The 208,652-nt window shown below is 42.5% G+C and overlaps 1 protein-coding gene across 1 annotated transcript; it reads left to right on the plus strand.

Moving 5' to 3' along the window:
• The first annotated feature begins 41,565 nt into the window (after positions 1 to 41,565).
• On the plus strand, positions 41,566 to 159,848 carry LOC126257532 (uncharacterized protein ZC84.1-like). The gene is made up of 5 exons (XM_049955574.1): positions 41,566 to 41,647; positions 135,323 to 135,460; positions 148,623 to 148,763; positions 153,464 to 153,592; positions 157,830 to 159,848. The coding sequence occupies exons 1-5, from the start codon at positions 41,566 to 41,568 to the stop codon at positions 157,910 to 157,912; spliced, it is 573 nt and encodes a 190-aa protein (XP_049811531.1). The 3' UTR covers positions 157,913 to 159,848.
• Positions 159,849 to 208,652: the final 48,804 nt, after the last annotated feature.

Consider the following 208,652-nt stretch of genomic DNA (forward strand, 5'->3'; position numbering starts at 1 on the left):
AGCTAAACCAATTCATTAAATTATCAGTATGTAATACTCTCAATAGTGGCCCTACGAAAATAAAATTGTGTATAATTCTGAATGATCCTGTGAAGTATTATGTGCTCCTCACTCCCTATTAGGTACTGGTTAGTTCAGCAATAGACTTTGCTGAATATCTTGTTTGAAAATATTTAATTGACGAAAGGCGAAAATAAAAAAATTAAAAATGTGCAAAAATGGAATACAGACGTCTAATAAATGAGATTGGCAGGAAGTGTAAAATTGCAAATCGGGAATGGATAGACGAGAAATAAAAGTCTGTAGAAACACACCACCTGTAGGAAGATTAAAGAGGCCTTTGGAGACAAGAACAGCACTTGTATGGACGTTAAGAGCTCAGATGGCTAATCATAGTTCAAATGTGTGTGAAATCTTATGGGACTTAACTGCTAAGGTCATCAGTCCCTAAGCTTACACACTTCTTAACCTAAATAATCCTAAGGAAAAACACACACGCCCATGCCCGAGGGAGGACTCGAACCTCCGCCGGGACCAGACGCACAGTCCATGACTGCAGCGCCTGAGACCGCTCAGCTAATCCCGTGCGGCGGCTACTCGTTGCTAAGAAAAGATGGGAAAGTTCAAAGTTAGAATCTGTGTAGAAGGAATTAAGTTGAGAACAATATTATGGAAAGAGGATAGGAAATACGCGGAGATGGGAGAAATAATACAGCGAGAAGAATTTAATAAAGCACTGGAAGACCCAAGCAGAGACAAGGTCCCTAGAGTAAATGATATTCACATGGAATTACTGAGATCCTGGGAGAACCTACCAGCGCAAAACTATTTCATCTTGTAACTATTTCATCTTGTAACTATTTCATCTTGTTCCCAAGACGTATGAGACAGGCGATGTACTGTGATGTCCCTTCTTCTCTTTTTGTTGTCGCTGTTGATGTTGAGCCGCTAATGCTACAGCTCGGTCGGTGGAATGGAGACGCGACGCGCAGTGATGGTTGTACCCGTCGGATAACGTGGAACAGCACCTGAAAAACTCTAGAGAAAAATTGTTCCTCGCGTAATGTGTGAAAGTCCGTTTGCGAGTCCTCACAATCTTCTCAGCGATGCGAACTGCTGATTTTAATTGTCTGTTATGGTTGTATTATGATTTGCTATGACCGGTTAGTTAGTTATTGCAGTATTGAGTGGATCATTCATCACCGGCGTCGTTTCACACAACTGAAGCGAGGAAAAATTCATTTGCGGATCAGTATCAGTAGTTGTTGTTACGTTGCTAGGCACGACGCAAATCCAGAGATAATCTATAATGCTATTTTACTTTCGTGCGTCGTGATATTATTCCGACAAAACAATAATTTCAATGCTCAATGTTCATCAAGTCACTCTTCAATTAAAATGTTCACAGTTAATTAATTTTGATTATCAGCAATCACACAGTTCAATTAATGATGGAGCCAACACGTGAGATTTCCCTTACTGACGAACAATTTTATTGTTCGTCAGTTATTTTATAGTTTATAATCATCACACCACACGCACACCGATGGAGCAGATCAATTACGATTCTTTTCAATTCGGTGATCGTGACAATTACGACAACTTTTACAATCGGCGTATTTGTATTATCTTCGTGTGGTCGTATTAATGTTTCCTACTCCAGGCTTTGACTGGAATACGCTCTTTCAAATTCTGAAGGTGGCAGGGGTAAAATACAGGGAGCGAAAGGCTATTTACAATTTGTACAGAAACCAGATGGCAGTTATAAGAGTCGAGGGACATGAAAGGGAAGCAGTGGTTGGGAAGGGAGTGAGACAGGGTTGTAGCCTATCCCCGATGTTATTCTATCTTTATATTGAGCAAGCAGTGAAGGAAACAAAAGAAAAATTCGGAGTAGGTATTAAAATCCATGGAGAAGTAATAAAAACTTTGAGGTTTGCCGATGACATTGTAGTTCTGTCAGACACAGCAAAGGACTTGGAAGAGCAGTTGAACGGAATGGATAGTGTTTTGAAAGGAAGATATATGATGAACATCAACAGAAGCAAAACGAAGATAATGGAATGTAGTGGAATTAAATCGGGTGATGCTGAGGGAATTAGATTAGGAAATGAGACACTTAAAGTAGTAAAGGAGTTTTGCTATTTAGGGAGTAAAATAACTGATGATGGTCGAAGTAGAGAGGATATAAAATGTAGACTGGCAATGGCAAGGAAATAGTTTCTGAAGAAGAGAAATTTGTTAACATCGAGTATAGATTTAAGTGTTAGGAAGTCGTTTCTGAAAGTATTTGTATGGAGTGTAGCCATGTATGGAAGTGAAACATGGACGATAACTAGTTTGGACAAGAAGAGAATAGAATCTTTCGAAATGTGGTGCTACAGAAGAATGCTGAAGATAAGGTGGGTAGATCACGTAACTAATTAGGAGGTATTGAATAGTATTGGGGAGAAGAGAAGTTTGTGGCACAACTTGACTAGAAGAAGGGATCGGTTGGTAGGACATGTTTTGAGGCATCAAGGGATCACAAATTTAGCATTGGAGGGCAGTGTGGAAGGTAAAAATCGTAGAGGGAGACCAAGAGATGAATACACTAAGCAGATTCAAAAGGATGTAGGTTGCAGTAGGTACTGGGAGATGAATAAGCTTGCACAGGATAGAGTAGCATGGAGAGCTGCATCAAACCAGTCTCAGGACTGAAGACCACAACAACAAACAACAACACTCCAGGCTAATCAGGTATTGCAGTCTTCGATACTATGTCCATTCTTAATTGTAACTGTTCACTTTAATGAAGGTTGAGTCCAACAATAATATCTCCAATAATTGAAGCTCATTAACTCGTCGTACACTATCAGAATATCACTTCAGTTCAAGTTCTTAAGTCAGAATAACTGAGAACAAAGTCCGCGCATCTCTATCACACAATATTACTTTTTTTGAAAAGAAACAATCTCGTAGCGTTCCGTTTGTGGTAATATAACGAACGGTGCTCTCTCTCGACTTGATAGCAAGCAAGCTAGCAAGCGACTAACATTTCCATGATCGAGCATTGTAGACGCATTGAATTTCCTTTTCGCCACGTTTACAACTCTCTTTCACAATAAATGTTATCTCTGACCGACATATTACTTTGAACTTAACTTTCGTCGTACTGATTTGCAGTTATTATTGAGATGTTTTATAGCTAATTATAAATAACCTGTCTCTCTTTCTACCTTTATATCATGACATACTCATCTACATCTACATCTACATGACTACTCTGCAATTCACATTAAAGTGCTTGGCAGAGGGTTCATCGAACCACAATCATATTATCTCTCTACCATTCCACTCCTGAACAGCGCGCGGGAAAAACGAACACCTAAAACTTTCTGTTCGAGCTCTGATTTCTCTTATTTTATTTCGATGATCATTCCTACCTATGTAGGTTGGGCTCAACAAAATATTTTCGCATTCGGAAGAGAAAGTTGGTGACTGAAATTTCGTAAATAGATCTCGCCGCGACGAAAAACGTCTTTGCTTTAATGACTTCCATCCCAACTCGCGTATCATATCTGCCACACTCTCTCCCCTATTACGTGATAATACAAAACGAGCTGCCCTTTTTTGCACCCTTTCGATGTCCTCCGTCAATCCCACCTGGTAAGGATCCCACACCGCGCAGCAATATGCTAACAGAGGACGAACGAGCGTAGCGAAAGCTGTCTCTTTAGTGGACTTGTTGCATCTTCTAACAAGGGAACCTCCCCCTCGCACCTCCCTCAGATTTCCTTGTAAGTTGGAACAGTGGATAGGCCTTGAAAAACTGAACACAGATCAATCAAGAAAACAGGAAGAAGTTGTGTGGAACCATGAAAAAATAAACAAAATATACAAACTGAGTAGTCTGTGTGCAAGATAGGCAACATCAAGGAGAACATGAGGGCAGGAGCGCCGTGGGCACGTGGTTAGCGTGAGCTGCTGTGGAGCCAGAGGTTCTTGGTTCACGTCCTTCCTCCAGCGAAAATTTTAATTTCTTTATTTTCGCAGTTATGATCTGTCCGTTCGTTCATTGACGTCTCTGTTCACTATAATAAGTTTAGTGTCTGTGTTTTGCGACCGCACCGCAAAGCCGTGCAATTAGTAGACGAAAGGACGTGCCTCTCCAATGGGAACCGAAAACATTAGATCGCAAGGTCATAGGTCAACCGATTCCTCCCCAGGAAAACAGGTCTGATATATTCTATACGACACTGGTGACGGCATGTGCGTCACATGACAGGAATATGTTGTCGACCCACCTAACTTGTGCACTTGGCGAATGGGTAAAAAGATTCTTCTACCTTGCCCGATTTAGGTTTTCTTGTGGATGTGATAATCACTCCAAAAAAAGTGATGAAAACATAAGAGTTTGTCACATAAACTGCAACAAATGAGTGCAACAGTTTCACATTCGCACAATTTTCCCTGTGCTCTGTCAAAACATATGTTTTTAACGCTTTAAAATTTTTTCGTGTGTAGACCGTGAAATACTGCATATGTCCAAGCAAATCTGAACATGTCCTGGAATTTTGGAGAGCGAAGTTGATTGTGTGTGCGTATGTGCCTGAACTTTGATAATTGTCAGAAAATAAAAAATTAAAATTTTCACTCGAGGGAAGACTTGAACCAAGCACCTCTCGTATCACAGTAGCTCACGCTAACCACAGGACCACAGCGCTGCTGAGCTAATACTCTCCTTAATGTTGCATATCTTGAACATGGACTACTCAGTATATATTTTGCTTATTTTTTTCATAGTTCCATACAACTGCTTCCTGTTTTCTCGATTGATCTGTGTTCAGTTTTTCAAGGCCTATCCACTGTACCAACGTATAACTAAATCTGAGGGGGGTGCGATGGGGAGGTTCCCTTGTAAGTGTCCTGCCAATGAAACGCAACCTTTGGCTCGCCTTCCCCACAATATTATCTATGTGGTCTTTCCAACTGAAGTTGTTCGTAATTTTAACACCCAGGTACATGGTTGAATTGACAGCCTTGAGAATTGTACTATTTATCGAGTAATCGAATTCCAACGGATTTCTTTTGGAACTCATGTGGATCACCTCACACTTTTCGTTATTTAGCGTCAACTGCCACCTGCCACACCATACAGCAATCTTTTCTAAATCGCTTTGCAACTGATACTGGTCTTCGGATGACCTTACTAGACGGTAAATTACAGCATCATCTGCGAACACCCTAAGAGAACTGCTCAGATTGTCACCCAGGTCATTTATATAGATCAGGAACAGCAGAGGTCTCAAGACGCTTCCCTGGGGAACACCTGATATCACTTCAGTTTTACTCGGTGATTTGCCGTCTATTACTACGAACTGCGACCTTCCTGACAGGAAATCACGAATCCAGTCGCACAACTGAGACGATACCCCATACGCCCGCAGCTTGATTAGAAGTCGCTTGTGAGGAACGGTGTCAAAAGCTTTCCGGAAATCTAGAAATACGGAATCAACTTGAGATCCCCTGTCGATAGCGGCCATTACTTCGTGCGAATAAAGAGGTAGCTGCGTTGCACAAGAACGATGTTTTCTGAAACCATGCTGATTACGTATCAATAGATCGTTCCCTACGAGGTGATTCATAATGTTTGAATACAGTATATGCTCCAAAACCCTACTGCAAACAGACGTCAAGGATATAGGTCTGTAGTTCGATGGATTACTCCTACTACCCTTCTTAAACACTGGTGCGACCTGCGCAATTTTCCAATCTGTAGGTACAGATCTATCGGTGACCGAGCGGTTGTATATGATTGCTAAGTAGGGAGCTATTGTATCAGGGTAATCTGAAAGGAACCTAATCGGTATACAATCTGGACCTGAAGACTTGCCCGTATCAAGCGATTTGAGTTGCTTCGCAACCCCTAAGGTATCTACTTCTAAGAAACTCATGCTAGCAGCTGTTCGTGTTTCAAATTCTGGAATATTCCATTCGTCTTTGTCAAAGTAGTCGTACCTATCACGATAACACTGTTCCTTACTTTAAATTATCATGACATTCTTATATGGGTTTTCGGGTTTCTCGGGGCGTTACAGTACCCTTAGACTTCAAGAAGGATGTAAAAATTCCAGTTCCAAAGAAAGCAGGTGCTGACAGGTGTGAATATTACCGAACTATCAGTTTACTAAGTCATGGATGCAAAATGCTAACATGAGTTATTCACAAAAGAATGGAAAAGAACTGGTTGAAGCCGACTTCGGAGAAGATCAGTTTGTATACTGGAACACACGAGGCAATACTGACCTTACAACATATCTTAGAACATAGAATGAACAAAAGGCACACTTACGATTACAGCTTTTGTTGGTTCGGACTATGTTAACTCAAATATACTGAAATTCTGAAGTAGGAGGAATAAAATGCAGGGAGCAATAAGTTATCTACAACTTGTACAGAAAGCAGACGACAATCATTAGCGTCGACGGATAAGAAAAGGAGGACGGTTGTTGAGAAGCGCGGGAGACAGGTGCAGGCTATCCCCGATGTTATTCATTCTACACATTGAGCAAGGAGTAAAGGAAATCAAAAGAAATTTAGAAAGGGAATTGAATTTCAGGAGAAGAAATAAAAATTTTGAGGTATTCCTATGACATTGTAATTCTGTCAGAGACAGCAAAGGACTTGGACGAACTGTTGAACGAACTGAAAAGAATTTATAACATTAATATCAGCAAAAGTAAAACAAGAATAATGGAATGTAATCCAATTAAATCAGGCGATACTGAGGAAATCAGATCAGGAATGAGACACTAAAACTGGTAGATAAGTTCTGCTGTTTGGTCAGAAAGTAAATGATGATGGTTGAAATAGAGGGGATATAAAATTCAGATTGCCAATAGTAAGAAAAAGGGAAATTTGAAAAGTAACTATGAAGAAAAGGAATTTACTGACATTTGATATGAATTTAAGTGTTAAGAAGTATTTTCTTAAAGTATTTGCTCGGAGTGTAGCCTTGTACGGAAGATTAACGTTAACCAGTGGTTCCTAACCTTTCTTAGACCATTACGTCTGAGTGCAATCTAGTGCCCCCACCCTCCCCTCCTGCCCAACCTGCCATCTGTTGTCCTTCCATCCACCCCCCCCCCCCCCGCCCCCCCGAGCTGTAGAAAGACTGTTCTTCGAACACTTCTATTTAAAAAAAAAATGGAAGATGAATGATATTTGGTTTATGTTAGTGTGTGTGTGTGTGTGTGTGTGTGTGTGTGTGTGTTAGAATGAATGACGAAGGAATTCATGGTGCATCGCAAATGTTGCCCACATCTTCTTCTCAGAAGAGAAAGCTAACTATCCACAGTGAGGGTACACACTTGGTACAAAAGAAGCTTCCCCTGCACTGCTCTTCTCCATTGCGGCACTTGCTTGACCTGCACACTGCAAGCCCATTTAAAATCAAACAATTTCAGATGTGTGCTCTATACTTACCGTTCGTAAGTCACTTCATTGCTGCGCTCCTTACTTCTGAACTGGCAGAAATCGGACTGTTAATGCTTTATGTCTAACCACTCTAATAATAACAACTATAATAATAATAATAATAATAATGAAACTGTGTGCATCACTATACTAGCCCTTATGCAGTTATTGCAGTGTCGTGTTGTCAATTAACTGTTTTATCTGTTTCAAAGCGAGTAATGAAGCAATTTCTGGACTACTGAAGGTACTATCTACAACTTCAAGATAAATTTTCTTGAGGTATTTAGCATTTGTTATGTATATGTCTCATTAATTGAGAAAAAGTAATTATTGATAACTTACTGAATCAATATTAAACTCTTACAAAATTCTGATAATAGTAATGATCTTTTAAAAATAGCAGAATCGAATTGTTTAGTTTTTACACCTCAGAAAATTTCATTTAACCCCTCAGGGGGTAATTACCCCCAGGTTGGGAATCACTGACTTAGACGATAGACTGTTGAAACAAGAAATAATAGAAGCTTTTGAAATGTGGCGTTGCAGAAGAATGGTTCAGATTAGATGGGTAGATTGAATAATAAGGAGGTAATGAAGCGAATTGTGCAGAAAAGGTTATGACACAGTGTGGGTCAAAGCATGGATCGGGGATCGGTTGACAGGGCACATCCTGAGGCATCAACGAATAGTCAGTTTTTGCCAGGAGGGAAGTGGGTGGTGGGGTGGGGAGTGGGGGTGGAACTGGAGACCAGTGCTTGACTATAGTTGTGCAGAGACGAGGAGGCTTGCGCAGAATATACTACCTTGGAGGTCTACATCAAACCAGTCTTCGGACTGTAGTCAGTAACATGTGAACGTGAAGATAATACTAGACTAATAAGAGCTCACGTAGTGGTATAATTAGCCATTCTTCTTTTCATTTATCCGTAATTGGGGTGGAGAAGGCTGGTTTTTAAAATTGTGTCGCCGTGGAGGATATTGAAGACGAGCGACGAATGGGTAATTTTAGTTCACGATACAATTTGTCAGTCTTAATTGTGGTTTGCTGTACATAGAGCGACTTTGCTATCAATTTCTGCCTGAGAATGTTATTCTCTTCATTAGCCTCCAGCTCTAATTATTATTATGGGCTCCGCCCTGGTAGATACTATGCTACACTACAGGCGACTACTGTCACATACACTGTGACAAAAATCATGGGATAGCGACATGCACGTATACATATGGTGATAGTATCGCGTACACAAGATATAAAAAGGGCAGTGCATTGACGGAGCTAACATTTGCACTCAGATGATTCATGTGAACAGGTTTACGACGTTATTATGGCCGGACGGTGGGAACTAACACACTTTCAACGTGGAATGTTACTTGGAGCAAGATGCATGGGATGTTCCATTTTGGAGATCGTTAGGGAATTCAATATTCCGAGTTCCTCAGTGCCAAGAGTGTACAGAGAATACCAAATTTTTTGTCACTACGTCTTACCACGGACAACGTAGTTGCCGATAGCCTTCACTTAGCGACCGAGAGCAGCGGCGTTTGCGTAGAGTTTTCAGTGCTAACAGACAAGCAACACTCCTTGAAATAACCGCAGAAATCAATGTGGAACGTACGACGAATGTATCCGTTAGGACAGTGCGGTGGAATTTGGCGTTAATGGGCTGTGGCAGCAGACGAGCGACGCGCGTGCATTTGATAAAGAGCACGACCTCGCCTGCAGCGCCTCTCCTGGGCTGGTGACCATATCGGTTGCGCCCTAGACGACAGGAAAACCTTGGCCTGGTCAGATGAGTCCCGATTTCAGTCGGTAAGAGCTGATGGTAGAGCTCGTGTGTGGCGCCGACTCCACAGTCATAGACCCGAGCTGCCAACAACCTGGTCGTAACTCCACAGTGGAGTGGTATGTGCTTACGTGGAATGGACTGGGTCCTCTCGTCCAAATGAACCAACCATTGACTGTAAATGGTTATGTTCGGCTACCTGGAGACCGTTGCTGCCGTTCATCGACTTTATGTTCCCAAAACAACGATGGAGTTTTTATGGATGACAATGTTCTATGTCACTGGGCTGGAAATGTTCGCTATTGGTTTGAAGAACATTTGGACAATTCGAACGAATTGGTAACCCAGATCGTCAGACATGAATCCCATCGAACAGTTATGGGACATAATCGAGAGGTCAGTTCGTGCACAACATCCTGCACCGGCAACACTTTCGTAATTACGGACAGCTAGAGAGGGAACATGCTTCAATACTTTTGTAGGGGACTTCCACATTCTTGGTGACGAAAAAGTAATTCTGATAACAACGTAGTTTCGGTTGCCTTATGTTTGTTTGATGGCTTTTCACTGCGGCTCGCGCTGAGACTTAATTTAAGGATGGTTCATGTACTGAACTTTATTGTGAACCTTGTTGTCGAGCCGTTGCAAACTGATGGCGCACGAGACTGCTCAGTCTTCGGCTCAGCTTCAGTTCTTACCACCATCCCATGTTCAATTTTTGTATCACACTTTTGTTCGGCTTTTAGAAACGAAACAAAGTACACATTTTAGCGACGCCGTGTATGAAAGGGCGTTTGAATTTGGGCGTGCAGCAGCCTGATCGGCTAACTCCAATGTTAATTATCTCGGAACAGCGCAACGTATCGATTTTTTTTCTTAACAAATATTTTTCAGCAAACCTACACTGCAACACCCTTACGAGCTTTTCAGAGTGTTTCTGACCACCCTGTATAATGTAACCATTGTATACTAGTTTTTGTAATTTCAGCAAGTAAATGACTAGCGTATAATCATACTTTACAATAAATCAAAAATAACACGACATCAAACTGACTTTAAGAAGGTAAGTGTGAATTTTGTGCATATAAAATGAAACACCTTCTGAAAAGTACTCGTAAATAATCTCAAGTTTTCATTTGCTGGGAGTGCAAGAGAGAGATGACAGCATTGTTTTGAGTAGAGTACGAAATAAAGAAATTTGACTGATTGTGCATATTAAATGTAATAGGATAATACTTGATTAAAGTCGTAGGTGATTTGGGATTATACACGAAGCGAAATTTAGTACATGTAGCTGCCAACTTTGGCAGCAACTTGGCTTCAGTCTGACTGGCCATCGAATGAAAATGAGCATGGACGACAGATAAGGGCACGTTACTCCGTAATGATTCGTCTCTATGCCAGAATTCGACAGCACAGTGGCTGGTGAGTGTTGATTTGTGAGACTGTAGATACTCTCTTACCAGACGTTCCCAGATGGTGATGAAAAATCTAGAGATCGAAGTGGCCTCTCAGTATCGAGCTAGCTCAGCGGACTTGCGTCATCTTGTTGAAAGACAGCGTCACAGACACATCGAAGATAGGGCATAGCCACCGGCCTGAACAAGTCAAAAATGTAGCGCCTGCTCTCTAAATTACTACCTAAGCGTACCAGCTGGTCGTGTGTTGGACCTGTTGGCAAATGCAGTCGGGCTGCGTTCCTTCTCCTCGAAGATTCCACATGCGGATACGTCTATCGTGATGTACATGGGATCGGAGTCGTCTGAAGCGACGAAGTATCCCCATTTCTGTGTGCACTGTTGTGAATGGGAGGACCATCGTCAGTGCACCTGTCTCAGATGCCGCGTCAAGGGCAGCCGCAACAGTGATCGCCGTGCTGGCAGTTCGTGATGCAGTGTGGACACATGTCTTCCTCCAAGCCGGCCAGTGTGGCCGAGCGGTTCTAGGCGCTTCAGTCTGGAACCGCGCGACCGCTACGGTCGCAGGTTCGAATCCTGCCTCGGGCATGGATGTGAGTGATGTCCTTAGGGTAGTTAGGTTTAAGTAGTTCTAAGTTCTAGGCGACTGATGACCACAGATGTTAAGTCCCATAGTGCTCAGAGCCATTTGAACCATTCTTCCTCCAAACAAACTCACTTTCTGACTCAGGCTATATGACGCGAGGGTATGATCATACAAGGTCGAGCGAACGATATGTCTGTTCTCTCGGGCGGTAGGCACATGGGACTGCTCAGATCCTGCACGGCTTTGAGTATGATGATCCTCTGAACCCATCGATTCCATATTCGTACGACAGTCGTGGGATCCCGTAGACTACGATCCCACACTGTCGAATTCCGACTCATGCTGGTGAACATTTGTTCTTCTTACACGAGACAAAACACGATCTAACCACAAAAAAAAAGAAAAAAGAAATTAATATATTTCTGAATGAGAACCTCGCTTCGTAATTTTTCCTAATGCACAGGCAATTCACGCTCCAGCGACAAAATTTCACACACTGTTCGCGGACATTCACTGCTTATTTTGGTATGAGGACCCGTGGTCTCAGGTATCTAGTATACGAGTAACTGCGTTTCGTTCGACACTGGATTGCTAGCCGTTGTAATACTTCATGGTCGGCTCGGCCACCAGACATGTGACCGATGGGCTTCTTCCTCTAGGGCGATGTCAAGATACTACTTTACCACGCTTCGGTCGATATTACTCTGCGCTTCTAATTAACGTGCAGCTGCTCACGGAGGTCTACTGTGGCCTTTAATAATCGTATGGCAGCGAAAATTGGTAGATATGCTAATGCTTCAATGGGGAACCGATTTACACTGAAAAGAACATTACTTCCAATTGTGGCCACCAGTTGCAAATCTGGTGCTGTACATTTTTTGTATGACGATATGTCATCCACCCAGTCATTTGATAAAAAATTACGTGAGTGAACAGCACAACTACCGCGAAGAGAGACCGTGCGCTGGTCGTGGAACTTTTTTGTCAACGGTAGCAGTTAGTGTTGCACTGAGAGAGTATCGCCGACTGAAAGATTTGAGGAAAAGCCCGATGTAATTAAATGGTTTAAGGAAGATGATAACTGAAATTCTAAAAAGTGGGTGAGATTGGCCTGGCACCTGGAAGACGAAGCATCCTATCCACGTGGAGGTTATTGACGAGGTTGCTGTTGCTGTAACTGACCATTCCCCGGGTAGTGCTTACGTTCGTCTCACGAGAATTGTCCATCCCATGGTCCATAGCACGGAAAGTTGTACGCTGACACCCGTAAAAGATCCGGCCGGTGCCGCAATTGAAACTTCATGATGCGCAACTTTCTGAATTTGCTCTTCTGTTTCCAGCACTGATGGAAGTCGACAACATGTGGCCGGGAGATATTCTATGGAGTGACGCGGCACATTTTACTTTACTTGGTCACTGAATACACATTACTGCCGAATTCGAGGTGCTATGAAGACGCATGTTGTGCACGAAGACTCATTGCACTCGCCGCATGTGACGATTTGGAAGAGTGCAGCTGCGTGGAAACAACTGTTTTCATGCAAGATGAAGCAACGCTTCAAGTCGTTCGCCCAGTGAACGATCTGCTTAATACAATCTTCCACGAGGTTCTTATCTCCAGAGGTTTTCCAGATGCATAGCCTATAGGAATACGTGATCCGAATTCATGTGACTTCTGGCTCTAGCGATATCTGAAGGAACGCGTTTACCAGGAATATGTTCGCTCTCTACCTGATCTCAAGGTCAGTATACAGCAACATATTGCTGAGATCCCATTGGCACTGCTGCTAGTATTGAACCAACTGTGTTTGCCGCGGTTCATAAGACAATCAACATTAGGCCTTTCTCACTTGTTTGATCTTTTCTGCCTACGTAACATTCCTAATCCGTTACCTAAGGAAACATTTCTGTATGTCATTCTTGCATTCACATCGACACATTTCACAGCATAAATCTGTTCCGCTTCAACGCATTAGAAAATCTACCAAGTTTCGCTGCCACATGATAATTACAGCCCACATCGGACCTCTGTGAGCAGTTGCACTTTAATTGTAGCCTCCCCGGTAGCGCCGGCCAAAGTGGCCGAGTGGTTCTAGGCGCTTCAGTCCGGAGCCGCGCGACTGCTACGGTCGCAGATTCGAATCCTGCCTCGGGCATGGATGTGTGTGACGTCCTTAGGTTAGTTAGGTTTGGGTAGTTCTAAGTTCTAGGGGACTGATGACCTCAGATGTTAAGTCCCATAGTGCTCAGAACCATTTGAACCACCCCGGTAGCACAGTACTCTTGCGAATGTTGATTGCGTAAAACAGTCGATGTTGCGTCGCTGTACGCTCTGCCATGATCACAGCAGCAGACGTCTAGAACAATACCTACAACGAAACAGTTCTCCACTTTATCAGGTTTGATTCCATCGAGAAACAGCTGTGCCTACCGACTGCATTCATTTCAAGTAGTAAAGGGTACAGCAATCAGTCGCAAATGATGTTTACTACGTATGTAGGTTTCCGTCACTGAGTGGTCATGTTCAGCGCTAAGAACATGTACAGAACCAATTACGAGAAGGTAACATGCGTGCCTTATTTATGTACAATTGCAAAATTACTCATAAAATACATACCAGTAAATGTATGTTAAAACATTAGAACGACTTGTATGTGCGTTTAGTCCTAACTGGACTATCCATGTTAGAGGCAGAGTTCACAGTGTGGCCGCTGTTCGCAGCTGCAACGCAGCTGGCTTCAGTGCACGTCATACCAAAGTGGTTCAAATGGTTCAAATGGCTCTGAGCACTATGGGACTTAACTTCTGAGGTCATCAGTCGCCTAGAACTTAGAACTAATTAAACCTAACTAACCTAAGGACATCACACACATCCTTGCCCGAGGCTGGATTCGAACCTGCGACCGTAGCGGTCGCGCGGTTCCAGACTGTAGCGCCTAGAACCGCACGGCCACTCTGGCCGGCTATACCAAAGTAAAGCACCCTATTTACATGTATGGTGCATAGACAACACGTATTGAGTTTATTTTACAGTTCGCGAGATGTATCATTGTGCTTATTATTTTTTTTTTTACTTTTTAAAAACTTACGTACGTAAAACAAATAAGATGGTTGTAACTAAAACGAGCGGTTAATGGTTAACGGTTACACTTGGCGGTAGCTGTGCGAGCTAGCCAGTGGCATCAGTTACCGTTGCATGTTTTACAAGTGAACATACTTTAAAACTACGAAACATGTTGTTCAGGCACCTAAGTTAATAAAATAGTTATTAAAACAGTGCTATATACTAAGTATGGTTAAAGGAATTAGACCAGAGAAGATTGGTGCTATAAGGCGTCACACCATCAGCAGTATGTCGTAAGGCCAGGAATCCTTCTGCTTTAAAACGTCCTCTTAAGAGTTTTGCGTACAAATCCATTACATTTTATCCAGTTTGGAACTAACGAACTGCCAACTACATCGTGTAATAATGCGGGAAATACATCAGATGTTATCAATGCGTCATACACGTAAGGAGGGCGGCGTATATTGGTGTGACGTACGCTGTAGTCAGCTGTGTTGTGATTGTGAACAGCAGCCTCAGTGTGAAGTCAGCCTCCAACATAAACAATCCAGCTAGGACTATGTGCATATAAAAGTGGGTTTAAGGTTTTAACTTACATTTACTGGTACGTATTTTATGGCTGACTTATATTTGAAGCTTATGCGACTGTACATTTAATAATTTTAACTGTTTATGTACATGTTTTAATACTGAAGATGGCCACACAGTGACCGAAATGTAGATCTGCAATAAAAATCGCTTGCGACTAATTGCTGTACCCTTTAATATTTGAGTTCAGCGTTTGTTATTTTCTGTACTGTACACTGAGAGGACAGACTGATTAGACTGTGATAAATGTGTACTGATTCGCCTGCAGGTTATTTAGTTCATGCAATTTTCAGGCTTTTCACTTTTCTGTGGATATTTTCACAATATCAAAGGTAATTATGGTAACAAAGCTCACAAATCGTAATTACACTATTGCTATGTGAAGAGATATTGGAGGCCACTGGTCCCTAACGCCTAAATACTCAGAAAGTATCCCTGAACAACTCCAGAATTTTTTTCCGGTGGAGTTCAGGCGCACTCTGTGTACAGAAATTAGTTGTCGTAACTCCAACCTACCTTGGGTGGTTACGCTGAACAGTTAATCAAATGTTCAAATGTATGTGAAATCTTATGGGACTTAACTGCTAAGCTCATCAGTCCGTAAGCTTACACACTACTTAACCTAAATTGTCCTACGGGCAAACACACACACCCATGCCCGAGGGAGGACTCGAACCTCCGCCGGGATCAGCCGCTCAGTCCATGACTGCAACGCCTAATACCGCTCGGCTAATCCGGCGCGGCAATAGTTAATCATTTGAATACCCAAGCATGCTGTACACATCATGCCAGTTCGACATTTGTTGCCTGACGTCTTCATGGTGTTCCAATTTTAATGCAAGCTTAGAAACATCCAGTCTCCAAATTCTGTTGATAATGGTAGCAATGTACAAACAGAGATAGACAGGTGCTTAATATTACAGTGTAGGTTGCGCCGCCTTCTGCCTGATGTATCGTCTCTTCATATGTGAAGGACACCAATAGAAATAATTTTATATGTAGGTACATAGCCGATTCTGCCTTGTCCTGATATGTGACAGCACGCGAGAGCCTTAAGCGCTGTATTCTGTTCAGAAAATCTATAAACGAAGTCTTCCACTCCTCACCTACAACTATTCATTTAATATCCCACTGTCACTACGCTTCAAAGGAATCCCAAAGATCACCCTCACCATCAAGTTAGTAAAACGTTAATAAGCTATATTTGACCACCAGAGGTTTACCACTCTTATGACATGTAATAGGCATTCGAGACTTCAGTCCTACATTTTAGTCACGGTGGATAATCAGCCACTTGTGACTGTACCATGAACTACTCTGTCGGTCTCCACCTGAGATCACTGGCCCTATTGCTAGCTGAAATCCATACATTTCATAAATACAGAAGTACGTATATATACACATATAAAAAGAAGTTTTGCATCACCTCGGTTCCGAGAGTTCCGGAATCTGAATAGAAAATTGGAATAGAGATCAACATAAACATCATTTCCGCCCTTTTTATTGCTCATGAAAGCCACACATTGCATGTTGTACCATCATACAGCGAGACCTTCAGAGGTGGTGATCTAGATTGCTGCACATACCGGTACATCATACACAGCAGCACGTCCTCTTGGATTGATGCATGCCTGTGTTCGTCGTGGCATACTATCCACAAGTTCATCAATGCACTCCTCAAGGGCGATTCGGCGTATAGCCCTCAGAATGGTTCAAATGGCTCTGAGCACTATGGGACTTAACATCTATGGTCATCAGTCCCCTAGAACTTAGAACTACTTAAACCTAACTAACCTAAGGACAGCACACAACACCCAGCCATCACGAGGCCTTCAGAATGGTTGATGGCTCACGTCGTCCATAAACTTCAGTCTATCCCAGGCGTGTTCGATGGGGTTCATGTCCGGAGAACATGCTGGCCACTCTATTCAAGCGATGTGGTTATCCTGAAGGAAGTCATTCACAAGATGTGCACCATGGGGGCGCGAATTCTCGTCGATGAAGACGTACAGCCGTTACGGCACCTTCCATGACCACCAGCGGGGTACGTCGGCCCCACATAATGCCACCTCCACCTTATTGCACTCCCTGGACATTGTGACTAAGGCGTTCAGCCTGACCAGGTTGTCTCCAAACACGTCTCCGACGACTGTCTGGTTGAAGGAATATGCGACACTCACTGGTGAAGAGAACGTGATGTCAATCCTGAGCGGTCCATTCGGCATATTGTTGGGCCCATCTGTATCGCGCTGCATGGTGTCGTGGTTGCAAAGATGGACCTCGCCATGGATGTCGGGAGTGAAGTTGAGCTTCATGCAGCCTATTGCGCACAGTTTTAGTCGTTACACGACATCCTGTGGCTGCACGAAAAACATTATTTAACATGGTGGCGTTGCTGTGAGGGTTCCTCCGAGCCGTAATCCGTAGGTAGGGGTCATCCATTGCAGTAGTAGCCCTTGGGCGGCCTGAAAGAGGCACGTCATCGACAGTTCCTGTCTCTCTGTATCTCCTCCATGTCCGAAAAACATCGCTTTGGTTCACTCCGAGACGCCTGGACACTTCCCTGGTTGAGAGCCTTTCCTGGCTCAGAGTAATAATGCGGACGCGATCAAACCGCGGTATTGACCGTCTAGGCATGGTTGAACTACAGACAACACAAGCCATGTACCTCCTTCCTGGTGGAATGACTGGAACTGATCGGCTGTCGGACCCCCTGCGTCTAATAATCGCTGCTCATGCATCGTTGTTTACATCTTTGGGCGGGTTTAGTGATATCTCTGAACAGTCAAAGGGACTGTGTCTGTGATACATCCACAGTCAACGTCTGTCTTCAGGAGTTCTGGGAACCGAGCTGATGCAAAACTTATATATATATTCACCTAAACCACTGGACCTATTTCAACCAACTTAGTATTGGAAAATCAACGCTGTGGTGGTAAGAATCACCTACCAATCAATGGATGGAGATAAAGGTGAAAAAACAAGAGTAGCCGACAAGGCGCGCATACCCATCCTTTAGTCATCCAGTATTTGAGAATGCGAGCACTCAGACACTTGTAACAATGTTAAATATGATTACAAATCTTTATGAAACTATTTCTGGGCGACAACCCCCACAAAACGATGAAAGGAAAGAGGTTTTTCGTTTAATATACTTCCGCTGTTCTTGCAGTAAAACTGCCGCATGAAGCATGACATTTTAGTTCGTTACTACTAATTGTATGCGCGACACATTTTGCAGGCAGCATTCACATATACCACAGTATTTTCCTAGAAAATTATATCATTGTATGTCAAATAGTTCACGAGATGTGACGTCAAACACTGAGGTGCATGAAAAACCGCCGCATCATTCACGACGTTTTAATTTATTACTTCGTTACTACTACCTCATTTCGCAACATATTTCGCAGTGTATCCGTATATGTCGCTGAATTATCATTATACGACACACAATTTAGAAGATATGACGTCAAATACCTCGTGAAAAATTAATGCATCATGCATGGAGTTTTAATAAAACACCTTCCGCAGACAGTATCCGCATATGCCGCGAATGTATCTGCAAAATTACAACATTTTACAGCACGTATTTTAGGAGATATGACGTCACAAACACTGAGCTGCGTGAAAATGAAGCTGCAATGCGAAATTCGCTAGAGAGACAGGTAAAATATGTGTACAAATACCTTCCAATGTTCAAATGTGTGTGAAATTGTATGGGACCTAAGCTTACACACTACTTAACCTAAATTATCCTAAGGACAGACACACACACCCATGCCCGAGGGAGGACTCGAACCTCCGCCGGGACCAGCCGCACGACTGCAGCGCCCTAGACCGCTCGGATAATCCCGCGCGGCTACAAATACCTGTAAATTATGTTAAATATACGTGAAATACATTTAACATGTCGTTCGTGGAAGCCACAGGTAACAACATCATTGTAAACCTTTCGAAGATGTTAACCAAATCTGGAACACTTATTTTTTATAATCTGGAAAGAAATAGTGTGGGGTAAGAACTCCCAGCCTCCTAAAGGGATGAAGTTGATAACGAGGAGAAAGAATGTGGGAGGATTAGTGGACAGTCAGCGAGAGGGGAAGGGGGAGATTAACACAGATAGAGGTGAGGAGCAGACGACAGACAGAGGGCAGGGGGAAATGTACAGAGACAGGAGAAAAGAGAATATGAACAGGTTGAGGAGGAGTGCGAGATGCACGGAAAGAGGGGTGTGGAGGAGTAGATGGGCAGAGAAAGGGGAGAAGGAGGTCGACAAGGGAGGGGGATCAGGAAATGGACAAAGAGGGGGGGGGGATGTGATAGAATTAGAGGGCACAGGAGGAGGTGGACAGAGTGGGGAAGGAGCAAATGGACAGAGTGAAGAGGAGCAGATTGATAGAGAGTGGGGGCAGTAGGACAGGGACAGAAAATGAGAAGGATGGGAGTGGAGGAGGTGGACAGAGAGAGGTGGTGGAAGAGATGAAGGGAGAGAAGGTGAAGATGGAGATGGACTAATGGAGGATTGAAATAAATACATACCGGGGCAATGCCGAGTACTCATATAGAAAGAGTTACTGCTCCTCAGTATTCCTCTAAGAGTAACCGCGCATAGTAATCGAAATGGAAATAAGAGTAGTCTGGACCAAAGGCACTGATTGAATCCTACTTTCAGAACAGGACAGCAGTATTGTGAAAGTGTATCAGTTCCAGAGTTGCTAGAGAGGTGGGGATAAAAACACACAATCTATTACCTTGGGTGATCATGTAAAAGACTTTATAAACACAGTAATACCGGTAAAAAACCTCATATATTCTTAATGAGTTTGTGCCGAGGTTATGATGAGAAAAACGCTAAGGAAACAATTGAACTGAGAGAGACCAGAGGAACAATTGTGGCACGATTTTGTTCCCACTTAGAGTTTACTTTCAAACTGCGTTGTGGTATTTGGCTGCGACAAGTGATCTTAGTGGTGCATAGACCCTGAGACGGAAGCAGTGGCTCATCACACGGAGCTGGCCGCACGGCATGTCTCCTCTCTCATCGTATTCGTCTAGAAGTGAGCTTTTATCCCATCATGAAAATCGTTGACCTTTCCCCGGCTGTTGGATACTCCCATATTGTCAACCAAATTGGTCTTGTAAACACGCTCCTCCGACTGAGACTAAAAACAATTTGTCTGCCTTAAGTCTCCTGGTAAGGTTACGTCTATTTTGTACTAGTTCTGTAAGTGCATAACATTGCCTTAGTATCACACCTCCAGCTGTACGATGACGAATCAAAATGTTAGTATCACTATAGACTGCTATTTCACAGCATTTGTTTCAGCTTTGCCTCCGTCAACACGTTTCCGATCTGTGCGTTGCGTGCTTTTGTGTGTTTAATCTTTACGCGAACTTGACGAATAATATTCCCCCACTGCGAGTAGCCCGGTTCATCGTAGATCCGCTGTTTTAAAGATTGAGCCCTCGCAACAGTATGAAGCTAGCAGTGAAACGTATGTCAGCACATTCGGCCCACATATCTCTCGGAGTTAAGTGAGGCTGCGTGCAAAAAAGGCATTCCGCCAACCCCCTATCGTGGCAACACACACGTGCAGGACATGCGCGCAAAATGGCTGTCCGCCAGAGACCCCCGGAGAATGTCAGGGTTCCTGTAACACGATGCTGACGGTGTCTACCGCTAATGTGAACCATGCGTATCGCGCCTTGCGCGGCTGAAAATCCATAGTCGTCTTCTGTTTGTAGAAAGTAACGTAAGAAACTACATCCTCCTCGAAAGAGTAGTAAGAAAGGAAAAAGAAAATGTTAGCAATTCTCTTTCAAATTTATTCAATTACAACTGGATACACAGAGCGGTAGAAAGAGTATGTAAATAGAGTGTAAGATGAAAGATCACCCAAGAAAATCCTTCGATCGGAAAGGAAGGAGAGACAGGCCGACCAAGGAAACGATGGACGTAAACTTTATGAAGACGGAGCAGGCACGTGCCTTACCCCCGTATGTAAGACGACGACGACGACGGAGAGTTCGATGACGGTATTAAAACATCATTATCTGGACGTTTTCATACTTTTCGCCCACATTGCTACTACGACTCTCCCAACGAAGTTCACACAAAGCAGAAAACTGTGATGACTCTAACCGATATATCAACTGTAAACAAAATTTTCGCCCTACACCGAATGTGCGCACAGAAATACGTTGTGCCAGATTTAAAATTATGTGACCAACTACTACTGGAAACTGTGTCCTTCGTGAGCAGATTGAGAGCTATTGACAGTCAGATACTGCTGCCTAGTCCAGTCGGTAAGAGCGTTGTCCCTAGAGGCGCCACTATGCCTTTCAAATAATTTGACATAAACGTTCAGGGGGAATAACAGAAGGTCTACAGTCACGAATATGAGCCGGAAACTCTATCAGCGTACAGGAAACTCTGCCAGACGTATCAGAGAATAGATAATGGCTACTTATCTCAGTAGACATGCAGCACTGAACCTCTCACACCAGTCTTCCTGCCTAAATACTCCAGACTGACTGAAATCTGACGATTTTTGCTGGAGCATCTCTTTGAAGATTTGGTTATCCCAAGATTCAATCAACGGGATCACTTGTTCATCATTACATACCCATCTGTTACACAAAAGCCTGATGAATAAATGGATGATAGTCGCAAAGACCACAATGTTGTTTTTTCTACCTATACGTTCTGACGACGATCTGTACCGCCATTCCAGTGTAGCTTTCAAGAAAAAATGCTCGATACGTTGGTTCGCACCTATCAGAGCTTCTCTTACACTATATCGATAAGCTATTAACAACCAGCCAAAGACCCCATCTCTTGTTTATCAATGTCTTCAGAAGACGTGATGTCATCTAGCCAGACCGTTTGTCTCTCTCTACCTTGCGAGGTTGATTGGTAAAGCGTTCAGAGGTACGAAGTACTCTGTCGGCCCGTTTTTGTAGCTTTTGTGCCGCTGCACTTCGTTACGGGAGGAAGAATTGTAGTCATAACGGAAAAGATTCGGAGTCGTTTTGTGATCTGTGGCGCGTTGGCCTTGAAAGTTTGCCGTACGTTTATGAGGGGAAAAAAAGCTATGTTTTCCCCTTAATATAACTTAGCGCTATCTGGCTATTCGGACATCAGTGTTATACACTCTACTTATCTTGTTTCCAAAGATACTCATACACCGCTATGATCAAGAACACTCAGGGAAATGTGTAGCAGAAATAACATCATCAGCTGTGTGTATTGGTAGATGGATGTGCAGACACTCAAGGAAACGTCGCACGCAAACGATTTGAACTGTTTTCTTCGTAGATACTTTGAATGCAGGAATGTCACTTGATCTTCCTTGCAGTGGGTTTTGCCAGAACATGTTGTTTCCTGCTTCTGCGAACACGTGATGCAGTAAGGCAAGTATACAAGCGGAGCAGAGGCGAATGGGAAATCACTATAGCAACGATATGGGTCGCAGATGGGGCAATACACAGACATAAGCAGGTTGTTATGGTCCGGCACCTGGCGACGAGCATGTCGGTAACGTCAAAACTAGTCTGTTATTAGCGTGCTTCAGTCATACCTAAGTGAGGTTCTTGTAGGATGGTAAAATCACGACTAAGCGACAAGGTGTTGGACATCTCATCATAGAAAGTGGGAGCTGGGAGCTTTCTCACTTCGTAAAACAGGTTAGGCGTCGGTCTGTGGTAGATCTGACGACGAAGTACAGTGATGGTGCAGTGATAACCGCTTTGGAGCACACAATACAAATTGTTGAATATGGGACTCAGTAGCAGACGACCTCTGCATTTTTCCGTGTTGACTCAGTGACACCGTCAATTAATATTAGAATAGACCATGAGATAATTGAGATTGGATCGTGGATTAGAGGAAACACGTGGCTTCGTTTGATGAGTCACTTTTCTTGTCACGGCATGTGGAAGATCGTGTCCGGTTACATTGACATCCAGGCGAGTAGCTGGTCGCGCCACGGACCCAGGCCAGTGGAGGCAGTGTTATGGTATAAGGGTTCTCAAATTGGTTCAAATTGCTCTGAGCACTATGGGACTTAACTTCTGAGGTCATCAGTCCCCTAGAACTTAGAACTACTTAAACCTAATTAACTTAAGGACAGCACACACATCCATGCCCGAGGCAGGATTCGAACCTGCGACCGTAGCGGTCGCGCGGCTCCAGATTTAGCGCCTAGAATCGCCACCCCGGCCGGCAAAGGGTTCTCAGCTGGAATCATCGTACCATTGCACCTGTGGTACCAATCGAACCGTTACAGCTGTTTATTTCGTAAATATTATTGCGGAACACCTGCCCCAATATCGATGGCATCTTCCAGCAGGGTAAATGTCTGTGTCAAAAGGACAGAGTCGTGCTACAGTTGTGTCGGAAGCATGATGGTGAACTCACATTGATGTCTTGAGCACATAGGAGAAACGGAGAAGATTCAAAGAAGACCGCGTTTTGTTATAGGTTCAGTTCAGCAAGTGCGAAAGCATCACGGAGGCCTTCAGATACATCTACATGATTGCTCTGCAATTCACAATAAAGTGTCTGGCAGAGGGTTCATCGTGCCCCATTCAAGCTATTTCTCTAACATCCCACTCTCGAACAGCGCACGGGAAGAACGAACACTTAAATCTTTCGTGCGAGCTTTGGTGTTAGTTTATTATGATGACAATTCCTGCTTATGTACGTGGGCGCCAACACAATATTTTCATACCCTGAGAAGAAAGTTGGTGATTGAAATTTCATGAGTAGATCCTGTCTTTTAATGATTGCCACCCCAATTCTCCCTTATTTCGCGATAACACAAAACGCGCTGCCCTTCTATGAACTTTTCCAACGTCGTCCGTCAATCCTGTCTGTTGTGCATCCCACACCACACTCCAGAAGGAGGAGGAAAAGCGTAGTGTAAGCAGTCTCTACAGTGACCCGATACATTTTCTAAGCCAATAAATCACAGTCTTTGGTTTGCTTTCTCCAAAACATTATCTATGTGATCGTTGCGATTTAAGCTATTCGTAATTGTAATACCTAAGTATTTAGTTGAATTTTCAACCAGTAGACTTGTGTGTTTTATAATGCAACCAAAATTTAAGAGAGGCCTTTTAGTACTCGAGTAGATGACTTCACACTTTTCGTGATTCGAAGTCAATTGCCACTTTTAGCACCATACAGATATCTTGTCTAAACCGTTTTGCAATTTTCATTCGTCTAATGACTTTATCAGGCATTAAATGACAGTATAATATCCAAACAATCTCAGAGGGCTGCTCAGATTGTCTCCTAAATCGTTTATGTAGATCAGAAGCAGCAGAGGGCCTATAACACTTCCATGGAGAACGCCTGATATCACTCCTGTTCTATTAGATGATTTTGTGTCGATTACTACGTACTGTGACCTTACTGACGGGAAATCACGAGTGCATTAACATAACTGACACGGTAGTCCATAAGCACACAATGATCAGAAGTCGCTCGTAAGGAACGGTGTCAAAGCCTTCTGGAAATTTAAATATACGGTATCATTTTGACGTACCCTGTCGATAGCACTCATTACCTCGTCAGAAAAAATAGATAGTTGTGCTTCACCAGAATGATATTTTCTGAACCTGTGTTGACTCTTTGTCAAAAAATCGCTTTCTTCGAGACAACTCATAATGTTCGAACACAGTACATGTGCCAAAATCCTACTGTAAATCGACGTTAGCGATATGGGTCTGTGATTCAGCAGATTACTTCCTTTCTTGGGCATTTGTGTGACTTGTGTAACTTTCCAGTCTTTAGGTACGGATCTTTCTACGAGCGAGAGGTTGTACATGATTGCTAAGTATGGAGCATTTGTATCAGTATACTCTGAAAGGAACCTGACTGGTATACAATCTGGACCAGAGGATTTGCCATTATTAAAGGATTTAAACTGCTTCGCTACACCGAGGATCTTTCTGTCTTTCACTTACGCCATAGTCCCGCAGCGGTCGCAGGGTTGGCGTGGTTACAACGGATTTGGCAGTGTTAGTGTTAGGGATGGTCGGATGCCCTTCCTGCCGCCACCCCGTACCCCCCCCCCCCCCCCCCCCGGGACGGAATCAGTGTACCCCAATTGTCTGCGTCTAGTGTAAATCGTGAAATATTGGGGATGTGCTTCAAATGTCTGCGACGCGTGTAATTGAGGCGGAACGTGGGGACCAGCCCGGTATTTACCTAGCGGGATGTGGAAAACCGCCTGAAAACCATATCCAGGCTGGCCGGCACACCGGCCCACGTCGTTAATCCGCCGGGCGGATTCGATCCGGGGCCGGCGCGCCTCCCCGAGTCCAGGAAGCAGCGCATTAGCGCTCTCGGCTACGTGCTGGCGGGTCCTTCGCTACACCGAGGATATCTACTTCCAAATTACTCATGTTTGCAGTTCTTCTAAAGTCGAATTACGGAATACATACTCCGGCTTCTTTAATGGAGGAATTCCGGAAAACGGTTTTTAGTAACTCTACTTTAGTGGCACTGTCATTTGTCACATCACCATTGTCATCGCGCTGTGAAGTCACTGATTGTGAGTTTCCGCTGAAATATACTTTATGTAAGACCAGAATCTCTATGGGTTTTCTGCCAGGTTTGGAGAGTATTAAAAACGTCTCGCACTGAATTTCGCGCTAAATTTCGAGCTTTTCTAAAATTTGACCAATCTTAGGGGTTTTTCGATCTTTGAAATTTGGCACATTTCTTTTTCGTAGCTCCTGGAACAGTCATCTCACCAGTTTTGTGTACCATGGGAAGTCAGTACCACCTGTTATTAGTTTATTTGGGAACGACTGTCGATACTGTTTCTGTTGTGGATTGGCAGGAGAGCCAACCCTTATAGAGGAAGCCGAAAGGCACGCGTTTAAGCTCACGCAGGCTGGCGTGAGGTCTGGAACAGGACAAGGAAATTAGAACTTAGAAAAACGGACGCAGATGGTGGAATACTTAACTTTAATCCATCAATGTTGAACGTAGCTCTTGTCTGTACATTATTTACAATATCAATAGCAACTGATAATGGCGCCTTGCTAGGTCGTAGCAATTGACGTAGCTGAAGGCTATGCTAACTATCGTCTCGGCAAATGAGAGCGTATTTTGTCAGTGAACCATCGCTAGCAAAGTCGGCTGTACAACTGGGGCGAGTGCTAGGAAGTCTCTCTAGACCTGCCGTGTGGCGGCGCTCGGTCTGCAATCACTGATAGTGGCGACACGCGGGTCCGACGTATACTAACGGACCGCGGCCGATTTAAAGGCTACCACCTACCAAGTGTGATGTCTGGCGGTGACACCACAGTTTCTTTGAATAAAAAAACGACAAAAACGACATCTGGTCTCGCTTACATAAAGAGCTGGGAAGGAGACTGCCTCCTAGGAAAATACTCAGCCAACTCTAGTGGCAGACACTGCAGTAGAAGCGTTCCGCATCACGGTATAGTTTGCAGTTAACGTTCCGAAAGCGTTTGTCCATTATTCCTAGGCATATCTTGAGAAGGGTCCATGAACATAAAATTAGAGGTATTCGAGCTCGCACGAAGGCTTACCAGTAGTCGCTATACATGCGAATTCTTCTCTCTCTCTCCCCCCCCCCTCTCTCCCCCCTCTCCACCCTCTCACTCTCCCTCCCTCTCCCTCCCTCTAGCTCTCTCTTCCTCCATCTCTCTCTCTCTCTCTCTCTCTCTCTCTCTCTCTCTCACACACACACACACACACACAGAGAGAGAGAGAGAGAGAGAGAGAGAGAGAGAGAGACTAACACCCACACAAATGTAGCTCACAACATACTGAGGCTTTCTCACTACAGTGGCACTTCGACAACTTTGAGATTATTATCGTCTTTCCTTATTCAGACAGCTTCAATTCAGTACTGTCTGTGTGAACATCGTCAGCTGATGCAAATTTTTTCGCCGTCACATACATGGACCCACCCACAACATTTTAACTACGTTTTCCAAAATTTGTAACCCAGTAATTCAGCTACTGTGTTACTATTAAAGATTTTTGATTGAAAGAACAGGTCCAGAATCGTACCGTAATCGTTCGCTAACTGTGAAGAGACATTTCGTAGCCGCAGTGGCTGGCACTAATAGTTTAACGGAGAACACGTCAAGGCCTGCCTGCCACTAAAACGTCATTAGCAACCGGCGCCTGGGGGACACACAGTGTCGAGTTTTCGAGGGCGAACACCGTTACGCTGTTAGCAACAGCATCACATATTTATCGATGCGAGTGCAGCTGCCACTGAAGGTCAAACTAAGCCCGGAGTAGTGAGCAGAACGCTTAACCGTGTGGACAGGTAGACTCGCAAGTGTGAGAAGCGTACTAAGTTCCCACGACGCCGCCGGCCGGAGTGGCCGAGCGGTTCTAGGCGCTCCAGTCTGGAACCGCGCGACCGCTACGGTTGCAGGTTCGAATCGTGCCTCGGGCATGTATGTGTGTGATGTCCTTAGGTTAGTTAGGTTTAAGTAGTTCTAAGTTCTAGGGGACTGATGACCTCAGAAGTAAAGTCCCATAGTGCTCAGAGCCATTTGAAGCATTTTTTTCCCACGACGCCCTTCTTTCGATTATTATTATGGTACTTACGTTATCTGTTTATTTATTCTGATGAATTGCGACGTCTGCAAAAAGAATTATTTAGAGGTAAGCATTAGTAAAAACCAGTTATTTTAGAGATTTGGTGAGAAAGGAAGTGACTTGTCTGAAATATAGCTCTAAATGAGAATTTTTTTTGAAACATTATTTTGGCTGTGAACTTCTGTAGAATATTCTGAACAGTTATTAAACAGAAACATTCACAGTTCTCAATGCTAATAAACTGAAATTGGAAGAAACTGAAATTACTGAACGTATATCTTATCTACCCCGCAATGGCGGGTGGTGCGATGTGCAACAAATATATCGATCAATATCTTCAAAGCCAGACTATAAGGGCTCCTTCGTCAACTACAGGCCCTCTTCTTGGTTTGTCCTGTATTTGCTCATCTGCTCTTTGAGCAACCCCTTTATCTATTTTGCATATCCACTGAGGTAGTATCCATTTAGACAAAGTCCAGTAAGTTTATTTTCACCCCCTTGTTTTCAACACTTGGCTTCACAGTACTTCCATTTGCTGACATACCCCATTACAATGATTTTGTTGTAACTTGTATACATTTAAGAAGTTGTATACATAGGAAAAGACAAAAATATACGCTCAAGGACTGTATTTGCTACATGCTCCCATAGGTTAACAATTTACACACATCAAAAAACGTTTTGCATCACCCCAGTTCCCAGAGCTCCTGAAGATAGACGTTGACTGTCAATTTTGTATCACAGACACTGTCCCTTTGACTGTTCAGAGATGTCACTAAACCCGCCCACAGATGTAAACAACCACGCATGAGGAGCGCCTATTAAACGGAGGGAGTCCGACAGCCGATCAGGGCTTGTATTGTCTGTAGTTCAACCATGCCTAGACGGTCAATACCGTGGTACGATCCCGTCCACATTCTTACTTTGTGCCAGGAAGGGCTCTCAACAAAGGAAGTGTCCAGACGTTTCGGAGTGAACCAATGCGATGTTGTTCGAACATGGAGGAGATACAGAAAGACAGGAACTGTCGGTGACATGCCTCGCTATACTACTGCAGTGGATGACCGCTACCTACAGATTACGGCTCGTAGGAACCCTGACAGCAATGCCACCATGTTGAATAATGCTTTTCGTGCAGCCACAGGACGTCGTGTTACGACTCAAACTGTGCGCAATACGCTGCATGACGCGCAACTTCACGTCCGACGTCCATGGCGAGGTCCTTCTTTGCGGCCACGACAGCATGCGGCGCGGTACAGATGGGCTTAACAACAAGCCGAATGGACCGCTGAGGATTGGCATCAGGTTCTCTTTACCGATGAGTGTCGCATATGCTTTCAATCAGACAATCGTCGGAGACGTGTTTGGAGGCAACCAGGTCAGGATGAACGCCTTAGACACACTGTCCAGCGACTGCAGCAAGGTGGAGGTTCCCTGATGTTTTGGGGTAGCCTTCTGTGGGTCCGACGTACGCCGCTGGTGGTCATTGAAGGCGCCGTAACAGCTGTACGATACGTGAATTCCATCCTCCGACCGATAGTGCAACAATATTGGCAGCACATTGGCGAGGCATTCGTCTTCATGGACGACAATTCGCGTACCCATCATGCACATCTTGTGAATGACTTCCTACAGGATAACGACATCGCTCGTCTAGAGTGGCCAGCATGTTCTCTAGACACGAACCCTATCCAACAAGCCTGGAATAGATTGAAAAAGGCAGTTTTGGACGATGTGACCCACCAACCACTCTGAGGGATCTACGCCGAATCGCCTTTGCGGAGAGGGACAATCTGGACCAACAGTGCCTTGATGAACTTGTGGATAGTATGCCAAGACGAATACAGGCATGCATCAATGCAGGAGGACGTGCTACCGGGTATTAGAGGTACCGGTATGTACAGCAATCTAGACCACCACCTCTGAAGGTCTCGCTGTATGGTGGTGCAACACGCAATGTGTGGTTTTCACGAGCAATAAAAAGGACGGAAATGATGTTTATGTTGATCTCTATTCCATTTTTCTACACAGGTTCCAGAACTGTCGGAACCTAGGTGATGCAAAACGTTTTTTGATGTGTGAATAATGAACGCCACATCTACTTAACATTTCAGTTCCTTATTCACCCTTACTGTTTCAGTGGATAGGACAAAGTGAATGAAGTATGTCGGTAATCAAGTGAAAAAACTGTATAAATCGCCGCAATTATGTCCTCTGTGGCAGTGAACATTCGTCTTCATGACGTTCGTTCCATTTTCAGAACTTACCAGTGTACATGCTTGTGTCTCAGAGTGGCGAGCTAGGCGTTAGATGCATAATACTGTAGTAGGAGGAAGAAGAGAGAACAAAGGGTCAAGTATTTATGGACACTGCAATGATGACTGCTAATCTCTATGAAGCCCACAACTATTTGCCCTCGACATAAAAGTATTGTCGTGCTGGTATGATGAGCGAAACATGTAGTTCTGGGATACAAACTGACATAAAAAATCATAGAAGCGTATGTCACCTGGAAGATATTGAATGTGGTGATAAAGGTTCAACGTCGTCCACCAGGAGATGGTGTAGTAGCTTTACCACCAGAGTGCAGTCTGTGGCTACCCTGTAAAACGAAATACCCACAGCCATAAGGCTCCGTGTGGTGAAGACATGCTGAGCAAGCACGCACCATATCACAGAGACGCACTCGTCCTTCCTACACTCATCTTCACCACCTTGAAATGGTTAAAATTGTGGCCTTCCGAGTAGTGGAACGGTTCTTTCGGAGAATTTTTACGTAAGTGGGACGTACTACGTCAGTTGTGCAGCTATGTTGGTAACAGTCGACACATGAACGTTCTCTCCCTCATACACAATGTTCTGGACATTCGTACCAAGGTCATCGAATTGCAAGGACAGACTATTGCAAACGGTTTACTGCAGCAGTCGTCACAGAGACATGCCCCCTCAAGATCATCTCACCAACCTACAGCATTGCCAGTCAGTGATAATTTCAAATGTTGGTAAAAACTCAGAAAAAATTAGCCATCTTTATTTTTGGTCCAGAATATGATGGAGTACTTTCTAAAAGAAAATTCTTGCCATTTGCAACAAAAAAAAATCTACCTATGAAACGAAACAGAACCACTTTCACATTTGGACTGAAAATAACACATGAACATTAGTTTATAGATGCATGTGATACTTATTTTATCGTGAAAACATGTAAATATTCTGAGATAAAAAATAAAATACACTGAGGGATATGAAACTGTGTAACGAAAAATGTCGTCGGTGACGAATTTGCGTTCTGTTGGACCTTGTAGAAACTTTCAGAGAGAAAGCTATTAAAAAACTATGATATTAATTTGGTAACACTTGAGACATCATTACTATATCGTGCCATGTATGGACACATTTCATCTCCGTGCGCTACAGTGCGCGAGTACCTGTATGCCGCCGCCAGGATTTTAGGTCCGACGGCTCGACTTAACCGAGAATATTCCCTACCTCCAGAAAATTTTTATTTGCGGCTCTCACTGACCCTTCCGAACTGCACCTATCCCCTTTATCGCCGATATGTTGTTGTTGTTGTTGTGGTCTTCAGTCTTGAGACTGGTTTGATGCAGCTCTCCATGCTACGCTATCCTGTGCAAGCTTCTTCATTTCCCAGTACTTACTGTAACCTACATCCTTCTGAATCTGCTTAATGTATTCATCTCTTGGTCTCCCTCTACGATTTTTACCCTCCACGCTGCCCTCCAATGCTAAATTTGTGATCCCTTGATGCCTCAGAACTTGTCCTACCAAAAGGGTCCCTTCTTCTTGTCAAGTTGTGCCACAAACTCCTCTTCTCCCAAATTCTGTTCAATACCTCCTCATTAGTTATGAGATCTACCCATCTAATCTTCAGCATTCTTCTGTAGCACCACATTTCGAAAGCTTCTATTCTCTTCTTGTCCAAACTATTTATCGTCCATGTTTCACTTCCATACGTAACGCCAATATATGTTCTGCAAATGTAATTGAAGGTACTTTCAGGCCAGTATTTCTGATGAAGTAGAGCAAATTTATTTTCGCGTGTGAGTTTTGAAAGGCAAGTTTTACCGAAGTATACTACGTGACTATTGTAGTCAACACGAAATAAGTGCACTCTGCTCTTGAAATTCCACTAGCTCTACAGTATGTTCAGAAATTTCTGTGTCAGCAAAATCGCCGCACTTGACTCCAGTCAAACACGTGTGGGACATTATGTGACGACGACTCGTGCGATTCGTCCACTCATTTCATAACTCTTACACAGATGAGTGAAATCCTCGAGCATGCGTCAAGTACCGTATCCTAGGACTCTATTCACCCCCTGTGTGATCGACTGCATGACAGGGTAAGTGCCTACATTACATCCATGGAGGCTACACTTAATACTAATACCCATCCCTTGACCTATTGTTCTGTAACGGAAGTCACTTCATGCACTCCGTATGTGTATTTTTTGTAATAGCTTTTGGTTTAACTAGAGGATTCTCGAAGAATGTTACGATTTTTTTTCCCGTCAGTTCCGAATTCGTCTAATCTTTTTCGGAATATACTCTGGGCTGATAATGAGTCAAGGTAAAACTGTGTACCTAACCAGAACTAGAACACAGAAGTCTGGCTGTCCCACGATACCGTGGAGCTGACATATCCGGGAGATTGCCAATATCGGATGCTTTTGTATCGGGTTACTGAATTAATTTATTGTGCTATACCTAAGGAGCCATGTCGGACTTAGGACAGTTTCAATTCATCAGAGCATTCTGTATTTATTCGGAACACTTTAGATTCCCGAGAAAGGAAGTTAGACTGAACGTGTGTTACAGTAGGGTACACGGGAACGTGTGTCATATTGCCTTCCAAAAGAAACATCACATAGCAGTGATAAAAACTCTGTATAAAGAGTGAGAGATGAGTAGCAAAACTGGACATATTCTGGCAGGACGCTACTGATCAGTAAAGTGGAATATCTTGGTGAATATCAAACTCTGGCCATTAGCACGTAATCGTGATGATGTGACTCGACAGTGCTTAACGTTCGGTTCCGTTTAAGACTTATGCTGTTTTCAATTATTTAAATGCAAGACGTATTTCGGGATGGGATAAGAAGTGGTGAAATACAGTAGGGTCGATATCTTGTATTATCTTTATACTTTACTTTTACGCGATCAGGTCCAGCAGATCGCTACCCTGCTACAAGTTTCCTTCTCTATCGTCTTCTATCCATCCCTGCCATCTTCCATGCGTCCACATCTATGGCTGACTGTTCTTCGTGGAGGCCATCCCTCTCTCTCTCTCTCTCTCTTCCTTGGCCTTCTCTGCGGTGTAGGGATGAAATCCAAGAGCTTCGGTGACTACTTGTCGTCTTCTACTTGATCCACGTGTCCAGCCCACTGTATTCGCTTGTTTCTTATGATTCCTGCTACAGTGGCATCTCGAAACAGTTCATCTAGCTCATGCTCGTATCTGATCCTCCATTCACCCGTCCAAGATTGGACCAAAGACCTTCCGCAGCACTTTTTTCTCAAATAAGGGAAGTTTATGAACGTCCTGCTTTCAGATATACTCACATCTCACAGCCATAAGTACCACAGGTTGTATCAGGGTTTTATGTAACCGAATACTGAACCGTCTAGAGAGACATCTGGACCGAAGCAGCTGTGTTAGGCTGTAGGAACATCAGTTTCTTGCCTGGATCCTGGTATTGATCTCTGTTCACATGACAAATTCTCCGAGAAAAGCGCTTCCAGTATTTAATTTCGTAGGCTGTCTTGTAGGACTGTTCTTCCGCCTGCAGTGACCGTAGTTGTCCAATATCTTGACCTTTTCGACGAGTCTTGGCTCCGTTTATTTTTCTGGCAGCCATCTCCAGTGAACTGGTCATTTGTTTCAATTGATCTTCAGAGCTGCTGAGTAGGCAGATATCACCTACGTACGCTAGATATACTAGATTCTTCCGTTCTACATGGACCTCTTCGAAGTCGTCTTTAAAAGTTTCACGTATGTTCTTCTCAAGAGTAAAGTTAGACAGGTAGGAGATGAAGCATCACCTTGTTTTATTATCTTTAAACGTCATTACAATTATGTAGGTTTATAAGGAAAATATGTCTGTCACTTATACAGTAAGCCTGGTGAAAATTAGAACAATGGGCGTCGTGTAAGTAATCCAACACACTTTTTTTCTGAAAGCAGGTTAGTTTCATTCAGGATTCCAATACCTCGTATTATTCCCCACAATTTTGGCTACAAAACCCTATTTTTCAACACAATCTCATTTCAATGCGACAGCCTTACGCCACCTTACCGGGAGGGCCTCTACGCCGCTTTGTACCACTATACTCTCGATGTCAGAGCGGACGTCTAGTTGCATCAATAACCTCCCTATCATCCACGTACTGTTCCTCGCGGAGAGCATCCTTCACTGGACGCTGTGAGCTGCTCTCGGTTTCGCAGACTTGTGCGAGGCCTTGCACTGTCATGGAGAAGGAGAAGTTCATTTGCATTTTCGTAGCGACGAACACGCCGAAGCCGTTTCTCCAGTTTCCTGAGCGTAGCACAACACTTTTGAGAGTTGATCGTTGCGCCGTGGGATAGAGCATCAAACAAATGAACCCTTGTGTGTTCCAGAAGATTGTCGCCATGACCTTACCGGCCGAGGGTGCGGCTTTGAACATTTTCTTCGGAAGGAAGTTAGCCTGGCGTCACTCCATGGATTGTCGTTTTGTTTCCTGTTCGAAGTGATGAACCCATGTTTCATCGCCTGTGACGACGTTTGTCAGAAAATAGTCACGATCAGCCTCTTAACACACAAGCAATTATGCACAAATGGTCCTTCATTGTTCTTCATGATGAGGAGCGAGATGTTCGATTGTAATATGTCAATTATCTCCAATGAGAGTGTCCACACGTTCCAACATTGCAGGAGTCGCAGCTGTGTACGGTCGACCGGCACGCGGGATGGGATCGGACATGTTTGCGCGACCTATTTGTTACGATAGAGCCCTCACCCAACGACTCACCGCGCTTTTGGTCACTGTCAGGTGTCCGCAGATATTTTGCAAGCGCCTATGAATATCTGTGATGCTCTCGTTTTCCGCCAAGAGAAATTTCATGACAGCCTTCTGCTTGGAAATTAACTTCGTTACAGACTCCGTTTTGAAGGCTACGTATAGCCCTGCCACCTATCGGAGCTTCATGAAACTAAAGGGACTGAAGGAGGACTATTCCAAAATGTTACGCAAGAAATTCTGCGTTTTTCAACCGCAACTGTCTGAGAAAAAAAGTGTTGCATTACTTACTAAACCTTCCCTTCCCCCCCCCCACCCCCCACCCCCCACCCCCCACCCCCCACCCCCTCGTACACGCACCGCGGCAACCGCACTGTGTGACGTTGTTTACATCTACTGGCAGTAAATGTGTCTTCTCATGGCCTCTTACACTGGATGGCACTGCAGGCTCACCAGACCCAGAGTCACCCTCTGAATCTATGGAGTGCTGATTTCCCACTCCCCTATTCTTTGGCAAGAAAGATTGAACTCGGTTTGACACAGAAGGACTTTTGATGTTTCAGGCTTCTTACTGGCAGTCCCCGGGCCACTGCTGTGGATGAGCATGATAACACGAACCTCGCGCCTTCCCTTTTCTTCAGCAACAGAGTATTTCTTTTATGAAGTGTTGGGTATGAAAACGTTTCGAGAGTTTCGATCTGGTGTCGATGTACTTGAACTATACAATATTCCCAGGGCAGTGTTGAGCTGACTGGAATTATTCTGGATTGGGCACTGAAGGGCCGGCCGGTGTGGCCAAGCGGTTAAAGGCGCTTCAGTCTGGAACCGCGCGACCGCTACGGTCGCAGGTTCGAATCCTGCCTCGGGCATGGATGTGTGTGATGTCCTTAGGTTAGTTAGGTTTAAGTAGTTCTAAGTTCTAGGCGACTGATGACCTCAGATGTTTAGTCCCATAGTGCTCAGAGCCATTTGAACCATTTGGGCACTGAAGGGATGTACTATAACGCCTTTTTCGTCATTTATAAAGTCTTTCAAGTGTTTCTTCACCGGTCTGACTCCGTTCTTGACTCTCCTAACTGCTCGTATAATAACGAGATGTGTCCGGTGATTAGGGCTCTATCTCATTCCTTCCTGTTGTGAAAATCCACTATTCTACTCTCAACTGGCCCACAATGAAAACTTATTAATTCATTGGAAGCCAGCAAGCCATTCTTCAAGGTCAGTTTGAGATAGTGTATGAAAAGAAGGTATAGTTGGTAGATTTACTCTTAGTTCTTTTTAATTCGTCCTCATGGAAGCGCTCTTTTTTGGTACATGAGACGTCTTGTATGAAATCCCTTGCACGTCTGCACTGTACAGGTACAAAATTGGCAAGGTTTCGTTCGTATTGACGAAGTTTGTAAGGATCCGCGTCTGACATATTTGTAGTTTAAAAAGGCATTCTATAATCCTTCCACATTCACTGTTAGGGTTTTCGTTTTCTTTGTTCGTCGTTTTCGAGATATTCAATTTCATTATCAATTCGATAATGAGATCGAATGTCTAAACTTCTACATCTTCACGAGCCACCTTACGGCGTCTGACGGAGGATAGTCCTGGTGCCACTACAATCCCCCATCCCCAACCCCCTCTCACGCATCTGGCCCGCTCCGATTCGTGATTGATGGTAGGAAAAACAATTATCGGTAAATTTCCCCATGAGCGTTAATTTCTCTAATTTTTCCCGTTGTGGTCATTTCCCAACATTCAGGTGGAAGAAAGTAATATGTTATTTGGAAAGTATGCTCTCGGAAGTGTAGCTTTTCCGTGATGCCCCACACTTTTCTTGTAGCCTCTGCCACTGAATTTTAATGAGCAACATCATAACGCTCAGATGTTTGGTAAACGAATTCATGCCGAAAAGCGCCGCTCTTCGTTTCATCTTCTATTTCTGTTCTAATAATCGAGCCTAGAAAGTGTTCCTGACCGACCAGCGATACTCAAGCGGACGAACGAATGATTTGTAAGCCACTTGTTTCATGGATAAATTACGGAACATTTCCCTAAAATTCTCTCACTTAATCTCAGCCTGGCTTCTTTTCCTATGACTAGTTTCATCACTAACCCTACTTCAGGCAGCCCTGGCAGTTATTCCTAGGTATTTTACGGTTGTTTTTGTTTCTAGTAACTTATCGCTGGTCGTGTGAACAAATAAATAAAAAAATTTCTATGAGCATAATTCGGGCTGACACCGTAGATTTACCGTTGTGATAAGTCATAACAAATATTTCGTATTAATATCTAATTTAATTATCAATATCTTTAATAGAATGGTTACCCAGAGAAGTATACTGGTTAAAGAATAAGTATACCACAAATCTGAACTGTAATACTCTAACACAAATTTTCTGTCATTTGCTGTATATTTTAAGTATTATGGGGACCGGCAGTAATGTCGTTTCTGTGCGTATCGATATGCGTTTGTCAGTTCAATGCGTACTTCAGAGTCGTTTCAAACACATTTTAAGGCTAGATTGACTTGTTTACTAGTAAATAATTAAATCTTAATTTTTCTTTTGTTTGCAATTTATGGTGAAGTGGCCAGCCAAATACCAGAAAAGGTACATATCCGGCATCGTAAACTTCTGGAATTTTGCAAAGATAGTAATGCTACAGTTGCTACCATAAACATTTGCGATGTTTAACAAGTGCATTAGAAGTTCTTATATGCCAAAGTTGATTTTTTAAGTTCAAATCCTGTAATTTTGATCTTTCCGGTTCGTATCGATGGGGAAGACCAACAATTTTACACAATTACATGTTAAGGGTGGAAGAGGAAGCGAATCCGTGACACTCTTAACCAACCTTGGTCGACCATCGAAGAACATTTTCAGAAGATTGTTTTCAGCAAACAAAGCTAACCGATCCACCACATGCAACTTATTGCTTCAGCGCCACAGTACAGAAGCGTTTCTTGATCGCTTGATCACTGAATATGAAAATGGGTCCTCTATGATGATCCAGAACGCAAAAGGCAGTGGCGCCCTCTGAATTAATAGCCGTGAAGCAAAGCTAAATCATGTTTACACCATAAAATGGCGGTTTTGTGTGTTTGATGGAGTATTCGCATGGTCACTGATTGTGAAGCGCTGAAATCTGGGCAAACTATGACTGTAGACCTTTAAAGTGAACATATGGATCGAGTAAATCAGTCTTTAATTGAAAACTGTCCAGTTATTGTCAACAGAAAAGACGTTTTCTGAACCGTATAATGCGAGACCACCCTGCGTATGACGAATCCTGGTAAAAATTAATGAACTGGGATGGGACGTATTGCCTCACCCACCATACTCGTCCGATATTGCGCCATCGGATTTCGATCTATTGCGATCACTACAACGTGGATTATGTCTAACATGTCATATCCAGATATTTTGCTCAAAAACCAACTGATCCAGCTTTGAAATTTTGCACACTAGATGGCGAGAATTTGTCGATAACGAGGTTGGCTTGTCACGTCACGGCACAGGTTCACGCGGGACTGCTACGGTCGCAGGTTCGAATCCTGCCTCGGGCATGGGTGTGTGTGATGTCCTTAGATTAGTTAGGTTTAAGTAGTTCTAAGTTCTAGGGGACTTATGACCTAAGATGTTGAGTCCCATAGTGCTCAGAGCCATTTGAACCATTTTTGAACAGGTTCACGACACCAAATTGGAGTCGATGTGACCTGCGTGGCGCTGTCAGGACGTTAACGACATTTTGGATGATTTTTTTTCAGTCTTTGCAGAAGAGATAAGAGATAGTAAATCTCCTCGTTTGGAGGTGATTAGGTTACAGACGGTTGGTAGTTCTCGTGGAGCTGAAGTAGCAAGTTATTACTCTTTCTTTAATCAATTTGTTGTTGTAAAAAAAACATAAAACACATTTGTTTAGTGAGATGTCGCACCTGAACTCCTTATCAGAGTGTCAGATGCTCTCAATAATGGCCAGGAAGGATCTCTATCAGGGCCGAGAGCTTGCGCTGCTACTCGGTCTGCTACCTACTGGTCTCTTGGCCTAAGTAAACAATCATCAGCACTTTCAAAAAAATGGTTCAAATGGCTCTGAGCACTATGGGACTTAACATCTATGGTCATGAGTCTCCTAGAACTTAGAACTACTTAAACCAAACTAACCTAAGGACATCACACACATCCATGCCCGAGGCAGGATTCGAACTTGCGACCGTAGCAGTCGCGCGGCTCCGGACTGAGCGCCTAGAACCACTAGACCACCGCGGCCGGCCAGCACTTTCAACTAGGTCCCTAGTACTCAGGGCCACTTGACCCATCGTACAAGAGACTAGAACCAAGCAGTGGCTTTTTTCTGCTATTCACTGAAATCTTCAGTCCATCAGACACGCAGTACCAGTGCCTATTACTCCACCACGTGCTGCTGTGGAGAGTCACTGCCCTGTGGACGCTCGAGCCGGCCGGTGTGGCCGTGCGGTTCTAGGCGCTTCAGTCTGGAACCGCGTGACCGCTACGGTCGCACGTTCGAATCCTGCCTCGGGCATGGATGTGTGTGACGTCCTTAGGTTAGTTAGGTTTAAGTAGTTCTAAGTTCTAGGGGACTGATGACCACAGACGTTAATTCCCATAGTGCTCAGAGCCAGTTGAACCAGTTGTGGACGCTCGATACTGGAACTCAATCTCTTATCATGCTCTTGACTGATTTTGGGACTCACGGCCTTCTCTGGTATGTTCAGATGTACAAAGGTGTCTGAATTCCTAAGGGACCAAACTGCTGAGGTCATCGATCCCTAGACTTACACACTCATGCCGAGGGGGGACTTGAACCTCCGGCGGGAGAGGCCGCGCAATGCGTGACATGGCGCCCCAAACCACGCGGCTACTCCGCGTGGCTCTCTGGTATGTGTCTGAAACATTTCCGTAGAACCTCCCCTCGACATATGACCACCATAATCCTTTGCATGACACGTGGAAATTTCTTGTGTATGGTGATACGTGGGCCTTTTTGGCCCACCTTCCCAATTGATGCAAATTCTGTTGTTGTGAATGTCCAAATGTGACATCCTAAATTTTTAAATGTATAACTGTAAATGTAATGGTAATGAAGAAACATTTTCAACAGTGTTTCACCCAACATTGTCATTAAAATCTCGTTCAAAATAATTATACGAAAACAAGACTGAACTTCCACAATTGTTCTTCAATAATAATGAAAGCAGGAAAAACTTCGTTATTCGTGAACAATCAGGGACAAACAATCCTCATTTCTTTGAATGTAATATACATATTTGTACAATTAATTTAGCAAAATAGGGTAACAATCCGTCACAACACGTGTAAATAAGTTTTGTGACACGTGGGCCCAAATGGCCCGTAGTATTACAGGAAAACGAAGTTTTACCTTACCTTGAAACAGCTGAGGCCCCAACCACTAAACCAGCCACTCAGCAACTAACTGAAACGTATGTACGTTGTCGCTCCGGGCTCTTATGACATCCAGTGTTGACAACACAATCCCTTTAACTTTCCGCACAGATCACAAAAGCCTACATGTCATGTAAATGATTAATGTTTGATTATCGTTCTAAACTCCACTCGTTTCTTCTTACTCCATTTATCTCGACCTTCGGTGTGTTGACTTGAAAATGGAACTCTGCACACTAGTCCTTATGAACTGACGTGTAATAAAGATAATTAAAATTTTCTTAGATCGCAACAGATTGCATCATTGGTTAAAAATAAAAGCTTGTTAACATTTTGAGCAGAGCTAGTAGAAATCCTTGGGTGACAGAAGAAATATTGAATTTAACTAATGAAAGGAGAAAATATAAAAATGCAGTAAATGAAGCAGGTAAAAAAGAATACAAACGTCTCAAAAATTAGATCGACAGGAAGTGCAAAATGGCTAAGGAGGGATGGCTAGAGGACAAATGTAAAGACGTAGAGGCTTATCTCACTAGGGGTAAGATAGATACCGCCTACAGGAAAGTTAAAGAGACCTTTGGAGAAAAGAGAACCACTTGTATGAATATCAAGAGCTCAGATGGAAACCCAGTACTAAGCAAAGAAGGGAAACCAAACAGGTGGAGGGAGCATATAGAGGGTCTATACAAGGGCGAGGTACTTGAGGGCAATATTATGGAAATGGAAGAGGATGTAGATGAAGACGAAATGGGAGATATGATACTGCGTGAAGAGTTTGACAGAACACTGAAAGACCTAAGTCGCAACAAGGCCCCTGGAGTAGACAACATTCCATTAGAACTACTGACAGCCTTAGGAGAGCCAGTCCTGGCGAAACTCTACCATCTGGTGAGCAAAATGTATGAGACAGGAGAAATACCTTCAGACTTCAAGAAGAATATAATAATTCCAATCCCAAAGAAAGCAGGTGTTGACAGATGTGAAAATTACCGAACTATCAGTTTAATAAGTCACGACTGCAAAATACTAACGCGAATTCTTTACAGACGAATGGAAAAACTGGTAGAAGCCAACCTCGGGGAAGGTCAGTTTGGATTCCGTAGAAATATTGGAACACGCGTAGCAATACTGACCCTACGACTTATCTTAGAAGGTAGATTAAGGAAAGGCAAACCTAAGTTTCTAGCATTTGTAGACTTAGAGAAAGGTTTTGACAATGTTGGCTGGAATACTCTCTTTCAAATTCTGAAGGTGGCAGGGGTTAAATACAGGGAGCGAAAGGATGTTTTCAATTTGTACAGAAACCAGATGGCAGTTGTAAGAGTCGAGGGGCATGAAAGGGAAACAGTGTTTATCTGTAGTGCATGCAGAATCTCCCGTCGCTTAGCACAGTGCCCATGAGCTGTACGACTTCATTGCAGGGTACAGCGCCGAGGAGAGGCTGTCACCGCAAAGTGGGTGCGCCGGCGGTCGGCGACTGCCGGTGGCCGACGGCTTCTGCTGCGCCCGCGGCAGGAAGTGGAGCAGCGGCGAGCACATGGACTGGCGGCGGCGGCGGTGGCGGCGCTAGCGGGCGCTGACGTCACAGCGTCGCGCCGTGGCGGCCGGCGGCGGCTGGCGCACTAGCGCGATGGGCCGGCGCGGACTGTGCCGGCTGCCGCTGCCGCTGCTGCTGCTGCCGCTGCTGCTGCTGGGCCGCGCCGCCTCGGCAGGTGAGCACTCGCCGGACTCTGCACCGGCCGGGAGGCGCCAACCTGCCACCGATCCGGCCGACGTCGTCTGTTCACGCGACACGCGCTGCTGTACGTCGGTGCGGCGTCACGTGTGTTTTGTGTGTTCCTCTGTGTCAGCTGGTTTCGTCGAAAGCAACTTTACGCTCGGAGTGCCTCTCTCTTCGACTGGTTTTCTCCTCAGGGAGTACGAAGTGACCCCGAGCAGGACAGACAATATTTCGGAGGTTGTTCGTCGATATTTTCTGATTATTTTAGCACAAGGTGCCTGTCGTCTCCGGCGGTTCGTTACAAAGTTTCGCATTTCGTTTGATTTCTTACGCCCATTTACATTTGTATCTACGCTTTGATTCCGTGACGATGTCACAAAATTCAGTATGATTGAGGAGACTAAATTTATCAATCTGAGCTAAAGGACCCTGGTCTGGAAACGATCTCGTCGAAAGTTAATAAGCCCAAATCGTTCTGATACTTCTAACAGTGACATGTCCCGAAATTGTTGTTCCTACGATTGTAGAGTAGGAAATTTTCAAAGGTGGTAGAGTGGACAAAAAAAAAGAAAAGAAAAAAAGTCTAGTAAGAATGGGCTCTCAAGAGCTAACAACACTTGTTCCTCAACGATACTGTAAAACACATTTCTATTGAACAAATGCTCCTAGGTCTTAAGGTGTCAGTTTCACAGTCGATATTTACTGGACTTTTTTTCCTGTTTTATTCCATACTACCACGTCTGACAGTTGCCTATGTTGCAGCCGTAGCAAAAATAGTACCGCTACATGTATTCCACCGTTACAGGTATCAGAACGATTTCCGCTTATAACTGATTCGGTAGTCTCCGGAAGGGGTCTCTTAAATCAAATTAATACATCTACCCTTCGCCATCATTTCTGAAAGTTTGTAGCATCGTCACGAAAACATCCTCTACAGTTCACTTAAATTGTCAACACAAGAGTGCAACTGTCTAAGATACGTGTCATGTGTTTGTTGGAAACAATTTTCTTCCATTCGCTCACTTCTACTGTTCGCCCTCAAGCTTGCATTCTGCACTGCTTTCTTCCGTCCCACGTTTGTTTTACCGACAGTTGGACTTTATCAGTAATGCACAGCAGTATGGATAAGTGTACTGATGAAGTGTTGGCGGATATACACCTCGAGTATGGGATCACGAAATGCAGGGAAAGACCGGCGCAGGACGCTGTGGTGTGCTGTTCCTGCACCGCAGTGACCTCACCATAATCACAGCACTTTCGCGTTTCCGAGAACCTGGATCCTTTCGTGTTGTATGTTCCTTGTGATTTTGTATTACAGGTATTTTCATTGTTGTCAAGATGCTCTGACGGAAACTACGGTAATTGGGTTAACAAACCGAATAAATCGTAAGTACGTTATCGCTTTGCAACGAGTTACTGAACGTCGTGGGTCCCAAATTCGCAATTACTAAGCAAAAGGTCCCTGAAAAAATTTCCAAAATTTAGTAGGTTGAGTTGGTGTTTGTCCCGAATAAACAGTTATTATGCTATTATTCCTACCTTTCCCTAAAATACTTTCAGTGAAATTTAGAGTAACTGCTATTCCGCACCTGGTTTATGTGATTACAGCATTTGTTGCTCCATATCCTAACTGCTGATTCCTCGTCATCAGCAACTTGTGCGGTAAGCAACGATGACAGGCTATCATTGATCTTTCATTGTCTGTCAAGTCATATATTTGCTTGCAATGATTGGATTAAGCAGCTTTGCAATCAGTTTAAACCAAAACAAGAAAATTCTATATGAGAACCAGAAGGTAGACGAAGTTTTTCGAACACACAAATTGTGTTAGCGGGGTATCAGCCTACTATTTGCATCTCCTACCTGTATTACGTTTTACCTGGTAACTACGAGCTACGAGTCCTTCGCTTAGTTAATAGACGACAACCAAGTAACAAAGGAAGAATAATTTGCAGTATAATGTTTTTCTTGTTTAACTAAGCTTCTGTCATTAATATGACATTTTTCAGTCCTGTTTAGCAGCCGCTTAGAAAGTGGTTAAATGCTAAATGTAAAGCTTCCAGTACATTTATGTAGTGGATCATCATTTTTCATTTCAGTTTTAACTAATACTAATGCTTTCCCAGAATACAACATGCTACTGCCCATGACATTCTACGTTGCAGCAATCATGTCAGACAATATACGGGGTGTTTGTTTTAACTAAATATCTCGAAAACGACGCATTGTACGAAAGAAACATTCTAGGTGAAAAATTAATATTAGTAAAGGAGACGTATGTCTGTGCTACAACTGGCCACCTCCCAACCTCCCCTCCTGCGTGAGTGGGATCGATTTCGTATTTTAAATGGGAACCCCCTTGTTTTCATCGCATATTCGGATTCTACGCCAAAAAATACGTATTGTTTACTCAAACCATTGTTTTCAATTCGTGGTAGATGGCATTGTAATCAATAAGCATCAAGTGCGCCTGTTTTTGCAATTAAGAACCGATGCATTTCATTCTACAGTTTATTTACGATGTAAATGTAAAACCTTTGTATTCTAACGCTCGATAATGATGTTCAAACGTTACTTGAGTGTTGCAAGTTTGATTGTACAGTACCTTATGGATAGCATTTTCAGTGTCTGATTAGAAACTACGTTTAGCGTGATCCAGAAACAACGATGTGGATGTACTACTTTTCTGTTCCCATCGGGATGTTTTAGTGAGTTGCTTTGCCTCCCACCATCGGGGCACTTGATTTCGGTGAGTATTCATGGTAGGTGCGCCTGTCGCGAACATTTTATCTTATTACAATGGTTGTGGTTTGTACTACCCCGGGCCGGCCGTAGTGACCGAGCAGTTCTAGGCGCTTCAGTCCGGAACCACGATGCTGCTACGGTCGCAGTTCGAATCCTGCCCCAGGCATGGACGTGTGTGATGTCCTTAGGTTAGTTAGGTTTAAGTAGTTCTAAGTCTAGGGGACTGATGGCCTCAGATGTTAAGTCCCATAGTGCTTAGAGCCATTTGAACCATTTTTTTTCTACTTTCCCGGTAGCTGCGGAGCGGCCAGCGCAAGAGTTACGGCTGTTGAATGGAAATACACACCGAAATCAGTCAAGCTGATGGCGGATTTCGAGGGCGGCTACCGAAATAGAGCATTCCGATGATTTAGGGACTCACCACAACCAATACAAGTAGCTTACATATATGCTAGAAATGTCAGTGTGTAGCCATATTAGCTGTGTTGTACAGTCACATTTTCAACATTCAGTAACGTTTGAAGATCAGAATCAAACAACAGAATACAAATCTTTATATCTCCATCGTGAATGGAACATAGAAGCAAATGAATCGGTTCTTAATTGCAAAAACAGGCTCACCTAATATTTCTCGATCACAGCAGCATCTGCCACGAATGGGAAACAATGGTTTGACAACTCTGAACGTACTTTTTTGGCTTATACTCCGAATACTCAATTAAAATGAAGATTTATCACATTTGAAAATACTAAGTTGGCCTCACCCACGCAGGAGGGGTGGAAGGAAGTGGCCAACTGTAGAGCAGACAGATGTCCCATTTACTAATATTAGCTTTTCACCTCGAACATTTTTTTTCGTACGCTTTCGAGATATTTGGTCGTCTCGCGTTAAAACAAACATCTTGTACGAGAGGTGGGGTCTGAACGCGAATGGAAACGTGTCAGAGATTTGGCGTTGCACCACGTGTGATTGTCTCTCTTCGATGGATAAAAAACATGCCGGCTATGTTGTCGGAGGAAACCTGTTTCTTGAATTGTGAAAGCGGCCCGTGTTCTTATGCGGAATGACTTCCGCTTGGCCCTGTGATAGCTTCTTAATTATGCCTGTAATCATGCCCCGGTCCAGGAAGCCGTGAACGTCAACGACCCTGTTTTGTTCTACAAACATCACGTGTCTTTGCTATCCTCTTGCAGTGGCCGACGTCTGTTTCATGCTTTTGGTTGTCTCGCTACAAAAAATTCTTTTCAGAGTTACAAGTAGAAGTTAGCATAAAGAAAGTTCAGTTCTTCAGACAAAACTTCTGTCACGTACTGCTGGACGATGGTGAATGAGCTGATTATTTTGCTTACTTTCTTGTTCTGATAATTACATAAATAGATCTGCGTCTTTGAGCAGGTATGAAGAGATTAGCGTGTTATTTATATGGTCTATCTCCTATTGTGTTTTTGGCCAGAGGTACTAATGGAAAAGTTGCACTAGATGCTACATCGGATAGCTACTGTTTGATTTACGGTCGCCCACGAACAGACACAAGATTTTTTCAGTGGTATTTAGACTCGTTTTGTTGTAATTCCAAGTCCGTAAAATTCGAACTATTGGGAGGTACGTATGAGGTGACAGTACGTTTTGAAGACAGTAACAGCTGCTAGAGACTTAGCTTTGATTCTATCCCATCACACACTGTGTGATTTACTGACAGCGGATTATAAATGTGAAGAACGTTCTTTGCTGTCAGAAAGATTCTCACTTCTGAAAAATATGATATCTAATAGGCGACTGTGAGGGTACGCGGGAGGTACTGTCATTCTTCGCAGTAAATATTAATTTCGATGTCTACGTGCCTTACATGTTCAAACTGTGAAAATTATTCCTTCATTTTACAAAGCAACATGTTTTTGTTGTTATGTAATTTATCTCAGAATCCTCTTACGTGATTTCCCAGTTTAATTCGTTGTCGCTATATGGTTCCGCATCAGTGACCTCCTTTGAATTTTTCGCAGGATGAAATATCAGAATCCGTGCATTCTTATTCCCGTAGGTGTATAACTGCCATTGAACGGTCAATAGGAAATACACCCAAAATATGTAAGTGTAAGACAGGATAGTAAAATGAACATCACTTTTGGAGTTGATAGGCAGAAAATGTGAATAAAACAACAAAAACTTCGAACGTTTTCTATAGTGGCATTGTTTTCGACAAGTCTCTTACAGAAAATACCTGTCGAAAAGAACACAGGGGTCTTTCTTTTTATTATTGTTTTCAGTCGTCGTAGCTTGGAGTTTTTTTAGTGTAGCTTAGTGCCACTGTCATGTAGGTTTGAATATACAAACATCACCACTGGTACTCGTATTTGCTTGCCTGCCAGCGCTCAGTGAATTGGTGTCTGTGACAGCATCATTGTTTTCTGGTAGAACACATTTGTGCTTTTAACGTGTTTGATAGCGCAAATCCAATGCTCAAATATGAGGGTCATTTCATAAGTCAAGGTCTATCGTGCGAACGTGTGGCATTACCGTAATCGCAGTACCTACATTCGCGGCAAGCATTACCGAAATCAAGCGACAGATTGCGACCGCATGCGAGGTGTCAGTGCCTGAAATAATCAGCGTGAGGTTGGCCGTTGTACGAGACTCATTCTCCTGCGCCCACCCTATTCACCGAACCTCAACCCATGCGAGTTCTATCTCATACCACAATTGAGGGTACCATCGCATGGGAAGCGCTTTGCAGACAGGGTGAATGTCCTCGTGGCAGTTCGGTGACAAGTTCCACACACTGATGGCAATACCAATGGCACCCAATACCTTGCCCATCGTTGGCAACGCGGTCAGTATGCACTGGGTGCCTATCCTGGAGCACAATACTTGTTTTCGTCTTTCATTTCAGCCTGCCCTCCTGTACTGCAACCCTATTTTATGTTGGCATTCAGATACACACTGCCATACCGGTTCAGTGCCAATCGTGGAATTCTCACTGTGTCGCATTATCTCAGTATCGCAAAACATACCATAGTTGCCATGACTTATGGAATGACCTGTTGTTTTCATTCGTATCTTAATGGTATGATGGATAAAGAGAGTGTCTGCTGAGTGCGGACGCAGGAGAAGCTGGCCGCAGTTTGGGAACAGCTGAAAACGCTGTCGATTATGGTCAGCCGTCTGCAGACTGCTACCTCAGGGTGCAGCGGCGTCGAGGGAACTAACGCGTCGCATGGGACACCTCAGTTGTCATTTGTCTTGTCCACGCACTCTGCTGCCGAGGCACCTTCCAATACAGGGTGAGTCACCTAACGTTACCGCTGGATATATTTCGTAAACCACATCAAATACTGACGAACCGAGAGGGGCTAGTGTAATTGTTTAATACAAACCATACAAAAATGCACGGAAGTATGTTTTTTAACACAAACCTACGTTTTTTTTAAATTGAACCCCGTTAGTTTTGATAGCAGATCTGAACATATAAACAAATACGTAATCAGTGCCGTTTGTTGCATTGTAAAATGTTAATTACAGCCGGAGATATTGTAACCTAAAGTTGACGCTTGAGTACCACTCCTCCGCTGTTCGATCGTGTGTATCGGAGAGCACCGAATTACGTAGGGATCCAAAGGGAACGGTGATGGACCTTAGGTACAGAAAAGACTGGAACAGCACATTACGTCCACCTGCTAACACCTTTTTATTGGTCTTTTTCACTGACGCACATGTACATTACCATGACGTGGAGGACGCATAAATTTGCCAGCCCGTTCTCCTGATCTTACACCTCTGGACTTCTTTCTGTGGGGTACGTTAAAGGAGAATGTGTACCGTGATGTGCCTACAACCTCAGAGGATATGAAACAACGTATTGTGGCAGCCTGCGGCGACATTACACCAGGTGTACTGCGGCGTGTACGACATTCATTACGCCAGAGATTGCAATTGTGTGCAGCAAATGATGGCCACCACATTGAACATCTATTGGCCTGACATGTCGGGACACACTCTATTCCACTCCGTAATCGAAAACGGAAACCACGTGTGTACGTGTACCTCACCCCTCATGGTAATGTACATGTGCGTCAGTGAAAAAGACCAATAAAAAGGTGTTAGCATGTGGACGTAATGTGCTGTTCCAGTCTCTTCTGTACCTAAGGTCCATCACCGTTCCCTTTGGATCCCTACGTAATTCGGTGCTCTCCGATACACACGATCGAACAGCGGAGGAGTGGTACTCAAGCGTCAACTTTAGGTTACTATATCTCCGGATGTAATTAACATTTTACAATGCAACAAACGGCATTGATTACGTATTTGTTTATATGTTCAGATCTGCTAACAAAACTAACGGGGTTCCATTTTAAAAAAAGGCGTAGGTTTGTGTTAAAAAACATACTTCCGTGCATTTTTTTATGGTTTGTATTAACCAATTACACTAGCCCCTCTCCTCACGTTCGGTCTGTGGAATCGATTCGTCAGTATTTGATGTGGTTTACGAAATATATCCAGCGGTAATGTTAAGTGACTCACCCTGTATATCCGACCCCTCTCACCTCAGTGTGGGTTGCACGTTGCAAAGCATTCGCATCGCTCGAGGCGGAGCGCCGGCGGTTGCCTGGCCTCGCCAGTTCACCCTGTGAGTGGAAAAGTGATCGCTACTTCAGCAGGATTCGAGCAAGCATAAGGAGGAAAGAGTTTGCTAGTTATCGAGAGACTCAATATGATTCGCGTTATACACCCCCTCTGCGAAATAGCGTCCAGGGTTGGAAAGAAGTCCAAAGTGCGCTCGGTAACTCTGCCGAGGGAGGGCGCCTCTTCCGAGATTTGGAGAAGGACCACCCTGTGGCTAGCGAGCGTGCACGGTGCAGTCACCTGTAAATCGTGTCTCACGTCGGCACCAATGACGCCTTGGGCTCTGAGACCAACCTCAGTTCGTACAGGCAGCTGGCAACTAAAGACTGTTTCCCTTGCCAGAGTGTCCAAGCAGAGCTTAAAATTTGCTGTATCGTATCCAGAATTTCTTGGGGTCCTTTGTTTTGGAGCAGAACAGATGGTCTCAACCAGAGGCTCCATCGATTCTTTGATGCTCTTGGCTGCAGATTTTTGGACCTGTTAGGACAGGGGTGCACTACACAGATGATGTATATATTTGCGGAGGCTATTCAGCGGTTTTTTACGCTCAGCCATAGTCTGAGGCCCTCTTACGAATGCTCGTCAGTCGGTAGGTAGACAGTAAAATTAGATTTCAAAGAAATTAAAACCATAAAAACACTTCGAATGTCAAAATTTTAACAGTAAAATGCCAAATTATTCGTAAGGAAGTCCCTTAATTTACGGCTTTCCAGAATAGCTATCATGCGCAAATTGTGGTCGTACTGAGAGCTGCATAAAACCAAAAGTAGAAAACTCCGAAGTACTTAACTAGGCATAGAATGTATATCGTGATGACAGGTCGCACCTCACAGGAGGGGGACTCTTAATTGTAATCGACAAAAATATTATGTCTACTGAGATGGAAATTGAGTTTGATTGACAAGTTATCTGGAAGCGAGTAACCGGCCTAGTTGATCTCAAGTTAATCATCGGATATTTGTACCCGCCGCGGGATACCGCCGTAACAGTCGTAGACTCATTCAAAGAAAATTTACCCTCAGTAGCACAGAAGAACCCCAGTCATTCAGTATTAGTTGGAGGCAACTTTAACCTCCCGAGTATAGACTGGGACGTCTATGAATTCATTCTTTGTGAGGTATTCTGAAGACTTTTCCGAAAGCTGTCTTGAGCAGATAATTCGGCAACCCATAGTGGAAGTATTTTATACCAGGCCTAATCATAACGAAAATGTCACGTAGAGACAGGAATTTGTCATAATGAAGTCATCATGACGAAGACGATTACTCAAGTTAACAAAGCCATCAAGAAGGCTATGGGAGTTTTGGTGCTGGAAAAAGGAGATAAGCAGTTGTTAGCACCCTACGCAGACAGTGAATGGACGTTGAGGAATTATGGGAAAAGTTTAAACTGATTGGAAATCGCGGTTTGGAGAAGTATGTGCCGAGTAAGGGGATTAAGGACGGAAAAGACACATCTTAGTTTAATGACAAACTTCGAAAAATTCCGAGGAATAGAAATTGTTTGGAGCATGTATGCAGATGTAGGTGTACGGGAGAGGTGACTGCAAAGGCTTTCCAAGAGATTTTGTATCACTGCATTGGAATTGTGGAAGAGCCACCTTCAAAACTCTGACTGGCCGTTATGATTTGGGTTTTCCGTAATCCAATAAATCGAAGAAGATGACTGCCGGGTTGGTTCCGTTGTGGAGAACACAGCTGATTTCCTTCCCTATCCTTGAAGTAGTTTAGAGTAAAATACTACTTTTATTCAGTGGCAGGTCTCCGTAGACATTCTGAAAGCACCTTTGAGTATCTGCTATGCTCTGGTTTTCCGACAAAAGAAACTCAGTGACAGCTCTCGGCCAGGAAAACACATCCTTCACAGACCCTCTTTTGAAGGATATGTACGGCGCTGCCACCTATCGGGCTTCGTGAAACTGTAGGGGCTGAAGCGGAAATATATCACGGCGTTCCACAACAAATTCGGCATTTTTTCAACAGATATTGGCCAAGGAAAAAAAGTATTATATTACTTATTGGACGCTCCTCGTATTTGACAATTAGAGTTGAGAAATTAAATGTGTTCTAGAGCCTGGTTAGACCACAACGACCTGCTCCAGCTCTTGGTCGCAGGTGTACACTAAACAGTCGTAATAAAACAACGCTTAACTCAATAGCGCGTAATAGTAGTTTGATGTAACAGTTGTTCCACTGAGGCTGTTAGTGCACGCTTGCGACTACCAGCTACTAGTCTGGTACTACAGGTATGTGGTTCGTATAATTGTGTATAGAAGATAGTTTTATTTGTAATTTAATTTCCTAGTAGTTTACTGTCTTCCTCTTTTAAAAACAGAGTAGCTGATGATGACTTGGTAATAAGTTGAAACCGCTAATAATACAATATGTGTAGCTAGAGGCTGAAACATGTAATTCAAAAGCTTTACAAGATGATCTCTGTATTTTCCATAGGCAGTCTTTATAAGATTTTCATTGAATTTTCTCATGCTGAGAAATTAGAAGGAGCGACCTATTTCACTCGATAAAACCTTTCAAAACCCAAGATCGCATGAATGTTTCTCTCTTTACAAACAACCTGTTGCGACAGACATTGCTGTCATCTTCAGCTCTCCAAAAATTTATGTTACAAAATGTGTTTATTTCGAGTTAGAACTCATGCCAAGCTGTCACGCAGATAAAATGTCTACACCTACATGAGAAGTTGGCTTGAGGTCCAACTCAAAATGAACAGTTTCGTAAGAAATTTTGCAGGCTTGAAGATGACAGAAAAGTTTGTCGAAACCGGTTGTTTGTAAACATATCTATGAGTTGTTGCCTTTAGAATTTTTATACTCCATAAAACTTGCTTTCACTGAAGTCTCTGAAGATGTCATGGTCACACAAATGAGTATCAGAATTGCAATACTGCCAAGTACACAAGCTGTCGAAACATGTCAAACTTAAGCGCATCATGGAGGTAAGAAAGTGAGTGGCGTCAGACAATTCCTTTGGCGAGAGCTGCCGTCCTTCGTGCCGACCATTTGTGTGCGAGTTGCCGCTCCGCGCATTATGCGCACAGAACGCTGGCTGGCCACTTGCCGGACGGCTCCACTGTGGGGCACGGACAGGACGTGGACATGGTCCGCGGTGCCAAAAGCGGCCGATAAGGCGGCCGCCGTGACCTCAGCGGCTGAGTCAGGGGCGCCCGCCGGCCTGGCTTTCCATTCAGTCGCTCCACGCGCCGCGCCGCTTGACGGAAGGCGACGCAACTCTGTAGTACCGACCTCTGTGGCCGCAGCGAACAGCGATAGTGGCGGAATCTAATGTCTGTGCCACTTTTTTGAGAGGTTCCCCAGTATTCTGATTAGTGTGGCACGGCCCGTCAAGGCTAATCTCTTCCTCTCAGACTAGAGCTTCGTGCGCCGCAACTACTTTGCGAAACTTAAGGACGAGAGAGGTAAAGCATGGTAAGATATTAACTGCTCAGTGGAAATACATTAAAGTGCGGAACCATATTGCCAGAGGTCTCCCAGTCGTCCACAGAAAGTTGGACGTCAGACGACGTGAGGTCAGCGTGACTGCAGCGCAAAATGGGGTTAGACCCGCAACAGGAAGCAAGTTGCGTCGCAGATGTGGTGGTTTTCCTAATTACAACACGGCCTGGAGAAAAGATTTGGATGACTTCACACGAGTAGCCTTCGGATGAGCCCAGTTTCGATCCTGCGTCCAGAGTCTGGTGAATCACCACTCTGGATCAGGCGACGTATCGTTTTGGCTCCACAGGCGCTGAAAATCTCAGCGTCACCTCAGTGATTGACATTTCGTTCAGGGGTCCAGCCCACTTTAGAATGGCTGTTCAGGAATCGGTTCCATGCGACCAATCCATTTGGGATACGTGCTACAGATTGTCTCAATGTTCTGGATCTGTCAGACATTAAAGATACAAGAAAACTTATTCTCCAGATTTTGTTTTTACAACTTTGTTTTCGTCCATTGTAAGTATGTACCGCAGTTTTATCGTTGTTTATACAGATGGATCCCAGCAAGAGAATGTCCTCGGTTGTTCTTCTGTTTTTCCTGATAGGGTTTTTAAAGTGCACCTTCCGGAACAATTTACAAACTATGATGCGGAAATATATAGTATTCTAATAGCACTGGAGTGGGTTCACAGACATCACCGTAGAAGGTTTCTTGTCTATTCCGAGTCGCTTTGTGGACTGTAAGCACCTCGCCAAATATATCCAGTAGACCCACTGATTCAGCTCATCCACGAGTCCTTACAGTGGCTGCAACAGCATGGAGAGGAGAGGATCTTTTACTGGGAGCCTGGCCCCATTGGGATACAGGGCAACGACATGGCTGACAAAGCCGCCAAGGAAGCATGTTGGGATGGTGCTGTCCATCAATGACCCATCCCGTTGCACGCAATCTTCTCATTTTCTGACAGACGCATGATGCGTCAGTGGAAAACTGAATGGTTGCAGATGACAGACGACAAACTGCGTTCGCGCAAATCGACCACAGAGGCATGGCGGACTTCATGACAGCCTCTCTGCTGGTAGGAGGTTCTGTTTACCAGACTGCGCATCGGGAGTATCCCTTTAACACAAGGCTACCTCCTCCGGCAGGAGGATCCACCACTCTGTGAAGTTTGTGGCGTGCAACTCTCAGTTCAGCATATTTTGGCAATGTGTGTGCTATATACTGATATTAGGGCAGCCGCCAGTCTCGATGGAGATCTGCCCACCATCCTCGCTATCTGCCCACTGTCCTCGCAGATACTGATTGCAGTGTTACAAGGGTGGTGAAATTTTGTGAGCTGTCAGGCCTCACCCCTAAATTGATGGGGAAGGGAGGCAGACTACATTACAAAGTGCTCCACATGTACGGACAGCCTTCGCTTCCCCCCCCCCCCCTCCCCCCATGAGATTAGCATGCTGACTTTTCATAAGGGCGCTGATGACCATGATGTCGAGCGCCCCTCGCCTCAAATCGTCGTCATCATCATCATCATCATCATCATCATCATCATCATCATCATCACTTCAAACGGGGAAGAACCACCAAGTAGCTGGAAGAGGGACGAAGTGTAACGAGTGTAGCCCAGCAATGGTTCACGTGCACGGGGAGCGTTTCCGAACCACACACACTGATGCCCGAAGGAGAAGAGGTGGTCGACCGCGGTCAGTTACAGCAGGAGGTGACTGCTACACTGTGCAACAGGCAAGAAGTGATCCACGTCAAGAAGCGGATGCCATTGCAACCATGTTTAACAGAACTGCAAGGCACGCAGTCCCCCACTGCACAGTGGATGACGATTGCATGGGGGAGGTCTCTTTGCTCGATGATCAGTACGCTATGCTCCGTTAACACCCGCACATCGGCCCCATCGTTTGCAGTGGTGCCGAGAGCGTAGGGACTGGAGCAACGTAATGTGGTGATTCTGGACGCACCATCATATGAGGAGGGATAGGAGTATGTAATGCACCTAGGAACATGATCGTTTCGGTTGTCCTGACGTTGTGGTGTCGGAAAGGATAACGTTTCATAGGCGTACTGACCTCGAAATGTGTGAACACGCTACATTCAGCAGCCTGTTTCGTGCCGCCCTGTGGCGTGATATTAGAGCTGGAAAAGCATACACATCCTTTGCTGTTACGAATCATGTTCAGATGTCGTCGAATGGTTTTGAACAGTCCCTAGTGGTTCCACTGCGTATACCGGAACAAACATTGTCGTCGCACCACACTCCAATCACGTACAATAGGCTTGCAGGCCCACGATGTCCTCATAGAAGGATTCAGTCGTCTGGGTGGTGTCAGCAGAGTCAGAGATTGTTAAGAACGTCGTCCTGCTGCTCATCGCATTGCAAACTGTCGTTTTCGACCGCGAAACATCAGGGAATCAAGGAAAGGTGTGTTTTCCTTGAAGTCATTTATGTCCATGTCAACCCTTGAGACCTTTTCGTGTCCGTACAGAGCGACAGTGGTTCAAATGGTTCAAATGGCACTGAGCACTATGGGACTTAACATCTGAGGTCATCAGTCCCCTAGAACTTAGAACTACTTAAACCTCTCTAACCTAAGGACATCACGCACATCCATGCGTGAGGCAGGATTCGAACCTGCGACCGTAGCAGTCGCGCGGTTCCAGATTGAAGCGCCTAGAACCGCTCGGCCACACCGGCCGGCAGCGACAGTGTGTCTGAAACGTTTTCCTCGGGTGCCCACAAGAAAACCGTGTGATTTCAACGCTTGACGTCGTGGTTTTGACCTCCATCGCAGAGGTGTCAAGAGAATGAGTGAGACGTAGGTAAGGGGGTTGGGGGAGCGGTGACGAGCTCACCTTCGTGCGACTCGTCCACGGTGGCGTAGGATAGAGTTGTAGTGAAATTTGGTGTCAGTGTGACATTAAGTCACCATACACCTCACATGAACGTCTGAGCTGTGGCCTTTCTTTCGCAGTGTCGACACATTGCTGTCTGAAGCGTTGCCGAGTCCGAGGGCGACGACGAGGGGCGACACGCGTTTGCCCCATTAGAAAGGAAGCTACGGAGGAAGGCTGTACGCACCTTTACGACAAATTTCAAACTTCTGCGTCGCAGCGGGAGACAATTATGTGGTTTCGAGAAAGTGACCCTTAAATCGTGTCGCACAGAATATGTACTAATGTTTGTGTGCTGATAACAAAGAATCGAGTAATAAAGTGAAGCACGACTGTGGAAATCCATGGATTCGATGTTTTTATGATTTACAATATTGTTACAGAATATCAGGCAGACAAATCCTGCAGTATCTAATTTTTTAACTACACTCAAGCGCCAAAGAAACTGGTATAGGCATGAGTATTCAAATACAGAGACATGTAAACAAGCACAATAGGGCGCTGCGGTTGGAAACGCCTACATAGGACAAAAAGTGTCTGACACGTTCGTTAGATCGCTTATTGTTGCTACAAGAGAGATTATCAAGGTTTAAGTGAGTTTGTACGTGACATTATTGTCCGCACACGAGCGATGGGACACAGCGTCTCCGAGGGAGCGATGAAGTGGGGATTTTCCCGTACGACCAATTCACGAGTCTACCATGAATATCAGGAATCCGGTAAAACATCAGTCTCCGAAATCGCTGCTGCCGCAAAAAGGTCCTGCAAGAACGGGACCAAAGACGACTGAAGATAATCTTTCAACGTGACAGAAGCGCAACGCATGCGCAAATTGGTGCAGATTTCAATGCTGGGCCATCAACAAGTGTCTGCGTGCGAACAATTCGACGAAACATCATCGATGTGGGCTTTCAGAGTCGAAGGCCACACGTGTACCTTTGATGATTGCTCGACACAAAGCTTTACGCTTCGCCTGGACCCGTCAACACCGATATTGGACTGTTGATGACTGGAAACACATTGCCTGGTCGGACGAGTCTCGTTTCAAATTGTATCGAGCGGATGGACGTGCACGGGTATGGAGACAATCTGATGAAAACATGGACCCTGCATGTCAGCAGGGGACTTTTCAAGCTGGTGGAGGCTCTCTGTAATGTCTGTGGGTGTGTAGTGGGAGTGATATGTGACCCCTGATACGTCTAGATAAGACTCCGACAGGTGACACGTACGCAAGCATCCTGTCTGATCACCTGTATCCATTCATGTCCATTGTGCATTCCGACTGACTTGGGCAATTCCAGTAGGACAATACGACACCTCACACGTCCAGAATTGCTACAGAATGGCTCCAGGAACAGTCTTCTGAGTTTATACACTTCCGCTGGCCACCAAACTCCCAAGACATGAACATTATTGAGCATATCTGGGATGCCTTTCAGCCAGCAGATCTCCACCCCCTCTTACTCTTACGGATTTATGGACGGCACTGAAGGATTCACGGTGTCATTTCCCTCCATCACTACTTCAGACATTAGTCGAGTCCATGCCACGTCGTGTTGAGGCATTTCTGTGTGCTCGCGGGGGCTCTACACCATATTAGGCAGGTGTACCAGTTTCTTTGGCTCTTGAGTGTAGAAGCTCTTGAACAGGACATACGTTTTCTTTAATTTTAATTCTTATACTTACTTTCCTTAAACGTACAAAAAGCACCAGAAATGAATTTAATTGATGATACTCTCAGTGAAACTGAAAGTTATCTATTTAAGTTCTCAGTACGATTTTCTAAAATGAGACCTCATCTCCTCAGTACGACTGGGGAAACCAAGATTTTCCCGAGCTTATAAGTATCGCAGCTCATCTCGATGTCACCATATTTTCGTGTAATGAAACTGTTCATTCCCAGCCGGCCGGGGTGGCCGAGCGGTTCTAGGCGCTACAGTCTGGAACCGTGCGACCGCTACGGTGGCAGGTTCGCATTCTGCCTCGGGCACGGATGCGTGTGATGTCCTTAGGTTAGTTAGGTTTAAGTAGTTCTAAGGGACTGATGACCTCAGAAGTTAAGTCCCATAGTGCTTAGAGCCATTTGATTTTCGTTCATTCCCAGTCCACAACCAGGTGGTTACACATTCCGCTTTTAACCTGCATCATGCTTCTCTGTTAGCTAGGCAGGCCGGTTGTCGCACGGTATCAGCAAAACGGGCGGAATGCTTAACTCCCAAGCAAGCTAAAGCAGTCTTGCTTGCCCACGTGTCTTCCCGCAGTGCTACGCTACGTGGCAGTTTATTCTGTAGCCGAGTTCTGAGTAGGGTCCCTAAATTGATGAAAAGTCTTTTCTTTTTACCCGAGTATCGCAACACGAGGCTCAATGAAATATATATTCATTTTGGGTCATTGTAGACCAGGAAATGGTTAATTTTATTTGTCCTTTTTTCCTTATCGGCGTATCTCGTGATTATTTACTTATTTCGATGTGAACGGCTTTTTTGGAAAGTTCACTGACTAGCACTGGCTATTTTCAAAACTAACCATCATCAGGTCATGTCTAATACATATTTTCTGCAGTGAGCAGAACCATCTCTGAAGGTCGAAATCTTTTGCACCTAAGAACCTCAACATGTCTATTATACTGCAACAGCCACTAAAATAAGGTTTTAGACGTCCGGTTTCTCTGCGTTTAGTGTCATTCAGCCTAATATGACCCCAGCTATACAAATTTTAATTACTTTTTCCAGGGCGTGTATTGCGGGTTTGCTGAATTCATTCTAACAAGGGAACCTCCCCATCGCACCCCCCTCAGATTTAGTTATAAGTTGGCACAGTGGATAGGCCTTGAAAAACCGAACTCAGATCAATCGAGAAAACAGGAAGAAGTTGTGTGGACTATAAAAATATAAGCAAAATATACAAACTGAGTAGTCCACGAGAAGATAGGCAACATCATGGACATTCCGAGACAAGAATCGCCGTGGTACCGTGGTTAGCGTGAGCAGCTACGGAACGAGACGTCTTTGGTTCAAGTCCCACCTCAAGCGAAATATTTTTCTTTATTTTAACAAAGTTATGATCTATCCATTCGTTCATTGACGTCTCTGTTCACTGTAATAAGTTTAGTGCCTGTGTTTTGCGCCGCACCGCAAAACCGTGCGATTAGTAGACGAAAGGATGTGCCTCTCCAATGGGAACCGAAAACTTTTGATCGCAAGGTCATAGGTCAACCGATTCCTCCACAGGAAAAAACATCAGATATATTCTATACGACACTGGTGACGGCATGTGCGTCACATGACAGGAATATGTTGTCGACCCACCTAACTTGTACACTTGGCGAATGGGTAAAAAGATTCTTCTACGTTGCCCGATTTAGGTTTTCTTTTGGATGTGATAATTACTCCCAAAAAAGTGACGAAAACATAAGAGTTTGTCACATAAACTGCAAAAAATGAATCCAAAAGTCTCACACTCGCACACTTTTCCCTGTGCTCTGTCAAAACATATGTTTTTTACGTTTTCAAATTTTTCCGTGTGTAGACCGTCAAATCCTGCATATGTCCAAGCAAATCTGAACATGTCCTTGAATTTTGGAGAGCGAAGTTGATTATGTGTGAGTGCCTGAACTTTGATAATTGTCTGAAAATAAAAAAATTAAACTTTTTGCTCGAAGGAAGACTTGAACCAAGGACTTCTAGTTCCTGAGCTGCTCACGCTAACCACGGGACCACGGCGCTGCTGTGTTCTGTCGCTCCTTGATGTTGCCTATCTTGCGCATGGACTACTCAGTTTGTACATTTTGCTTATTTTTTTCATAGTTCCACACAACTTCTTCCTGTTTTCTCGACTGATCTGTGTTCAGTTTTTCAAGGTCTATCCACTGTGGCAACTTATAACTAAATCTGAGGGGGGTGCGATGGGGAGGTTCCCTTGTAAGAGGCCAAAATAGGTAATTCTAAATTGCCCAAATGCATTGTAAGAAACACGAAGCTCATTTTTCATATTACATTAATCTAAAAAGTACACGTGTTGGGCAAACCACAGCGACAGGTCGGTGATCGGTGGTTACATAAAAATCCCATGCAATCTGATGGACTACATCGATTCGTGCATGTAACGTGGCTGCCAGGCCGGTAAGCAGGGATATCTGGCACTAGTGCTGCGATTCTTTCCTGTATTTATTAAGATTACCTGTGATGTTTTGTTTTGTTTCACTTTGCCGACTTTGAGTAAGAACTTAGAATTTATAGTTATCAGGTACCACGAACCAGTCTGAGAAGTGAATTCGAGGTCGAAGTTGCTATTTGTAATAAGAAAGAATAAGAAATTCATTCTCCGATTTTGCAGTGACTACCATTTTGAAGTTTGTGCTGTAGAAGTAGAATTGATGGGGAGTTCATAGTAATAGTATTTATACAAGGTCACCAGCTGATGTCAGAGATATGCATGAAATAAGTGCACGCCTTATTACAGTTTTTCGCTTCTAAACAGAGTGACATGCGTACCTACTGTAAAGTTCAGAGGGCATTTTTATTTATATCTTGAGGTCAAATCTATTATACAGCTGTATTAAAATCCCTTGTCATTTCATATAATCAAACTCTCCTTCATACAATTTATAACAAGAATTATAGCAATCAGTAGTCTTGTTATTGACGGCAAAGAAACGTCGAGATTGTAAATCAGTTCTGTAAATACTTGGAGTTATTCTAGAAGACGAATATAATGGAGAACTAATAAGCAAGTTATATTAGTACACTGGAAAGATGTACACAACGCACTTGGCGTCAGTGACAAATGTAGTATATTCTGCAACGTAGGCTACAGTTACCAAGAAAAGCATTTCAAAGCAAGTTTAATGAAGTATAATTATCGTTTATTTTAAATTTATATTTTAGAAGTATTCACGGGGATGTGGCAATCAACTGCAACTGCCGCTAAACGTGGCAGCTCGTTTACCATAGCACAACTTCTCGACAAAGAGTTCGTAATCCTAACTGCAACCGCTTGGCAAATCGCTCGTGTTTTGGGTGTCAAGGTGAGCGACCGACTGTAGGCGATATCGCATGCGACAGATCGCTGCGATCCGTGGCGCCGCGTGTCTGGGCCTTAAGACTGGAGAAAGGAAGGACAGCTCCATTAGCCAAAGTGACGCAGACGCCGGACTGGTGGCAGGAGACACCGCCTGCCACGTCACAGCGCGCACTGCAGTTCGCAGACGCGCGGTGCGGCGCGTCACGCATCGCGAGTATTTTAAAACTGGGCCTCCCGCTGAGCGGCCGACGACCTTCCAGCAGCCGGCAAGTGCGAAAGTCTGCGGGCCGTCTCTCCGTGACTCAGGGGACGGCGCCTTCCGGCCCGCTCCGCAGATGCGCCACTCGACACCTCTCCCGGTTCGCCTATCTCCTCACTTAAGTCGGGCGCGCTCGAACGACCTTTCGATCGACCGAGCACAGGATCGTTTTGCTACGACAGTGACGCTATGTTGAAGTATGTGCATGTCCGATCGAAAAATCGGCAGCAAGACACAAAGTTATCGTCCTATCCACTTGTGACTACGAAGGCTTTCCCGGCGTAATAATTTATAAAATTCTTCTCGGGTATGCAGCCGGATCATGACGTCTTCAAGACACAATATTTCTGCGGTCCAACTGTCCGCCATCATCAGGTGAGAGCGCTGGTGCACAATCTCGGCGAGATTGTGCACCAGCGCTCTCACCTGATGATGGCGGACAGTTGGACCGCAGAAATATTGTGTCTTGAAGACGTCATGATCCGGCTGCATACCCGAGAAGAATTTTATGTCCTATCCACTTGTTTTCGGTCGGGCGGTTACTGCACAGTGTGACAGAAATTATTAATACCGAGGCATTAACATCTTTGGTAAAATGTCGATCTGTGCTGTACGTCAAAAAACCGAAATGTTATAGTGATCATTATTTATTTCAAGTTTCTGCTACCAGTCACTTTTGACAGGTAGCAGAAACTTGAAATAAATAATTTTCCCAGACAGTCACGGTTTACAAACATAGCCATTATGGCTGAAAATAGTTATAGTGATCGCCAAATAAAAGAAAGATTATGGCTGGAAATCTGTAAAAGTTTGACACCAAGATGGACCAAGTAACTTCTATCGAGAAAATGCAAACATTTTGATCAAACATGGCAACATTGTATGTGAATGAAATTTATACACCGAAATGTTGGACAACTCATTTTATTGTGTATGCACATGCAATGCTGGAATATAGATATTTCACTTTCAATATTTCACAACATAAGTTATAAAAAACATAACTGACAAAAGTCACTACGAACAGACATTGTTGACGATTAAAGTACAGCGTGATTATACACTACTGGCCATTAAAATTGCTACACCAAGAAGAAATGTAGATGATAAACGGGTATTCATTGGACAAATATATTGTACTAGAACTGACGTGTTATTACATTTTCACGCAGTTTGGGCATAGATCCTGAGAAATCAGTACCCAGAACAACCACCTCTGACCGTAATATAACGGCCTTGATACGCCTGGGCATTCAGTCAAACAGAGCTTGAATGGCGTGTACAGGTACAGCTGCCATGCAGCTTCAACACGATACCACAGTATTGTGACGAGCCAGTTGCTCGGACACCATTGACCAGATGTTTTCAATTGGTGAGAGATCTGGAGAATGTGCTGGCCAGGGCAGTAGTCGAACATTTTCTGTATCCAGAAAGGCCCGTGCAGGACCTGCAACATGCGGTCGTGCATTATCCTGCTTAAATGTAGGGTTTCGCAGGGATTGAATGAAGGGTAGAACCACGGGTCGTAACACATCTCAAATGTAACGTCCACTGTTCAAAGTGCCGTCAATGCGAACAAGAGGTGACCGAGACGTGTAACCAATGGCACCCCATACCATAACGCCGGGTGATAAGCCAGTATGGCGATGACGAATACACGCGTCCAATGTGCGTTCACCACGATGTCGCCAAACACGGATGCGACCATCACGTTGCTGTAAACCGAACCTAGATTCATCCGAAAAAATGACGTTTTGCCATTCGTGCACCCAGGTTCGTCGTTGAGTACACCATCGCAGGCGCTCCTGTCTGTGATGCAGCGTCGAGGGTAACCGCAGCCATGGTCTCCAAGCTGATAGTCCATGCTGCTGCAAACGTCGTCGAACTGTTCGTGCAGATGGTTGTTGTCTTACAAACGTCCTCATCTGTTGACTCAGGGATCGAGACGTGGCTGAGCCGGCCGTGGTGGCCGTGCGGTTCTAGGCGCTCCAGTCCGGAGCCGCGTTGCTGCTACGGTCGCAGGTTCGAATCCTGCCTCGGACATGGGTGTGTGTGATGTCCTTAGGTTAGTTAGGTTTAAGTAGTTCTAAGTTCCAGGGGACTGATGACCACAGCAGTTGAGTCCCATAGTGCTCAGAGCCATTTGAACCATTTTTGAGACGTGGCTGCACGATCCGTTACAGCCATGCGGATAAGATGTCTGTCATCTCGACTGCTAGTGATACGAGGCCGTTGGGATGCAGCACGGCGTTCCGTATTACCCTCCTGAACCCACCGATTCCATATTCTGCTAACAGTCATTGGATCTCGACCAACGCGAGCAGTAACGTCGCGATAAGATAAACCGCAATCGCGATAGGCTACAATCCGACCTTTATCAAAGTCGGAAACGTGATAGTACGCATTTCTCCTCCTTACACGTGGCATCACAACAACGTTTCACCAGGCAACGCCGGTCAACTGCTGTTTGTGTATGAGAAATCGGTTGGAAACTTTCCTCATGTCAACACGTTGTAGGTGTCGCCACCGGCGCCAACCTTGTGCGAATGCTCTGAAAAGCTAATCATTTGCATATCAGAGCATCTTCTTCCTGTCGGTTAAATTTCGCGTCTGTAGCACGTCATCTTCGTGGTGTGGCAATTTTAATGGACAGTAGTGTAACTAAAGTTAAACTTTCAAACCGCTGTAGAAATAACACCACTAGTCAGAATGACGTGAAATTGCAAAGGAATATTGTCGGAGAAGGGGGAAAATGTATGGCAGAAGAAAAATAAATAGTTACGAAATGTAGCAATAGATGGCGCTGTAAGCAGCATAATTTAATAGTGGTCGACTACAAATGACGAATCATACAACAATGCCTAAGTTGTACGTTTGACGTTAAAGAAGCTGTACTATTCATTGTGCATGGGTGTACACAGGTGATAATGTTATTTACTTAAGTCCATCCACCACGGCTAGGTCATCCGCATAAAAAGCATCTATCATATCGGTTTTTAGTAGTCCTAAGGCCAAAAACCGCATAAAAAGCATTAGTCAAAATCAAATCGAATTATTAATTTCCATGTGATTGGCGCAAAACATGTTCAGTATGCTGTCCACCGTTTTCTGCAACAAGTTGAAATCGACAAACAGCATGTTCAATAACTGATTGAAGTGTTTCCGAGGTCACGTTGAAAACGTGTTGGTCAGATGTTCATTTTGTCAAGACATCATTTTCCTGTCGCCATTCCTAAGAATTTTCCGCTCCAATTTTTACAACTTTACAGAGTGCCGTCCACAGCTACGGTCTCGAATGCATATAGCGCTTCTGGTAACAGAACCGTGTGGTTGTGTCGTAGTTCCGCATTGTGCGATGTTACTTTCTCGTTATAGTGGTTCCATCTGATCGCGAATACTTTTTGACGTTTCACGTCTCTTTCCACGTAGTATGAGCTCACTAATGTATTTCAAGGAGGATACTTGTTAAATGGTCCCGTATTCGATGTTCAGTGGAAGTTTCCTGACGCTTTGATGCGTTTCCATTTAATGAATTTTCTCAAATCTAGAGCCCCGACTTTGCCGATATCTTCTGTTTTCTGTGGTATATTTTGTTTCTTCTTGAGTCTTGGTAGTTACCACTAAATCGTCAGCAGAGGCGAAACATTTAACATTGACTTTGCATCCAGAATTTAAGATCGTTATACCTTTTATGCTTTTTTTTCAATTCTCTCATAGTTTTGTCCAGAACTAACTTAAAGAGCAAGGAAAGGGACCGTCTTCCTATCGAACACCCTGTACGAATCTCAAAAGGCGCAGAGACTTCACCAAAGAGTTGGTTTGTTGGTGCATTTGTAAGGGTCTGGCAGATTAGCCTCTGGTCTCTCTATGTGAGCTCTTGTAGAGTGTAAAACACCTTCTGTCGATAGTCATAGGCCTTCCTAAGGCCAAAAAATGTGAGAAGTTTGTTTGTACTGTGGCACATCGTTATTCTCATATTGAGGTTACATAGCTGTTCTGCGCTTAAGAGAGTTTTGAACGACTTTTGTATGTGACTGGCAAGAGAGATTCTTCAGATCTGAAGTGTAACCTATTCCAGTTTCCACTCTTCATTTCCAACAGTGAACCATTAGTCCACGGACTAAATTTCGGACGTTGTGCAAGGGGTCTTTCAGAGTACTGTGGTACAAGGGACCGTGGTCTCCGGTTTCTCGTTACAGAGCGACTGCGTTTTGTTTGATTTCTGACCCCTAATATTTTGAATCAGTATTACGCTGAAAATATCATCACAATAATGCAAATGTCGACGGTATGCATGACGTGTATTGTTTGGAAACTAGTGTGATCCATTCACCCGTGGTACGGGCAGCTGACAAACAAGAATGTCGCCACCGTAAACAACGTTCGCAAACCGTAATACGAGGGTTGGAACTTAAATAGTGACAACTAATTATTCACAACCGATACAAGAGAGTTACATGTTTGCACCTGCTCCTTTCCCTCAAAGTAGTCACCAGCGTTGTGTAGAACTAGTTGCCAGCGATGTGGAAGGCGTAGTATGCCGTTAACAGAGCCTGTTCTGTTGACGGTGCGAAGGAGCGGTCTAAAGTTATGGTGATTCTCGTGTACGACTGTACTGACGTCATCGTAATGCGTGACGTTCCTCCACGGCAGACCGTCAATGCACAGTATTACTGTTCGTTTTTGGAGCATCACCTGCGACCAGCTTTGCGAAAGCTGCGAAACGCACCCATCATTTTGCACGACAAGCTGTGGCTGCTCTGTTCGGTGGATGGGATTGGGAAGTACTGTACTATCCACCATACTCCCCGGACTTAAGTCCTTGTGACTTTGATTTGATTCCGAAGATGAAGGAACCACTTCGTGGCACTCACTTCAGAACTGATCCAGAGAATCGACTGGCAGTAGACCGCTCATTCGCACCATCAACAGAACAGGCTCTGCTAACGGTATACTAGCCTTCCACATCGCTGGCAACGGGTTCTGCACATCGCTGGTGACTACTTTGAAGGACCGTATCAGGTGCAAACATGTAACTCTTTTGTATCGGTTGTGAATAAATAGTTGGCACCATTTAAGTTCCAACTCTCGTATTTACTTTCTTCTTCGTCCTCAAGCTTTCTCAGTATTGTTACTCTCTGTATCGATCTCCTTTTTCCGAGTGTTAAGTTATGCGTTATCAGCGATACACTGCAGTGTGGACAGGTTTACTGATGAACAGTTGGCCGATACGCAGTTCGCGTACGGGAGAAGTCGCAGAAAGACGATACGCCGACCTGTTAAACGCAGCACATCAAATTACTCTTGGATCTACCACTTTTGGAATTCTTCATTGATTTCTTATCTACTTACTTTTGTTTCTCCGAAAATATCTCAGAAAGAGTCGAAAAGCCTTTAATATTCAATCGTCAAAATGTACAACACAAAACAGAGGACTGTGGTGTGGTTGCTGGAGCTATGGAAATAGCTCAGTATAGCTTTGGTGATAGGCTCTTCCACAGCGTTGAGTGAAACCATACGTATTAGCAAAGTAGTCAGTATTGCTGTGTAGTACTGTTAACATACAACTAGCACTGGAAAAAACAAACCGGATGCTGCACGAGCAATAATGAATGAAATGTCAGAATACGAATAGTAAAGCGGGAATTGCTCTTGTCAATACTACTTACCGTGAGTGAATAGAATACGTAAGTTTCTTTCCAAACAAGACAAATAACGCATACCGTCGGGCGAAAGATATCAGACGGAATGTAATTGCTCTGTAACGAGCCACTGGACACGACTTGTCGTTTTTTACAAAAGTACTCAGAAAATATCCCTATCTTACCGCAAAAATTTATTCCGTGAATTTTGCATTCACCCTATATACCCGAGGAGTTTGAAAAACATACTCCGCCTATATTATTCACTTACACGAGGTTATAAAGTGGTAGAAGCTTTAAATTTCGATGCTTAAAGATATGGTTTAAAAGTTCACCGTGACTGAGCTGCCCCTGTTTGACATCCCTATGTACCCAACATCGTCGCATGTATTTGAATGACAGGAAAGCGTGTGTTCACCGGACGGCGTATCAGTTCCATATGTTTCAAGCCCACATTACATGGAGCAAGGACGATGAATGATCCAGCAGGCCACATAGCTCAATACGTACACTGATTCTCAGAAGAGCTTGCTCGCATAGTGGCCACTTTATTCGTCTGTTGAAGTACATCCTGTCCAGTCTGTCGTTCAGCCATTTGCCCGTCAAGCCATTCTGCAATTCTGGATTGAGTGACATAAGTGCTCTGTGATCATCATATGGATGATGACATTGGCGGACCACATAGTGTCGTACAGGAGGAAGTTTCAATTTCCGCCCAAGATTCACATCATAATTCTCCCCGGTACCGCCAAGACATGACAGGTTACAGAAGTATATTGGAGCTGTCAGCAGTATTGAGTCATACGTGTGGCCGAGCGGTTCTAGGCGCTTCAGCCTGGAATCGCGCGACCGCTACGGTCGCAGGTTCGAATCCTGCCTCAGGCTTGGATTTGTGTGATGTCCTTAGGTTAGTTAGGTTTAAGTAGTTCTAAGTTCTAGGGGACTGATGACCTCAGATGTTAAGTCCCATAGTGCTCAGAGCCATTTGAACCATTTGAGTCATACATCGTACTGAATTCGGACGATGAACCAACTCAAGATGGACAACAGTTATTCAAAAGAAAACATTTGTGCCCTAATGTGGCCACAAACGCTCACTGATAAGTGTACAATTTATTTGAGACACAACTGTATGGACAAGCTCACACTGCGTTGACTTGTCTGCGTCTTTCGTTTTCGTATTCTAAAACTGTAGAAACGTTTTTCGAGTTGTTTCAGGAGATCCTTCCTGAAGACTCCAAAATGGGTGACGCACGAACCGTTTCATCGTCGCTGCAGGAACGCTCAAATCTGTGACGCACGCCAAGTCTGAGCAGTCCACTAATTGCACCGGGCCTGGTGCTACGGCTGCTGACAAATACCGCAGTGACGGTGCGAGCTCCGTGACACAGTTGTTGCGGAGAACGCCGCCTGTCTGGCCCTTGCTTTGCTGAAGCTTCGCTAGTAGCGAAGCCATACGAGTACCAAATCCCTTTTACCGCCCACAGAAATTTTTCATTGACACGCAAACAGGTGGGTTGATGTCTGCCCTGTGGTCAGCCATGCAGTATACGTAATAAGTAACTAGTGTCGATATTTTCATGGAAATTATCAGAGTCTGACATCTGTACGAGAAGTTTTTATTTTTCAGGTTCTCCCAGGTAGTGTAACGTATTATGGCCAATAGTTATAGTTATCGAAATAATGTTTTAAAATGTCTTACCTTTTTGTATGTAGGGTATCCATCGTTAAAGTTCCAGTTTCGAAACGCTACAGAAAGAGAATCAATGCACAAAATGACATCAAATTTGAACAGCATATTTTGACACCGGGGGGAAAAATGATGGAACAAAAACTAAAATGAAAATTTAAAAAATAAATTGACGAATAGATGGCGCTGTAATCATCAGAATATGTGTTCTTCGGTTTACTTTCGAGACACCAACATGTGTCCATGAACGGCCATGCGCTATTGGTAAGGTTCTTTTACATGAGTGGTGACTGTGCGTCATTAACACTGCAGAAGTTCCGGACGCTGGAGGATATGAAAAATGACATTGGTTCGATGTCCGCCAACAATCTGGAGAAAATGATTGAGAAATTACTCGTGACTTCGAAAGTACTGTGGCAGACCAGCTAGCACAAAAAAGCATGCGACACAATGGTGAAGCAGCTCCTCATAAGACACACATTTCTTTAGTCAGTAACGTGTACAGAGCGACGCTACAGGACAGTGGACGACTGGAAACGAGTGATCTGGAGTGATGAATCACGCTGTACCCTGTGGAATTCCTATGGAAAGGTTTGGGTTTGGTAAGTGCATGGAGAGCGTTACCTGCTATCACGTGTAGTGCTAACAGTGAAGAACGGAGGAGGTAGTAAACGATATGGGGGTGTTTGCTGGCCAAACGTGGAAGCATATGAACACGTTTTGCGGGATAATGAACTGCGTACAGTAGAGGAACAGCTCGGGGACGATTACTGTATCAGCGTGAGAGCATACCGTGTCATAAAGCAGCATCTGTGAGGCAATGATTTATGGACAGTAACATTCCTGATATGGACTGCTCTGCCCAGAGTCGCGACCTGAACCTTAAGGAGGAGTTAGAACGTAGACTTGGCTCCAGACTCAAGCGTCCAACATCACTTTCTTCTCCGGCGTGGTTCTTGAGGCAGAATAGTCTACCTTTCCTCCACAGACGTTCATATACCTTATTGAAACTGTTCGCAGCAGAGATTAAGCCCTCATAAAGACCAAGAGTAGACTGCCCCTTAAGACAGAAAAATCAACAACAAGAGCATGCAGACGGCAATGGAAACAACTGAATTAAAAACGCATAACGTGTATCCACAGGCCATATAGCCTATAATTAAAAGTGTCATGGTGATTTCTCCATTGGCAAAAGATTCCGGAATGCTCCCCCATTCGGATCTCCGGGTGGGGACTGACTTTGCAGGTGATCACGAGAAAAATATTGAAGAACCAACGAAAGGATAACCTTCTACGAGCCGGGGCGTGCAATTTCATAAGCTTGAACGTGGTAGGGAAGCTATAAAATCTAAAAAGGGAAATGCAAAGGCTCAATCTAGATATAGTAGGGGTTATTGAAGTGAAATGGATAGACGGCAAGCTCTTCTGGTCAGATAAGTATAGGATAATATCAACAGCAGCAGAAAATGGTATAGCGGGAGTAGGATTCATTATGAGTAGGAAGGTGGGCAGAGAGTGTCTTACTGTGAACAGCTCAGTGATAGGGTTTTTCTTATCAGAATCGGCAGCAAACCAACACCGACAACGATAGTCGAGGTATACAGGCCGACGTCGGAAGCTGGGGATGAAGAGATAGAGAAAGTTTATGAGCGTATTGAAAAGGTAATACAGTACGTAAAGGGAAATGAAAATCTAATAGTGATTGGGGACTGGAATGCAAAAAATGGTTCAATGGCTCTGAGCACTATGGGACTCAACTGCTGAGGTCATTAGTCCCCTAGAACTTAGAACTAGTTAAACCTAACTAACCTAAGGACATCACAAACATCCATGTCCGAGGCAGGATTCGAACCTGCGACCGTATCGGTCTTGCGGTTCCAGACTGCAGCGCCTTTAACCGCACGGCCACTTCGGCCGGCGACTGGAATGCAGTTGTAGGGGAAGGAGTAGAGGGAAAGGTTACGGGAGAGTATGAACTTGGGACAAGACATGAAAGAGGAGAGAGACTAATATAGCTCTGTAATAAATTTCAGTTCCTAATTGCGAATACTCTGTGCAAGAATCACAAGAGAAGGAGGTATACGTGGAAAAGGCCAGGTGATACAGGAACATTTTAGTTAGATTATATCATGGTCAGACAGAGATTCCTAAATCAGATACTGGATTGTAAGGCGTGCCCAGTAGCAGATATAGACTCAGATCACAATGTAATAGTGCTGAAGAGTAGGATGAAGTTTAAGAGATTAGTCAGGAAGAATCAATACGTAAAGAAATGGGATACGATTGAATTTCTCTAAGGCTATAAGTAGAGCAATAAGGAATAGGTCAGTAGACAGTACAGTTGAAGAGGAATAGACATCTCTAAAAGGAGCAATCACAGGACTTGGAAAGAAAAATGTAAGCACAAAGAAGGCAACTGCGAAGAAACCATGAGTAACAGAAGAAATACTTGATAGATAAAAGAAGGAAGTCGAAAAACGTTCAGGAAAATTCAGGAACACAGAAATGCAAGTCGTTGACGAATACAATAAATAGGAAGGGCAGGGAAGCTAAGACGAAACGGCTGCATGAAAAATGTGGAGAAAGCGAAAAAGAAATGATTGTCGGAAGGACTGACTCAGCATATAGGAAATTCAGTACAAACTTCGGTGAAATTTAAAGCAAGGGTGGTAACATTAAGAGCACAACGGGCATTCCCCTGTTAAACGCAGAGTAGAGAGCGGATAGGTGGAAAGAGTACATTGAAGGCCTCTATGAGGGGTAAGATTTGTCGGATGCGATAGAAGAAGAAACAGGAATCGGTTTAGAAGAGATAGGGGATCCAGTATTAGAATCAGAGTTTAAGAGAGCTTTGGAGGTCGTAAGATCAAATAAGGCAACAGGGAAAGATAACATTCCATCAGAATTTCTAAAATCATTGGGGAAGTGGCAACAAAATGACTATTCACACTGGTGTGTAGAATGTATAAGTCTGGCGATATACCATCTGACTTTAGGAAAAATATCATCCACACAATTCCGAAGACTGCAAGAACTGACAAGTGGAAGAATCATCGCACAATCCTCTCAATAGCTGATGCAACCAAGTTGCTGACAAGAATAAAATACAAAAGAATGGAAACGAAAATTGAGGATGCGTTAGATGATCAGTTTGGCTTTAGGAAAGGTAAAGGCACCATAGAGGCAATTATGACGTTGCGACTGATAATGGAAGCAAGACTGAAGAAAAATCAAGACATTTTCATAGGATTCATCGAAGTGGAAAAAGCATTCGATACTGTTAAATGGTGCAAGATGTTCGAAATTCTGATAAAAATAGGGGTTACCTATAGAGATAGACGGATAATATACAGTATGTAGAAGAGGCAAGAGGGAATAATAAGAGTGGACGATAATGGAAGCAAGACTGAAGAAAAATCAAGACACGTTCACAAGATTTGTCGATGTGGAATGGTGCAGGATGTTCGAAATTCTGATAAGAATAGGTGTTAGCAGTAGAGAGAGACGGGTAATACACAGTAAGTAGAAGAAGCGAGAGGGAATAATAAGAGTGGACGACCAAGAACGAAGTGCGCGGGTCAAAAAGGGTATAAGACAGGGACGTAGTCTTTCGCCTCTACTGGTTCAGAAGTGGAATTAAAATTCCAGGTCAAAGGATAATAATGATAAGATTCCCTGATGACATTACTATCCTGAGTGCAAGTGGAGAAGAATTACATGATCTGCTGAATGAAATGAACAGTGTAATGAGTACAGAATATAGAAAGAGAGTAAATCGGAGAATGACGAAAGTAATGAGAAGTAGCAGAAGTGAGAACAGAGGGAGACTTAACATCATGAATGATGGTCACGTAGTAGATGAAGTTAAGGAGCTCTACTACCTAGACAGCAAAATAACCAATGACGGACGGAGCAAGGAGGACATCAAAAGCAGACTAGCACTGGCAAAAAGGCATTCCTGGTCAGGAGAAGTTTACCAGTATCAAACAAAGGCCTTCATTTGCGGAATAAATTTCTGAGAATGTAAGTTTGGAGCACAACATTGTATGGCAATGAAACATGGACTGTGGGAAAACTGGAACAAAAGAGAATCGAAATATTTGAGATGTGGTGCTATAGACGAATGTTGAAAATTAGGTGGACTGATAAGGTAAGAAATGGGGTGGTTCTGCGCAGAATCGGAAAGGAAAGGAATATGAGGAAAACACTGACAAGGAGAAGGGACAGAATTATGGAACAATTGTTAAGACATCAGAGAATGTCTCCCATGGCATTAGAAGGAGATGTAGAGGGCAAAAACTGTAGAGGAAGACAGAGGTTGGAGTACATCCGGCACACAATTGAGGACGTAGTTTTCAAGTGCTACTCTGAGATGAAGAGGTTGGCACAGGAGAGGAATTCGTGGCGTTCTGTATCAAACCAATCAGAAGACTCATTACTCAACAAAAAAAATACTGTTCAGAGTCTCAACATGTTGTCTTGTCCTGCTCGATCACCGGATCTGTCTCGAATCGGACGACAACACCAGCGTCATCCGCAACCAGCATCGAGCTTTCCTGTATTGACCAACCAAATGCAACTGATATGGAACTCAATTCCACAATCTGACATCTGGCACCTGTACAACACAATGCAAGCACATTTATGTGTTTGCGTTAAACGTTCTGGCGATTACATCGGTTATTATTGTACCAGAATTTCACATTTACAATAGCTGATATCGCCCTTACATTACCTGCGATCTTGCAATGTTAATCACTTCCATATGTAATCTAGAGAAATGTATTCCGTAAATTTGATTGCTCCTCATGAGTTATTTTTTGCTGTACCGATTTTTTTCCGTCAGTGTATTTGTTATAAGAAAATTGGGAGTCTTGACAATTTGTTGGGTCATTTCGCTGCAGGACTAGATGGTGTGGCGATGCGGGGATCCTGTCGGAATTGTACATACTTGGCAGTGTAGCGGGGCGGTGCTGGCGTGAGCGGGCAGAAAAAGAGCACTTTGGGAGCGGCGTTTCCTGCCTGCCGGCCCGGCCACAGAGCGGCGGGTAGACAACGCAGCCGATTCATGTGCGGAAGCGGCCGCGGCGTTCCTCCGATGCTGGCCGGCCCCGGACACTTGCTCCACGACGCGCCCCGGCGCGGCTGGGTGACGCCATATTGGCGGAACCGGAACCGGCAGACGATGAAATCAGTTTCCAGAACGCGGCCTTCTGTGAACCGGCTCTCGCTGATGAAAGTCCAGCGGCATTCCGGCCGAGATACGTACGCGTGCTACGCTTCCTACGCGGTCGGCTGACTGAACTCTTCCAAAGATGAACGTCTCTAATACAGATCTGACAGGACTTTGGTTCACAATACAAAAAGTCTGAACTTTCTTCTGATATTACAGGTACGACTCCGCCTCCTTCTGAGATAGTTTTGAAACCGAAGCTTTACTAAAGATGAAAGTTCGCGGTTTGAATTTTAAACTTAAAAATTAAAACGTCAGATAGCATAAACAACGCTGTCATATATATGTCCCGAGAGGTTGAGAGACACTTCTGTCTCCCAAGCTGTCTCTGTCCACGACAAAAGAAATGAAGTCGTTTACGTACCGTCTCACGATTGTGGGGAGCAATCAGCAAAAGTTCATAAGAAATTTCTGTAAACGAGATGAGAGTTCAGAACGTCAAAACATTGCTCTGAGATGGGACTTAACATCTAAGGTCATCAGTCCCCTAGAACTTAGAACTTCTTAAACCTAACTAACCTAAGGACATCACAGACATCCATGCCCGAGGCAGGATTCGAATCTGGGACCGTAGAGGTCGCACGGTTCCAGACTGAAGCGCCTAGAACCGCCCGGCCACACCGGCCGGCCGTTCAGAACGTCGTAACTGGAGACACCCCAGAAACAGCTCTCAGATGACGGTTCGAATTCCTTTGAAGTCTCCTTTGAAGTGGCGTCTTTGATGTGCTGTTCAGCTCTTCCGTGAGTGAGGGAGCCTGCAACATCCGCCGCCACGGGGCCTGAAAAATGATCGTAAGGAAGTCTGAAAGTGTTCTGATTCGCAGTCATATGAGAACGACACAGTATAATACACACAACTATAAAATTTGCGAGAAAAATTTTCAGGAAAATTGTATTTATAATCTTTACACAATGCTGGACCATGGCCTTTCGAGATTACTTTTTGCCGGCCGCGGTGGTCTCGCGGTTCTAGGCGCGCAGTCCGGAACCGTGCGACTGCTACGGTCGCAGGTTCGAATCCTGCCTCGAGCATGGATGTGTGTGATGACCTTAGGTTAGTTAGGTTTAATTAGTTCTAAGTTCTAGGCGACTGATGACCTCAGAAGTTAAGTCGCATAGTGCTCAGAGCCATTTGAACCTTAAGTTACACGGCTGTTGATGAATTTTATTGACTGACATCAATGAAGTAGCAAATGGCGGTGGTTATTGTCAAGTGCTGCTCAAATTGCTGCTGCAGATATAGTACGATGCGCCAGGCACATACGACGAACACGACGGCCCTCTCTCCTGGTAACGCCACGTGGCGGTCTGGAGTCAGTCATCTTGCGACTGTACATTCTCGTGACCACCGCTGCTAGCACTCATGTACAGTGCCTACATTCCTGCCAAGTCTCCCTGCAGTATCGCAGAAGTAACATCCGGCTTCTTGTAGCCCTGTTACATGACGTCGTTCAAACTTAGTGAGATGGTGATAATGACGTCTTTGTCGCCTTTTAAAGGCATTCTTGACTAACATCAACTCACCACGTCCAATCTCGACGGTAACTAACACTCCTGACCGTTACAGCGTGTATTGTAATGTCTTTTTCTGCTATGAGTTATATGAGGATTCTGCTCAGTTCGTGAAGTTAAATTTCGTAAAGCTACTTTCATAAAACCTCGTAAGAAACAATTACAAATAAGCAATATCATATTTGCAGGTTGCCAAATTAAACTTTAAATTCTGATTGAAAACGAGCGCCAGGCACCCTACAAATAATATCAGATGCGTTAGCGTAGGCCTAATAAAATTTATACAAAGAGGCACCTGACCTATAATAAATTGTATCACTGAAAATAGTCACTTTATGATAAAATAAATCTTGTGATTCGATGCTAATTAATTTTTATAGTATTTTTAAATAAGTTCTTCTGCTCCGCCTTCGTCGTATTTCATGTGGAAATAAAAAGTTTAAAGGCACCGCGTAATGGCGGCCAACTTTCTCAGTCAAAGATGATCGCAGCTAGCTGCAAAAAAATGCTGCACAAACTCTTGCGTTATAACAAATGTGGCGTGGGTTCCTTAAATGATTACTCTGCACTCCAGATGAACTTATTATATTTTCGTAACTCTTTTACAAATCAATTATGTTCTAGTAATTAAACGAGAGCAAGACAAAAGCTATCGCAATACAATCGTACCTTCTGCACTCAAACAATAGCTAAGACGCAAGAAAACATCAGAAGATGACTAAGTTCATTGTCTTCCAGTCGTTTTATAATATAACAAAGATTATAGTATTCAGTTCTTAAGTTTACACATATGATCTTATATCACGGAGAATAATGTCTTTTTTCTATTATCAGAATCGATAAATTGTCTTTAAAGTTATTTCGTCACTTTGTCCGTATCATAATTAGGCATTAAAGTTCACACAAGATTATTCATGTACGGTTCTTTTGTCGATATTTATATTGTTAATGTCAAATATATGGAAAGGGACACTATAGCATCTAAAGCAAATCTGATTCGCATCCTCGCTACTCTTATGCGACAGACGTGAAATTTGAGCAGATGTCATGTTTCAGAAGTAGAAACACGCATACCAACTTTCTTTTATGTGGCTTCTTGGTGTTGTGATTTTTTTTCCGTCAATATACCCAAAGATAATTTTACATAGTGCTGCTGTTACTGGAACATGGTAACTACGTAAATGCCACCTTCTGCTTCACTTCTGCCTCTCCAATAGCGCTATTAATTCATCACATGGAAATCGGTGGTACATAGCATTTGCTAACATGTGTGGTAAAATATATGGCCCTGTGAGTCTGTCGCCGGCAATTCCTGTCCATATGTTGAGATTGAAGCGATCCTAATGCCTCATCTCCTTGACTGCAAGAGGATTTGCCCATACGTGTGTATTGTTGTAATTTACTAATTTTACGGCGTACATCATCGAATACTACACACTGCACATCGGAATTAAAATGGCCCACATCCCAACAGTTATTGAAAATGATCGTATGGCATTTATTGACCGGGCTGTCCCCTTCGGGGTTCGGCCGCCGTATTGCAAGTCTTTTTAGTTAAGCCACTTCGGCGACTTGTGTGTCAATGATGTAGAAAAAGATTATGGACACACAACACCCAGCCCCCTGCTGGGAATCGAACGCAGGCCCCTTTGTTAGGTAGGCGGTAACGCTACCACTGCGCTACGGAGGCGGTCCCGACAGGTATTTGTTTCTGCGTATATAATTACAGGAACTATTCTTCTAGTCCTGACGACTGGTACCTTACGTAGGAAGATGTGACACTACTTTAAAACACCCAGCACAGCACATGGATTTTTAAGTTAAAAATTTAATTTCGGTGCTATTCCATAATGCTTCCTCCTCAATCCACTGCAGTAGTAATTTTCTGCGTCAACCAGTACAGTAGTCGCCTGCAAAACGTCGGATATCGATGTTCGTATTAGATTTTTGCGATAAAATTCTTGAATAAAGAAGGTGAAACGCCCATTCGCATTCATGAAAGATTGAAAAAGTGTATCGTGGTGCAACAGTAGATACCAGCATTGTTAGACGACGAGTTCGTCGCAGTAACGAAGCTAAGGGGCAAACACGATTGGCTGACGAAACGCGGAGCAGCAGGGCGGTGACTGCAATGATCCCACACGGTGGTAGGAGCTCTTAAGCCCTTAAGCTTCGTTACAGCGACGAACCCATCCTCTACCAGCGCTGATATCCACTGTTGCATCGCCGTACATATTTTTCAGTCTTTCACAAACGTGAATGGGCATTTAACCATCTGCATTCGAGAATCCTATCATCTGTTGATGCTGTGGCAGTGAACTGAAGAAGAAGCATTGCATATTAGCACCAGATTCAATTTTTTCATTTAACAAAAGTTATTTAAGGAGAAAAAACAGACTACTTATTGACTGAACTTCGTACCTCAGAATAGAGCCTAGCTACATTTTTGTCAGATATTTGTAGTGTCTTTGTGCCTGTAACCTTACCCTTCCGCCCCTCACTCCTTCCCGCCTCTCTCTGAGCCACTCGCAGGCCAGCCAGCACGGTGGAACATCCTCCTACCGTACGTACCTCGGACGGCGCAGTGCTGCCAAGGCCGCCGTCTGTCGCCAGCTCGGCCGTTAGGACGCCGAACGCACCGGCCGCTGGCTGGCTGGCTGGCAGGCATCTGCGCGGTGGCCGTCCTTGGACGGAGCCAGCAAAAACAAAGGCCACCCGCGGACCCGGACACTGCGATTGGCCATCCACGAAAACGGAGCTACGATCGAGCTGCGCCATGCGATAGGACTCCTATCCTGCCATTTATACAGTATGACATCGATGCGAAGATTTTTGTTGGAACTACACTACTGGCCATTAAAATTGCTACACCAAGAAGAAACGCAGATGATAAACGGGTACTCATTGGACAAATATATTATACTAGAACTGACATGTGATTACATTTTCACACAGTTTGGGTGCTTAGATCCTGAGAAATCAGTACCCAGAACAACCACCTCTGGCCGTAATATAACGGCCTTGATACGCCTGGGCATTCAGTCAAACAGAGCTTGGATGGCGTGTACAGGTACAGCTGCCCATGCAGCTTCAACACGATATCACAGTTCATCAAGAGTAGTGACTGGCGTATTGTGACCAGCCAGTTGCTCGGCCATCATTGACCAGATGTTTTCAATTGGTGAGAGATCTGGAGAATGTGCTGGCCAGGGCAGTAGTCGAACATTTTCTGTATCCAGAAAGGCCCGTACAGGACCTGCAACATGCGGTCGTGCATTATCCTGCTGAAATGTAGGGTTTCGCAGGGATCGAAGGAAGGGTAGAGCCACGGGTCGTAACACATCTCAAATGTAACGTCCACTGTTCAAAGTGCCGTCAATGCGAACAAGAAGTGACCGAGACGTGTAACCAATGGCACCCCATACCATCACGCCGGGTGGTACGACAGTATAGCGATGACGAATACACGCTTCCAATGTGCGTTCACCGCGATGTCACCAAACACCGATGCGACCATCACGATGCTGTAAACAGAACCTGGATTCAAAAATGGTTCAAATGGCTCTGAGCACTATGGGACTCAACTGCTGTGGTCATAAGTCCCCTAGAACTTAGAACTACTTAAACCTAACTAACCGAGCGAGGTGGCGCAGTGGTTAGCACACTGGACTCGCATTCGGGAGGACGACGGTTCAATCCCGTCTCCAGCCATCCTGATTTAGGTTTTCCGTGATTTCCCTAAATCGTTTCAGGCAAATGCCGGGATGGTTCCTTTGAAAGGGCACGGCCGATATCCTTCCCCATCCTTCCCTAACCCGAGCTTGCGCTCCGTCTCTAATGACCTCGTTGTCGACGGGACGTTAAACAACACTAACTTAACTTAACTTAACCTAAGGAAAGCACACAACACCCAGCCATCACGAGGCAGAGAAAATCCCTGACCCCGCCGGGAATCGAACGTTTTGCCATTCGTGCACCCAGGTTCGTCGTTGAGTACACCATCGCAGGCGCTCCTGTCTGTGATGCAGCGTCAAGGGTAACCGCGACCACGGTCTCCGAGCTGATAGTCCATGCTGCTGCAAACGTCGTCGAACTGTTCGTGCAGATGGTTGTTGTCTCGCGAACGTCCCCATCTGTTGACACAGGGATCGAGACGTGGCTGCACGATCCGTTACAGCCATGCGGATAAGATGCCTGTCATCTCGACTGCTAGCGATACGAGGCCGTTGGGATCCATCACGGCATTCCGTATTACCCTCCTGAACCCACCGATTCCATATTCTGCTAACAGTCATTGGATCTCGACCAACGCGAGCAGCAATGTTGCGATACGATAATCGCGATAGGCTACAATCCGACCTTTATCAAAGTCGGAATCGAGATAGTACGCATTTCTCCTCCTTACGCGAGGCATCACAACAACGTTTCACCAGGCAAGCCGGTCAACTGCTGTTTGTGTATGAGAAATCGGTTGGAAACTTTCCTCATGTCAACACGTTGTAGGTGTCGCCACCGGCGCCAGCCTTGTGTGAACCCTCTCAAAAGCTAATCATTTGCATATCAGAGCATCTTCTTCCTGTCGGTTAAATTTCGCTTCTGTAGCACGTCGTCTTCGTGATGTAGCAATTTCAATGGCCAGTAGTGTATCTAGACCAATGGCTCCCAACATGGGGGCTAATTAAAATGAAATTTTCTGAGGAGTACAAACCAAAATATTTCTGTCACATTATTATTATTATTATTATTATTATTATTATACAGGGTCAACAGTAATAAAATCGACAAATTGCAGGGACGGATTCCTGAGTGGATCTGAAGGAAAAAAAATTCTCTGAACATATGTCCGGAAATGCAACGTTACCACAGTAGATGGCCTGACGAATGAAAGATCCTCTGACCACGTACCGTGGGTTCCTTGTCTGTTTCGTGCTGTGTGATTCACACAGCGTACCGTAAGCAGCAGAATGGTTCGGTATGCATGCCGAGAATAAGCCGAGATGGTGTTTATGTACGGCCATGCAGATGGAAACGACCGCTAGGCAGTACGGCCATATCGAACCAAGTACCCTCACACACCAACCACATCAGACAACATTTCAAGCGCATTTGTGTGATCATGGGTCCTTTCATACGGACAAATGTGCAGGGAGGAGGCGGACGGTGCGAACCTCAGAGGTGGATAATCGAGTTCTACGCGATATCGAGACGAACCCTAGTACAAGCTCCAGGCAAATGGCCCGCCGATATCGTGTAAGCCAAAGCACGATTATGTATATCCTGCGTGACAACCCCTACTGTCCCTATCATCTGCAATCTCTGGAGGCCACTTTGAACATCTGTTGTGACGTGGGTGCAATGCAGCTCTGTATTGTGTTCCAGGACGACATGTTGTCGTTGCACGCTCACCGTCCATTTCCGGACACATGTTCATAGGAACTTTTTTCCTCAATTTCCAATTAGGAATCCTTCCCGGCAGCTTGTCGGTTTTGTTATTGATCACCCAGTATAAAACACAAATAATAATAAAATATTTAAAAATATCGCTGTCTTAGTCATAGCTGACGTTGATGCAAACAATATCTAATGATCGTTGCGTTGGTATATGTTGCACAACAAGTGTCACCTGTAAATACGGAATAGTTCCACTTATATGGATTTTCATTGTATTGTGTGTATTTCGTTTAAACAGACTGATTGTAATTCACTGCCGTCATACAGTTGTTTAGCGGGCATGCGTACTATCTCGAAGAAAGGCGATTTTCATCTTTCGCAGTCCAGTCCTCTTCTGTATACTTCTTCATAAAGTTGGTCCAGAAAATATCCGTAACATCCGCTGTTTGTTGCCACAACTTTTACGAGGTTATCACTGAACAAAATTCCGTTTACAACCCAGAAAACACTGCCCTTAACACTTCCATCAAGTGAAGCCGATGACAGTTCATCCAAATTTGTTTTTCAACAGAAACCGGGTGACTGAATTCAAATGTGGCGCGCAGTTTTCGTGTAGATCTTCTATACGAAAGGTGTCCTAAACATGGACCACAGATGAAAACATCTAAAAGATGCACAGTACGACATTGGAACAAGTTCAAATCGATTTCAGTTGCTGGAGCTGCTAAGGTCAGTGTTTTCAGGGATGCACACGGAATTTTATTCCGTGATAACTATGTAAATTGTGTGACAACAAACAGAGAATTTTACGCATGTTTTCTTGGCCAACTGGATGAAGAAGTACGCAAAAGAGGCATGGACTGCAAAAGAAGAGAATCTCCTTTCTTCAGGATAGCACGCCTGCTCTCAAAACAAAAGAAAAACTGAGGGATTGGAAGTACACATTGTAGAAGCATCCGCCCTAATTAGCAAAAAATGGTTCAAATGGCTCTGAGCACTACGGGACTTAACTGCTGAGGTCATCAGTCCCCTAGGACTTAGAACTACTTAAACCTAACTAACCTAAGGACATCACACACATCCATGCGCAAGGCAGGATTCGAACCTGCGAACGTAGCGGTCGCGCGGTTCCAGACTGTAGCGCGTAGAACCGCTCGGCCACTCCGGCCGGCCTCCTAATTATCAAATTTGCCACGCTATGACTTCAACCGGTTGCCACATCAGACGAATTTACAACTGGAAAACGTTTACATGAACTGCAAATATCATGTGTACTGACGCAATGGTCAGACGAAGGACTCGTATTTGTGAGGACGGCGGTTCAAACCCCGTCCAGCCACTCAGAGATAGGTTTTATGTGATTTCCCTAAATCGCTGAAGGCTGTCGCCGTCACGGTCGATTTGGAAGGGCGCTGGCGATTTCCTTCCTCACCTTTCCCCAAGAAGAGTATGTGCGCCGTCTCTAACGTCGTCGTTGTCGACGGGACGTCAAACTTTAATTTTCCTTTCTTCCTAACAAAAAAGGTTTTGGCAGGCTTACGAGTGAGATTTGCTGACCTTCCAGATTCGCACTTCAGGGATCGAATCTACTTCACTCGAAAAAAAGAAAAAAAAACAGTGGACAAGGTTCACCGAACTAAAAAGTTACGCCGAAAAATAAATACATTTTTAACTTAAAATTTAAAATCTCTCCCTGCCAGGATGAAAAATTTCTCATAGATCTCTTCCCGTAAACCAAATAAACACTTCGACACATAGGCAGATATCGTGAATCAGCTGCAGTATTTTAGAAGAAGACCCATCATCTTTGGCCGAGCGTTTCTAGGCGCTACAGTCTGGAACCGCGCGACCGCTACGGTCGCAGGTTCGAATCCTGCCTCGGGCATGGATGTGTGTGCTGTCCTTAGGTTAGTTAGGTTTAAGTGATTCTAAGTTCTAGGGGACTGATGACCTCAGAAGTTAAGTCCCATAGTGCACAGAGCTATTTGAACCATCTGAACCCATCATCTTGTTCTAGGACTTCTGATTACTCAAGTCTTTTAACTTATTGATATTGCAGAGTGTTTCTTTTAATTGTCTACGACATGAAGCATTGAGGAAGAGAAATTAATAAAGATTGTACAGAGTTGAACAAAAGAACGGCGGAAGTGAACCAGTAGGCTGGATTATGCAGAGGTCTATTACAATCATCAGAGCGTGAACAATATGTTCTTTTTTGTCATAAACAAGTTCGAAGCAACGTTACATCTGTATCGACAACAACGATGAACAGCACCTCACGTGTGCGTTAAAGTGTCCGGAAAACCCTGCGAAGCCGCATTCATGTGGGGCTTATGTGATTTGTAGGAATATCCGGAGTGCCCGGGCTAAAGATATACAAAAAAATTTCTTTATATTTCAGAACCTGCTAACGTTTATAACTTTGTGTGTCCAGCATTGTACATAGAAGCTCAAAAAATTTTATGCATGTTGGTAAAGTTCAGTATGGGCTCTATTTGAGGCTCGACATCTATCGAAACGGTACTCCACTTCTGGCCACATGTTCAGAAGCATGACAGGTGTTATGCTCTCTCTGTGCGGCTGGTCCCGGCGGAGGTTCGAGTCCTCCCTCGGGCATGGATGTGTGTGTTTGTCCTTAGGATAATTTAGGTTAAGTAGTGTGTAAGCCTAGGGACTGATGACCTTAGCAGTTAAGTCCCATAAGATTTCACAGACATTTGAACATTTTTTTTGTTATGCCCTCTACTGCGGCGTAGATCCGTTGTCTCAAGTCTACCTGACCTCGAAGCCTTGTTTTGTAAATAATGTTCTTGGTAAACCCGCTGGAACTGAAGTTCAGCGTATCCAGATCGGGAGACCGAGGGGGCCAGGAAATGGGACACCCCCTTCCGATCCAACGCTGAGGAACCATCTGGTGAATAAATTTGGTAACATCATTATAGTGAGGGGAGGGGGTCACCATTTTGCTGGAAAATGACGTCGGGGGGGGGGGGGCATCTATGGAACCGCATAGTTCGCCACCATGTCGAGACAGGTGTGCCCCATCCTGGGGCGTATGCGACATGCGTCTCAGCCCTGTTCGTGAAGTGGTAGGATCACCTCTTGCAGAGGGTCTCTATCGATTACGTATTTACCCAACAATGTAAAATGTCGAGTTCTTTCGTTATAAGGATTTGTTTGTGTATACCTATATCCCGGATACCCTGTACTGTATTGCAGAAGGGTCCATACACAGCTGAGATAGGCAACGTCGCTTTTAATACGTCTGATCAATAGATCAGCGAAAGAGTCGTGGAAGTATGTACGTAAAAACCGACGTATATATAGACAGAGATTTCTTCACTTCCTTAACGTCTTGTTGCTTAAATTTATTTTGAAGAACCGTCTGGTGTGATAGTTTAAACTAGGGGACAAGTAATAAATTAGGTTTAACTTACGTACATTACGTATGATATATTTAGAAGGAAATAATTTTTCGTAACATTTCATGTGACGTTAGGCTTCATAATGTTAACAGTAGTCTTTTCTATAACTGAATAAACAGGGCCGTCTGCTTTTTGATGATCTTTCGTAGGTCTCTGAAAATCCCACTGTAAGGGTCTAGATGGCTCCAAGTGGTCATGGTACGGTATACTCGCACCTGGGTGAAGGACGCTGCAAACTGTACTTGGCTTATTATATCTGTAATTTTTTATTTATTTGTAAACATGACAACTGCTTGCAGAATTAACCTATGGTTTTAAATGAATATTGATAGAACTTTAAAAAATTAAACAGTTATTTCTTCATTTTTGAGCTACAGCAGCCTTTGTCTTTTGATATGTTCATTCGACTACTTTCTGAACCAATGCCATCTGGAGGTGCACATGTTTTCTTTATTCGTGTTATGCAATTGTAAGTTAGCCGTGAAATCACATTAGTACCGAGTGTATATGGACGAACTACTTTATATGGATATGTGTAACTACCATTTTTGAGGTTCGTCACACTTTAGGCATATTTCAAGTTAGACTGGTTGTTTTATGGTAGCTATCCTCCTCACATTGTATTTTGAACTCCAAGTCTTGTTATAAGGCGGAAAAATACTTTAAGAAAAACTGCAATCCAAGGGTAATATTTCATTATGTGTTTAAAATGATCACATACTTGCTAAAAGACATCTTTCTAAATTGTCAAAGTTTTGACTTATACTGCAAATTCCGCAGCAAATTTTCCATTATTCGATACTCGACTGATCATTTGTACTTGCGTGATCGCCGAGAACTTGAATTTAAGGACTTTGTATCCTTCTTTCCCTCTGATTCCGCACTGGGAATTGCATCTCTGGCGTGCTGTATTTTGTGACAGAAGTGATAACATGAGACTACCAAAATAGCATCGTATGACTGAACTTATTCGCTCTTGTTGCAACAATGCAACAGCATAATCAGTATAACGAACAAGAATTCAGTTCCGAGCCCACTATAAAGAAGTTCTTGAGAATCGGTTTTCCGCATTGTGAGTAGTGCTACCCGTATGTGAGTGACACAGGCGAAAAGGAGTTGCCATCAGCCCAACTTCTGCGCTGCCGACAACTACGAACTGCGGGTATCGCCTCAGGTGTTGTTGGAAAACATCGGAGCTGTCTTCTTATCGTCTGCATAAAAAACAGCACACGTTCCTTATTTCATTATTGCACATACAATCTGGCTGATCATCCTCTGGATATCGACGATTCCAACAATCTGACCCATTGCAGCTTCCCTATTCCAACCCCGAGTATCAGACACACCCGTTATCCACGGCACTTACCGAGCGAGGTGGCTCAATGGTTAGCACACTGGGCTCACATTTCGGGGTCTACAGTTCAAATCCACGTCTGGTCATCCGGATTTAGCTTTGTCATGATTTCCCTAAATCGCTCCAGGCAAGTGCAGAGCTGGTTCCTTCTCAATCATTGAAACATTTCGAGTTCGTATTCCGCCGGTAATGACCTTGGCGTCGACGGGGCGTTAAATCCTAATCTTTCTGTCCTCATGGCATTTACTACCGGAATCCTAGGAGCTTTACGACTTCAGCGCTCGCATGCAAGCAGTGGGTGCACAGTTAATAGCAGTACCTCCTTTGACAATTCACTCAAAAGTTACAACATTGGTACGATTTTCATATAAACAAATCAATTAGGAAATTTTCCCCATTTCAAATACTGCGTATATTTTCATTGTGGAAAGCAAGTGACCAGTCCTGATATTTATGATGTATTAATTTTGTATTAGACCGTTTCTAGCTTTTACAATAAATGGTAGGTTAGTTCTCAAGTCTTCCTCATACATCAGTTGTCTTGTTCCACGAAAGATTGGGCAAAGTGCCGGATATCAACGAATCACTGCCACGATATTTCGGCGCACTTTCTTCAGACGATCTTCAGGTGTATACTGGCGAAAGCACACGGAGCTCCCTCGTTTACAACGGCGCCGGTGCATGCGTGCTGTACGCAGTTGTCAGTGTCCATGCGTTGCTAGAGCGTATGTGCGTCTGCCGCAAGTATGTGCGCTACTGTGAGCGACTTCGTCTTTACGCGGTTAAATCGTAGAATGAGATAGCTGCGCAAAGCACCAAGTTTTCTTACAACATAATTACAAGCGTGATCTAACTGAAACCGCCGTCCTGACCGATAAAGGTCTCAGACAGTCGTTTCACAGGAATTATCTTCATTTACTAAACAAAGGTTCGAGGGGAACAACGTCGCATTTCATCAATATTCCATTTATGTGCCCTGAGCATCTCCGCTACAATTTCGGGTGACTACACCGACCTTCTACTATCACCAAAGCATGTAAATTTATTCTAAATCTGCACTCAGGCCTACTCGATAAATTGTCCAAACGCTAGACCAGTACTCTAGTACTCTAGGGTAAGTTGCCCTAGCGTCTTGTTGTAGATTCCCCTTTTTCTTGGGAGGCGGGGGGGGGGGGGGGGGAAGGGGGGAGAAGAGGTGGTCATCTTCTGACTAGTTTAATGCGTCTCTTCATGAATCCCTTTCCTGTGCCAACCTTTTCACCTCAAAGGAACAACTGCAACCTGCGTCCTCAATTATTTGCTGAACGTACTCCAATCTCTCTTTTTTTTCTAGAGCTTTTACCCTCTAAAGCTCCCTCCAGTACCTTGAAAATTATTCCCTGATGTCTTAAAAGATGACCTATCATCCTGTCCCTTCTTCTTATCAGTGTTTTCCATATATTTCTTTGCTCGTCGATTCTGCGTACAACCTCCTCATCCCTTACCTTATCAGTCCACTTAATTTTCAACATTCGTGTGCAGTACCACATCTCAAATGCCTCGATTCTCTTCTGTTTCGGTTTTCTCACAATCCATGTATCACGGCCATACAATACTGTGCTCCAAACGTACATTTTCAGAAATTTCTTCCTCAAATTAAGGCCTAAAATTGATACTAGTAGACTAATATTGGCCAGAAATGCCCTTTTTGCTAGTGCTAGTCTGCTTTTTATGTTCTCCTTGCTCTGTCAATCATAGCTTCTTTGGCTCCTATGTAGAAGAATTCTTTAACTGATGTTAAGATTCTCGCTTTGCTCTTCTCTGTTATTTCTCATTACTTTCGTCTTTCTTTGATTTAGTCTCAATCCATATTCTGTACTCACTAGATTTTCATTCCATTCAACAGGCACCGTAATTCTTCACTTTTACTGATAGCAATGCCATCAGCAGAATTTATGACTGATACTCTTTTATCTTGAATTCTAATCCTGCTCTTCAACCTTTCTTTTATTTCGCTCATGCTTCTTCGATGTATAGATTGAACAGTAGGTACGAAAGTCTACATCCCTGTCCTAGACCCTTTTTAATCGGAGCACTTGGTTCTTGGTCTCACATTCCTATAGTTCCCCTCTTAGTTCTTATACATTACCCGTCTTTCCTTATAGCTTATCCCTATACATCTTGTACATCTGATATTGTCGAACGCTTTCCCCAGGTCGACAGAGCCTTTGAACGTGTCTTGGTTTTTCTTGGTCTTGCGTCCATTATCAGTTGCAACGTTAAAACTGTATCTCTGGAGCCCTTCCTTTTCCAAAACCAAACTGACCGTCACCTAACAGATTACCAATTTTGTTTCTTCTCTATATTATTCTTGTGAACAACGTAATGCATGAGCTGTTAAATTAATGGTGCGGTAATTCTCGCACTTGTCGGCTCTTGGCTCTTGCAATCTTTGGAACTGTGTGGATGATGTTATTCCGAAAGTCTAATGGTACATCGCCACTCTCATACACTCTACACACCCTCGTAAATAGTCTTTTTCTTGCCACTTCCCCCTACTGATTTTAGAAATTTCGATGGAATGTTATCTATACTTTCTGCGTTATTTGATCTTAAGTGGCCCAAAGCTTTTTTTTTTTAAATTTTGACTCGAATACTGAATCCCTTGTCTCTTCCCTGTAGACTCCTGTTTCATGTTCTATCACTTCATCAGTATTTCTCCCTCTCATAGAGGCCTTGAATGCACTCCTTCCACCTATCCGCTCTCTCCTCTGCATTTTACAGCGGAATTCCCGTTGCGCTCTTAATGTCACAGCCCTTGCTTTTAATTTGACTGAGTCATTCCTTCATTTTTTTTTTCGATTTCCGCACATTTTTCATGCATGCATTTTGTCTTAGTTTGCCTGTACTTACTATTCATTTCATTCCTAAGTGATTTGCATCTCTTTATTCCTGAATTTCTCTGAACATTTTTGTACTTCCTTCTTTCGTAGATCAACAAAAGTATTTCTTCTGTTACCAATGGTTTCTTCGCAGTACTTTCCTTATACATATGTTTTTCTTTTCCTCTAGCGCCTTATATTCCAGCCGAACTTCGGCTTATTCGACCGCTTCCATAGCCTTTCGTTTTAATTACCTTAGATATGTCCCCTACGTAACAAACTTTAGTACTTTACTATTTATCCCGTAATCATATCCTATCAACTTATTCTTCACTATGGGCACTATCTTACATTTTTTTTTTTTTTTACTTTCAGTCCTGTAGTTTGAAATGGAGTGCTGTATTTCCTTGCAACCATCCATTGACAGCATTTTCCTGTAAGCAACAACATCGTCTGCGCAAAAGACTTAGTACACCTAAGTAACATTACATTTAAAAGCCACACTCAAAGCGGAAAGGAAACTCGAAACCATTTTACGAAATCATACCATCACCAACTGTACTTCGTATTTGAAGGGAAAGAAAGCACTCTTGTAAGACACCAGTCCCAGCAGTCGATCCCTCGCGAAAATTGGGCCATAATTCTCGTAGTACACACTTATGACTTTTTAATTTCGTGCACCAGTCGCCGCTCGCTGCGTCCCGCTGCGGCCGTCCAATGTCCATGCGCGAGGTCTTGGACAGTGGAGTGACAACCGGAGCCCTTCTATTAGCGGGATATTGAAAGCGAGGTAACAGGATGGGCGTGTTTTGAAATCTTGTTCAAGAACACGTGTTAGTCTACGCGAAAAATAGGTGAGTAATGTGAGCACAATATATAGGGTGATTCACGAAGATACGCAAATATTTTAATGTGTTATTCTACACGAAAAACTAAAGAAAAAAGTTCATATAAACATACGTCCGCGAATGTTTAGTGACAGTGTTACGGCTAATAAAAGATTTTGCTTGAAATTTAGCAACTTCGCTAATATGAAGCCATCGCAAAAGTGTATGAGGTTAAACTAAAGCACGATTTCGATTTATTTTGTTGTTATTCATCTGGTGAATCTAATAAAACACGTCCCAGACGTGTATCTGCAGTAGTTTTCCAGAACATCCAGAGAAGAAAAGACGTAATTTCGAAAAAATTTTAATTTGTTAACTACTTGGCCCAACTTGTTTTTTTTTAAATGCCATATAATTGCTCAAAGTTTTCAACAGAAGTTGTAGAGAATTTAATTTTAGAAAAATAATGGTAATAACGTTAACTGAAACTGTATGAATGTGTCAGATAATCTGCTTTTATTAATACTATAGCACACGTGAATTCATGTTAAACCGAAAAAACAAAGCTCAGTGTTAAGGAAGTTGTGCAGTTTACATACAGTTTCACAATACATTCACAAAAAATGTTCAAAAATGTCTCCATTGAGTTCAAAGCATTTAGCTGCACTTAAATACACTGTTGTTATTATTTCTTTCATTGAACAATACATAAAACTAACTCGTTTCAAATTTAGGAAACTACTGAAACAACTCACTGACGGTTGTCAACTATGACATAAACGTTTCTACATTGTTAATCGAAAGTAAACAAATTTACTTGCATAATAATCTTTGCTTCTCTAGATGTTCTGGAAAACTACTGTAGACACACGTCTGGGATATGTCAGCCTCACAGAAATATACTTGTACGCTGAGTAAGATTTAACAATATTCAAGTATTGATATTCCGTATCTATGCGCCTCAAAAGCAAATGAGTAAACCTAAGCAGCTTAAGAGGTGTCATGAAATGACGTTAATTATTTTCAATTTGCAGTTTAATCATGCCAAAATCGCGCCGAAGGGTAGCGCATCTCCTGCATATGCACTTCACTTTAAAATTCGAAGAAAATAACAGACAAGAAAGGTGTTAATCATGAAACAGCACCCCGTACTTCTTTAATGACACACTTATTCGTTTCATTAAGCTACACTGCATATGTGAATTGCAACATAAAAACATTAAGAGGAATGAGATCTCTGGCATAAGCTACACGTTAGAATCCGCGCACTTTGACATGATGATGAAAACTTGTTACCATTATCAAGCAATTTTTCACAAAGCACTTACTCACTCCACTGTACAGTGCTCGTACATCAAGCGGCTGGAGTGGGACGGAGTGAGTGACAAACACACTGATGAGCACAAAATTTAAAAGCTGTACAGGGCTATTACAAATGATTGAAGCGATTTCATAAATTCACTGTAGCTCCATTCATTGACATATGGTCACGACACACTACAGATACGTAGAAAAACTCATAGAGTTTTGTTCGGCTGAATCGGCACTTCAGGTTTCTGCCGCCAGAGCGCTCGAGAGCGCAGTGAGACAGGAGCCGAGAAAGCGTATGTCGTGCTTGAAATGCACTCACATCAGTCAGTCATAACAGTGCAACGACACTTCAGGACGAAGTTCAACAAAGATCCACCAACTGCTAACTCCATTCGGCGATGGTATGCGCAGTTTAAAGCTTCTGGATGCCTCTGTAAGGGAAAATCAATGGGTCGGCCTGCAGTGAGCGAAGAAACGGTTGAACGTGTGCGGGCAAGTTTCACGCGTAGCCCGCGGAAGTCGACGAATAAAGCAAGCAGGGAGCTAAACGTACCACAGCCGACGGTTTGGGAAATCTTACGGAAAAGGCTAAAGCAGAAGCCTTACCGTTTACAATTGCTACAAGCCCTGACACCCGATGACAAAGTCAAACGCTTTGAATTTTCGGCGCGGTTGCAACAGCTCATGGAAGAGGATGCGTTCAGTGCGAAACTTGTTTTCAGTGATGAAGCAACATTTTTTCTTAATTGTGAAGTGAACAGACACAATTTGCGAATCTGGGCGGTAGAGAATCTTCGCGCATTCGTGCAGCAAATTCGTAATTCACCAAAACTTAACGTGTTTTGTGCAATGTCACGGTTTAAAGTTTACGGCCCCTTTTTCTTCTGGGAAAAAAAACGTTACAGGACACGTGTATCTGGACATGCTGGAAAATTGGCTCATGCCACAACTGGAGACCGACAGCGCCGATTTCATCTTTCAACAGGATGGTGCTCCACCGCACTTCCATCACGATGTTCGGCATTTCTTAAACAGGAGGTTGGAAAACCGATGGATCGGTCGTGGTGGAGATCATGATCAGCAATTCATGTCATGGCCTCCACGCTCTCCCGATTTAACCCCATGCGATTTCTTTCTGTGGGGTTATGTGAAAGATTCAGTGTTTAAACATCCTCTACCAAGAAACGTGCCAGAACTGCGAGCTCGCATCAACGATGATTTCGAACTCACTGATGGGGACATGCTGCGCCGAGTGTGGGAGGAACTTGATTATCGGCTTGATGTCTGCCGAATCACTAAAGGGGCACATATCGGACATTTGTGAATGCCTAAAAAAACGTTTTGAGTTTTTGTATGTGTGTGCAAAGCATTGTGAAAGTATCTCAAATAATAAAGTTATTGTAGAGCTGTGAAATCGCTTCAATCATTTGTAATAACCCTGTATATTCGAAAGGTCATAAATGCGTACCATCAGATTTGTGGCCCAAATTTGCGAGGCCGAGCTGTTGACTGCACTCGTCGGAAGCTGCAGTCTCCGGCCTGACGAGATCCAGCCTACGGCCTCCGTGCGCACCAGCCCTGGTGCACGCGCCCCGCACTCCTAATGGGGCGGCTGACGGGCCGCGTCGGGCTACGATATCACTGCGAGCGAGTTCCTAGCATCTCTGACTAAACCGAATCTGCTTGCCAGAGGTTAACTGACGTCACTCTTCATATAAGTTAAAAGGTTACGCTGCGGCAGAGCGGAGACCGTAAATTACTTCTAGCGCTTGAGGACTGCGCCGAGCAAGCCCCTACCTCGCCGTAGCGGGGAAGCGAGGCAACTGTCCCCCAACTGAAGCAGCTGATCGCCGCCATTTGCAGGGACGAATCCTAGTACTGGGGTTGTGATTTGACGTATATGAGACGCAACAAGAGCAAATTGAACCACAAATTAAACGCATGTTTGTTTAAAAAAGTACAGAGTATTCGAGTCTATTTTAAAAGTAAACTTAAATGAATGAAGTTTCCTAATTTCCGAAATACGTCTGCATAGAGACGCGAAATTTAAGAATGTAAGACTCTTTCCTGACAAGGTGGAGCGAGTTTACATCGAGTTATTTTCATGAGATAATTACATGAAACTTTTTAAGTAGCAGACAGTACGATTATTATTTAATTCACGGAATTTTCCTGTCAGATCCTGTTTGCTTTTTGCCGATTACTGTGTACATTTTGCACGCTTACTTTTGTTTAGCACAGTATTGTCTACAATCGAATTTTGGTATGATTAATTGTAAAAACCCATATCACTTTAAAGAACATAGGAATTTCATTCGCACATTAGTTTTTAACACTGATAGCACCTCTGAAAGTGGTTGAGTTTGCAACATTTAGTCAAATATTTGACCATTTACGGAGTATAATCACCACCTGACAACACATGTTAAGTATCTAAACGCAATTATTCGACCTACCTCTGATTCATACTTAATATATATTTGATTGCCTTGGTAACCTGGAAAAGGAAAGTTCAAAATTACACACACTGACAGTATTTCCACACTATTTAACCTAGGCCTATATTGCACGATTTCCAGGACACTATACCTTTTTCAAATGAGTTGGAAATCCAAATACTGTCGGTATAGCATCGTCCTTCAGTTGACGTCCATTTACATAATTTTCCATGTAACAATGCTCTTCAAAATGAAGAGAGCACAGCAAATGATTTGCTGCCGGTTGGAAGTTCTCTCTCCGAGTAGCAGCTATCCATTTCCGATTTAGAAAATCATTTGTAAGGGGAAATCTAAACAAAAACAAACGCTCATTATGTATTGGTTGGTGGTTAGTGTTTAACGTCCCGTCGACATCGAGGTCATTAGAGACGGAGCGCAAGCTCGGGTGAGGGAAGGATTGGGAAGGAAATCGGCCGTGCCCTTTCAAAGGAACCATCCCGGCATTTGCCTGAAACGATTTAGGGAAATCACGGAAAACCTAAATCAGGATGGCTGGAGACCATTATGTATTATTTCTCCATGAAAATACTATATACAAGTAACAGAAAGTAACAAACAACCAGAAATGACTGACCTGTGAAATGTAGCATTGTTTCCGTCTTCGTCTTTACTTCCATTATACTGTTACAATTAAAAGCAGCACACGAGCGAACCCTGTTTACGCACTGTTTCCCTGCAAATGGCGGCTTCTATCACGTTCAATGTGGGGACGCGACAAGAGCGCCAATGCGCGGTCTAGTTTTTATTTAGTAAGTCTATGGCACCGAGCGTGGTCGCTCATCTATTTATATTTCTGTGCAGTCGGGAGTCGTCCACTTACACCTCACATGTTCCCTCAGGAATAAATGCCGCCATTCTTTAGATTTATTACCACGGGAGCTACGCTTTTTTGCAGGGACATTGACTTTAATTCTAAAGTGCGGAGTACGTTAACGGACTCGTGACGTTGAACAACCTTCTCATTGTAATTAAGCCTCCTCCTCTGCCGAATAGTGTACCAGTACATTGATATTTCTTCTTCAGCCCGGGTAATGAACGAAAGAGACAGGGTGTCCCAGGAGGAATGGTCAGTATTCAGGGATATGACAGGCACGATCAATCTAAGGAAAAGAACCTAGTAAAAAGGGATATAAAATACATACCTGAAGAGGTATGGGCACTTCTTGAACTTAGATATTGTGAACAAATCTCTTCCACTGGAAGCTCTTTGCTTTAATATAATAATATAAGAAAGTCTAGTAAACATGAGATACCTTAAGACATATGACCACTTTTTCATCTTCGCTATTGTGAAACAAATCTCTTTTCTTGAACAAGTCCGCATAACTGTTAAGGTACGCGTTTTATAGCCCATGTTTGTTTTGATCCATACTACCTCCCCCCAAATTTCAATAGAAGAAATTTGTTTCAGAGTATCGAAGCTGAAGAAGACATCATAGCTCTACAGATAGTTATGTTAGAGCGCATGTTTACTAGACTTTTTTGTTTCGAATGATTGTTCCTGGCCGGCCGCTGTGGCCGAGCGGTTTTGGCGCTTCAGTCTGGAACCACGCTGCTGCTACGGTCGCAGGTTCGAATCCTGCCTCTGGCATGGATGTGTGTGATGTCCTTAGGTTAGTTAGCTTTGAGTAGTTCTAAGTCTAGGGGACTGATGACCACAGATGTTAAGTCCCATAGTGCTTGTAGCCATTTTTCGATCGTGCCTATCGTATTCCTGAATATTGTCCATTCCTCCTGGGACTTCGTGTATACATCTAGGTAATTATGTGCATTTGACGTACTCACTTTAATGTATAGACTAGTTGTTATTTTTTCTTAACAGTAGTAATGCTTGCATAAATGGAAAAAAGTGAGCTATTTAAAACCTGGTGTAAATAATATTGAGATCTGTATGTCGATAAATTAATTGAAAGCCAATGGTGTTTACTGTGGCTGGCTTACGCATTGTAGCAGTTTGAGAAGACAATTAGCAGGATAGCTCTCGCCACAACAGTCCTCCATTAAACATATCCACAACTTATAACCCCGCCTTCTTTTCCCAAGCACCAACCAGAGCCTTCTCCATTCTCTCCGTTTTTCCTCCGACCGATATGGCGCAGTAGTCATGACGCCGGAGTGGTTGTCGGGGCGAGTGGAAAGCATGCCACTGTCCAACTACCACAACTCAGATTTTCTGTGGTCCACACTAATGTCGGGATGGTCGCTTGACCTCGTCCAGGTGATATTGAGCTTGTGGTGACGACAGCGATGGGATCGACCACCCAAAGCAAGACTATTGCATAAATTATATTATCTTTTCAGTATTCTTTGGATATTGGAGTATGGACGCTCTGTTACACAAATGTCTTTTGTGTGGTGTTTTCTACATAAGTGTACACAGTGAGTAATAAAAGAGTTTCTATCTCTGTATTGTTGTGTGTGTACTTTGTATGAATAGTATACCTCAAGTATCCACAAGTGGGGACCCCAAGCTGATCAGTTTACATTCTACGTGCACACGGTACACCGCTATGGAGTCCACCGTCTCTGTTAAAGAAGAGCTTCAGACCTCACAACAGGGATCAACTCCGGTAGCAGCTCCAGCCGTCGACAACAATATTCGTATGGGAATCAGGAATATAAAATGTCCAGCTTTCTGGCCGACCACGCACAATTGTGCATAATGCAAATCGGCGCCATTTTTCGTTTCTACGTTGTCGATTCCGACATTGAGGAATTTACTATTGTAATTTCGCAACTGGACCTTACGGTTAGTGAACGACAGGCGGATCTGTTCGACAAACGATCTTTTACTGTTCTTCAGGACGTTACCTAGGAACGTTTTGTGCCGCCCCCGGAATCGGGCTAACAAAAAATCATGGAGAGTGAGGCGGTACCTGCTGCTTCTCCCTCCCAAGTTCTCCTTTCCCTGCGCACGTTGGCGGGACAAGGCCTGCTATCTGAACAATCACTAGAGCTTTTTTGGTTCTGACGTTTGCCTCCACATGTTCGGCCGATACTGTCAGCTTTTCCCGTCGTTCCCATTGATGAACTAGCACGAAAATCAGACTTTATGGCGATTTCTTACGCCAATATAAGTTTGTGTGAAGTCCAGCCATAGGACAAGCTCATGCTTCAGCTCTGAAGTCTTCAGTGATGGAACGTTAAGAACTAGGCTACTTTTCTTCAGTAAACAATCTGTATTGAAGGCATTACCATATTATTTCTGGCATCAATTCTGGCTGCAATTTTCATTCCCTTCCGACTTTTTTCCAACATCGTTCTTCGTTGTAATACGTTTATCAGTATCACAATAATTACATTTATTTTCCCTTACTGTGAACAACTCTGGGAAAATGGTAACAGGATATGATAAACGCTGCAATCATTACAGATGTTCATCTCGTATTTACAATAATTTGTGAAAAAGGAAAACATTCATATCGTAAGTTAATAAAATGTCGGTGGATTTTATCCGTGTCCATACGTATTATACGAGGGTTGCCCAGAAAGTAATGCACCGCATTTTTTTCTTCAACAATTCTTTATCGAACATAAAGAGAATTACATACACGAAAGAATGGTGTTTTATACACTCACCTTATTTTTCCACGTAATCTGCATTCCGTTCTATGGCTGGTTAGATGTACACTGCCATACCCACTCTCTTTCAGTGGCGAAAGCTCTCGCACAAGGCATTTCCTACTACTGTGCACAGGTATAGAAAAGAGTATTTATTCATTAGGGATGCAATAAGCTCCCAACAATGATAATTTTCCCATTTTTTCCACAATGCGCGTGATCTCGGCGTGTATAAGAAAATTTACAAAATGTAATTTGTACCCATTTTATTGACAAGGTTAAGATTGTTAATCATCTCTTCTTGGACAGTCTGCTGACATCTATAAGGAAATCGTACAGTATCTTTATTTTTAAAAAAATTACAAAGCTACTTGATCGTGTTGACGAAATTGGAACAGCTGATTTACAGACACCAGTCACATCAAATAACCAACGGTCGTAAAACCGATAATTTGATCAGGCATGCAAAATCGATTCACTCTTAACATGTAAATACGGTAGCGGAAAGCGGTTTTCGAAATTCGATTGGTCATCCGCAGTTTGTGTGCTATGTAAATGCACTGAAAGGCAATATAGCTGTTTGGCTGCTGCTACCAAACCGTAGAAGTGAGCTGTCTTTTCCCACGTTTCACCCTTGGCTTGTCCCAGCCAGGCTGCCACCACCCCCTTCGTTGGCCCGGATAAATAATGGGACAGAGGTAGTAATTCCTACTGAATTTAATCAATTTAGGTCAAGAAACGAAACGAGAGATACATTCCTCTTCCTTTCGTACACACTTCACGTTATCCGTCTCCCATGGTGACGTCGCCGTCCATGTCAGCTTGCTCTGTCGAACAGTTGTCTGCCATTTCAGCAGCGGACAAATAAATAGATTTTTTTCTTGGGTCCTGTGCTGACTGTTTTCATTTTGAGGTTGAAGCTAACTTTTGTGTCTGTGACTGCTTACAAATAAATTTGTTTTTGGGTAGATTTCGCTTGGGATAAACACAATTTTTTTCGTCTTTTGTCCCAAATATACTTCGCGTAGTATGTAGAAGAAAGGAAAAAATATGAGAAACCACTGAAGATGCTGTAACTTTAGCGAAACGTGTCGGAGTAAACGAAGAACAAATTGTGTTTGCTGAAGGCGGAACGTATCCAAAAACATATTTATTATATTTTCAGTTTCCTTGTCAAAACATCTTCTGTAGACATAACAGGCATTATTTAAATGTGGCGCACCAGTTTTCTGCAGTCTCATAATAACAAAAGTGTTAAACACATCTTAAACAAGTTCAAGACGATGTTTGTGTAGTTTCAGTAACAGCCGCTCGCGAACGCTGAAACTACAAATGAAAGCTGCGCATAGCTGCAAAGAATAATTGAGACTACTTAACAACACTCGGGCGTCACACTGGAAGGAGTTCTCAGGAGAAAATAGCTTTTATTGCTATAATTGTCATGGTAGCGAAAGTTATTTCTAGTTCGTCACAGTTTCTCCATTGGAGTCGGTGAGAAGCTACGTATTCTTGTTGAATTGGCCAGAGGTCTAAGTGCGTCGTTCCCTTTAATAATTTTTGATCAGGAAGACGAGAAAGCGCTTTTCTACCGCCAGAGAATTATCATTTTTCTGCTGAGCTGAGAGTTTATTAATGTTTGTATGACAGTGAGAAAGTTGGTTAGTTGGAAACAATGCCAGAAGTGGGACTCATTTCCTTTTCTTAGTAATAGGAAGCGTTAGTCGAGAGCAGTGGAAAAATAGCCGACAAGACTTTATTTTTTGTGTTAAATTTTCCACGCAGGTAGATGGAGCGTGTGGGTGTTCGATCGTTTTCAAACAGCGGAAAATCTTGGTGTCACGTTTAATTGAATAATGGATAAAAATTCGTACGATTTTCAAAGAGTAAATAGCGTTTTACGTAGCCGACAGCTGAAAAATTTCTTTCTCTTTCAGATATTAAATCTCAAGCCTGAATATTTAAAGCTACTTTTTATGTATATCTTTTACCTAAATTTGAGATTTTCTGTTTTTAGGTCTTGCTTGGATTGTAAATTAATTTTACAGTACCAAGCACGACCAAACAGTAGTATGCAGAGCAATTTCTGCAATAGTCCAGTCGACTTTAATAACTCACTGCAGTCAAATTCTCTTCACTGGCCGCAGTCAAAAATATTTACTTGATTTAACGACTTTCTGGATAATTAAATTAGAATCTATTGTTTTAAAGGTCAATATTTCCAACTATCAAGTAATTATGTTACCAAGAACAGTGATGCATATAATAAACAGCAGTTATGGTTTTCTGAGCATTGCACTTAGCCATAAAAGTCCAGAAAAAGTTTTCAAATGAAGTTAATACTCATATTTTGACCTTGTACTTTCATCAGTTCACCTATGAAATAAATGCATTATCCGTAAAACAAATTAAAAAAAACCTGTCCGTCATTAGCACCACTCCGGAGTCGTGCTCACAGAGAAACGTGTATACGATCATTTATTCATATTAAACATGTTGCTTATACGTAAGCGTAGCTCTGTCACAACAAATGAACAGGATAAAAATAGAGAAGACTCACATAACGAAAAATCCTTTCCAATGAGGCCTATTAGAAATGAAATACGAGTATATATTTTTTAAACTAACATTCATTGTTTACTCGCCCAAAAACAACTCTTACCATCAATTAACTAATGATAAAACGAGAAAGGTGGTCCTCAAAAGCCCTGACATTAAGAGAATATATCCTCCTTACAGGGGATAGGCAAAATAATGTGACCACCTGTACTTACTTGGAAACGGTTTGTTAATAATGAATTGGACCCCCGTCTGCCCGTAATACAGCTGCGATTCTTCTTGGAATATTGGTATATAATGATTGTGTAGTCTCCAGTGGAATGTTACGCCGCTCTTCGATCAGAACCTCTTCTAACGCCTGTAGTGATGAGGGAGGCGCAAATCTGCTCTGCAGTCTGTGCTCCAGTGCCGCCCACAAGGCCGGGGACTATGATGGCCAGGGAAGACGTTGCAGTTCAGTTGCATGCTTCTCATACCACGATTGCACTGACCGTGTGATTGGGTGCATTATCTTCCTGCAATATGGCATCGTTGTTAAGGAGCAACATTTGAATCATGAGGTGCACCTGATCACCTAAAATGATCGCATAATCGTTGGCTGTAACACGGACTTTGAGAGTAATCATATCAACAGAATACCATGATATGGTTGCCCACACTATCAAACTTCCACCCCCGTGCTTAACCGTTGGAATCAAGCAGTCAGGATTGTAGGCTTCTTTTAGTGTTCTACAGACGTAAACCCGGACCTGTGTTGGAAATAATGAAAACGTTGACTCTTCGGACCAGGTGACGTGTTTGCACTGATCAGCCGCCCGGGATTTATGCTCCTGGCACCATCTTTTACGCTTCTTTGCGTTGGCTGTCGTCACGAATGGTTTCGGTATAGCAGCTCGTCCACGAATATTCGCTTTATGGAGTTCTCGGCGGACAGTCTCGATAGGTACGGGATCTCGAAAATGGCTACTGACAAGGGAACCTCCCCATCGCACGCACCCTCAGATTTAGTTATAAGTTGGCACAGTGGATAGGCCTTGAAAAACTGAACACAGATCAATCGAGAAAACAGGAAGAAGTTGTGTGGAACTATGAAAAAAAAAAAGCAAAATATACAAACCGAGTAGTTCATGTTAAAGATAGGCAGCATCAACGTTAGCATTACGGCAGGAGCGCCGTGGTCCCGTGGTTAGCGTGAGCAGCTCCGGTACGAAAGGTCCTTGGTTCAAGTCTTCCATCGAGCGAAAACTTTAATTTTTTTTTATTTTCAGACAGTTCATTTGTTGCAGTTTATGTGGCAAACGCTTATGTTTTCATCACTTTTTGGGGAGTGATTATCACATCCACAAGAAAATCTAAATCGGGCAAGGTAGAAGAATTTTTTTACCCATTCGCCAAGTGTACAAGTTAGGTGGGTCGACAACATATTACTGTCATGTGACGCACATGCCGTATAGTATATATCAGACGTGTTTTCCTGTGGAGGAATCGGTTGATCTATGACCTTGCGATCAAATGTTTTCGGTTCCCATTGGAGAGGCACGTCCTTTCGTCTACTAATCGCACGGTTTTGCGGTGCGGTCGTAAAACACAGACACTAAACTTATTACAGTGAACAGAGACGTCAATGAACGAACGGACAGATCATAACTTTGCGAAAATAAAGAAAGAAAACTTTTCACTCGAGGGAAGACTTGAATCAGGGACCTCTCGATTCGTAGCTGCTCACGCTAACCACGGGACCACGGCGCTCCTGAGCTCATATTCTCCTTGATGTTGCCTATCTTGCACATGGACTACTAAGTTTGTATATTTTGCTTATTTTTTTCATAGTTCCACACAACTTCTTCCTGTTTTCTCGATTGATCTGTGTTCAGTTTTTCAAGGCCTATCCACTGTGCCAACTTATAGCTAAATCTGAGGGGGGTGCGATGGGGAGGTTCCCTTGTGAGTTCTGCAGTCACTTTAGCCTCTGTAGTTTTGTGCTGGTTTGACACAATTCGTATTAGCGTACGACGATGTGTCATTTAGTTTAATTTGCACCCACTATTACGTTTACACACTGATGTCTTTCCATATTTTGTGCAGGTTGTCATGACTGTTGAAACAGTTGGTCTTGAAACATTCAATACGGTGGGCTGTCTTCGTTACTGATGCTCCAGCTAATCGGTCCCCCACGATCTGCCCTCTTTGGAACTCTGTTAGGTCTTTCGTTGCACGTCTACCTCGGCCTCTGAATGCAAATGCACTACTCGTGCATTACCCGTAAACAATCTACACTGAAGCCTAGTCAGTACGGAACACGCACGTTCCAGCGCGACACGAGCCTTACCTTCGTTGTTGACCGTCAAACACAACCATCCCATTACTACCACTGCTCACATTATTTTGCCTATCCCCTGCACAACCTAGCCACAAGTCAATGAAGGATTGGTACAGGTGATGGGCATTGATTAATAACATCTAGAAGATGACGAATAGTAAACTTGTAGAGACGCTGTAATAAAGAACGCTGTTACTCGATCAAGAAAATAAATTTCGTTTGGCACTATTGGCTTGTGTACCTCCTAGTGATTAAACTGCATAAATCGGAAAGTATTTCATTATTCGTGCGAGTTGGTTATCTACCCTTTAGCACGGTTGTCTTGAGTGTGACGCTTAGTAGGAGATCGTGATCAGTGTGGTGTTGTGTTCGTGCTGTTAATGAAAGGGAAGGGAGAGGGTGAAACCCGGTGCCGGCACGTAGCCTCCTCCTGTCAAACAGCGTGAAGTGGACCCCCAGGTTTAAAGGTCCCACTTCTCCTCGCACTGCCGGCCAGATACGGGTGGTCAAAATTTCTTCCATCTCCGGCGTTTCTAGCGGATTACCACCATCCGAACTGACAGCTGACAAATAAAAGGGCGTTTCCGGCGTCGGCCGCGGAAGCTAGTTATTTTTCCTCCCGAACAGGCCATGAAGGCCCAAAGGTACCGACCGGCAGCCGTGTCATCCTCAGCCCAGAGGCGTCACTGAATGCGGATATGGTGGGGCATGTGGTCAGCACACCGCTCTCCCGGCCGTATGTCAGTTTCCGAGACCGGAGCCGTTATTTCTCAATCAAGTAGCTCCTCAGTTTGCCTCACAAGGGCTGAGTGCACCCCGGTGGCCAACAGCGCTCGCAGACCGGATGGTCACCCAACCAAGTGCTAGCCCAGACCGACAGCGCTTAACTTCAGTGATCTAACGGGAACCGGTATTACCACTGCAGCAAGGCCGTTGGCAAGCTAGTTATTACTCAACAGATAATCGGAGAAGTTTTCGTCAATGAAGTGTAGCTGATAGACGACAATAAGAACAGCTCCACTCGTAAGACTTTTATTTAAAAACCACGACCGGTTTTAGCGTCAGCCATGTACGTCAAGTACATAGACAATCGCTTGAACGCCTTCTTAGCGGCATTTGTTGTGTCTAAATAGCAAAATTTGTAGTTGGAGCTGCAGCTGATGTCACCTTACCACCAACATGTCTACAGGAGCGGACGCAGCTGTTAGGGGTGTGCGGATTCGGCAAATCATTGATGCTAATTCGATTTCTTCATCAACGTCCAAACATCAACGGCCGATAATAATCGACCCCATGCTTTTTTTTCAACGTCGATATTAAATGGTGCATTTATATAGAACGACATAAAAAGCAATATACAGGTTGGTCCATTGATAGTGACCGGGCCAAATATCTCACGAAATACGCATCAAATGAAAAGCTACAAAGAATGAAACTCGTCTAGTTTGAAGGGGGAAACCAGATGGCGCTATGGTTGGTTCAAATGGCTCTGAGCACTATGGGACTTAACATCTATGGTCATCAGTCCCCTAGAACTTAGAACTACTTAAACCTAACTAACCTAAAGACAGCACACAACACCCAGTCATCGCGAGGCAGAGAAAATCGCTGACCACGCCGGGAATCGAAGCGGTCTAGGCGCTGCAGTCATGAACTGTGCGGCTGGTCCCGGCGGAGGTTCGAGTCCTCCCTCGGGCATGGGTGTGTGTGTTTGTCCTTAGGATAATTTACGTTAATTAGTGTGTAGGCTTAGGGACTGATGACCTTAGCAGTTAAGTCCCATAAGATTTCACACACATTCGAACATTTTTGGGGTAACACATGAAGCAGGATTTCCGTGACGTGACGTTGTGCCACCAGAGTTCCCTCAATTGCTATAAGCCGTGACCTGAGATCAAACCCCATAGGTCCCCAAATCACGATGACTAGAGCAAAATCGCCGTTTCGCTCTAAAACATTGAGAGGATAGGACATCACCCAAATCGCGATCAAAGATGGTCATCCATGATAGAGCGGAACCGCGATTCATCGCCGAACACAATGGGAGGCCATTCATCAGCAGTATATGCATCCCAGTCATGGAGACATTTCAAACACAGCCCTCTGTGATGTGGTGTTAATGGCAGCCTACGCGTGGGGTGGTAATCCCGTAGTCCGGCTGCTGTTAGTCTCCGACCAATTGTCGGGATGACACAAAATATTGTAGGGAGTCTATTACTTGTTGTAAATGAGAAGGGGTTACATGCTGCTTCCTACACAGTGTGGTGGTCGGAGTTGATCGCTCGGAACCTTGACGAGTACGCACCATCAATCGGGCTACTGTCACACCCAAATTTCTCCAAAAATCTGGATGTTGCACGATTCGACAACCCAGTGAAGTGGAGACCCAGAATCTGGCCCTTTCAGACTGTCAGCTGCTGATAACGCTGTCTCCGGTGAGTACGCGGCATCTCCGTGTCCTTCGCCGTGATCGGTCTTCAGGCGCGGTTCACGCTTGGTAACAACACTAATACGAACAATAATAACGCACCCTTGTCACACAGAACTGCAATTCTGGTCATAAACATACGCGCCGATGGTGTGGACCCGTACGAAGTGTTGTGTACACAGTTCCGCGTAGTCAGCGCGTACACAACTTCCCCACTAGAGCGCGCCCCGCTAAGCACAACAGCGCAGGCGCAGCGCTCGTCCATCTCCGCACTACGAGATGGCGCTGTCTTAGAGACGGACCAAATTCTGCTTCCGCCGATCCGCGTATTAATATGTAACGCAGCCAATGAGATTGCTGCTAACGTAGAACCTTTTCTCCTCGCGGATCACACTCGCGCAGTGATACCTGAACGCGCGAGGTATTATAACGAGTGTACAGACCTCCGATTAGTCAGTCTGCATTAGTCTGTAGTCAAGTTTCAGTCTGTGCCTAATAAGATTATCATATTCCTGTACATAGCGATGAAGATAAATGTATAGACACTTTGTCAAGTATCAGAGATATCTGAGAATAAGATTAACGTACCAAGACCAAAGGAACTAGCCGGCCGAAGTGGCCATGCGGTTAAAGGCGCTGCAGTCTGGAACCGCGAGACCGCTACGGTCGCAGGTTCGAATCCTGCCTCGGGCATGGATGTTTGTGATGTCCTTAGGTTAGTTAGGTTTAACTAGTTCTAAGTTCTAGGGGACTAATGACCACAGCAGTTGAGTCCCATAGTGCTCAGAGCCATTTGAACCACCAAAGGAACTTCAGATTTTCAATTGTAAACAGCGTCCAGAATCAAGATACGTAATGTCTACGATTTTTATTATTTTAATAACTGTGTGTGAAAATTAATCAAGTTCTGTTTAAAGTTGGTCACCGTCAATCTGCTACTCTAAGCGTGCAAGTAGCTTTTCTATCGTCTGACCTAACGGCAGAAGATAAACACGCCACGATAAGACCACGAGACATATTGCTGACACTCACCTACTTCATTAGAGCGACAAGTCAAATAATCTGATGGTGTGTGTACCGAAGGTTTTACAGTACGCACACCACACGAAGTTAGAGTGACATTCGACTCTGTCTTCTGGGTGCTTCACTTTTTTTGTCACTCAGTGTATAGGTCAATAAATATAGGAATAATTAACATTACACAGCAAACAACTTCTTGTCTACAGACTCTAACAACAACATCTTTGAGACTCTTTTCCCCCTCGGTCTATTGCATTGCTAACAGAGAGCGTATTCCGCTTTTCAGAATAATCTTACGGAAGCCAACGGCGTGGATATACACGTATATCTGAAAGATTTAAAAGACATTTCTTTTAGCTCTGCAAAGGCAGTACCCACGATGAGATTCTATGCTTTTAATGGTTCTTCTCTAAGATCTAGGTGGCGATCTTTCATATAAAACTTAGCTGCAATGGTAGGTTCGTATCAGTTCCAGTTTGCAAATTAATCTTCTCTTTTGATTTCGTAATGTTTATTCCATAGATAACATTTGGTTTCTCTGTTTTTCTGTAATGTACCAACGTATTCCGACACTACCTGAAAGCCTGAACTGAATGAACAATGAAAACATTAGGTCACGCTTAGCTGCAAGAAAATTTATTTATATGACCTGATTTTCGGATCTTAACACCGGACTATAGTTTCGTACACACAGTACTTTTTCAAAGATCGTAATCACCCAAGAAGTAACAATCATTTTAATATGAGAGATAGTAATCAAATTGCATTAATAGAATTAAAAATGATTTGAATGTAATGGATGGTTATAACTGAATTGACGGCCTTACGAGTGCTTCAGTGCTGGTGATACACGTTGCAGGACGCTGAAACATCGTACGTATAGTCGTTAATCGGAACGTTCGCGGACTATGTTGGAACAAATAATAGTTCCACTTTCTGCTACCAGGTGAAAATATGACACTTTAAGCAGTCAGAATGGGGTGCACGTGCAGGAAAAGGGGAGGAACGATGAAATACATGATAACGGAGGTTCTGGCACGTTTATTAAGATACAGTCAGAAGTTGCAACATGTGTTCAATATGGCCTCCCGACTCAGCAACGTGCTGCATCCTTAAAACGGCATTTTTGACCGTTGCTAGCAGCATATCAGGTGTAATCAGAGCGATACGTCGTCGTATGCTGTCCTTCAGATCAAGAAGAGTCTGGATACATCCCCGATGGACCCGATCTATCAGATATCCCCGCAACCCGAAGTCTCACGGATTTAGGTCGGAGGATCTGGAATGGCACACATCTTGAAATTGCCTAGAGGTGATGCGATTGTTACCGACGGTTTCTCTTTCACCTGGCAGGCGGCATGTGGTGTCGTCCCATTTGCATGCAAAAAGTGGTGTGGACGCAGTTGCGTTCTTGCAAATCTGGAATCACTTGCTGTACAAGGAGGTCCTTACAACGTACAGATGTCACTGTACACCTGACAGCCATTCGAGGTGTAATCTCCTCGAAGACAAGCGGACCTAGAATGAACGTGGAATCCAGAAACACACCTCGCAGTCATATAAACTGTGTGCAGCGGCTGTTCCTGCACAATATGTGGCGGAGCAGAACCGCATAAGCGACAGTTCTATGCATTCACTGCAGTGTGCAAAGTAAAATATGACTCATCCTTCTAAAGATATTCCTCAGTCACATGTGATCCATTTCCATGATTGCCAAAACACGAAGGGCAAAAATCACGGCGTTATCTTGTCGCTTCATTTGGTGCTCATTCTGAATTTTCCGGTGATATTACTGTAAAATGCGCCACAAAATCTGAACTGCTGACCAGGGGACAGACAATTCACGTGCCATATCTCGAGCACTGGCAGAAAAATTTGAGGCATGTGCTGCACGGTTGGCTATATAGCTACAGCAGTTTTATCAACAACTGCGATAAGGATGAACTGCCTCCCTCTCCCTGCTGCACCACCTAATTCGCCTGTTTCTTCAAATTTCTTGATCATTTTCTTCATCCCATTTATTGACACTGGACCTCTTCGCAGCTGTTTCTGTCGGCAATGTTCCAGCGGCGCAGCGTTGTTACTGCTGCCATTCTAATAAAACAACTTTGCCAGCAGTGCACGGTCTTCCTTCTTAATAGCCACGGTGTTTCGTATGGAAAACTCGAATCTTCATGACCCTTTACGCCAACAGTCATTTCACTAAAGAAATGAACACGCATCGGCAAGTTACAAAGAGCATACTCACGTCAAAACATGAAACACGGTGCATCCTGACTGCTTACAGAACCATATTTTCGCATGGTGGCAGAAAGTGGAATTATTATTTTCACAACACACTCCGCGAGCGCACTGATTAATAAACATACCTACGATGTTTCAGCAGTGCATCAGCCCACACTATATCACTCAGAACACTGTCAGTTTAACTGTAGCCACCCAGTATGTAGAGACAATGTGAATAAATAGTAATGACTCAGAGCTAATAATGTTAGTACTATTTTAGTAGCAGTCATTAATTCTATTACTACTACTGCTGCCACTCCTGACACCACTAATAGTTTTATTAATAATAATAATAATAATAATAACAGTGGAAGATTCAAAAAGTATTTATATGTGTACAAAGATGATGTTTCGTGATCTAACGAGTACTGAGGGAGGGAAACATAGGTAGCCTGTACCAGCTAAGAGTACACGTAAATGAAGAAGATCTGGTTGGAAAGAAGGACGTGATGGAATAACGAGTGCATACAGGGTCGAAGACAAACCTTATTGTTGCTTCAGTAGATGTAGCCGATTTTCCTGTCTTAGTTCGTCCAAAAGTGTTTCTCCCTTCGCCCTCGCCCTTCACCCCAACTCACCTTGTAACGACGTTTGACAAGTCGCAGATACATCGTAGTGATGTTAAACCACGTGTCCACAGGAAAATCCGTTTAGATAACGAAAACATTATCGACTGCTGGAACGAGTAGCCTGGATTTTTTGCCAGCATTGAAGGTCGAATAATTAGTGTTATGATGTTTCAAACACATCAGTATCGATATTAAAATTGCTTTGTTTAAACTCCTGACATCGATATTTTCTAAATATCGATGGTCACTGAACATGAATAGTGGCTTTGCCATATATTTGTCATATATTGACGACTTATTGACCAATGTGTCATTAAGCGTGAGGCTGTTGGAAGCCAACGAGAGCACTCGAAGACAGGAAACCAGAGACACAATTCTGAGAGTTGGCAAAAATGGTAGCGTTCAGGTTACAAGAGGTAAACAGAAACGGGAGGCGCATGAGAACTAGGAGACGCTCCGGGCTGCTATCCCAGAGTAGGAGTTTCACTTTAGAGTATTAACTGCTTCACCCACAATCTAAACGCTGTCGTAAAGTGTCACATTAGTGATCCCCATCTGGAAGGTCCTTGCCTATGTAGCAAGCTTGATACTAGCTCCTGAGAACAGCACCAAATATAGCTCAAATGGCTCTAAGCACTATGGGACTTAACATCTGAGGTCATCAGTCCCCTAGACTTAGAACTGCTTAAACCTAACTAACCTAAGGACATCACACGCATCTATGCCCGAGGCAGGATTCGAAGCTGCGACAGTAGCAGCCGCGTGGTTCCGAACTGAAGCGCCTAGAAACTCTCGGCCACAGTAGCCAGCAGAACAGCACCATCAGAGGTTTCACGCAGGTTAGAGTGAGATGGAAAATGAGTAAAACCGCTGGAACAGAGGTCCCCACTTAAGAGAACCCTCAGTGTGTGGCTAAGTGACGTGAAACACTGCTACTGCTAACCCTAATAGAAAGGGTAGCGACACTTAGCTTTCAGCTGGATGCTGTTGCTGCCCAACGTTGACTTTATTACAAATCCCTACCCACAGAGCCGGAGAAGGGGAAATATCTGAACGTTGTTGGCAAGAAGGCACCCCTGACGTGCAAAGCCAGACGTCAGATTTGCCGATACCTTTAAAGTCCCGGTGAGTTGGCGGTTTGACTACAAACTAAGCACTAGATCTCGCTGTCAGTACATTTCTTCCGTTCCCACATTTCAACAACAGATTTATTATGACCGTGAAAATTATCAGTGCTGACTCATTCATTATTATTTTCATAGTCTCTACCTCGGAAATAGAGAAAAAGTGTTTTTTCTTAAGGAGATTGGAAATTAAAAAAAAACACATACACGAGAACTTTCAGTCAGATCAGGGCATTTATTTTATTTATTTGCATCCACATTTGTGAAAAGTTTAACATGTAACCTACGAAGCACTGCACCGATCAGGATGATACTGATGATAGAAACATGAAAAACAATCATTCTTGCGACATGCAACACACGCAATGAACGCCGAATTTTTGCATGTGCATGGTTATTTCAGTGTTTCTATTGCAAAACAAATTTGGTGTAGAGTCATAAATATACCACGCATATCGAAGCATGTCATCGGTTATCGACACAGATAGCTCACAAAAGAAAAGGGAACGTCAGCAGCGGTGAGATTCGACCCAGAGATCTGGTGCTCATGAAACTAAGCGTCCACTCGCTCGGCTGCTGTCTCCTCCGAGCCGGCTGCTGTGGCCGAGCGGTTCTAGGAACTTCAGACCGGAACCGCGCTGCTGCTACGGTCGCAGGTTCGAATCCTGCCTCGGGCATAGTTGTGTGTGATGTCCGTAGGTTAGTTAAGTTTAAGCAGTTCTAAGTCTAGGGGACTGATGACCTCAGATGTTAAGTCACATAGTGCTTAGAGCCATTTGAACCATTTTTTTGTCTCCTCAGATATTAGCGACAAATACAACTTACATAAGAAGGCCTGCAGTTTTCAATTTTCTACAAAACGGTTGGGAGTTACGTTTTCCTATTTACGTATGTTGAAGTCACGTCTTTGTCACTACACACCCTGTCAATATGAAGCGAATTAGCGCGGGGAAGTTCGTACGGCGTCCTTGATAGAGTGCTGTTCTCAATGTTTGTACTTTACAAACTCGCTAGTGATTGCTACTTTTGTTAGCTCTCACCCCACGAGCTGTCAGACTGACTTCAGTTGTGCCAACAGTCAAATACTTTGCCTTTTCTGATGCTTAGAATTAGCCTGCGGTGTACTGGTTCAGTCTGAATGCAACAAACGAGTTTTATTCTGATCCTCGTGTTTCTTGCGTTTCCAACTACGAGTATTCTTACCGAGTCCCAAAATCCGCACCTCTCATAGACTCCCTCTGGCAATGTCTGGCGCTGATCTAAGCACCTATCATTATTATAAACTTGTCTTTCTGCATTTGCTACCAACTGATGTGGAACTGCAGCCTGACCTGTAACCCAGTTTTTCTCTCTATCCTGTGCTAGGTCACGATAGCTTTACTGTGGCTTGGGGGGCTGCTGCCTTCCTCGTGACTATCACTCGTGGCCTGGTTCGGTAGCAAGTGCTCTCGTTACCTCACGCGGGGCACGCGGCCCGCCACCCGCAAGGTCCCGGCGCGATACGCGGCCACGGCCCGGAAGCGGCGTGCGTGTTTACAGGAAGAGCCCGCGGTGACGCAAGGCCGGCTGCTGGCTGGGTCTCCGCGAGGTCGCGGCTGCTGACCCCGCGCCTTGCCGCTGTGGCCGCGCCGCGCCGCCCCACGCCAGCCCCCGCCGCTTCCGCCCCCGCCGCCCCCGCCGGCAGCCGTCCTTCCGCCGCCGCCCACGCGCCAGCCGCCGCCCACACGGCCGCGGCCTCGCGCCGGCGCCAACTGCACGACTCTATCGTCTGCACGCTCTCCGCCGACACTGATTAACTAGTCTGCTACTTTTTGTTCGCTCGCTACAAATAGCGCGAATGACGGATGCGTTGCGAGCTTTTTTGTTCTCTACGTCGTGGCTAGTCGGCAACGGTTAGCGGCGCGTATCGCGATGGGACGATCTATTGCCCGCTTGAGAGTAAGGCGGTCATCAAACTGCAGCCCGGTTTTAATAGCACAATACTACGGTGCTGTTGAAGTTGCCTGGTCTTCCACTGACCTTCGAACGCAACCATTTCGCATCGAAAGATATCAGGAATTCCTTGAGCCTTGACTGCCGTCAATGGATGCTTCCTTTGGTGTGAGAAGGCAGTATTACCTAACGAGATGGCGAGAGCACGCTGGTTCAAATCTCTTTCTGGTTATCCACATTCAGTTTTTCAGACGTTTCCCTAAAACTCCTAAGGCAAATGCTCGGATGGTTCGTTTGAGAAGGACAATGAATCACAAACACGTAGAATGAAAGGGACTCTGGATGCTTAGCTAAGAAGCATACTGTGGCTGCAATTCTCTGAATTACCATAATGCCATTTCACTGTTTATTACTCCTTTCTGTTGATTCGACACCTACGAGGATGGTTTGATAAATCTTGTAAAAAAAAAAAACAAGAAAAAATGTTTGTCTCGTAAACAATTCAACTTACGTCTCGAGATAGTCTCCTCTGAGGGACATACACTTGGTTCAGCGATCGTCCACCTTTCTCATCCCTCGGAAAAATAGGTTCTGTCGAACTCCGCAAAATACTCGTTGGCTGCAACAGGCACTTTCTCATTTCATGAAAAGCAAATTATCGTTTCAACAGGAACAGGAAGAAGTCAGTTGAGGCTAAGTGTGGTGAATGGAGGTGGAGGAGGAGCCAATTCAAAACCCAATTCACGCATTCTAGCCATTGTTATCGCTGATGTGTGGGAAGGTGCGTTATCCTGGTGAAAGACCACTTTTTGCGTGCCACGGCAAGTTTCGAACGATCCTAATGAAGCATAATAGGATCAAGTTATGGTTCTGCCTGTCTCCAAGTAATTTATGAGGATTGTTCATTGGGAATTGCAAAAAATAGTGGCCGTGACCTTACCGGCTGACAAAATGGTCTTTGGCTTTTTCGGTGGATTTTTAATCAGCCTTTGTACATTTTTTTGACTGTCGTTTTGGCTCTGGTTTGTAATGATGAATCCAGATTTCACCAACAGCCACAAATCGGCGCAAAAAGACTTGCGGATTGCGATTAAACATCGTCGTGTTGAAACGTTGAGCCGGATGCGATTTTGGTCGACTGTGATCAATCGCGGCACCTCCGCGTACACAGCTTCTTCATAATCATTTCTCCGTGCAGAATGTTATGCAATAGCTAAACTGAGATGCTTACAGCCGTAGCAATCTTGCGAATTTTTATTCGGAGGTCTTGCAGTAACATATTACGGATTTTGGCAATGGTTTCCTTTATGGTGACGTCAATTGGACAGCCGAAGCGGACTTCGTCTTCGTTGATTGTCTGACCATTTTTAAATTCAATAATCGTAAAGTAAATGGTCTTCAATGATGGTCGAGAGTCCGAGTGAACTTCCCCCAGTTCTGTTTTGATTTGTGCGGCAGTTCGGCCCTTCGAATGAAAATGTTTAATAACAGCACCAAACTCGGTTTTCTCCATTTTCGATCGCTGTCGACTCACCAATACAGATGAGTGTCAAAAATAGTCTGTACGCTGTACATTACCGAAATTCCTTATACGATGCTTGGAAAAATGAAGCTTATGAACCACGAAGGTGCAACAAAAATGTTCTATTCTTTCACGTAAATTTACCAGACTTATGAAGCCACCGTCGTTCTTTGATGTATTATTGCATCTATTTCTCGGGATGAGACAGTTTGAAGCTTAATTTTTCTGTAAATTTTGTCATTTTATTTCTCCACTTCCCTTCATTCGTCTGACTTCCGCTTATTATTCCTGCCTATAACGCACTTTTATGTCTTTTCCTCAATCGAAAGTCTGCCTTTGTTGTGAATTGTATTGTAGTCGCTCAAATGTTCTCGGTTCAAACTATTGCAATGCAATACAATTTTGTTCGAAAGATAATGCAGATTGATCTTTTACAATAAGCTGCATTTTCCTTCGAATAACGTGTTCAGGTGTAGTCATGCGGACAGATGCTAACCTCGTAGATTTCATTTATGAACATGACCGAATAGATAATGTCAGAAGTTCCATGCGGCTTTTCGCGGATGGTGCTGTTCTATACAAGGAAGACGCAACAGTAGAAAATTGTAACGAAATGCAGGAAGACATGTAGACGATCAACGCTTGCTCCATGGAGTGACAATTGACCCACAGCATAAGCAAATGTAACGTATTGCGAATACATAGACAGAAAGTCCCTTTATAGTATGGTTACGCGATTGCAGAACAATCAGTTATTTCCATAAACTACATAGGATTATGCGAACGGAGCGATCTGAAGGGTAACGCCCACATAAAATTAACTTCCTGTAAGGCAGATGCTAGACTGAGATTCATTGGGACGATTCTCACGAAATGTAGTCCATAAACAAAGGAAGTAGGTAACAAAACACTCACTCGACCAACAGTTGCACATTGCTTGTCAGTCCGGCATCCGCACGAGGTAGGATGTGTAGAGGAAATAGAGAAGATAAAAAGAAGAGCAGCACGTTTCATTGCAGGTTCATTTAGAAAGCGTCAGGGGGCTTACCAGCAATCGTTCTTCTCGTGAACCATGCGCGACTGGAATAGGAAAAGGGGGAGCTGACAGTGGTGTACATAGTACCCTCCACCATACGCCGTATGGTAGCTTGAAGAGCACGCATGTATATGTCGATGTAGACGGCGTTTTTACAGAGTGACAGAGAAACAACGAATTTTTTTTAAAATGTCCGCGCTGGGTTCGTCAGTCCAGCTGGATACCCGAAAACAAACAAATGACGTTTATGGACGCTTGTTGATTAGAGTGACTTGGTGAAATAGTATGCTGCACTGTGATCTGAGCGCAGAACCTTTGCTGGTAACGCATCAGCAGCGGAGTTTTCCCATGCAAACTCGCAGCTCCACGGTGACTGAGCATACTTTCACTCCTTTAAAATGCCGAAGTTCCGGGCCAGAAACTACTTGGTACAAAGGTTTCCGCGTCCAAGCCTTTCTATCGTGAACCTGTCTACTCTCACAGAGGAATGAACAGTCCCCCTACGGACTCTCGGATCACGAGTATATGAGAACGCCAAAGGCAGGCAGAAGCTGCGAGCCCTGCGTGTTTGGCTTTGTTGAGCACGTTACGTATGTACCTTTCAGAAACTTCGACATACGAGGGGCGTTCAGAAAGTAAGCTCCGATCGGTCGCGAAATGGAAACGACTATGAAAATCCGATAAAGCTTTGCACAGATGTGTTGGGTAGTGTCTCTAGTATAACCCCAGTTAGCATCACGTCGCTCTTCTCATTTCTGAGCTCGCAGTGAGTGCGTAAAGATGTCTAGAAAATAGTGTCTGCCGCCAAGTACGAGGGCCTGGTGAGAAATTTCGCCTGAAGCTATGCAGCTAACATTACATAACTGTCGTGCTGTTTCTTTTTCAAGACAATTCTCAGCCGCATTCTGCAGGGGCAATGAAGATGCTCCTGCATCGTTTTCAAATGGAAATGTGAGATTACCCACAATACAGTCCGCAATTGTCTCCCCCTGAGTTTCATCTCTGGTCACATGAACCGCTGTCTTTGAAGACAACATTTTGACACAGACAACGAGGTGTAGGCCAGCGTGGAGAATTGGCGGAAAGCACTGGCGGCTGCCTTCTATGATGAGGCTATTGAAAAGTTGGTACAACGCTATGACAAAAGTCTAAGCCAGAACGGCGACTACGTAGAGAAGTAGCTGAAAGGTGTAGCTAATTGTTACAAGTAAAACATTTCTGATGTTCACTGTGGTTTCAATTTGGCAATCAATCGGAGCTTACTTTCTGAACAGGCCTCGTACATTCTAGGTTACGGCTGCTCTAGAGGCAGAAGGCAGGCAAACACCAACTGGCGACATGTCGAAAGGGTTGCCTCACCATCAGGCGCTAGAGACGCCACAAGCCTGAATGTATGATGAAGTCTCTAACAAGTACATTCGTAACGTGCTCAACTAAGGTGCGTGGGTTTCACTGAGGGTGTTGCCGAACGTGGAGGGGGTGGGGGTCTTAGAGGTTGCCTTTGCCCTTTTCTTCACGCACATCTTAATGCTACACCCCCGTGATCACGCCGTAGTAGGGCACGAAAAACGAGGAACGAAAAAGCATAAAAACGAATTTCTGCTTCGGATCGCGTTCCAATTTGGTCGAATGGTTTTCAGCCATCTCTAGTGATTCCACCCTGTGTACCAGAGTAAAAACTGTGGTCGCGCTACACTCCAGAGGGGTCAGATCACATTCAATGGGTTTGCAGCCCCTCTATGTCACGGAAGGGTTGAAAAGCCCAGGGGGTGGCAGCAATGTCCAACATTGTGCAGAATTCCGTCCTGTTACTAATCGCACTGCAAACTGTTGTTTTCGATCCGAAATGTGTGGGAATCAACGCTTCAAGCGAAGGGGTGCTATTATTGACGCTCCTTATGCCATCCCCTGAGACTTTTTCGTGTCGATTCTGAGCGACCATGTGTTGAAATGTTTTCCTCGGGCACCCATACGACAACCACGTGCTTTCAACGCTGGTTGTCGCGGTTTTGACCTCCATTGCTGAGGCTTCAAAAGAAGGGGTGGAATGTCGGTAAGAGGGGGTGCGATGACCTTCCCATTGTGTGACACGTGTTTGGTAGCATTGGCCAGTATTATGGTGAAATTTGGTCTCACTGTGATATCATTAACCCCCCCCCCCCCTTTACACCTCAATTCTGACCTGTGGCCTCTTTTTCCCACGTGTCGACACACTGTTATTTGAATCGTCGCAGAGTCCGAGAGTGACGTCACAGGGCTCCATGCTTTTGTACCATTACAGACGGAGGACATAGGCATCATTGAACCGAATTTCAACCTAATGCGTGGGAATGGGAGACAACTACGGGGTTTCGAAAAAATAATCATTTAATTTTGTTGCCCAGTGTAGCTTCTGTCCGGCGCACAGCGTTAGCCTGTATAGTTCACCGGTTACCGTGTTAAACGATCGATTCTGTTCCTTTACGCTAGTATTTCTTACTCCGCCTAGTTTTGCGTTCTTTGGCCTGTATGCGACAATTGCTGACAGTTTTTCGTGTCAGCCGATCAGCTACGCTCTTGTAATAGCGGTCTACCAATTGAGATGGCGTTGTAGTTAAGGAAATTGACACACTTTCGAGAAGCGCCATTCTGATTCAGCTTTCTCGTTGTTTTCGAATAACAAGAAGCTTCGACGTATAGTTCCCTTATAACAGCACCGCAGATTCCTTCAGATACCATCGTCCGCTTTTCGCTTTGGACTGTTTGATAATTTTTAACCCATCGATCATTTCCAAAAACTCTTAGCTATTCTCGTTGAGGCTTTTGTATCATTTACGTTAAAACATACATACAGTAAGATATCCCAGTGCAGATGGATCAGTTCAGGAAAATATTTTTATATAAAATCTGATGTGCTAAAATTGTAATGTTTATTGCACAAGCGAGCAAGTAAGAAAACGGAATCTTTCCATTAAAAAATATACAACAATGGAAGTGTACACACTGTAAATCACACTAAATAATTTCTAGTCTCTTATGTGCAAGAAACGTCCAAATAAATCAACTTACAGTATTTACTTTTACTGTTTATTTTTATTGCTGTTTACATGAGCTGTAGACGAATACCATACCCGATACACAAAAGATGGATCTCATGTAGGGATTAAAAATGCATGGATAATTCTACGAACAGATTCATCGGCGAAGAAGGACGATTTGGCCATCAGCAAATCTCGCAGACCCACTTTAATTTATGCTTTGACGAATAATCAACTTTTTATGATTGTTGTCATGTTACTGAAAATGTGAATTACTGAATATGGGCATCTTTCTAGACAAAATAAACTTACTTCAGCCTTTATGCAAGTTGTTCTTATTCCAGGTATTGATTCTGTCAACTGGACTTATGGTTGAAAAAAAAGAGACAATCTTATTTAAAAAAATTCTTGGTAAGGAACGAATATTCCGAGTAACTGTCGTTATTATACCCAGTTCTTTGGGTGGGCTACTGTAGGTCGTTCTTGTATTCACAGAACAAGGTAATTAGTGTTACACGGTCTTACATTTGGAAAAGTTTTGTTTGGCTTGAGGATGATGATGATGATGATGTTTGGTTTGTGGGGTGCTCAACTTCGCGGTTATCAGCGGCCGTACAAATTCCCAAGCTTTGCTCAGTCCAAACTCGCCACTTTCATGAATGATGATGAAATGATGAGGACAAAACAAACATCCAGTCATCTCGAGGCAGGTAAAAATCCCTGACCCCGCCGGGAATCGAACCCGGGACCCCGTGCTCGGGTTTGGCTTGGGGAGCTGTCTCACAACATCACAGTGCATGACATCGCAGAAAGAAAGTAAGCAAAATATTCAAGCAATTTGGCTTCTAGGTCACCATATCCGACAACTTGCTCATTGAAAATAGTTGTGTTGAGAAGTTTCAGCTGTTTCGCTATAGATACTATCATCTGGATTTTACTAACTACCTGAAACCCTATGAATTACCGCTTTTTCTGTAATTATTCCTATTTTGAGCATATGATCAATGGAAGTCGCCTACAATTTTTGAACTGCGTGTTTTGTCAGGAGAATGAAGAAACGATGTATCTCTGATTGTACATAATTGACTGGTAACCAAAAAACTGAGAAGGTATTCTTATACCACAGAATTATGCCACTCAGCGCATTGCCTAAAAATTAGACAAATAAGAACAGAAATACTTGATTAAGAAACTGACCCGTTCTAGGTGGCAATAAGAAAATGCTTACAAGATTAATCTTGTAAATAATATTCTTAATAACACTATTTATTTACACAATAGCGCCGTTACCCGTTTTCAAACCATGTTCATCCTCAGACGGCTGTTCACGTTTATCTCACGTTTGTTGTTGCTTAAATTAGTTGTTGGCTGTTTCATCCAGGAACTTGTGTAAATAGCAGATGTGATACAAACGTGAGCAGCCGTCTGAAGATGAACTTGGTTCTAAAACTGGTGTCTATGCAAATAAAAAGCATCATTAACAGAGGCTAGTTGCTATTTTCTTCTTTGTAAGAATAAATTTGGTGTTTTGTACACAGACATGTTCTAAAAATGACAAAATAGCAGGAACAATGTTTCTATTCAGAGTATCATTACTACTGCGGCACTACGTTTTGTTTGGTAATACACGTACAGAAAAATAGCATTAGATTATTTACTAGTGGAGCTGCAGTCAGCAAATATCTACATAAACATCTACGTACATACTTCACAAGACACCACATAGTGCATGGCAGTCATTTCCTTTCCTGCTCCACTTGCAAATATAATGATCGACAAATGAATGTCTGTAAGTCTTCGTACAAGCCCTAATTTCTTTCTTCTTATCTTCAGAACCCCGGTTCTCTAAATACCTTCAACAATGCCTTGAGAAAAGAACGTCGTCCTCCCTCCAAGGATTCCCATTTGACCTCATGAGGCATCTCCGTAATTCCTACGAGCTGATCGATCCTATGGACATGCAACAGAGTGCCGAGAACACAATACACTGAAAACGCGTTTTCTGAAGAAAAAAAATGGCACTTTGAACGTTCTCCACTTACGCTTTTCAGTTTGTTAACTTGCATCAAAATTAATGACGTGAACTGCAGAATTCTACTGAGAATGGTATGCCATTTAGATACCAGTGCGTGAATAACTGTAGACGTGTGCTACTCCTTAGTTCGTCTCGATTCGCCGTGTTCAGTATTCACAGACCGCTGGCGCGCGCGCCTGCCAAGACGATGTCCACGTGGCGGCGTGATCTCAGTGCGCCCAGCCGGCACGACGGTCGTGGCTTGCCAACGAGCGACCAGAAGAAAACAATCTTTTAATGGGTAGCAAGTTTACCAGCGGACTAGCGCTGGAGGTCTTATATCAGACTGTATAAAGTAAACTTCTTCCTACTTGATGACCAAAATTCTTCTAGGTGTTGTACCGCGTTATTGTATTAAACACAAAATACTGTAAGATACTGGCCGCGCGGTTCTGGCGCTGCAGTCTGGAACCGCGAGACCGCTACGGTCGCAGGTTCGAATCCTGCCTCGGGCATGGGTGTGTGTGATGTCCTTAGGTTAGTTAGGTTTAAGTAGTTCTAAGTTCTAGGGGACTAATGACCTCAGCAGTTGAGTCCCATAGTGCTCAGAGCCATTTGAGCCACTGTAAGATACGTAAACTACAAAATGAACGTTCGGCAGTATTAAACGGTATTTCTCAGAGCGTTCCCAGGCCAGTCTTGTCCTGAGAAAGGCTGTTGTAATATGTCCGAAACGTTGGTTTTGTAGATTACGTATTTTATAGTATTTTGTGTTTAATACAACGGCGCGGTACATCACCCAGAAAAATTTTAATCATCTTGACTGAGGCCGCGGAAGCCTACGTAATTACGTTCTTCTTACTTATAGCATTCTCCACAGGCATCTCTCCCGGTTATTCTGCAGCAGTTTTTAAACTTTGAAAAGTGATTGTTCCTTTTATGAGCCACAGCGTTTGCTGATGGTACTCCAGTGGTCAGAACTAAGGAAAATATAACCTTCATTGACAGCTGCTAGATTAGTTACTTTTGTTTCCGTCGTGTTCAAAATTAAACCTTCAGAAACTTCAACGAAATCGATACTCTAACTCCACTACTGACGAAAAGGCACGCTGATCCAATCTAAAAAAAAAGTATCCTGGTTGCTACCATACATTTGTTTTTTGTTTTTTAAATTAGGCGATAGATTCATATTTTCTAATCTAACGCGAATGTGTCCAACGTAGATCTTCAGCATCTGGTCCATCCTCAATACTAAGAAAATGGCGTGAAGGATAAAACAATTTGAAGTATAATGGTAAGTTTTGCGTCTGCAGTTTGTTGGTCATTTCGTCACCTACGTATCCACAACTACGACGAACACGTCTATGAAGTCTGAAGTGAGAGCCATTCTTTATATGTTCGAAAAAAGTAATCTTAGCTGTAATGAATTCATGTAACTTCTCTTCAAATATCGCCAGAGGATGAAGACTTTGAAGAGAAATGAGTATAAGCAAGCTTTGAAATTACTCGCTTTGAATCGTGTCAGTGTAGCGCAGAATGTTCACGGAACGTAAGTACGTGTGTGAAGTTGTGTCGTTCGTTGAATCCCTCCTTCAGCACAGAGAAGACACTGTACAGTAAGCGCCTCTTCCTCCCTTTCTGCTGCTGTCAATGTCGCGGTTAGTTTATACAGCTATGGGAAAAAAGGACGAGCAGTGCAAGTAGTCGCAGCAATGTCCGCCCCCTGTAGCTGAGTGGTCAGCGCGACAGAATGTCAATCCTAAGGGCCGGGTTCGATTCTCGACTGGGTTGGAGATTTTCTCCGCTCAGGGACTGGGTGTTGTGTTGTCCTAATCATCATCATCATCATCATTCCGTCCCCATCGACGCTCAAGTCGCCGAAGTGGCGTCAAATCGAAAGACTTGCACCCGGCGAACGGTCTTCCCGACGGGAGGCCCTAGTCATACGCCATTTACATTTAGTAGCAGCAATCTGCTACTGTTTTCTGACGTCACTGTAGTGTGCGGAACAGTGTGGTCTTTGAATGACAGCAGTAGAATACAGGATAATTTGGACAGAATTTCTGTTTGTTGTGATGAACGGCAGCTTGCTATAAACGTGAAAAAAAGGTAAATTAATGCAATTAAGTAGATAAACAATCCTATAATTAGTGGCGTGCTGGTTGACACAGTCACGTCTATGAAATATCTAGGCTTAACACTGCAAAGCGACATGAACTGGAACGAGCACTTAAGGTCGTTTGTAGGGAAGGCGAATGGTCCGCTTCGGTTTATTGAAAGAATTACAGGTTAGTGTAGGTCACCTATAATGGAACGCTTGTGCGACCTGTTCTCGAGTACTGCTAGAGTGTTTTGAATCCCCTCCAGGTCTGGTTGAAGGAAGATACCGAAGTTATTGAGAGGCGTGCTGCTACGTTCGATCGACACGCGAGTGTTGGGGAAATGTTACGTGGACTGGAAAGGGAATCCTTTGAGGGAATAAGACCTCTTTACGCAAAACACTATTGTGAAAGTTTGGAGAACCGGCGTTTGCGAAAGAGCGTGGAACGATTCTGCAGGCAGCAGTGTAAAACATGCGTAGGGACCGCGAAGGCAAGATAAGGGAAATTAGGTCTCGTGCGCAAGCATACGGACAGTGGTTCTTGCCGCTCTCCATTTTGTAGTGGAACCGGAAGGGGACTGACTAGTAGTAGTACTATGTACCTTCCGCTGTGCACCATATGGTGGCTTGCTGAGTATATGTAGAAATCATGAACATGGTTGTAAACAGCACCTGTAAGGCGATAGTCTTGGAAAGGAAGAAAAAACAGCCAACCAGTTATGTAACGCACGTTTCTTACAAGGGAACCTCCCCATCGCACCCCCCTCAGATTTAGTTATAAGTTGGCACAGGGATAGTCCATGAAAAACTGAACACAGATCAATCGAGAAAACAGGAAGAAGTTGTATGGAACTATGAAAAAAATAAGCAAAATATACAAACTGAGTAGTCTCTTGTGCAAGATAAGCCACATCAAGATACGCGTACACTGATGAGCACCGTGGTCCCGTGGTTACCGCGAGCAGCTACGGAGCGCAAGGTCCCTGGTACAATCCTCCCTCGAGTGAAAAGTTTTAATTTTTTATTTTCAGACAATTATCAAAGTTCATGCACTCAGACATGATCAACTTCGCTCTCCAAAATTCCAGGACATGTTCATATTTGCTTGGATACATTTGACGGTCTACACACAGAAAAACTTGAAAACGTTAGAAACGTATGTTTTGACAGAGCACAGGGAAAACTGTGCGACTGTGAAACTTGCATTCATTTGTTGCAGTTTATGTGACAAACTCTTATGTCTTCATCACTTTTTTGGGAGTGATTATCACATCCACAAGAAAACCTAAATCGGGCAAGGTAGAAGAAACTTTTTACCCATTCGCCAAGTGTGCAAGTTAGGTGGGTCGACAACATATTCCTGTAATGTGAAGCACATGCCGTCACCAGTGTCGTATAGAATATTTCAGACGTGTTTTCCTGTGGAGGAATCGGTTGACCTATGAATTTGCGATCAAATGTTTTCGGTTCCTATTGGAGAGGCACGTCCTTTCGTCTACTAATCGCACGGTTTTGCGGTGCGGTCGCAAAACACAGACACTAAACTTATTACAGTGAACAGAGACGTCAATGAATGAACGGTCAGATCGTAACTTTGCGAAAATAAAGTAAGTAAAATTTTTACTCGAGGGAGGACTCGAACCAAGGACCTCTTGTTCCGCAGTTACTCACTCTAACCACGGGACCACGGCGCTCCTCAGCTTACACACTCCTTGATGTTGCATATGTTACACTTGGACTACTCAGTTTGTATAATTTGCTTATTTTTTCATAGTTCCACACAACTTCTTCCTGTTTTCTCGATTGATCTGTGTTCAGTTTTTCAAGGCCTATCCACTGTGTCAATTTATAACTAAATCTGAGGGGGGTGCGATGGGGAGGTTCCCTTGTTAGAACCCTTGACCTATGGCTCGATAGTTATATTATTTCCTTCTCCGTCTGAAGATGATAATTTTATAATCATCGAAACATAGGTCAAGGGTTCTAATGAACCTGTGTTACGCAACTGATGGGCTTTCTTCTCTCTTTCTTTTTTTTCCTTTCTTTTTTATCCTTTCCAAGACTAGGTACGTAGAAGTATTTCTGAAAAAGTTTCTCTTCCTGGGACATTTTTTGGCTTTGTCAGGAAATTTGACTTTAATTCAAGTCATATAGTCATGAAAGATGACTATGATGAATGTATTGGCCCTAAAAGAGAAATAATCGAACCACATAGAAAAATATGTTTGGAAGCTGATGTGCTTTACGATCCTACTTCCGTGCCAACCAGTTTGTATAAAAGCCAATACATCAATTTTGTATGTATCGGCTTCCCTGAAACAAAAATGAAATCTAATCACGTGTCATGACCATTATCGGAGATGTTGACGTGAAAATAAGAGATAAAAAATAACGATTACGATACCAGAAATGGCCGAGGTAATGAGTTAGATGAATTTACTGAAAACACTAGTGTGTTTATCGTTAGCACATTCTTCCAAAAATAAACATATAGTGAAAGGCCTTCGCAAGGAACAAATACGATACACCACAATTTATCAAAGAATAGAGACATTTTATAGAATGTGGCATCCTAAACCGCTTTCGAATTACATACGATCATAGACGTAGCACGCAGACTAAAAGTAGTTGTTCTGGTGATTAATATTGTTGTTGTTGTTGTTGTTGTTGTACAGTTAATTCTTTATCCTATTTACCAACTTAATCCACGGTATTCGTTTGCAGCACCACATTTCAAAAACTATTTTCTTGTAGTCTCTACTGTTGGTCATGCACGATTCACTCCCAGACAAATATTTTCAGAAAATGCTTCCTAATATATAAACTGATATTAGATGTTACCGCTTTTCTCTTCTTCTGCAAAGTTTTTCTTGTCGCTACTCAACTGCATTTTAATGGTTCAAATGGCTCCGAGCACTATGGGACTCAACTTCTGAGGTCATCAGTCCCCTAGACTTACAACTAATTAAACCTAACTAACCTAAGGACATCACACACATCCATGCCCGAGGCAGGATTCGAACCTGTGACCGTAGCAGTAGCGCGGTTCCGAACTGAGCGCCTAGAACCGCTCGGCCACCGCGGCTGGCAACTGCATTTTATATTTTCTTACTTTTGCCATTGTCAGTTATTTTGCTGCTCGTATAGCAAAACGTTTTTGGTTGTTTAAATGTCTCATTTCCAAATTTAATTTCCTTGGCATCACCCGACTTAATTTTACTACCCTTGTTTTACTTTTTTATGTTCATTTTAAAATCTCTCTTCGAGACACAATTTCTTCCGTTTAACTGATCTTCCTAGTCCGTTATCGTCTGTGACAGTATTACATGTAGTCAGCAAATCTTAAATCTACTATTTCTTCGCCCTAAATTGTGGCTACATTACCGAGTTTCTCCTTTATTTCCTTTCCTGCTTTGTCAATATACAGATTAACATCGGGGACAGACTGCAGGTACAACCCTGTCTACTCCATTCTGAACCCTGGACTCTCACTAGGGACGAATAATGTTGCACCCTCATCCTGTTATCTTTACGTAGGTTCCAGTAGTCTCCGCTAAAAGTTTTGATGAATGCATCGATTACCTTAGTAATATTTTATCAACTAAAGCAATGGTCCGTCCTATAAATTATAGAATGCAGCAATCAGTCGTCCTTTTTAGATTTTATCACGCAAATCCGGATTTCGGCTAGTACCTAGCCATTCTCAATGGGCTATTTTTTATTCTCAATGCATGTAAGTCCCTGTTGCTCGGACGTCAGTCACATTTCTTTGTATTCAAATAATACAAAGAACTGTGACTGACGCCCGAACAATAGGGACTTATGGTACATGCATTGAGAATAAAGAATAGTGCATTGAGAATGGCTAGCTATTAGCCGAAATCTGAATTTGTATAATAAAATCTAAAGAGGACGACTGATTGCTGTTCTCTATAAGTCACATACAGTCACTGAGTGCATCCACTTTCCGAATGGAAGGTAACCTAATGGTCCATCTGTCGATCTGGATAGCGATGGGACGTTAAACTGCAACTCATCTTCGTTATCCAGTGATTATTCTGTTTTGAATGTTAGAATGTTCACTTCCACCCACATCTCACTGCAGAGGGGATATTTAGATCTCGAATGGGGTAATGAATAAATTAGCTATTTTTGGTCCCAGATTTTTAGATGAAGAAAATGAGGGTTCGTCTATACTTAGAACGTTAAGTCAAGGGCTTTTATTTACTAATTATTGTAACAAATATTTGTTGAAAACGAGAGAGATGGTGTTACGTTTGGACTTGAGCAGCATGAGCACGAAGTGAGCTGCCGTTTGCCGGGCGTAATGCTGTAGCACATTTAGCCGTCAGCTGAGCCTCAGAAGGCTGTTGGTGAGCTAAGCGAATCACACGTCGCCATCCGGTGCCTGATGAGGAAGTGTGTGGCGTGGCGCGGTTACCAAGCGGAGGCGACGGTGACGGCGGCGGCGTCTGCGGAGCCCGTACGCTGCCGGCCGCCGCTGTCTCCCACGCCACGCCTGACCTCCCCACTCTGCTGGCCAGTAGCAGTACAACCCCTTGAAAACAATATGCAACAAGCATCAAATTTATATGAGTTATAGCAAATACTTGGGTATGTACACTGAGGTGAGGAAAGTCATGGATGTCCCCTAATATCGTGTCGCACCACATTTTGCCCGGTGAAGTCCGGCAGCTCGACATGGCGTGGACTCAACAAGTCGGTGGAAGTCCCCTGCTGCCTTTACCGTACAGTTGTCAACAATCGCGAAAATCTTGCCGGTACAAGGTGTTGTGCACGAACTGACCTCCAATTATTTCCTATAGATGTTCGATGAGATTCTTGTCGGGCGATCTGGTTGGCCAAATCATTGGCTCGGATTGTCCAGAATGTTCTTCAAACCAATCGTGAGCAATTGTGGCCCGCTCACATGGCTCACTGTCATTCATAAGACTTCCATGAGTGGTTGTAAATGGTCACCAAGTAGCCGAACATAAGCATTTGCAGTCATTGATCAGTTCAATTGGACCACAGGATCCAGTCCATTCCATGTAAACACAGACCACACCATTATGGAGTCATCACTAGTTTACTCACAAGGGAACCTCCCCATCGCACCCCCCTCAGATTTTGTTATAAGTTGGCACAGTGTATAGGCCTTGAAAAACTGAACACAGATCAATCGAGAAAACAGGAAGAAGTTGTGTGGAACTATGAAAAAAAAAAAAGCAAAATACAGAAACTGAGTAGTCCATGCGCAAGATAAGCAACATCAAGGACACTGTGAGCTCAGGAGCGCAGTGGTCCCGTGGTTAGCGTGAGCAGCTGCAGAGTGAGAGATCCTTGGTTCAAGTCTTCCCTCGTGTGAAAAGTTTAATTTTTTATTTTCAGGCAATTATCAAAGTTCAGGCACTCACACATAATCAACTTCGCTCTCCAAAATTCCAGGACATGTTCAGATTTGCTTGGACATATGCAGGATTTGACGGTCTACACAAGGAAAAATTTGAAAACGTTAAAAACTGTTAAAAACATATGTTTTGACAGAGCACAGGGAAAAATGTGCGACTGTGAAACTGTTGCATTCATTTGTTGCAGTTTATGTGACACACACTTATGTTTTCATCACTTTTTTGGGAGTGATTATCACACCCACAAGAAAACCTAAATCGGGCAACGTAAAACCCATTCGCCAAGTGTACAAGTTAGGTGGGTCGACAACATATTCCTGTCATGTGACGCACATGCCGTCACCAGTGTCGTATAGAATATATCAGACGCGTTTTCCTGTGGAGGAATCGGTTGACCTATGACCTTGCGATCAAATGTTTTCGATTCCCATTGGAGAGCCACGTCCTTTCGTCTACTAATCGCACGATTTTGCGGTGCGGTCGCAAAACACAGACACTAAACTCATTACAGTGAACAGAAACGTCAATCAACGAACGGACAGATCATAACTTTTCGAAAATAAACTTTTCACTCGAGGGAAGACTTGAACCAAGGACCTCTCGTTCCGCAGCTACTCACGCTAACCACGGGACCACGGCGCTCCTGAGCTCACGGTATCCTTGATGTTGCCTATCTTGCACATGAACTACTCAGTTTGTATATTTTGCTTATTTTTTTCATAGTTCCACACAACTTCTTCCTGTTTTCTCGATTGATCTGTGTTCAGTTTTTCAAGGCCTATCCACTGTGCCAACTTATAACTAAATCTGAGGGGGGTGCGATGGGGAGGTTCCCTTGTCAGTGCCTTGTTGACTACTTAGGTCCATGGATTCGTGGGGTCTGCGCCACGCTCTAACCCTACCAGCAACCCTTACCAACTGAAATCGGCACTCATCTGACCAGGCCACGGTTTTCCAATGCTCTAGGGTCCAACCGACATGGTCACGAGTCCAGGAGAGGCGCTACAAGCGCGTCGGTTGTCTGCTGCCATAGCCCATTAATGCCAAATTTCGCCGCACTGCCCTGACGGGTATGTTCGTCGTACATCCCACATTGATTTTTGCTGTTGTTTCACGCAGTGTTGTTTGTGTGTTAATACTGACATCTCTACGCAATGGCAGCTACTCTCGGTCGTCAACTGAGGGCCGTCGGCCACTGTGTTGTCTGCGATAGGGGTAACGCCTTAAATTAGATACTCTCGGCACATTCCTGACACTGTGGATCTCGGAATATTGAATTTCCGAGCGATTTCCGAAATGGACTGTCCCACGCCTCTAGCTCGAGCTACCATTGGACGTTCAAAGTCTGTTAATTGCCGTCGTGCGGCCACAGCCACGTAGGAAACGTTTTCGCATGAGAACAAACGATAGCTCCGCCATTGCACTGTTCTTTTATACCTTGTGTGCACGATGCTACCGCCATCTGTATGTGCGCATATCGCTGTCCTATGACCTTTGTCACCTCATTGTAAATGATTCGCATTTCAACGTGAAAGCATAAAGCAGGCAGGAGTTGAGATCTTCTACATTACGCACGTATCAGAGGAAACATTATGCAGCTTTTACATTTATGAGGTCTTAACGCATGTGGCTGTGTCCCACGTTCGGGGTCTCCGTGACATTTCGACGAGATAACGCAAGACCATTTGTTGCCCGAGTTTTCCTGTCCTAACTCTGTACCGAAGCGGTTCGATTGTTGCCATGACCAGCACGTTCTCCAGCTCTCTCACTCACTGAACATATGTTGTCATGGATTGTAGAGAGATATCAGAATTCATTAACTCTGTCACAGTGTTGGAGCAGCACGTGTGGATAATAGTCGTGCCACTAATATGGACTAATTTGCTTTATTCTTTTGGGCAGATACGAGTTAAGGAGCAGAAATTACCCCCTTATATTGGTTTCGTTTTATATTTCAAATCAATCGCTACTGTGCAATGTTAAGGAAAATGACACCAGCGCCATCTAGTCATGGGCAGCAGAGCTGTTTTTAAGAGGCAGATTTGACATAAAAGCAATGGCAGAGGTGGTGTGTGTGTGTGTGTGTGTGTGTGTAATACCACACATTTATACAGCAACATTGATAAAAACTGGTTTTCATAATGATGTGTGCAGTTAATATGCATTTTGGATGTTGATGATGTTGCAACGAGCGTATTTGCTACTGATGCAATATTCTGCACCTGTTTAATGTTGCAGCATCTCAGTGAAGTTTTATGGAGAGATCATTAATTTTCTCTTAAGCCGTAATACAGATACATTTTCAAACTTATCTCTCGTGAAATAGTCACCACACTGTCTTTTCTTTTTATTTTAATTATTTTACTGTTACATCCACTTCAGTGATTGTCCCAAATATTAATACCACTATCAGAAAAAGTTCATTGTATTTCCGATACAGGTCTATAGGCCACAGTAATGTATTTGTCAATTACTGTTATTATGGAGAATAATGTTTCCCGAAGTCAGATTATATACAGTTACCCTCTTAACGTTGCTATTTACACAATGCTGCACGGCAGTCACATCACATACAATTTTCCTTTCCAACTAGTCATCTACTTTACTCAGTATACACATGAACAAATACACATTCAGATACACTAGGTTTCATATTTTTAATATGGAGCATATCGTTCCGGAATTAAATAAAAATAGCTCCAAACTCCCCCCCCCCCCCCCTCTCCGAAAAAGTTGTTCGGGAGGCTTCCCTTGTCTGTAAAGCAAATAGCGGTATTGGAAATCCCTTCTGAAAGATTCCCAGTTAGAGTACACTCTGCCCCACTGCCAGCCCATCTGGTATTTTGTTAAAAAGTGAGTGACTCTGCTAATGTCCATTATTCGAACACGCCACTGTACCTTCAGGAATAGGAAATGAAAAGCAATAAAAAATTTCTGCTGCGACTTAGCACCTGATTTCATTTGTCTTGTCATTGGTGTACCGGAAGTGGCATAGTGGCTAGGACACTGATCTCAAATTCCTACCAGACTAACCTCATTTAGGTTTTCCGTGGCTTTCCTAATTCAATTACGGCAAATTCCTGGGTGATTCCTTTGTAGAAGACACGGCCCAATTTCCTTCCTCGTCCTACGTGAACTTGTACCCCAACTCTGATGACCTCTTCGTTGACATTGCGTTAAAGGGTGATCTTCCTTGCTTCTTTAGTTTGCGTATTGCTGTAACGACCAGTATGCCGTCTGGGCATGCAATGCAACTGCTTACTCCTCAAGAGTTTATAAATTTCCTGCCAGCGATTCAAAAACGTTGGCCTCAGTCGCAGTCTCACGAACATCGCCAGTTCTTTTATAAACTATTTTCAAGCCAACTTTGACTCTTCTGCCATATTAGTAATCTCTGAGGATGTTATCGCGTGTTCTTGACAATGTGATTTCCCTGAGGCGTGAGAAAAAAAATGTGGGAGATGAAGTATTGTCAAATACTCCCGCAAAGAACTTTTCTGTAAAGCGTTTTTCGTAGAGGGACGGTGTTTTCTACTCGTGGTCTGTATACATCACACTTCAGCGGCTGGCCGGAGTGGTCGAGCGGTTCTAGGCGCTACAGTCTGGAACCGTGCGACCGCTACTGTCGCAGGTTCGAATCCTGCCTCGGGCATGGATGTGCGTGATGTCCTTAGTTTAGTTAGGTTTAAGTAGTTCTAAGTTCTACGGGACTGATGACCTCAGAAGTTAAGTCCCATAGTGCTCAGAGCCATTTGAACCATTTGAACACTTCAGCGCATAAATCAGATGCCAACCATGTCGAGAGTGGGTCGGTGACGTCAATAGAATGTGCTGAGAGTTCCGAAATCCTAAGTATGCTGAGGACGGTACACTCTCAAATTCAGGTTGCAGTGAAACAGAAGCACCATCTTAAACGAAAAAGTATTTAGGCCTTATGGTACCTGGAATTAGAAAAAACCCTCACGGTAGATACATATGGAGGCACCAACAGATGAAAATCGATTTTATTTAGTGAAAATTGTGTCGACAGTGAGAATCAAGCTCTAATGAAAGATAAAAACAGTTTTTGATGCTATTTGATACTTAGAAAGAGAATAAGGCACTAAGCGTAGAGTAAAAAGTCACCAGTTACTGCCTTCCAACCGTTGTTCTTGTGTTTGTATGGATACACATTTTCTCGAGAAAATAAATGTTGATGTTTTGAAATGTTTGTGTGACAGTTTTCGTAGTCTGTAAGACGTTTGTCAAGTACATCAAATATGAATTTTACTTTGTCTATCTGTTATCATTGCTACTTCCTTAATTCTTGTACGACATTCCGACTTTTTGTACGAATGGTGGGCCTTCGTAACCTCAAGAAAATGGCTCTGAGCACTATGGGACTTAACTTATCACAAGGGAACCTCCCCATCGCACCCCCCTCAGATTTAGTTATAAGTTGGCACAGTGGATAGGCCTTGATAAACTGAACACAGATCAATTGAGAAAACAGGAAGAAGTTGTGTGGAACTGTGAAAAAATAAGCAAAATATACAAACTGAGTAGTCCATGGGCCACATAAGCAACATAATGGACAATATGAGCTTAGGATTTCTTTATTTTTGCATAGTTATTATCTGTCCGTTCGTTCATTGACATCTCTGTTCACTGTAATAAGTTTAGTGTCTGTGTTTTGCGACCGCATCGCAAAACCGTGCGATTAGTAGACGAAAGGACGTGCCTCTCCAATGGGAACAGAAAACATTTGATCGCAAGGTCATTGGTCAACCGATTCCTCCTCAGGAAAACACATCTGATATATTCTATACGACACTGGTGACGGCATGTGCGTCACATGACAGGAATATATTGTCGACCCACCTAACTTGTACATTTGGCGAATGGGTAAAAAGATTCTTCTACCTTGCCTGATTTAGGTTTTCTTGTGGATGTGATAATCACTCCCAAAAAGTGATGAAAACATAAGAGTTTGTCACATAAACTGAAAATAAAAAATTAAACTTTTCACTCGATGGAAGATTTGAACCAAGGACCTTTCGTTCCGCAGCTGCTCACGTTACCACGAGACCACGGCGCTCCTGCGTTCCCATCGTCCTTAATGTTGCCTATGTTCCCTTGAACTACTCAGTTTGTATATTTTGCTTATTTTTTCACAGTTCCACACAACTTCTTCCTGTTTTCGCAATTGATCTGTGTTCAGTTTTTCAAGGCCTATCCACTGTGCCAACTTATAACTAAATCAGAGGGGGGTGCGATGGGGAGGTTCCCTTGTCAGGTCATCAGTCCCCTAGAACTTAAAACTACTTAAACTTAACCAACCTAAGGACATCACAAACATCCATGCCCGAGGCAGGATTCGAACACGCGACCGTTGCGGTCGCGCGGTTCCAGACTGTAGCGCCTAGAACCGCTCGACCACCCCGGCCGGCTTCGTAACCTCACTTTCACTGCCAAACTGCACAGCAGATAGCACTCATAACACTCGTACTTCTGGTACCAACAAGTAAACAGAAACGACCACTCGAGGCAGGCAGGAGAGTCTCACACGGAAATAACAGCAACTCGATCTCATATTTTAGGGCGAACAAAATACAGTTGCAAGTATCAGCCCCAGTAATCAATACTGTGCGAAACTTGGACCGTAATTCCCATAGAATGCAGTTAGGAACTTCTGAAAGTACAGCTTTTAAACTTCGCGCCCACCGGCTGTTTGTCGCTCGCTCCACCACACTATAACCGCCCAATTCCCGAGCGAGTTCTGTACAGCTGACAACCAGGGCCTTTCCTAGTCCTGGGACACTGAAGGCGAGGGAACAAGAGGGATGCAGTGGACACTTCTGCCCAACGCGTTCTGAAATCTTGTTGTAGAACAGTCATGTCACTCTATGCGGAAAATACTAAGTAATATGACCATCTAACATAGCATCTGATATAGCACATAGACATTCAATGTTATTTTAACAGTATTACCTTTTCACATCCTGTAGCTATATAGGGCGACTCAAAAAACGTTTACAAACTGTATGGCACATCGGGCATACAAGAAGGATCAGTAATCAGATGAGAACCAGGCGTCGCAAAGGTCATACGGAGCTACTAAATGGCTTTGCAGTTTAAAACTGTGTGCCTAACCGAGACTCAAACTTGGGACCTATGCCTTTCGCGGACAAGTACTCTACCGTCTGAGCTACCGAAGCACGACTCACGCCCCTTCTCACAGCTTTGCTTTTGCCAGTACCTCGTCTCCTACATTCCAAACTTCACAGAAGCTCTCCTGCGAAACTTGTTGAACTAGCACTTCTGGAACGGAGTGTGCACTGACATGGAACTTCCTGGCAGATTGAAACTGTGTGCCGGACCGAGACTCCAACTCGGGACCTTTGCTTTTCGCGGGCAAGTGCTCTACCGTCTGAGCTACCCAAGCAAGACTCACGCCCCATTCTCACAGGAGTGCTATGGTTCTGCAGGTTATGCAGGAGGGCTTTTCTGAAGTTTGGAAGGTAGGAGACGAGGTACTGGCAGAAGTAAAGCTGTGAGGTGGGTCGTGCTTGAGTAGCTCAGACGGTAGATCAATCGCCCGAGTTCGAGTCTCGGTCCAGCATACAGTATTAATCTGCCAGGAACTTCCATAACAGCGCACACTCCGCTTCAGAGTGAAATTCTCATTTTGGGTTTCACGTTTATTTAGTCACGTGCTGCAAATGGATGCCCACTACAGGAGATGCTCAAAGTTTTGTACAGATGCATCAATACACGCCTGAAATCACCCTTTCAAAGATACCTTGTGTATGTCGAAGAAATCCTGCTGTAGCAACAATCCCGTCCACTGGGCCCTCCGTGTGTGGAGAATTTGCTGTAAGACGTTTGTCAAGTACATCAAATATGAATGTCAGTGCACACTCCGCTGCAGAGTGAACATCTCATTCTGGAAACACCCCCCCAGGCTCTGGCGAAGCCATGTCTCTGCAATATCCTTTCTTCCAGAAGTGCTAGTTCAACAAGTGTTTCATACACAAGGCCCTTCTGATACCCCCACAGGAAAGAAGCGATTGGGGAAAGATCGGGTAATCGTGGTGGCCATGCGACTGGCCCCACTGCGGCCATTCCAACGGTCGGCAAAGGTTGCCTGCACATGCGCTCTCACTTGTTTGCTCAAATGCTCTGGGGCTCCGTCGTGCTGAAATCGAATGCGGCGACGAATAGGCATGGGAACATCGTTCAGCGTTTCAGGCAGACCCACTCGCAAGACCGTCAAGTCGGTCCGGGACAATGTATGGCCCAATTAAACAGGCACCGCCAGCCCACACGATAACGATAAATTTGCGTTGTGACTTATGTATAGGTGTAGTTCACACCCACCCACTCACGCAACTTGTGAACTTTCATCACACCCTCTAGGGAGAACGCAGCCTCATCGGTGAAGAGGACACACGCTGTGAAGCTTCTGTCTGCAGAAGACTCATGCAGAAACTGTCGTGCAAGTCCCATGTGCTTATATAACTGCGTAGGCTTCCGAGGCCAGAGTCTGTCGACATAAAAGTTTTCTGGGTATGGTACCGCGCCATAATGCGTCATTATGACACGGTACCATACCCACAAAACTTTGTTCTATGTGCTTGTTGTAGTCCGCCGATTGCAAAGCCTGGACGCTTTGGAAATGAAACGGATGTAGTACTTCGTCGTAAATAATGCGCCAGACAGAGGGTTGGGGGATATCAACGGCGCGGGATCCACCCCGTGTACTCGTTGGTGGCGTACGCTGCACCCTTTCGAGAACGCTTTCTTCCACCGCAACTGTCCGTGTTGTTTGTTGGCGACCAGCAGCCAGCTTTTGCACATGGAACGAGGTGGTTTCGCACAATACGCGTTGCAGGGTGGCGAATAATGTGTGGCAAGGCACCTTTCTATCGAGATTTTTTCGTAGAATACAATGGCACGGTTTCCCGTCGAATGCAGTTGACCGCGCCGTATATCAAATGCATATCAGCCACTTCGTGATACGTCCAGGTAGCCATCTTATTCCCAGCGCTTTCACGGCGTGAGTGGCGACTTTTCCGTGCGCTCCACATGTGTTTGTATAGCAACGAGCTCTCCTGACCGTAGCACTCTCTCGTGGCGTTTGCGACCTCCAGGTTGCCGGCCGGTGTGGCCGAACGGTTCTAGGCGCTTCAGTCTGGAACCGAGCGACCGCTACGGTCGCAGGTTCGAAGCCTGCCTCGGGCATGGATGTGTGTGATGTCCTTAGGTTAGTTAGGTTTAAGTAGTTCTAAGTTCTAAGGGACTGATGACCTCAGAAGTCCCATAGTGCTCAGAGCCATTTTTCGCTCTCCAGGCCCTATATGACAGCTGATCCTTGTTGTATGCCCGATGCCCCACATCAGTTTGTCAACGTTTTTTTAATGATCCTGTATACACGCCTTAAAGTCCAAATTAATAAACTCAAGTAACTGAAGAATAATTATCAAATAAGATTAACAATTTTCTATTTACAATTTAATCGTGCCAATCACGTTGAAGAGTGCCGCATCTCCTGCAAATGTACTCCACTTTCATAGTGCGAGCTTTAAGATCTAAAGAAAAAACGCACAACGGCGATGTCATTAATTAAACAGCACCGCGCCGCTTCTCTAAAGACAAAACAATTCATTCAACGATTTAAACTGCGTCTGTGAATCACAACATCGTAAAGTTGAAAGTAAAGAGATCTCTGGCACCAGCTACAGGTTAGAAACCGCGCACTTTGTCACAATTAACAAAGCCTGTTACCAGTATGTCAAAACAGTATTTCACAAATCTCTTACTCTCATCGCTGTGCTGTACTTGGCGTTCAGGCGTTAGGCACCTACAATGAGGCCGAGAGAGCGACAAAACAAACAGTGCCCGCGAAAGTTTAAAAGCTATATTTTCAGAAAGTCATAACTGTGTACTGATAAAATTACGGACAAAATTTTTGTGCGGGATCTATTGCTGGGGCTGATATTTTGGGAGTGTTCGTTTCTCTTCTTAAAATATGAGGTCGAGTTAGCAATGTTTCCTTGTCAGTACAGTAACAACACGCCAAGAGCGCTACAGTAGCCACACTTGCGACGAGTGGCCAATTAGATTAGATTAGATTAGATTAGATTAGTTTTTCGTTCCATAGATCCATGCTGAGGAGATCCTCGTGGATGTGGAACATGTCAATATTTTTTTTTTTTTGTAAGCTGAAATAACAATACTAATAGTATGAATATGTACCATACATCATTTGTTTCTATTAAAAAATTCGTCAATGGAGTAGAAGGAGTTGGCCACTAGTAAGTCTTTCAGGATCCTTTTAAACTGATCTCTATTTGTAAGGAATTTTCTTATGTTTGCTGGCAAATTATTGAAGATGAGTGTTCCTTAGCAGTGGACCCCTTTTTGAACTGAAGTAAATGCTTTTAAGTCCTTGTGCACATCTTTTTTGTTCCTGGTATTGTATGTATGAGCTGAACTGTTTGTTGGAAAAAGACATATATTATTTAGGACAAATTTCATTAAGGAGTAAATATACTGAGAGGTAGTAGTTAGTATACCCAGTTCTTTGAAGAGGTTTCTACATGACATCCGTGAATTTACTCCACAAATAATACGTATTACACACTTTTGGACTCTGAAAACTTTTGTTTGACTTGAAGAGTTACCCCAAAATATTATACCATATGACATTATGGAATGAAAGTAGGCAAAGTATGCAAGCTTTTTCATTTTTATATCGCCTATGTCTGCTAACACTCGAATTGCAAATACAGATTTGTTAAGGCGTTTCTGCAGTTTTGTGGTGTGCTCCTCCCAACTGAATTTATTATCAAGTTGTAATCCCAGGAATTTAAGAGTGTCAACCTCTTCTATCTGCTCTTCTTCATACTTTATGCTTACGCTGGGTGGAAGTCTCTCGCACCTGGAAAAGAAAATACCCCCCCCCCCCCCCCCCCCCCCCGCGAGCAGTAGTGAGAGGATTTCCTCGGCGCGTTGCCTCATTTAACGCGTCTGTTGCAGGCGGCGGGAAGCTGGGCTCGGCGTGCAGCAGGAACCACGAGTGCGCCGTCCGCGTCGCCTACAGCGAGTGCCGCGAGAGGCGCTGCGTCTGCCGCGAGAACCTGCTCGCCTCGGCCGACGAGTCTCGCTGCCTGCCGCGTGAGTAACCGCACGCGCAGTATGCTGCCCGGCACTGCCCGCCGGTCACTGTCTCATAATTCAGTTTAGTATCACGAGTTTACTTCTCTGGCATTTTCCAAACAATTTACGGGAATTCAGCCAGGTAATATTTACAGCGACCGCCGATATTTCGGCGGTAGTACACCCAGCCATTTTCAAGCCACAAACCGCAACGGACAGGCGATGTACAACCTCGGTTCTTGGAGTAATCCAGGAAAGATAACACACTCACACGCACACGCACTCTGAACATTAGTGCCACCAAAGATGACCAAAGTCAGAGGTATCGATAATGATAGGCTACTAACTAGCAGGTGACGTAACATTGACTCTGACCCTCTGTTTTTTGACAATGGAGAGTGCAGGATTCCAAGCAGAGTTTTAACAAAAACCTCCATCCCTGTTTACAAGGTTGCTCGCTAAACAGAGTTGAATTTTTCATGGGGAGGTGACGACATTACATTCGCCTCCCTAGACGTCTGATTACGTTACCCCAAAGGATAATTTGGAAATTTCAACTGGTGTAGTTGTTACGATGTTTCGTACCTTTTCATTTGGACACCCCTTATTAAGTTTCAGTACCCCTAGTGAGTGTGGCATCACATGACGTCCTACCCCCGCACATGATACCAGCCCAACAGATCACTCATCTATCTCCCCGAAAAACCAGTCGGACTGCATGCCTATGACGTGCATCGGTGGTTTGCGGCCTCCACACTTTTCTACAATCGGGCTTCAGACAAAACAAGCGCACGACAGTGGAAAGGACCCTGAACCGTAACATTACTACTGGTTCACCGAAGGTTATTAATCACAATTAATACACAAAATGTAAAGTGGAAATAGGTGCCAAGGAATAACTGGTGAAATTACGCAATTTTTAGTAACACTCTTTATTCAAATTTGGTGCAAGACTGTACGATTTTTTAAAAACCCAACAATCATTTAACGAATAAGTCACAATTTACGATAGGAAAGGACTTTTAAATTGTTAAATTATTATAAATAAATTTCACGCCAGTAAAAGGCAAGTACAGGCAAGCAATTTAACGTATACAACTCGACGCTATACAATATTTCAAGCTCAGCTAAATAACATGTGAATTTCACTCCATTAATAAATGAATACAATTTGAATATATGACTTCACTTTTTGGGCAGATGAATATCCCATTTGGTTACAACAGCCGTAGCTACAGCCGCCCACAACAGCCTCAAAAAAATGGTTCAAATGGCTCTGAGCACTATGGGACTTAACATCTATGGTTATCAGTCCCCTACAACTTAGAACTACTTAAACCTAACTAACCTAAGGACATCACACAACACCCAGTCATCACGAGCACGACAGCCTCACTCAGGCTCATTAAATGGCGCAGAATCTAATTTGTCTGCAACATATAAAGACAATCCTGTTTACAGAAGTTCTCAAAATAGAAAACCAAAACGCATGAGTCATGCACACCGGGGGGGGGGGGGGCGGTGGCGGGAGGACACTCACAGTTAGTAACATTAACATTTCCAAAATATATAATAAAACAAATTTTACAAATTTCTGCCAGTTAACTGACGGCAAACACACACGCTCCCAAGGTAGGACTTGCGAACTTTTACAATATTCTCCCTTCAGAGCAACAATTTCTACCCATAATGAAATGGCAAACCTTTGCATGGCAAGAAAACACACCAATAACAAACTACCTGTAAAAACGCATAAGCACGTCGAGTAAAAGTCGAATTATTCTTCTTTCTTAGAGTACCTTTTACACGCCAGTCTAGTAATACTAGTTATGGCAGGCGAGAGAATGGATAAGGTCTTAGTGCCTTGCATTTTAAACAGTATATCCATTGGTGCCTTAGACTTTCACAGACATGGCAGAGGCTAGCGGTCGAATAACCCTTAGGTAAGCTGGGAGGGGAAAGAAGCAATCCGAACCACAGATTTACTCTGACTGCTCCCCCCCCCCCCCCTTTCGTCCTCAAAAGGGGACAAACGGACCACCTTTTCTAATGTTTCCACCTTCCCGTGGATGGGCAGACGAGACTGAATGGCGGGAAACCCCCAAAATATACGGCTGGTATAATTAGCAAGAATAAGCAAATTGAATTCAATTAAACTTCATAAAATCTGTAACAATCAATACTCAACTTCTGGTGCGTTACGACTCCCAGGACTGAACCAACACAGCACCTCCAAATGCTCTGCCGAGCCGCCCGCTGCCGGCCGTTTCAACGGAAGCGGGAAGCCGCGCCGATTTTCAGAACCTCCTAGCCGGTCGACAGCATACGGCCGAACTGCAAATTAGGCCCCTTGCGGACCCACTCTCAGGAAGATTCCTTTCGCGACGAGCAGTTAACGCCCCATACCACGGAGCCGCTGCTCGCGTCGCTTACGCTGATGCCTCGGTCTGCGTGCTGTCCCTCTAGCACCGGCAGAGAAGTCGCTTCTTGATGCCCCGACTGCCAACTCTCTACGAGAGCCCATACAGCCACTTCTTAAACCCACGCGAACAAGCCACTTTTTCCCTTTCCCGCTAGAGGGAGACACCGAAGCCTTCAATTGCGACAACGGCGCCACCGCCAGGAAACGGAGTGCGACTGCTTCACGCTACGCGCTGCGGCGCGCTTTTCAAAACTAACTTTACTACGACTAAGACCCGGCACCTTTGATGCATGTTCAATTCCAAGGGTTACCTTGCTCTCCTTCTTTCTGCATCACGGAGTTGGAGTAGGAGGGTGGGGGGGGGGGGGGGGGGGGAATTTCACTGTCGCTCGTAATGGACGCCTAGAGGCCAAACTGATCCGTAGCGAGAGTCTGGGTCGACATAGCCTCCCAGCTCCCCCCAAAAAGAAAGTGCGCTGTTAAACAGCATTTTCTTCGGGGTGCACGGCGATCATCAGCTGGTGTCGTTGACCTTCGGTAGCCACTAAGAGTCACTCCTTCAGTGGTTGGGATTTCACAATAGTAACTGAGCGTTCCAGTGACGTGGTTGCGCCCAATGCCCCTTTGACAACTTTCCTTTGCCGACAATCCTCCTTGTCCTAAAGTAAGAGCCCGCAGCCCGTGGTCGTGCGGTAGCGTTCTCGCTTCCCACGCCCGGGTTCCCGGGTTCGATTCCCGGCGGGGTCAGGGATTTTCTCTGCCTCGTGATGACTGGGTGTTCTGTGATGTCCTTAGGTTAGTTAGGTTTAAGTAGTTCTAAGTTCTAGGGGACTGATGACAATAGCTGTTAAGTCCCATAGTGCTCAGAGTCATTTGAACCTAAAGTAAGAATTCGCGTACGGTCTATATCTCCAGCGGCATGTCGTGACATCAAAAACTGTACATAATCCGCCTCGTCCAGTTCACTCTCTACTCATCCGCATTATTAGCTGCGTGGTAAGCGCGGCGGATTGCTAACCGAAGGGGCCCTCGTTCGATTCCGGCTGGATGGGAGATTTTCTCCACTTGGGGACTGGGTGTTGTGTTACCATTAGTTCCGTCACCATATTCGTAGTAATTGACAATCCATATTCGAGATGACTTAGCTGCGCTTCCAGAAAGGTAGTAAATAAATATATTAAAAAAAATTCTCTACTCAACTGCACCGAGGATGCAGGTTTTCTTTTGCGTCAATTACACAGCAGGATGTATGTGGAGACTTCTCGTGGTCATAAGAGTATTCAGAAGGGGCTCTGATCAAAAAGAAACACTAAGGAAGCAAGTCATGAGCATAGCGCAAAACTTTCCTTTTATCTCTTCATATACGACGACCCTAATTGATGCTGGGGCGCAAGATGCAGTTGTTTTCAAGACGCCACATCTTTCACCTTCGGCTTTCTCTTTAGTTTCGTTAAATTTAGAATTAAGTTAAACATATTTTTGTTGTTTCGTGTCTAACTAATACAGTTTAATATACTGAAGCTAAATTAAGCATAGATTTAGGATGGAAATTAAATAAGGTAGGCGTATCAGTTAAGAGCCGCTTAACATTCGGCAGCATCTATCGCACTAATATGGGCATTCAGGGAAATGCTGTCCATAGTGCTACGAAGTCTATTTATCTGTCTGTAAGAGAAGAAAGAGAACATTAAAAATTTCATAATTTTTACCTGTGTATGAATAAATATTTAAGTGTTAGTCGTCAAGTGAACCTTATTAAAACTATTGCTCCTAAATAAGTCATGCTCTTCAATTATTATACATGTAGAAAATAAAAGAAACCAACAGAATAATTGTTGTTACATTGTTGTAGCAAACTAATCTATTTGCAAATGACTCATTCTAGTGCAAAAATAGTAGCGCTCACGAATTTAAAAAATCTGTTGACATTTACAGATAAAAGAAATTAAGGCAGCGAAATGCACAACTGTCACATTTTCTGTTTCATTAATGTGACTGCGTAAATTTGGTCGAGGAATCCTGAATTCCTTAGCGTCCGTTCCCACGCTCATTCCATCTGCAATTGCACCTAATGCTTTCCCTAAAAACCGAGCGAGGTGGCGCAGTGGTTAGACACTGGACTCGCATTCGGGAGGACGACGGTTCAATCCCGCGTCCGGCCATCCTGATTTAGGTTTTCCGTGATTTCCCTAAATCGCTCAAGGCAAATGCCGGGATGGTTCCTTTCAAAGGGCACGGCCGACTTCCTTCCCCGTCCTTCCCTCATCCGATGAGACCGATGACCTCGCTCTCTGGTCTCCTTCCCCAAAACAACCAACCAACAACCAAGCTTTCCCTAAAACCTCTTGTGACCACTATCCTCGCCTTTTGGCTTTGTTATAATCACTTACGATTTTTTCCATTTTTATTTTACGAACACAAATCAAAATCGGCAACTCTACTCTCCGTAATAACCTCCCCGTCAGAAGTGTGTTCATGGCCGCCAACATAAACCACATTTAGTTACGGCAGATGAGATTCTGAGTAAAGAGAACCACCCACTGCCATTGTTACAACAAATGTATAAAATACGGCCTATGCTGCTCTTATTGGAGATCTGCTTCACGTCTAAGTCAATAATTTCGCAAATTTGATTAAATGTTGAAGACTCTTAAACGAGTTTTTCAGGCATATATAATACTATATTATTTACAAATTAATCAAGATATTTGAAAAAGTCATTCTCTCCGAAGCTCGTCAAACGCAGAAGTCAAAAGTAATGACCCAAAATGGGTCATACAACAGCAACTTGATTTACCCATCCATTTACTAATTTAATCTGAGTACGTCATAATCTTTCTTCACGGTCATAAAAGCACAGTTTTCTGATTAGATACTACGTATCTGTGCACCACATCCCGCTATCAGCGGAAGAGAGGTATCAGCCTAGAGAAGCCCTACAGGCTCACCCCGTCTTCTTCACGCGCTGTGCGCATCGAGTTGTCAATGCTGACAGACAACCAACAATGCGAAAAATGACCGCAGAAATCACTGTCTGACGTGGGTCGAACATATCCGTTAGGACAGTATTGTGAGCTTCGCCGTTAATGAGCTATAGCTGCAGACGTCAACGCGAAAGGCCGGCCGGAGTGGCCGTGCGGCTCTGGGCGCTACAGTCTGGAACCGAGCGACCGCTACGGTCGCAGGTTCGAATCCTGCCTCGGGCATGGATGTGTGTGATGTCCTTAGGTTAGTCAGGTTTAATTAGTTCTAAGTTCTAGGCGACTGATGACCTCAGACGTTAAGTCCCATAGTGCTCAGAGCCATTTGAACCAAGATGGTGTCGGCTCCATAATGTCTGACCTGTATTTATATAGAATGGGCTGGGTCCTCTGGTCCAAGTGAACCGATAATTGATTGGAAATGGGCTATGTTCAGCTATCTGAAGACATTTGCAGCCATTCATGGACTTCATCCTTCCAAACAGCGATGTCATGTGACTGGACAACTGTTCGTGATTGGTATGAAGAGCAGCCTGAACAATTCGAACGAATGATTTGGCCATCCAGTCATCCAACACGAATCACATCGAATATTTATGGGACTTAATCGAGAGGGCAGTTAGTGCCCAACAACTTCCACTGGCAACATTTTCGAAATTATGGACTGCTATAGAAGCAGCATGACTCAAGGGGCTTCCAACGACTTGTTGAGTCCACGCCGCGTCGACTTGGTGCACTACGCCGAGCAAAAGGAGCTTCAACACGATATTAGGAGGTATCCCATGACTTTTGTCACCTCAATGTATGTACGCCGCTAACAGTTCGTACACCGTCTCCAAATGGTCACTAGCAACTCTCGCTGATCGTCACCACAACAAAGCAATAATACAGTTTAAAGCCAGTAAGGAAAGAGTCACACACTCAACGGCACCTCCAAATTTTCGCGAAACCAATGACGTTTATTGGCGTGAATGAACCCCAGCCAATTAACCCAATGCCACCCTCAGCTAGCTCATGACTGGACGCTCTGCGCTGACCTCTCTCTGTCTTTACCGAACGAGTCCACGGTCATTAATCCGCAACACTCGCCGAAAAAAACAGAAAAGCGCCTAAGTGGAATGCTACGGCCGCGCCCGGGAACTCACTTCGATTTCTCTCTGTCTTCCGTATTGGAATAAGTAACTCGGTTGATCACGAAAGATCACCTACTCCCGGTTTCTGAGATACACAACGAGAACACCGCCTCCGTCCCAGGTCGCGCACCGCTTCTATACTCCACGGGGGCAGTCAGCCGACTCACCATTTCGCGAGCTCCAGTCCGCTCTACGGAATAATTTTACATTCGGGCCCACCAGTCAGTCCGAATCAGGTGGAGAATCTGGGAACTTTATTGATCATTTCCTGCTCCCGTTTATAAAGCTTCTGCAAAGTGCTGCTCCCTGGCAGAGCGTTTAGAATTCACTCTGCAACCTGTGTCAGAAAACACCGGTCCTAATTAAGTAGCTGGTCGCTCTTAAAGCCAGTATTGGCACCCATTTAGGCCGAACGAAAACCTTATCTCACATGCAGCAGGAAATTGGCTGAGGAAACTTCGGAACAATAGGATGTGCCAGCAGCCGGCCGAAGTGGCCGTGCGGTTAAAGGCGCTGCAGTCTGGAACCGCAAGACCGCTACGGTCGCAGGTTCGAATCCTGCCTAGGGCATGGATGTTTGTGATGTCCTTAGGTTAGTTAGGTTTAACTAGTTCTAAGTTCTAGGGGACTAATGACCTCAGCAGTTGAGTCCCATAGTGCTCAGAGCCATTTGAACCATTTTTGATGTGCCAGCAGGAAATGAGATGTTACAATCCTTAGCGGAGCGTCGTAATGACGACAGGTAGAACTGGCACAATTTACTCGGCATTGTGCCCACGATAAAACGTGCGTGCGTTCTTCTAGGGTTCTCTGGCGTCACTTCGTTTTCTCCTGTCCAGCAGTCTTACAGCTACGAATGAGTTTTGACCCAGTTTTGTAATTTTCTTGTCAAGGGTATCGAGAGAAGAACGCTGATTACCAAAATGAGTTCTTCAATATTTTGCGATATTTCAGGTTTCAGTGGAATCAGCGCTGTTAGTTTTGAGTTGTGAACAGTACGTCACATTATTACTTTAAAAGCATACATTTAAAAAAAGCTTTTATCATTTCATTTATTGATGTTAGTCAGTCTGCTGACGATTTTGAAAGTTAGTCACAGAGGAGTCCATTCTGCTCTCGCTTTTGGCCTGTTGTAACGGCGGACCAGTGCGCATATTTCTTGAAGTGAGTATACACATGCGTCTCGTATGTTAACCTGATGCTTTAGGTCACATAGAGTACTTCTTGTTTGCATGTGTGTGACTGGAGAACAGTGGCAGGGTTTTCGTCTGTGAAAGAATTTTGCAAAACAGAATTGAAAATCTGAGTAGCCAATATATTTCCCGTTTTGGCCAAAATGACGTTTATTCTGCTATTGAAATAGTAATAGTCTGTTACTGCTTCTTCAAAGAAGCAAAATATCCAATAACTATTTTCAGCATTTGCGTCAAAATTTTTGGATACAAACACACGATTTTGAAGAGAAAAATGACAAGGATGTCCTTCAAAATCGTGTGTATGTATCCAAAAATTTTCATAGGTTTTGCACACCATGGATTATTTGTAGTATATCACCTCTTTACGATGGGAGTGATCACGCCTGGGTCAAAGCAGTGCACTACGTGGGAGAATAGGGAAAGCTTTTGATTTAACTAACAGAAAGAGAAATACGAATAAGGCGAGGCTCGTCACACTTGAACTTTCTGTCGCCTTTAGTAATGCCCCTCACTACTTACGTGGCACAGTTTTGAACGCCATACGGAAAAACAGGAAGACGGAGACTACCAGTTCAACGGCATCCACTGCCCGCTAGACACTGTGTACGAATAAAGCAAGCTGTGTTTCGAATGAGTGATCACAGCTCGTATAATTTCCACAGAAGCTGCTGACCCGGCTGGTAAGTGGTGTGACGGGTGGTGTGCAGGGATCACAGATGAGCTCCGTATAATCGTTTTAAACCCGCCAGTGAGTCCCATGACGTCATCTCCGAACTCGTCTCTGTGTGCTCGTAGACTCGACTCGTTACTCTCCGCCGCTGCCCAGTCGCCGCTGGCGTCTGTTGTCGGGTACAAGTGGACTCGACTCGCTCAGGAAAGAGAGCGAGCACACGAGGTCGCAAGTATAGCCGAGCACTCGGGGCACTGCCACTACTTAAGCAACCTTTCTGAAAGAAACTTCCGCCATTAGACTGTGAATTACTATTAATTAGCTCACACACTCATGATTTCGGCTTGATAGCTGTTTTGAAGTCCAAGTTGAAATGTCACAAAAGTACAACCTGCCTAAATGACATTACCAACCATTAGGCGTGGCGATTATTATATACCAGTATAATGGCTGCTCAAGAGTGTACACAGGGTGGAGAAAAAATGCCGCACTTGTCGTTCGGCTTGCGATTCCTCATCCCAATTCAAGACAAAATAGTACCTATTTAACACAGTCCCAGCAGTAAGTTTAACAGAAACGCAATTTAAAACACGAGGCTTTGGCAACACTGTAACTGCGTTTAACGTGGCCAGTAACAGGTAGCACGAACTCTGCACTCTGCCACAGCTGTCCCTTTAGCTCAGTGAGACGAGGCAACGCCGTCGGAAACAGATATGTAGATTCACCGACCTTCGAATCACGTTCGCAATAAACTTTTTTTTTCACTTACAACATCAAATTGTGCCCCATTTACACCTCCTCAATGGGCTATCTTATTTCTTTCTGTTACAGTTATCTTTATTTAAACATTAAGACGTAACACGAACCTCTTACAGACGTAAAAGACCATTTTGTTTCATCCATGATACAAATAAAGCCAGTAGAAAATAATAGTGGATACAGTAACATCGTCTGTATGCAATGAGACACAAAACATGCAATAGGTAGGCTACACTAGATTGCACATTATGCTATGCACAGTAAATCCATTCTGTACATTTGACGTCAAGGCTTATCTTAGAGTGCGTGCAACGTCCACTTTAGAGAAGATATTCAAAGCGACCACTTTGTATTTGCAGACACTTCACCACTCGCTGGATCATACTTTGCTGGACCCTACACAACACACCTGCATCCGCCATTGCCGAAGTGGTATGCTTCCGAGGTTTAGATCATGTTCATCCAAGGATGACCTACTATAAATTTGTTCCTTCATTGTCCGTACAAATAAAAATCTAGTGGATTAAGGTGCGGGGACGTGGATGCTAGAACACTAGACCTCCATGACCAACCCACATTCCTGAAAACGCTTCATTTAAAAAGTGACGCACATTCATATAAAATTGTGGCGGTACACCATCATGCTAAAACCGTAACTGTCACCGAACATCAACTGGAATGTTTTTTAATGCGCCACGCAAAGTATTGGAAAGAAACATGCGATACGGGGGCGCCGGCCGGTGTGACCGTGCGGTTCTAGGCGCTTCAGTCTGGAACCGTGTGACCGCTACGGTCGCAGGTTCGAATCCTGCCTCGGGCATGGATGTGTGTGATGTCCTTAGGTTAGTTAGGTTTAAGTAGTTCTAAGTTCTAGGGGACTGATGACCACAGATGTTAAATCCCATAGTGCCCAGAGCCATTTGAACCAATTTTTGATACGGGGGCGCATTCACCTTGTCCAACAATAAATAAGGGCCCAAAAGCACTCCTGCCCAGATTCGAGCCCGCAGGTTTATTCCAAAGTGTGCCTGTAAGTCACGTTCACGAGTGACATGTGGATTGCGTTCTGACCAATAAAGGCTGCCGTGAAGGTTGAAAATACCCCCACGACTGAAGCTAGATTCGTCAGTCCTTATCAAATTATTTATAAAATGTTAGTTATCTTCCACTTGGTGCAAAAACCAATCACAAAACAGCACTCATCGAACGCGGTCTTCTGGCCGCTGGTGTTGTTTAACGGGTAATGATATGGATGCAATACTTCATCGTGCTACATTTCAATAACCAGTCTTTGAGATATCTGGAACTGCCTTGCAATATGACGGGTACTTCGCTCAGGTGACTGGTGAACGGTTTCAAGAATCACGTCCTCGGTTTGTGGAGTACGTCTAGTCCTTGGACGACCTCTTTCCATTACTTGTGGACGAATATTACTGGTTTCCCGAAAGCGTTGCTCCAGGCAACGAAAAACATTGTTATCGGGATGGCGCCTTTGAAGGTACCGTGCAGCATACGCACGAGCAGCAGCAGCAGAAGCATTTTGGTTATCGGGCGTTCCCCGCACCAAAAGCATTTCGGCACATTCATTGTGTGTGTACTACATCTGGAAGCCGCCCTACATGAAGTTCGCAGGACCAATTATGGCTGTGCACTGCGCGTTTAGTAGGCACATGCATGCAGTTTAATGGATCCCACTGTCATATGATTGGCTATTATCTTGTGACAAAATGGTCCTGCTTATAAACAACGAGTACAAAGGAACGGACGTCTAAAATAAATAAAAAAAGGAAGCTGATGAGGATTCGAGCCATAGCTCCATGGTGGATGTGGGTTTGATGTTCCAAGAGTCCACTCAGTGAGCTACAACGTCTGGTACGGTAGCGTGGGTTGATACACGTTCCTCTGCACATTCCGATGCGCTGCACTATGTGACAGTGTTGCCAGATCCTCGTTTTCATACAGGTGTTTTCAAAATTCCAGAAAACATGACATGAGGGTCAAGTGAAGACTCTAAATAGAGGTTAATATTTAAAATAAATTTATAACATTCTTCGAAAAATTTACAGAAACGAATGGTGGGCCAACCTACATAACTCGCTATTAGCCCATGAAAGTAAGCAGCCATGACCAAACCTGGGCTGTAACAGTGACGTTGTTCTGTGCCCAGGTTTTGTTTGAAGCAACACATACGTTTTTCTCATGGTAGAGGTGGATAAACAAGAATATAACCATGTTGTTTCGACTGGGTGAAATTGGTATGTTTTTCTTCAGAAAACATCCAGATGTCACTCGTCCTCTAATGTGGCATACACTGATGAGCCAAAACATTATGACCACCTGCTTAATAGCTTGTTTGTCCGTCTTTGGAACGAAATACATCCCTGATTCTGCGTGTCAGGGCTCTGGCAGTCTGCTAGTAGGTTTGTGGAGGTATGTGGCATTAGATGTCTGCACACAGGTCAAATAATTCGCTTAATTGACGGGCCGTCGATTTGCGTCAGCGGTGATGGTGCCCGATAGCTACTCAGATTGGTTCCATAGGATTTACATCAGGCAAAAGTGGTCGCCGAGATGTCAAAGTGAGTTCACTGTAATACTCCTCAGACACACTGTAGCACGATTCTGGCTCCTAGACACGGACAGTCATACTGCTGGAAGATGACAGCGTAGTCAGGGAAGACATCAAGCATGAAGGGATGCAGGTGATTCGCAGCTATCAGCGAGTCTTCGATTACTACCAGAGGTGCCATGCAAGCGGAGGAGAATGTCTCCCACAGCATTATACTGCTCCTACCAGCCTGCGTCCGTGTCACACTGCACATTTCGAGTCGCCTTTCATCTCGACGACGGCGTTTCTGGGGACGGCAATCGACCTAGTGTAGCAAAAATGTGATTCGCCCGAAGAGTCGACACGTTTCCCTCTATCGACGGTCGAATCCTGATGATCCCGTGTCCGCTGCAGTGGTAATTGATGCTGTCGTCGTTCAAATGGTTCAAATGGCTCTGAGTACTGTGGGACTTAACTTCTGAGGTCATCAGTCCCCTAGAACTTAGAACTACTTAAACCTAACTAACCTAAGGACATCACACACATCCATGCCCGAGGCAGGATTCGAACCTGCGACCGTAGCGGTCTCGCGGATCCAGACTGTAGCGCCTAGAACCGCTCGGCCAGCACGGCCGGCGTTGTCGTTGTGTCAGCATGTGAACACATAGGGGTAGTGTGCTGCGAAGCGCCGTGTTCAACAACGTAGGATGAAAGGTGTGCTCGGAAACACACATACGTGCACCAGCATTGTGCTCTGTCAGCAGAAATGGCACAGATCTCCAGCTGTGCTACTTTACGGATCTTCCGACCCAGGTTCTGTGAGGAGTCGTGGACGTCCAGCCACTTAGCACCTAGTGGTAGTTTGACGGTCCTTCTACCTCTTTCCGTAGATGCTTACAACAGTAGCACGTGAACATTCGACCAGCTTCGCCGTTATACTCGTAAGCAGGCTCTACGTACTATTAATCTGCCCCTTGTAGAAGTCGCCTATCTCACTGGATTTCCCCATTTGTTGCCCCCATATCTTCACTAGGGTGATCCCCGTCCGTACCTGCTTGATCCCCCCGTCAATCCCTGCTCCACTTACATACTTTTGCCGGATGTACATTGCATCAGTTAAGTTTCATCTTACACCCTCCACAGTCTCACAAAACACAGCTTTGTTAAGCCATCTGAACCTGACAATTGATCACTTCGCCTCAGTGTTTCTCCACAGCAGAAAGATCGTGTATTCATCTTCTGTACTAACAGTAAATCACAAGTAGCCTTATACGTCTGTGTGGTACAGTAACAAAGTACGAAGCGACTGCAGCGCCACAGTTCTCAGGCTCGTCATACACGCTGAACTACAGCAGGAAAGAAGGAAGCCCGTTAGCACTGATGTGACAGCGGCGGATTGATTTGTAAACTATGCAACCCGCAATAGCTGACTCGTACTCGCCCTGTTTCTGATCTCGTGTTGTGTGCGCAGCGCTGAAGCTGCGCTACCGCTGCGAGGAGCAGGTGCAGTGCGCCGGCGTGCCGCACGCCGCCTGCCTGCCGGACGAGCGCGGCTACCAGCACTGCCTCTGCAAGCCCGCCTTCGTGCTGTACGCCGACCGGTGCCTGCCCAGTAAGTCGCCTCACTGCTTCTCTTTACTTTAGTTTCACTGCTGGCCGTTAAAACTATAATACCATGTACTGTGAGCACGGCGCCCATTGCTGCCGATTCCTTTGATGCGGCAGCAAAGAGTGACATGCCAAACAGTGCTGTACCCAGCAACACTGGACACCGAAGTGGCACAACGGTGGCAGTCGAGCCTCCGATTCTGTGTACAACATCTACATCTACATATATACTCCGCTAGCCACCAAGCGGTGTGTGGCGGAGGGCACAATTCGCGCCAAAGTATTCGTTATTTGCTACCCTTCTTGGTATTTTAGTTTTAATGGCCAGTAGTACATCTGCATCTTCCTTCAGCTATATTCTCTGACGAGTCATTTATTATACAGGATGTTCGGAAATTACCGTTACTGACTTCGAGAACTTGCCGATAGGAATGAGTACATAACATTTTGAACAGGAACCCATGTCTGCAAACATAACTTTTCCATTCTACTACTGTTTCAGTTCAGTTGTGTAATTCATCCACTTCTGCTCCAGGAATTGAATTAGCCATGCTGCAGTACAATTATTAAGTAAAAGTTAGAAAGAAATCATGATGAAACATCCAATTCTCACTTAAGCACATTTGTCTGTATTAACACTAAAACATTATATGTTTATATTATTCCAAAATAAAAAAGAACGCGTTATACTGTACGTACGGAACAATACTGATGCATTACAACAGCAGTGGCGACCACCAGCGTTGTCGCACACATTGTTCCGACGAAGCATGTTCTCCCACACACTCTCCATCCCACAAGCTGTCTCTTCAGTTTCTAGTGCAGCAGACGTGGACGCTTTACATATTTGAATTGAAACCACCGTAGAACGGAAACTGTACTTTTCCGGTCATGGGTTCCTACGCAAAATATTGTCTACTCACTCTCCTCTATAAATTCTAGAAATTTGTAACGGGAATTTCCGAACAGCCTTATTCCGCCTCAGCTACACTATGCCGGCGATTGCTGCGCAAACAAGTTCTCCACGTACACGTACACCACCATTACTCTACCACGCAAACATAGGGGTTACACTCGTCTGGTTGAGAAGTTCCCTGGGGAGGGGGTTTCCACCGAGGGCCGAACCGCACAGTAACCCTGAAAGAGTGATTCGGTGTGGGGCGGCGGAGGGCTGAAGTGGAACTGCGGTAGTCGTAGTGGGGTTGTGGACCACTGCGGCTGCGGCGGGGACGGAGCCTCTCCGTCGTTTCTAGGTCTCCGGTTAACATACACTACAATGTCAGTATGCCCTATAAGTTAAAAAGCTGCCTACGTGACATTTTAGACTGGACGCTACATACATTCTAAGACAAAAAAACACAAAAAAAGACGCTATCCGAAGTACTTATCCGAAAGGGACGGAAATCGGTAGATGTGATGTGTATGTACAGAGAAACAGGACCACATTGGTTGTCTTCCGTGGCACCCATACAACTACACTACTGGCCATTCAAATTAGTACACCACGAAGATGACGTGCTACAGACGCGAAATTTAATCGACAGGAAGAAGATGCTGTGATATGCAAATGATTAGCTTTTCAGAGCATTCACACAAAGTTGGCGCCGGTGCCGACACCTACAACGTGCTGACATGAGGAAAGTTTCCAACCGATTTCTCATACACAAACAGCAGTTGACCGGCGTTGCCTGGTGAAATGTTGTTGTGATGCCTCGTGTAAGGAGGAGAAATGCGTACCATCACGTTTCCGACTTTGATAAAGGTCGGATTGTAGCCTATCGCGATTGCGGTTTATCGTATCGCTACATTGCTACTCGCGTTGGTCGAGATCCAATGACTGTTAGCAGAATATGGAATCGGTGGGTTCAGGAGGGTAATAAGGAACGCTGTGCTGGGTCCCAACGCCCTCGTATCACTAGCAGTCGAGATGACAGACATCTTATCCGCATAGCTGTAATGGATCGTGCAGCCACGTCTCGATCCCTGAGTCAACAGATTGGGACGTTTGCAAGACAACAACCATCTGCACGAACAGTTCGACGACGTTTGCAGCAGTAAGGACTATCAGCTCGGAGACTATGGCTGCGGTTACCCTTGACGCTGGATCACAGACAGGAGCGCTGATGTAGTGTACTCAACGACGAACCTGGGTGCACGAATGGCAAAACGCCATTTTTTCGGATGAATCCAGATTCTGTTTACTGCACCATGATGGTCGCATCCTTATTTGGCGACATCGTGGTGAACGCACATTGGAAGCGTGTATTCGCCATCGCCATACTGGCATATCACCCGGCGTGATGGTATGGGGTGCCATTGGTTACACGTCTCGGTCACCTCTTGTTCGCATTGACGGCACTTTGAACAGTGGACGTTACATTTCAGATGAGTTACGACCCGTGGCTCTAGCCGTCATTCGATTCCTGCAAAACCCTACACACCGAGCGAGGTGACGCAGTGGTTAAACACTGGACTCGCATTCGGGAGGACGGCGGTTCAATCCCGCGTCCGGCCATCCTGATTTAGGTTTTCCGTGATTTCCCTAAATCACTCCAGGCAAATGCCGGGATGGTTCCTTTCAAAGGGCACGGCCGACTTCCTTCCTCGTCGTTCCCCAATCCGATGAGACCGATGACCTCGCTGTCTGGTCTCCTTCCCCAAACCAACCAACCAACCAACCAACCAAAACCCTACATTTCAGCAGGATAATGCACGACCGCATGTTTCAGGTCCTGTACGGGTCTTTCTTGATACAGAAAATGTTAGATTGCTGCCCTGGTCAGCACATTCTCCAGATCTCTCACCAATTGAAAACGTCTGGTCAATGGTGGCAGAGCAACTGGCACGTCACAATACGCCAGTCACTACTCTTGACGAACTGTGGTATCGTGTTGAAGCTGTATGGGCAGCTGTACCTGTACACGCGATCGAAGCTCTGTTTGACTCAATGCCCAGGCGTATCAACGCCGTTATTATGGCCAGAGGTGGTTGTTCTGGGTACTGATTTCTCAGGATCTATGCACCCAAACTGCGTGAAAATGTAATCACATGTCAGTTCTAGTATAATACATTTTTCCAATGAATACCCGTTTATCATCTACATTTCTTCTTGGTGTAGCAATTTTCAAGGCCAGTAGTGTATGTACGAATTCATACACAACTGTAACGATAGGTGCTCTACAGAGCGTTGTGGTAACAGTCGCAGACATGATTAGCGGACAGGATAACAGAGCAAACAGAAGATCTGCTTAACTTGTATTCCTCCAAGTGAACGAAGACTCATTACAAATAGGCAGCAACAATCAGAATCTAGCTACCACACTGCCAACAAGGAAAAGTTTGTCTCTGTACTAAAACATGAATACTGGTGCTGAAGATGCGACTAGATGGTGTCTATATAGCTCCGTGGGGCGAAGTGGCTCCGAGCACAAGTGGGATGAGTCGCTGCCGCCGGCCGCCCTACATCACGGCTGCAGAGGGCGCTTGCAGTCCGGAGCCGCTCGTGGCTCGTCGGATGCACACCACTGGGTCAGCCAGATCCCGCCCGGCCACTATCGACTTCAGACATAAATTTGCATTTCCATAATCAACTGGGACGCCCTTGGGGTGGTATCGATAAGTGATACCGCACTTACAGCATTGCAGTTCGTCGACAATATTCTATGCCCTGTTATGTCACCCTTCATGGCGCGCCTTCCTGGACTTACATTTCAGCAAGACAATGCCCACAGGCATATGGCTAGAGTTTCTACTGCTTGTCGTCGTCGTCGTTGCCAACCCCACCTTGGCCGGCAAGGTCGTCACATCTTTCCACAATTGAGAATGTGTGGAGCATTGTGGACAGGGCCCACCAACCAGTTTGGGAGTTTGACGATGTAACGCGCCTATTGGACAGAATTTGGCGCGATAAGAGGATATCCAGCAGCTCTAACAATCAATGCCAGGCCGAATAAATGCATGCTGAAGGGCCAGAGGTGGACCAACGCGTCACTGACTTGGTCAGTTTATAACGATGTTTCTTTTGAATAAATGATACAATTATTCTCATATTTTAATAATTTGTACTTCCGTACATGTACATCACATCTACAGATTTCCGTCTCATTCGGATAATTGCCTGTTGACTCAGGGATCGAGACGTGGCTGCACGATCTGTTGCAGCCATGCGGATAAGATGCCTGTCATCTCGACTGCTAGTGATACGAGGCCATTGGGATGCAGCACGGCGTTCCGTATTACCCTCCTGAAGCCACCGATTCCATATTCTGCTAACAGTCATTGGATCTCGACCAACGCGAGCAGCAATGTCGCGATACGATAAACCGCAATCGCGATAGGCTACAATCCGACCTTTATCGAAGTCGGAAACGTGATGGTACTCATTTCTCCTCCTTACACAAGACATAACAACAACGTTTCACCAGGCAATGCCGGTCAACTGCTGTTCGTGTATGAGAAATCGGTTGGAAACTTTCCCCATGTCAGCACGTTGTAGGTGTCGCCACTGGCGCCAAGCTTGTGTGAATGCTCTGGAAAGCTAATCATTTGCATATCACAGCATCTTCTTCCTGTCGGTTAAATTTCGCGTCTGTAGCACGTTATCTTCGTGGTGTAGCAATTTTAATGGCCAGTAGTGTAGATAACAAGTACGGCGTGGTGGAAGTGAGAAACGGGCTGTGTTTAATGAGGTTGCCTCGTTTACAGGGGTGAAGCTGCGGGAAGCGTGCGAGCTGACGGCGCAGTGCGGCAAGAACATGGTGTGCGAAACGGGCAGCTGCGTCTGCAAGGGGTTCGCCTACGAGCGCCACCGCCAGTGCATTGTCGACCCAGACGGTAAGTACGGGCTGCCATGCAAAGTACAGTTGTCAGGGAAACAATAAGTTGTCTCTGTCAGGCAGGGAACGATGACGTTTCTAAAGCAAGAAAAAAATTGTTCGTATTCAGCGCAGTCATCTTACAGGCCAAATCTGGCGAATGCGTTAGATACCATAGCAGCTCGTACTTCATCATTGACGACATATCTCAGGAAACCGTGATCTTCGTTGGGATATTATTATTATGTAGTATTCTGCTTAATGGCTCGTCAGTGTCCTCGTACGGAGAATTTCTGATATCAATGTTCCACTTCTTCATCTTCTTCCTTCAGTGTGCTCTATCTCTTTCCATCTTCCATGTCATCCAGAAACTGAATTCTTCTTTTTTCTGGTCCTACCATTCCTTTAATTTTCCCTTCAATGACCTCGTGTATGAGCCGTCCATGTTTAAATATGTGTCCGATCCAGTTGGTCTTCCTATGAAGAATTGTATTCAGATTGTCTCTCTTCTTTCCTAATGTCCTCAGTACATCGTTATTCGTCACCCTATCGGTCCACTTGATCTTCTACATTCTTCTCCAGCACCATATTTCAAAACTTTCAAGACTTTTTCCCTTTTTTCTCATGGTCAAATGTTCAAATGTGTGTGAAATCTTATGGGACTTAACTGCTAAGGCCATCAGTCCCTAAGCTTACACACTACTTAACCTAAATTATCCTACGGACAAACACACAAACCCAGCCCGAGGGAGGACTCGAACCTCCGCCGGGACTAGCCGCACAGTCCTTGCCTGAAGCGCCCTAGACCGCTCCGCTAATTCCGCGCGGGCTTCTCATGGTCCACGTCTCTGCTGCGTACAGCACAATCCTCCAAATGTAACACTTCACCAGTTTCTTCCTTAATTCCAAGCTTAACTTGCTCGTCAGCAGATTCCTCTTTTTATTGAATACAGTTTTGGGCATAGCGGTTCTTGCTCGAATTTCACTGTTGCATTGGGCATACTTTGTCACCAAATTTCCCGGTACTTGGTATAATGAATGAAAAAGCCGTCTGAATCAGTATTTTTTTAATAGCTGATTTCGTTCTGGCACATCATCTTCAGATCTAAGGTGGCGTAACAAATAATGAGTCAAGACAACATAAAAATTGCATAAGAATAACGCCATAAATAATGACGACAATGTAACTACAAATATCATTAAAACAGCATGAACTAAGGTGCCGTAACACATAATGAGTCAAAACAACGTAAAAATTGCATAAGAATAACGCCATAAATAGTACCGACAATGTTACTACAAATATCATTAAAACAGCGTGAACTTATTCTTATTTAGCGCTACGAGGCGCAGCTTGGCAATAGTGGTTTGAATGTGACATAAAACTATGTGAAAATGTACAGAGAATGCAATGAGGCAGGTTACGTAGTCAATCACGTGACATGTGCAAAAGTCGTTGCTAGTACATTGATTTAGTGCAAAGAAGGTTCTTCCATCACAAAACAAAGAGAATAATTAAAATCAGAAATACGTAGACCTAATACATTTCAGTAGGAACGATTTTTTACAAGACAAAAGCAAAAAAAGTGTAACAAACAACATCACAGTAAACTGCACGTTGTAGATTTTCTTGTGTATTCATACAACACATCTAATATGCATATTTCATTTCTTCATGTGTTAAAACACAGTTTGAAGAACTTGCGTTCATAGGAAAATTAAAAAACTTAGGACTTTTTATTTGATTTAAGTTAAAATTGTTAAAGGAGTCTAGTTACAAAAGCAGCCAGAACTTCCAGCAAACAGTATTAGAGTTAGGTATTAAAAAGGAGAGGCAACGTAATAGTGTGGGAGAAACAGAGTGGCCAGTATTGTGTGCCACTATTATATCAGTCACAGGTATTTTTATTTTTTTTAAATCAACGCAAGCTTTTCAGGTGGTATTTTAACAGATGGAGAACTCAAATTAATGCAAATGAGATGAGTTTGTTAACTTCTCACTTTCTGGCTTATGACATGTTCAATTTACTGTCGTGTTGTTTTCAAGACTTGTATTTTTACTTTTATCTTGTAACAACTCATTCATATGTATTAATTTTACAGATTCTCGATTTTAATAATGCTCTTTATTATATGATGGAAGTATGTTCTTTACATTGAGTCAAAGTACTGTCCATTAATTGCTATACTTGTCACATGACTGGCTCTGTAATGTTCCCCAGTCCATCTGCTCCACATTTTTATTTAGTGTCGTGTCACATTTAAACCACTACTGACAAATTGCACATTACAGCACTAGGTATAGATATATTGAAGGGTTATTTGTAATACCATGTCACTAATATTTATAGTCCTGTACTTCTGTAATACTTATGTTGTCATAGCTCATTTTTCCTTTTCCCAGCTTAAAAGTTGACTCTGCTAGTCAAATCGAGACTGGTCTTCAATTACAGCAAAAAAATTATGATCCAGACGATGCTTTTCACTCATTAATTCGTGCTTCAAATCCCTAAGTATTCTCATATATGAAGCAGCTGTGTCAGCATGTGCGTAACACTGAAGAATATTTATCATGTTGCTTATCAAGCTTTATCTCAGGTATGTTTCTTCATTCACTTCTATTACTAAGCTTGCTTATTAGTCCCTGGAAGCACGACCCATGACCTTCAGCAGATGAAATAGACTTCACCTGGTCTTTTCACCCACTGCTTTGACTGGTATTTTGCTTCTTGGACCCACATCTTACCCACATTAAAAATTATCTGTGTACAAAAACAAATAGATTGTTTTTAAAATAGGTGAAAAATCATTTCATTTTTAATCAACATTCGACAGTTTTGCATCCATAATATACAAAATTTTCTTCATAGTTAATTCTTCATTTGGAAAATACAGTACTTTTCCTTCTTGTATGCCTATAGCACAAACTGTTTCTTACAATTGTTGATCTTTCAACAATATAGGGTGCACTTTCTTGATGTTTTTATTCTTGGTGCAAGGAGTCCTGAGTTGTAAAGCAGTGATAATATTTGTATTGCTGCTGATATTGTTGTAAGTAATGCTGTTGTCCATGGGATATGGCCAAGTCATGGTATTTGCAGCTGGAAATAAGTATGGTGTCGTGGAAATAGCCACAGGGGCAGGGTGTTAACGTTCAATACGGTTTGTGGGACGACAATGAACCACTGATTCGTTAGTGGAGTTTCTACACAGAACTCACTAATGCACAATCTTCGTTTATTTCAGTTTATAAGAAGTCTGTGTAATGGAAATACTATACATAAAAGCCATCTGTGGCCACTGAAACAAAGTGCCTCAGATTACCCATATAATTCATATATGTGGATCCACTCAACGAAGGACGAATGGTCCCCCAAAATAAGATATAGAGAGATCAATAAAAGAAACAAATTATAGCTATTTCTGCAACTTAAAAGACTTCTTGTTTTCATTTTCTGGAAAATTTTGACTAGCTCATCAGTTGAAGGAGTAAATGGATCTTTCATCTTCATCAATCTTCTGTACTGTATCAAAAATCAATATTGTGCAATCAAACAATAAGTCCTTAATCTTTGTAGAACATCTGGTGTCAGTTTCACCACTCAAACTAAGATGACATACTGAATCTTTAAGTAACTCGATGTTTTACATCCAGCTTGCTGGACTACAATGTTTATTATCACTGTATAATGATTTGAGCAACACAATTCTTTCAGAAATTCATATACAACTGTCATAGGCTTGACATTTATTACTCAGTGCCATAGTACTTTGAACTCTCTTCTTGTGTCCAATGCATATATTGTTATTTTCTAAGTGATATGTGTGAAGGTGGTTATTTTCCATTTTCTGCTAGTGAGTAATATAGTCATCCACTAGTAATGGCAATATTGCCGACTTTTATTTTTGTTTTTATTTTTTTATTTATTGTACTGTCCATCATTAAACTCATATGTTAATCTTACTAATATAATTATTACTGTATTGTATAGCTGCTCCTATCGACTTAGAGCAGCTTGCATATGCGGTGTTGTAGATGTTTGTGTTGTCCAGTGGGGGAGAAGATGTCAAAGGAAGAAACAGATATTGCAGTTATCTTTATTTTAAGTAACCATATCACACAATGCAAATTTGAAAAGAATGTCATATACTAGAAACAGAAACCTATACTAAATCATAGAAGCACATATTTATAAGTGTGTTATAAAGATTCCATTTTAAATGACTTTACTACTTTGTGCTCATTATTGTTTCAGATTATGTTGGACTGGACAGTTCAAGTACTCAACTGCTGTCTTCACTTTTGCTGATATTAGTCTCCTTACTTCCACTATTGTGATGCAGTAATGTTTCCCAGCACTGGAATGTGAGATAAATCAGTGTACAAGAATGCTCCAAAATGTTGTTTGAAATTTTGTGGAGGTACTGAAAAGAATTTGGACTATTCAAAGTGTTTGGTGTGATACAGACTTTTTATTGGCTCTGAGTTTAACAGAGCATGTAACTGTTGTTTGTAAAGAAATATGTGTGATTTGTATATTGTCACAAAGTTTATAGCCACGTATTTGTTACTAGTCACTGCCACAAACCACAGAATAAATATAGAAGAATTTAAAAACTTCTAGTTTTTCTACACAAAATTGTACATTTTGTAATGGAGTTGTAATGCAAACTGCTATTACCCACAACAAATAATATTTAATTTAATTGCATGAATAAAATATGTAGCTCAATGCAACTGAAGTTGTTGGTTACTATTAAGAGGTGTTACTATATCACTTTTGTTGTTGCTCAGTTTTTATTTTTCATAATTTTATTCAATCAATATTAGTCATTATCTATTCATCACTTTGGTCCAGCTTTATAACTGTCATATAGCAAGTACCTTATTTATTATACATGCCTTTTTGTTTCTTTTATATTGAATCTATCTTTTTTCTAAATTCTTTCCTAGTACATAAATGTTTTTTATGTAAACACTGAGCCACAGATTTTCATTTTCAGTGTTTTCATCCCTGATGTTCTAGTTGTGATACCAAAGTATGTAACTATTTTGACAATATGCTAGTCCATTCCAAAAATATATTTTCCTTTATCAACTAATTTTTTCCTAATGTGTAGAAGGTGGTGCTTCACCAATGTCCCATAGCTACACTTAGTAGTTCTGTTTCATCTCTGTTTAAATTGAGTTCTTGCATTCACAGCTAATTATTGCATGTATATTTCTTATTTCTTTTCATTGTCTCCTGTATACCTTCTTGTGTTACTGATATGTTTAAGCTTGTTAGTGATGTAGTCATGTGTCTATGTAAATGGTTTCATGTACACATTTATCATTTTCCTGATAAAAATTTTGTTTGGTCAAATTTTTTCATGACGGAGTAACATTGGGCCTCAAAACAAATTTATTGAGCTGATCTTCTTACATAATCAAGACTTGAATAGTTACTGACAGCAGGTAAAAAAATATTACTGGTGGTAATCTGCTCTAAGAATTTGCAGAATTTGTGTATTTTTGAGAGATCTAATCAGTTTTGTGACTTATTCAGCTTGCTACAAAAATTCATAGAAAAATAGGCTTTAGGGAATGAGGGAACCATGTGTCACAAATTTGTTTTCCATTATTTGTTTATAAAATATTTTACATAATAAGGACAAGTCTGTGATCATTTGAGTCATTATCAAGGCTTATTTAAATACTGTAAAAAGTTAGTTTTATTTCAACAGTAAATAAAGGGAACAAAGTTCATGTATTATAACAAATACTCAGTGTTAAATTTAAGAAGTTAGAATTTGTAAGAAATCACATTTCCGTATGATATTGACAAACTGATCTAAGGAAATATATGGGAAGAAATACTATAAATCATATATACAATATCAAGTGGTGAATTTCTCATAATTTAAAATTATTACATTTTTGCTATTTCTGTGCCTATGCCGTTTACCAATGTCTTCCTTTTGATATCTAAAAAGAATATTATATTTGATTCATAAGTGATACATAAAACTGCAACATCTAAAATTATGAAATAAATTTGGTGGCAATATCTTGTAATTACAACTGTAGACACGTTGCACCTAGGTACTTGTAAGCTCAACATTATTATTTTGGAGTTTAGTGTTATCAAGAAAGATAATTTCTCATACAGACAGCAGTGTACTGTGTAAAATTATTGAACCACATCTTCTACACATTCTGTATATTGTTGTGTATCCACTACTTGATAATTTCAACAAGTACAAATATATTTATTATATGCTAGTTGTAAAAATGTTTTGTATCATTTCTGTCATATTCTAGAGGACAACCTAATATTTTAAATATTACATAGGACAGTAAAAAAAATTTAAATCATTATTTGAAAAACTCTATCTGTGACCATGAAACTGATTTATGATGTTAGACCTTCTCCCTATATTCGTCCTTAATGGAACACATTTTCTATCTTTGAATGACTTGGCAAAGATTGCAATTGTTGAATTTGAATTACAGCTGCTCAGAACATATTCCACCTTGAATATCATTCTGGAAACATCTGCCATACAATGTTTTCTTCATCCAAGGAATGAGGAAGAATTCACTGGGTGCGTTGCCAAAAGGAGGTTCAAACATAATTTGAGATCCCAAAGAAGTAAAAGTTATGACTGAAATTGTACACAATGAGCTAAGGGTTGTCATGGAACAATAAACAACCCCTTCCATACTCTCATGGAGGATTTCAGTAGCATACCCTTGCAATGGTTTTCCCTTGCAACTGTAATCTGTTAATGTGATATTATGGCAGTTCCAAAACATAGAATTAACTTGTTTAATGATGGATGTGTCTTTGCCTGTTTCAGCAGTAGTGCATTCACATGCTTCCACTGCCTACTCTGCTTCTTTATCTTGGGGTCACTGTTATACACACAACATTTGTCTGTGGCAAGTATGCAGCTAAAGAAGTCCTCTGGATTGGTTTCACACAGCTGCAGCATTTCCACTGCTGACAAAGTTCTGCAGATTTCTTGAATGATTGTGAGCAGTCACTGAACCCAATTGATGGCAACCTTTGTCAAGCACAAAATGTCGTGCAAGATGTTGAAAACTTGGTCATGATTGACTGTCACTTTTTTTCACTACCGCGCAAATTTTGCTAAACTGGCCTTTGAGCACCAAGGACTCTACTTTTCTTGTAATTCCTGGTTATTCACAGAGATGGTTTGCCCCTTCATTTTTTGTAGCTCAGACTTGTTTGATGAAACTTCAAGTCTCTATGCCACATAAAAACTCCATCACATGATGATGCATATTTTGCCATATGCTTCCATCAACTTGAAATGGACTGTTGCAAAACTGTGCCCCTTCAAATGGAGAAAACAAATTATCAAATTACACCATGCATCACTTTATCTACAGTGTGGGAATTTCTTTGTGTAACAGGACTTCAGACATGAACATATCAGAGACAAAAAATTAATTATACATTTTTTTCAATTTGTTGATAAAAAATTGGTGATTTTCCTTTGCAAGTCATTTAATTTCAACTACTACTGTACAAATGAAGTACGGCAATACTTGATAAATGAAAATATAGAAAATCCTGCCCTAAGTTGCTCACATATTTCCTAATATTTGATACTATATCACTCTGAATCTTATGGCTCCATAATTAGGAGCTGTAATGCGTCCTCTTATATTATTATGTTTTGCTATTGTTATAGTTAGAAAAATCGTTATTCAGTCGGTCGTCGAAATTTTGAAATAAAAGTTATTGTGGATGTCACTTAATAAACATTTCGCGTGAAGTGCTGTTGCATCACAGGCAAAGATCAATTGCGGAAGCTAAGCCACTGAATATTACAAATAATGTTATTAAAAAATACGACCGATTGACTACATGAAATAAGGGGGCACGTACATTCGCGAATGAGTGGTCAAAAAAGCGTTAATACTGTGTAGGAAATGAGTCTTAAATATAGTTACGCTTGTACACACTCAAATGAATATGAACATACGAACGGGATAGAGGCACGCACATTTTGAATGCAATCATCCCCCGTGGCCTGGATAAAAAGAATTACAGTTAAATGCATTTATACATCGTAGAACGTAAATGCGTGCACTTCGAAATTAAATGAAAAGAAAGACTGCAGGTTCTGAATGACGCTGCAAATATATTGAAATTGACGGCAGCGGTCACGAAAGGAAAAAAATGAACACATTCACGTACCTCCATTGTTGAGCAGTGTCGCCGTGAAGATCGTCGCCTCCATCTAAATTCTCTGCATAAAAGTAAAATAATAGTAAGAATTTCAGGAGCTAGGACCCATGGTATCACAAAAGAAGAAATCGCTCTGCTTCAAAATCACTTTCATTATTTAACCCAGTTTTATCAGTAAGAAATGGCACAACACGTCTTAAAACCAGGACAGGATAACAGCGAAAAGGTAACTTATTCTAAAACTAATAAACGAAGAGCATAAAGCTACTTCTGTTCAGCAAATGTTTTACGCTTTAATCTCTGGTAGTGTCTGTACTTCACTGGAAGGTAAGCAAAAGAGCTTCTGTGAAGTTTGGGAGATAGGAGACGAGGTACTGGCAGAATTGAAGCTGTGAGGACGGGTCGTGAATCGTGCTTGGGTAGCTCAGATGGTAGAGCACTTGCCCGCGAAATGCAAAGGTCCAGAGTTCGAGTCTCGGTCCGCCACACAGTTTTAATTTGACAGGAAGTTTCATAACAGTGCACACTCCGCTGCAGAGTGAAAATCTCATTGTGGACAATCTAATGTTCTACATCTACATCCATACTCCGTAAGCCACCTGACGGTGTGTGGCTGTGGGTACCTTGAGTACCTCTATCGGTTCTCCCTTCTATTCCAGTCTCGTATTGTTCGTGGAAAGAAAGATGGTCGGTATGCCTCTGTGTGGACTAAAATCTCTCTGATTTTATCCTCATGGTCTCTTCGCGAGACATATGTAGGATTGAGCAATATACTGCTTGACTCCTCGGAGAAGGTATTTTCTCGAAAGTTCAACAAAAGCCCTTACCGAGCTACTGAGCGTCTCTCTTGCAGAGTTTCCAACTGGAATTTATCTATCATTTCCGTAACGCTTTCACAATTACTAAATGATCCTGTAACGAAGCGCGCTGCTCTCCGTTGGATCTTCTCTATCTGTTCTATCAACCCCATCTGGTACGGATCCCACACTGGTGAGCAGTATTCAAACAGTGGGCGAACAAGTGTACTGTAACCTACTTCCTTTGTTTTCGGACTGCATTTCCTTAGGATTCTTCCAATGAATCTCAGTTTGGCACCTGCTTTACCGGCGATTAATTTTATATGGTCATTCCATTTTAAATCACTCCTAATGCCTACTCCCAGATAATTTGTGGAATTAACTGCTTCCAGTTGCTGACCTGCTATATTGTAGCTAAATGATAAAGGATCTTTCCTTCTATGTATTCACAGCACATTACACTTGTCTACATTGAGATTCAATTGCCATTCCCTGCACCATGCGACAATTCGTTGCAGATCCTCCTGCATTTCAGTACAATTTTCCATTGTTACTACATTCGATATACTACAGCATCATCTGCAAAAAGCCTCAGTGAACTTCCGATGTTAAGTGAATGCAACAGTCCTACGACATTCCTCTGCGGCACACCTGAAATCACTCTTACTTCGGAAGACTTCTCTCCATTGAGAATGACATGCTGCGTTCTGTTATGTAGGAACTCTTCAGTCCAATCACACAATTGGTCTGATAGTCCATATGCTCTTACTCTGTTCATTAAAGGACTGTGGGGAATTGTATCAAACGCCTTGCCGACGTCAAGATACACGGCATCTACCTGGGCCCTCTGAGTCTCATGGACGAATAGCGCGAGCTGGGTTTCACACGATCGTCTTTTTCGAAACCCATGCTGATTCCTACAGAGTAGATTTCTAGTCTCCAGAAAAGTCATTATACTCGAACATAATACGTGTTCCAAAATTCTACAACTGATCGCCGTTAGAGATATAGGTCTATAGTTCCGTACATCTGTTCGACGTCCCTTCTTGACAACGGGGTTGACCTGTGCCCTTTTCCAATCTTTTGGAACGCTACGCACTTCTAGAAACCTATGGTACACCGCTGCAAGAAGGGGGGGCAAGTTCCTTCCCGTACTCTGTGTAAAATCGAACTGGTATCCCGTCAGGTCCAGCGGCCTTTCCTCTTTTGAGCGATTTTAGTTGCTTTTCTATCTCTCTGTCATCTATTTCGATATCTACCATTTTGTCATCTGTACGACAATCTAGAGAAGGAACTCCAGTGCAGTCTTCCTCTGTGAAACAGCTTTGGAAAAAGACATTTAGTATTTCGGCCCTTAGTCTGTAATCTTCTGTTTCAGTACCATTTTGGTCACAGAGTGTCTGGACATTTTGTTTTGATCCACTTACCGCTTTGACATAAGACCAAAATTTCTTAGGATTTTCTGCCAAGTCAGTACATAGAACTTTACTTTCCTATTTGTTGAACGCCTCTCGCATAGCCCTCCTCACACTACATTTCGCTTCGTGTGATTTTTGTTTGTCTGCAAGGCATTGGCTATGTTTATATTTGCTGTGAAGTTCCCTTTGCTTCAGTAGCAGTTTTCTAACTCGGTTGTTGTACCACGGTGGCTCTTTTTCAATCTCTTACGATCTTGCTTTGTACATTCTCATCTAATGCATATTGTACGATGGTTTTGAACTTTGTCCAGATCGTCAACACTATATGTACTTGAGATAAAAGTTTTGTGCTGAGCTGTCAAGTACTCTGAAATCTGCTTTTTGTCACTTTTGCTAAACAGAAAAATCTTCCTACCTTTTTTAATATTTGTATTTACAGCTGAAATCACCGATGGTGTAACCCCTTTATGATCGCTGATTCTCTGTTCTGCGGTAACTGTTTCAAATAGTTCGGGTTGTTTGTCACCAGAAGGTCTAATATGTTATCGCCACGAGTCGGTTCTCTGTTTAACTGCTCAAGGTAGTTTTCAGATAATGCACTTAAAAAAATTTCACTGGATTCTTTGTCCCTACCACCCGTTATAAACGTTTGAGTCTCCCAGTCTATATCTGGTAAATTAAAAACTCCACCCAAAACTGTAACATGATCGGGAAATCTACTCAAAATATTTTCCAAATTTTCTTTCAGTTGTCCGGCCACAACAGCTGCTGAGCCAGGGGGCCTGTAGAGACATCCAATTACCATGTTTGAGTCTGCTTTAACCGTGATCTTCACCCGAATTATTTCACATTTCGGATCTCTGTCAATTTCCTTTTATACTATTGCACTTTTTATCGCTATAAAACGCCTCTCACTTCACTGTCCAGCCTGTCTCTGCGGTATATATTCCAATCTGAGTTTAGGATTTCATTACTGTTTACGTCTGGTTTCAGCCAACTTTCCGTCCCTAGTACTATGTGGGCATTGTGACCGTTTGTTAATGAGAGCAGTTCTGGGACCTTTCTATAGACGCTCCTGCAGTTTACTATTACCACATTAATAGTCTCATTCTCTGTTGCGTTTTCCTGCGTGTAGTGCGTGCCTGACTTATTCAGGGGTACCCTACATTCCTCCACCCGATAGCGTAGGTCGAGAAATTTTCACCCCAGATCTCCGCAGAATCGTCTGAGCCTCTGGTTTAAGCCTTCCACTCAGCTCCAAACCAGAGGACCGCGATCGGTTCTGGGAACGACGCTACAAATAGTTAGCTTAGCTTCCACCCTGCGAGCGAGGCTTTCTGCCTTCAGCATCTCCGCCAACCACATGTACGAACTGACGATGACCTCTGAACCCAGTCGGCAGGAGTCATTGGTGCCGACATGAGCAACAATTTGCAGTCGGGTACACCCAGTGCTCTCTATCGCCGTCGGCAGGGCCTCATCCACATCTCGGATCAGACCCCCCCCCCCCCCCACAAACAGACAAAGTGAACACTGGCCTTCTTCCCCAACCTTTTCGTTATTTCCCTAAGGGGCTCTATCACCCGGATAACATTGGAGCTCCCAGTCACTAATAAACCGCTCCCCCCGTGTGCCAGCTCTGACCTTGATGAAGGAGCGGCCACATGTCCACTCACAGGCAGAGCGGGCGATGCCACACGGCCAGCCTCCACATTGACCCTCCGCCTCGTGCGACGCGAACGCCGTTTAACACGCCACTCCCCTTGGGGAGAGGGTGGCCCAACCACACGGGGTATATCTGTATTTCACAAAGGGAACAATTGAAGGGCTTATTTCAATAGTGGTACAAGTCCATTACCTCCAATTTTCAGTCTATAATGCTTCTGAAATTAATGAGCCAAACAAACAGAAAGAAAGGTTCATCTCTTGCAGGAAGCCATATGCTTGAATATTTCTGGTATCTCAACTGCAGATTTTTCAGCGCTCATTTAACTTTAGGACTGTGTATCTCAATATGAACAAAAATGGACTTGTACCACTATTGAAATAAGCCCTTCAATTTTCAGAGAACAGAGACTGGTATAAAACCTGTGCATCAAAGACATTGGAAACAAGAACACTAACTCACAACTATTCACATATTTATGAGAGTGTGACATTTTGGTCTGAATTTTACAGGGCTACACAGTGCCATGGACGTATTCTATTTAATGAAGGTTTGGGACACCATAGTTCATTTTCAAAAGTGTCTCTGCATGTACAACACTTGTATCAGAATACAGGAAAGATAAAACAACTATGACTGACTGTAGTACCCGTTTCCTAGATAAGAACTAGAATTAGTTCCACACAAGATTGTTCAAAGTCTACATAAGCCAAATATTACTACACCCAAGTCTATGAACTTCTACAGGTATCAACTTGATAACTGTTTCTACACTACACTCCTAAATTATCACACAAGCACACACACACACTCACACACACATATATATATATGGTGTCTCACCTAACTCTGCCACCTGAAATATCTCTGGAACAACAATAGATATCCAAAAACTGTTTTGACCAGCATGAACGTACGGCAGCAGCTTAGGAAACCAAATACTATGCAAAATTGTAAAATGTAAATAAGTACTATTTTCAACTCAAACTTGTGTATTTTTAAAGGACACCCCGTATTATTTCGTATGCAATCAGATGGCTCTCAGCACTATGCGACTTAACTTCTGAGGTCATCAGTCGCCTAGAACTAATTAAACCTAACTAACCTAAGGACATCACACACATCCATGCCCGAGGCAGGATTCGAACCTGCGACCGTAGCGGTCACGCGGTTCCAGACTGAAGCGCCTTTAACCGCACGGCCACACCGGCCGGCCGTATGCAATCAATAGCATGAAAAATCACAAAAATAACGTGGTTAGTTGCATCACAATACATCAATTACATCCTGAGAAATTACGAAGCGAATTTGACGCTTGAAACAAATGAATCACACAGCTAGCGCACGCCCTGAGACTGAAGCGTGCATCTCAAGCTGCCGGTAATCGTGATGTCATTGACGTACTGCTCAAAAATGGTTCAAATGGCTCTGAGCACTATGGGACTTAACATCTATGGTCATCAGTCCCCTAGAACTTAGAACTACTTAAACCTAACTAACCTAAGGACAGCACACAACACCCAGTCATCACGAGGCAGAGAAAATCCCTGACCCCGCCGGGAATCGAACCCGGGAACCCGGGCGTGGGAATGACGTACTGCGTCAGTGGAGTGTTAATGTACGGTGTGGAATTGTATGAGAACACATCATTGGCCCAGATTTCATTGATGGCAGTCCTAAAGGGGGATAGTTTAGCCCCTTCTTGAGCTGTACCTTACTTGAACCGGTCCACCTCACGTAATGTGTCAAATAATGCGGTGTCAGAATAATGGATGTCCTGCGCATAATGTTTATTGTTGCGAAATGACAACTAGAGGTACAATTAACAGTAACATATTTGGTTTCACGTTTCTAAACCTCATAAGTTCTGAAATATGTGGCTTGTAAAGGATAGCAACTGCGTCACAGTTTCTCACGTAATGCATTTCATATAGTACTGTGCTCAGAGCAGGGGTTGCCTGCACTGGCGCCTGTATCCTTCCGTAAACATACAAATATCACCATGGCACTCTCTACCTTCAGTGTACAAGTGTCTCCTAATCTGGTCTACTGAATTGCTCTCATACTTTAACGTAATTCACATACGTTGCCACATTAAAACCTGTTTTCTTGTGGCTTGTTACATTTGCCGTCATCTAGTCGGTATGCCGGTCTTCAGTAATGAAGAAAAACTAGATATTATTTTAATTTATGGCGAATGTCACAGAAATGCCACCGCAGCTGTGACACTGTATGTTGAACGCTACGCAGATCGGCCTTGTCGGTCACGTCGAACCATTGGCAACATCTGCAAGACACTCGCGGAAACAGGAAGCTGGGCTCCCACAAAACGTCGACGTACAATGCCAGCGACTGGCAATGGAAACGAAATTGCTGTTCTGGCTGCTGTAGCGCACAATTCTCAGGTGGGCGTACGACAATTGCACGAGGTGTAGGTAATAACCACAGTAGTGTGTGCAGAATCTTGCATTGGCATCGCTTTCATCCGTTCCATATCTCACTGCACCAAGAACTGTATGGGAATGACTTTGAATCCCGCATTACACTCTGTCGTTTTGCACTTCAGCAGTTGCAAGATAATCCAGTATTACCAAGGAATACAGACGAGGCTTCATTTACAAATCATGGTAATGTGAATCTAGTCCTTGCAAATCCCCACTGGATTCACCAAGCTGCTCATCAATGACAGTGGAGTGACAATGTTTGGTGCGGTATCATTGCTAACTGTAGTGTAGGTCCCTATTTTTATCGTGCAACGTTGAATGGACAGCGATATGCATCATTTTTTCAACACACACTAGCGCACCTCATGGAGGATCTAAGATTGGAAACTCGTCTATCAATGTGGTTCCAATATTATGGATGCCTCGCACACAATGCAAAAGTTGCCAGATACGTTCTAGATGTGACATTTCCAAATAGGTGGATGGGGCGGGGAGGTACTGTGCGATGGCCAGCATGGTCCCCCGACTTGACACCATTAGACTTCTTTCTCTGGGGTGCAGTGAGAGACAGAGTGTATCAAGAACCCCCAACGACAGTAGAGAATATGGAACATCGTATTACTGCGGCGTATGCGGCAATATCTGTAGAAACTCTACAATCTGTGCAATGCTCTCTCGCTGCCCGTCTGCAAACGTGTATTGATGCATATGGACGGCACTTCGAACATATGTTGATGTGACACAGTTTCATTGGTCAAGATGTGGGTGTATTTTCTATGCTGTATGTAATGCACAACAATACAGTTTCTGTGGGCGACAGGTAACTAGTAAACGTGTTTAGCGAAGTGAATTCAAGTGTGTTATCTCTAATTGTAACTCTAGTTGTCATTTCACTACATTAAACATACATTTACAATTTGAAAAACGTAACTTTACGTTAGATGTGTTACTTGTTTATTTTCGTGGATTATGCATACCTTTCCATTGTGTGAGCCCCTGACACCAGCAGCGTGAGGTGTACACTTGAGTCTCAGGACGTGCGCAAGTTGTGCGCTTCGTTTATTTCAAGCGTCAACTTCGCATCACAATTTCTCTGGATGTAACTGACGTATTTCGGTGCAACCAATGCCATTATTTATGTGATTTTTCACGCTATTGACTTCATACGAAATAATAGGGGATACCCATTTAAAAATACACAAGCCTGTGTTGAAAATAGTATTTGTTTACATTTTAAAATTTCGCATGTATTTGGTTTCCTAAGCCCCTGCCATACGTTTATGCTGGTGAAAACCATTTTTGAATGTCTATTGTTGTTCCAGAGATATGTGACGTGGCAGAGTTAGGTGAGACCCCATATATACACTCCTGGAAATTGAAATAAGAACACCGTGAATTCATTGTCCCAGGAAGGGGAAACTTTATTGACACATTCCTGGGGTCAGATACATCACATGATCACACTGACAGAACCACAGGCACATAGACACAGGCAACAGAACATGCACAATGTCGGCACTAGTACAGTGTATATCCACCTTTCGCAGCAATGCAGGCTGCTATTCTCCCATGGAGACGATCGTAGAGATGCTGGATGTAGTCCTGTGGAACGGCTTGCCATGCCATTTCCACCTGGCGCCTCAGTTGGACCAGCGTTCGTGCTGGACGTGCAGACCGCGTGAGACGACGCTTCATCCAGTCCCAAACATGCTCAATGGGGGACAGATCCGGAGATCTTGCTGGCCAGGGTAGTTGACTTACACCTTCTAGAGCACGTTGGGTGGCACGGGATACATGCGGACGTGCATTGTCCTGTTGGAACAGCAAGTTCCCTTGCCGGTCTAGGAATGGTAGAACGATGGGTTCGATGACGGTTTGGATGTACCGTGCACTATTCAGTGTCCCCTCGACGATCACCAGTGGTGTACGGCCAGTGTAGGAGATCGCTCCCCACACCATGATGCCGGGTGTTGGCCCTATGTGCCTCGGTCGTATGCAGTCCTGATTGTGGCGCTCACCTGCACGGCGCCAAACACGCATACGACCATCATTGGCACCAAGGCAGAAGCGACTCTCATCGCTGAAGACGACACGTCTCCATTCGTCCCTCCATTCACGCCTGTCGCTACACCACTGGAGGCGGGCTGCACGATGTTGGGGCGTGAGCGGAAGACGGCCTAACGGTGTGCGGGACCGTAGCCCAGCTTCATGGAGACGGTTGCGAATGGTCCTCGCCGATACCCCAGGAGCAACAGTGTCCCTAATTTGCTGGGAAGTGGCGGTGCGGTCCCCTACGGCACTGCGTAGGATCCTACGGTCTTGGCGTGCATCCGTGCGTCGCTGCGGTCCGGTCCCAGGTCGACGGGCACGTGCACCTTCCGCCGACCACTGGCGACAACATCGATGTACTGTGGAGACCTCACGCCCCACGTGTTGAGCAATTCGGCGGTACGTCCACCCGGCCTCCCGCATGCCCACTATACGCCCTCGCTCAAAGTCCGTCAACTGCACATACGGTTCACGTCCACGCTGTCGCGGCATGCTACCAGTGTTAAAGACTGCGATGGAGCTCCGTATGCCACGGCAAACTGGCTGACACTGACGGCGGCGGTGCACAAATGCTGCGCAGCTAGCGCCATTCGACGGCCAACACCGCGGTTCCTGGTGTGTCCACTGTGCCGTGCGTGTGATCATTGCTTGTACAGCCCTCTCGCAGTGTCTGGAGCAAGTATGGTGGGTCTGACACACCGGTGTCAATGTGTTCTTTTTTCCATTTCCAGGAGTGTATTTTAATTTGCATCTGGACAAACGGTTATTTAGGGCGCTCAAGATAAATGGGATATATATATATATATATATATATATATATATATATATATATATATATATATATATATATGGGGTGTCCCATTTATCTTGACCACCCTAAATGATTGTTTGTCCAGCTAAATGGGATATATATATTCAGCCACAGATGGCTGAAATTTTATTAATAACTGTCGTATTTCTATTTTAAATAGCAATATACAAGCTGTATTGACTCAAAGTGGCAATTTTCCACAAGAAATTATCATTCTGAAGAAACAAAGTAATACTGCTATCCCATATTTCCTGCACTGAGCACAAACTGAGTCACATTGCTGATGTTAATTTTATAAATATCGTAATTTATTAACATATTTGAACAACTAGATTTGAGGTATATTATGGGCCTTGACTGTCTATCAGACTGACAAAAATTTCATAGTATACATGGGCACAGGCATAAACAATGATATTCTTACTTATGTGTGGTGATGTATTTCAGATTCTAGCCAATATATCTGTATTATAAAAAAAATTATTTGGATTATTCCTTTCCATTTCATATTTATTGCTCCTTTTTTTCCTTTCTACAAACCATGTTGTCTCATTGACCACACATGTAAAATATGAAAATAAAATTATATTTTTAATAACATGGCTGTAAAATTAATGTGTAATATAGGAAACTCAACAAAATCGCATTTAGGTCCTGATAGATGGTCATCACTTGAAGTGACTCCTTTCACTTTGATTACTCTTCCAGATCACACACTTTCAAACAAAAAGATCCACTCCATAAGCGAAAAAAAGAGGGGTGCAACTATTCTTGTTCGTAATTCAAATTATTGTAAATGATGATTATTTTTTCTTCAGATGAAATTATACTCATTGATTTTAATTGACAGAGTGATAGTTTCAGGCTAATAGGTCATTGTTGGCTTACAGAGCACTTAGTGACAAATGACTGCATGATTGATAAAGTTCATACAAAAGAAATTATTTTGTGAAATGTCAATTGGACTTTAAAGAAAGATGCATGCTTGAAATTTTAATAATAAAATAACTAATTGATTGGCGACTCCATGTTGTCTTGTGCACTACGACCAGATAACAGGTATACTTGAAAAAAGAGACAGCATTGCTCGTATATTTTTTACTATTGCAAAATCGATTTTCTGTCACTGAGTGACCATCTTCAGTCTATGTGATTGCCGTAAGCTTAGTGACAACAGTGCATCTCAATTTAAGTTATACAATATAGCACTGAAGATGGTCACTCAATGACAGAAAATCGATTTTGCAATAGTAAAAAATATACGACCAATGCTGTCTCTTTTTTCAAAAATAACTAATGTTGGAGTGTTTAAGGCACTTGATTGTTCAGTTACCAAACAAAACTTAAATGGACAGAAATTAACAGCATGATTTAATTGAAAGTGGAGAATTGAGAGGTTTGTTGTTTTACAGAATGAAAACAAGTTTTAAATGCCATATTCCAATTATTGTTAACAAAAAGATATTACCAGAGAACAAACGCTGTTATAACATCAATATGATAAAGATATTGATTTTGTAAGACTTTGCTTTTACAAAAGTGCAGCCAGCAGAAATAATTTTAGAACTTATGATTCAATAGAATCGACATAAACTCGTGAAGCTTTTAACTGATACAGTATTAATAACTATTGCGTGGCAGTTGACAAACAAGAATATTGTTTGACAATTTTGATATCATGTTTCTTCATATGTCTTACATCTTATTGTCTTTGGAAAAACAATTCTCATCTTTGGATGGAGTATCCAGCATCAGCTCTGCTACTAATTTGTGGGCAGAATCACTTACCTTATTTACTCTAACAGGGAATCAGTTCTATTGATCAACAGTATCTGCTTTACTAACTAAGCTTCACATTCTTCACCCCATGTACAGGAGGGGGTCATGTGTCTTTGCACGGAACGTTATCCAGAATTTTTCTATATAAGAGTTGTTCTGGAAACATTGTAGAATTTACTAGCACTTTCAATGGGCATCTGGTTTTTAAAGTTTCCAAAGCTTGAAGTATTTAATTTTTTTCATGTATGAGAACACTTTTTTTCATTTTTATTCGCCATCTTAAGTCAACAGTTGGAAAACTGAAAAAAAATTATATGCTAAGCAGATAAGGGACTGGTAATTGATACAAACAAATAGGAATTCAGATCTGATATAGTATTCTATCACTATAACCTGTCAGTAGGTGTCAACTACTTGGTATAAAAGCAATCCAACACCAGTAATTGCAATGTGTAAGTGCAATTTATGTCACCTACTGGATCTTAAACAGTTTTCTAACACCAGTAGCTCCCAGTATGTATGTCAGGGGTCTCTGCTACTGGATCTTGAAATTGTATTGTAACACCAGTAACTGACATTGTATAGCTGCAGTGGGTGTCACCCACTGGTTTTTAAAACTGTTCTTTAACACTAGTAGGTGAAAGAGTATGTACAATAGGTGTCAGCAGCTGGATGTTAAGATGGTATTCTAACATCAAAAACTGACAGTGTGCACATGCAACAGGTGACAGCTGCTGGAACTTTGAACTATATTACACCGATTTCTGACAGTGTACATGTGCAAATGAGTGTCAACCACTTGATCTTAAAACCATATTGTAGCATTAGGAGATGATGTGTATATGTTATGAGTATCAGATAAAGGATTTCACTCATTTTTTAGATCTTAAACTTTATTCAGACACCAGAAGCTGACAATGTGTGTGCTATAACATGGCAGTGAGTGTCAGCTACTAGATGTCAAATACTATCCCAAGCTTCAAACAAAGTTTTAACATTACCATTATTATATGAAACTGTAACAAATAACCCAATCCATCACCCTTGCTACATGAAATTGTAACAAATTGCTTCACACATACCATTGCTTTAAAAACTTGTAAAAAATTGCTCCACATCTCCTCAACTAACTAAATAGAGACATTTTCCGACAAGCTATGACTCGTTCCAGCAAACATAAGCAGTCAACAATTTGAGATGTGTCAATGCCAGTACATCAGGATTTGTACAACAAGCAAAAGCTATCAGTCAAAACGTTGAGATGAGTCAATGCCAGTAAGTTAAGACTTTTTCCAACAAGCAATACACTTAGGTTCATGAGGTAATGTGTGTAGATCAGAACTTTATCGTTAGGCCTGGTGATCTGGCAGTAAATCTCATTCCTCGAAACTGAAAGTTCTTGAGATCGAATCCCAGTCAGACCACAGATTTTTCAGCCTAAATTTTAACACAGCCTTCACTCTCAACGATATCAGAAGTCATCAGAAACAACATGTGATTCAGGACCCTTTTCCCCAATTAGATAACTGGGATAGGTTAGTGACATGCAAGTTGCTGAAGTGGCATCTAGTTGAGAGACTGGCACTAGGCCACATAGCCACATAAAATTTTTACCATTGTTATAGTACTCTGATGATGACATCACAAGCCACATCACCACTTTACTATGTCACTGTAGCATAACATGCAGGGCATTAGCCTTGATTGCATCCCATCATAATGAAATACAGCATAATTCATGACAGTTTGGAGCCATTATACTGATCATGAAAATAAAACAGCAAGTCACACCACAGTATTTTACTGACCATTGAAACAAATATCATAATGATATCCTGGATTCCACCATCTTTAATTGTGCCACCATGTGGTCAAGCTCAATGACCAGTGCATGACATAATGATGTATCACAGTAAAGGGTGGTGTGGATTGTGATGTCATAGAGAGAGGAATGATCTGCACACATGACATCATGAATCTGACTAAACATTTTGGTTCTTGGAACAAGTCTTGACTTGCTTGTACTGACAAATCTGAACTTGCTAACTGCTTTTTCTCGTTGTAAGAAGTTGTAACATGTCGTACGAGTTTCAACTTGCTTAGATGGTGATGAATGGGGTGGTGTGGTGACCTTCCTTGTATGTGACAATGGTGTAATGTTCATATGATCGAAACTGACACTGTCCTTACGATCATAATGCGAAGAGTTTAATTGTACTTACACTGATTTCTTTTGTGACAATAAATTTCAAAATTCTCAGTTAAAGTGTTGCATATTAATAGCACTGTGGATATCATTACTGTAGCTACCAAAAATTCTACAACACAGCTTTCCCACAATTTAGCGCTACTCTCATGATTTAAAGCTACTATGCTACCTTCTGATTTAATGTTAGTGATATTGATTTTTTTTATAGTATGTTGTATTTGTAGTTTACTGTTTAGATTATTTATTACTCATTTAAATGTTTATGATGGACAATATGTATTAATTGCTCAGCAAAGTATCTACTTCCACAAAAAGCATCAACACCACAATATGTTTCTTGAAAATGGATCACAGTGGTTTATTGACGATAGATTACAGAGTCTGTATCATATTGCAACTTATGAAATCAATTTAAGTGTAGCATGTACAAAATATCCATACATATTCTTCATACAGACTAAATTTATTTCGTCACATACAATATTTTCTTTTATTTTTACATTTTATAACAGTTATCACAGCAATAAAATGCAGCTTCAGGTATCTGCTTCTGCTGCACAGCCATTGACTGTGGGAAGATTACATGTGATGATGCGAACTCTTTGAGCAGTGTGGAAACTGCCAACTACCATTTAATTGCTCTGTCGCCCATGTAACAAAAGAAACAAACTAAAAAGTATTTCGTATTTTGTTAAATTTAAATTTCTATTAATACGCATTCGTTAACAACCCTAAATTAAATGATAACATTACTCACAATATATCACTGAGTTGGCTCGACACACCAAGGTGAAACGAGTTTTGCCAAATCTCACCTGAATTTACGAAAGGTAAGAATAAAAAGGGAAAGAGCATTAACAGTTCTAAGTTAAAAATGTCAAAATACGAGCATAGCCGAGAGGTGAAGGTGCTCATTGGCTATGGAAGTCAACTTATTTTATTATGGCATGGTGCTTGTGAGACACTAGATGCCCTTAGTTTGTGGAATACAGTTTGATCTTGACAGGATTTGCGTAAAAATTTATTTCTTTGCAGGGATCAACCTCGTTCTGTCAACGGTCTCGTCTAAGAGGGCACAGGAGCGGACAGAAGTTCAAGATAGCTTCTTGCACTTGGGTTGGGAAACTGTCCGTAAAAGGCAGAAGAATCAGAAACGACCAACTGCACGAGGATGCAGAAGGCAATAGAGACCAGTACATTAAAGACACGCAATTTCTGTCCGCAGGACACATAAGCTATAAGTGAAAAAGTGTCATGATGATCTCTCTAGTGGACAAAGAGTCCAAATTAGTCCCTCATTCAGATCTCCAGGAGGAGACTGGCAAGGGGGAGGTAACCATGAGCAAAATACTAAGTAACCAGTGAAAAAATAGAATGCTACGAGGCGGAGTGTACAATGTCAGAAATCTGAACGTACTGGAAAAGCTAGAAAATCTGAAAAGGAAATTCCACAGGCTCATTCTAGGTGCACTGGAGGTCAGTGAATTGAAACTGAAAGAATTTCTGGTCAGACGAAAACAGGGTAGTACCAATAGGAGCAGAAAATAGTACAATGGGAGTAGGAGTCGTTATGAACAGGAAAGAAGGGCGGGGAGTGCGTTACTCTGAAAAGTTCAGTGATAGCGTTCTGCTTATCAGAATGGACAGCAAAGCAAACCCAACAACAATACTTCTGGTATGCATCCCAACATCATAGAAAAGGGAGAGAAAGTATATGGCGATACTGAGCGTGTAATTATGTATGTAAAAGGAGATGGGAATCTAATAATCATAGAGGATTACAGCACGGTGGTAGGCGAAGGAATAAAAGTAACAGTTACGGGAGAATATGGACTTGGAAGCTGGAATGAAAGAGAAGAAAGACTAATTATGTTCTCGAATAAATTTCAATTAATAATAGCAAATACACTGTTCAAAAGTCACAAGAGGAGGAGGTATACACTAAAATGGCTTTTAGATATGGGAAGATTCCACCTGGATTACATCAAAGTCCAACAGAAATCCCAAATCGTAAGGCATACCCGGGAGCAGATATAGACTCGGATCAAAATTTGGTAATGATGAAGAGTAGGCAGAACTTTAAGAGGCTATTCTGGAAGAATCAGTGTACAAAGAAGTGGGATACTGAAGTAAAAAGGGATGATGAGATGCGTTTGAAGTTCTGTGAGGCTGTAGATATTGCAGTAATGAATACCACAGTAGGCATTTCAGTTGAAGAGGAATGAACATCTCGAAATAGAACAACCACAAAAGTTGGAAAGCAATTATATGTGCAAGGAAGGTAAACGCCAAGAAACCTTGAGTAACAGAAGAAAGACTTCAGTTGATAGGAGAAAGAAGAAAGTACAGCAATGGTCAGAGAAATTCAGGAATACATAAACATAAGGCACTTATTAATGAAATAAATGGAAAATGCAGGGAATCTAAGGCGAAATGGCTGCAGAAAAAATGCGAAGAAATGAAGAAAGAAATAGTCGTCGGAATGACTGATCCAAAATACAAAAAAAGTCAAAAGAACTTTAAGCGAAATTAAAAGCAAGAATGGCAACCTGAAGAGTGCAATGGGAATTTCACTGTTAAGCACAGAGGAGAGAGTGGATAGGTGGAGAGAGTACACTGACTGCCTCTACCATGCAGAAGACGTGCCTGACGACTTGACTGAGGAAAAAAATGTCTTCCATAGGGGATTCAGTATTCGATCAGAATTTAAAAGAGCTTTGGAAACCTTGAGATCGAAAAAAGGCAGAAAGATTAGCTAACATTCTGTTGGAATTTCTAATCACTGGGGGGAAGTGGCAACTAAACTACTATTCAAGTTGGTGTGTAGAATATATGAGCCTGGAGATACACCACCAGACTTTCAGAAAAAATATCATCCACAAAGTCCCGAAGATGGAAAGGGCAGTTAAGTGCAGGAATATCGCACAATAAGTTTAATGGATCATGCATCCAACCTGCTGACAAATATAATATACAGAAAAATGGAAATCTAAGACATCTTAAATGACGATAAATTTGGCTTTCGGGGAGGTAAAGGCACGAGAAAGTCAGTTTTGACGTTGCGATTGATAATCGAAGTAAGATTTAAGTAAACTCGAGACACATTGGCAGGATTTGTCGACCCAGAGAAAGCGTTCAGCAATATAAGGCGATGCTAAATCCTGTGAAAGGTAGGAGTAAGCGCTAGGGAAAGACTCATAATATGCAATATGTACAAGAAACAAGAACGAGTAATTAGAATAGATGACTAAGAACAACGCACTCGGGTTAAAATACGTGTAAGACAGTGATGTTGCCTTTTCCCATAGTCTTCAAACTATACATCGGGAAAGCGGTGACATAAATAAAAGGAAGGTTCAAGAGTGGCATTAAAATTCAAGGTGGAAGTATATCAATCAGAAGATTTGCTGATGACATTGCCATCTTCAGGAAAAGTGAAGAAGCACTACAGAATGTGTTGAAAGGAATGAACAGTATAACGAGTACAGTATATGGATTGAGAATAAACCGGAGAAAGCAGAAGGTAATGACTAATACGCAGTAGTAGAAAAGAGATTAATGAAAAGCTCAGCATCAATGTTGAGGACCACGAAGTAGATGAAACCATGAGGTAGATGAACTAAGGAATTCCAAGCAAAACAATCCAAGGCAGACGAAGGAAGAAAAACATAAAACGCAGATTAGCAAAGGCTGTACTGGTAAAATAAGAAATGAGGCGGTTTTCAGCAGATGCGGCGAAGAAAGGAAGATACATAAAATACTGACAAGAAGGAGAGATAGGATAATAGCACTGGTATTAAGACATTAGGGAATAACTTCGTTGATACTAGAGAGAGAGCTGTAAAGGGTGAAAACTACAGGGGAAGGCAGAGATTGGAATACATCCAACAAATAATTGAGGACATAGGGTGCAAGTGTTACTTTGATGTGAAGAGGTAGGCGCAGGAGAGGAAATCTTCGTGCCGAGATGGATACTCCGGTTCGCGTCAGATCACCGAAATGCTATTGATAATTTTCCCTATGACTTTGCAGCAGAGGGGGCAGGAGGACTGGTGGCGTAAAGCCTCTGACCATGAATCAGTCTAAGCGCAAATGTCTGAGATTCAAGTCCACACCACTTCACAGTGCATCATGAAGTGAGGCCATGCGGTGTTGTTGGTGATGGTCTGTTCGTCGGATGGGAACATTAAGCTCGGCGGCTGGCTTGGCCTTCGAGAGGAGTAGGCTAATTGCGGCACTGGATTTCATCTTCTCCCTTCTCTCATCATCACCAACACGAACACGTCAATACACTACACTCACACCATTACAGTCGTCTATGCTTAACAGACATTTACACACCAAACTCTCGAACTTTACGTCAAAAAACTTCCTACAGGCACGGGGAATAGGGAAAAACCTTTCCAATTAAGCGGCTGTCCCTTCCCTTTGTGATTTCCCAGCCATTCATGCCATACGACTTCACTTCAACCTACTTTAATAAACAAGTGCAAAGCTACTATTAGGAAGCTCGAAAGGGAAGCTCATGTCATGTGTTCTGCAGGAAACAAACAAAGGAGCATTTTGAAGATTTAGTGACTAATGAAATCCCAGCGTCTTATTACTAAAACTGTCACATGAAGTGGTCAAAACGTTCACCTTAAGCATTCACACATGTTGTAAAACGATTCCAGGCAGACAATTCTTCACATTGAGTTTCATCTGGACTGATCCAGATAAGGTCAGTGTTGTACAGCATTTCATGTAGGAGTATATTGTTCAGCGAGCAATCCATTTCGTATTTCCTAAACGATCAATTCTGAAATTTCCTACTGCTCTGTTTAGAAGATCCGTTATTATCTGTGTTCAGCAGGCGAGATATCGGTCATATTGGTGCCAAAAGAATTGTGTTATGTTTAGTGGGTTGTCTTCCAATAATTGTGTGATCATGTCTGTTAGGAGCTGTAGATACTTGTGACTATTTATAACTCATCAATAAAGTGGGGACGAATGATATGATTCTTGAAAAGCCTGTACCTGACACAGCAAGATTTTTGATCATTTACTTCTCTCAACCAGCTTGGAGTCTTGACTTGTAACACCCCCCTGCTTCACGTGATTTGCGAAATTACAAGTTGACAATGACGGTGAATTATGAATTTTGACCCGTGTCGGGATAAGGCATCCGAATCCGAAGTAAATAATGATTATTCCGCGGGAAACAGGAGACGTCATAACTTGATCGTTATTGAATGAGTAATTTCGTTCAATAACGATCGGTAAATGAAATAATGGAAATAATTTGGAAATAAATTTTGCCAGTGGAAATTTTGCCGAAAGAAATGATTAAGTTGTAAAAGCAATTAAAAAATCGGTCGCCAGCTCAACTGATGAGAGACAGTACTGTTAAGTACGTGAATAATTGTGTCAAAAATAAAGTTTACCTGTTTGTAGCGCAGCAGGTGGAACGGGAACTTTTATGGAAGTGCTGTTCAGGCTCAGTAGTCATATAAAACAATGTCATAACAATCTAACTACTCTTATTTTGTTCATAATTTGTCAGCTAAGTGCAACGCTAACAACACAGATTATTATCTATCGAGATTTTGAATAATGGACTGTCATTCTGTCTTTAGAATTAGGTATTTTCCACAGTTTAATCTACTGATAATGAAATATATTGTCAATAATTGATTAACTATGTTTTGACTGATAATAATACATTAATTGGGGGATTGTCAGGTGGAATAAGCTGTACAGTTTCATGAAATATCCTTGAATTAACTTCAGCTGAATATGCTGAAATAAATCTTAATAATCAAATTTATTACTTCAGTCTATTATTAAGTTACTACGGTTGGCGTAAGCTTTTTAAGTGCAACAATTAACTACGATAACCAGTCTTAAATTTACTTTTCACCGTCGATGCAAATAATTTGATAATTAACATATTTTCTCTTGATAATGGCATGACACACTCGGTTCAATAAGGTAAGGATTGGAAGCAACCTACTTGGTGTTATTGTCGGGTGAAATCTAACTGCAACACTTCGATTTTAAAGTGCTTGTTATTAATTGTTCAACTTCAGAGAAAAGCACAGTCGCTGGCAAGCCCTCTACAATTTTATCCTACGAAAATTACGTAGATCTTACTTCCCTCATTGTCGGTGGATCGACGGAAGTCCACGGCAGCGACACAATGTGGCATCTGGCTTTTACTGTTGGGACTTCGGCCCACAGTGCGCTTCACATTAAGCCCTCGTTTCTTCAGCACTATGCCCATTAATCCATAATAACTTGCCCGGCCATGCTTCTAGATATGCCGACCATTACTTTCCCGTCGTACTTAGATCTACACACTAGCTGTTAGATGTAACACAGCTAGGACTAGCAGCACTCGACTGTACTTCTTACGCCGAGCACGGCGTTACTGCTACTACTACCCGTGGCGCGCTCCCGCGCCCAGAGGCGTGACAAACCATTCTCTCTGACTTCAACGTTGACTAAATATGCCCTGACTTGCCAGTGTTAAATATTACATAATTTAAACATAGTATTTACAATACATATTTACACTAGACAATACATCGTATACAAACAATTTCATGTGTTAAGTAAGCGAAAAAATTCATAGCATGGACTGCGTTGTAGCGTCACAGACTGACTAGTATTGCATATAGCGAAACTTGATCTGCTCATTGTTTGCAAACGATATCTCCTTCATAAACAAGATCTTGCATAAAAACAATACATCACTTTGCTGTTTTATTCAGTACCATTCATAAGACTGTACCGATTTTGAAATAAATAGTCATGAAGATGTTGATAGAATGAAATGTGAAAACGTCAAAACGAGGTGGACTGTAGTATTTGCAGAACATTGATTTTGCTAGAATGTACACTTATATATCATTAAACAATAAATGTTGCTACAAAGTAATATTGTCTCTTAGAAAAGGATCTTTATTAGACTTTTAGGAAACAACTACTTGCCAGGGTAGACATCTTACCAATTATTTGTTTTTTCAAATCAGTGTCAGTCTTTTGCGTTGTTTTAATCCGTTGAGCCTTTATTCTGAATTTCTCATGCTTTATTTCACACTACGTTGAGCTGCATACTGCTCTAAGTTTTGGATAGTTCTTTGGAATCACTAGTCACATTTGCATCAATATTTTCAGTTTCTATGAAAAAGACCTATATATGTACAGTAAAGTAAGTGGGTTTTAAATATAGTAAGATACACTGTTGTGTGCCTATACATGTAAGTACATACTAATAAACAGTTAAATAAAAGAAAATTTAGTCTGTCCACCATTCAATGCTTTTCTCGAAAAGCAACAGTAGAAGAGTGCTGCAGAAAGGTTACCAGTATTGTCCTACTGGTTCAACTTTTTTGAAAGTCTGCTCAAAATTGTAATCGATGACCGTACCACTATCTGTACATTACAAATAGTCAGTGGTAAAGGATGGAAACTGAGATTTGAGAACTCTATTTTGCATGTGAAGTTGTCTGTTTCCTAGGGCTACAAGGTGCATTATGTAGGCAATGGCACCAGATCAGCTACTTCCAACGTTTATCATAAACTATAACTGAATTGTTAAGTTCTTAATTTATTACTGTTTTCTCTTTTATTATTTCATAGCTTTTGTGCGAAATTTGTAGCATTCTTTTTTTGTTTCGAATAAAAAACCCATTTTGTAGTGAAGCATAATTATTTGTGTTTTAACAGGAATCTGAATAAATTACGTTTTGCTGACAAAAAATATTCTCTTCCAAAGAATTCAAATGAACAATTTAAATAGTAGGAAAAATACAAGATTTATAGGAGAAAATTACGTTACAACAGTTAAAATTTTAATAATGAATTAATCTGTTGGGCAATATTTATTCTCCATTCTGTTCATAAATATTCATTCTATAATGTAAGTCGACTCCTTCCATCAGATAAAATGTCATTCAAAGCGGATACCCATCTTTCAAAAGCCACAGAACTTCTTACCAAAGATAAATATTATGGTTTTACAAATGAAAAACTTGGTGTACACCTTCTACTTTGCTTCAAAAAAGAGAAAGGGTCACTGCTTCTGGGTAGTAAAGAATGCTGAAAGTGGAGCTCTATTTTGTTCATAACAAAACTTTCTAGCTCCACTAGACCACTCCCCACTTTGAAGTAAAGATGGGTTCATCCAAGTATTTACCTTTTGGGTTAAATTTGTAACAGCTTTATTGGCAATGAGTGGGTTCACAAACATTTGAAAAAAAAAATTCGCGGATCTGCTAGTGTAGAACTGCAGAGCATAAAGTTCCGTAATACTTTTGCACTTCTGTCTTCAAGGCTGGTTAGAAACTTTTGTTACCAGAATTTGTTTACACCATGTTTTTGGATTGAGCATTCTTAATACATTTTCGAGGATGGTCATTGTGGGAATAAAAAGACTTCCTATAACGTACATGTTTCCAGAAATCCTTGTGATCTCATCAAAAGGCATTAAAGTATCCAACATTTCAATGCATTCTAATACTTCCAGACTAACGATCGCGACACTCTGCAAGACACTTAATCTCCGGCGATGACAGATGACAGTGAGAAACTATCATACAGACCAGGTGGGGACAAATCTTGCACACTGCTCATATAAGCATACTGTCTAATAGGCCACATCACACAGCAACTAGTACATTATTAATTAATTACTTCGCTCTGGAAAGATAAAATTGTATATTACTGATATTATAATTCTGCAGCCATCGTTCATATTTTTGGAGTTCGTTTTTCAAAATAAGAGAGGCATGAATCGCCTCCTGTGTTCTGTCTGTCTCTTACTGCATCTCAGAGTCTAAGTAATCTTGTATTTGTCCATAAGAACTTTAGAAATATTAACGGGAAATTTTGATTTAGTCAATGCTTTTTTATAAATATGAGGCTACTACCTTTCACTAATGATACATAGAGTTTGTTATATTTCAGTTTTAATTACGTTAGAAGAAGATAAGTTTGGTGACATGTCGCTTCTTGCATCAATTGCATGTCATTATGTGCAGATTTGCATTGCGTAGAAAAAGTCAAACCTTAAAGTCTTCATTTATTTTATGAAGTCTGATGTACATGTTTTAATATGATGGTAATCATTTTTTCATTATATTTCATGCAGACACTGTCCGCCATCACCAAACTCTTCTGCCAACAACGATTCAGAGCCTGACGCCCATCTATGCAGGTAACCTGATATATTTAACTCGACTATCCATGGTAGAACTAATACTACGTCGATTACCATTTTTAATTACGCTTTTCATACAATGTTCCTGTGGTGGTCATTGCGATGCAATGCAACTTCAGAACAATTAGGATTCAGAAGAATAAAACAGCAATATTTCAGTGTACATTCTAAATTATCTTCCAAATATGCTGGGGTGCGTTACAATTGCTGTCTCAGGAATGCTTTACTGACTCCTATGTCATGTATTTTTAGTCATTCTTAACTGCCAGCGTTATGATTAAAATAACACTGATCATTTTTCCCATTTTCTGAAGTAGCCCAATATCTCAAAGCAATGGAAATTTTAACAATAAATACTACTCGTTTATAAAAAAAGTTTACTTAATAACCAAAATTCCAGCATCACTGGTAGGGCAAATTGATACTGGCATTTTACCTGCTTATCAGTAAAAAATAAAAAAATACCTATTATAACGGACATCAAACAACTACTGAAAAATGCCGATTATGTAGATCTAAAATATCATCGATACCGGATCAACATGTCAGTTTTTCCAATCCATAACTGTAGCTCACAGTTTAGGCCCTATTACTAAATACTTATGTGCAGCAACTATTGTAAGTGTCCGAAAATTCCAAAATAATTGCATATTATCATGTAGGTACACAGTAAAACTAAGAGAAACAATTGTTTTAGAACAATGATTTTGTTGCCAAAATTTTCTAAGAAGCAAAAATGTTGTTTACAGTTGATGAACTATCATAATACGAATTTTACATGCCACAGGAAAACGTCCAAAAATATACAGTGTGGCACAATACATGCAAGCCATTTCACAATTAATAAAATAATTTTGGAAAAGCGACACAAACAGTAAAGTATTAACATGTATGTTTCCAAATCAGGTATACCTGGCACATACGGTCTCACAGAAAGGAAAGTGTGGAAGTTGACTTATATACATTTATAAATATGCATAGTCTTTTTATGTAGCTAAATTTGTGACACTGTACCATCAGTAGGCCAAAAACAAATACTGCAGCTTCAGTTTATCACACTGAAAACAGCGAAAATAGCGGAGTACCAATGATGGTCTATTTTCCACTTGAAATGGCTATAAATCACTTATCAGTCCAGTGTTCCTCATCAGTGCTTGCTTACTCAACATTTCAAGTTTGAATTTGTTAGATTTTGGTTGGAGACAATATTGCCACATTCTGAAGTGCATTCAGTGCAGTGTAGTGGTTAGTGTCGATGGCTGACATCCTTCTGGTTCCCAGTTCAGACCAGATCACTGGCAGTTACTTGTTTTGTGTTCTTATTGGAATGGCTTTATCAGTCTGGAGCGCTAATCTTCCACAGTCTACGATTGTTTGCGAAGCTTGCAAGAAGTCATATCAAAGAATAATATCATGACTACATTCTGTTATAATGACAAATTCGAAGAACTGGATTCTGCCAATGGTAATTATTCTTGCAACACATGTTCCTGTTGACTGAACGTATTTCCTATTTGTGAGCTTCCCACAATTGCTTTTGTATCATTGGATGTTGTCTTCTTTAGTTGATGCAATAAACATTCAACATTGCAGAAACAGAAACCGCTGAGTCTAATGCCCAGACAAGTTGGCTGTTCATGATGACATCAATGAGCATTCCTGTTATTTTGGCAGCTGTCGACAATGGAGGATTTTCATCTGTGGCAGTCTCATCCCTTACTTAGTTTTCCTGATTTGGTGGCTAAATGAGCGGCTGGTACCTCTGTATGGCGACAGGGAATGGCTACGGCGTGTTGGAGAGCGACCTCATTCATGAGCTTTAGTTCTCAGGTCGACTATAATCATCTGCAGCTCACTGATGTAAATAGGACTGTTGTGATGGCTGAAGTTTCATGATGTCATAGTCGTTGAACACTCGTCTTTTTTCTCTGCAATAGTATACAATATGTCCAGAGGGCCCACAGTGAAAACAGAGTGACATTTTGTCTGCCATCCTCCAAATGGTTGTTCTTCTACAGGGAATTTTATTTGGTGGGTTAGTTGGTTGTACCTGTGCTAGCTGGATGCTGGGTTATCTTTTGACAGTGGCAGTACAAGTCCAAGTTGGCAGAGTCCACTCTTCTTGGCGCATTCGACTAGTTGTGCAAAGTGGTGCCAAAGACCCATATACTTTCTATTCAACATTCTCTGTTACCTCCTGACGTATCGGATCGACCTTTGTGGCCGCTATCATTCATTACGAACACCAACATACAGTCAGAACTGAACTAGTGGATGGAGAGTGCTGCTGTTTATACAAACACTGTATATTCCAGAAAGCTGCTATTTACACATACATCGACTATTCCAGAATGTAGAAGTATTATAAACATAAAATATTGCAAAAATCTTCTAGAAGTGGTAAATACTGAGGATGGTCTTATTTAAACTACCAACCTGCAGCACAGCAGCAAATAAACTAACCCCACTGTGCTACACTCACACACACAACAGCAGATGGCAATCCAGCCAATCATATTGTTTATTAAGTTTAGTGAAGACAATTAAATCTTAAATAAACAGCTATTTTATACACACACTAATTTATAAATGTAAGTATTTAATACAAAAGAGATTTATATTCATTTCTTGCAGGCAGTGTGCTATTAAATAGTTAATTTCGGTCATATCATTACTAACAAATGTTTTAGTATTTGTCAAAAAGGGGATGTCTCACACCTTATTGTGGTATTTATTTATTTTGTGATTGAGTCACCGATGTTGTGAATATATCACAGATATGGAACTTGCCAGGTTTACTAGCTTGTGGTTACTTTCAACGACATTATGTGAATAGTACTAACCAACACCATATTAAGGTACTTACAGTATCAATCCCATTACAGAAAGATAAAAGTCTTTTTATATGTTTACATTAATAAATAAACATGCACATAACTAACGATCTCAGAGTGTATCTCTGAGTCTTAGAGATACATGGATACTATACAGTGTGCTTCAAAACTTTTCAATGCATTAAAAGACTATTGTAATAGAAGCTGCTGTAAGACTCATCATTCACTAAACAATTAATTTGTGAATGGAGTGTGATAAAAATCTTACAGTCACTGAAACTGATTGTCTTCTGTACCATAATCAGATTTGTATGTTCTCTTCTAGCATCACATTTATGACATATACTAATGATCTATCTATATTTTAATCTACATGATAACTCTAGAGTTCAGAATTAAGTGCCTGCCAGAGGGTTCATCGAATGACCTTCAAGATATTTCACTACTGTTCCATTCTTGAATGGTGTGCTGGGAAAATTAGCACTTAAATATTTCTGTATTAGCTCTTGATTTCTCTTATTTTTTATGATGATAGTTTCTCCCTATGTAGGTGGGCAGTAACAAAATATTTTCGCAATAGGAGGAGAATGTTAGTGACTGAAATATCATGAGAAGATCCTACCTCAAAGAAAAAGCCTTTGTTTTAATGAGTGCCACCATAGTTCACATATATCTATGCCACTCTCTCCCCTATTTCATGATAATACAGAATGAGCTGACTTCTATGAACTTTTTTGAAATTGTCAGTCAGTTCCATCTGATGCGGATTTCATGCTGCACAACATGAGAGTGGGCAGGTGTGGTGTAACCAGTCTGTTTAGCATTTTCTAAATGTTCTGCCAATGAATCGGTATTTGGTTCTCTTTTCCCACTATATTATCTATTTGATAGTTCCAATTTACATTATTGAGTTCTTAAGTGATAAGTTGAATTTACACCTTTAAATTTGCGTGATTTATCGTGTAACCGAAATTTAGCGGATTTCTTTCATTTTTCATGTGGATGAGGTTTAAAAAGGAGCCATTTCTCCTTATGAAACACGTAAAGTACAATATTATGCAGTGGATGTGAGAATTTCTGGGTCCTTAAAAAGATTTCTGCATATGGTTCTACAGTGGATTCTACTCATGATTCTTATTTATTTATTTAATCTGATCTGATTACGGTCACAGTGTCCTCTCTTATATTGGATCTGGGTTTTACACATGTAATACCTTTTTACTTCATAGTTACCCAAGAAATAAAAATTTTAGTCTGACAACTATTACTAAGATGATATGAGAGTTGAAGTGGCGGTGTGAGTAAATAATACTGACAGTGAACTAATAAAATTAGTACTGGCACTACCTGTACTACTGCAGTTGCTGCCCCTAATAATGATAACAGTAATGATAATACACTTAAGCGCCAAAGAAACTGCTATAGGCATGCATATTCCAATACAGAGATATATGAGCAGGCAGAATACGGCGCTTGAGTTGGCAACGCTTATGTAAGACAACAAGTGTCTCGTGCAGTTGTTAGATCGGTTACTTCTGCTACAACGGAAGGTTATAAAGATTTAGGTGAGTTTGAACGTGGTGTTTAGTCGGGGCATGAGTGATGGGACACAGAATCTTCGAGTTAGCGATGAAGTGGGGATTTTCCCGTACGACCATTTCACGTGTGTACCGTGGATATCAAAAATCCGGTAAAACATCACATTTCCAACATCACTGCGACCAGAAAAAGATCCTGCAAGAAAGGGACCAATGACGACTGAAGAGCATAGTTCGACGTGACAGAAGTGCAACTCTTCCGCAAATTGATGCAGATTTCACTGCTGGGCCATAAACAATCGTCAGTGTGTGAACCATTCAATGAAACATTATCGATATAGGCTTTTGGAGCCGAAGGTCCACTCATGTACACTCTCCTTGGCCCATCAACTCTTAGATGCTCTGTAATGGTGTGGGAAGTGTGCAGTTGGAGTGATATGGGACCCCTGATACGTCTAGATACGATTCTGACTGGTGACTTACGTAAACATCCAGTCTGATCACCTACTTCATTCATGTCCATTGTGCTTGCCAACGGACTTGGAAAATTTCAGCAGGACAGTGCGACACCTCAAATGTCCAGAATTGCTACAGATTGGCTCCAGAAACACTGTTCTGAGCTTAAACACTTCCGCTGGCCACCAAACTCCCTAGGCATGAATATTATTGAACATATCTGGGATGCCTTGCAATGTGCTGTTCAGAAGAGATCTCCACCACTGGTACTCTTGCGGATTTATGGACAGCCCTGCAGGATTCATGGTGTCAATTTCATCCAGCACTACTTCAGACATTAGTCAAGTCCATGCCACATCGTGTTGCGACGCTTCTGCATGCTCGCGGGCACCCTACACGATATTAGGCAGATGTATCAGCCTCTTTGGCTCTTCAGTTTAATAATGCTAATGGTAATGACAATAATAACAATAACGACAGTAGCAGATATAAAAAGGTGTTATAGATATTCAAAATAGGTGTTTTCTGATATACCGAGTTCCTGGAAAAGGAAATTTAAGGAGACTGCATGAGCTAAGTTTAATGGGGGATGAGGAAGATCTGGTATAGTGACCCTTGTTACTTGGATCTGTTGTACTGTACTGGATACCCTGGTTCCTCATGATTCTATTTCTTCTGATACTGTTAAAAACTTTTATGGATATATCAGCAATGTTTTCGGATTGCTAACAAGCTAATCCTCATTTTTTTTATTCGGATATTTTCCCTAAAAGCTGCACTTTCCCCTGTTTCCTCCTATATGAAATTCCAAATAGTTTTTATAGTATTGTTTGAGTTACCGATTTCTACCTTCGAGAAGATGTTCCTTAATGCCTGTATGGTCTTCTTAAGAATTCTGCTGCACGGCTTATAGTGTCTAATCTTAATGGAATCATTTGATCTTTTGGTTATTGTGTACAGCTGCCTATTAGTTCTAAAATAAATATTGATGCCTTTAATAATTCAAGACCTATAACTTGATTTAAACAGATTTTCCCTCACTATTTTTTGGAGAAATATTTCTGTGGATAGATTTGTAACCTCTAGAAAAAAAACCATGGATTACCCAAGGCGTAAAGACATCCTGTAAGACAAAAAGGAAACTTTAACCATCAGTCAGAAATGGATCTGGTGTAAATTCTGTAGATCATTACAGAACATACTGCAAAATACTGACAATATCAATATGGTCATCAAGGCAAATACTCACCAGATAAAATAAAGAAAATGTGGGATATAGTGAAGGAGGAGATTGGTAGAACCAGAGATGCAGAGAAGCACATAGTATTAAGAGTAAATGACAAAAAGTTAACAGATGTGTGCAGTGTTGCTAAACTTTTCTATAACCATTTCACAACTGTTACTGAAAAGATGAGGTTGTCAGGTTCAGCAATGCTGCTATGGAATACCTCAGACCAGTCAATACAAATAACTACAATAATATGAGTATGATGATCACAACATCAGTAGAGGTAGTGTCCACAATAAAATCCTCAAAATTAAAAAATTCTAGTTGCTATGATAATATATCAACAAAGTTGATTAAACAGTGTGCCTCTGAGTTTAGTGATGTTTTACATTATTTGTGTAACCAGTCCTTTATCATTAGAACATTTCCTGAGTGTCTGAAATATGTTGAAGTTAAGAATTTGTATAAGAAAGAAAGTAAAGAAGTATCATCAACTTCTGTCCAGTTTCACTTCTGTCTGCCTTCTTAAAAATTTTAGAAAAAATAATATACAGTCATCTCCTTAACCATCTGACCAGAAATAAAATATTACTCAAGTCACAATTCAGATTTCTAAATGTTCCAATATTGAGCAGGCCATCTACACATACAATGAGAATGAACACAATTCATTAGACAATAAATTACAGGTTGCTGGTATATTTTACGATTTGCCAAAGGCATTTGACTGTGTACATCACAATATCCTTCTAAGTAAATTAGAATATTCTAGTGTTACAGAAAATGCTGCAGAATGATTCAGTTTCTATATCTCTGACAAAAACAAATAGTGTCAATGAGAAAGAGACTTGTAATAAGCTATCAGGGGTCATCCAGCTAGGAGCCAATGACATGTGGCATTCCCCAAAATTCCATCTCAAGGCTCTTACTTTTTGTTTTGTATATCAGCGACCTTTCATCAGCAACATTATCAGATACCAAGTTTTTTTGTCTGCAAATGATGCAAGCATTACAATAAACAGTAAATCAAGTATAGCTTTGAAAGGTTGGCTTATGAGATTTTCATAGTTATTAATAAATGGTTCCTAGTTAATTTTCTGTCTCTAAACCTTGTAAAAACATACTATGTGCATTTCAGAACTGGGAGGTGCACACCACAGAACTGCTGATGCTCCTATACAAATCTCCATTTTCTATGTGAATGTTGTCAGACACAGCTAACACACAATGCAGACTTCCATTTCATAATCTCATACAGGATTATTTTCTGGGATGACTCATCAAGAAAAACTGAAGTTTTCCAAGTGCAAAAATGTACGATATGAATTATTTGGGTTGTGTACTCAGAACATTCTGCAAAGGACTGCTTAAGGAACTGGGAATACTAACAACTGCTTCCAGATATATTTATCTGTTAATGAAATTTGTCATTAAAAATATAACTTTTTTTGAAACCAACAGCTCAGTTTATGGAATCAATACTAGAAGAATGACTGCCACAAAGATCTAAAGTCACGTACTTTGGTTCAGAGAGGTGTCCACTATTCACCAATACACATTTTAATAACATGTCAGCAGCCATAAAAAGTTTAACTAACAATAAAGTTCAGTTTGAGAAAAGTCTAAAGGATGACCAACTCCATCTACTCCATTGATGAATTTCTTAGCAGAAACGAGTGATGTGTGTATGTTATTAACAATATCAAATAATGTGAATATTGTGTAGAATCTAACTTCTGTACATATTTTGTGCATTAATGTGACCATTCTACACAAATTACATAAAATGTTTTTTTTATGTTTTTTAGTTGATAATGGGTGGCTTTAATAATCTAACAACTATCACATACACGTAAGTGTATTGGAAAACTTAATATTTAGTGACTAATTTTATATTCTTTTAAATGTAACTATGTTTAAGATTATTTTTACCAATTCCACATCCACAAGGAAAATTTCATTTGGGATATGTGGAAGGTACATTAGTTTATCTATTGTTATTTTGTAAATATTTATTATATATTCTTGTTTTCTCACGTTTCTCATTCCAGAGGACCTACTCACTATGGATCAGTTCAGACAAGAAGTGCATCTTATCTAATGTACTTAGTATATATATCAAATTTGGAATTAACATCAACAACACCATACACAGGAGACCAGTCCACAAACTGTAGTTGATTATTATAGTTTTTGGTGGTGTCTTTGTTCAAAATACTCAAGTTTTTTCAAATGAAAGTTATTTTTCTGTGTATATTTACATGGTTTGTGGTGAGGACCAGTCCAACCTGATCAGAGAAGCAGTTTGTAATAATTTTAACAGTTAAATTATTATATCACTCTTCACTATAAATACATTACCTATTAAAGTACTGGAACCACCTGTTACTCTACTTGAAAAGTCTATTGACGATATTAAGTTGCAAGAGGTCTTCATATCTATTCTGCTTATATTATCCGTTAAAAATTTACATTAAAGCCACCCATTTCTATGAATAAATTATCTTTTTCGATAGGTGTAATGAGAGATTCAATGTGTATCATAAAAACATTCAAGTTTTCAGCAGGTGCCCCATAAATTTACAGCACAATAACTGTTCCACTGTATACTATTATCTTGATACTATATACATGTAAATGCAGTATGCTTTCTATTCAACAGTTTGCTATGGTATATAAACAGGATACGAAATATGGTTGTTACCAAGTGTGAATTGAAATGTTTTTGCTTGATTAAAATTTTGTCCATACAGTTTTGAAGATACTGTGCAGCCAAAAATTAAAGTAGTGTGTTCATATGCAGGATTTTTTCAAGTAACATAAGTTAACTTAATTTCTGTTAATTACATCTGTGTATTTTCATTCTTTTCAAGTAATTACTTCAAGATAAACAAGTATGGCTTGTATTGATATGTATTTGTCTAGCACCACATAACATCCTAAAAAATATGTGTAAATATCAGTGTTCTTAGATACCTGTAATAAAATAATCACACATTTTATTGATGTATTTCATTTCATTGTGTAGTTTTTCAATACCATGCAAACATCTGTGGCCACTGAGAGCCAGGACTGGGCTCAGGGCAGACAAAACAGTCCACTTTTACTGTTATTTTAAATAAGGTTTAACGTGACTTAAAGATAACATTATTTGAGGATTATTGGAGATAAACACGAAATACTCATTGAGATGAAATATAGAATAAATATAATTTCTCGCCAAGTACTAAGCATATGTTCACAAACGCAATTTATACTATTGTATGAGATATTGCTGGGTTGAATTCGAGCAAACTAACAGTTCTTAATGTTGTAATACGTTGAATAAGATGATGCATCAGTATACACGAATATATCATCTAATCATTATTAAGAACACTAAGTTTAGTTGTATGTTGAATGTTATCCTATATTGCAAAGCCTGTAAATAGTCAAGGAAATTGTAGAAACTGTGACATGTCATTGGGTTGTAGTTAGAAAGCAGATGCTCCAAAGAACTTGTGCAAGTTTTTTAATGAAGAGCAGAAAGTTTGAGTACAGCTGTATCAGAGTAACTGTTCCTAAGTTTTGGATGTGATAGAGAGAATGAACATAAAGACTACTTATCACTAATAAACCATCTGTAAATGCTTCAGTTTCTTTACAAAATCTGGCACTCATCCCTCAGATTTTGGATCCATTTGTTTCAGGTATTATTCTTACCTTGGAAACAATAAACTACTGAACTTTTGAAGAATATGTAAAAATCTACCAACCGGTTGCATAAATTTTCTATATACCTTGACCAGGTTTCGTCAGCTCTAAGGGTGACTTCATCAATTACCTATGTTTAGGATCTTCTTTCTGATGTCTTTGTATTTTGAGACAGCCTTTGGTACATGGGCAGGTAAGAAGCGTACAACCTTGAACATGGCTGACGTTTGCAGCAACCGTATACACAAATTTGAAAAATATGTAAAAATCTGCCAACCGGTCGCACAGATTTTCTTTATACCTTGAACAGGCATCGTCACCTCTAAGGGTGACTTTATCAGAAGGTAAGGATCTTCTTTCTGATGTCTTTGTACTTTGAGACAGCCTTTGGTACATGGGTGGGTAAGAAGCGTACAACCTTGAACATGGCTGACGTTTGCAGCAACCGTTTACACAAATTTGAAAAATATGTAAAAATCTGCCAACCGGTCGCACAGATTTTCTACATACCTTGACCAGGCATCGTCACCTCTAAAGGTGACTTCATCAGAAGGTAAGGATCTTCTTTCTGATGTCTTTGTACTTTATGACAGCCTTTGATACATAGGAGGTTAAGAAGCGTACAACTTTGAACATGGCTTTGAACATGGCTGACCTGGCAAGGTATATAGAAAATCTATGCAACCAGTTGGCAAATTTTTACATATTTTTCAAATTTGTGTATATGGTTGCTGCAAATGTCAGCCATGTTCAAAGTTGTACGTTTCTTACCCACCCATGTATCAAAGGCTGTCTCAAAGTACAAAGATGTGGTGTGCATACTGTAAGACCTTCGGTACACACACCATCAGATTATTTGACTTGTTGCTCTAGCAAAGTAGGCGAGTGTGAGCAATATGTCTCGTGGTCTTATCGTGGCGTGTTTATCTTCTGCCGTTAGGTCAGACAATAGAAATGCCACTTGCACGCTTAGAGTAGCAGATTGACGGTGACCAGTTTTAAACAGAACTTGATTAATTTTCACACACATTTATTAAAATAATAAAAATCATAAACCTTAATATCATAATAAAAATCATAGACTGGCAATGGCAAGGAAAGCGTTTCTGAAGAAGAGAAATTTGTTAACATCGAGTATAGATTTAAATGTCAGGAAGTCGTTTCTGAAAGTATTTGTATGGAGTGTAGCCATGTATGTAAGTGAACCAATTGGACAAGAAGACAATAGAAGCTTTCGAAATGTGGTGCTACAGAACAATGCTAAAGATTAGATGGGTAGATCACGTAACTAATGAAGAAGTAAGAGGAGTTTGTGGCACAACTTGACAAGAAGAAGGGATCGGTTGGTAGGACATGTTCTGAGGCATCAAGGGATCACCAATTTAGTTTTGGAGGGCAGTGTGGAGGGTAAAAATCGCAGAGGGAGACCAAGGGATGAATACACTAAACAGATTCAGAAGGATGTAGGCTGCAGCACGTATTGGGAGATGAATAAACTTGCATTGGATAGAGTAGCATGGAGAGCTGCATCAAACCAGTTTCAGGACTGAAGACCACAACAACAACAAACCTTACTTAACTTGATTCTGGATGCTGTTTACAATTGACAATCAGAAGTTCCTTTGGTCTTGGTACGTTAATCTTATTCTCAGATATCTGTAATACTTGACAAAGTGTCTATACATTTATATTCATGGCTATGTACAGGAATATGGTAATCTTATTAGGCGCAGACTGAAACTTGATTATAGACTGGTATAGACTAATGTCGACTGGTGCAGACAAATGCAGACTAATGCAGACTGACTAATTGGAGGTCTGTACATTCGTTATAATACCTCGCGTGTCCAGGTATGACTGCACGAGTGTGATCCACGAGGAGAGAAGGTTCTACGTTAGCAGCAATGTCATTGGCTGCGATACATATTAATACGCGGATCGGCGGAAGCAGAATTTGGTCCGTCTCGTAGTGCAGAAACGGACGAGCGGTGTGCCTGCGCTGTTGTGCTTAGCAGGGCGCGCTCTATTGGGAAAGTTGTGTATGCGCTGACTATGCGGAACTATGTACACAACAAAAGACATCAGAAAGAAGATCCTAAACACAGGTAATTAATTACCTTACCTTCTGATGAAGTCACCCTTAGAGGTGACGAAACCTGGTCAAGGTATATAGAAAATCTATGCAACCGGTTGGCAGATTTTTACATATTTTTCAAATTTGTGTATACAGTTGTTGCAAACGTCAGCCATATTCAAAGTTGTAAACTACTGAACTGTTTTGTTATTATAAGTTATGCAATTTCTTCTGTCAAATATTTCCAGTTTGTTTTAGGTATTAAAATATGTACACTGTTTTCCTATAGAAGTACGAAAAGACAGGCTTCCTAATTACAGAAAAGACATTTAAATTTAAATTTGTTGCCTCCAGTGCATGATATTTTTCTAAGCACATTTTCTGGATACACGTTCCTATTTTTGGTACACATTTTCAATCAGAGTTAGAATAGTCTGTGGTAGCCACAAATTTAAATAACAATTATAAAGGTATTTGCCTTTTTTGTTCCACTTAATTATAATAACTTTGTAGAAAAAAGCTTGTAGCACACTTTCATTGTGTGGTATTGCTAAAATCATGCTCTAAAATCTCAGACTTGTGTTGCAATGAAGTCCTTCTAGCACTTTTATTGCAATATACCATTTCCTTATTCACAGTTTAGGTTCGAAATGGCGCATTAATGAACATTGCTTTATTAAGAAAACTTTTAATATAATGCTCTCTATTATTTCAGAAAACTGTAAATAGTTACTATGACACCCAGGTGTACAATGTTATATTACAATCAAAAGTATTTAAAATGTAGTAAAACAAAATGTGGTAAACCATCTCTTCAGTTTCCCACCACACACCAATAGGATTAATATGAATGAGAGTGCAAAGGTTGAATACATTAAGAAACAGTACCAGCACCATGACCCTTTCATGGAGTACCGAAAGTAAAGTAATATATACTTGCTTGAAAATAGTGATGAAGACAGTTATCAGGTACCCAAGACTCCCACAGCTAGGGATGTGAATGATAGCTTGACAGAGAATTACGTGGCAAGAGAGAAAACTGATATGATTGTTGAAGTTAAGAATTAGACTTCACATGCTGCTCAGCAATGAAGTATTTTAAAACGAATGTGAACTACATGTAATTTTATTTTTTACAGTTGGTTTAATTTATTTTTGCTTCACTTAAAAACAAAGTGCTAAACATTATACTGATTGGTACATTGACTAAATGCCAATGCCAGAGCACTGAAATGTGGATGTTCTGTCCCCACTCGTTCCCTGGCATGACCACACATTCCAGTAAACAGACATCAACATGCTCACATGCAAATTGCAATGAGTCATGCAACAGATAGCATATTATACCCAACTTGCCTATAACACTGTTAATGGCGCTATGTGAATCTTTCTTTCAGCACATGTCTGAATCACAGCATCAAAGTTTAGTTTCCTTGGCAAATAATATTCAGTTGCCATGGTCCCCATATCTGTGAGATGGTGTTGATATATAGCTGATTTGAGATAATGTTTAACATAAGCCAGAGTGCTGAATGACGTTTCTGCTATAGCTACTGTCACTGGAAGAGTGTAAAAAAGATGCACAAAGGCACAAATGCATTTTGAAATAAACACCAAATTGTTAGCTCATGCATTTTATACAAGAGGTCCAACGGCTCTGAAGTAATGTAACTTAACCATAGTTTGAAGCATGATTTGTTTTCAAAATTTAATTTCTGCTTATGGATCACTTGTGACATTTTTATAATGATTACTGATAAACAACTTGCATACCTCAGTGACCAGATCATTAGTCATCTTTGAGTATGAAACTTCCTGGCAGATTAAAACTGTGTGCCCGACCGAGACTCGTACTCGGGACCGTTGCCTTTCGCGGGCAAGTGCTCTACCATCTGAGCTACCGAAGCACGACTCACGCCCTGTCCTCACAGCTTTACTTATGCCAGTATCTCGTCTCCTACCTTCCAAACCTTACAGAAGCTCTCCTGCGAACCTTGTAGTCTCGGTCGGGCACACAGTTTTAATCTGCCAGGAACTTTCATATCAGCGCACACTCCACTACAGAGTGAAAATCTCACTCTGGATCTTTGAGTATTTCTACAAAAAAAAAGCAAATCTTCATTGTTTCATATCATAATCAGGTTCAAGTTTGACACTAGATAGTCAAAACGACATAAAACACTTATCTTGAATAAATCTTCTGAATTCAAATCTTTCACCTCATTTCTGGTTTCATTGTGAAATGACTTTCTCTTCTTACTGTGCACCTCTGGAAATTCAAGATCGATATTACTTGCTCTGACAACAATTTTAGATTCAGAGATAATGGTGTCTCACTTTTCGCAATGATGTTTTTAAGTCTTTTAATAAGCTCTCAAAGTGTCTTACCTCAGCATCTGTGGTAATATTTTGAGCTTGTAATAACTTACCTCTGTAGTTAATTGGTGTGAACAATTTTAGATAAAATGATGCCATGGTTAACCCCATAATACAGATTGTGTTTCAGGTAACATATTTGAGAGTTTCAACAGCAACGACACTCTTATCCAAGTGAGCTGCAATTAGTTTTACAATGACAACCTGACCACTTCCATGGCTATCAGACATGGAATAGAAAGAACTTCCAACACACTATTTTGGAAGTCACCATCATTGTGAACTGCAGCTGAACAGATTGTAAAGAAGCTGTATCACTCTGAAAAGAGTGTCTATAGATTAGAGATTAGATTAGTTTTCGTTCCATAGATCCGTGCTGAGGAGATCCTCGTGGATGTGGAACATCTCAATTTTTTTAAGCTGAAATAACAATACTAATAGTATGAATATATACAATACATCATTTGTTTCTATTAAAAAATTCGTCAATGGAGTAGAAGGAGTTGGCCACTAGTAAGTCTTTCAGGCTCCTTTTAAACTGATCTTTATTTGTGACTAAATTTTTTATGTTTACTGGAAAATTATTGAAGATGAGTGTTCCTGAGTAGTGGACCCCTTTTTGAACTAAAGTAAGTGCTATTAAGTCCTTGTGCAGATCATTTTTGTTCCTGGTATTGTATGTATGAACTGAGCTGTTTGTTGGAAAAAGAGATATATTACTTAGAACAAATTTCATTAATGAGTAAATATACTGAGAGGCAGTAGTTAGTATACCCAGTTCTTTGAAGAGGTTTCTACAGGACGTCCGTGAATTTACTCCAAAAACAATACGTATTACACACTTTTGGACTCTGAAAACTTTTGTTTGACTTGAAGAGTTACCCCAAAATATTATACCATATGACATTATGGAATGAAAGTAGGCAAAGTATGCAAACGTTTTCATTTTTATGTCGCCTATGTCTGCTAACACTCGAATTGCAAATACAGATTTGTTAAGGCGTTTCTGCAGTTTTGTGGTGTGCTCTTCCCAACTGAATTTATTATCAAGTTGTAATCCCAGGAATTTAAGACTGTCAACCTCTTCTATCTGCTCTTCCTTGTATTTTATGCATATGCTGGGTGGAAACCTCTTACAGGTTCTGAATTGCATATAGTGAGTCTTTTCGAAGTTTAATGTCAGTGAGTTGGCTTTAAACCATTTATTAATATCCATGAAAATATCATTAGCAGATCTTTCTAGAACTACACTTGACATACTATTTATTGCAATACTTGTGTCATCTGCAAACAAAACGAACTCTGCTTCTGGCAGTGTAACTGATGAGAGATCATTAATGTACACAAGAAAAAGCAATGGCCCTAAGATGGATCCCTGTGGGACACCACATGTAATTTCTTCCCATTCTGATGATGACTGATGACTTAATTCACTAGTCCCTTGCACTGACACCCTTTGTTTCCTGTTAGTGAGGTATGACTTGCACCATTTTGCAGCACTGCCCGTGGCACCATAGAATTCTAACTTACTTAAAAGGATGTTGTGGTTCACACAATCAAATACCTTTGACAAATCACAGAAAATACCTGCTGCTTGTAATTTGTTATTTAATGAATTAAGTACATTTTCACTGTAGGTGTAAATAGCCTTCTCGATATCAGAACCCTTCAGAAATCCAAACTAAGTTCTTGATAATATGTTATTTGTGGTCAGATGGTTGAGCAGCTGCCTGTACATTACTTTTTCTAAAATTTTTGAGAATGCTGGCAAAAGTGAAATCGGTCTGTAGTTTGATGGTATCTCTTTATCCCCTTTCTTGAATAGAGGATTAACATCTGCATATTTTAGCCAGTCAGGAAATGTCCCAGTTATAATTGACTGGTTACACAAGTAACTTAGAATTGTGCTAAACTCACAAGAACATGCCTTAATTAACTTTGTTGATATTTCATCGTACCCACTAGAATGCTTTGTTTTTAAAGATTTTATTATGGAAGTTATTTCTTTTGGTGAAGTGAGTGATAGATTCATGTACTTGAAGCTATTTGTGAAGGCTAGTTTCAGATAATCAAGGGCATTATTTACTGATCCTGAATGTCCCATTCTATCAGTAACGGATATAAAGTACTTGTTAAATAGATTTGCCACACTATGCCCATCAGTTACTAATGTGTTGTCTACCCTTAGTGATATTTGCTCCTGTTCCTTTCTGGTTCTACCAGTCTGCTCTTTCACTATATCCCATATTGTTTTTATTTTGTTCCCTGACATTGCTATCTTCTTCTCATAGTGCATTTGTTTAGACGTCTGAATTACTTTTTTTCATGTTTTACGGTGTTCCTTGTATTTAGCTAAATCATCAGCATTGGAGCTATTCTTGGTCGACAGATACATTTTCCTTTTTGTCTTACAGGAAATCTTTATTCCTTGTGTAATCCATGGTTTTATTATAGACTTCTGTTTAATTTGAGCAACTTTTAGAGGAAAACAGTTTTCAGACATGGTACTGACATTGTTCATGAATGTGTTATATTTTTCATTCATATCATGAGCACTATAAACATGTTTCCAGTTCATATCTTTGAGCAGTTTTCTAAAGCACTCAATTTTTGGTTGATTGACTACTCTCCTGTACTCAGATTTAGCAGTCTTGATAATCTGCTTAGAGTTTACATCTCAAACAAGGAGCTGCATGTCATGATCTGATAGTCCATTTATAACAGGTTTTATGATATGATTTTGTTCCTTTGATTTGTCTATAAAAATGTTATCAATGGCTGTCCTTGAGGATTTAGTGATCCTAGTTGGAAAGTTTACAGTGTGAGTTAGATTGAAAGACATCATTACTAACTGCAGTGAATGTTTACTGGAAGATTGCATTAGAAAATCTGTATTAAAGTCACCAGCAATCAAAATTTCTTTGTTTCTTCCTGTTAAATGACCCAAAAGGGCTTCTAGATGATCTAAGAATCGATTATAGTTTCCTGCAGGTGCTCGGTAAATAGTTATTATTATATAGGATCTGTTATGGAACTCTACTTCTGTTGCACATCCTTCTAGATGCTGCTCTAAACAGAATTTATTAATGTCAATGTTCTTGAATTTATGGCAGTTTTTGATAAATGTGGCAACTCCTCCTCCATCCATATCCACTCTGCAGAAGTAGGAAGCTAGCTTAAATCCTGAAATGTCTAACATATCTATATCAGTGGTCACTTGATGTTCAGAGAGGCAGATTATGTCAATTTGGTTAGATGAATTCATTTCATCGATACAAATGAGTAGTTAATCAACTTTATTTCTAAGTCCCGGAATGTTCTGGTGTAATAAAGATAACTGATACTGCATACTAATGGGATTGTAACTGCTTTGGCGAAGATGAACTGGCAGTTTCTGATTACTTTCTGTTAAACACTGTTTAAATGGAGGCTGTAGGATAAAATTTGACTCCTGTTCATCTGTTTTCTCAAACTGAGTGTGTCTGCCAATCTCCCTTAAAACTCGTTTTCTTTCCCCCTTCCCTATCCTAAAAAAGGCATCCCTCTGACACCTGTGACCACTGGTATTTTACCACTTGTGCCAGTGTCCCCCCTTAAGTTTTCGGCAATCAACCCAGACAGTTTTCCCTTCCCTTTCCTATTGAGGTGAAGGCCATGCCTAGTGTAGTCCCACCTATCGATAGCATCCACAGGAATCAAACCAATATGGGACCGTATATCCGTCCTAAGCAGCCACTCCAACTCCAAGTTCACCCTCCCTACGGAAGAGTTCAAATGAGGCCGATCATAGCGTCTCAACACAGACACAAATCCCACACTCGTATGCTTCGTTGCTGATGCTATCTTCACCAGGTCACTCTCTATGGAATAATCAGAGTCTCTGCCAATGCTATTTCCCTGACCACCCACTATAACCATGGCATCCTCCTTTGTGAAATCCTTGCATAAAGCACCTACATCCTCTGTTACCTGACCCAGATCTGCACTAGGCTTGAAAAAGTTTGTGACCTGGTACTCTGGACCTAGATTTTCCTGCAGTAGTTGGCCAACACCTCTACCATGGGAACTACCTAACAACAGAACTTTCTTTCTCTTTACAAATTTCCCTACCTTTTTCAAGTCCTTGAAAGCTTGTTGTGCCCTTTCTACAGCTTCAGCTACATGAGGCTCATCCGATTCTGACTGAGGCAACACGTCAAATCTATTTTCAAGATTTATGACAAAGCTGTCTGATGCTCTCCTTTGCCTGTTCCCCCTATTACCTGTTGCCACTTCCCACCTCTGTTCACCCTTCTCCCTCTTTAACCTGTCCAGATCCTCCCTTGCCTTGTCTAGGTCAGCTTGAAGAGCTGCAATTTTCCCTTCCTGTTCCAGTATTTTCCTATCTCTACTACAGATCCTACAATACCACTGGTGAGCCTCATTTATGTCCCCATTTCCCACGCCACTACATTCGCCCCAATGAAAGAAACTACAGCACCCATCACACCATACCCCGGAACTAACGATCCTACGGCATGTCACACACTTCTCACTCATGGTAAAAACAGAAATCGTGTAAGCTGATTTAAGTAGTGACTAAAACGTAAACAAAGGACCCTAGAAACTATTCAGGCAGATATAAATAAATTGAAAGAGTACTGAATAAAAAAACTGGTGATTACATATAACTCACTGTTTACTTACGATACGCACGCGTGAAATTAAGCCTAAAATCCGTGCTATAGGCGCGAGAAGGAAAATAAACTTCTTACCCCGTTTAATCTTCTTTAACACTTCACTAACACTTCAACTAATGTAACAACACTTATATTATATTTATACCAACTGGAAACATTTATCTATAAGTTTAATTCACTGCTTACTTACGATTCGCGCGCGTGAAATTAGGCCTAGGATTCGTGCTACAGGCGCGAGAAGAAAAATACGCTTCTTACCCCGTTTAATCTTATTTTATATTTCACTAACACTTCCACTAATTCAACAACACTTATATTATATTTATAACTCCTGTACACGTTTAAAAATAGCTTAATAACAACGCTTTTTATAATTATTTAGTGCAGCAAATACTCGAAGAGTCCGCGTCGGCGCTGTATGTGGTCCACATAAGGCTATGATAAGCACACAAAAAAAAATTTGCAAGAGGATTCCGTCTTTGAAAATGTGTCTGAGCTCCTTTATAAGATACTCTATTACTACTTCCATTACCATAACCTTGTCAGCGGTGTTCACTGATATATACTGAGTGTTTCATAAGTACTGATCAAATTAAATGTGCACTAGTAACTCCTGTTTTCTGATTACAGTCTATGAATTACACAAACCACTTGTTTACTTCACATGTATCAATTACTGAAGCATATACAATGCAAGGTAAATACTTTCTGTTCAATGTGATTTGAATCAGTAGTTCCATCAACAATAACTGAATAATACTACTCGTTTTATCTCTCTTCCAAGATGTCACACCTTATATGATGGACACAATAAGAATAATTTCATTATGATTATCATATGACTGTTAATGCAATTGTAAACAACTTCCAGCTTCTTCTCCATCTCTGACCTGATTGACCTGTTTTGCAAGAACTGTGTCATGGTGATTCAAGAGCTCTAATATTGCTAGGAAATCTCCATTATTTGGATCCCAAATGTTGTGAGATCAATCTACTAAAGCCAAGCTTCTTTGACCAAAAAATGTCACATCAAGTAACATGATATTTCCTATGTAAGTCAGCTATGCTACAGATGAACAAAAGAAGAACATTTCCTCTACTTAATAGTATCAGAACAGCCATTTCTTCATTTTTCTTTCAGGACAACGGTACACAAATAAATATATTTTATTTTGTGCTCGTTCTTGAATGCAAAATATTTTCTGTGATTTTCATATAAAATCAAATGGTTCAATTGCCTCTGACCACTATGGGACTTAACTTCTAAGGTCATCAGTCCCCTAGAACTTAGAACTACTTAAATCTAACTAACCTAAGGACATCACACACATCCATGCACGAGGCAGGATTCGAACCTGCGACCGTAGCGGTCGCGCGGTTCCACACTGTAACGACTAGAACCGCTCGGCCACCCCAGCCGGCCACATAAAATCAACTTGTGATTGAATCAGAAGTGCCTCATCTTTCAATGTTGTCGGTTATCCTGTCAAATTATAGTGTTGTTTCACAGCTGTTACCATATATTGGGGAAATGTTTTGGCAGGATTTCCAGCAGTATTTAAAGAAAGCACATTTTCACCTCCATCAGAAGGCAGTTTTAGCACACAATGTATAAATAAAATGTTGTGCATTCAAAATTAAAATCAAAATACAACTAAATGCAATTTCCTTGTAAGTATCAAAAGAGTGAAGAAATGAAGGGGAAAGCAAAGGCTTGTGGCCACCAATGGAGACTCTTTGCTCTACAGGCGCGATCGACTGATCACCAATAGTATCAAGGAGGTTCGCATGCTGGCTGCTCAGAGTGCTGTCTCCCACACATTCCTTGCTGTGAGAGCAGAGCGTTCTTTGAACTTGCTAGATGTTATAGTTGAAAATTATTACTCTCCCTTGTTGTTTGCCTTAGAGTAAAAATGTTCATTACAGTTGAGACTCAATAAATGTTACTCTCTGTTCATTTACATGTTTTTCTGTGGTAATCTGGAGAGAATACATCAGTGATAACGAGAAGATAGTTGAATATTACAAGTTCATTAACTGTAGACCTCTCGTAATATATGCAAGCGAGTGGTGGTCTTAGCCCTACAAGACCTCTGGGGCCCCTTACTAGGTATGTGATTATACTATCCATTACATTAAAACCGCAGAAGGCCCCCAGTTTCGTGTAGGCCCCTGCAGTTGCCGCCTGACAGGTACACTATAGCAAAAGCCGAGTTTGATACGATGTTGGCCGAGAGTATTAACACCGCACAAATGTGGCAGTGATTCACTGACTCAGTGCTACAAGGTTTACCACACTGCTTCACTTTTCTGGACCACATTCTCGTTTTTTCAGAGGCTACAGAACCCATCAATAGCATCTTGTACAAGTTTTCGAACGACTCACAGACCACAGTATTGTATTGAAGGTGTCAAAGGGTGTAATTGGCTAACAGGAAATAACCATCTTGGAACACGTAATTTCGTTAGGTGGATCACGACCCTTGTCTGAGAAGGCCGGGGCGGTAGTGAACATTCCACACCCAGTTACAGTGAATGAACTATGCAGATTCCTCGGCATTCTCGATTTTTACCATTGCCACCCGCTACAAGCCGCTGAATTGCAAGAACAGCTAACAGCCACATTGGTCGGTCCCAAGGCGAAAGTCGAGGCATTGTTGCAATGGTCACAGCCATTGATCGATGAGCTCGAGAAGTGGTAGCCGCTCGCATTGTTTTCGCGCAAACTAACAAAGGTAGAATACGTACGATCGGGAATTGTAGGTCATTTATACAGCGGTGAAGTACTTCCACACACAGCTAGAAACTCGAATCTTCACGGTATATACAGACCACAAGCCTCTCAAGAATGCCTTCTGTCAAAACAATGGTAAGTGCTTGCCATAGCAACTCAACCAGCTCGAGTACATAGCTCAATTCTCCAGAGATATGCAACACACTTCAGTGTTAAATAACATGGTGGCTGACGGTTTATCGCAGGTGCTGTTTTTTCCAAGACACAGAGAATGGATTACAACTTGAACTCATAAACATGCCCAGAGCAGACTTTCATCTATGCTGCAATATTTCCACTGGGCAAACACGCCCATAGATGCCAGCAGGTCTACACAAGTGTGTCTTTCATGGTCTACATGACCTCTGCCACCCAGGCACCAGAGCATCATAAAAGTTTGTTGCCTCCCACTATGTTCTGCCCGCAGTACAAAAAGATTGTCGGCAGTGGGGCTGTACATGTGTGGCATGTCATTAAAGTAAGATTGCTCACCACATGCATGCACCCATTGGAGACTTCCCAGAAACAACCGAAAGATTCGCCCACGTTCATGTAGATGTCGTGAGACTGCCGCCATCAGATAGACAACGTTATTTATTGACGATCATAGGTAAATTCACACAATGGCCTGAAGCAAATCCAACTGACAATATCTCTGCTGGGACAGTGACAGCAGCAGTCATGCCACAGATGGTCGTGTGATATGGCTGCCCATTAGATATCATTTCTAACAGGGGATGGCAGTATGAATCAGAACACTTTACACAAATGAGTTAATTTTGCACTGTTACAAACCACCTCACCATGAGCTACCATCCAGCCAGCAACGGAATGGTGGAGTGCTGGCACTGCTTCCTCAAGGCAGTGCTCATGTGCTATGACACTAAGTGGACTACAGCCTTACCCCTTGTTTTACTCAGCCTGCAAGTGGTAACTAACTCATCCTTGCATAAGGGTCCAGCAGAGCTAGTATATGGCGAGACAGTGTGCCTACCAGAATTAATTGATTCAAGTGCTTCATGTAAAGAAACTCTACACCAACTAGAATTAATAGCGTAAGGTGGAGGACATATCACATGGACCTGACCCCAGTCAGCATCACATCATGGATAAAGTCCCTCATTTGTGCACTAGGAATTATCGAATAGTGCTCATGTCACACTACATCGCAATGGAATTAAATCGCCCCCGCACTACCACATACCGGTCCGCAGCATGTCTTCGCCTGCAACGACAAAACTCTGGACATTCTAATCAATGGTAAACGCAACACTGTCTCAATGACCAGGTTAAACTTTCTTTGCGTTTGAGAACCCCGTCGACAAATACCCGCCAAGTCAACCGCCACTGCTGCCTTCTATGGGCGACCAGCCACTTCCCTGCCTCGCCAATGCTACAGTCTCTCGGCCAAACATGTTCTACGTGGCACATCCAATTTCCTGCAAGATTCTTCGACAGAGTCGAGTCTCGTGGACGCGGACGACGCTCCACTTCTCCAGGAGGGGGGCGGGGGAGGGGGAGGGGCTGATGTGGCGACCAGTAACCGTGCACTCAAGAGGTGCGATCAACTGATCGCCAGTAACATCAAGAAAATTCGCTCTTTGGCCGCTCAGAGTGCTGCCTGTCATGCTTATTCCTTGCTGTGAGAGCAGATCGTTCTTTAAACTTGCTGTATGTTATAGTTGAAAATTATTACACTCTCTCATTGTTTGTCTTAGAGTCAAAATGTTTATTACAGTTGAGACTCAATAAATGTTACTTGCTTTTCATTACGTTCATTTCTGTGGTAATTTGGAGAGAAAATATCAGTGAGAAGACAGTTGTGGATTACAAGTTCATTAACTGTAGACCCCACATAATATATATAAGCAAATTGCGGTCTTGTTGTAGACCTAAGAGACTATGCTTCAGGCTAGATTAGTATTGCTGGTGTTGGGAAAATGTTCTTTTGCTTAAAATATAATACAAAATGTATTTTGTAATAGAAATCTCATATTTGCCAACTGAGTATACTATGGGATCCAAATCCTTGTGAGACTTGGACTTCTATGAGGCTTGCGACCTGGGATATTGCCCCCCCCCCCCCCCCCCCGCCCTGCTCGCTTCGCAACGGGTCTGTGAACATCATATACCCACTGTCATTGTAGCTAATGGTCCATAGGCAAATAAAGCTACTACCATTATCACTACTACCTCACAGTTCTATTCAGCACAAAAGTTGCTTAAATCTGGAGATTTACAGCTACATTATTCCTATCAAAAATTGAAACTCCATCTTTCCCAATTCTAGACCTGCAACAATGAGCAGTTTTCAATCTGCAAACAGAAACACCACATATCAGGTTCGCTTTCTTATTCCCATATTCTTCAATTCTTAGCTGTATTACAAGTGGGTCTATTTTATTCTTCAGACCTATTATATTTTGATGGAATGTAGACAAAATTTGGTTCTTTCCACCTTTGCATTAATATGATATCTGTTTGATACAAGAGCATCTTTTCTCATTACATGAATTGTTAGTTCTGCTTTGGGCACTTGACACATGAGAGATACGTTTTATGTGGCTAGGACTGCTGTTTTCTTGGCTTAACTGAATCAATCGAGCAACTGTCTTGGCCTTTACGCCTTTACTTACTGCCTCTGACACTTGGTTTGCTTTCTTTTGTGAGACGAGCTGTAAACCACATCAGAAATTTCCCTATTGCGAATTAGTGTCCTAAATTGAGTATAAAATAGCGTGTAGGGTGCTTAGATAGTTGCTATCGACAGTTCCTTCCTAGAGTGACAGGTGGTTGCCAGTTGATTGAGAAATATGCCTACCAGGAAACTTGATACTCTACTGCCCATT

This window comes from Schistocerca nitens, chromosome 1 (assembly GCF_023898315.1).
Source record: "Schistocerca nitens isolate TAMUIC-IGC-003100 chromosome 1, iqSchNite1.1, whole genome shotgun sequence".
Taxonomy (NCBI): Eukaryota; Metazoa; Arthropoda; class Insecta; order Orthoptera; family Acrididae; genus Schistocerca; species Schistocerca nitens.

Coding starts and splice junctions, on each gene's coding strand:
- LOC126257532 (XM_049955574.1), top strand. CDS start 41,566: ATGGGCCGGCGCGGACTGTGCCGGCTGCCGCTGCCGCTGCTGCTGCTG. Junction 41,648..135,322: donor GGGCCGCGCCGCCTCGGCAG/GTGAGCACTCGC, acceptor CGTCTGTTGCAG/GCGGCGGGAAGCTGGGCTCG. Junction 148,764..153,463: donor CGCCGACCGGTGCCTGCCCA/GTAAGTCGCCTC, acceptor CCTCGTTTACAG/GGGTGAAGCTGCGGGAAGCG.